The sequence below is a fragment of the Rhopilema esculentum genome, chromosome 12 (assembly GCF_057945365.1).
Source record: "Rhopilema esculentum isolate cy_ngs chromosome 12, ASM5794536v1, whole genome shotgun sequence".
NCBI classification, from domain to species: Eukaryota; Metazoa; Cnidaria; class Scyphozoa; order Rhizostomeae; family Rhizostomatidae; genus Rhopilema; species Rhopilema esculentum.
The window spans coordinates 414503-675000 of NC_142826.1; the positions used below are offsets into that span (position 1 = coordinate 414503).

The 260498-nt window shown below is 36.9% G+C and overlaps 13 protein-coding genes and 1 pseudogene across 16 annotated transcripts in view; 2 read left to right on the forward strand and 12 right to left on the reverse strand.

Annotated features, from left to right (window-relative positions):
* The first annotated feature begins 3266 nt into the window (after window positions 1-3266).
* On the forward strand, window positions 3267-16053 carry LOC135681442 (Golgi-pH regulating cation channel). Its single transcript, XM_065195922.2, has 23 exons — window positions 3267-3426; window positions 5181-5244; window positions 6289-6386; window positions 6940-7041; window positions 7407-7448; window positions 7679-7771; window positions 8043-8130; window positions 8796-8857; window positions 9521-9613; window positions 10026-10053; window positions 11073-11135; window positions 11286-11385; window positions 12212-12305; window positions 12591-12668; window positions 12936-13044; window positions 13191-13246; window positions 13498-13601; window positions 14230-14297; window positions 14535-14596; window positions 14733-14782; window positions 15002-15029; window positions 15283-15338; window positions 15499-16053. Exons 1-22 carry the CDS (start codon window positions 3328-3330, stop codon window positions 15322-15324), a joined length of 1623 nt encoding a protein of 540 aa, XP_065051994.1. The 5' UTR covers window positions 3267-3327; the 3' UTR covers window positions 15325-15338; window positions 15499-16053.
* Window positions 16054-17098: 1045 nt separating this feature from the next.
* LOC135681444 (LETM1 domain-containing protein 1) lies at window positions 17099-25355 on the reverse strand. Its single transcript, XM_065195926.2, has 7 exons — window positions 24738-25355; window positions 21988-22070; window positions 21581-21755; window positions 18915-19016; window positions 18366-18524; window positions 17790-17886; window positions 17099-17213 (listed from the first exon to the last, which is right to left on the reverse strand). The coding sequence occupies exons 1-7, from the start codon at window positions 25230-25232 to the stop codon at window positions 17134-17136; spliced, it is 1191 nt and encodes a 396-aa protein (XP_065051998.2). The 5' UTR covers window positions 25233-25355; the 3' UTR covers window positions 17099-17133.
* A 3201-nt stretch (window positions 25356-28556) lies between these two features.
* LOC135681443 (protein phosphatase 1 regulatory subunit 21-like) lies at window positions 28557-44969 on the reverse strand. 2 transcript variants are annotated; one of them, XM_065195924.2, is made up of 29 exons: window positions 44767-44969; window positions 43438-43506; window positions 41846-41923; window positions 41437-41505; window positions 40968-41228; window positions 40408-40466; window positions 40155-40201; window positions 39517-39564; window positions 39331-39383; window positions 38031-38120; window positions 37643-37702; window positions 37197-37298; window positions 36833-36921; window positions 36140-36276; window positions 35775-35861; window positions 35418-35479; window positions 35224-35289; window positions 34840-34926; window positions 34571-34636; window positions 34257-34349; window positions 33377-33415; window positions 33020-33082; window positions 32833-32904; window positions 31673-31786; window positions 31110-31145; window positions 30829-30909; window positions 30369-30410; window positions 30129-30227; window positions 28557-29188 (listed from the first exon to the last, which is right to left on the reverse strand). In XM_065195924.2, exons 1-29 carry the CDS (start codon window positions 44818-44820, stop codon window positions 29012-29014), a joined length of 2400 nt encoding a protein of 799 aa, XP_065051996.2. In that variant the 5' UTR covers window positions 44821-44969; the 3' UTR covers window positions 28557-29011. The 2 variants fall into 2 exon arrangements, with proteins under 2 accessions (XP_065051996.2, XP_065051995.2); XM_065195923.2 differs by having other exon boundaries at window positions 30829-30912.
* A 913-nt stretch (window positions 44970-45882) lies between these two features.
* Window positions 45883-54662, reverse strand: LOC135681446 (transmembrane protein 163a). The gene is made up of 8 exons (XM_065195928.2): window positions 54237-54662; window positions 51111-51230; window positions 50157-50200; window positions 49792-49886; window positions 48676-48772; window positions 48159-48270; window positions 47646-47784; window positions 45883-47211 (listed from the first exon to the last, which is right to left on the reverse strand). The coding sequence occupies exons 1-8, from the start codon at window positions 54358-54360 to the stop codon at window positions 47136-47138; spliced, it is 807 nt and encodes a 268-aa protein (XP_065052000.2). The 5' UTR covers window positions 54361-54662; the 3' UTR covers window positions 45883-47135.
* Window positions 54663-54905: 243 nt separating this feature from the next.
* LOC135681441 (uncharacterized) lies at window positions 54906-132261 on the reverse strand. The gene is made up of 67 exons (XM_089111673.1): window positions 130588-132261; window positions 130006-130067; window positions 129429-129524; window positions 129101-129178; window positions 128591-128683; window positions 128375-128487; window positions 127737-127814; window positions 127154-127263; window positions 126725-126896; window positions 126211-126274; window positions 125900-126073; window positions 125236-125529; window positions 124731-125012; window positions 124280-124579; window positions 123400-123726; window positions 122754-123089; window positions 122314-122571; window positions 121769-122074; window positions 121181-121504; window positions 120564-120875; window positions 119073-119402; window positions 118357-118671; window positions 117755-118081; window positions 117046-117375; window positions 116412-116732; window positions 115687-115819; window positions 115198-115388; window positions 114384-114710; window positions 113692-113988; window positions 113217-113522; window positions 112590-112916; window positions 111967-112248; window positions 111652-111747; window positions 111243-111467; window positions 110695-111018; window positions 109995-110324; window positions 109289-109612; window positions 108630-109124; window positions 104523-108081; window positions 94933-103896; window positions 83982-94681; window positions 82989-83261; window positions 82476-82682; window positions 73531-73719; window positions 71916-72185; window positions 68434-71586; window positions 67532-67954; window positions 66866-67228; window positions 66206-66640; window positions 65345-65986; window positions 64664-64999; window positions 64261-64557; window positions 63743-64066; window positions 63003-63341; window positions 62217-62386; window positions 61721-61856; window positions 61188-61502; window positions 60438-60767; window positions 59851-60174; window positions 59276-59599; window positions 58791-59120; window positions 58446-58508; window positions 57857-58126; window positions 57179-57427; window positions 56539-56670; window positions 56218-56316; window positions 54906-55926 (listed from the first exon to the last, which is right to left on the reverse strand). The coding sequence occupies exons 1-66, from the start codon at window positions 131660-131662 to the stop codon at window positions 56221-56223; spliced, it is 43347 nt and encodes a 14448-aa protein (XP_088967799.1). The 5' UTR covers window positions 131663-132261; the 3' UTR covers window positions 54906-55926; window positions 56218-56220.
* A 1494-nt stretch (window positions 132262-133755) lies between these two features.
* Window positions 133756-153357, reverse strand: LOC135681172 (mitogen-activated protein kinase kinase kinase 2-like). The gene is made up of 22 exons (XM_065195496.2): window positions 152901-153357; window positions 150455-150523; window positions 149522-149562; window positions 149077-149176; window positions 147688-147906; window positions 146493-146518; window positions 146064-146241; window positions 145086-145133; window positions 144663-144698; window positions 144284-144366; window positions 143987-144069; window positions 143683-143769; window positions 143308-143463; window positions 142738-142799; window positions 142342-142428; window positions 141707-141832; window positions 141280-141409; window positions 140930-141000; window positions 140629-140732; window positions 139949-140107; window positions 135191-135247; window positions 133756-134769 (listed from the first exon to the last, which is right to left on the reverse strand). The coding sequence occupies exons 2-22, from the start codon at window positions 150518-150520 to the stop codon at window positions 134751-134753; spliced, it is 1938 nt and encodes a 645-aa protein (XP_065051568.2). The 5' UTR covers window positions 150521-150523; window positions 152901-153357; the 3' UTR covers window positions 133756-134750.
* Window positions 153358-154162: 805 nt separating this feature from the next.
* On the reverse strand, window positions 154163-174597 carry LOC135681171 (endosome/lysosome-associated apoptosis and autophagy regulator 1). Its single transcript, XM_065195494.2, has 13 exons — window positions 174384-174597; window positions 168654-168928; window positions 167860-168131; window positions 163945-164034; window positions 163289-163589; window positions 161262-161545; window positions 160615-160937; window positions 159166-159400; window positions 158570-158866; window positions 158006-158252; window positions 157346-157545; window positions 156495-156716; window positions 154163-156042 (listed from the first exon to the last, which is right to left on the reverse strand). Exons 1-12 carry the CDS (start codon window positions 174557-174559, stop codon window positions 156501-156503), a joined length of 2916 nt encoding a protein of 971 aa, XP_065051566.1. The 5' UTR covers window positions 174560-174597; the 3' UTR covers window positions 154163-156042; window positions 156495-156500.
* Window positions 174598-178423: 3826 nt separating this feature from the next.
* Window positions 178424-198396, reverse strand: LOC135681168 (DNA topoisomerase 2-alpha). Of its 2 annotated transcripts, none has more exons than XM_065195492.2 (22): window positions 198163-198396; window positions 194052-194304; window positions 193875-193938; window positions 193345-193588; window positions 190810-191022; window positions 189697-189864; window positions 189159-189398; window positions 188407-188703; window positions 187975-188211; window positions 187425-187640; window positions 186996-187203; window positions 186724-186845; window positions 185814-186194; window positions 184143-184342; window positions 183897-184032; window positions 183298-183493; window positions 182418-182653; window positions 181952-182035; window positions 181448-181760; window positions 181212-181279; window positions 180402-180956; window positions 178424-179418 (listed from the first exon to the last, which is right to left on the reverse strand). In XM_065195492.2, the coding sequence occupies exons 2-22, from the start codon at window positions 194284-194286 to the stop codon at window positions 179128-179130; spliced, it is 4704 nt and encodes a 1567-aa protein (XP_065051564.2). In that variant the 5' UTR covers window positions 194287-194304; window positions 198163-198396; the 3' UTR covers window positions 178424-179127. The 2 variants fall into 2 exon arrangements, with proteins under 2 accessions (XP_065051564.2, XP_065051563.2); XM_065195491.2 differs by lacking the exon at window positions 198163-198396 and adding an exon at window positions 197208-197421.
* Window positions 198397-201080: 2684 nt separating this feature from the next.
* On the reverse strand, window positions 201081-226236 carry LOC135681174 (C-1-tetrahydrofolate synthase, cytoplasmic). Its single transcript, XM_089111674.1, has 37 exons — window positions 226097-226236; window positions 223065-223149; window positions 222497-222556; window positions 222306-222359; window positions 221901-222037; window positions 221615-221768; window positions 221128-221211; window positions 220530-220583; window positions 220116-220173; window positions 219900-219992; window positions 219592-219639; window positions 217697-217712; window positions 217147-217165; window positions 212957-213006; window positions 212560-212638; window positions 212338-212432; window positions 211534-211670; window positions 210614-210660; window positions 209581-209638; window positions 209342-209391; window positions 209168-209242; window positions 208781-208883; window positions 208230-208306; window positions 207748-207827; window positions 207312-207372; window positions 207121-207189; window positions 206791-206902; window positions 206618-206686; window positions 206273-206343; window positions 206045-206086; window positions 204513-204613; window positions 204114-204208; window positions 203378-203460; window positions 202985-203092; window positions 202566-202647; window positions 202044-202114; window positions 201081-201666 (listed from the first exon to the last, which is right to left on the reverse strand). Exons 1-37 carry the CDS (start codon window positions 226129-226131, stop codon window positions 201577-201579), a joined length of 2802 nt encoding a protein of 933 aa, XP_088967800.1. The 5' UTR covers window positions 226132-226236; the 3' UTR covers window positions 201081-201576.
* Window positions 217818-221003, forward strand: LOC135681173 (uncharacterized). The gene is made up of 2 exons (XM_065195497.2): window positions 217818-217980; window positions 218268-221003. Coding segments are annotated over exons 1-2 (732 nt in total). The 5' UTR covers window positions 217818-217978; the 3' UTR covers window positions 218998-221003.
* Window positions 226237-229314: 3078 nt separating the features above from the next.
* On the reverse strand, window positions 229315-244208 carry LOC135681170 (protein CIP2A homolog L). Its single transcript, XM_065195493.2, has 23 exons — window positions 244006-244208; window positions 243607-243772; window positions 242852-242964; window positions 242443-242537; window positions 242206-242302; window positions 241951-242070; window positions 240697-241143; window positions 239976-240256; window positions 239336-239411; window positions 238873-239015; window positions 238254-238473; window positions 237784-237849; window positions 236141-236251; window positions 235790-235852; window positions 235489-235530; window positions 235235-235326; window positions 234992-235105; window positions 232988-233070; window positions 232658-232797; window positions 232119-232210; window positions 231816-231898; window positions 231435-231574; window positions 229315-231099 (listed from the first exon to the last, which is right to left on the reverse strand). The coding sequence occupies exons 1-23, from the start codon at window positions 244111-244113 to the stop codon at window positions 230929-230931; spliced, it is 3063 nt and encodes a 1020-aa protein (XP_065051565.2). The 5' UTR covers window positions 244114-244208; the 3' UTR covers window positions 229315-230928.
* Window positions 244209-245279: 1071 nt separating this feature from the next.
* Window positions 245280-257685, reverse strand: LOC135681682 (uncharacterized). Its single transcript, XM_089111824.1, has 12 exons — window positions 257073-257685; window positions 255384-255572; window positions 254857-255066; window positions 254294-254549; window positions 253839-254066; window positions 252896-253181; window positions 252238-252371; window positions 251564-251724; window positions 250198-250758; window positions 248919-248996; window positions 248593-248729; window positions 245280-246683 (listed from the first exon to the last, which is right to left on the reverse strand). The coding sequence occupies exons 1-12, from the start codon at window positions 257607-257609 to the stop codon at window positions 246680-246682; spliced, it is 2781 nt and encodes a 926-aa protein (XP_088967950.1). The 5' UTR covers window positions 257610-257685; the 3' UTR covers window positions 245280-246679.
* Window positions 246337-246672, reverse strand: LOC135681683 (dynein light chain roadblock-type 2 pseudogene; annotated as a pseudogene).
* A 106-nt stretch (window positions 257686-257791) lies between the features above and the next one.
* The window catches only part of LOC135681165 (uncharacterized), a 21589-nt gene continuing 18882 nt past the window's right edge, over window positions 257792-260498 (reverse strand). For both annotated transcript variants that reach the window (XM_089111829.1, XM_089111831.1), the window contains exons 11-13: window positions 260332-260448; window positions 259871-259984; window positions 257792-259090 (exon numbers count right to left, since the gene is read on the reverse strand). In XM_089111829.1, the coding sequence (XP_088967955.1) occupies window positions 259002-259090; window positions 259871-259984; window positions 260332-260448 (320 nt within the window). In that variant the 3' untranslated portion in view covers window positions 257792-259001. The remainder of the gene's footprint in view (window positions 259091-259870; window positions 259985-260331; window positions 260449-260498) is intronic.

Below are 260498 nucleotides of genomic sequence, written 5' to 3' on the forward strand. Positions count from 1 at the left end.
CTACAAACGCTGATATGACCATGCAAGTTTGTTTTGTTTTGTAATCTTATTTTAAATCAAATATATATAATTTTAAGCTACACAACCGTAACTTGTCTAATTCGATTATTTACAAAATATCCAAATTAAATTAACAATTTTTATTAATTTTTAAATACAAATTACAATAAAATCATTAAGTTTTGCATACGTTGCATGTACAGGTTGCCCCGTCCCAGTTTTTAATTAATCTTTTGAATTGGATCAGATTTTCTGCAGATTTTATTTCCTGTGGTTAGCCATTCCAAATTTGTGGTCCGAGGGACCTGAGGGTGTTTGTACCGAAAGTTGTTTGGTTGGGCCTGAAGTTCTGCAAGCCGGTGTGGACGATGTGAGGATCGATCAGTGGTTCTTTGTTCGAAAATATTTTGCATGAATTCAGGGTTTAATCTTTTTACAGTTTTGAAAATTTCAATACAGAGGTTCCTTTGCCGATTAACATGCATTGTGCATTTTTGTGATTTGCAAAGCAGATCTCTATAAGATGAATCATGGTCATCGTAAAGGAATCGTAGGGCTCATTCCTGTATTTTTTCGATCTTCTCCGTAGATCTAGCCGTGGAGAAGAACCACACTTAAGGGCAGTAGTTAAAGTTAGAGAAAACAAAGCTTTAGACCAATACCTTTTTCTCATTAAAGCCAATAAAAGATTTTGAGCACATCGAAATGAAGTCTTTTGAGCACATTTAGCTGGGTTGCTGCCTTTTTACAAAGTTCGGATATGTGAATGTCAAAATTAAGTTTGTGATCTATAGTTACGCCAAGCAACACTGAAGCTTCAGAATTTATTGTTTCCCTTGAAATGCTATGTCCAATGGTACTTTTTTCATCCTTTCTGACGAGAAGAGCATGAAATTTTTCTGGGTTACCAATCATTTCATTCTGATTGAGCCAGGCAGGGCGATGCTTGCTTCTTTTTCCAAGACGTTAATTAATTGAGGCAGGTCTTTTGAAAAATGTGTTAAAGTGTTGTTATCTGCGTAATTCACAAGAGAAGCCTTTTTAATGAAATAAAACAGGTCATTAATGTAGAAAATGAAAAGAATAGGGCTAAGGACTGATCCTTGCGGTCCCCCTGATAAAACAGATTGAAAATCACTGTAAGTATCATTAATTCGAACTGCTTGTAAGCGCCTTTTTAAATATGAGTAAATGAGGACTAGAGAACCTTCATCAAAACCATAAGCATGAACTTTTGCAATAAGAAGGTCATGCGGAATACAGTCGAAGGCCTTTGATAAATCCATCAGTACTGCTCCGACAATATAATCATTGTCCAATTTGAGTTTCCAGTCTTCAAGTATTTTAATTTAGATATGCTGTGTACTGTAAGCCTTCCTGTAGGCAGCAACGAAAGCGGACAGGGCTTTATCGAGGTGAGGACTAATTTGATATTTTACTATTTTTTCGTATATCTTGGAAAAAGTGTGTTGAGCACACTAACTGGACGGAAATTTTTTTCTACTGTTCGAACAGGTTCGCCTTTGTCAAGAGGTGTGACTGCAGCCCGCTTTCCACGGTCTGGAAATCTACTATTTTTCATGCAAGAAACACTGCAATGAAAAAACTTCTTCTTCAAAGGGCTTTATGATCTACCTGCTCTCAGTTGGATGATTCAAATGATTCAGTTGGATGGCTGATCGTTAAAACTGCTGGTGAAAGGCTGAAAGAAATTTAAAGCTTCTGTGACTTTGTTAATGACTTTTTCTCCTTGTTTCTTTGTCTAAATTACCTATTCTGTATGCCTTTACCTATAAGATTCTTTGTCGAAAAATGATTTAAGGTTAGCATTATAGGCAATTTCGAGCGAAGGTCTTAAATCTGGAATCGTCCATCGAATTGTAGAATTGATTTTCCTTCCCTCTCCAAAATAATGTCATCGCTTGTCTGACGCATGATACCATGATAATTTCAAGCAGATGTATCGCAATGAAATTATAAGATAGCCCTTTGTAATTTTGACAAAAGAGTTTGGACCTGGCCCCACTCCCTAGCATGTGTTCCGGCCCCCAACTTGAAATTTGGGAGTCTGGACGCAGAATAAAAATACATGAATGAAATAAGTATTTTCTATTCTGTGGCCAGAAGCAGAGGCTACCCTGTTCCCTGCTCCGCGGCGCCTGCTCTTACCCATCCAACCTCGCCCCCTTCCCCAACAGTGGCGACTCTACAGGGGGGCCAAGGGAGACCACGCCCCCCCAGAAATTTTCTTTGCCCCTTGTTTTGCCCCCCCCCAGTTTTTTCAAAAGTTTCTATTAAAAAATCAATGTTTTCTGCCGAAGCTGTTCAATCGTTTTTTCACTTTGTTAGGGTTGCTCTCTGTATTTTCCTCAATGCTATCTTTATTGCATTTATTTAACAAACTAGGGGCCCTGATAAGCGTTTTGGTTTGTAACCGAGGTGGACATTTTGGCTCCTTTCTAATAAGTTACAAAGTAAAAACCAACTGTTACCAAGAGTTCTGTAGTTACCAAGAAAAACTCATTCTTGGCAATCATTTAAATTCTATATTTGCTATATATTATCACGAATATCCACCTTCTTGGGGAAACAGCTGCTCTTTACACCACTAATAAAACTATTTAGCAAAATGATAACAGCCTTGATAGAGCTGTACCAAGGACATACTTATCTATGGGGAGCTAAGAACTGGTGCCTTGTAGCTAGCTAATTTTGAGCCACCACGCGACTGCTTTACATCAGCCACGTAGCTGCAGGGGGGGGGGGGGGGGCACGGGGGACTCTGCTCCCCCAAATGAAAATTTTGAAAACAGCTTCCCCCTCTGAAAATTTGGCACATTTATAATTCCATGACCTTGATTTTGTCCTTATATATCTGTTTGTTAAATATCTGTTTTCTTGTTTTAAAGCCTGCCCCCCTCAGGAATGGTTCTTGCTCGAGTTTGCCCCCCCCCTAGCCGACACCTACAGCTACGTGGTTGCTTTACATTCTACTAGTTCCCAAAGTAATAGCTAGTGTTGGCTCCTATGACTGAAAGTTTGGCCCCCGGTTAGCCCCCCCCCCAGATTTTTAAGGCTAGAATCGCCACTGTTCCCCAAACTCTCCAGGCAGTGTTGTTTAGTGTGATTTGGTGAAGGTAGCCAACATCGTGTTCTGTAACAAAATCTCCCCAACATTTAAGAGGCAGTGTTGCCAAAAAATTGATTTTTGCCTCATTATTTCATCATTTTGTGGAGGACACGAATGTGACAACGTGGCGCATGCGCTTTTAGAAATAAAGGACAGTGTCATTCAAGATGGCGACTCTTGGAAGCTAACAAAACAAAATGGAATATTTGACAGTGTATTTCGTTCTCTTCTCTTTGCTGTTGGACTTAATTACCAGTCTTCCAGAACCTGGGAAAGCAAAACTAGAGCTTTCTAATGTAAGTAAAAATTTCTGCTGTTCTAAGATTCTTGCCTAGTTACAGATAGATTTGTAGTCTAGGGCCATCTGACTAGGCCCAGTTCTGTTTTCTCAACGGGGATCAACATTAGGCAAAATAAGCAGTCCAACGGTCATTAAGATGTGCTTTAGATGCATCAGCCAGGGGTTTTATTGGGAGGTACTACAGTTTTACGTGAAACGGAACATGAATTCTGCTTATTGTAAACAACCTTTCATGTAAACTCATTTTTATACTATTACTAGCTAGATTTATTTTATTTTCATATAAAGTTTCATTTTAGTAAGACTGTTTTACGTTGAATTGTAGGTTTAGCAGTACCAAGAAATAATTTGATCTGACTTTCATATCGCAAAGAAATAATTTCCCTAATTTTCATAATTTCTTAACTCCCCCAAAGAAAATATCCACCTCAGTTTTGCAGATCCAAAACTACAACTAAAACATGCCATTCTGCTATCAGGCAGCAGGCACCTTAGGACTCAATTGGTAACATTTTCAATAGGCAAGCAGGAGTGATTGGGCAACCTCAACAGTCATGTGTTCATGTTTCTGATTGGCCTTTCGATCTACAACTGGGTACATATATTTCTTAGCTTGGTGTTTTGATCTATGTTCTGACATTTTTCACTCTGAATAGTGTCAAACAAAAAGCTTAAGAATAGGCCTTCTCGTTTCATGCGGGCAATTGCCTTCGCCCTCGCCATTGTCCTTGCATTTAATAAATTAAAGGGTAGGCAGTCCTGGTTAGATAATACCCTAATTTCCCCTCAGGCCTTGAAGGTTTTCGTTCAACAGATAGTGATGGATGGACGATCACCCTCCCAAGCTGATCCACATTTTTTACCGAAAAGGCCTGTTAAGAAAGACTCAAAATCTTTGCTTTTTTCAAAGCCAAATTGATAATAAGTGATAGGTAGGAGCACAGCTAAATGATGCGAGGCCATCCAGTTTAAATGAACCCAATATATATATATAAATATAATTGCAGTCACGCAGTTGTTACATAAAGATTTCTTGTAGGTTCTGCTTCTGCTGCTCTGCATATTGTTTCTAAAATTCTTCTCCATTCTTTGGGGTCTTTTGCTGTGGATCTTATCTGTTGAAATCTCCTTTGTTCTGGATAGTTGGTATTGGAAATAATTTTCCATTGAGCTCACTCTGGTGATATCTTTGTTTAATGTTGTCAAGATAGCTTCTTGAGGTCTTGCAAAGATATGAAATATAAATCCAGTATGAAAACTAAAATATAAAAGTAAAATATGAATAAGCCAAAATTTTGCCTTGGCATGTGGGGCTTACTCAGAGTAGATACATCTGATGATGAAGCCCTATAGGCCATGGCAAAATATAAACAGAGCTTTATCTTCGTGTTTCTTTTGTCCTATCTATCATTTGTTTTCAGTGCCTGTATAGCTGGGATAACTTGCACAGAGGGGACAAGCAAAATTTTTCAAAGTTCTATGAAGCTAGCATAGTGCTTTGTTAGGCATTTCATGCCACATATGTCACAGAAATTGAATATGCATAATTTGTGTTTGGCATTGCCTATAGGGCAGCCTGTCTTTTACCTCAATAAGTGTAACTCTTAAATCGATGAAACTCCTAGTTTTTTATAGAGTATTTACATATAAATTGATCAGCTAACAAATTGCGCAGCTTTCTGGCACTACTTATCACCCCGCCAACCTCCCATGTATGTGATTTTGATCTTTTTATTATTTCTTTTACAGGATCAATCATATGGCATGTTCAAAAAAGTTTCATTTAAAAACAGTCAAGTGGTTATGATAGGAGGTACATTTTTTATTATCTTTTCAGTTTTAGTTATGTTTCTGTAAAGCTCAATTTGCTTCTCAATAGAGCAAAATGCACCAGAAACATGGTAAGAGTATGTTCAGATTGTGTCAATCTAGGATATCCTGTGTGAATGTGAATCACCCACATTTCAGTAAACATGGTTTAAAAGCTTTTCTTTTGGAGTTAATGCATTCAATAGGCATGAGAAAGATTTGTTGAACCACATCCAAAGGGGTTAGGGCATCTTCGGTGCTGACAAAATCATTTCAGGATTACAGTTATGTCTGTTGTTTCCTCCGGCAGAAGCAGATGGGTTGGGTTGATCATAGCAAGATTTAAACAATTAAGCAGTTTTTGCACAATTAAATTTGCACAGTTAAAATTAACCAAATTCCTATCTTTCTGATCTCTTTGTTTATGATCTCTCTGTGTTTGGACTTTGAATGCATTCCTTTGCACTTTCCTTAAAGTAAAAATTTTTGTATAAAATTAATCAGAATTTTCAACGAAAATCTATTGCCCGTTTCTGAAGGTTGAAGGGGTGGGTGCTTATTAGAGGGGGCGCTTATTTGAGGGGGGCGCTTGTTTGAGGCATTACGGTATGGCTCTTTATGAAGCCCATAATTTATTTGAAAATAGATTTTCGTTGAAATTTATTTGATTTTTGTGACAAACTGGATCAACCTTTCATTGTTACATATCAAATCAGTCTAATGTGAACAGAAGCCCTATCATATATGAAAGACAAGACACAACAATCAGCTGTCTAGTGTATTGTGAAAGTTGAAAAAAAAGTTTCGAAAAAGTTTTATCAAATCAATATTTTCCATATCTAGAGATATGCATTGTTACTGTGAAACTGAGAATCTGCTAAGACCGTCATATTTTCATCAACGCTTTTACTCATGAACCCTGAGAATCAGAATGGAAATGAAGACAGAATCCTTTTGATTTAGATTAGAACTGAAAATCTTATTGCTTAATCATGATAATATTTAAATTTTTTAATCGCTGTAACTGAGTAACAAATTATTTTTTCAGTCAAATGCGATTCAACAGACAAGGAGTCTCCAGAAATTGAAGTTAACTGGAGGCTAAAGTACAGCCCTTGTGCAGAAAAATTCATCAACATCCTAGAAGTAAGACACAGACCAGTAACATATTTTAGTGTCAATTTGTCAACAAAGGGATTGCTAGTTTGTAGCATACTTGAAGCTTTCAGATTTGGAAGATTCTTGAAGCTTGATGATGGAGTTGTTAATTAAGTGAAAATCGGTTGCTCAGTGTATATTGGTACAGTTTATTCTTTGATTGGTACAGAAAGAGCCTGGTTACCGCTATTCATTGAATTGGCCATTCTTTCATTAAGGCCCCTCTTTTGTAAAGGCCCCCTCTTGAAAAGGCATTAGCCTACTTTGGTATTAAAAAGCAGTTGATGTGCTTCACCTTAACATGCTGTTTTTTGTTTTTAATAGTTCCCTGTGGATGTTTGATCTAGATACCCGCACTAGAGAAAAAAACTCGATTTTAGTTTATTTAAACCCGGACATGTTATCAAACCATCCTCATTCAACAAGAAGCTGTTATAATTTCCTGGAACTCTACACCTAGCACTTTTAACTCAATAAACTGCTGAAGACAAAGATCTCTTGAAAAATCAGGAAAGATATACTTCTTCGGTTTTCATTTTAGGCTCCCATTGCATATGTCACGGAATCGGAAGGAGAAATAATTGGCATGACAGGAAAAATAAGATGCAATAAGTTTGTAAAAGCTGAAATTTCAAAAATTGCTGTAAGTTCTTAAAGATTTTCTTGTACAGTACCAACTTTTGCTTAAATTGTCCTATTTACAAGTTTATGGAAAAGGGATAAAACATTTGTTCAGTCAGTCTTATTTATTGGTTTTTACTTTTTCTATTAATAATAATTTCACTTTTCTATTTAAATCATAATGAGCCTTTAATGATCATTAAAAGACGGTGCTTGTGATACATAATTTGACTGTATGTTCAATCGACCATCAAATACCAAAGGAAATTTATTTGTTCATCTGCATAGTTTTTGTTAATATTTCTACTATTTTGTTCTTTATATGATGTTAATGGTTCTCAAAGATTTCTATTCTATGCTTGAACTGTTTGTTTGTCACATCACCAGAAATGGAATGGAAAAATAATTTCAAGAGACAAAGCAGTGAAGGTTTGTAGAATCTCTTGCAGTGTAATTAATGTTTCTTTTAGTTTCTGCATTATCGAGAATATATTTTTAGCAGCCATAGTGACTTAATTTTTGCATGTCGTCTGGTACAGCAGTGTGAATTCACCTTTAGCTGAAAAAATGTTTTTTTGCCAGTTAAAGGTCTCACCGTTTCTGCAATTTCATTCGGATTTATTTAAAGATTACAAAAGTCCAATTTTTTCATCTTCCAGCAAAAAGTTAAAACTCACTCACCAAATAGTACTCATAATGCTACGGACAAATTGGTAAAGAAACCAAATCAAAGGAAAACACGATCTGTAGTGGTGAGAATGCCAACACTTTAGTGGATTTTTCTTGTATCTTAGTTATTTTCAATGATAAAGGAAGAATATTATTTGTTTGAAGATTCTTCCAAACTTTCAACACAACTTAAGTAGCTGCTTTGAGGTCTGATATGCTTATTTGGATATTCTTTCAACCTTTTTAAAATTGTGTTTCTATATTTCATACTGTCCTTCAGCGAGGTTGTAAAATTATTAAGTAAATTATCTCTCAGTAAAACTTCCTTAATTAAGTTGTTGCTTTATATTTTAGAATTCTGAGGTGAAGACCCCCATGTCAGGAGCTTATATGCTTGTTATTAATGCACGAGCCAAGCCAGAGACAAACTTTAAGCTTGTCAGTAAGTTGATTTAACGTGTTTTTTTCAAACATTGCTTTGGGGCACAAGTATTGACGATGTTGCATGTCTGTCCAAATTAAACCGAAAGCGGAAAAATGTTCACCTTTCAAAATCTTTCTAACAAACCTTCTTACTCATAAATTTTCAAAACCTTTGCAGTACCACTTTACGATCTTTTTTACGGCAAAAGCGTCGATAACATCACTAAGTCAATCTTTTTAGCTACATCGCCTTCAATCCCCCAGCACGGCCAAGTCATTCTTTAAGCCATCATTCCTCGGCGTTTTGACGGACCCAATTTGGTAGCCGGAGTTCAAGATCGTCGAAAAGACGTTTTCAACGAAAACAACACATAATTAGTGTCAATTACTTTAATATTTAATTTCAGGTCTTTTTGGGCCCTTACGGGGGAAAACCCTACATGGAATGAGGCATTGTCGTTAAAACATGAAAATATCATCTCAATTTTGAGCACGGGCCCCAGCTGAACCCCCCCCCGTCGGTGCTATTGCCTTGAAAGATAGCTTTTTTTCTTTGCAATTAGTAAAAATTGTCTGTTGGATCAAGAGGCAATGGTGACGTTTGACCTCCCTGTATGTGCTAGTTGTTTGTCACCCTTCTTTTTGCGCGTATGCCAGTTCTTCCATGTTTACGTGACTTTCTAGTTGCTGTCGAAATTAAAGGAAAACGCGGCTATTTGTCTGCAACAGAATGGCCTCTCCTTCCGGTGAGCACATTAAATTTTGTTATGCTATGTGAAACGGAGATACAAAACTGTAGAATAGCAAATTGTTGTTATATATTCTTGAATTAAAATACAAAATATACCGTTATCTACCTACTTAAATTGCCCTGTCGCTTAATTGCCTTAGTTTTAACTTAGATTTTTATTAACATCGTATTTTTCAATATAAAATGATTTTGCTGCGTAGATTTATGTGTCAAACTAGCCTCCCTATGACACGTTTTCGTTACGACTTTCGAAACAATTAGCTTCCTGTTTCATTTTTTCTTCAATTATGTGTCCCATTTTAACACAGTGGTTTTGGATTTTGCCAATCAGAGAGCTGCATGTTAATCGCCTATTTTAGCATAGCTATTGCAAACCTTTTGGACTGTGTAGGCGACACAGTCTTCGGTTTTGAAATAGCTAGGATTTGCCGTTATACAGTTTAGTAAGGAGGGAGATACAAGGTTACATAATATACTAAAAAGATTTCACAGTAAACTTAATGCTTATTGATTAACTGTTTACAGGACATCCCGGGGGATCTTGTCCCCATCCTCTCGCACATCCTCTCACATAAGATCCTCTCACATAAGATCCTCTCACATAAGCCTCTCTCAAAGCACTGTTTTAACGTCTCTTCGTATTGATTTTGGTGTTTAGTTCTTTGGTGTAATGTCATTGGTTTACGCGGTATATGCTGCTGGCTGGTTCGTTGCATCCTGTTTGAACTGGAGGGATCTCTTGCGAATCCAGGTATGCCGGATTCCCTTACTTTTCAGATGCTTTGGAATGAAAATATGATATTAAGCTCAAGGTTGTCACTCTTCAATTTCATTTTTAAGTTGAATTTCAGTTTCATTCAAGCAGCGCCCAGTATTTAGAGGACACTGCTTGGCCAAAAAGGAACCAATCGTGTGTTTTTTCCTTATAGGTTAATGTAACTACATTGAGGCTAAAAACTAATCTCCTTTTCCGCTTTTTTTGTGAAGGAGCTACGTGATAAAAAAAGACTTTTTTATGAAAACAAAGTCATTGTGTTTTCATCACATCGTACAGATTTGCAGCATTAACCCAAACCTATATAACATTAGAATTGCTATGTAGTTTTCGGTTTTTCAATCTTGTTTATTCTGTAATGTGTTTATTAACAAATTTTGTTTCATAGTTTTGGATTGGCGCAGTTGTTGCTCTAGGTAAGTGCATTCCAAAATTACAGTGCAAACCTATTCCAAATACTCATGTTAGCTGTATGCTGCTTTTTTCCGCAGCGCGTTGCTCTTTCTGCAATATACACCGCCGCGAACTTTTTATAGCAAACCGAGATTCAAATAGCTAAAGCAAATTAAATGAAAGTTTAAGATGACCGTTTGGGTGGGAAATCATGGGAAATTTATCAAGGTAGAGTAGTGAAAATGAAAAATGCAAATATATCTTCTTATTTTTAAACCATATGTATTTTTCGTCCTGCAAAAGGCCTAATTTTGGATAACATTTCGTAACATGTTGCAACAGAATACAATCGATAAAATATGTCAGTAGCCTTTAACTCCATCTCTTCCAGGCAATTGAGATGTTGTTTAGGGAACAAATATTACAGCAACATGTTCAAAACAGCATTTCATCTCCTCGTTGAATGAAAATACCGAAATTTCTGCGATAAACAGTCGTAAAAAGTGACCCACCAGTGTCCAATAAACCTTCATTAAAAATGGCTGTAAAAGTGTCATTTTTCGCTAGATTCAAGGATAATAATGGTCTTCTGGGATTTCATGCATCTAAATGTGATCTTGCCAAAGTTTATTAAATATATCATGTGGCGTTTAAAAGTAACCTGCTGCAAAAGTTTTTGATTGAGTTTAACAAGTTTTACAAGGGCTTCAAAGCTTCAAGACTGTCCAAATAGAAACCTACTTTTTTGATATTTTACAAAGATATTTTTCTCAAATTGAAATAAAAATTGTTGCCAATTGTTTGAAGTTTTGTTTGATTGAGTTTTAATCATGGAATAACGCTTAATGGCATCATAGTTTTGAGTTTTTTGAGTTTTGAACAGCATGTTATTCTCAACGCTGACGCCATTATTAATTCGTCGAAGTGGTGCAATACTTTTGCTCACCTAGTGTACAGTTTTGTATTTATTTCTTGGTTTTTGCTACCCAATGATAAGGGCTTGATTTTTGCTTCCCCAATACAGCTTCTTTCCTGCTTTTAGGGATGCTAGAGAAAGCGCTCTTTTTTTCGGAGTATCAAAATGTCAACCATACTGGTGAAGAGTGTACGTATTGCTATAAACTTTTCCTTCACTTTGATCATTCTAATTGCTTTCTGCTGTTCTAGGACCTTTCTTTTTGTCTTTAATTAATGAAGTGTATCTACGGTAATTTTTGCCACAACATTGACGTAACACAATAGTATTGCTTTTTAGCCAATGGCCTTGTGGTGTTTGCAGAACTGATTTCTTGTGTTAAAAGAACTTTGGCAAGGATACTGGTCATCATTGTCAGCATGGGATTCGGAATTGTTAAGTATGTCATCGTGTTTTGCTTTCCCCTGTAAAACTGACTTTGTAATTTGTAGAACCCTAGCTTTTTCAATGCCAATGTTAAGTGGCCTCTCCTGCCAAAATTAGCGTTGTCCCCTATATAAGTTAATCTTATCTTGTCTTTGTTTTTTCTTCTTTAATATTTTGTTTAGTTTTCCGTTGCAAATGCGACAATTTCAATAATTGAATTACACAACGAGGAAATGAGTTTTTGGTTGGTGAAACTGTAGCGTCATAGTGTATTTCACATGAACTCACATCTATGTTTGAAGCCAAGAAATCGTACGTCAGGATTTGCAGGATGGGCAATCCAGTGATAGCAGTTGCGGCTCTCTTACAATAAAGCATACGTTTAAGCTTTGAGAATGCAAGTATGAAGCTGTCAGTTGTTTTCCAATACAGGATAAGGGGGCAAAACTTCCTTTCTGCTCAAGCCAAGATACCCGAGGGAAATGCTGCAAAGCTTAGGCCAAAGTCAGTTTTACAGCGTAGGATAAACAGGTCACAGTTGCACTCGAAATGATCAAATCAAACGAACAGATTCAGAATTGTAGAATTCATTTGAATTATTTTCAACTTAACAATTTGTTTTCCTTGGTTGAGGCGCACTGGAATTTTCGAGCAAGCCAATTCTCGGGGAACGAGTGTCGAACAACCTGACGATGCAGTTTCACCAAGTCAGTTTTGTTCTCAGAAAAAGGAAGCTTTATATCTTAATGAATTATTGGGATTTTGTTATGAACTTTGAAATTTTTAACCCGAATCATCTGAGATTTTTTTGTTTAAGATCTTTTTGCTTCTTTTTGAAGGCCTCGGCTTGGTTCTGCACTTCCAAAAATTCTTGCCTGCGGATTGCTTTTCTTCATTTTGGCCACAGTCGAAGGCTGCTTCAGGGCCCTCAGTGTAAGTGACTCTCAACTTTTACTTCTCCATTTCTCCTTCTCCACTTTTACTTCTCCACTTCTGCTTCTCCACTTCTACTTCCAAATTATACCTCGGTTTTGTTTTCATTTAAGTTCAGGTTTCCTTCATATTTTTAAAAATCATTTATGTCCAGCTTCAACATCATATTCGAAGCCATATATAGTACCTACATTACTGTAGTTATTTGTTACCTCCAGCCACTGATTGCATTTACTTCATGAAGATTGCATTTACTTCATGAAGATTGCATTTATTTCATTTCAGCCAAAAGCGGCACCCTCAAGGCAACAGATGATAGCCGCCATACCATTGGTTGTTCTCGATTCTGTGCTTTGTTGGTGGATATCCTTTCTGTTCCGAAATCTTTACACCTTGAAACCTAGCATAAATTGTAGCTCAAAGACAGCGATATTTTACATTGATGAGCCTAGTTTTAAAGTATTTTTTTAAATGTTTGATTCTAGAACCTTTTTCCTTGATGTTTTTAATTATTTCATTATTTCAAATTAATTGATTTGAATCACCATAACCCATATTTTAAAACTGATTTAGGTTGTCTTGAGTTGCTTTATCAATTACACGCGTTTTAATTTCCTTGACGTATTCAACGTTTTCACTGCACTGGTTCAAACAACAAGGACCCTACGCATCAGAAAGAATGTTGTTAAGCTATCACTTTATCGACACTTCACAAACACTTTAATATTTGCAGTTGTAGGTATGTTCATCGTAGTTTTATTATTATAACTTTGATGTTCTGGTTTTTTACGATGCTCGCAATAATCTTAGACAATATCTGCCTTTTGAAAAAACCTTCCAGCAGTTCATTTTATGTCATTTTTCGTCTCTATTCCTTTTCTCTAGCTTCTGTTATTTATATGGCTTGGTCCATCAAAACGCATACATATGGCGATTGTACGGTAAGATCTTTATTGGTGTCTCACACTGAAAACATACTTTTTAACAATTCTTTCACAATGCATTATTGAAGTTATGGATTATATATTAGTTAAGGAAGAATCACACATCTCTTGTTGTTGGTATGTCGATTACTTTTTTTGTTAGCTACAGAAAAGCTTTGCTTGCCATAACCCTTTGTACGTTTTAATTGTCAAATTGTACGTTATAAACAATTTCCCAATGTCAAGAGATGTGGATTTTCTCATCGCAGGACTGGACTGAGGTTTGGCTGGACGATGCCTTCTGGCCTTTTCTCTTTTCTCTCGTTCTCCTGGTGATAATGATTCTTTGGAGACCCACTAACAACAATCAAAGGTATTTGCCAATCCGATTAAGAGACGCTTAAAGTGGCACTAAATCATTAAGTATAATTTTATTCCTTATCCAACTCTGGTTCTCTTTTCGGCACAGTCGTTTATCGATTCATTTCTGCCTATTTACATTACTGCTTCTGTGATATTTGCATCACATTTCTGTAGACGCCGTGATTTCTTTGTCAATTAGAATGCTTCCATCCAGCTTTGCGAGAAATTGCAAAGATACACAGAACAGAGTTTATCTGACAATTAAGTTTACACGCGAATGATCCAACAAGTTTATACATTTAAACGTACATACACACAACTTCAGAACACATGCTAGAATCCATAAAAAACCAAATAATCTATTTCATATATTCTTGACCAGCGACCACGACGGATCTGCTGGGAAGATGAAACATTCAAACAGACTATGAAGCAGTTACCTGACAAAACGGGGTTGCAAAACGCAAATTACTGTTTTTCCGCAACCACCAAGGCATATTTTTAATCATTTTTACTTAGTTCGTTACATTCTTATCAAGGCTTTTTTCTATTTGATCTTTGCTAGTTGTTTGGCGTTGTTCCTTGCCTATAATATATTTTGACCATATTTTTACATTATCTTTTGCCTTCTTTTCCAGATACGCATTCACGCCACTTGTCGACGCAAGTGATGATGAGGATGAAACCAATCTCTCCGAAGCTTACGGTGAGCTGTAATCCACTTCGATATAGATTTGAAAATTACCGAAATGGAACATGATTCGTTTGCGTTATTTTTCATGATTTTTTTATACTTTTGATATAGTTTAAACTTTAGAGTTAGAGGTTTAGAGTTAGAGGACACTCCGCAGGGCATGCGGCTGTCAAATGCCGAACTGCTTCAGTAAAAATACGTTGATAGGGTACGTCTAAAGCCTGAAAACTATGCGTTGATTATTCCTAGATGGGATGAAACTACGTGGCATGAAGAAAGAATCAAATGGAAACCTAAAGAACAGAGCTGCGGTAAGCAAGCCTTCCTTTTTATACAATCGAGTATTTCGTTTTGTACAATAAAGTACAATGAAGTAGGTTCAATAAGTTTCGCAGCTTTCGTGTCGGATCTGATTGATTTTTAACAAACTGATACTTTTTCTCGTAGGACGATGATTTGAAGTGGGTAGAAGAGAACATCCCCTCGATTCCAACTACGTATGTATAGCTGTGTTCATCATTCTATTCGACTTTGGGTAATGATGTTAGTCCGAAACTTGATTGTTTTTCAAGCCTTATATCCTTTTCACGTAAATGCCAAAACTTTAATTTAATTTCTATGTATTAACCTAATTACCTGTGCTAATATTTCATTTACCTTTGATTGGTATTTCCATAGCCAGATTTTGCTAAACATTATTTCCTTTTTCATCATAGTGTTCTTCCAAGTTTGGATTCAGACGAGGTAAGATTCGTAGGCCTTTTTTTCGTAGGCTTTTTTTTCGTAGGCCTTTTCTTGTTATTCCTTTGCCAAATCTACTTCAAATCTATTTAACTGCTTGTAAAAACGCTGCCTTAAATAATAGCAATTTTAACAAAAGTGTTTGTTTGTATTAGACGACCAAATAAACGAAAGTTTTTATTTAGTTAATATGGTCAAAGAAATTTGCCTCAGAATGTTAGGGCTAGTATATTTATTTTCCTGTCCTTATTTTTAGGAAATTATGACCACAAAGCTGGAAATGTCAAAAATGGAATAAGCCAAATGCAGCTTGTAAGCATGCATCTTTTCTGTCATTAGAAGCCTTAAACAGACCTGCAAATAGGGGCATGGTTTCAGGGATATCGTTTGAGCTTCTCGTTTACTGTTAAATTTTTCGTTTATATTGTTGAGTGCAACTGCTCATGAAAAATAAACGATTGTTTTCTTCTAGAGTGTATCTTCCTATCCTGTACACATGCTGCAAGCGACTTGAGGAATTTCATCGTTATTTGACTCGTAACTGAGCGAGTAACGTCTAAAATAATGTCATTGATACCTGTTTAAATAGTTATATATTGTCTGAATCTTTTAATTTGAATCCTAAACTGCTAAAACAGTATTAATTTGAAGTAATCATGGTCAAACTCTTCTTTATTTAACTATTGTCTTTAATCTTACACATGTAGTATCATCGGGATACTTATGTTCTGGTTCACTTCATATCATTGGCTAAATTTTTTGTGAAGACCGAAGTTTTCTTTCTTATTTCATCTTATTGTTTATCCAAAATCAAGGAATTTTTCTATGGCTAGCATACTAGATGGTTATTCACGAATTATGATACTGAAGATAATAGATTCAGCAGAGCTTTCACTTTGTCTGTCTTTTATGTTGAAGAAATACGCTTTAGCATGGCTTGAATACATTAAATGAGTTGCTTAGCGCTGCATTAAATGACATAGCACTGCATGTAAGATGCGTTATTTGAAATAATGAAATGAATCATATTTTCAATTTCTCTGCTTTGATTGACCTTCATAACAGTAGCCATGCAAATGGTCGCGCGTAAACTCTCTTCTCACGCAAATGGTTTGGAATTGGCCGTAATTCACAAAGCTGAAATTTTTTAAAAATTGTTCACTGAACAAATTTCGAAATTGAATGGAAAAACGTCGGACAATGTAAAAAATTCATGATTTAAACGATAGATCAATGAAAACATTTAATTTTATATCGTAAATTCTGAAGCTAAATTTTTACCTGAAATTATGGAAAAACTCAAAAGCGTATTTAAAATCCCTTTTAAGTTTATTTGGTGCCAATATGTGTTGAAAAAATAGCAAAAAGTGGTAAAAGATTTCATGTAAAAAGCCAAGGCTATAGGCTTTGAAAAAGTTCAATTTTATATCGCAAATTCTAAAGCTAAATTTTTTCTTCGAATAGTTGGGAAACCTAAAAGCGTATTTAAAATTCCTTTTACGGCTGTTTTATGCCAATTTGTGTTAAAAAAAAGCAAAAAGTGGTAAACAAATTTCAGGCAGAAAAAACCAGGGAGCTAAATTTTTACTTGAAATCATGAAAAAAGCCAAACAACGTATTTAAAACTATTTTTTAAAGTTGCTTTATGCCAATTTGTTTGGAAAAAATGGCAAAATGTGATGATTAAGTTTCACGCAAAAGGCCAAGGCAATAGGCTCTTTCTTCAATTCATGGATGAATGTTGACATTTCAGTTTAAACTGGGATCAGTTTCTGTTGAATATTTTTGACAACTTTGTCCAATTTGTCCGCTTTATTGAAATGCAGAACCAGCGTTTTTAGTTCTGGTACAAATGTATCAAAGATTTTAGGTCTTAATCAAAAAACGCAACCACACACGTTCTTTTTCGGCAGGATTTACAGGATTTGGCAACAACAATAGTTACAACTAGGTGTTGTATGTGAACAGGCGTGATTGTCTTTAAATTAGTTTCTAAATGCGCTGCAATATGGTTTTGCATTCTTTGACACTGCAATTTACATATAAAGGTTCACTAAAAAACACATAATACCTCAGACATTGGAAATATATATTCCTATATATTCTATTAATTGTCTATCACCTTTGTTTTTGAAAAATTCATTGTTTTGATTGCAGCACAGTGGGCGACGAACGACTTGTCTTCAACTGAAAAAATGAGCATTGATAAGTGAAAAACATTGCATAGTTATCATCGTTTTCGACGTGTAAATCGTCATTGGAAAAAGATATGAGAGTTAGGCTGAGACACTTAATAGTCTGGTATATGATTCAAAATAGGTATTGTGTCAAGGGAAAAGAGACCCACACAGGATTAACATATGGGTTCACTGAAAAAATATTTTTATTTAAAGCAACATGGTCAGCGAACATCTTGTGCATAATATAAACTTCAATCGGAGAAAAAATCTACATTATTTCAAGAAAACCCCAGTTTAATTGGTCTAAAACTTTAGTCACATTGAATTAAAGCCCAATATTATAAGACTTGCAAAGGTTTGCCTTTAATTTAAGGAACTTGCAATAGAAACATGGACCCGTCCTAACATGCATAAAACCGCTTTTGTTGTGCCTTTCATTCGCTATTCTGGAAAAGACCGATTATAAGTATTTCTAATAGAGCTCTCTTTAAATCGTCAGTTAAATGAATTTCGAATCGCAAATTTCTCTATTGACAGTTAATTCACACATTATTTGCATAATTTAGATACAAAATGGTTATACCTGAAACTGATGCAGTTAAACGTAGCCAGTCTTCAAGCCATTCCTTCATCAATGGGATAGCAAAGGAGTATTTGTCAAGTCCTCGTGCATGGCAGGCCTGCAGTAATAACAAAATGCATGGGAAAGAGTTTCATATCCAGCCCTTAAAAATTAGGTCGGCATTTGGCAGTATAACTGCCGATTTGCTTTCTCCCCAAGACGGCAGAAGACTTGTTTGTCAAAGAGATGAAACATCAGAATGAGCTATCTTCAAACTACCCCTTTCCTCCCAATAAAAATTGTCGAAAAAATCGGTCGTCTGTGGTACAAGTCAAAATGACAGCCACCCTGGAAAAGTCATTGCATCACAAGCATCGGTGTTGGGTCACCATATTAATGTTGTTGGTCTAATACCAAACTTTGTTTTCGTTGTTACCATACGCGCTAACAGCCTATATTACATTTGGGTCGCCATTCTCCTGCCAATCTAAATTCGAGTTTTTCAAGGGCTGCATATCATGATGGAGACAAAATAGTCTTCTCATCTAAAGAGGCATCTTAGAGAAATGATCAATTACAAAAACAGATCTGACTAACCTGTCTTAAACAGAGGTCTGACAAAATGCCTATTCCATCCCTCCTAATTGCTGCATCATCCTCTATTATTTGTTTTATCCTATACGACAGGAACTCTCTCAGTACTTTAGAGGGGATGTACCATTTCACAGGAAGAAGCCAAGTCTTGCACAATTTTATCTAAAATGGAAATAGCATTTGCAAATAAATACATGAAACAAATTCTATAACCCAGGGTTTACAATCCAAATTCATGTTCAGATAGTGCAGTGAATATGACGCATATGACGCATATGTAAAAGAGTCTATTTTCACTGTGATAACAACTGACCATTCCAAAACTCTCCATGTCACTCTGGTGATCCCGTGTGTCCAGAAAAGTGTACTTAAAGCGTTATGATCTACCTATTACCATTTTATGAATGTCACATACCAAGACAATAGGTAAAATCATTACACCCAGAAACAAGAATCAATTTATGTTGGTTAAAACAAATTTGAACAAAAAACAATATTGCTATGATACCTTATCACAGAAACAAAACATTCAAAAACTGAAAGCAACAATACCAAGTGAAACCTTGGCATCTTTTTTATCGACATAACATCATCTTTGAAAACATCCTTCAATTTTATGATACTTTCATTTTCTATGTGGCATCCATCAATTACCTGAAAAAACATTCAGATATGATCAGACACTGCTTTGAAAATCATAAGGAAGGAAGTTACTTGAAAATTTCTTACTTGCCACATGATTACTTTAGATTAAAACAGACAAATATAGCTCACTGTTTTAGCAATTAGATGCCATTTAAGGGCAACTCAGAGCTAAAACTCAAAATCATCCCTGCAATCATTCCTAGAAATCCTTTAATTTCAAATTGGTAAACACAACGTTTGATAATGAAAAAAAGATAAATTGACATCTGCATTCAGGTATACTTGAATGGTAAATAAAGCAGCCGGAAGCGGATTGGCCCACCGGGACACCGGGAAATTTCCCGGTGCGCCCTCTGCCCCAAGTTATTTTTTTCAAAAACATAAAAACTTTCAAAAGGCAACTAATCTTCACAGAGAACTAAAATTGATTACAATCATCAATTGCCCAAAGTACGTTTGCATAAAAAGTCTAGCTTCACCTTTAAATTGAGCAATATCAAGATTGATTGCAAAGTTTCCTAATCTGCAAATTCTGCAAGATTTTCTGAAAACCTTGTAAAGAACATATTTTTCTTTGAAAATGACTTTGAAAAAAGAAAATATTTTAAACATACTAGAAGCTTTTTTGCCTAAAACTCCTCAGAGTATAAAACGTCTTGTAATTTTGGTTAGCTTGCAATTTTTTCAAGCAAGTGCACAATATTTGAATTAATTCGATTTCTGTTGAGGGGGTAGTAGAGATTTTCACTAGCTAACTAGCAGACTGTTTGCCAATTGACTGATGACTAATAATTTTGTGAAACCAATGCTTCTGACTAACCATATTAGTTTTTTGACTTATGGCTGATGCAAATTAATCCTAGTGCGTGATATCCAATAATTGAGGGCTCGCGCTTTGAAAAAAATGAGCTGAGCACTACCATGTGTTCTTTCTAATCAGAATAGCTGTAACTGGATAAAACTATCGATGTGTTGGCTATTGGGTATGGGAACGTTTACATATTATGTAATCAAAGTTGGGGAGGGGGGATTTACATAAATTTTATGGAAATTACGGTTATTTTGGCTATTTGTTAAAGTTTGTTGAAATGTTGTTTAGGGAGAAGGGGATTTTTCAAATATTGCCGTAATATGTGCTTTTTTCTGTGTTGTCTCTCTTGAATATGTAGTCCTTTTTTCTTTGGGCCATCAACTATCCCTTGAAAACTGTTCTAGGAATGATAGAGGACAATACTTCCAGTCCGTGGCAAGCTATTATATTATGCAATTCAACTAACAACTCACAGGCATCCTACTTTTTGTACGCTAAAACCAAGAGTTTTGTACCAAAAGAAATTATCATTAACTTGAAGCCAAAAATCTTGACCATTTTTTAAAAAAAATTATACAGAATTTGCTGATGATTGATACCCTCATGTAAGAACCTTCTAAAAAGCTTAATGGAAAGTTAAACCTGCTGTTTTGAAAAAAACTGGTTTCAAATTTAGAACTAGCTATAAAATTTTCCAATCTTTCTTCAAATTTTTGTCCCGGAAAGGAACTGTGCCTTTTCTTAAGAAATTCTTTATCCTTTTACCATTTCTACGGACAGTTTCTCATAGAGAAGGAGCCTATCAATCTGCAAAATCATCAATTTGCACAAAAAGTATGGCAGATCCATTTGTCCAAGATATGTTATCAGATATCTTTCAGACAAGTCTACGGTTTTGAGCACATTTTCAACACCTGATCATAATTCCGCACGCTGATGAACTGGAATCTTTTGTAAATGATATGTAACTGTAGCGTGGAGGCAGGAGCAACATAGTCATTAGGCTAGCAGGTGCTGAGGTACCCCTTTACATTTCCCAATGATATGCTGCAAAACTTTCAAAATACTTTATGTTACTGTTTGATGAGAACGAAGTCATATAATTTCGTCAAATTTCTAAATATTTCGAGATCGAGTTTAATCGAAAATAATCTCGTCTCCTAGGCCAGAGAAGCTGCTTTCTTTATAAAGTCTTGGAAGGGAGTGTCTCGCTAACTGAAAACGGGCTTTGAGTTCAGTCCAACTTTCAAAATCTATCATTTGACGCATAAAATTGAGGACAATACGTCATTTTATGCCTACAAATTTGACCAGCCGTGTAGACGTTTCAAATACAGTCAATTTGACAATGCGTCTTTATGCCAATGCCAATTGTTCCGACATTGTAAATAGGGTGTTTTTGTTGCAAAGGATTTTAAGGATGAAATATGGCAAAATTTTTCTGGGCCCATTTTACAAGCCCCAAAAATAAGCAACTTTAACACCTATTGGCGCCCTGCTTGCTTTTCCCGGTGCGTCAAAGGGTAGCCAGTCCGCCACTGAAGCAGCCCTATTCATATTTCCTTCTTTCTGCCCAATCAACCAACCGTATGGTTGAAGACTTGTCAGTTTGTGCAAAAAGAGCCTTTACACATGGGCTTTGTGGTTCTATGTGATCAAAAAAAAGGAGCCAATCAATCTACCCCTGGATACAAGTTTTGACACTCTTTTATTCACCAGATAAACTTTTATTCAACTAATTTAACAAATGTTTTACGGATACCTTGATACATAATGAAAACAGCTGTTGATTTTGCAGTTCTCTGCTTGACCAGCCAAGCTCTTGTACTAGTGGAAGATAATATTGACTCCTTTTAGAATGATCTTCAAATGCAAACTTCTTTCTTTGCTCAATGTCCCAGAACTGATGTGACAACAACCTTTTTGGGAAAAGGTACCTGGAAAATTGGGGCAAAGAACAAAAATTCAATTATGTTTACTTGTCAAAACCTCCTGTAAAAAGCTGTGGACCTTGTCAGATAGCCAAAAACAGTTACAAAGAAAATGTTGAACAAAGAAAATACTTAATATGCAAATTCAGTTATAACTTTGGATGCCATAAAAGGAAAAATACATGAGTAAATGTTACAATTAAGAGGTTTGATTACCAGAACATAAGTTTCAACTCACCCAATCACAGGTGCAAAGTAACCAATAAAAGGAATAAAGAACAGCAAGGCAACAGGCAGTGACTTGATTATATCCTTTTGTGTCTGAAAGATAACAGGAAATTTTCATGGGGGGGAATTCAATTAAAGAACTTTCTCAAATATCTTGCCTCATTGATGCAAAAGAAACACTTCAAAGAGACAATAAAAGAGTGAAAAAATTAACAGATATATCGTAACAGTAAATAACTGAAAGAAACAATCTCTTGTCTTAAAAGGAAACCAGACTGGAAAATTTGTTGTGCACATTATTTTTCTTGACTGCATTGATTTGTGGGCATTTTTGCAAACTGGCCTGATAAAAATTTCTCTCACATACTTACAACCATACAAATACAGTAACAATAACTACCCATGCATATTGTGCATACAAGGAAAAGTTTTCTGCTCATCCAAGCATTAAAACATTTCAGAATTATCATGTTGGATTCTTTTTTATGCCTAATATTTTGCTAATTAATGTTAAAGACAGGTATCCTGTCGCTGTGTATGAAGAATGCCGGTAATCTTTTAATGCTTTGTAGCTAGTTTCACAGCATGGGTAGTTTTACTTCGTATATTTTAATTGCTTTCCGGAATGGAAACCATTATCAAGTTTTCAATATTAACTTAAGCGATGGTCTTGGAACCTTTCACCTACAGTTTCTGAGGACAGAAACTAATCTTTGTTTACTTGCCTTTTGGATTTGAAATTGCTTTGATTGAAAATTTTGGTGTTATTATGTTGCTAAGTATTAGTTTAGGTGACAGGATTTGTAAGATCTTTTCAGTTGTGATGTCTTATCGCGGTCCTTGCTTTTAGGCACTATGCGAAGAAAAACAATGGCAAAATTGACAATAGCAATACACTTTTACCAAGCAAAACTTTTATTGCCACTATATCCATTTCTTAAATCACATTATGCCAAAAAGGATTGATTCTATTTGCTAAAAGCCGTGCCAACTTCCCTACTGGCCATGATACAATGCTTCTTTGAATCATTGACTTGGTAATGATGTTGAGTCAACATCATTTCTTGCCCACAAGCAAAATCGGTACCCTAATTACAGGAAAACGAGCATGTCTTGCATGGAAAAGGGTCTATATGTATGTACACATATATATATATAGGTATAAAATAGAAACCCGCATAGAAGAACCTAGGTTTTTTTCTGGCAGCCTGGAAAGGTTCTTAATTAACAGGCTGCTATTCTAAATTCCAGCCTGTAAGGTTCTTATATATGCACAGGACTTGCGCATGTTAACAATGTTTCCTACTACAAGATTTCTCACTGATACAGTTTAATGATCTATATTTTTATATTAAATTTCAACCAATCAAATGCACTTGTTTTGTTTGGTTGCAACATACCATAACATTGGCAACATAGTTTACTTTAAACTGGTTTAGTTAAGCTGGTGAAAGTCTAAATGTTGCTTATTCTTATGTTAAACATAAGAACCTTAACAAGTTTCAGCCTTTTGAGGGTTCTTATAAAGGGGGTTTAAAAGATAAAATTTCAGCCTCAATGTTTTGTAAAAACAGGTTCCTTTATGGGGGTTTCTGATTAGACAACCTCAACAGTTGTGTTCACATTTCTGATGGCCTATTTCGATCCACAACTGGATATATATATTCCCTAGCATAGAGTTTTTTATCGATGACTGTACTGTTTTTTAATCATCTTAAACTGTTATCAAACGATTTTTAAGATTGAGAGCTGTAAATACTGAAGTCAGTGATGCTGCATGGTAATTTTTCAACTATGCATGATAATTTCTACAAGCATTTGAAATTTTTTTGAACTCAGGTATCTTTAAATGATTACAAAAAGATTATATAATTACCTCCTGGAAATTTTTTTAAATAATTAAATCTAACATCTTTAAAGAAGAACAAAAACAGTTTCTCCTTCAATTTTCTTGGTTTCTATTCGGTTTGTAACACAAAAGGTCTCCTTGAAAGCAGCACCCTATAGTTCTTGACCACAGGAATGAGAAACGATTGATAAAAAAACGGTCAATATCACACCTCATTGCAAGTGCAAAGTATTCAAGACGTGTGAAACACTGCATGCGGCCTATTTTCATATTACAAAGACTGCTGACACTCTTCAGAGCATAAAACATCAGAACATAGATCTAAAATGCAAGCACATGAATACCCAAAGATTGCGGGATAGAATAAACAGCATGTTCCTTCTAGCATTAGAAACAAAACTCTCCCACAAAGAGAAGCCTCCTTGGTCTTTAAAAATGTACCTGAAAGCTACTTTTGCAGTTAATATGGACCTGAGAAAACAGAATAGCTACAAATATTTCATTGCAAATGGTCACAGTTTATTCAACATTAAGCAAAATTTGTATATGACACAAATTAGGGGAGTCCAGCACCCTCCCCTTCCTAGCTTCCAGTATGCAGAGTATTGCAGATGCAGGGATGAGGTCAGTGCTGCAGTTTCACATGCAGATGCTGAAATTGCACATTAAACTTGCAAAATCAAAGTATTATAAACCCTCTGTTGCAAGATAGCCAGGGAAAATAAGGTTGGGATATGGGAAAATAAGATTTTCACACAGAAAACGTGCCTGTGCAATACCTTCAAGAAATCTCTCACAAATAGCCTGGGTCGTAATAGGCTACTTTTCTCAGAAAATAATTACAATCTATAAAAAGAAGAAAAACTTGCATTGTCAATCTTAGTAAATGTTAATATCAAATGAAAATTCACCTGTCTCAGATGTCTCAGCTCCTCTCGTGTTAAAATTGTCAAGTCATAATCATGCCTTTTCAGCTTTCTTTTTGTCGCCCAGGCTTTTCTTGCATCGACCCATAGGAGCTGCTTGCATCCCTCCCAGAAAGTATTCAGCATCTCTTTAAATTTTTGCAAAGCTCCATTCTTTTTTTCGCTAGATTCAAGTTCATTTCTCTTAACATCACTTTCAGATTCACCTTTATGATGAGTCTTTTTTTCATCATTACTGCAAGGCCGCAATAGTTGTAAAGAGGTCAGTGGGATAACATTTTTGAAATTGTTCTTGGCATAGTGTGAGTTGACTTTGTTGTATACCGTAAACCTTGATTGGTGAGCAAATACCGAATTTTTCACGATTAGAGTAGACTCTGACCGAGCAAGCAGGTGTAAAATATCTTTTTCCCTCCTGTTGCAGGCAGACAGCAACGCTTTCCATGTTCGATGGTTTGAAAAGGTTCTAAATGTTGACATTTCTTAACTGCACCAAAAAACCTCCTAGGCATACCTAAACGCTGTAACGGCGAGCAGCAGTACTGCTCCATCAGCCTCGTTTCCACAAAAAGATGAAAAAAAAATTTGTTAGAATGTGCCAAAAAGTAAATTAATAATGAATGTACCAAAAATGAGAAAAGACTTGAAAACACGACGTTTTCGAGCATATAGCATTAGCAGTTTTCAAGAGCTTTTAGTTCAGCCACGTAGCTGCAGGGGGGCACGGGGGCTGTGCCCCCCCCAAATGAAAATTTTGATAACAGCTTGCCCCCTCTGGCCACAGTTTTTCCAAATGATATTTTGAAAATTTGGCATATTTTCATAATTCCATGACCTTGATTTTGTCCAAATATATCTGTTTTCTTGTTTTAAAGCCTGCCCCCCTAAGGTATGGTTCTTGCTCGAGTTTGCCCCCCCCCCAGCCGACACCTACAGCTACGTGGTTGTTTTAGTTCAATACAACTAGGTTAGCAACAGAAAAGAATGATTTTGAATGACTCGCAAAACTTATTTACTGGAGGAAATTGTTAACTACACTAGGGTCGCAAAGGTATGGAAACGGTAGGTCAAAATGGCGGCTCACATTGACTACGAGGCAACCACCTTCAAATTCAGAATTATGAGGTGAAGGGGCTTGGAAACGATACGTTATGGCGGGAAAATGCACTCGCCATTCCTTCGACTTTTGGTTTACAGAAAATTTAATGATTGTCTTGCTTTTTTGAGGTGATGAATTCAGCAAAACTTTGAAGCATTGCTTCAAAACAATTCTGTAAAATATTCTCTGAGTATTCATGAAAGATGACCACGAAGTGTCACCTTATTGGAGAAAGGTGAATGAAAAAAGTTCAAATTTGAAGCAAACTGCTTAAAGCTTCTTTCCCATGAAAAATTAGGTATAACTGAAAAAGTTATATTAGCAGTGCGCTTTTAGACCCTGTTTACACGAGAGAAAATGGAACGGTTCCAAATGGAAATTTCTAGCTTCAATTTATGTGTGTTCTTGTCGAAAAAAAGGGGCCCAATGGCTATGTACGAAGAAGATGTCTGGTACGTATTATGAGCTCAGTAAAGAGCGGTAGCAAGACGGATTGGGCTTTTCTATAAAGATGTTTATAAAGAAACAATAAAAGAATAAAGGGTCTCGGTGAGAACTTAATCTCGTTGACATTGTCATTGAGGGTGGAGTACGATTTTTCGGGCTAATTCGTTATAATTTACCGCGAAAGCTCTATTAAGTTCGGAGGAGGGGTTTATATATTTCTTTCAGTCCTAAAAGGGGGCTTATTTCAAAATGGGGGGCTTATCAATTATTAATAATAAAACATATTATAAAAATGCCACAATGCTCCGGGATTTCTTCGAAAGAATCAACATCAATATCCTTTTGACTTCTAAAAGGCGCACAAGGAAATTCTTATATGGGCCGTATTTAATGCACATGAGCTTAGCATGATCACACCCGTCAGGAGAACCACTCAACGCGCATGTTTTCATTGTTTGATATCAGGTGCTAAAGAGGAGGTCTTAATAGAGAGGGAGGGCTTATTTCAAATTTTGGCATGGTAATGGGGCTTAATAGAGAGAAGGCTGAATCAGGGCCGTCGCTAAACACTTTCACTAAGGGGGTGGCAGTCACCAATTTGCCGTCAAAATAGATTGGGCGTGGCCTTAAAAGATATCAATTTTTGAGAGTGGTATTTTAACGCAGTTTGTTTTATTGATCAAAGATTACGTTCTCGTCAGTCAATCATCGCTTGGATTTTCGCGTTGTATTTTTACTTGCCTGCGTACTGAGAGTACCTTCTTTGAATTTACCCTAAAAGTCAATTTTTCAGCAATGCGAAACCCCTATTTATACAAATAGTTCAGCAGGTATTAATATAACCTTAGTTTGTATGAGCAGATCTCACAGGCAGGGCCGCTGAGAGGTTTCCGAGACCTTGGGACAAGAGAGAAAGACGAGCCCCTCTGCTACTGGAGCGAGCAGAATTTTTTTTGCGACCACGCCCTTTAGACTATCTTATAATGCATTTCAGAATATTTCTTGCAGTCATTTCTTGCAGTCATTTCTTGCAATCGTTTAGCATGTTTGACTATTTTAAAGCATATTTTTGCTACGTTTAATCAATTCCATTTTTAAAATGGAATTCATTACTTTATGAGGCCCCCTTGACCTCAATGTCCTGAGGCACTTTCCCCCTTGGCTTTATAAAGAAGGGGGGCCTAATAGAGCTGATTCATGATGACCTTTGCAGATTTATTATGACTCATGATGATTTTCGATCACTCTCAATGGATCACTAACACTGCTTCATGGCGAATAATTTATGCTGGCTCGCAACCATTTGCATTCATTCACAATAATTCATGATTATGCAGATATATCGCAAACTTGAAGAGTTTATTGCTTCATTCAAAGTTTCATAATTAGAAAAATGGCTTGTGATAACTGTAGTAAGATTCTGAAGGTAAAAATTTGAACTGCGTCACATATTCTGGAAGTTTCTTTATGACATGTCCATCTAGGCCCTGTTCCATTGACAAAACAATCAATCTTTCATGGGGATTGTTAGCCTTATCAAACAGCTTTGTCAACAATTGAAAATTTTATCGAATAGAAGACCTTAATTCCCACAATAGCTTAATTGCTGAATTATGTGCTACAGCTTCCTTTGAAACTGTGTCAACTTCTCTTTTGGCACGGCCACAATAAAAATTTGCAAAATTGGCTTGCTGATGACGTCGAGTTAACATCATTTCGTAGCCGCAAGCAATAGAAAGGGGGACACTAATTAGAGAATGGGAATTCTTTGCGTAGCATTCTGTTATGGAAACCGAGTCACTTCGTTGGTTACTTACTCACATGGTCCCCCACCACTCCCATATGTACTCATTCTTCGTACATAATGAACCTTACGATTATCTGATATACTGATTTTGGCGCCAAAAAGTGCGCATGTTACTACTCCTTTGTAACAATGCTGGGGCCCTGGAGCGGAGCCGTTTGGAACCGTCCCAAGGTTCTCGTGTAAACGCAAGCATGAAATATTTGGAACCATTCCATTTGGAACCGTTCCGAATTACACCGTTCCATTTTCCCTCGTGTAAACAAGGTCTAATTTTAAAATTTAAATACTGACACAAGGTGAGTTACTCTACATTTGATATTTATTGACTTGTTTATCTTAAATTCTGATTGCTCATTATCTGATTGTTTACCAACAAGGCAGCAGTGACGTGAAATCTGTTTTCACGAAAATCTTTTTAGAGAGATAGCTGATTTACAAAACAATTTCATCATTGGTCAAGAATTCCTCATCGGAGAAAAATAAAATCAGAATATAAGCCCGGCAACATCACATTCTGATTTACAACCAACTTAATACAAAAAATGTTTTGGAAGGTTCTATAATTCGTTCAATAAAAATTAAATTTAAATTAAGACATCCTATAAATCAAGTACTGCAACAACATGGAAAGGTGGAAAGGAAAGAAAAGTATTAGCATCTTTAGTTTTGTCGGCTAATGATCACATGATATATCATATGATATTTTCCCACATGATATATTCTCACAAGAAATATTCTAGCAAACCTTTTCAGTGTTAATCGTTAGATTTGCTTTCTACTCTACTGAATGAAGTTCTTAAATGCTTTGTACAGTTCAAGTTACGACGTTTCTCTGTCAAATACAATTCACATCTTTAGTACCGTGATTGGAATTCCATAGTTATGCTGCATTTCATGGTATCATGTTTATGCTTGTTTCTTTCTCCCAAAGCCAAGCTTGTTTGACCCTTTGCTTGGAGTTGCAGTCTTCAACAAATCGATTTGATCTTTTTGTGAAGTCAGCTTGTCATTCATTCCGCAAAGGTGATCACTTAGCATCTTTATTTGGTCCTCGTAACTTCTTTTCGTCGTCTCTAAATCATCCTAAATAAAAAAACCAAGAATCTTAATCTATGTTGTAGGTAAGCATGACTTTAAGCTAAACCATTAAAGTTAAGTCACGCTTTCCTTGTTATAACATAGGTAAAACATAACAAGCAATTGATATATGAAAATTGCTTCAATTCCTATAGTACACTCCCCTCATAAAAGTATCGCACCACCTCGAAGGAGGTGAGATGACGTAAGAATAATCGAAAGCTATTGTTGTATGAATTGATTGTGTTTTTAAGTGGCGAATAGGAGTGGGTCGGAAGTTGAAAAACCAACAATCAAGACTTTAATCTTTTTAGAGCACTTTTAAAAAAATAACAGTAAGAAACGTCTTTTAACAGTTTTAAAATTTAAATATTTTGACGGGAGCGGCAATCTTTTAAAACCGCTTTTAGCCTTCTTGAATTGGTTGCATATAATTGGGCAATGTATCATTGTGAAATTTCATGCCAAACCTGAAAAATTCTTGTAATTAACGATTCTTTGGTTTTTCAAGAACCATTTAAATCATGGTTTGTAATGTATTTAATAAGACACAACCTGTTACAAAAATACGAAATTCCGGACTTGATGGATGCCACAGAAAAACTTGAATTCATCTTGTTCGGAAATAAATGGTTTCCTTTTACTCAGGTAACTTTCTATTTTATATTTGTATAAGACACTCCTTATAATTTGTTTGGAAAGATTTTTAGCTGAAAAACCTTGCTCAGCCACGAGTTTTATGTCCTTTAGTCTCGCAAGCGTAAACGCCGTGAAGTGAAACATTTTCAAGAATTTCCCGCCAAAAAATGCTACAAAGTACGCCTATTTCATCCAATTCATGCATTCCATTGTTTGGTATGGTTGAAAAGTTGATAAAGAGTGCCGCCATTTGAACAGGGTGGTGCAATACTTTTGTGAGGGAAATATACATGAAAAGAATACTTACTTCCAACGTTCCAAGTCTGCTTTTTGCCTGTGCAAGCTCGTTCGCTATCCTCTTTTTACTTTTATCAGCAAGGACCAGTTGTTTATAAAGAGCTCGACACTGGGAAAAGGACAAATTCACAATACAAATGAGCTCTATATATATATAATGATACACAATACTAACGAGAATTCAACAAAAAAAGAAAACTGGTTCATACGACTTGCAAGTAGGCAAACAAGTAAAGCATAGACTTCTCACCTCTGCATAATGAGTGACTCCTTTACTGTCCGCAAGTTGAAGCTAATCAAAATCGAACAAGAAAACAGCCATCAACAACGAATTGTCACACAGAGGAACTGACACACTAGCGAGTTATAAATTGTTACCTCACAACTGCCTTGATAGGTAGAAAGCTTGGTGCAAAAAGCCGCATTGACAATTTCTACCCGATGTAGCAGGTCAAAGACACCCTTAAGAAACTCTTCAGTTACTAGTAGGTAAAATAGTTACAAATAGATAGCATATATCCAGAGAACATTACTTTACTGAAGCATATCCCTGTGTTTGAAAAACATTTCGCGTTGTGCCTACACCTCTTGTCAACAATGTTCTCCCTTTACTTTTTGTACCCTTCACAAACACCAGCAACGTTAAAAACGCTCAGTAACAAAATAAGTTTAAATGCACTCAGTTACTATGATAAATATCTGTAGCTGACCTGTTTTGTTAGGTCATTAATTCTAGCTGTAAGATGATTCTTGACAAGCTCTTCGTGATCTCTATCTGAATCCCCAGTATCCTGCTGAATTGGTAGAGAAACGGAAATTGTTTTAAAAATAAAAAAAACTTTTAAGATATATACAAAATATGTAGACAACCGTGAAATACTTAAAGAAGCAATTAAAGAGGCATCAGGCATATTGCGCCAACAATATGTCTTGAAAAAGCAGAAGTTTTTCTATGCTACGGCTTAATAGTAATTCGAAAAATATTACTAACCCTTTCCTTATTCCAAACTTCTAGGGTCCCAATAGGCTGAAATGAAAATGGAGAAATCCAATATACATAAACTTTCCTTTACAAAAATATTCCTAACAGTTTCGTTATGTGGCAAAAAGAAAACGTGAAAACAGATTTGCTCCGCACAGGTATAATAAATCAGGCAAGTAGTAACTACTATGATTCAATTTGAATAAACCTTTTTTGATATTCTTCAATAATTTCTCTGTTAAAAGATAACACGAGAAAGATTTGTGCCATCACCACAGCTTTTCGGGATAATTAAGCGAAAGTTGCGACTTTCTCTGAGCAACTAAAATTTAATTTGCTTGGATAAACATCATTGCTGCAGCCGACATGCCAAAACCACAATCCCCGAATCTAAACATACAATTAAGTTAAAAATTGTGTGAGCAGATTATGTAAACATTTTCCACTTTTTGATACCATTTTATTTCATGTTCAGAAAGTGACTACAAATCTTAATAAGAGTGAGTCTTTGGTCTATTCGGCAAAGAATTAAAGTTTATTTGAATACGAGATTCATGACGATCAACACTTACATGTGAAAACGAGACAGGTTCAGCTGAGGTTGAGCCTGATGAGGCCTCTCTCATCAAGGGAGGTGGCGAGACTATGCCCACAGACTTATCTCTTTGCAAAACATCGTCAATTGTCTGCGATAACCAAAGAACAAAAAATGAGTTACTATTTGAATATAAGACGTTTTGTCTAATCTCAATAACTGCATATTAGTCTGGATGCACCAGGGAAAGTTGACCAACAAGGACCAACTGAGTCCAACAGACAGTGACTCCAACATACCGTCTGAATATATTCAACGATAGTCCGGAAACAGAAGACCGTAAAATCAGCACAGATATCAGTGATAAGAATTTACTTCAGTGGAGAAAATCACGAAATCCGAGTTCGAATGGCTGGCTATTTTTAGACTGAAATTTCTTACATCATTTAGAATGTTATATTATGCTGTTTGCCGACATTCTGGCGTTGTTAGTTTGTATTGGTGACCGAAAGCTTAAATTTATCACAGGACTAGCTAGTTTGTCGATGTATTGGGACACATTTGTTTAGGCTTAGTAAGAAATAGGATATCGGTAATAAAACTTAATAAAGCTTAATAAAACGAAACCATTGCCGGTAACCTTGCCATCATAGACATCTCAAGACTGTAATTAAATAAAATTCGACTAACTTTTGGAAAAATAGAGTTTGAACATATTTATTGTGAAGGTGCTACTTGCTTAATAAAAACAGAATCATTCAGGCGAATTAATGAATAATTTCCTTAAAAACGCTTTTTGGTTTAATCCCTACAGTGGTCTTTCCCTGCAAGACCGCGAGGCATACTTTCTTCTCTCTGGACGGCCGTCTATTGACTAAATTTAGTTTTATGGGTCTAAGTTGAACTTGTGTGCTTGTAAACACAATTATCTTGTGATGAAAACCAGCGCACCTGGTTTGTGAAGAATGTTTTCTTGGCAATGGTAGGTAATGGAAAAGCGCCTCTCTAACATCGAATACTAAAACATCCAGTTCAAGTCATAACCTCCATTATAAAGCAACTCATTACGAAGTTGAAACATTTTTCCTATTTCACTAATCTATTAATATTTTGCACATGTGTATAAGTGTTGTATCAACTGTTGTAGATATGTACTTATCATGCATCTCTGAAAGGTGTAATGAAATTGAGATGTACCTCAGGCGACTGTCTGCTATTTATCGCTTCAGTTTTCAGCTTTCCGAGCTCATCACTGAGAGATGCCACTTTCTAAAAGCAGAAAAAATAATTCCTATGAAAAATTTTAATCTAACAAAACTGAACAGTTCGTGACCTGCAGTTCAAAAAATATCTAAACAAGGAAAGCAAGAAAACAGATGCTCACTTTTACTTCCTTCTCAAATTTGGCCTGGAGCAACTGAGCCTCGAGTAGCCAGTGCTGCTTTTCCTAAAGACGGAAAACAACCATTAAATTCGCAAACATTTTGCATCTCAACAGAAAGTCAAAATTTAATCGAACATGCTTTAATGGAATCCGGATAATAGTAAGAAACACAGCTGTCGTATATCATTTGCGATTGAGAGAAAATTGCATCGAAATAAAAGTCAAAATGCGCAACAGGTTATCGACAACAAAATTCTAGAAATTAGATCCCGTGGAAAATACAATGAGTACTTCAAAAAAGAGTACAAGGTTTAACTACAAATTATGAGTTACAAAATGAGCATCAAATAAAATAACCTGTTCAAGTTTTGCAATGGTTTCCTTTGAATGAGTTACCTAATAAGGAACAAAACACCAATGAGGAAATTTTATCAATGCATTGCAGATTGACATCTGATATTCTGAGCTCTTCTAGTTCTGGCACAATCGTTTATCGATCAGTATTTTTGCTTTCCAGCATAATAATATTGCTTATTAAACATTTGTTATCAAGCAATACTATTACTTATAAGTAAGTAATATTGCTTATTAAACTGTGCTTACTGATGAGTAACATCATTTTCTCAACCAGTCGTTATCAATCAATACTATTACTTATAAGCAAGTAATATTGCTTATTAAACTGTGCTTACTGATAAGTAACATCATTTTCTCAACCAGTCGTTATCAAGCAATACTATTACTTATAAGCAAGTAATATTGCTTATTAAACAGTGCTTACTGATAAGTACCATCATTTTCTCAACCAGTCGTTATCAAGCAATACTATTACTTATAAGCAAGTAATATTGCTTATTAAACAGTGCTTACTGATAAGTACCATCATTTTCTCAACCAGTCGTTATCAAGCAATACTATTACTTATAAGCAAGTAATATTGCTTATTAAACAGTGCTTACTGATAAGTAACATCATTTTCTCAACCAGTAATGTCGCCAATCAAACATTCGTTATCAAGCAATACTATTACTTATAAGCAAGTAATATTGTTTATTAAACAGTGCCTACTGATAAGTAACATCATTTTCTCAACCAGTAATGTCGCCAATCAAACATTCGTTATCAAGCAATACTTTTGATTATAAGCAAGTAATATCACTTATAAACCTGTACTATTGCATATGAGGCAATACTTGTACTTATCAACAGACATACAGATGAAGAAACTCGTCCTAACCTCCTCCGCAAGCGTGTCTCTACTTTCAGTGGACGTCATTAAAGTTCTATTATTTTTTACTGCAATTTCGTATGGAACGGTTATCGGGACGTCCTACAAAAAAAATAATGGGAACATGGCTTTAGATTGAAGTATTCATATCAAATTAGCAGTATCTGGCAGACTTGTGAAAGGTGAAAGGATCAGAAGAATTTGCATTTTAGTTTGAACTCGGTCAGGGAAGAGATGAAAAGACTCTTATGACGTTTTCAACATGACAAGTTCGGGATTAGCAAACACACTTAATTTAAGTATCACTTTTGAAATACAGATACCTTTCTGAGACTCTGCAAGTAACCTGTTGCTTTTGAATGGAACAACTTGATTGCAGACGAAATTCCCTAAAGAAAGACACACCATGAGAGCATCTAATCGTAACATTCAACTTGGAAAAATACATCAAAAAGCAGTTTTATTCATCTTGAGTAAAAGCCGAAACTTACATATCACATCATATATCACATCATATCCCTTATACTCACCGATTTAGAGAATTAAACAAGAAAGACATCAAGACATTCAGTAATAGGCTTGCTCATCTTACCTCTTCCCCATCACCAACGACTCCTTTTCTTTTAAATCCATTATTAGCTGTTATGAATTCAATGTTGTCGTCGAAGAACTTAACAAACTGAAAGAAAAGTACGGTGAAAAATGCAGGCAATGCGCGAGTATAGCTTCGTTCACACCAATATTCTTGTGGTTTGTCTGGGCCATTGTCCAGTGGCAAAAACACTTCTTCCAGGGTTAGTGTTGAAATTCAGTGTTTTAAAGATATGAACATTCTTATAATAGAGACACGACAAGCTTTCGACAGATTTTGTCTTTAGGAAACATTAGTAGGATACCAGCGTGTCACTTTTTTGTTCCACACAAAGAATGCCATTTTGTTCTGATTAAAGCAAAAAACACAAACTGAAGGACATACCTTGCTTGCTGCGCCGGCTATTCCAGCCAATGACGACATTATACACTGGTCAGTGCTTCTAAGTCGCTTCAAATAAAAACACAAATCGTGATGGTGCGATAAAAAAGAATCATATAAAAAATGAAGAGTTTAGTTAAAGCAAATAGAAAACATTAAAAATGACGGAAATGTGAGCAATTGGGCAAGCTACATACCTCTGTTATCATGGGCAATTGCTCTTCAGCAAGCATTTTCAACTGGTAGCATCTACATAACTCTAAAACAAAGAAAGATCACTTCGTTTGATCATGTACTACATTTTTAGGATTTCTGTACTGCATTTCACCCTTATCTTTTGAAGAAACCCAAGCCAGCATTCTCTTTTTACTTATATCAGGTCTTCATACTCTAACAAATTTTTCATATCTTCAAAAATAAACAGGGTGCGAACTATGTTTTATAGTTGAAGTATAAATATTTGAAATTTTGGAACAAACTAGCGATTGTCGAGGGATATGAATAATAAAAGGGCTGTAAAAACCACAAAACCCTCCTCTTGCACGAAGATTTACCTTGCGAAACCTCGAAGAGCTTCTTCATTTGTTTCACCATTAATTTAAAGCAGGGCCCACTTTCCGAGACATTTATCTTGTTTGAGCCTAAAAAGGAATAGTTTGCTAACAAATTGGTGTGATTAATAACGCACAACACATAACAAACCTCAATAAGATAATATAGATAAAAACATTAAAAGGATTAAACGAAACACAGAAATGAACGAAAAGATAACAAAACAGTAAAAACAAACGAAAAATAGATAATATAAAAAAATAACTAAATAAATATATAAAAAAATAACTAAATAAATAAATAAATAAATAAATAAATAAATAAATAAATAATTAAATAAAGAAAAAATAAAAAAGCATTGGCTTACCGAAAGACGCCAAAACGCACAATGTCATTCGCAGACGAGACATAGTCACTGTTAACTGGTTGGTGAATTTCATAAACTCTTTGTTCTCTTTCTCAATATCTTCGCTGCACGATGACCATGAGCATTCCTCTTTATTGCTGAAACGCAGAGGCCACGTTTACATGATATTACGTTACTATTGGCCCGGACAGCAGTTACAAAGGGAGCCTTCTATCAAAACCTATTGGCCCGGACAGCAGTTACAAAGGGAGTCTTCTATCAAAACCTATTGGCCCGGACAGCAGTTACAAAGGGAGTCTTCTGCCTTCTATCAAAACCTATTTGGTAAGCAGGAAAATATTTTATCCTTTTCCTCAACGACCTTAAAGTTGTCTTGCATCGTTGCAGGGGGTACCCGCATTCATAACCAGGGAACATTTCTGGCAGCAAGGTCCGATCTTCAATACAATGTTCACATGATAGCAAACATTACAATTGACAAAGCGGAACATAAAAAAGGAAAAGCTTGGCTTTCTCCCATCGCCTGTGCATAAGCAATATTATATTACAGCACGTTTATGATCCAAGAATTTCAAGAATCCAGCAAGTCACGTCTTTGTGATGAATCAAAGTAGCAGCGGCACTCAGTATTTCTATAGTGTATCGGCACTCATTTTAAGGAAGATTTAAATAACAAAAAATTTGAGGACTGACCTTAAAACATGATACGACAGCAGCTTGTCGAGATAACTTGTGAATTCCGTAAATTTTATAGCGAATTGAGACAATCCGGTGCACGTTTTCTGTTTAGAAAAAAAGATAACATAACGAGAGTAAAAAGCCAATCAAGCTTTTTCAAAGTTGTAGGTCTGAGCAAAGGAATATAATAAACTTCAAACATTAACTATTAAATTGCGATGACAGTTGCAATGACAGAAAGAATTTGGAGACACAGTAGATACCAAAGTGATAGAAAGCACATTACAAAATCGACAAGTGACATTGTCAAATTTGACATTGAAATACAAAAATATAGTTAAAAGAAAGAAATGAAAATCGGAAATAACTTTAAACTTACAAGTGAAATAAAAGACTGTTCTTTAATGTTTTCATTAAAATCTTTCATGGCTTGCTGGGTCTGTCTGTTAACGTATGCATTTTCACGAAGATATGCACTAAACTGAATTAGATAAAAAAACAGTGACAAGGAAGAAACTTGTGAAAAATTTTCAAATGCACTGTTTGCAGTTTCAGTTTGGCGATGAATAAAAAAGATTAATGAAAGGGGTTAATTTAATGCAATAGCCTACTACGAGCGATCAAGATACCAAACTCGAGAAAGGAAAGGTAGCAAAAAGCGCAAATTGATGACAGCAATCTAAACAACGGGCAAATCTATAAAATTAGAAAATAACCATTAAAAAATTGGAAAAATTGGAAAAAAAGGGTTTGAATGGACCTGATAGAAATCATTTACAAAGCTCTTACAACATGAAAAGGTTGAAGATATCATCAAAAACTAACTTTTGAGTTGATGACACTAAGTTGTTCCTGCCTCAAGTCAGCTGTGAATATGACAACTCTCTGTAGGAGCAAATTGAATAATCAAAAAAACATCAAGTGACGACAATGTTAGGAACATTCGGCAAACAAAGACCATCTTTCACTTAGGCGCTCTGAAATGTGTCTATCTTTAGAAAATCCAGATCCGTGTACGCAAAAGGTTTCTTTCGCTTATCACAATGTGCAAGGCGCGAACTTTTACCATTGATCAAAAGAAGGACCCAATCAAACTTGCCATTTTTCCTTACATAGAATACGTTGTACCGGAAGATTGCTTTTGCGACACTATCGAAAATGTAGATTTAAAATAAGCTTAATTCTATTGAAATAAAAAGACACAGCCACTTGCCTGTTCAAGATAGGTATGATAATCGGAAAGGCTGGACATGAACTGTATGAAAAGCGATGTGAATTGGTCCACAAGAAACCTGGTTTGGAGCTAAAACAAAAAAATAAGAAACTAAACAAAAAAGGATTTGGTACATTCAACGTCGTCAAAACTCTTGTACATGGCAGGGGACAACGATCTTTCAGGACAACGGCTATTCAGAAATGTCATTTCTTCTTACAGTGGGGAAATTCGGCTATCGAAAAGTTCGGTCCACAAAAGTGCCCAGTATATCTTAAACTACCCTGGATTGATAACACTTCCTTGCGATTTGAGAGTCACATTAAACAAGCCATCACAAAATGTTTCTTTGCTGTCAATCCTCGTATTGTTTACAGTACAATGAGAGCTCTTCCATCCAGTGAAAAGGATTGCGTTCCTACCACCCAAAATAATTCAGTTGTTCATGAATATTCGTGCAAGTATGATTCTGGCTACGTAGGACGCACAACCCAAAGATTGAGGGATAGGATAAAACAACATGTTTCTTCCAAGATTCCATAAATATACTAGCTTGCGTGCAGTACAATGTAATAGAATAAAACTATGAATTTTTTAAGTAAAATTTTACAAGGAAAATTTAACGAATTTCTTAACGACGTTGTTTGCATAGCCCGTAGATATGTTCCTTCAAACATACGAAACAAAATTGCCCCTCAAAAAGAACAGTCTTCTCGATCTTGTAGGTCTAGAAACACCTTAAAAACAAGTGATTCTGCCATCGGACAACATCTTTCAGATAAGCTAGATTGTGCCAAAGTCTATAATGACGACATGTTTCAGGTAATTGGCAGAACCAGATCGTCTTTTTATCTAGCAGTTTTGGAATACATTTTCATACAAACGAAAAGCCGCTATTGCGTAGACAGATTGAGTTTGTTTTTTCTCTTGGACTCCAGTGGTAATTTTCCTATAGGCACGTGTTACTGTGCCAGTCATTTGCTCGAGTTTGTTCTGATTGGCCTATTTCGATCTACAACTGGGAATATATTTTCCATCTTGCTCTTTCAGAACCATATTCTGACGCTTAGTAATCTGAGGAGTGTCAGATGAAAAAGCTTTTAGCCAATATGTTGTAAAATGTTTGCTTTTTTCAAAGCCATTTTCAGATTTGGTAAAGCAAAAACAAAAAAAAACGGTAAAGCAAGATCTTTGCTTGTATATATTTGCTTTGCAAGATCTTTACTTAGCAAAATATGCGAAGAATATCTAAAACAATTCATTCAATAATTCATTACAGATTTTGCAAAGTTTGACCAACCTGATGGCCTTTATCGCAAACTGGCACATTCAGTAGATTCAAGTTCTCTTTTTCTGTAAAGCATGAAAAATACATTTTCAATTACTGAGTAAGCTACAGGCTTGTTCATGAATAAAGACTTGAAAAACGCTTTTAAAGCTATTATCAATTATATATGCACTTCAATTCCTTGTAAAAAGCAGATACCTGTGTCATGAAATGGAATCTTTCCCTTCAGGAGATGATTCGCTTTTTCTGCAGATTTAAAAGGATTATTAACATTTTTGAAGGCAATTAATCTTATCATATGCAGTAGAAAGATTAAACAAAAAACTGAGCATCCAAAAACATAAAAACAGTTGGCTTTTCATTGATCAAAATTTAAGCAATTTCACCAAGAACCGCACCGCAAAGCAGTGCTTAGGTTTTGGCGGACTGTATGCCATCCCACAGAGTTTCAGTATAAGTGTGAAGTATTTCACACTTCACAAAAATACTTAGGCCCTGATTTCAATATCTAAATGTGACAGAAATGTGAATCAATAAAATCCATTGGCATTGAATACATTGACCTTACAGATAATGATAGGAATATTCTGAAATTGAGCATCGACAAAAGAAAGTGTGAAATTTCAAAATCTACACATTCGAAAGATAAAGAAAGTAAACAACTTTAGACCATGCGCAGGTCATCACTGACCAGTCATAAGAAAAAAGTAAACTCTACACGATAGAAATTATCATTGACATTGCTATTGATTTACCCAGAAGCGACATTTTCAGAGCTAAATTCCATAAGGTACATTAAATTTTGCAAATGAAATTGGTGATAACAAATAACATACCAAGCTTTGTCCTTAAATCGTTCTGGTTTCCCTTCATTTGTTTTTGGCTAAAGAAAAATAATCGTGCTTACAAAACAGCTTAGAAAACAGCAAGAAAACTGTTTTTCTAATGAACAAGGAAAGCAAGCTTTGCATAGGTTTAAAAAAGTGAAAAAAATTCCTAGTTCTTTATATAATATGTAAACAGAGTATTATTTTATTTGCATAAGCACAAAAAATCATTGTATATCCTATAGAACTGAGAGAAACTTACTATTTATCTATCATGATATTTGCGATCTTGAGCTCCTCCTCCTGTTTTCGGATTCTACCCTGAAACAGAACACATCCGAATTGTATAATCACTAAATTATAACTGAGCAGTATCATGAATTTGGTCATATAAACAAATGACAGCTGTTATCTTTCAAATTCTTGACCTTTGAAAACTGTTGAAAAGTTGCTTGAGGGCTAATAATTGTTGTTCTTCTACAAAATTGGCAAGTAACTGCTTAAAGGTAATGTGTCCAGCTAAAGCAAGCAACTTTGCAGGGGTTTTTAGAAACATGTGATTTTTCATGTCATCGCCGCAGCCATTACAGTCATTTTGTTAATCTACACTGCTGTGAGGCTAGCTTTTATGTGACCAATCTTGCATTGCCACTATACAGACCAATCGCAGGCCGTTATTTTGATCTATGAACTGACAAGTTTGGTATACGCAGTCCTTTTACATGGACACCTTACTTTACAGACTGCTATAGATCATGCACCAGAGAGTCAAAGAGACCATACAGGAGACCACAAAGAGGCCATTTAAAAAAGGCAACTCACTTCAAGCAAAGCTCTGTCTTCCTGAAGCCTTTCTATCACTCTATTGTATCTTGCATTTGTTTCTTCAATGGATTTGTTATGACCAGCTGCAGTCCGTTCATAGGATTCTATTCTGCCCTCAAGTTCTTTTACAATACGCTGATGTTGCTCATTGGCATCATGTAGCTGCTCGTGAAGGCCTTCGTTCTCTTTTATCTTCATCTCCAGCTCCTGCGCATGAACACTTCGCCCCACTTCATTTTGCCTGTAATCTTGTGCAGGCTTGAAAGAAGAAGAGAATTTTGAAATCTCTACAAACTAATCTCATTTCTGAGACCAGATAATCCTTTGAATAGATTTTAGTATAGTTATCTGGTGAATTCATTACTATCCTCAATACAGATGTCAGAATGAACAATTAACCTGTTCTAAGCTACTGATATCTCTATCTTTTACTAGAATGTCTGCTACCAAAAGTCAAATACAATACCTTTGGTTTGCCACTTCCTCTTTCCCAGGCATCCAAATCTCCTTGTAATATCTCCACTCTTTTTGACAGCTGTAACCAATTGAAAGAAAATAAGTTCATTATAAACCTTTGTTCTAGAAAATCAGTTATTGTTATATAGGATTGTCCTTGACAGTTATTCTATTTTCCTGCTCTGTTTATATATAATAAACAGCAAGAATTTACAGCACAGCTATTACAGAATGTCTTTCTTTTTGCAAATCATTTATTCTATTCTGCTTTTTAACTTTGCAAGTTGCCTATATGAACACAGGAATAAATTATCAGTTTCAAATACAACCAAAAAATTATGATTCATGTTCTTGCTTTACAGAATGACTTGGCAACCATAACCTTTTTTTCTTTTAAATATTGAAGTGATTTACAATACCTGGTCATTTCTAAATTGCAAACTATCAATCTCCTGCTCATATTTTCTTACAACTTGATCTTTTTGCTTCACCAGCTCCTAGAGGTGCAACAATGAAGTTAAAGTCATACAAAAAAATAACAAACCTAAATTCTACAGCATTATTTACTAGCTTGATTCTACATGAAAATGAATTGTACAGTTAGACCTTGCTAAAAAGCTATTTGCTGGATAAATTTAAGCTACAGCTAGAAATGTATCGCGTTTACTATAACAGGAAACAACAGGAAACAACAAGAAACGAATACAAACGAGAAGAAACGATAAGGAAACAACATGAAACGATTTGTGACTTTGCAGAAACGACTATATCTCCAAAACGAGACAAGCTTATCCATCCACGTGGGCATTGTTATCTTCGTTGCAGTGGCCTAAGTGTTAGATCATGTCGTTCTCCACCGCAATAGCTGTTGTCTTAGATGAGGTTACGGAAACCCAGTGATAATGCTTACTTATGTTTCTACAACGCTAATTTGAGCAAAAGCAACAGAAACTAAAGAAACAAACTCCAATATACTAGAGAAACAAGCTGTATATGTTGACAATCTACTTCTTGAAAAATGTTTTGTTTGGGAGCCTAACCCTAAAGCCTCTATAAAGTTTCGGTAAGTTCCTAAAGCAGTTGAATTCAGGGGAAAAAAGGCTTGATTATTAGCCGAGAATTAAAATTGCTTTATTTTGACCTTCCCAGTAGTTGTTCCATGTTAATCCCAATGCCAGTGAGATTTCATATCAGGCTTTCATAGGTAAATTCCTCTTACAAAATTACCATATCAACACCTACTTTCATTAAAATTGTGCCGCAGTTTAAATTTTTCCAAGGCGTTTCTTCTTGTTTCCTAGTTGTTTCTTACTTGTTTCCTAGTTGTTTCTACTTGTTTCTTCTTGTTTCTAGTCATTTCTACTCATTTCCCGTTATAGTAACCATGAGAATGTATTCCCTTTTATAACGAGAGTTAATAGAGAGGGGGGCTTAAAAGAAAGGGGGCTTAATAGAGCTTTTATGGTATATCTCTATTTTAAATCATCAAATAATATTTTTCCTTCTTAGGTTATCATATCAAATGGCTTTTGTCAATTATATTCAACAACAAGCAAATGTTATGCATATAGCAGGTTAAATAACATTTCCATGCATATGCATGTCTACCATACAATTTTGTCAGATAGTGGGGAGCAAAAATAAAGTAATACATCAGAGATTTCTACAGAAAAATTTTAAACTTCAACAATGAAAGATGGTGATACTGAAGCAAATGTACTCCTGCAATATGAAGTCTTGAGGCAAAGCATACACAATTCCAGTGTTTGGAAAAAACCCGGCAAATTTATTAAGTAACTATTGCCTTATCATTGGAAAGCAATGAAAAATTTCAATTGTGAAAAGAAATTTAGATCAAAAGTCTAACTTTTTGTGAAATAATGTTTCTGTATCAAGACAGGTATTTTTTGCTGTTCAAGGGAATGGCATAATAAAAATTGATTTATGAAAATACAATTGCATAAAACAAGAAACAAAAAACTAAATCATCAAGAAAATTGCAAAGCTATACCTGCAAAGATTTGCTATTTGTCTGTTCATCAATAACCCCTTTCTTTAAAACACTGACTTGAGCCCGCAGCTGCAAACCAAAACAGCAAAAAGTTTAAAACTGATTATTCTGATTAAAGGCAGTAATCTACTTATATGAGATAGATTGTCTTGGTAGAACTTAAGAGCTGCTGCCATTTCAATTTCAGCCCAACATGGAACTAAAATTTAATCCTTAAGCACCATTTAAATCAAAAAGCTTCATTTATTGTGCACTTTGTTTTCATTACTACTTCTGTGTCAATCAGTTATCCTCAATATGAAAAGCACCTCCACTTTTTAAAGTAAAAATGGTTTGTATTATTCCCTCAAAGGGATGTGTGAGTGAGTGAAAGGATTAGGGCCAGACTGGCAATAGGTTGGATTCCTGCCCTGATGGTGGCAGTTACTAAGATTTTCTCTCAGTTTATGTTCATAAATAGTTACTTGCGTATAAGACACATCCATGTATAAGACACACACCCACTTTTCACAGTTCTTGTAAAACATGTATAATTCAGTGAAAGAATAAACTCGACAATACTATAGACACTAACTCTGTGGAGGGAAATTTGTTTAAATCACAATGTTTTATATGCGTTTAAATCATCAAGGAGAAAGTTAAATATCATAATATACTCAAAATCATCATTAACGTTTACAGGTTCAAATATCTACAAAATTCTTGTTGGTCATCCATTCCATTCACAAAATGTACGATGATTACAGGATTGTGCTCCTGAATAAATAGAATGCAGGGTACAACCCATATACTTGGGAGTAAAAAAGAGATATTTCTCTATCACGGCTGGAGAATTTTGCAGTTTTTACCAAATTTCCGGTAAAAATATGATTATTTGAATTAAGAGAACAGGTGCTCCAAATATCATAAAATTTTGTCCATAAAATGACACTTTGCTTTCAATAGGAAATGATGGGACAGTCAATGTTACCATGTATAAGAAGCACCCTCAAACAAAGCCAATAATAATTCGAAAAAGGTGTGTCTTATACACGGCGAAGTACGGTACATGCCTCTAAGCAGTGTCATATAATTGCTGGAAATGCTTGACAAACAAATGCTTCAAAACACACAATACCAAATCAGCAGCAACACAACTGATGTGCAACATTCCAAAGTTTAAAGGGGTAATCATCTACAATAGTATGTTGCTAAAGGTAGAAGAAAAGGCTGCAGCTATGATGAGTCCGGAAATATTCGAAAAAATAAGGCTTGAAAATTGATATTTCAGGTCAAGGCATGTTTGGGACGGACAAAGTTTTGGGTACAAAACAACTGAAATAACCTAACCTTTTGGTACTCTTGTGCAAGCTTCTGGTATTTGATATGCAACTCGTTATCCATTTCACGTGAGTTTAACTTGACATTCTAATGTCCAAATTACTTTTATGCTTGTTGTCATACTCCCTTAGTTCTAGCCGTGCAGAGGTCATAAATAGCAGAGGTTCCAATCCAGCATCTTTGCGGAAGTACTTTATGTTTTTAACACGTAAAGGGGCAGGTCTTATGCGAAGGAGACTGTTTCGGAGGGGCTAGCCCTTGAAATCTTCCCAAAAAGGACAAAGATAATGCCGGGATTCGCATTCAATCTTTTGCCCTAATTTTCAAAGACCAAGAGTTTTCACAACTTTTTCACTTTCAGCAATAAGTTGCGACGACTTGTTTTGACTCAAAATATTCTTGATTCTGAGTTAGCGTTTTACACAAATTAACTAAAAATGGATCATAGAATTTGAATCTTCGTTGAAATTTGTCTGTGCCGAAAACTTCATGTTATTTGAAAAGTCAGATAATTACCCAGTTTTCAAAATTCTTTACATTTCACTGTAATTTGCTATTGCAGTAATATGTTTTCACTGCAGCAGCAAATTCAGATCCAGTCTTTAGAATAATCCAACATTAAAAAATTAGTAACTCGCATCCAAGCAGTCCGAGCGACCTGAAGTTTTGAGGTCTCAGAAATATTTGTAAAATTTAGTCTTAGCAGTACGGTCTGCCATACCGTACCCCCGATTTCGTAAGGCTCCCAAAGGGTAGAAATTCTCCAACAAAACGTTACTCTAAATCCAAGTTGAAAAGCCACTTATTGAATTCTCAATGTTAATTTTTGCTTAAAAAGCTGTTTCCCAAGATATCTTCAACAAAATAATTCCGCTAAGATGCTATTGTGAAATTGTGCTACACAATACTCGGAACGGCCATAAGCAGGTCAATATCATCAACTTTATGCTGCTCGTTTCTGAACATCATTACAAATGCAAGGATCTTTTTTGTTGTTATCACAAATGTGATAATCCTACGGACATTCGTTTCTAGCCTTGACAACTCAGATCAACATTGGGAAATGGGGAGCTGCAGGAGGAGCAAAAATAAACACGCCCATTGTCCATTGTGAATATTCTAAATATGGCAAAATAATGAATTCAAGGACTTTTAGCATGGTTTATTGTTTTTACAATCTTAAATACAGCATTTAAATATTTACTGATTAAATATAACTGACTTAAATGATTAAATTTTACAACCCCAATAAACGACAGTAAAAAACATTCAAAGTCACTCCAACGAAAAGGGGCTTAACTGGTCAAACTATAATTGCATTGTAATATAAATACATCAGGTACAAAATAAACTTTTACTTACAAACAAAAATATTGGGAGTGCTATGGTCGAATGGTAAAACCTTTTCAAATTGAAAACATGAAACTATGATGGCTCACATGTTTATAGTTTGTAAATACGACCAGGCATTGACAATTCTAAAATGCAGCTTCAAAAACATAAGCGACATTCAATTTTGATTGATGAAAAAAAGTTCAAATAAACAGCCAAGAACAAAATTCTACAAACACAAAAGCAGCATAATGCGACTTGAACAAAACTCCCCTCCAGCACAATAAAGAGCGTTTAAATAGAAGATCAAATCTTTGACGATTTTATTGAGAATGAAGATGCAGTAATTGAACACTTTAACAAAAAATAAGCAAAATTTAAGCACCCAGGTCGAGGGCTGTTGTCTGACTCTAGACCGCCTAACCCTCTGAAAAAATGCTTAGATCATAACCACGAGAGTGCAGCAGAAAAAGAAATCATCCCGCAGAAGAGAAAACAAAAAGTTGCCTTAACAAGGTTAAAAGTTAGAAAGTCGAGCAAGTTGTATAGTGAAATATCTAGCTACACGCGACGAGAGTTTTCGAGTGCAAATGTATAGTAAAAAGCCGAGGACCCAGTGGAAGATTAGTTGTTAGACTAACCTGGTTTTCCCCTTGAAATTAAGTTTGATCTATCTATGTCAATCTAGTCGTTTGCTAAATCTAAATCTAAGCTTAAAAGCCAAGAATTTGTATGGATGACAGAACGTCCTTCTTACTAAAGTCCTTCAAGGTAAGGAGGGGTTTGTCTTTTTCAGCTGAAGATCAAAATCAACTGAAAATATGAAATAAATATGCGCACTTACAGGTGTTGTGCGCGATATTGAACTTCAATCAAAACTCGTCCTATTCATGAATTGGTTGAGACTTCATTGGCTACACCAAGAAATGAATTGTGAACGGTTAACTTTTATTTTACGATATTTGCAGACGTAAATAGCCTCCCATTATAGAGACAGTTGGAAATCTTGGAAAGCTATTTTTAAACTTCAAGAACACTATTTTGCTTTACTCCGAGTGCATGCTTTCGTCGAGCGGCGACTTTTCTTTTTTCTTCTTCGCCTGGTATTGTAAAACAATGTTTCTGCAAAAAAGTATAAATCAAGTGAAGATCTTCAACGAAACTTTAAATACTGGACAAAATAGTAACTAAGTCGGAAACATCTGACAAGCACTATCAGGGTTTTACTTTGGAAAAAACTATCTTTATGCAAGAAAATTTCTTAAATTAAATTAAAGCGGGAAATTGTTTTGACATTTTGAAAAAAACAAATTGCTTTCACAAGTTGATCTGACTAAAAAAGTGAGAAAAAGAGAGAATTCGATTAGCAACAAGTTTTTTGAAGGAATTTCGAGCTTTCGGGAGCAAAGCCCTGTTGAACAATCAACTTAATTTTATCACTAGAGGACGATGTTCCTCTGCTTCCTTTGCAGCGGTCACTAAACCAAAGGCGTGTTTTCTATTCCTTGATCTTCTCTACGAAACGTTGTAATTTATACAGGGGGGAAAGTGCTTACCTGAGACCGTACCCAAATAAAAATATGGATATGAGTATTGCAACAATTGATCCGATGAACCAAGTGGAAGTATATTTGTAGATGAGGAGACTGAGCAGGAGCATTGCTGCCATCAGGTCAACGCAAAACGTGTTCACAGCTGAAAATAACAAATGTGATGTCAGCATGACGTCAGCATGACAAAATGTATACATATAGCTAAGATGCCGGGAGAAGATAATTCATAAATAGGTGAAGAAACAAACATTTTTATATGAAAATGCAAAAGGAAGGCCTGAGATATCCAATCCCCTGATTTCTTGAAGACAGTGAAAAATAGCTCTCAAAATCGATTTGCAGCTTGTCCTGCTTTTCAGTCTTTACATATAATTGATAGATATGTGCAAAATACTTGCAGTCCTTGAAATGTTTTCCTACACTTAAAAGTCCCTCTGGCACATAAACCAGTTTACATGTGTAATGAGTTTTGTGATAGTCTTCAAAGAAAATTGACATCACGTTGTTATGACTTACCATCTGAAAATAAAACCTTGCTTTTAAGCTTCTGGGAAATGGAGTATTTTGCCCAGGCCAATGCAGTGTACACTACCATCGCGATTGCAGCAATTATGCACAAAATGTAGGGCTAGAATAAAACGAACCAATCACTGAAACACTTGCGACACACAACGTAAGATTAACACTTGATAAAAAGAAAACCTGAAATATTGCATCAAGGGAATCGCATAAATTCAATTCACAGTCATTTCTTTATAATGGGCATTTATAATGGGCATCACAGACATTTATACTTGTTTTCTTAAGACGTAACGTACATGTAGATTCTCGGAGTTGGTTCAGTCTAGAGCAGGACAGGAAGAAAAAAGTACAAACTAATGGCTTGTAAATGTAGAAAACCTGCTTGAAGTATAATGGTTAAGATGAAAAAAGAAACGCCAATGCTGGTTTTATAGGTCGGGCAAAAACTAAAACCAGAAATAAGTCTTCACAACGAGATGAAAATAAAAACACATTTAAAGTTATTACTTACATGGTAGGGTTTGTTTGATCTGGCAAGATCAAATATAGCTTTCGCAAAAACACCAAAGCTTGACAAAATGAAGAGGATGGAAATGCTGAAGACGGCCCTGTAGAATAAGGCAAAGAATAAAGTTGAAAAGGTGTATCTGAAGTCAGGGATACCTTGAATGCATAAAAAAATCCTGCAACAGTCGCTCAAGAGCCAATGAAGTGTAACTTTGCATGCAGCCTGCCTGCAGCCTCTGTGATTCGATTAAATGACATCCTTGGTACCAGTGAAAAAATTTTGTTCTCCGACAAATAGATTTTGCAGCCGGCACATTTGCCCGTGAGATCCACAATCGATTTATGGCGAGTGGAAGTTAAGACTAACGCGGAAAAAGAATTTAAATCTATTGACAAGGGGAATGTTTTGGGCCTTAGAATTCCGAACCTTCCCTGCTTCTATGATTAAATTTTCACTTACATTCAAGTTGTGAGCGTGACAGAACTAAAGCAAAACTTGGAAAACTCTCATGATTTCATTAAGAAAACAGTGATTGTGTGCTTTGAAAATTGGATTTTTTTAAGACGCTAAACCACCACGTGATTCTGATAACAGAAGAACTGGAAGCAAGCTCGAAAAGTGTAAATGGTAGGGATTGACAGAGTGAATCCACAAAAATGCAGTTGGGGAATCGAAAATATCTAAAATAGAGGGTTACTAGAACAGCTTAAGACGAGAATACGGAAGAGGTTAAAGGAGCAATCACTGTTCTTAATTACGAGAAAATGATTGTAAAGATTAAGAACAGACCATTGAACTGGCGGACCACGTTAGCAATGCAGCTCGCACGCAGCATCTTCATAGGACATGGTTTGAGTTATAACCAAGATAAGCTTTGGCAAACCACAACTACTACCTAATGGAGACATTTTTTATTTATGCCGACATAATCGAAATTGATTAGTCAATTCTTGATGGCAAATGAAAAGGCAGCAAGGGATTAGTTTGGTCAAAAGATACATCAATCATGAATAACAATCCATGTTCTCTTTATAAAATGACAATGGAGGAGACTTTGCAGGGAAAGGCAAAGGGGTTCTTGAGGAATCTTGTAACTAATAATGCAGCAATGGCGTTCACCTTTGTTCTCTTGCGTAAGAATAGTGTTCACCTTGGTAGCCACAGAATCTCCACACCACAACCAATGTAGTTGCTATGTCAACAAATGAATCCATCTACGGGTAAGACAACATAACCATTACTGCAAATAAATTCTAAAAGACTAAAAACAGCAACAAAGAACAAACTCAAAATAATTTCCAACTGTCTATTGAAAAATAGTTGTCAATCACTTTGATTTACTACAAATACTAAACAACTTTCACACTACTAATAGCACTATTCATATTCCAAGAAGTGTTCAAAGAAAATAGCCCAAAATTTTTGCAAACGTTTCAGTCATTTCACATTTAGAGCTGGAATGTGAATAAAAAAAAGCAACTTACAGCCATCCCAAATGTTCCTGGGCTTTGGTAAATAATGGACAGCACTGCAAAAAAGATAAATCAAAATATACATGCATATAGATACACCCCTTTCTTTTTAAAAAAGGGGAAATCTTTCAGAGGTACAAGCACCTCCAGATTTAAAACTAAACAAGTTTCTCTACCAAAAACAACTAATATAATTGTAGATGTTTTAGTCAGATCCCTATTTTCACCACTAAGATTGGTATTTTCACAAGTTTCAAGATCCAAAAATGTCTAATGGTTGGTTAAAACTATTTGATACCTGGATGAGGGCAACCACAAACTTTCATTTAAGAGGCATTTTTAAATATTCTATAAGTGCAAGAAAGCTACAAAATAAATGTGCATGTCTTATTTGGATGTCTCTCTAAGGAAGAATGTATTTTCAGGTACCACTGTATAATCAGGAAACTCAGTGGCGTACCCAGAGTTGCAGCAGTGAGGGGGTCTGGGGCCCAGCCCCCAGAATTTTTTTGGACACGCCCTTCAAACTCTCGCAAATGCGGGGAAACGCCCTTTTTGCAAAATTTTCCCCCATTATTTAATTCATACAGTATACTACTCCCCCAAATGAGTTTTACATCATTTTTGGACAAATCTCGAGGACTATATTTTAGAAAAGTGGGGGATCTGGGCCCCCCTCCCATTCCCCCCCTTAGGTATGCCACTGCGGAAACTAGTAGAACATGATGGCTAATGTCAGAGAAGGTCTATTATCGAATTTCTATGGGAAATTACCATCACACCCCCTCAGATTCTGAAATTACCATTGGACACTTGGGAATCTTCCCTGGTACCTGATATAATAGGTCCCTTTTATGGCACTGAAAGAGCATACTTATTTAAACCTGATTTAAAATCAAGTTTCTGTACCAATTTCAAATAGGCCACCAGTATATAAAGTAAAATATGTAATGTAAAGATACCTACCAAGTGATGCAAATCCAAGGAATAACTCAAATCCAATTGATAAACCACAAACAACCAAAGCTGCTTTTCTCCACTTTTTGTAGACATTTAAGGGCAGTCCACTACAACCATCATCAAACTCTGTGAGGTGAAAATTTATCTTTACAATAACTGAAGGTATAAGTAAGGACCAGTACAATAAAAGCAAGGCAAAACATGTGCATTATTAAGTTAAGTGCAAAAACTGGCACAATGCACAATTAAATACTTAATGCACTTGTTTCTCTTGTAGGTCTTGAAGTAAATGCATATGGGGACCATAAATTTGTAACACTGTACAAACAAGTAAAGCTTCTGACCCTTCCCCTAAACATACTTTGTTTATGGCCTACTCATCAATGCTTTTGCAAAATAAATCTTCTATATTAATTCAAATGTAGTGCTAGCTTTGATCATACTCTTAACATTTCTCAGTGAGCTTGGATACAACTTTGAAAAGGGGTGTCACACCAGAAAAAAGCTAATGTTCCCAAAATAAACTGAGTCCAGTTTATGTCATGACTCATGACATGTGACACATTACGCATGTCTCAATGCTCAAAACCATAGGAATGAAAGAGGAGAATACAAGAAAAAACCTATTCCTAGGACTGATAGAAAATGTCCTTATTGTCAAACTTTAAATAAAGCCCCCCCTTGAAGAAGCCCCTACCCTAGAACTACAAACTGTTAATAAGCCTTCCTCGAAAAAGCCCCCACTGCTACCGTAAATTTTCAAATTGGACCCCTCAACTTAATGATTTTTGCCATCTGAGGTTGCCTATGGCGTTTTATTGAATTACCACAACAAATTCATACTTTTGGTAGTAATTAATTAAATTCTTATAAAGAAATTCCTACTAAAATAAATGATGTCTTTGAATAATGTCTACTATAATCGTATAAGCCCCCCCCCTTGAATAAGCCCCCATCCAAAAATATCAGGATTTACAGGGCTAATTCAAGGATTTACAGTATAACTGCTCTGGAGGTTGAAATCTATTTTTTCTCAGTTTCTCAGTCCCCTTATAAGGCCTATTAAATGAAATTTGACAAGTTTAGATAAAGGCACTCTTTTTTAAGCAAAATTTACTAATTTCAATGACCTTATGTTGAGGTGATTTGTTTCTTGCGGAACCGTCTTAAAATTTAGGTTGAATATCCCATTTACACGTTTCAGACTGTGACAAAGCGCCGTTATCTGTGACGTCACAAAGTTTGCAAACACGAAAGCAGTTGATGTTTAGTACACAGAGGTTGTTAATTGAACTACCGTTAAAATTGCCGAAGGGGGCAATTTTAAGTCAGGGTACATATCCAATCTTTTTTAGCGCATCAAACTGTCCTTTTTGCAAAGTTTCATACAGTTGTACCAAAGTTCGACTGAAATACAATAATGCCGTCTATTAAGATCTTGGGTGGTGTACCCCAGTCTTAAAATAGAACAAGGGGGCAATTTTCAGATGGAGTCTTTATCCTATCATTCCCTGCATATCAGATTGCCGTCTATTGAAATGTTTCCTGCTATTGTACCTTCTTTTGGCAGAGATATCAAAATAATGTCGTTTGTGGAGTCATGCGATAAAATACCCAAGTCTAAAAATAGCCCAACTGGGCAATTTTCTGTCGGGGTCTATATACTATCTTTTTCAGCGTATCACTGTCCTATTTTGCACTGTAGTACTAAAGTACGATTGAGATGCAATCAAACCGTCTTTATAGGTCTGGAGCAAAAAACCCCAGTCTGAAAATAGAAATGGGAGCAATTTTCAGTTATGTTCTATATCTTTTGTACTGCATCAAACTGCCCCATGTTGTAAAGTTTTGTTCTACTATACATACTTTCAGGAGAGATGTTGTAATAATAATACCGTTAGGGGTTTGGGGCAAAGAGCCCCTGTCTAAAAATAGCTAAAGGGGGCAATTTCCAGTCGGGTTCCATTCATATCTTTTTCAGCGTATCAAACTACCCCTTTTTCCAAATTTTCATGCTGGTATCACAATTTGCACAGTTGTTTGACTAACAGCCCTGACCAAGTGGTATGGTGTGTTTACTGTGAACCAACTGCAAACCTTGTGACATCACTGATTCTTATGCTTTGCCACTCACATTCATTGTTTTTAAAACCCCAAAAACAAACTTTCATTTTCATTTTATATTGCCACAACATGTAGAAGTTTCAGTTTCTTACAAAAAAACTGTATGTGAAACTTCATTTCATAGGCACTTTAAATACTGCTAGGAATTCTATGTAATCTAAGATTTATTCAAATTCCCAGAATTTCATCCCTTGATCTTTTTGATAAGTTGAGTCAAGATATTGAGTCAAGAAGATATGGATTATCTTATATCATTCGCTAATTTTATACAGCTTTTTTTATAAGAACAATTTTATAAGAACACTTTTTTTATAAGAACAATTTTTTATAAGAACACAAGCCTCAAAATTGGTCAAAAGTTAGGAACAAACTGAGCTGAGGCTGAGCTTCTGCAAAATTTCAATTTGAACAACGTTTTTTCTCAAAATCGAGGATTTTTAGCGATGTGTGAGTGCTCTTTTGGTAAATATTTAAATTTGTCAGCAAATTAAGGTTGTCTCACTCATTTTGTTGAACTGAACACCACCCTAGAGCCAAAAAGCTAGCACTCGCACTGCTTACACCTTATTAGATTATGAACAAATTAAGAACAATCCAGCCTCAGATTTTCAAAAAAAATTAAGAACAGTCAGCCTGAACTTAAATTTACAATTTCTTAAATTTACAAAGGTTCTTATAAAAAGAGTTTGCATAGCTACATAACATAAACTGTAAAGCTTATAATCATTTTTTACATTTGCTTGTATTTTTAAAGCTGTTTGCTGTATTCTGAGATTTATTGTTAATTTGTAATCATGGAAACTATGTTAACTTTTAACGACCTACAAGCCTTTTGTAAACAAAAACATTTTGTTTATCTCAAAAAGAGCTTCAGTAATAATATCCATAATAAACATCAACCAACAGACACAATTTAAATTACAATTTTCACCAAAAAAGCACAACATGATGAACTGTAGCTGTTGGCTGCTTTGTTTTCCAGTATTACGAAAGACCAGAAAACCTCACCTTGATTCTCGTCGTAAGTTGAAACACAAAGAGATTCATTGTCGCTTTCTTGAAGATCTTCGCTCACTTGTTTAAGCAAAAACGAGAGCTGGGGCTGTGACGGTAGCAGTTGTCGCTTAGACATCTAGCTTTCAGGTACATTCAGCCTTTCGACCTTCAACAAGCTATTAGCTTTGAACCCGCTGTTTACGACTTCTATCCTAGATCTGAGCCAGAATGGGCCTAGTTTCAATGGGCTCCTCCTTCCAGCTTTTAAATCGACGCATTGCACCTTCCTCTAATAGTTTGTAATACACTGAACTAAACAGACAGGTCTGTTGCTCACAGTAAGGATGTTTATGCAGCTGGTGTTCTTTCTTTCATTTCTGCAATTCACCAGTCGGCTAACAAACAGGACACCAGTTTCCTACGACACTAGGGGGCGCTGCGGCTGCGCATTACTTTTGGCCCACAGCACAATAGGTCCCAAAATTCCCTGCTAGATATCTCGAGATACCAGGTCCGTCGGAAGGGGGGGGGGGGGGAGGGGGCTGGGGGTCTGGAATGCCAGACTGTAGTGAAACCGTCGTAGAGTTTAAGTGATCTAAGACTTTTGTGCCTTGGGTGTTGACGTTCTAAGACAAACTTTTGCTAGAACGTAGAGAAAGAGGAAATAAAGAAAACAGAATATTTTCTAATAACATCGACCTACATATATAGCATTTAATTCAATTTCTAATACAATTTTATAATCCCTGATCTATGTTTTACATCAAATATCAAAATGAACGCATTAATAACATTTCTAAAAGAGTATTTAATTATGTTAAAGAACCCCAGACCCGAATTCCCAAAAAGAAGAAAATGGTGATCACTGTTATAGAGCACCTTTTAATGACATATTCCTGTTAAGCTGATGGCCACACCCTTAGATTTTGTATGATGAAAGGCATGTATAGAAAAACTAATCAATTTTCAAGAAGAATGTTCACCGTAGACTCAAAAAAGCTCACAGCTTAATGAAAGAAGAGGGATTGCTTTATTAAATACTTAAAAATGTTTTGAATTCTAAACGGATGAATTTGATACCGTGAGTAAATCGCTTACATTTCGCATCTGAAAAGCAACAGCCAATGGCTGCCTCATTTGGGTGCCTGGTACATTATTAAGTGCGAATCTCCTTATGGCGTTGATCTCTTTCTGATTTAGTGATGGTTAACTATAGGGCTATAGAGGCCAGTACTGAGAAGTTATTCTTAAAACATGAGTTCACGATTTTAAATAAAAATCACTTTCTTTGAAAACCATCTTAAAGGCTCTTACCATGTTAAATATTCCAAAATCATTGACCGTTGACTTCAGCAAGGCTTCGATATTACAAGAAACAACAAACTATATGTACAAGCGACCTGACTTTAAACAAATTAAAAAATGTTTACACATTTGATATTATTTACAGTTTCTTTAAATTTTAATAAAGAACTAATTCTCAAAAGTTACGTGACAAAAATGCAAAAACAGCGAAAATGGGAAGCGACAATCCGTTACAAGAAATCAATGAAATACAACCTTTGGAAAAGACAAAAAACTAACAGCGATGAGAAATGACGAGTGGAAGCATTCCAACGAATTTCGTTATCAGCGAAATTACGGCAAGAAAATTACAAAAAACGGAGGAGACAGGTTCAGCTCATCTCTTAATCTGAATCACCTATAAAGATAAGAAAATTGAAATTTTCTCACTAAACAAACAACAAAAGCATAAATACAAATAGAAACAAATTTCCACTCGCATAAAACATGCGATTATATGTATTATTAAGAGAAACATCAAGAAGTCTGTTACAAGGAGAGACGAAGAGAAATAAACTGTTAGTCAAGTACCAATTCAATGTTGATTTCGATCCAAAACCATGTACTTCCCACAATAATTGTTGCATCAATAAAAGCTCACATATGACTGATATAATCCTTCAAATATAGTATTAATTCTGTTGCATACCATTCATTGGCTTTGCAATGGACTGGGCATATCTGGAGGACTGGGCTCCATCACTGGCACTGACAAATCAAGAATCCAAGAAGTGCAGCTATCAATCGCCTAGAATAAAGGATGACACGTGACTCCACAATCTAGAATGAACGAACTGGCTTACTGCTGGCAGGGGTGACGGTGGAGTGTGAATCAAGGCAAAAACCAAGAGCAGATAGATAAACATGGTTTTCGACATAGAAAGACAAGGTTTTCGTCTAAATCAAATTTCAAATCCGTTGATCAAAACGTCACTGCAACAAAGTTTCGCTCAAATGACACCGTCCCTACCTGTCGATATCTGAGAGAGAATTCCTTTGTCCAGGTTGAGTGGACAGTGCTTAATCGTAGCATGATCTTTTCACTTTCTTCAATGATTTTTTCGACACGACTCTGATTCCCTCTGAGTTCATCTAATACACCCTGCAAATATCATCAAATTATCAAATGTAACAGTGGCTTTGTACCAAGAGTATCTACTACTAATAATATGATTTTAATCAAGGTAACTCTCTCTTGAGAGGCTTACACAATCCTGCTCGTGGATTCACACAATCCTGCTCGTGGATTCACACAATCCTGCTCATGGATTCACGCAATCCGGCTGATGGATTTACACAATCCTGCTCGAATTACATACTCCTGTTGATGGCCTATCCTTTGACTGATATGAGAACCAGTCACATCCAGTAACACATCATTATTATTGCCATAAAAAATTTACATATAATTTTTACAACTATCAATGTCATGATAAAACGACATTTTTCACCTGAAAAATAGGAACAACGCTTTGAGCAAAAAGCTGAAAGCAAGCAGGATTTTTCGTATTAAATCGTGCTCAAAATTAAGAGTTTGGTACCTAAGCTTTCAGTAACATTGTACCAATGTGGCTACTTGCGATTGCTAATTTGCATATTGAAAAGCTAACCTGAAGCTCGTTGATCTGCTGTCCTTCCTCTAAATCCGAAACAAACGGCTGCAGTTTAATCAACTTCACTTCAATATCAGTAAGCCATTGTTCAATATTCCTCTGCTTTTCATCGAGTGAATTGTGAGTGAGGACCGCCTCATGCAATTTCCACACAGGAGCAGCAGCATTATCAAGACTTTCTTCTCTGCTTCTCCAGCTTGGTGAAATAGATTCTGCACTACGAGCCCGTAAGGGAGGTTGGCATACCTAGCAAAACCGGTTCGTAGATTAGGGGTCAAGAACTTAAAAAATATCCACTGGAAGTTTTTGTATCGGAGTATGAGAAAAGAACTCTTCATGAGAGAGAAGCGTATTGCCACAGCAATATCTGCAATGGTCAACAAATGACACAACGGCAACTCCCCCAAAACTTTAGTGGGGCTCTCTCTGTATCAGCATAAAAAGTGTATAGCCGAATGGCTTTTGCCTATCGTGGCTCAGATCTCCAATCAGTTCTATCACTTAAACTCTTTTTTCTACTTGATACAATCATCTCCCTCTGTAAGTGATACCCATTTATAAACTGTACATTGGATACTCATAGACAAAAAAAAGTTAAAATGTTTGAAACTTTCAGAAAAATATAGACAGAAAAATTTAATATAAACAATGATAATTAAGAGTTTTTATCAATACCATAGTTGAATCTACGGGATCGCCACGACGACCGTTTTGAGACGGCTCAGCTTTCTTTAATTTTTGCCTTATATTTGAAAGTGCTGCGCTCAGCAGGCCGAAATCACTGTGCCAATCGGCTGAGAGGCGAAACCCAACCTCGGTTTGATGTTGCAATGACTCGAGACTTCTTTGCAAATTATTCCATCGTTGCTCAAAACTGCTTTTCACTTGCAACAGTTCGTAAAAGTCTTTCTCAACTGGACAGGCATTTGAAGTATGTTGCAGATGCTGAAAAAAGACATTTCTTAAAGATCACGAGAAAATCAAAAATAAATTTTGCTGAATCACTGCTGTGTATCTTGGCAAAGAATGTTAACATTTAGCAGCATATGGGAAAGAAAAGACTAGCGAACGCAAATCATCACCCAACACTTTGATGAAACGTTTTGTATTTTCATGAATTTTCTACCTTCACATGTAACTCGGCTGTTCGTCAGATCACTTTGTTAGGGGATGGGATTAGTTTGGATCTAGCATACAAACAATCCGATGTCTATATTGCTATAAAGACATGAAATTCTGTCAAAGTGGTAAATAAAAGAATTACCTGACATAACCTTAAAACTGAGAAGACGTCTGCCTGTCTAGACCTAACTTCCGCAGACAAAACCTGGAAAGAAAAGCAAAAATAATTAGGAAAGCTTATTCCACTGAAATTGCAAGGAAGAGGATCATCTGAACCAACTTGATTCAAATGGACTAGTAATCTGATCACGTTAGCAGTAAACCTTTCCAGCGGTCAGCTTACCGTAACAAACAGCTGCAGTGGTTTCGATTTTTTGACACAAAAAGTAAATCTATCCAAATGGCAAGTACAAAGCTGGACAAAGGGTGACCGAGTAAGAATACAAAATAGCTATTTACGAAAGAATTAAAAAAAAATCCTGCTTACCTTTAAATCCAGAATACGCTGTCTTTCATTTCCTGCTTCATCTGGGTGCAATAAAAATTCGTGAACTCGTTTCTCGATTCCTTCGAGCCAAGAATTTAGCCTAGTAAGCATTGCCTCGAATAGTTGCAAACCAAAGACAGTTTCCTCTACTTTCTTATAACTCTTGCCCAGGTCTCTGCATAAGGACTGCCAGCGGCGACTGATGTCATGCAGACGGGTTTTGACGTTCTCTGAATATGGTGCGTTGGGCGCAGAACTAACGATTGTGACAACAAAACTTCCGAGTCTTTTCTTCGCAAGCTCGTATTTTTCTAAATCTTTCATGAAAATCTACAGAAGGGCAACAGTAAGCAAAGGTTGAATATACAAAGACTGTATTTTTCTTCTGGCTCTTAATACTAAACTTTAAACAAAAGTGAAAAGATGAGCCAACTGGCATTTATCGAGCATTTATAGCGCGAAAACCAAGCATGTAGTAATCTTACCTTTTGAATCAAATCCTTTTGACCTTGTGCATTTCCAGCAACATTCTGTTTCATAAGCAAAGCCTCATTCGTTGATAGCCACTGGTCGAGCAACTTCCAAACTTCCTCCGCTTTTTCAATATTTTCTAGCAGTTCAATCATATGACGCAACCTTAGTTTCGTTTGGTGACATACGTCATCCCACAGCTTCGAGAGGATTTTCAATTGCCTTTTAATGACGACCTTATCGTTTGACGTCACCGATTTCAGATGAAGCAAAGCCTTGCCACACTCTTTGACAACAGCGAGCTCTGACCGCATTGATTCAATATTGACGCCAGTAATCTGGAAAAACAAAACCAACACAACTCAATCATTTAATATCTTATAAAAGTTACCAGTGAAAGACTGCCTATCTAAAGAAAAAAGCAGCATTTACGACAGCGGAATGTACCACGAGAGAATTCACGACAGTAGAATTCACGAGAGTAGAGTTCACGTCAGTAGAAAGTATAATAGGATAATTTATGACAGTAGTAGAATTTACGACATTGGAAATCACGACAGAAGAATTTACTTCACAAGATAAACCGTACCTTGCACTTTTCAAGGTACTTTTCCAAGTCCTGCTTCGTAAATTCACCAACAGAAATTCTTACAACTTTTTCGACATCACGCAACCAAGACATCAATGTTTCCATTCTCTCAGTGTATTGTTCCCACGCCTCGAGTGTGATCTTCAAAATGTCCACTCCTCGTACACCTTCGTCCTGTAAAGTTTCCCATGTATCATCAAGACATTTCGTCAGCTCTGTGACACCTTCCTTGATTCCTCCACGTGTCCTTGTCAAAAGACCTCTTCCAACTCTAGTCACCGTCAAATATGCAGGCCTGTATCTTTCGATTTTTCTTCGGCACGTCTAAGAAATACGAAATTAGCCCATAATCACAAAAGCATCTATAACAAAGATATGGGATAAACAATTTGGGATAAAAATAGTCATAGCATAAACGATTTGAGTTGAAGTCATCAGCGATTTGAGATGGAGTCATCAGCGATTTGAGATGGAGTCATCAGCGATTTGAGATGAATACAGGAAGAATTTGAGATTACTTAAATAAGAATAATCATAAAGTTGATAACAATTGAAGTAAAGGCACCTTACGAAGCTGTTTTACTTACGATCAAGTGATCGAACTGCTCCTTTATTCCCTCAATACTAGAACTAAAAATGCTTGGGACAGACTGTGTCAACCTTCTCTTCAAGTCTTCACTCACATCCAGCAATTCGTTCGCCAGTCTTTTAAACTGCTCATATTTTGACGAAAGGTTGTCGGCGCTTCGCCTGATTTTATTCAAAACAGCAGAAAGTTTTTGCCAACGTTGGTTCATTCGGGTCAATGCAAGTTCCAGCTCTATATTGCAATTATTATTCAAGAACAGATTCATATCCAATTTCTCAGCAGCTTTTCTTTGACTTTGCAGCCATTCTCCTAATCTTCCCATTCTTGCCTAGAACATCAAGACAAAAAGGTTGGTTTGTAAACGGGTTAAAATACAATGCCTGTCCATTGCTGCACACAGCAATACTGCATTGCTCTCAATGATGGAATGAATTCAACTTTGCAGAATTTGTGAATTTTGCGAAAAAAGTTTATCTCAAATCGACATATTTGTCGTCTGATGGATTATCATGACGCATTGCCTAAGACTGGTGGAGGGCATTGGATACACCCCCGCCCCTCCCCAAGAGTTCAGGGTTTGAAACACGACGAACTTGATAGAAGAGCAACTGACGAGATATTCCATTTATTTATGTTAAACTTGCTTTCCAATATCTTTACGCAGGAAAATAGCAATAAAAAAAGGAAAGAAAAACAGCGCGTCAAATGAATGTAGCATGGAAACTTTAAAAAAAGTTTGTAGCAATACCTCCAGATCTGCCACGTCAATATTTTCGCAACCACTATCTTCTACTGAAGAAAGCAGATCCATAAAGTCGGCCATGGCTTCCAAAAGAGCGGAAGTGTCACTGTGAAAGGTTTTTAAATCACTCTGCAGCTCCTTTAACATCCTTGCATGTGCCACTAGCTCTGTCAGCCTATTCTCCACGTCAAACGTAACCCTCTGCACCTTCATTAGCGTGTCTGTTGAAGGTGCTTCGTTTGTTTCCCGCACAGGACATTGTCTGCTATACAGAATTCCTTCTAACAAGCAGAGTTGTTCTTCAGCCTCTTTTATTACATCCTATAATACCAATGGAAAAATTCAACGGAAAGTATTGCACAGCACAAATCAATCAATTTGTTCATTCAAAAAAAACCTAACTAAAAGGCTTTATCGCAGGCAAAGAATGTGAAAATTGTAGATGCTTGTATGTTTATATGCAAAAAATAAAACAGATATTTGGCCATATGGTAGAATATCCCTCGATACGGCCCACCTTTAACTGGCGTTTGACGTACCTCTGTTTTCCTAATTTGTTCACTAAGCGGATAAATTTTCCAGTCGTGTTCGTTACGCCTTATTCGGTCAAACCAATTTGAAGAGTGAGCGAGTACTCTGCCGATGTCATTCCAGTGTTCCAGATCTTTTTGCAATCTGTTCAAAAAAATTTTGATGTTGAAAATAAAATTGAATCACGCATGAAATAAAGCAGCACCTGTACATTGGCGCTAATCAAAAGTTGAGAGGTGTTTCAATACTCTATTTCCAAAGAAAACTGAGATGCCAAAATGAGTTTATCCCAAAAAATGAAAAAAAGTGGAGACACTGGACTTATTATGGAAAAGGTTCGTTTGCAAAAAATTAGTTTTCATTTCCTTGGTAGTTACTGCATACATCTGAGAACATAATTTGAGTTTTTGGCACAGATCTTTGAATCGATAAATGGGTTGAGACCCATTACGGTAGGACATTATTCCTTATCACCCATTCATAGCACACAAAATCAAGTCACACCTTTCCCTAACAGTGTTGATCGTAGACATCAGGGTTTCTAGCCTCCTATCCAGATTCATATTGCTTCTCAAGCGATTTCCTTGACTGGGAAGCCTCCTTCGTAGTCTTGCTGACAAGTCGTTGATTGTCTTCATGCTTTTTCGATAGATCTCTACATCCTCCGATAATTTCTGAAATGGAAATATTGCTTGCGTTACTAGAGAAAACCTGAAGTTTAATACAGCATAGGTGAAAGGAATTGAATTAGTATTAATGTATGCAGCCAAAGCTAGACGCGCCATGTAGCCTTAATTATTAGGGTTTTTACATTAATAAGAATAAAAATATTATCAAAGCTGTCTTGAATTCCGTTTTTAAAATGCTTTCATTCCACGCACATCTGCAAGAACATTACTTCCAATCAAGACATATCTTGATTGGTTGTTTCCTCTAACCAATAAGAAAGGGTTTGCAAGGATGGATGCATTAAAAATGCTGTCATTAAAAAACATTACATCAAGTTAATTACTTAAACCTCGAAAATTTTCATTACAATGGCACTTCCCCTGAACGTTACTGCATAAAAATAACGCAATCATGAACTGTACATTATAGATGTGCTTTAATTTCATGTAACGAATGAATGAAATAATTATTTAAAAGAAATAAGTAGATCTTCATAAGAAAAAATCTTTAAAGCCTTTAGTTCATCATCAAAGCTTTAAAAATTTGCACTGACGGTGCATTGTCACTGTATGCATTTTACTGTAAGAACAAATCAAGAAATTTCAGACTTGTGCAACTCACGTTTAGTTTTTCAAGCTGCCTCTGCTGAGCATCAATTGAGGAAAGAGGAGGCGCATTCATGATCAGAGCATAATCGGATTCTTTCGCTTTCACCCACGCCTCCAAATCGCGTTGTACCTGCTCGTGATGAACCAGCTGACAGAAGCACTCCGATAAATCTGCACCTTTTGCCGTCAGGGAGCTTCTCAAACTGTTCGCTCGATTTTCACATTGCTTCAAATTTTCCTTCAGGTTCTTCAAAAACACACATTTCAAGTACGTTGAATCATCGCAACTGTCAAAAAGTCGTTGTTGTCGCTGCAATTTCTGCTTTACATCCAACAAATCATTCTGCAAAATCTAAAAGAAATTCGGCGCTGAATGAAGTGAACAGAAACAAAACCAAAAGACAAGATCATTATCTGTCTAGCTGTGAGCGAATTGAGACGAACCTATCCCAGCTCATTTCCATAAATAAACTACAATTCAATAAAAACCTTTAGGTGCTCGCGTCCGGCTGATAAAATCACAGTTACATGTCATTACAAAGGTAAAAAAGGAAGTCAAAATCAAAATGCTGAATAGACTGACTGTTCGTTTGTAAACCCATGACGTCACTAAAAATAATTTGTCTTCTATTCGTGCGCAGATGCCATTCTTCTATAATCAATTGCACTGATTGGATAGAGACGGCGGCAACATGACGTCGTGGAAATAGAAATGTAGATTTGAAAGGGTTTAGATGAGACAAACGGACTAACCTGGATTTCGTTGAGGCGTGCGTTCACATTGGCCGAGTTCCATTCCGTTAGCTCTGCTTGTTGTAAAAAGGTTTCCACTGTCTCTAGCGATGTCGATATGCTATCTTTCTCTAATTCATGGACGCGAACTAAATCTTGCACCTTGAACCAGGCTTCTTCATCGTTTTCAGTTTGTCTGAAAATCTTTCCGTACCTGTCCACGAGGTATTTTGTTTCTTGCGAAAGATCATGACTTGAAATCAAGGAGTTTGTGCATAATGAACAAGACACGTCTTCTATCATACGAATCATGGGCTGGGCGTCCACCATAGAGGTGCTAACAAGCTGTAAATTAAAATTACGTCATGTTGCAAATTATATAACATTGTTTACACTCTTATGATGTATCGACAAAAGATTAACAGTTCAACAGCACAGTGATTCGCAAGAATTATCAAAAATTATATCAGTACAAATTAGCAAGAAATAAGGTCGATAATAGAATAATAATAAGAAAACTGGCCCGATTGGGAATCTACCTGCATCGACGCATGTGTGCGATTCAAACCATCAGCAGAATCACAACTCGAGACATTTTCTAAAAACTTCTCAGCGCGTTTCAAAACATCTTTAATATTTCTAGAAAGCTCTTCGTATTTTGCCGTTTCAATAAAAAGTCCCTTCGTATCATTTTGGTGATCCTTCAGCTCGTGATCAAGCTTATCCAACCTGGTCTTGATTACGTCAATCCTTCTTGCATTTCGATGGGAAAATCCAAGAACCTCTGGCAACTCTAGGCGTTTTGCATTCAGCTTGTCCAAAGACATTTGCAGTTTCTACAAGCGAAAAATATTGGATAGAAAAATCCTCAAAAAAATAAAGCAAATGAAATTTTTTTACTTTCATCGGACTTCAATGGAAGACAAAATAAACAATTAATACCTGGCAAAATTCTTCTTCTTTTTTCACTTCTTTGCTGTCTTTCAATGTCTCTTTGGCACACCGGTTTTCAAACTCAGTTTCACAGTCCTCTAATTTGTCTTCCAAATATGCACATGTTCGCTCCAATGCACTTGATTCCATCTCGTGTGACAGCTTTTTCAAAAGATCTATTCTTGATTTCAATTCAGCTTCTAGAAGTTCCCACTGACCTTCAAGCTCCATGATATTATTGTTAATACACGTATTGGAAGACTTCACCTGGCTTTGAATGTTCTTGCCCAAGGTAAAAAGTTGTCTTTTAAGTCTCTCTTTCTCCTTCAGTTCATCCATACGGCCCTGAAAGCATATTAGATTCTATTTTATAATTTGCAGCAAAATTTGACTTAACCTGATTCAACCTGTTTCTCCAGTTCATATTTTTGCAGTTCAAGCCATTTGGTATTCAAAAGCCCCAGGACATATCAAAGGAGCTACCGAAAAAGCAGGTGGCGGCGAATGTGAAAGTTCTTGGGGACAGTGAGTCATGGAGTAAGCTCCTATCTAATGAAAACGATTACCTTTGTATCAATAAAAAAGTTTAATTGTCTGCGAAATTTCGTGCTATTTGCATCTTAATATTTGGGAATTCGAAAGCTGCTATTAAACAAAATACGATTTACAAAAGGTGAAGAGGTTACTGACCACAGAGACTGCAAGCTCTTGGCCGAGCATATCCAACGACTTGAAGGTCCGGTTGTCTTCTTGTGCTAAAATTCTGCAGGAGCAAATGCTTTGACTGAGATTTTGGTAGAGGTTTTCGAACTCACGCCACATTCTACACAAATTTTCCAAGCGAAGGCGTTCACTGCGAATTGTGTCCCGGAGTGCAAGCCACGTGCGGTTAACGAACTCAAGACGGTCGGCTATCGCTGCATTCCCTGTAGCCTCCATCAAAGCAACTGCCTCTTTCTCAATTCGATCCCTGGCCCTCTGCTTCTCGTAGGCTCTCTTCTCCAGCTCACCAAATCTTATCAATTTTATAACAACACTTTCTTGATCGTATTCCTCGCTTTCACTGAGTCTTTTCAATGGTACGCTGCTCAATTTGTCAGCCCATTCCACGATATGAGCACTCCGGGTCAAAAATGACTGCCAGAGTAAAACAATGTTCGTCATAGATTTCAACTTCTCTTGCATTGCATCGTAAAGTCTCTCCGCAGATTCCATTAAAAACTTGTATTTCGCCTCGGTCTCGTCTGAAAACGAGACACCCATTAATGACGTCAGTTGTTCGTACATAAACTGTATGGGCATCTGTTTGCTTTTGAGCGCATAGGCCAGTTTCTGCAAGAAAAATTGCAAAAGTAAAGAACTATCTATTTTTGTATGACACGCGTGCATGCAAGAAACGCGTCCATTTTAACCTATTGTGAAGAGACTTAAAGTTGAGTTTTTCAAATGCTATGAACACGGATGTGACGTTTGGAGGAATGAATCATCAAATGTTTGAAAAGACAGTTACCAAGAATCAGCAAATAAGGATAATATTACGATCTAACTTACTTGAAACTCTTCAAGTTGAACCTTAGCCTCGTGTAACTCGTCTGGAATCATCGATATTTGGATTCTACTTTGCACAATGTTTTCATGCTGGGAAAGAAAGGCAGCAAACATTTCCAGTTCTTTTTCAAAAAAATCTCTAGCATAACTTCGGTCAAAGGGTAGCAAGAGCCGACTGCTGGTGAATGGGACACTCAGAACAACTGGCGTAGCACAAGTCGAAGAGACACTTATTTCATCGGGAACTTCAGGCTCTTCAGCTTCGTCTAGAATTAGAAAATCGGGATTCTGCCTAGTCAGTTCTGATGTGACGTCATCGATGGCAGGAGTGAGTCTGCTGAGGACACCAAGTAACGAAGCAAACGCATGAGCATAAGACTGTTCGTTCTTCAACTTGTGTAAAAGCTCTTCCAGGAATTTCACCTGGTCTCTTATTGACTGAAAAATACAAAGACAGCTGTTTTAATTTCGTCTAGCGCGTTGATAGCAAGGAGCTTTTTTCATGATAAGGAAAAAATTATGTCAGATAATAAGAAAAGAAATAGAAATAGGAATAAAAGAAAAACTCTTGTCATTATATTCTTTATGCATGCGAATGTTATATAAGCAAAAACGTTTTAAAGGTACAACCACGAGTACGCGGACAACCACGTGGACACTTACTGCTACGACCAGCTTCAAGGCAGCAAAGTCAACATCACGTGTGCAATTCAGTACATTTGGAAGCAGCTTAAATCTTTCAACTGCACCCTGTAGCCTAGTCAACCATCGCTCCAAACACTTCTGCCTGGAAGAACCTCGTTTAATTTCAGTTAAAGGGCTACTTCCATGCAACAGATTGTAAAAAGCCTTTCTTAACGCTGATTGCTTTTGTTCTAGTCGCCTTAACAAATGGTTCCATAGTGCTTCCAAATGATTTTGCTGATCTCTCAAACTCTCGCTGCAGTCACCGCTGATCAGTCCCTTGAGTTGCAGTCGCAATTCATGCATGTTAGGCACATTGGCACATACTTCAAACGCGATGCTCTGCAAAAAAAATTATTCGTAAGTCAAAAGTTGAAACTGGATGCTAGATGCCTGATACAATCACCAAACGAAATCTGGCTCTCGAAAACACGGCAAAGATTTCTACTAAATAAATTAGGAAAGTACATAAATTTGTAACAACAAATAAAAGGAACATGTTCCTACAACTTTGAACTTTATTATTGTTTGACGGACCTTAATACAAAAAAGTACAGAAATCATTAAATGGTAGGCCTTAATTTGGTGCATTTCAAACTGTAGTCCGCCTAGTGTCATGTGATTTTTAGAATATAAAAAAGTTACCAGATATCTCTCTGCCTGACGCTCAAATTTCTCAAGATCCAAATGTTTCTCAACTGAACGCCTCAGGGCCTCTTCACATCTCACCATCCAATCAAAAATATCCGAGAAGGAAACTTGATACCGCAGGTGACTGTCCGGCATAAACTCGGACTCCAATTCCCCGGTTGCAAAGCTTGACTTGAAAATCTGGTCTCTTGAACCATCTTCCGTTACATCTTCATATTCCCGTCTAGGCATAGCTGAAAAGACGGGTGGTTCTGAGAGAGCTCTGCCTTTAACCCTCTTCCAGTTCTCATTAAGACCATCTAAATGCTTCCGTACAACTTCACGTATGCTATGATCATTTGAATGCATTATCTGGTTGCCAAGAAGATTCAGCGAATCTACTTCAGATTGCTGGCCGCCAAGGACGCCAAATAGCTCCTGGCAGAAGAAAAACATAATTTCTAATTTCTAATCATTGTAAAAATGCCTACATTGCCAAAACCAAATAGCTACTTATTCGCATCAAGTATTATCTTTCAATCATCTTTCCAAGTTATCTATTATTCAATTTTGGATACCTCAAGTAACGTCTTTTACTTCCACTTGAAGACATTAATTAAGCATGCAGCCACATTTTGTGATCGAATCAGCAATAAGCTGGGAAATCCCATTACTTTCAAGTCATTATCATATAAAACAGTAATTTGATTTGGGTGTTAAGTTTCCATCATTCGGGTTAACCTTTCTCCAGCGGAATTATGAGGCCGTTTTAATATCAGAAGAAAGTTTGCAGACCGATTACGCTTTAGCTACAGCCTGAATAAAATATTGACGCGGCTGCAATTTATCTTCACCAAAATATTTATCAACATACAATCAAAGATATTTCATCAGAAAAAGGTAAACAAAATACATACCCTCATGTGATTAGCAAGATCCTCTTCTTTTTCGTTTTCGCACTTGCTTTCGTTCATAACAAGTTTGTTGATGTTGCACATCGACTCCAAGCAGTTGCTTATTCGTTCGTAAAAGCCATCCATCCCAGCAGCCACCGCTTCATTAGTCTCGTTATCAATTAAATCATCTAGGCAGATTACTGCCGTTGTCCCTTCGTCAATATTTCCGCTGTCTCTCCTTTGATTCAATGCAAGCCGTTCGGCTCCAATGTCTTTCAACTGGCTACCAATTCTAAGAAGGACAGAATCGTTTTCTAGATCGGTACCAGATCCAGCGAAGTTTACACCATTTTCCTGTTCATCTTTGAGGGCTTCTTGCATATTTATTTCTCTCAAGCCCTCGTCTTTCATCACATCATTCTCCAGTCTGATCACACGCACTTCAAAGTCGCCTTCACCGGCCACCTCTATCGAACTCAAAGACACTGAATCGGGGCTGACATCTTCGCCTTGCCTTACCTCCTCGTTTTCTTTTCCTACTTTTTGTAGATCGCTTGCATCTTCGAATCCCCCAGCTTCAACATTTGTTGAAGACTCCTTGAAGTTATCATATCCCATGTTGAAAGGAGATTCCGACAAACGCTTAGTTGGAACCATTGCAAATTTATCTTGTGAGCCTTCAACAAAGTCTTCGGAAGAATCATTCTTTGCAACGCTCAATGCCTTCAGAGGAATAGCTAAAGGGTCTACCTGCTCAACAGGAGCCACAGAGACTGCTTTTATTGGTTCGTGTTCAATTTCGGCTCTTTGTGTCACGCGCAAAATTTCATGCTGCTTTTGCCAGTCTGCATCCATCGTTACATCTAAGGCTTCATCCAAAGAGTCACAGGATTCGTCAAAAACTGATTTCTCAAGCCAGTTCCAAACACGTGGGATCATCGGGCAAGGTTTTGAAGACAAAAGTGAAGGGGATGATGGTTCGTCCTGCAAGTTAGAACTCTGGTCCTCTACAGGTATGACACTCGGGGTTAAAGCCACATCATGTTCGGATTCCATCGACTGGCGACGGGGTGTTGGCGGGATTACTTCTATCATTGGAAGAGAAAGGTCAAGAGACTGCCTCCTTGGTGTCGGTGGTATTACATTTATATCTGGAGTCACCTCAGTCATTGACAAAGAGCGGCCGAAGGGCATCGGCTTGAAGATAAGCTCGTCATTAGTCGTTTTTGACGAGTTTCCAGATTCTTGACAGGACAGGGCTACAGAAACTGGGGTGGTTACAGCCATGTCCTTAGACGTAAACGACATGCGACGAGGAGTGGCTGGGATAATGTTGATATCCGGCAAATCAAATGAATCCTGTTTTATTGAGAGTTTGTCTGAGACATGTGAGCAAACAGAGCTTCTTCGCGGGGTTGGAGGGATGACATTGATGCATGGACCGGCAAAAACTGCCAGATTCTCGTTGTGTTCTAACTCGGCTTCAACCTGGTCTGCAACACTGTATTCTGTGTCACCACTGCTTTTCGAGGCAGATTCAAGCTTACGAAAGAGCTCTGCAAAGTCAAGCTCTCCTGAATCTGGTGAAAGCGTGTCATCAGCAGGCAGATGTGCATTTTTCCGCTTTTTTTGGCGGACGGGTCTCCTCACTAGAGATGTTGGATTTTGCATTTCAGCCTCGATGTTACTCGTTAATGGCAAATTGGACTCTTTTACGTGTTCTACTTTATCAACAGCTGATATCTGTGCAACTGTCTCCATCACAGACACTTCTTCAAAACGAACTGGCTCTGGAATAATGGCCTCTAGCATGATACATTCTGTTGTTGCTATTGGAATTTCGACTTCAAGAAACGAGTTGTTATCGTCATCCTCATTGCCTGTCATGACGGGGGTGTCACTGTTGTACATGGTTCGGTCACTTTGCTGGGAATCATTCTCTATTGATTGCTTGTCGTCTTCTGCGCTGGATTTCATTTGGTTTCTGCTCAGTCCTTTGCCAATTTCTGATGTGAGATTCATCTGACACGTTGAATCTCCACTTTCTTTTGATGGCAAATTCCTTATGTTCGACTGAGACAGGTCACCTGATTTCGCTGTTTGCCCATTTTGGCATTCAGACAATCCGATTTGTGGGAGATCGTCGGAAATCGCGAGCTGGCGACTGAAACTTTCAACCTGCCTCGCATTTTTGAAGGTGTTTCTGTTGGGCAAGGCCACAGACTCCGAGATGATGGGCCTGTCCATTGTAAAAATGGTCTTGACGGAAAAGGGCATTGTATCGGTGGCAGTCTGAAGACTGTCATCGTGATCAAACGAATAAACTCCACTTGAATCAGATATCATTGACCCTATTGAAGAGCATAGATCTTCTGCTTCTTCTCCCGACCTTTGCTTTCCCTTTATTTTTTCTCGACCGCTTTTTGAAGCGAATGCTAAATTCAAACTGCCTTGTATCTTTTTGCTTTCAAGATTCTTTAAAAAAGTTCTCTCTTGCTCTAGCAATACATCAAGAGCCTCGATCTTTTTGTTGAACTCGTCTACATAATTTTTGTCATCAATACAAGTGGCAAAAAATTGATCGACGACATCCATTGTTGTAGTTTCATTGTCAGACCCGCTGTCTTTGTCAAAACTACCTTCGATTCTATGGGCTATGTGTTTAGGATCAAACTCAGCATCCTTTAAAGCTTCGAAATTCAGTGATAGCTCAGATTCGTGCATCTTAGACTCGGTTAAAGGTTCTTCCACTAGTTTGTTGTTGAATTCATCATATCCTTTATACTTGACTCCTTCCATTTCATAGTCATCCACTGGATTGACCTCTTGTCCAACCTTGTCGGTAACATCATGCTGGATTCTCGGCACTCCAGATGCTTCGCCATCATTCAAAAATATGTTTTGCGATTTCACATCCGATTCCGAATATTTTCGTCCATCCGAAGTGATAGCATCATCCCACGGTATTATAGTTTCGTTCAAACTTGTTGATTCATTTTGTCCGGTGGAATCTAGGATACTGTTTTCAAGAAGGCTAATTTGTAATTTGTTCCACTTCTCGTTCAAACTCTGCGCAAAAGAACCAAACTTTTTGGCAATTTCAGGGGAGGATTCCAATAAAATATCAATCTCTTCAATCATTTGCTGTAATGTGTCAATGTTCTGCTCGATTAACTAAAAAATGAAATAAACAAAAAACCCAACTTAAACAGAATTGAACGTAATAGAACTAATAAGGCAAGAACGTATTATAGCATATTTATTTCAGATAAATGCACATTTAATGTATAGATAAGGTAGGCGTCTTTATCGAAAAAAACTAGCGAAGAGAAGGGACATAATAATTGTGATAATGATTGTGATGACGATGATGATGATCGAAATGTGATGATTATGTGATGATTATGTGATGAACAGTGATGAACGGAGAAAGCAGCGGATGATCAATCAAGAAAAACATGATTCAACATGATGAATGACGGCGCCATAATACAACGTCTCACCTTTTTCAAAACCGGGTTTCCGATCGCATCTTTCATCAAACTATTGCAAGTTTCAACTAAAGAGCTGCAGCCTCGTACCAGCACTGCGAACCTCCTTCCAGCACATATTCGATTTTCTACTTCATCTAAAAGTGTGGTAACTTCTTCATCGACCGTCCTCAAAAGCTGCTGCTGTTTTTCGATTTCTGGAGTTCGTCTGCAGTCGATATCAAAACTACCTTTCATAGATTCCAACTGAGTCTTTTGCTTCAGGATATTTTTCTTGAATGACTAAAAACAGGATTAAAATTCATTAATCAGAACATACACTTGGATTAACGAAGGCCCTTTAATAAATCTTTCAATACCAATGATGGTAGCAACGGGGTGGCTTTAATAAGGAAACCCATGTCAAGGGCTGGATGCCAGAAAGTATTACATCTGAATCAAAACCTCTTTTGTAGCTTTCCAGACGAGCCTCTCAAAGCTTAATTCGCAGAACGAAGGAAAAAAGGAAACGTTTCTGGGTTGTATCAAGAGTGGAGTTGCTGAAAATCTTAAGTACAAACTTCCATTGTTGATTGACTCTTTATCATTTAAAATCGTGTCTGTTGCATTGATTCAAAATAAAAGCTAGTTTCAATTTATCGATGTTTATCCATTCAAACAAACACAACCTAACGAAAACTTCTTGTCCTTACACAATAAATCTTTTTTATTAAATAAAATAAGGACAAAAACGAGCAAAAACATAAGAAAATTACACCATAATGAAAATAAAAATTATGAATCATTAAAAAGACAGCTAGATATCTTTTTAATAACACATGATAATGAGAAAACAGTTAGTCGATGAAGTAACATTTAGTTTTTTGCTACTTCAAACATTTGTTTTACTTCGTATGTTGCTTCACTGCAATAATTGTTTTTTAAAAACCTCTTTCCCAACAAGAAAACGACTGCTGACTTAAAAAAACGCATGCTGACTTGCTAATGAAAATACTAATATGAAAATGAGACAAATTCATAAACTCTTCTCGTAAATAAGCTGTCGAGAACCGATCCAAAGCTGATTGAAAATCAAATTGAGATAGTTAAAAAGATTCTGAGATCCAAAAATGAAAGAGAATCACTTTCAAAATTACGTTTCTTCTAATGCCTGTGTTTTCTTAACTAAATTGGGTGTCATTATTTTAGAATAGCATGGATACATTTGCAATAAAATCTGGAGATTATGATTTTTGCTAACAAATTCCGTCCAATCATAAAACGATCCATTGTTAAAGAAGCATGATCTAGAGTTAACAATAAGTTTTCCACGTTGATAAATCAGTTGAACAGAGAGTGCTTCCATTATATTATCCATAGGGAACTCCATCTGTCCGGTTTATTAAGAAGTTCAAACGGCAAATCTAACGGACATGTTTCCTATCCATCGACAACTTAGCATGGCTTCATTTTCCCACCGTATGAAAGTATTCACAACTAAATAATCTATTTTGACAATAACCTTTGACGTTTGAAGGGCGTGGCATACTAGGACGGCTACTCGACCTGCAGCACGCCCAGGTCAATGTAGAAAGAACAGCTATTTATGACCACAATTTGATGGCTAAAAAAGCAACATCTAACTTACAAGCATTGTCTCTATTGCTTCATCCGGGGTCGAGTCTTCACCATCAATCCAAAGAGACTCAAAACTGTCTTTCAGCTTTTCTGATTCATCTTTCAAACTCAACAATTCACTATAAACATTATTCATCTTGGGCAGAAGTGTATTCTCTGACTGACGTATTCCAGTCATTGGAACAACATCTTCGTCTCTCTGTGTAAAAAGTAAATAAAAATTACAACTATCTTGTCAGGAAAACAAGAAGGGAAAATAAATTTCTATTTCATCTTAACATTTGAGTTCCGAATTTCATAGCCAATTGTAGCTGGAAACTAAGAATAGAAGAGAAGAGGTGAGTTTTTCTGAGGATAAACTGTAAACACACCATAAGAAAAGGCAGCCATATGGGCGGAAAACCTCCTACTGAAACGGGCAGTTCGTTGTAAAGGACAGGTTCTCTTGAGCATTTCTCAGTTGAGGTTCAACAAACCGAAATTTCTCTTTGTTGTCAATCCTTGCACTTTCCGTTATCTATTCTATGCCCAAAAATATTTCCGCTATTTATAAGTTTACGTGTCAACATGATTCCGGCTAGTATGATGCACCACCCTAGTATGATGTCCCTTTCAGCATTAGAAACAAAACTCCCTCTTTAAGACAACAACTTAATCAGTCTTGAAAACCTAAGGCAACAACCTAAACTTGCGATTCTACATTCACTAGAAAAGTCAGATTACATCAGAAACTATAATGGCGACATGTTTTGGAAAATTGGTTCGGTCCACGTCAGGAGCGTAGCATGCGGGGGTGTGGGGGTGTCATTTTAAGTTTCTACTTTTTCAAAGCCATTTTTATATTTTGTACCACCGAAAAATGTTTGTAAAGTGACATCAATAGCAATTTGTAGATACCATGATGAAGATGGTGTTCATTGACAAACTTTGTTCTGAATATGATAAATATTAGTAAAACAGAAACTTCAATAACTACGACTGCTGGAAGAGGTCAGGTGCAAAGTTTTACATTTCAAATAAAAAATAAAATATTTGAAAAGATAGTTATATGTTTGAAAAAAACAGAGCAGTCACTTGCTAAGAAAACAGCTGGCATTTGAAGCGAGATGCAGGTTACCAAGAATTCAATGCAACATTACGGAAAAAGAATATTCAAAATCAGATTGTAATAGCGTTGGAATAGGGGAAATGTGACAAGACAGCGTGGTCCTAGCAACTTTGCGCTTGGTTTAGAAAATAACGTACTCCTACAAAATTCGTACAAAGCTGCATCAAAATAAAGAACTCTTCTTAAAGGTTTGCGAATAACAAGAGCACATTTTGTTCTAGACCAATCAACGGGTTTGTTTACCAAATGTCATTAGCCAGTCACCGGCCTCCATTTCGAGCTTGATTTTTGAATGTTTCAAACCAAAACACAGTTGCTGTGGAAAAAAAACCTACCCCTATACTTTTGCCCGGGAAAAAAATTTACGTTCTTTAACCTAAAAGATTTTTCAAACTTAGTTTCTAGAGTATTTGTTTCGTACAAATCTCGGAGCCCTAAGCAGAAACACAAACGGTGTCTAAAATATCTGCACTGAAACATCACCTATTTCCCACTAGAGACCTACCTCCAAAAATGGCCAGCCCCTAATTTACTTTATATGAAGCTTTCGTTAACTAAACAAGGAAACATTTTAAGATTTGAGTTACCTGATAGTTTGCGCAAGCAAATCACCCAGCTATCACTTGGAAATAGTGTATTTTCTTTAAAAAACTAGGCTTTATAATTGCCTATTCCCTCCTCTACACTACCGCACGGGATGCCTAGGCCCTTTCTGAACATTCCTCCTGAGCATCACAGACAATGAAACTCAAACCACTTTTGTGAAGCCATTAGACATCAGTCGATAGTTTGAAGCCAAAAAGGCCAAAATATTGGCAATACTTTCAATTCAATTTTCGAGAGATATCATCTTTTCAAAAGTAACAAAGACCCCCTTTTTCTTGGACAGTCTCAAAGCCTTGAAACCTTACTGATACCTGCTAAAAGGTTTTTAGAACAAGGCATGATAACTTTAGAAATATCTTTGCTAAATCACATTTAGTTGTTTGAGAACCAATATGATTAAACTGGCCTTGAATTAAAATTTATTCTCGTACCGATTTACTTCAGCAAGACTTGCCTCTGTAAATTATTTCTGTGGCTTTATGACCATAGTTCTAAATGATATTTCTGCTTTGTAAGAACGTTTCAGAACTGCTAGAATGTTACCAAATGCTATGCTTGTTTTCTAATCGGTCGGTGACATCTATACATGCATGTATTTATCCCAACTGAAAGAAAACAGTTTGAATTTCTTTTCTTTTCATAAACTATTTGTCTCAAGAAGGAGTAAACTTGTAAAAAATTACTATGTTTTATGGGCCAGGTACACTGTACCTACAAGTACCTGTACTTGCAATAAAATAAGCCTTTCTTTGCACAACCTTGTGAGATTTCTATGTAAACTCACAGATACTTATCTTTATGCTTGGGTGTCTAAGTCTGCTCATTTCCCTCTGTGTTATTAATGAACTGCTCATTTCCTTATGTTATGAAAGAATAGGTCAAACATCTTGGTCCAAATTTTTTGTACTTCAACGGAGACCATTGTGTGTATGTTACAAGAGAACTCAATCCATATAGAATTTTTCGAAAGCCTCCAAGTCCATCTTTTCGAAAGCCAATCTTTTCGAATTTTTCGAAATTTCCAAGTTCATTGCGGCAATGTTCAATCCAGTGCACGGAAAACCAATGCTGCAGTTTTGTCAAGATCACACTTCATCTCCTTGAATGCAAACACTCCCTTCACGAAATTATCAGGATAGTTCAACAATCGATTTCCTTTTCGGACAAAAACAAATTCAGGCTGATGATAACGACTCTTTAACTTAGTGATAATAATTTTTTGAGAAACCCTTACAAAATGAAACAAGTCATCAAACTGTTGCAAAACTTCTGCCCTTTTCATCTGTTATACATTTTTTCTTAAAATAAGAAACCTTTGCGCTACTTGCCTTACGCAAATCAACGGATGTCAAATGTCAGGTGACTGGGATTCATTTTCGTTTCCTTCGCTACCAGCTTGACAAAAACCCTCACAACATTTACTTACACATGGATAAAATAATTTTTTTAGACAAATAAATAGTTCAAAGGCCAAAGAAACTTATAGAAAAATTCAAGGATATTCAGAAAACAGTTTTGCAATCAAAAACCTATAAATTGTAAATTCTAAACTTTCCAGATACTTTCGTGAGGGGAGTGAGTTACCAAAATTTTCGCTATTGGCAGTAGCGTGCCTCAAATGCCTTGAAAAGACGTTCGGCTGAAAATAGCTTTGAAACGACCAAAGGCTGATAATGTATCACTTGCCACAAAATTCAAGGCCAATTTGATCATATTGGTTCTCAAACAACTAAATGTGATTTAGCAAAGATATTTCTAAAGTTATCATGCCTTGTTCTAAAAACCTTTTAGCAGGTATCAGTAAGGTTTCAAGGCTTTGAGACTGTCCAAGAAAAGTGGGTCTTTGTTACTTTTAAAAAGATGATATCTCTCAAAAATTGAATTGAAAGTATTGCCAATATTTTGGCCTTTTTGGCTTCAAACTATCGACTGATGTCTAATGGCTTCACAAAAGTGGTTTGAGTTTCATTGTCTGTGATGCTCAGGAGGAATGTTCAGAAAGGGCCTAGGCATCCCGTGCGGTAGTGTAGAGGAGGGAATAGGCAATTATAAAGCCTAGTTTTTTAAAGAAAATACATTATTCCCAAGTGATAGCTGGGTGATTTGCTTGCGCAAACTATCAGGTAACTCAAATCTTAAAATGTTTCCTTGTTTAATTATATCAGTAAGGTTTCAAGGCTTTGAGACTGTCCAAGAAAAGTGGGTCTTTGTTACTTTTAAAAAGATGATATCTCTCAAAAATTGAATTGAAAGTATTGCCAATATTTTGGCCTTTTTGGCTTCAAACTATCGACTGATGTCTAATGGCTCCACAAAAGTGGTTTGAGTTTCATTGTCTGTGATGCTCAGGAGGAATGTTCAGAAAGGGCCTAGGCATCCCGTGCGGTAGTGTAGAGGAGGGAATAGGCAATTATAAAGCCTGGTTTTTTAAAGAAAATACATTATTCCCAAGTGATAGCTGGGTGATTTGCTTGCGCAAACTATCAGGTAACTCAAATCTTAAAATGTTTCCTTGTTTAATTATATCAGTAAGGTTTCAAGGCTTTGAGACTGTCCAAGAAAAGTGGGTCTTTGTTACTTTTAAAAAGATGTTATCTCTCAAAAATTGAATTGAAAGTATTGCCAATATTTTGGCCTTTTTGGCTTCAAACTATCGACTGATGTCTAATGGCTTCACAAAAGTGGTTTGAGTTTCATTGTCTGTGATGCTCAGGAGGAATGTTCAGAAAGAGCCTAGGCATCCCGTGCGGTAGTGTAGAGGAGGGAATAGGCAATTATAAAGCCTAGTTTTTTAAAGAAAATACATTATTCCCAAGTGATAGCTGGGTGATTTGCTTGCGCAAACTATCAGGTAACTCAAATCTTAAAATGTTTCCTTGTTTAATTAGCGAAAGCTTCATATAAAGTAAATTAGGGGCTGGCCATTTTTGGAGGTAGGTCTCTGGTGGGAAATAGGTGATGTTTCAGTGCAGATATTTTAGACACCGTTTGTGTTTCTGCTTAGGGCTCCGAGATTTGTACGAAAAAATTACTCTAGAAACTAAGTTTGAAAAACCTTCTAGGTTAAAGAACGTAAATTTTTTTCCCGGGCAAAAGTATGGGGGTAGGTTTTTCTCCACAGCAACTGTGTTTTGGTTTGAAACATTCAAAAATCAAGCTCGAAATGGAGGCCGGTGATTGGCTAATGACATTTGGTAAACAAACCCGTTGATTGGTCTAGAACAAAATGTGCTCTTGTTTTTGCGAATACATTCTAATATAAAAGCTAAAAAATTCGAATAGAACTTAATACTTTTGCAAATCAAAAGAAAAGCTACGAAAACGGAAGAATAAAATATTCTTAAATATTTTAAAACAAACAAAATTTCCAAACAATAATTAATCGCGAAAATGACGAGAAAAATAAATAAGTCCACCGATGAAGTATTTTCGATTCCATCACATATCATCGAAAATGCTAAAAACGTGAATTTCTTATTTCACTTGCATAAATACAAGAAGACAAAAATCCAAGAGACAGTGGACTGCACAGGTTCGGGAGAGAACCACGGCAAAGATACAAATGCGCTTGAAATTCAAACCTGACAAATTTTAATTCAAATATAGTTGTAACAATTGCCATAAAAATAAGAACATAATTACCAATGAAATTTTCCCCAATTGAGATGCGTTTGATATATGCTAGCAAACCCAAGAGAAACTGCCACATACATGTGCAGGTGACGATCTATCACCTGTTTCAAGAAGGGCTCGTTTCTTTGACAACAACAGTTACTGTTCGAAGGCGAAACAAAATAGGCCTTCAACAATAGAGCACCACTTCCACAAATCCCAACAAACAAGGGGCGATAGTGACATGGGAGATTTCAAAGGTGTAGGGTGGCCAGTCTCACCCAAAGCCACTCCCTGACATGTTGAATAAAAGCTGCAACGTTAACAGCAATTTCTCTAACAAGGTTTGCTGTAGAGGTAATTACGGCTACGGCAGCTCATTTCAGATCGCTTTACGTCATCACACGGGATATCATGTTAAAAAACATTTTCTATCACTTCATTGATTTAATTACAATTTCTTTTTGGCGATTTTATTTTAAATCAGCTCTTATTTAAGGCATTGCTTAGCGCAAAACTCGTCAAAACAATTTATGCATAATGAATACAATTTGCAAAAAAGTTCGCAATTATATCAAAAGGAAAGCATGTGATCGCACGTGAAAGAGATTCGGATCGCAATAAATCCTGATTCGCTCTTGGCCAACCGATTACAGGTTCTTTCATTTAAATCAATATAAAAGACAACAAATATCGTAATTACTGTTACGGTAGAGTCAAATTAGTAAAGTTAATATTGAAAAATACTTAAAATTACGAGGAACAAAACGTTAAGGTAGAAAAAGTAATAATAACAATAGATTTATTTCGTTTAAGTTATTATAAGAATGTAAGAGGTCAATGAAATCGATACAATAAATACATACGATAAACGAAAAATCTTCCGGGTCTGTCTCTTTAAAAATGCTGGTGGGTGCTATCAGCTGATATTTCTTAGACTGAGCCGATGCGCAGACTTGGCAGAAAAGATTGCGAATGATACGACATAGGACATTTATAGGGTTTGATATAGTTTGACGGAAGCCACTGAGGAGTTACACCTGTCCGCAGTGGCCGTCGATTGGCCACTTCTGAATCCATATGAAGATGGCTACGCACGGAATAAGTGAATAATAAATGAGGGGAGGGGGACGAAACATTAAATCGAAACCATATGCATTACAAATATGAGCTAAGACTCGTCTTCATCGAAATGGAAATAATTGATTTAAAAAGTTGTAACAAACAGCAAATATTATCAAACAGCAAAAGAGAAGGAATCATAATTTAAAAAAAGTAATAAACATTCGTGATTTAACACAAAATAATAACAAAAATGTAACTGGCGTTGAAGCTTCAGTAAACTTAAATATTTGTTTTTTTTTCAAAACCATTTTTAATTTGTGTACAATCAAAATATTGTTTAAAAATGTAACTGTTATCACAAATAAAGGAACTTTAAGATTTCCACTAGGAAAGGAAATGTGAGTTGGCAATGAAAAATATTTTGAGCAATGAAAGAAGGCCAAACGAGTGAAACAAAAACTTTAAGGAATGATATTGCTGACCAAGAGAGGAAATCAATGTTTCGATAGGAAGAACTGCAAGAACGTGGATTCAAGAAAGCTCGCTGTTTTGATAAAGCAACAAACAAGGAACATTCTACTAATGACTCAAAGATAAACATCATTCATAAAATTTTTTTCGTTTTCGTAAATTAGGCTGCGAGCAACCGAAATTCTTAAAAAAGACACCGTACGCCTCTGCAAACAACTCCTGGGAATAGCAGCACGTTTTTAGACGGCTTTTGACGTCACTACTCCGTTTCAATTCACCCAACGGAAAACAAGGTAGACGAAAAGCGCTACGATCAGCTGATAACTGACAGGCAGAACATAGGCCGCTCTTATCACATCTGCTCGGATCAAATAATGATCAATGTTATCTCGAATAACTGATACAAATATCGTTACAAAGCAAATCGTTTCTAAAGCCAGATAAAGGAGTGCTTTCAACAGGTCATGGCGTCTGTTGTACCAAGGTTTGAGACAATGTTATTGCAAATTGTAATATAAAGTAATCTGCAAGTTGTCAGAAAGGTTAAGATGGACTTGAAATATTTCAGGCCGCAGGTAAATAGAAGAAATGATAAGGCGAGTGGATGGAAGTAGACAACTAGCCGCGAAAATCTTTTCGGAAGAGCAATCGACACAAAGAATTTCTGATTGTTTGCCCTGAGCTGAAAATCGATAGGAAATTTTATCAGTTATCTAGCGACATCACCTGCCTGACAGATGGTCTCCTTTCTAAGATTTAGGTGAATTTCATTTGGTTTTATATTTGCAACTTCGTCAAACATAGGCTGAAACATGTCGTCACTTATATTCCTCTTTAAAGTTATGTACAGGACATAACGATTTCGAAAAAAAATAATATAGAGAAGCCATAGCGGGTAATTTTTGCCAAATGTGTGATTGAATAATAACTAGAACAAAAAACTTCATGAATAAGGTATAAGATGTTCACACAGAATACCTTCAAAATAGTGAAACATTCGTAGGAATGATTCACTCTCTGCATTCAAGAAAAGATTTTTCGTCTTTCACCGTTTGCTTTAAACTATAAATTTTAGTTTTTCTCCTAAAGATTTAGCTGGCTCCATAACATTATTTTTTTAATTTTTTGTAATCTTTATTGTCTCTTAAAAGACATTTTCCAGAAAACCTTAACACTGAAGCTGTAGTTTATCAAAATTGGAAGTTTCATCTTTGCAAACCATTCGTAAACATTTTTCGCACAATGTTAAATTTATCATCAGTTTCTCTGAACATTACGATTGGTTCATAATGACTCTCGGAGATGAAACAACTTGAAATGACGGAAAGAGCCTGTGAGGCTTTGCCTGACCCTCATATAACGCTTTAATAGGCCATAAAGGGGCAAAAAAGCTCTTTTTGAATGATTCTAGTTGAAATACAAATAAAGTGGGAGAGAGAGGGGGGGGGGAGAGATAACATATTAACTGTTGGTTTCTTAAAAATTATTAGGCTCTTAGTGCGCCCAACGTTTTTATACACAGAAAGCGACAAAACCTAACAGTATACCAGATTTTGAATCATCTTCCCTTGGTAAATTCCTTGCTCATATAAGTGTCGTGGGTGAATACCTTTTAAAGTTCCTAGATAAATTTACAAGTTAATGTCCTTTTTTGAACTTGCATACACGGAAACACAAAAAGTTAACAAGAAATTCAATTAACGAGAGATTTGAAGTAACCCTAAAAGAAAAAGAGAAAAAGCATACTGGGGGTTGCAAGACATTTCCCAATGACAAATGGAAACTTGGGGCGCAAAAAAAATCCAGAGTCGCAGGTCTTAGTTCACGCTTGGATAACTTTTTGTACCTAATACTTACCACCCAGAAGTATCTGTGATTGGTCCAAATTACAAAAACAAATTTGATTGGCTGTTTACTGACTGAAACGTTCCTCTACAAAATCAGAAACGTATACGAACAGATGATGCATCTTAACGTTATAAAACTCAAGCTACATCACATGCATGCTCTCTACATAGGCGTGGTGACTGCATTTTTTCAAAAATATATGCTGCACATCGTCTAGGACGGCAAAGAATTTCAAAAAGGGTTACCTCCTCAGACGAGAAAAAGACGCCTGTAGTTTTCGAAGACGGCAATGCACGGCAATTTTGTTTTAACCTCTCTTTAAGTCTATTTTCAAGCGCACCATGCTGCAAAATCAGGACATCAATACTTGATCTCTGTGCCCACGTGATTACTTTTCCATTAGCTAATTGGTGAAGTTTATTAGTGGAGCTTTTGATGCCAGCTATCATCATCTGAAATATGATTGATGTCAGTGAATAAAAGTTAAAATGGAGTCTTATAACACTAAAGTTCAAAGGCCGGTGAATGAAAACATAACTGCAGGTTTCAGGTTTCAGGCAGCCCTGATTCCGGTAAAAGTAAAATCGAATCCACATTTAGCTGTGAATTTATTGACCGACATTTTGCGGTGACAACCGATAACGCAACAACAGCACAAGAAACGAAGTCCAAGGATGGTATCCTCTTGCTAAGAAAATAATTTTGTTAGCATTTGCCGCACACTATCAACATCTTGCAAAAACAATGGAAGCAATTACATTTATTTCGTCGGGACTTCTGTCTGTTAGTAATCTTCTCTCAACGTTACTCAATTCCTTCTCAGTTTCACGGATTTGATCTTGCACACGAACGACGTCCAGAACTGCCTTAGAAACCGTTGCTTTGCGATTGGCGATTTCCACCAACGATGAACTGAGATGTTGTTGTATGTTGCTCAAGGGACGGCTGCCACAAGCGACGTTTGCGGAATGCGAGTGCCTGTCAATGGATGTCAGAATTTTCTGGATCCTTAGAAGGCCTCGTTCTGCATCCTGCAAATCAAACAAAAACGTTCGCTAAATGCAAAACTGCCCATCATTCATAATCATATAAGACTGAGCCTGAGTATCCAATTTAGGCCAACATACAAAACACGCTCCAGCTTTTGTAACTGGAAATGACAAAAATAAATTTCTGTGAAAACGTCAAGTAGAGCAAAAAGAATTATCTTTCAGGGCAAAGCAAATGTTGGTATTTACCTCAAGAAGCGAAATTGACCCTTCACTGGGATAAATGCTTATAACAACCGCTGTTGTTATCAAATTAAAAATATCATTGATTTAATGAAGATATCACAAAAGTAATTACAATCCAGCGTAAATACAACTTAGAGGAAATTGTCAGCGGAAACGAGGCGGTGAGAAAAGCCGATTGGTTCGCAAAGCGAACCGCAAAAACGGTCCAGCTGTTGTAGGGTGTCCTGCTGGGCATTTCTTTCAGGCAGATCATTAAATTGGCTTTTAAGAGAATTCAAGCGTGGAGACAAGGATAGTGAACCAACAGGAGAGGCAAAAATATGGTCAACAAAAAGCCCTCAGCGCGCGCAAAACAGCATCTTTACAGCTGTGTATCCTACTACCAGGGATGATCGCAGTACCAAGCTGTACGAACCTCGTATAAGCTAAACAACGAAAAAACCGAAAGACAAATTTTTTGCGGATTAAAATATACAGAGGGTGCATAGAAAAGAATGGCAAGAGAATGCCACTTACGTGAAGCGTGATTAGCGCTTTCTGCAGTGATTCAATTGATTCATAATCATCACTCCTTGCTGATACGAGCAACTGATCAACTTGAATCAACTCAGCAGAAGCCTCTCTTATCAATCCGTAAATCTCTTCTTCTTCTTCAAATCCAGTTTCAAGCGAACTGAGCGAGGCTGACAAAGCATTCTGGTGCTCAATGACATCATCTAACAGCAGCAGTGAATCGAGGCCTGACTCAATGCTTTGGTCTGACCTCTTCCTGTGTGTACTGGCCTCAACGACTTGCTCTGGGATGGAACTTCGTGGTGTTTCGACATCGATTAATGACGATTCACTAGGAGATACACAACTATATTCTGACTCATTAATATCGTCTTTTTTCGAATCATCTGGGACTTCCTTTTCATTGCCTTCTTTATTATAGCCCTGCCCATTTTCAAACATCTTCGTTTCTTCATCTTCCGTCGAAAGTGGTCCTTCCACATATACCGTTCTGCTATCTGTCAATCCATTTGATTTTTCTTCATCATCGTCTTTTTTCGCATCATCTGGGACTTCCTTTTCATTGCTTTCCTTATCATAGCCCTGCCCATTTTCAAACATCTTCGTTTCTTCATCTTCCGTCGAAAGTGGTCCTTCCACATATACCGTTCTGCTATCTGTCAATCCATTTGATTTTTCTTCATCATCGTCTTTTTTCGAATCATCTGGGATTTCTTTTTCATTGCTTTCCTTATCATAGCCCTGCCCATTTTCAAACATCTTCGTTTCTTCATCTTCCGTCGAAAGTGGTCCTTCCACAAATACCGTTCTGCTATCTGTCAATCCATTTGATTTTTCTTCATCATCGTCTTTTTTCGCATCATCTGGGATTTCCTTTTCATTGCTTTCCTTATCATAGCCCTGCCCATTTTCAAACATCTTCGTTTCTTCATCTTCCGTCGAAAGTGGTCCTTCCACATATACAGTTCTGCTATCTGTCAATCCATTTGAATTTTCTTCATCATCGTCTTTTTTCGAATCATCTGGGATTTCCTTTTCATTGCCTTCTTTATCATAGCCCTGCCCATTTTCAAACATCTTCGTTTCTTCATCTTCCGTCGAAAGTGGTCCTTCCACATGTACAGTTCTGCTATCTGTCAATCCATTTGAATTTTCTTCATCATCGTCTTTTTTCGAATCATCTGGGATTTCCTTTTCATTGCCTTCTTTATCATAGCCCTGCCCATTTTCAAACATCTGCGTTTCTTCATCTTCCGTCGAAAGTGGTCCTTCCACAAATACCGTTCTGCTATCTGTCAATCCATTTGATTTTTCTTCATCATCGTCTTTTTTCGCATCATCTGGGACTTTCTTTTCATTGCCTTCTTTATCATAGCCCTGCCCATTTTCAAACATCTTCGTTTCTTCAGCTTCCGTTGAAAGTGGCCCTTCCACAAATACCGTTCTGCTATCTGTCAATCCATTTGATTTTTCTTCATCATCGTCTTTTTTCGCACCATCTGGGACTTCCTTTTCATTGCCTTCTTTATCATAGCCCTGCCCATTTTCAAACATCTTCGTTTCTTCATCTTCCGTCGAAAGTGGTCCTTCCACAAATACCGTTCTGCTATCTGTCAATCCATTTAATTTTTCTTCATCATCGTCATTCTTCGCATCATCTGGGACTTCCTTTTCATTGCTTTCCTTATCATAGCCCTGCCCATTTTCAAACATCTTCGTTTCTTCATCTTCCGTCGAAAGTGGTCCTTCCACAAATACCGTTCTGCTATCTGTCACTCCATTTGATTTTTCTTCATCATCGTCTTTTTTCGCACCATCTGGGACTTCCTTTTCATTGCCTTCTTTATCATAGCCCTGCCCATTTTCAAACATCTTCGTTTCTTCATCTTCCGTCGAAAGTGGTCCTTCCACATATACCGTTCTGCTATCTGTCAATCCATTTGATTTTTCTTCATCATCGTCTTTTTTCGAATCATCTGGGACTTCCTTTTCATTGCTTTCCTTATCATAGCCCTGCCCATTTTCAAACATCTTCGTTTCTTCATCTTCCGTCGAAAGTGGTCCTTCCACAAATACCGTTCTGCTATCTGTCACTCCATTTGATTTTTCTTCATCATCGTCTTTTTTCGCACCATCTGGGACTTCCTTTTCATTGCCTTCTTTATCATAGCCCTGCCCATTTTCAAACATCTTCGTTTCTTCATCTTCCGTCGAAAGTGGTCCTTCCACATATACCGTTCTGCTATCTGTCAATCCATTTGATTTTTCTTCATCATCGTCTTTTTTCGAATCATCTGGGACTTCCTTTTCATTGCTTTCCTTATCATAGCCCTGCCCATTTTCAAACATCTTCGTTTCTTCATCTTCCGTCGAAAGTGGTCCTTCCACAAATACCGTTCTGCTATCTGTCAATCCATTTGATTTTTCTTCATCATCGTCTTTTTTCGAATCATCTGGGATTTCCTTTTCATTGCTTTCCTTATCATAGCCCTGCCCATTTTCAAACATCTTCGTTTCTTCATCTTCCGTCGAAAGTGGTCCTTCCACAAATACCGTTCTGCTATCTGTCAATCCATTTGATTTTTCTTCATCATCGTCTTTTTTCGCATCATCTGGGACTTTCTTTTCATTGCCTTCTTTATCATAGCCCTGCCCATTTTCAAACATCTTCGTTTCTTCAGCTTCCGTTGAAAGTGGCCCTTCCACAAATACCGTTCTGCTATCTGTCAATCCATTTGATTTTTCTTCATCATCGTCTTTTTTCGCACCATCTGGGACTTCCTTTTCATTGCCTTCTTCATCATAGCCCTGCCCATTTTCAAACATCTTCGTTTCTTCATCTTCCGTCGAAAGTGGTCCTTCCACAAATACCGTTCTGCTATCTGTCAATCCATTTAATTTTTCTTCATCATCGTCATTCTTCGCATCATCTGGGACTTCCTTTTCATTGCTTTCCTTATCATAGCCCTGCCCATTTTCAAACATCTTCGTTTCTTCATCTTCCGTCGAAAGTGGTCCTTCCACAAATACCGTTCTGCTATCTGTCAATCCATTTAATTTTTCTTCATCATCGTCATTCTTCGCATCATCTGGGACTTCCTTTTCATTGCTTTCCTTATCATAGCCCTGCCCATTTTCAAACATCTTCGTTTCTTCATCTTCCGTCGAAAGTGGTCCTTCCACAAATACCGTTCTGCTTTCTGTCAATTCATTTGATTTTCCTTCATCATCGTCTTTTCTTTGTGCTTCATCGATATCTAGCCTTTCTCCCGCTTTAACTTGATTCAGCCCAGCTACAGGTGTTATTTCCATTCTTTGTGTTGACTGGTTTTCGTATGCGTTGGCAAAACTGGAATTGGGAAATTGGCTTTTCTCTGCCATAGCATTCTGTCTTAAATGAGAATCGTCCTCAGAATTTGAACGCTCAAGTGGCTCAACAGGCAGAAAATCAGAGAAACAGTCGTATAAGAAGATTGGTTCAACTTTCACTTCCTCCAGTTTAACAGGGAACACAATCTCGTCAACTGTAGCTGAATCTTCAGCCAACATTGAATGGGATAGCGATGCATGCTGCTTTTGACTAGCGCCACCATCCATTTCATCGTCACAATTCATAAAATGTTGCTCCCTTTCATCCACAACAAATTCATCTGCATTTGCCGCACTGGATTCTTTATCACTTGCTTTCATGCTATTCAACAAAACAGCAATTTCCCTATTTAGCTCATCAACTAAGGCTTCCACTGTCCTTAAGCCGTCGTCCATCATATCTTGACATCCTGCAGAAATATTGATACGACAATCTCTAATACGAGCCATTCCATCTAACAACTGTGTCCTGCTTCTCCTGAATTCACTCTGCTTGTCCGTCAGCTCTTTCAGCAATGTCCCTATTGTGCTTGTATCTGCCGCATGTTTTGCATTCTGCCATGCTGTCTCAAACTTCACTTTGGCATCATCAACACTTTCCTCTCTCTTCACCAGACTCAGCGAGCGACAAATAACGTCAACAAGTTCAATATGCTCCTGAGTCTCAAAATGCAACGCCTTTGCTCTGTCATGAAGCGCATTAAACGTATCAAGGTTCTTTTCTATAATTGACGATGCTTCACTTGGTAAATTCTTTAAAGAAATTAAAACACAAATGCAGCGCTTCTCCAGTGCAAGACATTGCTTACCAACGAGGATCAGGTCGTTCTGCCAATCTTGGAAACTGGACGTGGATGCTGCGCTGTCGAGCTTGTTCTTTATGGTATCAATTTCCTTGCGGATGCTGCTAACGTCGCTATCAAAGGTTTCTGCTCGTGAAAATGCCTCCTTCAAATTGGCAACTCTAAGCTCCAGTTCTGCCTTGAATTGAAAAATAGATTCTTGTAACTTGGAGAAATCATTTTCCATTTGAACCTTTTTGCTTACATTCTGCTTTGATTCAGCATGGGCGTTAACTTCGCTTGATATTCTAAGCAGTTTAGGCCATTCACTCGATATATTCGATTGCAAAATAGCTACTTCAGCAATCATTGCTTGTAAACTTTCTACAATATCAAAAATCTGAAAATTTCCGTCAGTAAGTTGACTTGCTCTATTTCTCAGATCTTTAAATGTGGCATTATATTCCTCGAGCCTCTCCTCCAAACTTTTCAATGCTTGTTGATAACCTTTGAGATCCTTAAAGACCATCTCTTCTAACGACTCATCTGCTTTGCATATTCTTTCTTCGATTCTGCTATGTTGAATTATAAGTCTCTTTTTGTCCCTTTCAAAAGTCTGCAAGGATGTGATCGTTTCTTTTGCAGCATACGACTCAGCCAATAGCGTTTTCAAATTCTCTTTTACACCCGCGATACGCTCGGACAGGATGCATTCTTCAACAACAGCCACTTTGGTAGAAAGTTCCACAAGAGAAGCATTTATTTCCTGTGTTTTCTTAACCAACTCATCAACCCATATTAGATCTTCATCCAGCCTCTGTGTGACTTGCCCTAATTTTGCTTCTTCCAGTTTGCATCTGCCTCTCAAGTGAAGTAGTTGCTCAGCTTCAATTTTCAGCGCAATGTTTTCCAGCATTTGTATGCACAACTGACTTTGTTTATATACTACCATAAGCTTACTTCTTGCAGTTTTCTCTTGATCTGTCACGGCTTCTACTTCTTCAAGCATTTGGAAACATTCCTTTATTTTTACATCTAGATTTTCAAACAGTATCGTTGCTTGCTGATCCTTTTCAAAACGAGTCTTACGGTTGGCCTCGGCTTCACTTAACCATTTGTCCACAGCTAGCATTTTCTCTTCGATCTTTTCAAGGTCACCTAGAATAAAATCCTTTTCCTCTTCGGTTACTCTTTTTGCAATTAGCCTACTTTTTTCCAAAATTTCCTCCTTGTCATCATTCACAGCTTTAGTTTCACGTCTGATTTCCAACAGAAACTCGTCCTTCACTATCTCGTCTAAATCCTCAAGTTCAAGACGCTTCTCCTCCAAGTTTTCCAACCTAAAAAGACAGCTCGATAAAACAGTTAAAACTTCGTCTCTTTCTGTAATTGACTCGTCCAACTTCGTTCTTTTCTCTACCAACTCACTTTTTACTCGGTCCCAATCTTCGCTTATTTTGTTCAACAAAATTGAAAGTTTTTCCTTCTCTAGTCTCGGAAGTCTTTCACACAGCGAATTTCCAAACGAAACTGCAATTTGCACATCGTCGTCCAAACTGCTTATTTGCGACACCAGATCATTTCTTTCGTTCACCAGGTCTTCCATGCACTTTGCCCCTTTGTTTTCATTTTTGACGGCCCTTTTTGCGATCGCAATCCATTTTAAATTCACCATTAAATGTTTTTCGATATCTTTCAGCTCTGTTTGCAGGACATCCAGAACTTGCTTCTTCACAATGGACTGTTTTTGTCGTGATTCCAACTTGTCGCTGATGCTATGCAACGTTGCTTTGGCAGATTCTTTTTCAAGCAATGGCAAATCGATGGCTACATCATCTAGGCGTGCTTTCAGCCCCATATACTTGTCCTGCATTTTCTGCACAACGGCAAGGTCATCGGCAACTGATACTGCAGCATCGGTCAGCCTTTCAAATGAACTCACCCTTATATCCCCTCCAGAGGCTACATTTTCGCTCAATAATCCACTTGCTTCACACCATTCTCTGAAAGCCTTCTCTGTTTTTGCCAACCTCGCTTTTTCTGTACCGACTACTTCCTCGCCTTCCACGATGCACATTTCAAGACTGAGCATGCTTCTATCAACCTCCGCTTTGACCTCTACTTGGTCTTCCAAAGAATTGAAGTCAACCTTCAGAAGCTCATATTCTTTGGTTGCGTTTTGGAGCGAATCTTTTAAATCATCCAAGTTTTGTTTTGAATTCCTCAAAGATTCATGTGGGATATTTCTTACATTGTCCAAGCGATCTTTTATACCTTCTTTCAAACAATCAGTCTTTGCAGCGAATGCAGAAATTCGCTCACCAAGATCTGTCAAGGTGTTTTCATGCTGAGCGATTGAAATTTCTGCGTCTGCAACTCTTTGCAGTAATCTTTGAATATCAAGTTCGATGTCCTCCCGTTCATTATCCGACAATCTTGCTCCATGTTTTTCTTGACTTTCTCTAATTTGATTCTTAACATTTTCCAATCTTTTCTTCAACTCTCTTGGTACTTCCAATTTAGCTTCAAGTTTCCTTTCGAGCTTTAACTCATCAATCAGATTCTCAATTTCCTGTAAATCAGCTTCTGTTTTTTCAACATCTGTACGCCAGTCACATTTCGAATTATGTTTGCTGCTTAGATTTTCCGCTTTCTTTCCAGCAGCTTCTTTCAAAGACATGATCTTAATCCCAACCAATTCTCGCTGCCCAGCAAATTGCTCCTGCGCATACCTTCTCAGCGATGGGCAGGAGCTCTTTATCTCGTCTATGTCACCAATCCGATTCACATCTTCTTCGTAAACTTCAAGCCTCGTTCTGATCCAGTGTTGCTGCTCTAGCTGTGTTTCGAGGCTGGCTTTACCATCTTCATCAATCACAACTTCAACTTCTTGCAATGCTTCAAGCACCTGTTCTATCTTTTTCTCTCCTTCAAAGATAATTTTCTGGCAATCCTTCAACAATTTTACTTCTTCATTTACTTTGGTCGCAGTTTCAACAAAATCATTATCCAAACATTTAAGCATTTCATCGAGATTATTGACTTCAATTTCCGGCAAAACTGATAATGACTCTTGATATTTCTGCTTGATGTGTTGCATCCTTTCTTCAATTCCTTCTATCATCGCAAGCTTCTCTTTCAAAAATGCCATTCTTTCTGCTGGATCATCAACTTCTTCTTTTGATACTTCAATCGAAATCAATTCAACTTCTTTTGACAATTTTTCAACATTACTTTCCATAGCTAAATAAATATTTTCCAGCGACTTGACTCTTTCTAAATCATTTTCGACCTTTCCCTTAAAGAACTCAAATTCTTCCAAGAATTCCCTTTTGAAGTCTAAAAGCTCAATCTTCCGTTTTTCCGATAAACTTGTCAAAAAGTTTTCTTCCTCCTCAAAAACCATATCGCAGGCCTCCTCAATACGCTGCAAAACAAACTCCTTTTCCTCCAGATTTCTCTTTATCTCTTCAATGCTGTCCACAGTTGCTTCTTCTTCGTCCGCTTTTCTCAACTCGTCCAACTCATGCGACAATTTCGACAGGTCCTCTTCATAATTTGCAATGAAGGTGGTCACATCGGACAGATTCGAAAATGATTCATTGGTAACTTCGCGCATCCCCGTCAGTCGTTGGCTCACTAGATCCGCTTCTTCAAGCAAATCGTTGCTGAATTCTACCATAAAAGGAACTCCTGACAGAGCTGATGCCATGTCCTTCAAGTTTGCGGTGACACTTATAAGCTCTGCTACTGCTAAACAACGACCTTTCAATTTTTCTAATTCCTCTTCGTCGTCTTCTTCTTTTTCTAGGTTTTCTTTTTCATGCTCCTGGAGGTTTTCATTTATATTCTTCAGACTTCCTTTCAACACATGACACACGTTTGCAAGATCTTGATTTTCCTCTGTAGCTATCACGTCGAGACACTGTTTAAGCTCCGCCAACCTTTCACCAACAGCATCTACCTTCCAATCCTCCTTACTCACTCTTGCTTCCAAATCACCAATTTCTGCTCTAACTTTGTCAATAGTTCGCTGTTTTTCTACAATCACCTGCAGTGTTCCAGTACTAAGGTCTTCAATACCGGGCCTGTCACTTTGTAATTTGCTTATTTTCTCATGTAAAACTTCCAAGTTACGAATACATTCTACTTTTCGCAAAGACGCTAAACAAGAATTGCGGAGTTCTACCCCCTTTAAGGATATTTTCAATTCAACAGCCTGTAACTGAGCAACGAGCTCTTGAATGTCTTCTGGTGGCAATTCATTTTGGAACTCTTTTTGTTTTAATGCTAGTTTCTCGCAGTCTTTAAGAAGATCTTCTGTTATTTTCAATGCCCTCTCAGCTTGATGGTGACATCCGGTAAGACCATCTATATGGTCATCTGTAGCAACTGGCACTTCAAGTTGTTCGATGCATCTTTCTAATTCCACGAAATTAAGCTTGTAATCACTCAATTTCTCTTTCATCTCCTTTCTACTTAAAACCCTTAGTTTTAGTTTTGCTAACGATGTCTCCAATTCTCCCTTCTTCTCGACAAGAATGTTTGTTAGTCTTTTCGCATCATGATCTAAAGAGGCAAAAGAAATCTCTTCCGCTAGTTCTATTCCCTTGGATAAACAATCGAGTGATGTTTCTGCTTCTTTTTGCCCTTTATACAAACTTTCAATGCCACGACCTAGATCCAAAGTTTTTTCACTTTCCAATTGATGAATCTTATCAATTGCAGACTTTACTTTACTAACTTCATCTTCTAATTCCTTCATCTTTTCTAACTCCAGCCCATATCTTTGCTTCATTTCTCCAACTTGTCTTTCCACTACATTTATTTCCTCAATGCTCTCCCTGCATGTCGTTAAGAGCTCCTCCGCGTCGACCTCGTTCTTTACTAAATCGACAAGAATGCCCTCCACACCAGATACCGAAGTCTTACAACCAGTCAATTTCCTATCACAGTCTTCAAACATAATTTGAACATTTTCGCAGTCAAAATGTTGCGGAGCCTCCGTAAGGATTCTTCTGACATCATTCAAGTCAATTTTGCTTGATTGTAAACGTTCAAGACTACATACCTTTTTGTTCAGTAAAGATTCCCTACATTTCAAATCGTCGATCTTTTCAGCCAATTCAATCAAAACAATACTTTTATGCTTTTCTAGATTCTCTCTTTCCTTTGCAAAATTAGCTTTGGATTCTAATTGGCTGCTTTTTTCCGTAAGTTCCTTTTCTAGCTGCTCCAATTCAGCGATCATTTTTGCGTTCAGTTCATAATTTTTCTGCAGTGATTCGACATCAGATCCAGCACATTCAACCATTACGTAACCAGCGACTTTGCGCGTCAAATTTTCTAAATACAAATGAAAATTCCTTAGAAGCGTTTGGCTCTCCTTCAGTTCATTAATCCTTTCATTCACTTCTTGCTTGCATTCTTTGCAACGATCTCTATAACTTTCAATCCGTTTCCTGCAATCATACAGCTCTTCTTTGGAAATCACATCCCCAACGATTTTCAGCCTTCCACCAATCTCTCCAAGCTTTTCCTCCAGAGTAACAATGTTTTCACCTTTTCCCTCAGCGTCAGATATACTATCAACAAACAATTTGTTCCCTTCTTCAGCCGAAAAGACAGGCTCTTCTTCCAAGGCCTTCTCAATTACATCAAGATCGTTGCTTATCTCAGCAAAAGCTTTTCCAAACCTCTTACATTCGTTTTTCATGGCATTAACTTCGTCAGCCCGCTCTGCCAGCCGCCGTTTCAAGTTTGCAGCCTTCTGTAATACATCTTTCTTCCCCTCAACCTTGACTGATATATCTTCTCCACTTCGATCAGCTAGAATAGTATCCAACCCCACTACAAGTTGCTTTATCTGTTTAGACAGTTGTTCCAAAGCATCAAATCGAATTGCGATAGGCAATTCCCCATGGCTAACTATTTGTCCCTCCAGATCATTGAGTTCATCATCTATATTTTCTGTTGCTACTTTACATTTCAGATATTCTTCATGCGCCTTACCTACTTCGCTCAAATTTTTCTGCCTGGAATCGATTTCATTTTCGACCTTACTGATTCTTTCCTCAATCCTTTTTGCTTCTTCAGGCGGCAGATTCTCTCTAGCTTTGCCAAGTTTCACCCGCTTCTCCTCCAGTTGGCTTTTAGCGACTTGTAAACGTGCAATACATATTTGCGCACCTTGTATCGCTTCTTCAGGAACTTTGCCCTCATCCGCCACCTTCAAGCTGTTTTTATCGCAGATTTCTCTCTCTATTTCGTCCAGGTCTCGCTCCACATTTGATACGTCACTTTGATAACGCCTCTGATTTTCCAATTCATTCAAAACTTCCGCCTGTGTCCTCTCAGATAATGACACAAGTTCCATCAGCATGTGACTGTTCTCTTTAGAAATCTGTGACCAGCCATCACCATCAAGCTCTTTTATCGTGGAGAGATCTTCTTTCGCGGTTCTTGCAATAATTTCCGCTTCTTTTAGTTGTGATTGCAGTGATTTGATCTTCTCTTCAAAGGTTGGGCATTCGCAGTGGGATGACGAAATAGCTGCAATAAAATTGAAATGAGGTTTAAAAAAAATGTTTAGGTTATGTACCATTCAATATGTTTGTCAAGAAAATAAAAAACAGAATGAAAAACAAAACCTAGAAATTATCTCAAAAAGACAAAACAAAAGCACTAAGGCAAAAAATCAGACTTATACCCTTTTTTAAGAAAAAATTGTGACACCCAATCGACCAAAATCTTATCATATCTTACGTTTACCCTTTAAAATTGGCATAAAGAAAAACACAAACCTCGAACTTCTGCAATTTTGTTTATGTTTGCCATAGTTGCATTGCCAATTCTTCTGCATGTTTCCCTTATGTCAGCTACCTGAGATTGCTTTTCTTTCATATCGTTTTCCAATGACAACATCTTCTCCTTAACAGATTTAAGTTTTTTCATGTCATCCGCAGTCAAATGTGTTTCCCCATCATCGCTATATGTCTCTAATCTCTTCTCCAGGTCCCCATAGCAACCGAGAAGCGAGGTCAGCTCTTCCATTTTTTGTCGTGCTTTTTCTTCGTCCTTGATGCAAGACGTCCAGAATGATCTCTCCAGCGCCTCATCTGATAACTCACTAACACGAGCAGCCACCTGTTGCAGGCTTTTAGAAATATCTTGGCGTTCTGAAACTAGATAACTTGAACGATCTAAATCCTGCTCTGTCGTTGCGACTTTATTTTCCAACTCTTCGATGCCTGAAGCAAAAGTCTTTGTCAGTAAATCCGCGAGAGGTGATTTCGATATCATCCCCTTTGCTTCCTGTAAATCCTTTTTCATTTCAATTAAGGTGAGTCTCTTCTGCTCAAAGTCTTCGAGTATGCTTGGGATTTCCTCAACTTCATATAAATTAGGTACATGCACAGCGAAACCGACCAAGCCACTTTGAATCGCTTCGATAGAATGCTTGGCCTTCATAGCAATTTCTTGCGCAACTTCGCATTTGTCCAGTTGAGCTAAAAGCAGTTCTCTTTCATTTACACACTTTTCTTTGATCTCTTTCAGGGATTTTATGGTGTTCAGAAGCTCGATGTTTAAAGGCAGCTCTTGGATCTGTATAATTGCACTTTCTAACTGATTGCATACTTCCAAATTTGTGTTGACAATATCGGTTTTACGCTTCCCATCGTTAACAAGATCGGCAATTGACATATCATTGGTAGGGTCAGTAGCTTCCTGCAATGTCTCGTCAAATTGCGAAAAGCTTGGTATTTCCTCTTTTTGAATATTTTGAAGATTGTTATAGACAGATTTTCCCTGCTCGATTAAATACAGTGCATTTTCTAGAGTGTGTAGACGGGTTGAAATATGCTCTAAATTTTGCTTCAAACTTTGTGCATCATTGTCGGTATCAGCGAATTCGTCAATTCTCGAATGAAGCTCGTAGACACTCTCTATCTCCTGCGCAATATTCTGTTTGTACGCTTGTAAATCACCAGTGTTGTCCCAATCGCAAAATTCAAAGCCCTGAAGTCCATTCTCAAGCCGAGCTAGTCTACTTTTTCCATCTTCAATAGCCGCAATTATTTCCATTTTGCGTTCTATAGCGCGTGCTTTGGTTGTATTTTCTCGCTTTGCTTCACTTAAGTCATTTGCTATTTCGTTGACCCTTGAGTTGATGACTTGACTTTCAATACTGCTAACTTCTTTCTCGACCATGGATTTAAGTTTTTCCTCCAATCCTTCAATCTTGTCAATGTTTTCTAACAATGCATTCAATCCACATTCCAGCTGCCTCTCAACCAAATCATTAGTCTCCGGCTGCTTAATACTTTGTAGATTGGCTCTGACGTCATACAACTGTCTCTCAATTTTCGCTTTCTTCTGATTTTCTGTTATCTCATTAGCCTCCTTATCCAAAGACCTCCACTTTCCCTCTAGACCCGTCTTCAGCGCTTCTATAGAAAATCTAACTTTGAGCACAGCGCTGTCAGGTACGTTGTCCTCGACTGATCTCAGCTCAGTCTGTAGATCTATAACATTATCAAGCAGTCTTTTAATACCCTCGCTGTTACTTTTCTTTTCAGACAATAGTTCATCCAACGAAGTACTCTCCTGTCCAGTTTCACAGATATCAGCAAATTTGTTATCAATTACTTTGAGTCTTTCCTCTATAGAATCAAAAACATCCTTGTATTGGTTGCATTTACTGATTTGCTCTTCAGCAGAACATTGGACGTTGTTTATTCTTTCCTCCAGCAAATCTAAATCTTTGAACGTATTTCCCAAAAACTCCCCATCGTACTCCTTTTTCTTCACACCGGCAGACAAATCCTTCAAACATTTAAAGGCTTCCTCGATTCTTTCTTTCGCCGCTAAAAGAGCTTCTGAAGCATTTTCAGACTTTGAATCGAATGATTCAATCATCGACCCGACAGCTTCAATTTCATCTGCGATTTCCACCATGGTATCTTTAATTGTCATTTTTTCATTAAAAATTGACAAACACCTTTCATTTTCAGAGTCCAGTTCCTTTATCCTTTCCCGTACAACGTTACATGAAGCATTAAGTTCCTCCCATTCTTTTGTATTTAGGTTCCCTTTAAGGACAAAGATGTTTTTATAAATTGCTTCCACGTCACCTTCTAAGTCCTTCAACAGGACTCGCGTTTCACAAGCCTTTTTAATGTCATCTGGTAAAACTTCTCTTCCCATTTCAGGAAGATTAACTCCTTCAGTATTTTCCAAAACTTGTTTTAAGCTATGATGGCAGTCCTCAGAAAAGTTTCTCGTTTCTTGATTTTGGGATAGCTGTGACAATATCAAATCTTCTTTACTTTTCAAAACTGTTATCACAGAGCTCAGTTTTTCGTCCAATTCTTTAGCTATAGATTTATCTATTAGCTTTCTGCAGTTTTCAAACTTTGCCTCAAGCTCAACACTAACTGATTTCTGGATGCAAATTTTCTCAGCAGCATCCTGAAGAGCAGCTTCTTTCTCTTCAAAGGATAATTCCAGCAGATCCTTTGCTTCGGCAAGACTGTACCGTTCATCTCCAAAATCTCTAATTTCCTTTACTACTTCTATGCAATTCGAAATCGCTCTTGATTTTTCTAACACGCCATCTATCTTCCCTTCACTTGATGCAATAGACTGTAATGTGTCACTTTTCTCTTCAGGGTTCAAAGACTGATCATTCTTGAGTTGCTCCCTAATTCTCTTCAAACTTTCTCGCAAACCATTTTCCTTTGATTTGAATTCTTCTGTTATGGATATAATCTTATCTTGATTCCCAGAAAATATGAATGACTCGACCTCTGCAAATATCTCTTGTACATAATCCTGCAATTCTTCAAGTTCTTTGAAAAGTTCAGCTCTAGATGCAAATTGTTCCTTTGCATATAAAACAATATCCGTCCTGACTTCGTTTATATCATTTTTCAAGCTGTCCTTCATCTTTAAAACCTCATTCTTTTCCCTTTCTGACAAATGATCCAATATATCGACAATATTGGAACTAAAACTTTCTTCTAACAGTTCATCGAATTTCGCCAATGAGTTTTCATCGTCAGTGATTCCATTCAAAATATCTTTCAACCGTTCCTGTGAATAAGTCACCGGCAGTTTCGATACAAAATCTGGCAGCTTTGATCTTAACGAATCAATTTGGTCCCTGAAACTTTCAAGGCAGCTCACATCAGCTTGACAAAGTTCTACCTTTGCCAGATAGCTGTCGACTTCTTCTTTAAAATCCTGCTCAATTTCTAACAATTCCTTATTCAAATCTGCATAAACTTCGACTGGAACTTTCTCTTGCATTTCTTCCAACTCATTTCTAAATACTTCGGCCTTACTTTTTCGATTTTTCTTCTCCTCAGTGACTCTTCTTAGCTCTTGAAAACGTTCATTCAAGTCAAGTTCTGTTAAAGGTAAATCGACTTTAACTTCAGTCAAACTGCAGACACTTTCTTTCAACTCCTTAAGTTTTTTGTCACCTTCTTTTATCTGATTATTGAGTTCTTTCATTTCTTCCATAACATCATGAACTCTAACTTTTTCTTTAGCAAGTCTTGTGATTACATCATTGCAACCATTGTTACAATCATCTGTCACTTTTTCTAAAACGTTCCCAATTTCCACACCTTTTTCTAAAAGTGTTTTTTCGAAAGATTGCAAAATTTCGGGTTTAATCTGCACCCTATTTTCTCTCAAATCTTTACACGCATTCACAATCCCTTTCTCCAAAATTCCCAGTTCTTCAATCAATTCAAAGGCTTTTTCGAGTGTTTCCCCTTCGCTTACTTCTTTCCTAGCATTGAATTCCAATTGACAGGCACTACCTAATGCTTCTTCAAGCCTCTTGGCAATTTGATCCCATTCCTCTTCAGAAAGTTGCTTACACATTTCTTGACATTGTGTAGTAACATCTTGTAGCTTCGATTTGATGTTTTCCATACCTGTTAACCTCTCTTTGCATTTCAAAAGACTCGTTTTTAAATTTTCAGCACTCAAGAGATCAACACTACATTCAGCAATTTTAACTGCTTCGATTTCATTCACGATAACATCTAGGCTTTCCAATCGTTTTTTAACCATTTCTTTCAACGAGATTGCTCTTTTGCTTTCTTCGTGCAGGTTTTTCTCTATCTCATTGCATTTACAATTAACAGCTAAACACCTTTCCCTCAAAACATGTATCTCCGGATTTGAATTTGAAAGTGCATCCAGCCTCTGAACGGAATCAGCTGACCTCTTTTTAATTTCTCCAATGATCTGCTTTTGCCGGTCAAATTCTTCCACTCTTGAGCTCAGGTTTTTATGGAAATTTGTTTCTGAACAAGATAAAACCACATTTTCCAGGGTCCCTTCATCTTCAAAGGCATTTTCTGTTACTTCCAGCACAACCAAGCGTGACTGTAAAATCTTTTTTTGCTTTTCTTTTGCCTTCAAAACCTGATTCCTGCATTTTTCAGATATATTTTTGAAGGGGTTTCTCAAAGAGCCAGGGCTTTCAGTAGACATATTTTCCATATTCAAATATTCGGGTATTTCATCCATGTTCTCGTATTCATGAAAGCGCTCCGACAATTCATTAAAATCTTTTCTTAGCAAAACAGTTCGGTTTTCAATTTCATCTTTTGAATCTGTTTCATTTTGTTCAATGGCGTGCTTGAGGTTTTCTAGATCTTGTTCAGGAATAACTGGAAACCGCCCTTCAACTTTGTTCACGGTGTCAATAGCTTGATTGACAAAATTTCTCAACCTAACTACTTCACTGGCACGTTCAGCAACATCTGCCCTCAGACTTTCAGCTTCCCGTTCAGCCATTGTTACTTCGTCACTTCCAATGGATCCTTCTAGACATTGAGCTAAAGAGTCTGTGGCTCGATTTACATTTTCCTGCATTTCTCGAAATTTCATTTCCTGTACACTCAAGAAATCGTGAATATCATTCAAATCCTCTACTTCTATCAAATCATTGAGTTTCCCATCAAACGAGCCAAGCTCCTCCCGCACATCTTCAATTTCATTGCGCAGATGCTCCCTCGCTGTCTCGATTTGCTCCACCTTTTCCGCTTTAGCCGCGAGTTTCTGCCGTGTCTTCAAGCAAGTGGCTGCCACAGCATCAACATTGTTCTTCAGAGCATCAATTTGCTCTGGCCTCAAATCACTTGACACATCCGCCAGGTCTTTATAAATCCGTGGAAGGCTTTCGGAGACATTGCTTATTTCCTGAATGGAATCGCTAATGAGTTTAATAACCGTCCCTATGTCACTTTCCATTAGAATACTGTCACTGCGCTGGTCTGCATATTCTACAAAAACATTCAGATCTTTTACTTTTTTCGCAAGATCTAAAAATAACTCGATAGACTTTCGGGTGGTTTCTGCCTCAGCTTTCAAACTTTCACTTGATTCTTTTAATGTTTTGAAGACAGTTGCAACAGTATCGTTCAAACCATCTTCCTTACACAATAACAAAACGTTTTCGCAACAACCCTTCAAAGTCTCCGCTTTTTCTACATAGTGTGACACCGTGTTAATGATATCTTGAATCTCCTTCGCTTTCTCAGCTGTCATGCCGTGTTCTTTGATATCACCTAGATCCCTTCTATATTTATCTATCATAATCTGCATATTGCGAAACTCCAACAGCTTGTTGTGCATTTCAATACCGGCTTCTAGTTGCTTTACAGATAGTTTTGCAAATCCAATTTTCTCGCTAAATATAGTTTCCTTTCGGCGCAACATGTCACTGACCTCCAGTGGAGCTTTTTCTAGTAAATTGCGCTCCGTTCCCCTTAAGACGCTCTCTGCCTTACCAATAATCTCGCGGGCTTCGTCAATTGATTGCTGGCTAAAACTGATATCGCCATCTGCACTGATGCAATGTTTTGCTATTTCTGTGATTTGCTGCAGCTTTTCACCAAACTCTTCCATCTCACTCTGGTATTTGTTGATTCTCGCAAGCAATTCGCTTGCGTCATCACGTTTAACAATAAGGCTTCCCATCGTCGCGTTGCAAGCCTGCTCGAGAGACCTGACAGATTCACCTAGTGCTGAAACCTGATCAACAGAAACTTTGCTTCCAAACTCATCTAACTCCATGTACAGACGGGGAATGTCTTCTAGAACCAACGAAATTGACTCGATAGAATCTGAGACATTGGAAATGCTATCTTCGAGACCAATATTGCTTGAAGGACCGTCATACATTGCCCTCAATTTCTCAACCTGCATCGCATGGCTTTCCACACGCTTCCTATAATCATCTAAAACGCACGCTTTTCCTTTGTCGTCATCTTTCAAATCAATGGTATCCGGCTCAGAATTATGGATAGGAACAGCCTCGAGGTCGCAGAAATCACTGTCGCTGTCATTAACATTCACATAGCTTTCAACAAATGCGATTGCATTGGGTTTGATTTCATCTTCTACTGAGACAAAAGAGGCCGCATCCCTTTGCTCCATGCATTTGGATTCTTCCTTTTCAGGTATTTTGCTAAGATCACCATGCAAACATGCGACAAATTTGGAAACTCTATTTTTGGCAGCAACCATCTGCGACTCAAGCCGCTCTCTTTCAGCTGCTTCTAAAAGACTGCCTAAACAACAAATATTATTTGTAACTTCTTCAAGATTTTCACTTAGTAGATTCAACTCTGTTTCATTGTGCTCTGCTGGATCCAACTTCTCAAGCTCTTCAATGGCATCAGCACAGCGACGGAGTTTCATTTCAGTGTTATGCTTGGTCTTCAACTTTCCAGCGATGAATTTCATTTGTGATTCGATTTCCTGCCTGCAAGCTTGGGAGCGTTCCTGGAACATAGCCATTCGCCCTCTGTTTTCTTCAACATTCGTAACAGGCAGCAAAGAAAACAGGCCTCCATTTTCCATCTCTTTTGCAAGACGACTATTACTATCGTCAAGTTTATTCAACATTTTTCCCAAATATTCTAACCTCGATTGTAACTTTATTTCGCCAACTGGCGACAAAGTTGAATCTTCGATCTCTTCAAGGTCACTTAACGCCTTGCCGAGCTCATTTTCAAACTTCACTTTGCGTTCATTAGCATTTCGCAACTCTCGCCTTTTATTCGAAATTCCTGAAGACACTAATTCTTTCATTTTGGAAACTTCCTGCAACATTCGGCTGACGTCATCCCGATTGTCGATGCAACCATCGGAAGAAATACTGTCACTAAGCTTGGGCAGTGACTCTGTTTGTTCAATGATGCTGGCGAAAGTTCTCTCGTGATCAGACAATGTTCTGTTCATCATATCAAGATCAATGCAACTTTTATCTTCTGAAAGTGTTTTCTGCAACTCAGTTAGTTGCTGACAAATGGTCGTCATTTTTGTCACTTTTGCAGCTGCTTCTTGTTCAATATCAGTGTACCTGTCGTGTGTGTCAATTGCAAGTGACTGAAGTACATGCAAACCTTCTTCCAGCTCCATTTTCAAGGCACTACATTTTTCTGATTCTACTTCGGGTAGTTCCGTCTTCAGAGACGATAAATTTTCACAGAGGGCTTTCACTTCCTTGTCAACCTCTCCAACAGTTGAATCTATCTTATCCAAGTCTTTTACCACATTACTCAGATTAAACTCAGTAATCTCTACATCCCTCAGGCGATCACACAATGCATGCATAAAAACGCACTTCTCTTCAGATACTTTGTTTACAGTGGAAAACCTCCTTTTCAGTTGCTCCACCGCATGCTCCTTTTCCTGCAATTCAAATCGTATCTGGTTATTAAGACTTTTAGCCTCTTCCTGGATTTGCGGTGTCTCACTCGCATCTCCCTCTACTCCAGCTGCAACAAATTCAGTAGCTCTGTCTAGCACTTTGTGAATTTTCTCTTGCCTTTTTTGGAATCCATCTACAAGATGACTTATTTCCTCCTCGCCTTCAATCAGTGACACAAAATCACCTACTTTGAAATTCCTTATACCAAGCTGAACATTTTTTAACATCTTTTTGAGCGACGTCAGTTGATCGTGAAGGTTACGCTTCTCCTCGTAGCCAGCTGCCAATTTTCTTTGCATTTCTTTTGTTTTGTCTTCAAATGCATCCCATAGATCTGTCATTTCCAGCAACTCGTCCTCAAAGCTTTCTCCATCCCCAGAATCTAGCTCCGTGATGGCTTCTCTTGCTCTATGAATAGGCGAAAACAGTTCTCTTTCCTCATTTTCGATCTCAAGGCAGCATTTGTTCACTTCACTCAGCTGCCTTTCCAAGCTCAACTGGCTGCTTGTGTCCAACTGACGTGCTTTCACTTCCACAAACTCCCTTGCTCTTTCTAGTGCACTTCTGATGCGGACACGGTTATTTGCTAATGTCTCCAAGTAATTCAGTCTTTCAGCAGCAATTTCTTTATACCTTTTCAGATTTATTGCAGCCATGGCTAGCTCATCTTTGTGCTTGTTGTCGACTGGCAAGTTCGAGCAAGCAATGAACTCGTCAGCTTCCTCAATCGCTTTTTCTATTCTCTCTAAAGACTCAATCACTTCCTTCACCTTTTCTAAATCCTTTTCAGATTGCAAATTCAAATGAACAGATTCCTCATCCCTACCAATCAATGACATTATCCGATTTTCGATTTCTTTAATCTTGTCTGCACAAAAACGATCATGGCTCACAACCTTCTCGAAAAACTCAGATAAGGCCAACTTCCTGTCATCAATTCTTTTTCGAATTTCGCTCATTCGATCACAAATTGACTCAATCCTCATGTTGTGTTTGTTGACAGGTTTGAGCTTTAAAGTGATTTCTGGAATAAAATTGCTCTGATTGAGTCACAATCACAGAACAACTGGATGTGCTACAAATGCATTACTTAATATGGGATTTATTTACTGAATGAAAAATCTTCACCATAACGATCCCCTGGCTGACTTACACAACAGCTTTTTGTACTCACCTCGGAGCTGAGAACTTTACCCCAAAACAGATGAGGCATACTTTACTTTTTCAACTCTTCATTCCAATTGGGCATGAAAAGGCCTATAAATACTCTACAAGCAAAATGTATTTAAGCCTTTTCAATAGTTGGATAAAAGACGCTCATTTAAATGCTGTTTTTTCACTCTCAAAGAGAGGCTAGATTCTCTTTCATGCTTAAATAGGAATCAAAATTTTCAAGATTTAGCGCCAGAAAGTCCGCAAAACACACAATTTAGTTAGAATATGATAGTTCCCTTATTCTATCTTGGTGGTGGTGAAAACGCTGAATCAGAACGACGGAGGATTTTACAGAGGCAAGCCACTTTTTGGGTTTGCTTGAAGGGTAACAGGGAGGTGGAAATTACTCAAAAAATAAAGAAATACGGTGAATTTAACACGTCAGCACCAGACACTGCATTATCTGCAAGATGACAAAAAATGAACATCACTTACTTGATTTCACGACGTTTTCACAGATCCTCTGAACTTTTTCTGCGGTCGCATCAAACTCGTTTTCAACCTTCTCAAGTTCACCGAGCTCCTTACCAACATCTTTCATGTTTTCTTCTCGTAAAATTGAGGCCACGTTATCCATCCATTTCTCGATATATACCATAGAGCTTTCATTCTCTGCAATTTTATCGTTTATGATCGAAATATCTTTCTGTAGGTTAGAAACTCGACTTCTGGCTGCGTTTACCTTCGCCTTTAAATGGCTGATCTTCTCACCTTGTAGTTCTTTTTCATAAGCGGGCATTTGTGTACTTGAATTTGCCAAGTCATTTGATAAACAAACAACTTTTGCATCAAGAGAATCAATATCTGAAATAAAACCGTTAATGTGCTGCGACAAGGCTGCATATGATTTTGTATTTTTCAACCCTCTTTCAAAGGCCTCGTTTGCATCCTTAAAACAATCAAATAATTCTTCACAGCCAACGTTGTTACGACAAACATTCTTCTTAGCATTTGCAAGGTCCAGGTTAAAGGACACTGCTAGATCTTCTTTCAATTCAACTTCCCTCTGAAGCTCATCCATCTCTTCCTGAATATTTATTTCCGTTCCTTCTAATTGTTCGTAAATCACATTAGCGAGTTCGCTTAAAGCCACTATCTTTTTTCTAACATCTTCTATCTTTGTTTTGTAATCTTCAGCTTTCACTTCAGCATCTTCAATTTTATAAGATTCATCGAGCCCCGGTACGTGGAGATTCTCAAGATCCCTTTTTATTACATTTGCCAAGTCGATATAGTCATGTGCTAGTTTCTCTGTGGTAGCAAAAAACAATGTTTTCTTCTGTAGTGCCTCAATTACCCTCGTCGTTTTTCCCGCTATATTTTCATCTGTTTTTCCTAGCTGACAAAATCTTTCTGACAAATCCTTGTCCATTTGCTCTAATTTTTTCACAGAAGCTTCGCTCTCCACTTTAATCTGTTCTATACCTTTTGACAGCTGTTCCATTGTTGCAAATTTACCGCCAGCGTTTGAAGTATCAGCAAAACTTTCGCACTCATCAAGGAAATTCTCTAGGTCAAACTTTCTCTGTTTGGCTTCTTCAACCAACTGTATTTTGTCACTTATCTTTCTCTTATTATCCTGGCAAAATGATAGTAATCTCTTTATTTCAACCTTATGTCCCGCTGCATGCTCAGATCCATTCTCCTCTGCAAAACTGCTTTTACTTATAACATCTAATTCAGTTTCCAGATTCTCAATTTCACTCAGGGCCTTTACAGCAGATTCCCTTGCATTCTCAAGGGTCGTCATTGGATCAGTTGCAACTTGCTGGAAAGACAGTAGGGCCTTTTCGATTGATTCCATTCTTCTTTTTTTCTCTAAGTACGTCTTAATCTTGCATACCTCCGATTCAATTTCCTCTGCTGCCTTTATTTTGGATGCAACCAAATTCATTTGGAAATCATCAAGCGAAGGGAACATTTTTAGTCGGTCATCTTGCATTTCAGTTGCTTCTTTCCTTAGTTCCTTAACATCGTCAAGAATTTCTTTTTCAACGCTACGTAGCAAGATACTCCGTTCCCTCAGATTATGAGAGGCTTCAAATGAAAGCAAATCATTTTCCAAAGCTGCAAATTTCATTCCTAGTGTGCTCGACTTTTCAACTATAGTTGAACCATTTTTGGCAGTTTTCGCTATCAATTCTGCATGCTTCTCTAATTGACTGATGGTTTCCAGGAGCCCCTCCAATTCAGCATCATCATTTTGCTCAAAGCAATTTCTAATTTCCTCCGCCTTTCTTCTAAGCTCTTTTAAATCGTTTCTAATTCCTTCTGTCTTATGTACTGCACTTTGCAATTGTAAGACATCTCCACACAAAGGCAAACTGTCACCCAACTCTTTAAGTCGCCCTTCAATTCTTAACGCATCAAAATCTTCAAATACGTCATCTCTAAGTCGCTTTGACGTCTTCATGTCGACCAGTTTTCTCTCGTCCTTTTCTAATTCTGCTGTAAGCTTACTTTCTATGTCTTCAAAGTGTCTAACATAGTCTGCAATAGCACCGTGTTCTCTACTGTCCTCAAGCTTCAACTTCAACCTTATAGTTTTCTCCAACAAACTTTGACGAGCCACAATTGATCCAGATATTGTTTTTATTTTATCCTCATTCTCGTTAGCATTTGCATCCTTTTCTAACTCAGTTTCATTCAAACTCGCCACTTTAAACAAAATTCCTTCAGCTTCTTGTTTAAGCAAGTTGATCTCAAAAATTGAATCGATCTTTCCTTTAACTTTTTGCTTTCTCACTTCGGCTTTCTTTATCAAACCTTCGACTTTGGATAACAAATTTCTCTTAACCTGGCCATATTTTTTTTCAGGCAACCCCAAAACCTTATCTTGTAGGGACATGTTTTTGTCAATCAAGATCGAAAGATCTTCTAAACTGCCGTCTAATTGATCAACCAGTCCTAATTCTCCATTTTCATCGTTTTCCTTGCCATCCATCGCCTCAAATTGATCTGACAATTCTTCAACAGTCCTCTCTAATTCTACAGCTTTCTCTAAATCGGATCGCTCCCTGTGTAGCCCTTCGACAAGAGCTTGCCATTCTTCTTGTAGTTCTTCTACACTGCAGTCGATTTTTATTCGATCCTCGTTGCCTTGTGGCAACTTAGCAGCTTTGGCAACCAACGCATCCAACTTCTCCATCTCTGCATCCGACTGCAGGCACATTGCCAAGTGATTCTGCATCAGCTCAGAAACCGTGCCTTGACAAGGCATACGAGCTACATCTACTCTTACCTTCTTTAGTCCATCGGCAATAACACCCAGTTCAGAAAGAATACTATCAATATCCTGCTGTTTGTCTCTTGCCACGCCATCTTGCTTCAACAAAGCAGACTGTTCTGCATCACCTGCAAGCAATGCCAAGTCCTGCTCTTTCTCAATGGCAACATCGACTAGATTTTCCCATCCTGATTTTAGCCTGCGCAGATGCCCATCAAATGATGCTTTCCTCTCTACCGGTAATCCTTCCAGAATCTTGTTACCGTTTTCGATCAATTTCTCGTACATCTTTTTGTGACCTTTAATGTCCCCACAAAGATCCCTATGTTCAAGTAAACAATTATTTAAAACAGATTTTCCCGCTTCTTCGTCTATGTCCTCGGAAATCATGCAGCCTAGCTTCTGCATCCATTCAATGAAGCCCTCCAAATTTTCATAAAAGAATTCCTGGTCTGATACAAAGTTGTCAAAGTTCGACTCTTTGGAAGAAGCCCGCTCACTTAGGTTGCTCCACTTCTTGAGCAAATGATCTAGCCTCTCTTTCATGCTTCCTTTATCTGCCGATGGAAAAACATCAAGCATGCTACTGCCGCATCTTAGAACAGTCTCGATTCGGTCTTTGCGCTGATCCATTTCCCGATACATGGCCTCATGCTTTCCGAATGCTTCCATCATAGCATCCTCGTCTGTTATTGAGGTTAAATCACTGCTAAATACAACTTCAGCCTTTTGGACCCACGCAAGGCAATCATCCACGTCCTCGTCAACCTTAAAGAAACACCGAGCAAAACACTGAATGCATCAAACAGTTACTTTTGACTCAAATATTATATCCCCCTGAAAATTCCCCATTCATTCCAAGAGCAATTATACCCAACGTGTTGTTTATTTTCGATACAAGTGATAGCACAGATTGTTCAGTAACATTATATTCGATTAAGTGTGCGATACAGGATTATTTAGTTCATAAAAAAAGGACTTAAACTCATATATTTAACCCAGCGTGATCAACGAATAGAAAAATGCTTGCGCAATCGCAGACTCCAGCAGGAAACGATTGATTCAAAATTGAAAAAACGAAAAAAAGTGCCACAAAATGGGGCTTTCAGATCAAAGTAATTACTTTTGTTATGCTTTCACAAATAGCTTATACCATATTATTGATTTAAGAGCGGATCCCCTCGCCCCATAGTTTCTCCCAAATCCAGCTGCTACAACAGAGAATTCCTGATGCTTCATGTAAGCAAGTCACAAGCGCATCTATATTGAAATTTTTACCAAAAGATAGAGCAAACTTTCAATTAACAGCTACTTACTCTTTTTCTTTCATTTTTTTTCTCTTGCAATTCGCTCAGAAGCTGTTCTGTCTGTCTTTCGAACTCTTCAAAAAACGTTTCAAGTTCATAAAGTTTCCCTTCCAGCAGAATCTGTTCGGTTTTCGGCAACTCCCTGCCAATTTCTTTGCACTTCTCACTTATTGACGCAAGCCAATGTTTCTTTTCTTCCACTGACTTCAGAATGTTAAGAGTGAAAGCGAGGCTGTCCTCCATTGACTCTTTTTGTACGTCCGGAAGTTCGTTGACCGTTGCTTTGAGCCATTTCATTAACTTTTTAACTTCCTCGTGACAAGAATTCTTCCTATCACCAACGCTTTGGAGATCTGCCTCCTTTTCGCTAATTGCGTTATTCAGAGTTGTCAATTCCTTTTCAACAATACCTTGCAGCTCCTTCACATTGTTGTCGACATTGAACTTGCCAGAAAATAGCTTCATCATGATGCCCTCTTTTAATTTCAACTCAGACTTCAATGCCTACGATTCAAGATTTCAAATTACGACAGTGTTTGAGAATAGTCTACATCTAAGGCACCTGCAAAGTCTCAATTCACACTTCAAGGCTGACAGAAAAAGAACAATATATTGCAAACATAATACATTACTTAAGCAGTCAAAAAGCCAATAAATATTCGCTCTACCGCAAGCCTCTTCTTCTGATCCTCCACTGTCTTGTCAGAGTCACAAAATTTACCATCTTCGCTCAAAATGCCACTAAGTTCTCTAAGCCACTCCAGGCAGCCGTTCAAATGCGCCTCGACGCCTGTTTGATCATCTACTGCCTTATCTTCAAGCTCAGTTTGTGCTTGAGATGATTTTAAAATCAGTCGTCCCCTAAGTTTCAAAGAATCGTTGAGCTTCTCTTTCAAAAATCTCACAGCAACTATTGGAAGCTTTGCAGAATCGATCTCATCGCGTATCAAATCGTGAGCGTGGCCAACAGAATCCAAGTCCTCTTTGATATCCTACAATCAATTGAATAGCGTTAAGGTATAGGAAATCTCAGCAGTAAGATATCTTGCAACAATAATCTAGGTTGGGGAGGATCAAGACACTGCTTTTTATGACGATAAAAAGAAAGACAGAAATCTAATTTTGAAAATCAAAAATAAACTACAACAGTGACAATCACTCCAATAAATTATAAGTCTGGCCCAAACTTTGAGGAGAGGGTCTTGGCTACCAGATCCATTCTTCAAAATAGCATATGGGCCTAGACTGGTATACAGGCAATCGACTTACACTGGGCCCACGTGGACAATTATACTCTGCCCTAGGGGCCTTTGGGAGACACAGGCTACATGACAGCTCAGTCTTACAGGAAATAAAGAAAAAAGGTATACTCACAGATAACTGTTTTTGGATGAGTTCGACGTTTTGCAAATCATCAGAATAATTCACATTTATTTTATTTAAACCGGATTCCAAATCGCCCAACCTTCCATTGCATTCTGATACTAAATCCAAGATGGTGTTTGCCTCTCCACATATCTTTTTCATCTCATGTTCCTTTGACGAGATTTCTTCTCCAAGTTTGTGCCAATTATTTTCCAAGGAAGAGACTTCTTCGCTTAATTTCTTCTTACTAGCATCGGTAAGGCTCTGGCTGATTAATTCCAACAGTTGCTTTGCACTTAAAAGTTTAGAGGAGCAAGACAGATGCTCATCCATTAAGGCCTAAAAATACAAACTAACAAAGTTAAACTACAGAAAGAAACCAGTCATAGGTCCTATTCTTGATCGATGTCTTCTTTCGACGAGAACCAGATCGCTAATGATTTCTGGCAGTTGTAGTTCAACTATCATTCTTATAGGTGTAAAAGCCTAACCTTGAACATAAGCTTAAGATTGCACTGTTTATACAGCTAGTTTGAGTGTCTAAATTTGCAAAAGTTTTGGATTATTCAGTCAAAAAAATTCCAAGGCTTTCGAAGGAAGTGAGACGATGTCACAAGTGTGGTTAATTCATTTCGAGAAAAAGCGTATTTCTAACAAACATGCCCGGCTATCTGGGCTCTTTTATATTTGTAAACTGAATTGCTCATACCTCGGCCAAGTCAGCAGCTTTTTTCAGTCCTTCAGGGCCCGATTCAATTGCTTGACCGTCAACAGATAAATCGTTCTCCAGTTTTTGAATCAATTCTGCAAGGAATTTCATATTTTTTTGAAGCTCGTCATTCAAGCTGATGACTGTGTTGAGTACTTTCTCGCGTCTTTTGACGGCATCGTCAAACATTCGCTTTGCCTCTAACACGTTTTCCACCATGACCACGATACTGGTGGCCTGAAAATGGTGTTCTTTTAACAGCAAAGCTTGATTCTCGATAACTTTAACTTGCCTCTCTTTCTGGCTTTGCTGTTTCTTTAGACCCTGTCAGAAAATTAAAAGGAGAATCTATTAAAAAAGGGGCGTAAAAAGACAGTATACTTTAGAATGCACAACGCGGCTGAATTTTCGATATCTTGAGACAAAGAGCATAAAATTTTACAGATAAATCGTGAAAAGGAATTGCCAGCAAATACAAGACAGATGGCAAACGTAGCAGTTAAATGAACTTAAGAATAAAAAAACTCGTTTGAGTTTGCCAAACATACCAATATTTTCTTCTTTTCGATGCTTGTCCCTTGCAAGTCGAACTTTGCATTCATACATAGCTGGCTTTTTGATTCAGTGAAAAACAAAATCAACTTTTCGCACTCTTTTTCAAAGTCTTTCCACTTGCCAAGATCCTCTTCTATCTTTGATTTTGCCCCAGCGGCTGTCTCGCAAAACGCTGCCCAATCATGCTCGATTTTTTCAAGCCTTCTCTCGAGTTCAGTCTATAGCAAAGAAAAAAATTATACATTTCATCAAAATTGACTCACAAAACTGGTAAATCTGAGAACGTTGCACAGAAAGACCTAAAAAAACTTTTACGCAAAATAACTTAAAATATGAGCCTACATGAAAAAGAAATATTATATACGAGATAAATTTGAAAAGCTATGGCTAAAATAATGGCACCTTCATATCCCCAGATGCTTTGTGCAGCAACTCATCTCCTTTATCGTAAACATCACCAATCATTCGATCGTTTTTCTCCATGTCGTCCAGAAGACCCTGTAGACAAAAAACAAAACCATTAAGAAATAAGTCAATAATGAAAAAATATTGACCAGACTCATTCATTTCTTAGGTTTCTTTTGCCAAAATGTGTTCTTTTGACAGTGCATTTACTTGGCCAATACACTTTATAAAGACAGCTAAATAACGAAGAAACCAATCTCAATTTATAAACCAAAACGTGAAAAAACAAATGATGAAAACTGATTCGATTACCTGCAGTCGTTCGTAGTTTTCCTCCAGTTCTTCAACACTTTTTGGACCCTTCTGACAATTTGAGAGCTCTTTTTCCGCCTCCTGCAAAAACTCATTCCATTCACAAACACTGTCCTCAAAACTATCCACTGCCGAAACAAACTTTCGCAATTGGTTACGCTGAATGACCAACTCCTCCCGCAGTTGCTGCGCAGTTCTTCGCTCTAGCTCCTCCTTCTCCTCACCTTCTCTGCTATCGTGCTCAAGCTTGTCAACCTCCTCTTCAACTTTTATAAGTGATTCCTAGCATACAAATGAGTCTGAGTGAATACTTCAACATAAACTTTAAAAGGTAGCAACAAAAAGGCAAAATTCTTGCAGAATAGCATCGCATCAAAGCAGTCTGCAACAGAATAAACCAAACAACAGAATAACCGAGCTCTTTGTAAATGTGGACAAACTTAACAAGTAAAGATGTGCGGTCGAGATGTGAGTACTACAGAAAATGTAAGGTGTTCCGATGATAAAAGGACGAAGCAACATAACAGGGAAGCCATGATCGTTGCACTGTTTTTCCAGAATACCAATTACAGGCTTCGACCAATACACTCACAACTACAAACAACATAAGTCAATGTGTCTACCTGAAGAAGATTCAATTTGTTTTGTGCATCATCTCGAGTGTCATTCATATTATAGGCCAGATCTGGAAGCGTTGCTCTGACATCAGTCAGCAAACTGCTAAGATGTGAGAAGGGCGACTGTAACGGCTCTGCAATCGAGTCGCCTTTTTCTTGAGTGGCCTGGAAACTAGCAAGCTCCTTTATTTCCTCTATCTCGGAATGCATCTCGGATATCATTCCTTCCACCAACTCAGGATCAATTTCGACAGACAAAGATCTTCCCGTTAGCAGTTTTGCAGCATTCTTGTCTACAGACTCAATTGACTTCAGCTTGGAATCCAATTGACCCTAAGTTATGAAGGAAGTATGCTCATTTGGGCTTTCAACAGCCTTTTACATAATGTTATTTCTAAGAAAACATGGGTCAAGTCAAAAATGGCCAGGCAAATAAATGTACACAAGGGGTCAGTAGTTAATACTGCAAATATGTTAAACGACAAGCAGTAGCAGTGCCTAAAGTTTGACCGCCTTAGCATACATACATTGACAAATTGCTGGCTATATAGCATCTGCCTCCGCATATACATTCACCAACAGAATGTTCTTTTTAAAACAACTCGTATTTTTTCTTTATTTTCATATATATACCTTTATAGTATCATCCATGATTTCTCCACATTCAAATTTTCTCTTAACATTTTTTGCCCACTCGTCAAAATTATCTTTCTCCTTTTCTATGGCTTCCAGCTTTTCCGCAACATGTCCTAAAACCTGAGCTTTTTCTTCGACACTGGTGATCACTTCCTGCACCTTCTTTTGGATATTTGCGAATTCTTTAGCTTCGGCGACAATATCAAAACCTACCACATTCTCAAAATCATTAACTAAAGATTCTTCGTTGAAATCTTCATCCTGGTTGAACGCTTTGATGGCTTGGATATCCAAGGATGCAATCTTGACATAAGCAAAACAACACAAAGATTAAGCGAAAAACTGTAATGTAAACAGTAAACTAAATAATAAACGAATGTCATCATTAAAAAATAGTTTTCAACTTCTTTATTTAACGGAAGACTACGATCAATGCAAAACAATGAGAAAAAAATATATTTTTCCCACCAACCTCCAATTCACTTAATTCTCCTCTTGCATCTTTTGAAGTTTTGATTGGCCTCCTGCTGGCAACAAATTGAGTTGTCTTTAAGACCCCAATCATTTTCTTTCGTTGCTCGGTCATTCGTCTCCATCTATTGATCAGCTTTTCAAATTGTTCACGCTTCTTCGACGCTAACGATTGCAAATTGCTAAAGCGTTCATTTACGTCTTCAAGCAAACTTGCATCTTCTCCTGCCAGTTCTCTTGCTTTACTCAATAAATTATTGATGTCGGTTTTACGCGAGTTTATTCTCTCGACCATATCCTAAAGGAAGATGACATTTACCAAGCATGTTTCGCATGGAAACAATCTTATCGATTACGCCTAGAGCCTAGAAGCAGGCCTGAACACAAAGAGCCATCTTTTTCAGATGACAAAGGAATTCCTTAGTAGATCCTGACAAAATCTGTAATAACAGTAAAACATTTCAAGATAAAAACTTGATGAAAAACAAATAGAGCCTAGAAAGTCATTCATAAATACTCTCTATACCTAAAAATGATAAAACTTAAAATAAACACGTACAAACAAAACCTCGTGATATAAAATAATATGAAAAATAATTGCATAAAAAACAAAGCAAAGACGACTTTGAACAAAAATCGGTTACACTAGTTGATATAAACTTCACGCACTACATCACTACCAAGTGTACTCACAGTTAACTTCCTTTCCATATCAACAGCATTTTCTAACCCGCCTCCTCCAATGTCCTCCTGATTCAAGTCCATTTCTTTCTTCTCCATCCATTTCAACATCCTAAGCTTCGATTTTGAAAACTCCCACCAATTTTTCGCTATCATCTCCGCTTTCTTCTTCCGATTTTCCACACCAACTACCATCTCTGACCATTTCCTATTTAGGCCACCCAATTGCTCTTCGAAAGATGTTTCTGGCATTTCGGAACTTTGCGACAGTACCAGTCTGCCATCTTTAAACGTTACATCAAGCTCTTGACACTCTTCGTGCCAGCTCTCGATCATCTCCTTCATAGACAATCTCAAAGTTTTTCACACAAGCAACATTTTGCGAACAAAATATCTCTAACATTGTTTATAAATGATGACTGTAAAATGCGCTTATCAATCGAAGTTCATAAACAATGACTGTAACATGCGATAAACTAACTAATAATTGAATAATCATTGATTTTCAAGTGTTCTTATTGACCTTAAAGAAATTGGTGTCCTCTGGTGTCTGGTGTCTAAAGTAAGATGCCTTTGCTTAAAAAACGATAAATCAATCAAATCGATTTCAGTCTCTTCATAATTATGAGATACAATAAACTGGCTTGCACAGAACGAAGCCTGCCGGTCAAGGATCTGAAAAAGCAATTTTTCCACCCTTTTCAACCTTATATTCGTACAAAACAGTATCTAACAAAGATAAGGTAGTGCTGTCTAAATAATCTTAACAAACATGCAAAATAATCTACTGGAGGCCAATCGGAAATGAAAACAATTTAATATTTACCCTGGCCTTGGCAGACTGAGCCCTGATCTTTTCCACAATGCATTCCGGGATATCTTCGGACGATAGCGATATTTTCCTCTCGATCTTGTTGATATATTCAGCAAGCTGTTCTGAAGAGTCCTGGTAATGAGTTGACAAAACCAGCAGCTGATACCGACCAGCCGCCCATCGTGACATCTCATCCCATGTTCCTGAAGCATGAAAGAAAGTGAAAACAATTTGATTGGAGAAATTCAATCAAAATAAAATAATTTCAGCCCAAACTCCAGAAGGTACATGAAAATTCGGCAGTCTAAATTCGCATCCTATTCAAAGGCTAGGTTGGGATAAAAACTGGTCGTTTCGCCATCTTTTTCGACATTTTTTCCAAATAATTGATTTTGGATTCCAAAACCTGCAGGAATTAAATTTGATCGTCAAAGAGAAATAAAAATTAAGCCTTGGATATCAAACAAAGCGGCTTTTCAATTCTAATTAAAGCCTTCTTACCAGTCATGCTTTTTAATCGGTCCGCTAGGTCACTGCTTCCATCACTTTCTGACGATGATGCAAATGAGCTCCAGCCTTCGCTCACTAGATTTTCAAACTCTTTCCGCCTCGTTGCTAGGTCATGCTGCAAACCCTAGTGATCAGTGAAAAGGTGGTTGAGAATCGAAAAGCAGAAAAGCCCTGAAGATGAGGTTCTTGATATGTGGAAATGGAAGACTAATAGTGAAAATGCACGAGGTATCTACCTTATACTGAAATATCAAATAATGAAAAAGCGCAGGGTCCCTATCAAATAATGAAAAAGCGCAGGGTCCCTATCAAATAATGAAAAGCGCGAGAACCTTACCTAATGAAGAAAAAACGCAAAATCACTACCTTGAAATGAAAAAGCACGGGATCCCTAAGTAATCACGGAAATTTTTTGACACTTAATTAAAAAGGTGGCCCTGCAATAGGCGTGTTCGTTTGTTAAGTTGTAGGAACATCTTGTAGGACACAAGGGAAAGGTTATGAAAAACGCGTTAAACTGACAGTGAGGAATGCAGACACTGTTGAATATTAATAGATTAGCATGTAAAACCCTTGAATTCTCTCTCATTCATGAAAACAGCTGCTTCTACAGCGATGAAACGCAGTGACAACCAAAACTTTCTTCGACAACCAACAACATGAAAAAACCAAATATAAAATTTATAAGCATATTAGTTTAAAGAATCGCAAAGAACCTCCAACTGCTGTTTTTGTCTTTCGATTAACTGCTTGTCCTTCGGCTTTTCCGAATTCATAAGATCCTTTCGTGACTGAACCCAATCAGACATTTTTTCAAGCCTTTTGATGTACTCTTTCCACTTTTCTACATCGTTTCCAATCACAACCTTTCTGTTTCGAATGGTGGAGGCAATGGCCTCGAATTGAGCCTGAATTCCTTCACATTTTTCCTTTTCAACAGCAATATTTATCAAATTTCCATTGTCCTCAAGCTCAACAACTTTATCGGATATCGATTGCAGAATTGTCTCTTTGCCTGGCAAGTCATCTAAAATTGTCTAATAACAGAGAAAATACATACATCAGAGTCTGTCTTGCAATAATGCACAGTGCAAAAACAATACCTTGCACCTGTTTAATAGATGCGTACAACATAAACCAAATACTGCTGAAATCATCTGGGCCACTTGATTTACCCTATAGCGAGCTCATTACATCATGGGCCGTTGAAACTGAAGAAAAAAATCGCTAATAAGGGGCACGCTACCCCCACGAAGGGGTGATGGCGGCACTTCCTAACATAATCATAACAGCAGAGGACGACATAATCAAAGATTAATTCACTTTCTACATGAAAGTGAAATGAGTTACCTGAAATTTCACCAAAAATATTTGTAATTTTTCTCCATCTCTAAGCTTGGTTTTTTGTTCATTATCAAGAATGACACAAACGCCGTCAACCCATAACTCTACGGAATCTAGCTCAGAGCAACAGGCTTCCCAATGAGTATAGAGTTTTGTCACGTGATTTACTCGTTCGCTCAAAATGTTGTTTGCTTTGGTCCAGCTCTCATCAAGATGTTGTAGTTCTGACCTGATGTCAATTCTGACAGCAAATTTGTATTTGTTTGGCAAAAGAGAGCCCTTCCAGATGAGATCTTCAAGACTCGGTCGCTTGTTCTTCACAGTATTTAGCTTTGCCTGTTCACAAGATAAAAACAACATCAAAACCTCTAGCAAAACGATCATCTTGAATGCAAGTGGGATTCACTACTTTACACTGACTCATCGTTCAGTTAACCGTGTCAAGGAATGTTACTCAACAGGGTCAAATATCCTGCAAGAGACATCTTTGTCGCTGGATTTGGTACATTAAAAACGTACTTCACACGTGGCAAAACACGAGGATGTATCAATCGGTCAAGTAAAAATAACAAAAAATAACAAAACACAGACAAAACATAAATAGACAAAGATAAGAGAAATACGGATAGACCATAGAAATCACAATAGCATGAAACATCTTTAGAAACAAAAAATAATGAACATTTAAAATCTAAACCATTTTCGCAAATTTCACCTTTTCCTCGTCAAGAACCTTTTTAGCATCTTCCAATTTTTGAAACTGCTTCAACTCAACGTCTGTCAAGCTTTTTGTACTTTCCAGCCATTTCGTCATTTCTTCGATCTTTTCACGATACGAAAACCAAGGATTCAAGTGTTTTTTCGCATACTCGGCGTTGCATTTTGCCTGCTCGTAAAGCTTGTCCCATCGATCGTTTAAATGACAAGCGTTGTTTCGCAAATCCATCGCTCGCTGGTCACGTATATCCAGCACAAAACCAGACGATAGAGTGTTCAGAAACTCAAGAGTTTTGTGGTTTGTTACAATCTTTTCAATTAATTCCTGCAAAAGATAAAAGTTGGTCTTAAAAATAGAGCTTTCAGCAAGCAAACGAACATGTACTGAAATGTGTATCTGAGTGCAATTTTCAAACTGCTTTCATTCAAACATTTCACATTTTGATTTAAAAACAAGCTGAGCTGTTATCACTGCAAGAAGACAAAATCCACCTTTCCAATGAATTGGTAGCAAAGTAAAAAGAAGTACGTAGAAATCGACAGGAAAATTATTGGATCTTGGCTAAAGCGTCAGAGAGTAGATACAGCGCTCTGAAATACCTGGAATCTGGCTGGCGTTTCCAAATCTATAGCACCAGTTGAAAGACTTGTCAAGTTTTTTTCAGTTGCTTTCAGCCAATCCTCAAATTGCTTTTTATTCTCAAAGTAGGATTTCCATTTTTGCTTTTCGCTTTTTAATGTGTCCATTCTCTGTTCAATTTCAATCTTGATAGTTTTCTTGTGTCGTTCAAGCTGCATCCGTTCATCCATAACCTTCTCGCTCCCGGATGATGACATGTGCTCCATGATTTTCTCTGCAGCCTCAGTCACGCTGGCCTCTTTTTCAAGATCAGCATCTAATTCCTCGTCCAAAAGCTGAGGAAAAGAAAGAAGAAAACAATAAGCACACAAATCCTGTCTAAATGGATAAAACGAATTTCTGCCTTGATTCGTTATTTGGGCTTGCAAATGATAACTGATTTATTGTTAGTTTGTGGCGAATAAAGACCAAATAAGGATACTTATAATCTGTTTAAAAGAATATCAATTCAAAGCTGCACCTGTTCAAACCACTAAAAGAAAGCAAATGATAAAATTAATTAGCTATAATATAAGAAACATTTCTGCCATAAATGACATTATCCAACGGATAGCAAATAACATGACACCAGAAGTCCATAAACTTCTACTTATTTTAAGTTGTAGGAAATAAAACCTGCTGTAAATGAAGACATTGACTAAAAGGCGAAAAGGGTTTCGACTTCATTAAGCGCAACCTGGTATTCGGAAATCTTCTCATCGAGTTTGTCTTCGTTCCATAGATGAACGCTGTCGTTATTCTTATGCAATAAAGCCTCTTTTTCATTAAGCAGCACAAGCAACTTCTCGAGCTCTTCAACATAGGTATTCCAATGCTGCAAACTGTCTTCTAAATCCTTCCTTCGATGCGCACTGAGTTCAAACACGTGTGCCCATAGACGGCCTAGCGTTTCAACTTGGTCGGTGACAATGTCCGGAGCTAGCTGATTCTCTCTCGTCAATTGCTTTCCTTTTGCCAAGGTTTCTTCAACTTTTTCTCTATGATTTTCGATCTTCTCTTCTATTTCCTAAAACATTATTATTTGATTAAACTTCCATTTACATTCAAGCTTAACAACGTCAGGTGCATAAACAAAAAGGAAAATATGTATATGTATACCTTTCAAAACTTAAATGCCTAAGGCTAAGGAAGGGAAACACGTTTAAACGAATATGTCACTAGCCCTGGCCATAAATGAATGCAAATAGGGGCTCGCTATGTAAATTCAATGTGCCATGACCAATCGCCAAAACGATGGCTTGAGGGTATACGTCTAGACATCAACATAAACAGAATAAAAGACATATTTTAATGGTTGAAGCTAACTAGCTTGATCATGCTGGTCAAAGAAATACGAAGGAGTTAAAAACGAAAAACAACGGGCGTATCCAAAAGACGATTGTAGCAACACCAACAAAGACAAAGTTGCTTTCCAGGTCAAAAGAATCAAAGGACAGACTAGGAATCATAAATACTTCATAACGCCGAATTAATACCACAGAAAATGATCAAAAGGGAACCAGAACAAAAAAGAATTATATCCACCAATCAAGACGACAATTCAGTATGCATTATTTAAAATAAATGGCATTTTAGTGTCATGCTAGTGCTAGCTGTATTGGTTTGGTAAAGAAAACAAAACCAATCCAACTTTAAACGCACCAAAGACAATAGAAAGATGCTCCAATTTCTAACAGGAATATAGACCTGCCCAGGCTGTTGTCACAGTTATTAAGCCTAGGCAGGTAGGCAGTTAATAGAAAGGAATGCAAAAGTACCAAGAAAACACTTTCGGGGCATCGGTGTGCTTGCTTTTCTTCAACGCAAGACATGACTAATAATATTTTACGGATAGTCGTCGAGATCAGTGGATTGCCACTGGTAGAATAATGAAAATGTAGCAACGAGATAACCAATTTTCCTTTTCTTAGTGGTATTTGAACAAAGAATGTTCTTTTTAGTCTCAGTTTCCAATGTTTAGAAGTTCACCAAAAAAATTTGCTTCCCGGATTATGAAGCAGAACACCAAAATACTGATTCATAAAGAAATTCTAACTCTCATATTTTCGTACATTGAATTCAACATAGACGTTACGTATTCAAACCAAAAACCCACAACCGATAAAAATAAAAGTCCATTCTACAGAAACTAGAAGATTGGGAACACCAAATGACAAATGCAACTTACCTTATGTATGTTCAACTCCTCGTTAACTTGATCCACATTATCTGCCGTAAACTCCGTTTCTAGTGTCAGTATCAACTCCTGAACCCACGTGAGCACTTCTAACAATGTTGGTTGGTACTCAAAACACTTGTGCATGAATGGCAGTGCCGTTTCTACTTCTGATATCGTTACTTTTATCATATCGAATCGACTCTTCAAGCTTTTAAAATCTTCCTTTAAGTCCGGTATTGTCCAACTAGCTGACAACGAGGCTACAGTAGAGGACAGTTTCTTGGCATTTTCCATGCATATGTCCAGTTCTGACGTCAGTTCCTAGTATAAGACCATGCAATTGAATTATTCAAATAAAACTTGAATACAAAACATAAACAAACAATGAAATTATCAAACGACAACGAGATTTTATTTCGACGTCTGCTAAAAACCCTTTACCGAAATATTCTAAAACGCGATCACGTTTTAAAGCAAATGCATGTCTCAATTAATAATGAGTCGTCTGGACCCTATTCAGTTGCGATACATTGATATAAAGAATTCCCAATTGCGACGACAATCTGGTCGGAGTTTTTGGCAAAATCTTCTCATTCAGGATATTAACATTAAAGATGGAATGTTACCTGGAAACAATCTTCGGCTTCTTTAAACAAATCATAATTGTCCGCGTTTTTCGCCGACTCGATCAAGTCTTCCATTGTATCAATCCACTCTGATAAAGATTCCAGTCCTTCATAGTATTCATTCTGTACATTCAGCTCAGGCTCGATTTGTTCTTCCAGTTCCGCGAATTCGCTTTGTCTGCAGGCCCAAACTGCCTTAAGCTGTTCCAGCTTTTCTTGAAAACTTCCGTCGGGATATTTGAGTGACTCTAATGCGTCTGACAGTGTCTTCAGGGACTCTAAGTCTTCATTGCAGCTTTGGTATTGACTTGCATCCTCAAGATTCTGTTAAATGTAAAAAAAGGCTAAATGCGTTAAAAAGTTTACAATCTTGCATACCTAAAAAATTCTCCTATCATAGAATTCATTCTCAAATTCCTGAAAGAAATTTCATTTAACTCGGCTAATGAAAAAAAATTGATGTAGCCCATTTTAAAACGCAGAAAATGAAGACTACAAGACTGCAACGTGTCCCTGGACCTGTCAATTTCTTTACATGGTCATTGTTAATACAGTGGTATCTGATATTACGGCAGGCACTGAACAAACCTTCAATCGCTCCATCAACTTGTGGGGACTGCTTGTTTTGCTATACAGCGCCTCCGCAACGCTGCGCAACACCTTTTGAGCGTAATTGAGATTCTCGTCTAAGTCATCAATTAGTGACTGGCACCTTTTGTACAGAGCCTGGGTACAAGACCCTCTCGCATTGTCGAATTGACTATATAAGTTGTCAAAACGAACTGAAAGCTTTTCAAGAAGACTTTGTGATTTGATCAATGGAAACAAGGCTTCCTTGGTGGTCAGAAAGTCTTTGAACGTGACGTCGATTTCTTCAAAATATTCCACCAAATCCTGAAAAGAAATTAATCATAAGTTGAGAATTCAATTTGATTACCAAAAATGGAATCAACCTTAATGAAAAGCGATGAGAATTTTGTGAGGACAACAACATAAGTCATATTGAGAAACATTCAAAAAGGGCAATTTTTGCAAAATGGTAATCTGGTAAAAACGTAATCTGGTAAAAACGTAATCTGGTGAAAAAGTAATCTGGTAAAAAAGTAATCTGGTAAAAACGTAATCTGGCTCACTTCATTCGGCTCCATAAACATGTCATCGGCATGACTGGAACATATTTCAAATCTTTCCCACAAACGATACAATTCAGTATACAATTCAAACTTGGATTCATAAAATCCTCTGATGTAGTTCACAGACTTTTCCAGCTTGTCAAACTCTTCTTTCTTTTCAGTAAGATCGTATGCTACATCAAGCTTCTCCAATGAATGCAGAGTCATTGAGGACTTTTTAATCCTTTCAAAGTGTAAATATGGGTCCGTCAACAGAACCTGAAATGACATTCAGAATTGAAACATTGGCAAAATTCTTCATCATATTGCAGTTAAATTGGCATAATAGGAACTAAAAGTCGTTCACAAAACGTTCTTTCAGTTGTTAGTGTCATCAGCATGAAACAAGACAAAAATATTTTAAAAAAGGCGTGGAAACATTTTTCACTTAAATCAATTACCTTGCTTTCGTCCATTAGAACTGAAAAATTCTTCAAATTATCAAGGCCATCGTCCATTTTTAAGAACATACTCTCGGTTTGCTCAGCCCAACGAACTTCGTCCACAAGATTCAGGCTGTTGCTACTGAGGTAAACCCTCGCTTGGCTCAGCTGAGGAATGGTGGCTTGCAAAGCAGAAACAAACTCCTCCACGCTGCGAGACAACTCTTGCAATCTGCCGTTCAACGTGAATAGCTGACTGCCCTGCACAATGAACCCACTTTCCGAACGTTCTCCAAGGACTTTCATTAACAGCCGAATGCCGTGATGTTTGTCCAACAGCTTAGAAATGAGACCCTGAAGAAAAAGTTGCCAAAATAACATTACGGGAATTCTTTTAGTAAAGAGTAGACAAAATCAGAAATTGACAGCAGTTTCGCAAACAATGAATCGGATCCATGCGAATAAAACACTTGAAAGCAAAATGCAAATCGATGGCATATATTTATCGATCATGTTGAAATTTCAATGAATATTTCTATAGCTTGAACAATAACTAACATGGCAAGCAGCATCAAGTGTTAAAAAGCGATAATTCAAACGTTTATATGATTCATTAACTGATAACCATCCACGTGGATAGATCAAACACAACACAATCGCGTACCTCCGTTGCCTTTATATCCTCCTGGAAAAGTTCCTCTGAAAGATGAATATCCCTTTTTTTGTCGACAAGGCTACTACACTGGGCAATCACCTTCCCTGTTCCTTCAAGCAAACTTTCTGCATATTCTCCAAGAATATAACTATACTCTTCATCCCCACTGCAAGGTTTGAAATACAAATGCACAAATTGAAATCTTTCTCCAATTTGCGACAGACTTTCCCCTAATCTTTCAAGCAGGCTTTCACGAAGAGCTCCTGACATTGAAGCAAGATTGTTTTCCAGAGCCGTCAATGCTGTTTTTTGTACTTCAACATCTCTCAACAAGTCCTTGAAATACATTTCCATATATCACAATTTCATACAATATATTGACTATCAACAAATAAGCCAATGTGCCTTAGCATTGTACATTGCATGTTATCATAGAATTTTCCCACATTTTCCAATATAAAAACTCTAACAATCAAATATTAAACAGAGATGTACTGAATCTAGATCCCAAAGAACTATGTCATCTAATGTTGTATGGAAGCCCATTCTTTTCAATGATAGATAATAAAATGATAAAATAGAAGCAACCATCCAATATATTGAGAACTCCAAACGTTTTAAATAAAAGAGGGTGTTTGTGGAGTGGCTTGGCGGCTGATCGACCATTTTATCAAACAGCCTCAGTTCTGCTCAGCGATCAGGCTATTTGTTTGTTTTCTTTCATTGTATCTGAAAATTTCTTTAGAGCTTAAATCCCTAGTAAATTGTAAGTGTCACTCATTGTGGGAACTCGCTGACTACGTGTTCTTTCCTGCAATGAGTGGCACAGTAGTTGCATTATTGTTTTGTATAGTTATGTTTTATTTAATAAAAAAATATAAAAACAAACCTGTATTTTCCATTTTGGTTCAGTAGTTATCAGCTCCTCCGCTTTCCACAACCATTTTTCAATTTCGCTAGTCCCCGCCATAAAGCCTCGTAATCGCTCCATCAAACATTGGACTCTTTTTTCCAATTCACCGAAAGTTTCAATGCAATTGGAAAACCTCGTTCTAGAATTCTCCAAAAAAGATTCTATTTCAAGCCTAACACTGTCCTCTGCAACGGCTTTATACTGGGATGCATAGTCAACCAGCCTCTTATGCTTTGCAGCGAAACGTTCAGAGAATTTCTTCTGAATAAACCACTTCTATAGCAAAAAGTAGAAAAACCCTTTTTAAGAAAGATTTCTTAAGGAAAAAAACTGAAGTAAGTCGGGATGTTGCTTCAACATAGCAAGATTGCAAAGGGGAAGCGTTTGAAAAACCTGTATTATAGAGCTGTATTAAAAAATGGCAAACCTTGATCTTTGCAAGGATGATTTTATGCTCCTCTCCATCGTTTAGCTTCTCTTGAGCATTTTTAAGCTTCTTTTCAGCCCTGTCAAGTATACCGCTAACTCTCTTCATGTACACGTCATACTTCAACTTCGCGATATGCCTGATCAATTCCCTTTTGACTGAAGCAAATCTGTCTTTTACTAGTGCCATGTCTTCTTCCCCCAGAAAAGCATTGGACACATCAGGCTGGGCAATGATGCTAATCATGGTAGCTTCTTGGGATCCTATGTCAGCGAAAAATGCCTACAAAAGAAACATCAATTAACCACCCATGCTAAAACAATACTTTGCTTTCACTATAATTGGCAATAAACACAATACTTTAATTAGAAACATTTCTTACAGGCATGGTCGAAGTTGAAAACATAACTTGGAAAATGTTTACTTTAGAAACATGACAAATTTTTCCAGAGAAAAATGCAAAAAATGAATTTTCAAATATAAAAGTGACTGAAGACAAAATTACTTTTATTTTCAGTATTTCCTGTGTATTTCTGCCTTCTTTACTGTGATGCTTTAAAAACATCTCAGCCTCATCAAGCCACAGTCTAAATGTTACTGCTTCATGATTGAACGCTATTTGCCCAATGAAACTGTTAACTTTCCTCGCAATCAAATGAAGCTTCCTTTTCGCGAAATCCCACTTTCTCACAAGGGCAATGATTTTGTTTTCATCAAGCTGGAAATCCTGCAAATGGCTCTTCATCCATGAAACCTGAGAAGCCTGTCTGTTCATCGCGTCTTGTAATATTTTGTTGTTCTGTTCAAAACGAAAGGTGATTAAAAGGTAATCTGGAAAACTGAATGTAATTTTCAGTGTAAATGAGCTTTATAAGGTTTAAGTGATTTGAAACTCTTTCTGAGAACGAAAAGTCCCAAAAATATGATATTAAGAGATTGCACACCGAGCGAAAGAATGCAGCCAAATCCAGAGCATACAAATTTTACTTTCAGTCTGTTTTAAGCAAATAAGCTGACAAAACAATGGACTTGTTTCAAACCAGTAATACCAATCAATTTGATACTATCAAAACAAAAACAAGAAGGGCAATGATTAAATTCGATGAATATTTGAGATAGATTGAAGAATTGCGTAAATTAAAGAAATTAATGAGAAGCAGGGATATTACCGTCGCCATCATCTTTAGTTGCTGCTCACTGACTTCAGGTAGAACTTTGACGTGGTCCCTGGATAATGACGTCATATAGTTGCTACATAACTGCAGGTATTGCAAGGCATCCACGAGGTATGATTTAATGCTGTCGTAGTTCCAAACGACACTTGTACGGCCTAGCCTTTGTATCTAAAAAAACACAATTGCTATGGAAATCTACGGCTAAAACTTGCAAATTTTCGAAACTTGAAAATTTGAAAAAGTGCTTTAAAGAATAAGAAAACATCACTGCGAAACAGACTCATGAAAATGAGCAAAAAACATACTAAAGCATCCCAATAACTGTTTTCGTTGGATTCGACTGAAGAATCACTTGATGAGCCGAGCGACCTAAAGAAAAAGAAAAGTATTGAAACAGCCATAATGTTCAGCAAAATGACTTGCAGCAACAATCAATTGAATAGACTCTAATCATTAGCCGACCCGACAGTCATTCAAAATGTGCCCCGAATTTATATTTTGTGTTTTTGGACACTTATATGCAATCAAAAAAGAAGGGGTACCACCTAACGAGGACAAAAATCTACCACACCTCTTTTTAGAGAATGAGATTCAGAATGGGGAAAAATGTTGCATCAGGGCACTCCTTTGGAAGGATCTAACATGAATGCCCTGGTTTAATGCAATCGTATTGTATGATTCTTTGGTATCGTAAAACATTGGCACTTAGAAAGACACTTCTATATTACAACTGCGAGATCCACGCTTAATGTGGTCGTTAGGCAGCTGTTCGTAATACCATGGAATGATTTCTGTGGATTATTTCGTGGAAATACTAACTCGTTCTTCTGCTCAAGCTGTACTGACAATCGCCTTCTCTTCAAATTATCCACAACTCTCTTGAATTTGACATTTTTGTCAGGCTCTCCCATCTGGGTCGTTGCCAGGCTTTGACACAATAGTGCGATATACGCCATGACTGATTTCTCGTCTGGATTTTCGTCTTCTAGATCTAAAAATTATTAAATAAGCATTAACAACTCTGAATAACGTAGAGCAAATAAACTTCAAAAACATTTAAAATCTTGTGAACAGAATTAATGTTTTACTTGAATTTAACAAAGCGAACAAAGAATTGTGCAGAAATTGTAATTACCAAAAAATGTCATTACCATCATAGATGAAGAAGTATAACTAACATAGATTTTCTGTTAATATAATTTGGAAAAATTTGTGTTCTATGCTCTCTTAAGACATGATCTAAATAACCTTTTGCTTCAATAATCTTTGGAACACCAAGAGCCTCTTCTGCAACCTTTAGAGCGCTGGATAAACCATCTTCCTCTGACATTGCAGATACAAAGTCAATTACATCTGGCCTACAAAAACGGCAAAACAACGTCAACACCAGCGTAGCAGCAAATGTAAATAAATATATTTTGCAAAGTAACACACAAACAAGAAAGGAAATAGCTATAGCTAATGCTTAAAAGCAATTAAGGCATGAAAAATAGTTTACAATACGGAGCCTCTGCTTAATTATTTACTAGCTGTTAACAACCTTCTTTAGCATTTCTATCTTCACTTCTAGAGACCGTTCCACAAAAAGATTTCTTAAGTGATGACATCACAAAAATCCATTTTTGTAATTTTTGAATTTGGATCCAACAACAATCATGAAAATACCTCTAAATGAGCAAAATTAGTTAAAAGTGTTACGAATTCGCTAAATCAAACACATAAAGGTATTCAGTCTTTGAAGTTTTTGTCATTAATTAATGATTCTTGTAGTGAAGAAAATCCACAGATACAAAATGAAAACAAAAATCCCACAATCAGAAAAAAAACATACCTGAAAGCATGAATGAGAAGTTTGATGGCTTGACCGTTTCTTAGACTGGCTCCAAAATCTGTCATAACTTTTTCTCCACTGCAAAAATATGGCTTCAGTATAAATGTAAGTATAAGACGTTTTTTAATTCTCTATTTAGATTTCATGAGCGTTCAGATAATACAAAATTACCAGCATAAAAGAGACAGAGCCAGATAATTCCATTATAGCTATGGATTTGACATTGATGGTACAGTATACATTGGAGTAAGACATTGGAGCTTTAAACTTTTTTAGCTGAGAACTGGGGATGATAGGTTATCCTTTAAAATCCTCTCATAATACCACCATCTATCTTGATGTGTCAATTGGAATGTCAAATCAATACTGCTAACTGTCATTTCTTTTTAAACAACTGCTTATGTTTATATAAATAAACAAACATTTCATTATATACCTGAATACCAATGTCAAATCAAGAACTATCAGGGAATGAATTGACTCTGTCTCTTTCTAAAATGATCACCGTCTCTACTCTAATCATCCATAATTGACAAACTTCCCACTTTGGATTTCAGGATTTTTTAGATTTTAGACAATTAAATATCTAATTTGAAGAATGTGTGATGACTTACTGATAGAGTTGTTGCAAGACTTACCCAGTAACTCTACTAATTTTATCTTGACAATTTGCAAGAAACATCTTTTTCAAGGACTTTTCCTTTGATTTGATTAGCCCCTCTTGTAAAAGCAAGGTGCAGGACAACTTAACCTTTGGAAAAAAAGGAAAAATAGCACTGTAAGTTGCCTGAGCTATTATAATCTTTTGCATTCAGTGATCAAAAGGTACATAACAGAAATCATAACTCTCTTACCTGATAATTGAGAACTATTCCCCAGATGAGAGCTAATATCATTGAAGAGTTTCCTTCATAAACTCCTTCCTTGTGAACATTTATCACCTTGATCTACAAATGACATAAAAGCAAGATGATAGTCTGACAAAAACTCAGTTTTATTTGATATTCATCACATATATACTATACCAAAGTTAACGTTAAGCATAATCAAATGTCATACAAAAAGTAAATGCTGTATTACAAAGATGTCTCTCCTATGAGATTGTTAGTTCTGATGTATTACATCAAGGTATGTGCTTCTAACTTGTTCACATAGAGGTCTGTCTAAATTTCCTACTCAGATGGGTTCTAGAATACACAAACAAGAAAGGGGATGTGCCAGACTTCGTTTCATGGGAAAAGTTTAGTTTCTCAATTTGACTGCTAAGATGACTGAAAGCAATCAAATAAATCCAACCAAGTAAGACATCCTTCCTATTTCCTTACATGGCATCATGCAAAACTCTAAGTAGAAATCAGCTATACCTTTTTGCTTTTGAGATGATTTAGTACAGCATCAATATTGCTGAGGTGATGGACTTTCCTTTTTCCTTTCTCGATAGGCTTAAAAACAATACAAGCCAGATAATTTCATGTGGTGATTAAAATGTAGTTGGTACATAAAAAAATTATTGTTAAGTCAAAAAGAAATTTGTCAGATGACTAATTATTAACAAATCAACAGCCTTACTACTTGATTAGCATGAACTCAAAGAAGAGAAATCAAGCAATGTTATGCCACACTTTCACCCACCGCATGAAACCAAACACACAAATCTTATATTGAATCAGAGAATTGATGTAAAATACAAACCAGTTTTTCCCCTGATAAAATGTCAATCAATCGAATTATTTTGATTCCATCTTTCATATCATCATATAAATCAACAATTTTCTGAGGGGGTTCCAGCTGAAAATACAGAATACAAAATAAAAATCATTCAATATCAGTAAAAATTCTAATTAAAGAAATCTTTTTTTCAACAGGCACATAACAAAAAATTGGCTCTTTTGTGCAGGAGGAATTCCATCTTTGAAAACTGCTTGTTGGTCTTGTTTTTTGGTGCCAATTTAGTCACAAATCAATTTCTATTACAACTAGCAAAAACCTCTCTAAATTAAATATGAAAAGCCCTGCAGATAACAAAAAAATAAAGGCACCAATGTATTTATCAACTTAACTATTTCTATAAAAAGGGATAAATAACAATTAAAAATATCAGAATATAAGTAAGAATTTGATGATCCACATCCTTACATTCACATGCTCTCCCGGAAGCAGAACGAGCACTAACATCAAACACAATCATGAGATAACTCTGATCATGAGAGCTGACTTATAAAATTATCCAAATTTAAAATCAAACAAGAAAATCTAGCAAAGTTCCAACCTGTTCCAAATAGGCATTTATCCATTTTGTAAACACTTTCTTCTGAGTCCTCTTTTGGTTTTCTGAAAGATGATCGACCTTTAGTTTAATGGAAACACTCCATAGCACAGCAAATGAATCAACTAAATAGGTATGTATGTATGCAAAATACATTTAAACACTATTAGATACAAAAGTGAGGTGAATCAAAGAGCTCTAGATCTAAAATTGACTTAAAACTGAATAAAATTATTGATTATTTGAAATTCAACAAGATTTAATGCAAGGAATAAATAAACGCAAAAGCAAAACATTAAAAACTCTACAAAAAATAAATATTTTTACTGAACTATAAACATTTAAGTTGTACAGGAAACCATTTCAATATGCCCTCTTTTGTATTCTGTTGGTAGCTGAAATTATATTATCAAAATATTACAAAATATGCACTATTGGCAACACTAAAGAAAGCTCTTAATGAATGGTTTTTTTAACCAGACACCAGACATATGTAACCACAGAGTATACTGGTAAAACTAACAATCTCAAAAAATGCTAAAATAATAGGACTAACTTTAAGCATTTTTATTAAGATGAGCTAACCTGACAGAGTTGATAACTTAACCCCAAATCCATCTTCCTTCTTTGACCTTGAACCTGAGCTAGAATGAAGCTTCTTCTGACTTCCTTTTAATACCTTTGAAGACAATGACATGTTGCTTGCTGACCGCTCCAGTTTTAACTTTGTCTCTGAGGCTACTCTGTGCTTTAAAGAGCTACTAACTGTAGGTGCAGTCAAACGTGACATGACAGGAAGCCTATCAACTGAAGCAGTTCGACTTTTCTTGGTAGTTTGTGTGGGCTGGATTGCACAGTCAGGGGACAATGATTTTGAGCCAAACCCTCCCTTGCTTGGAGATGCACTATTCAAGTTATTCATTGAAAGTAAAAGCCTTTCACTTTTTGCCTTTCTTCTTCCATAGGTAACCTCGCTACTTCTATTTCTTTGCATTTCTGTGTGTGTGCCACTCAGCTTTGATCGACTTACAGCATTTCTGCCATAAATGCTAGAACTAAATACTGAGGATCTTGATCCAAAACTAGCATTGGTACTCTGGCTGCAGATACTTTCTCTGGAAGATGATGGGGTTGTAAATCCAGACTCTGTCTTTTCAGGAGATGATGCCTGTTGCAACCCTGACTGAAAAGCTTCTTCAAGTGATTTCCACTGCTCATCTAAGTTCAAACTTAATCTGTTTTGATGCATTGCCTTCTTTCGTGATTTTGGTCTACTTAATCTTTCTACAGAGGTGGCTTGCACACGTGCCAGATTGCTGGATGACTTTGCAGTAGGAGACAAATATTTAGCACTTGTATTTTCTTCAAATTCAGCAATATTTTTTAGGCTATCTGCTTCATTCAAATTAGGTCTAGACAGGCTTTCAGAAGAAAAATTGACAAACTGCTCTTCAGTTGAAACTGGATAACCCATTTCAAGGTCTTCCCTGCTTGCTCTCTCTCTTTCAACAAGTCTTGTACGACGTGCAGCATTCCTTCGACGTTTCGGCTGGCTAAGTCTATCTACAGTTGCAGCAATGTCCTTAGCAAGTGGAGAAGTCTTTTTTGAAGACAAAGGTCTTTGGAAATCTCTAGACTCTTTACCTGACTGATCGGCCATTTTACAAATAAACTTGTATAATCCACTAAATCAATGTGTTAATCTGATATCATCTGCAATAATTTCAACTAATTCAAAATTTGCTTCATAAAAATAAGGAGGTTTATTGGCCAAAATCTTGGTCGTTGCGTGCTAACTGATCTTTTGGAAAAACAAACATTTGTTTTCCTTGAGCACTCCACTAGAAGCATGCTCAAATTTCGTATTCCGTCATAAAATTCATTCTCCAAGTATCCTGTTTAGCTGTGCGATGGCTTTTTAGCCAAATCCCAACTCGTTTTCCTACTTCAGGCTGCAAATGATCAATGGGTTCCACCAATAGCAACCGCCAACCACACAAACTTAGCGTGATTATCTCTCTTGGCCTATTAGCGTTCTTAGAGACAACTCAGAAGTGCGTCACTAGGACCATGGCGATACAGTCAATTGGAAAAGTATCTTCTTCGCTTGCACTTTTATGAATTTGAAAAGCGACTCCTAAAATACAACAGAAAGCTGCAAGATCTTGACCCGTTTCAATGTTTGACGCTGTTTATAATCCGACTGTACATAGTTGCCGCCATCCCTAACAATCCGATCCCCGCGGTAGCTGTGCTTAGTAGCCAAGCCTGGGAACTAGTCACAGACAATTGCGATTGTTAAAAATACAAAAGGTTTCCTTTGTTTCCTAAACTCAACATAATTGAACTCAACATAATTGGAATCTCTGTTGCATAGAATTGGGAATCCTTCTCAGATTTCGCATTATTGGCTTCTGAAACAACAACATTCCATCTGCGGAATATTCCGGTGTCAATATGCACCGGCATCCATGCGGAATGCAAAGCTCGCTCATTGAGCCATAAGGACTGGAAACGGCACCGCGGAAAGAGGGGCTGGGGGTATTTTGCAAAAAGTGCGAAAAATTTACCAATGAATCACCAGTCAAACCGCTCTCTATTCGATGTCAGCACTTTTCTAGACCCCCCATAATTCTCAACGCTTCGCGGTGCCTGTGGAAGGGCTGCCACCCCCCTAATCAGGCAAAATTGATTAGGTATTTCCCGCTCCATTCGGTCACTTCTATCTGAAACAAATTTCGGGCAGGATCCCTACCAAGCTCCCCTAAACTAAACGATTGACATCCCCGACGCCCAAGGTGGAGCCAAGAATTTTTTCGCCAACGATGGTATGATTCGATTTCATGAGAAAATTTCAAAATTATTACGGAAAGAGACCGAAAATTTCCATGCATGCAACGAAAAACAATGTCTATAAAGTGAAAAAAAGACAAGATAAAATCGCAAATACCCTTTGGGTTTCATAGGCGTAGCAGGGTTGTGGATGGGTGCGGGCGCAAACAAAATAGTTGATAATAGAATGGTGTGATAAGATAAGCTGAGAACGCGCTGAATTACTCCCCCATAAAATGAAAGCCACGTATATACATATCTCGTCAATTTCGCACCCCTTTCATAAAATCCTTGTTCTATTGGGCTTCACTTATCAATGATCTCTTTTTCTTATTATTCCTCCTCTCCTGTTTAAAATTTCTGATCTTTATCCATCGCGCCTTGAAAATATCGAAAGCTTTTCTTCGATCTTATTTATTCATTTATTTTCTTCTATGCAAAACACAATTCAGCACTAAGTTTTTCCTAATCCTTTTTCAATTTCCTTTCCAACAAACAAGACGGCGAAAATCATAATTTCAAAGCTCAAATCCGAATTAATTCGATTTTGAATGATTTGTGACTCACTCGAGCCAGAAAAGAATTGCTCTGAAAATTCCACAAGAGGCCCAAGAGAGAAACGTGCGATGTTCCAACAAAATCACTTTGCAAAAGATGAGTCCGCCATGTAGTGACCTTGATGGAAGGTTAATCAACAAAGAATTATTATTGTAACCTATGCCAAAGTTCCACAGCTCGATTGTTTGATAACTCTTTCTCTTCATGAATAGACCTGTTTAGGCCAACTCTTGAGAATTCAAACCTTTTATAATGCGAACAAATTTTCTTTCGATTGAAAGTTCGGATTTTAAGGAAGTTGACTGTATTTCCATATAAAGAAAACAGAAGGCCAAGAATATGAGACATTTGAAAATTCAAGACTGGGTTTTCACAATGATCCATATTAACAAATATCAATTCCTAATATTCATAAAAATAAGGTTTTTACATATTTACATATTAAATATTTCTACACTAAGAACAAAAATTAACAACTTATCAACAATCAAAAATACTTAAAATTCAAGCGACGTCTGTCAAGCACAGAAAAATACAAAATAAAGCATGAATGCGTATCGTGTTACCAAGACAGAGAAATATTTCCAAGTTTAATGGCAACCTAATCATTCTCAATCTAAAAAACATGTGTCTAATCTAAAAATCAATCTAAGCCTAAAATCAATCGAAATTTCAATTTTCTATTACCATACATTGTCCGTTGACTTTCTTGCGGTAAATATAAGGATGCAACAACTTAATAATTCGATGGTAAGTTTAATTCTTTCATCCAAAAGTACAAGATTGCAGGCAATGCTATTTTGAAATTTCTACCAAATTACTTCAATTATAAATATCACATGATTAAATTGTGAATTCAGAATGATCCTCTATATTACTAAACTTTTCAAGGTTTTTGAAAAAATATCTTGCGCATACTGCTGAGTATGGCGCTGGTCGGGACAAGCACACTAAACAAAACAGAGGCTGGCGATAACCATGGCGAAACAAATATCGGTGTAACAAAATATTGATGCGGAATGGTCTTCAGGGAAAGGGCCCCAAGAAAGGCAAATGATATACAAATGCGGGATGGAAGACGATAAAAGGAGGCCAAAAAAGGCGAGGGTTGTAAAAAAGGGGGAAATGTAGCTAAATCATGGAGGACAGGTAGTACCGGAAGGTAAAAATGAAATTAGGTAAAGGAAGATCAAAACAATAACAAGCATATTACGATAGTATATTCTAATGACGCACCAAAAAACAAGAAAATGGTCATAGTCTTAAGAACGAAGGTTCTGGCTACCTTCTTCAACAAGAATTCATCATAATATACACAAATATGCAAAATAATTTTAAAAAAGTTTATCAAACTTAATTTACGCACTTGACATCAAACTGAAACAACAAAAGTGGTTTATGAATTTAGTGCGCGAAATCAAAGGGGTGGAAAGCCAGGGAAATGACAAGTTCAGTAGAGCTCAGTCTTAACGTATCTGAAACAATAGTGATGATATTTATAATCCATTAAAACATGGCTCAAAAAGAGAATCAAGTACTTAAAAATCAACAGACGACCTTAAATTGTTTTTGGGCAGTAAACACCGCTCTAATCCATTGGATTCAAACTGCCTAGCAAATTGCCTAGCATTTAAACTTCCGATAATTCACCAATGAACATTACACAAAGAGAAGCACCACCGAATCACCTGTGCAACATTAGAATACCTACCATAAAACCATTAAAAGAGGTAGTTAAATGACAGTGCTTCATTACCATTACCCAGTCAATTGATTGAAGTACTGCTATAAACCTAACCTCGAAGTAAATTTATAATACAGTAGCTCTGTAGCAGAAGGCCTAGCCTTTGTGTCCCTAGAAGAAAAAGAACAACAGTCACAACAGACACAAAATCAAATGCTTTTCAAAATATCAAAAAATGAATGTTGCAATGCAAAAGGCAGTCTGCTCAGAGGGGGTTGGGGTGTCTGGAGAACGGAAGCTGAGGCCCTCTCGCGTAGCATCAGTAGGAAATTGGACGTGTTTTCTCTATATCAAGGTTATCCAAAGAGGTTTTCAAAACTTCAAGCACTTCAGGAATTAAACTAACAATATTTGTTTTAATAAAGAAGGATAATCAACCCAGAATTGAAAAACTTTTTTAACGATTAACGAGTGTAGCTTCATGGTTATATAGAATTTCCACAGCGAATACATCCAATCGGCTAGGTGCTTACATTCGTTTCCCTTCGTGACATCTCAATAAAGTTTTCGAGCAGAGATTGCAGCCAATTATTTTTTCTTAGGCACATAATCCGTAAATCACTCAAAACACAATGTCAAAAAATAAAAGCTTTCGCAACAGTACAACAAAAAGTACCACATGGATATATTATTGCGTCATTGATTAATGACGTCATTACACAACATGACGCAAAAGCCCTCCTCAAAATAGCTTCTCTAAACATGTGCTTGCTTCACTTAACATGATAGGCAGGGCATTCCTCTCAACCATCGACCGCATTGCCTAACCTTTGTTTTCTCGGCTGATTATGGAACAATATGGTGTAACGAATTATTTAAGCCCTTACAACATTTTCAAAAATTCATCAAAGTCACGTTACCGATGACGTCAAAAAGGTTATGTTTCCTAGACTCAAAACCATTGTAACTTCTTAAGTATACCTCTGACTTCAAAATAAATGCTATATTCGGGCTCGCCTGAAGGAAAGCTTTCCAATGATATATACAAATTAGTATTTTAACGATGTTAGCAATTTTTTAATGATGACGTCATCACTTTCAAATTGGCATTATCGCAATTTGACATCATGCATGATTTTGCTTGACACTTTCTTATAACTGAGAAAAAGCTGCTCCTTCGCCATCCACAGTTTTTCATTATTATTCTTTTAATTTTATTAATTAAACCTAAAATAATTGTTTCCGAAGACCGGACCTGAAGCCGTCTGTACGAAACCGAGCTTTGCACAAAGGCCAAGGGCTTATATTATTAGCATTGCCAAGAGACAGGAGGAAACAGTTATTATATGGTTTATTACTTAAAAGCTTCTGTTTAATACCCCTGACAGGGCTAGATAACTTGCCAATCACTCATAAGGTGCCTGTCTATCCACTATAATAATAATAATAATAACACTTATATTGCGCCATATATCCACTGGGCTCATAGGCGCATTACAATTGAAAATATTAAGTCTAAAATGTATGTTAAAAAGGGGTAAAAGTTTACAATGTTTTTATTAAAATCTAAGTTAAAACAATTTATTCAATAAAATAGTTTCTATGCAAGGAATATACCTTGATTCAGTATGCAAGATATGACCAGTATGCAAGGAATATACCTTGATTCTTTCTTAGATATGATCTTTACATATTCCATGTTTTTGTTCATGCGGATGAAATGGGGAAGGCAAAGATGAACCAAATTATGTGAACGAATGCTGACTTGTATAGTCAGATCAAGGTGCTGATGGGTTGCTTTCATCAACTCATGGGTTCGCCAACGTCTTTTCCAAAAAACACACACAGTCAATGCCCATAAGCAATGGCAGATTGATGCAAAAACTGTTCATTCTTGAAAATCGTCAAAAAACTGAAAAGTGTCTTGAAATCGCAAAGCTGGAGGATTTGTCTGCTTTGTTGAGCATGGTAGCAGCTGTGCAGAAAAGCAACACTAAGCCATTTTTGCAAGCAGTGCGAAATATGATTCTGCTTACATTTGCATTGAATCACATCAACTATGCCCGCTACTGGACATACCAACATCTGCTTCCCATTGCACTTCAATCATTACAGGGTGAGGGTGAACAAACTACAGCATTCCAAGATTGGAACAAATAAGAATTTAGAGGAAATTTATTGCGATTCAAAAAGCTAAAGGGACTGCAGGTCCATACTGGTCTGGCTTCAGCAAACGTTAATGCGGTTAACACTTGGATTGCTACGTCCCACATTCATAGCAAGTTTAGAGAGGCTCTGAAAAAATACTTTTTCGTAAAGTCATCATCAATTCACAAGTACAGCATTCCAGGTGGGACAAAGCTCCTTCAGAAGCATAATGGTAGCCTTCTCTTCGAAACTCTTCGAAACTATGGCACCAATCGGTTTTCTGTTACACCTGCGAAATCGACTTTAACTGGTGAAGAATTAGATCAATAAAATTCTACTGACCTCCTTGCAGCGTCGATCATAGGAGAAGAAAATATGCATCGCTTCACAAATGATCGCCTGATTAATGACAGCGTTTAATTCTTCACGCCGATCAAAAAAACAAAGCTGAAGACAGATCTGGAAAAGATTAAGGGGACATCTACCGTGGCCAAGGAACACAAAAACAGGCCTTTAACTACTCATTTTGAAGGCAGGAAGTCTGCAAGAGGCATTCACTCATCCCATGACAACCGTTCCTCTTTCAATTGTTATCGCTACAGCTGGTTTAACTTTATGTCAGTCAGACAAAGTAACTTTGCAACGACTCTTGCTCGAAGAATGGCAATGGATAAAAGACATGCCTCCGAAGTCTGCTGTTTGGATAGTAGACGGAGTGGCAGCAGTTCGCTCCATCAAGCCGATGCCAACGTACCGAGCGCGGATGCACAGCCTAATCCAATTTTTTTGCTCCTGAAGCTGGGTATGAGTTGGTGAACCAGGGCCAAGAGGTCATTTAGAAGTGTACTACCAAAACATGTTGCAAGGATATAAATGCCACGAGCTCCTGTATCGAAATTAGAAGCAAATTGATGTTATAAGACTGATTTCTGAAGAAAAACACATTGGGCTTTTGCTTTTCTCCATGTAAAACGCAAATGGTTCCCATTTCGGAAGAGAAGTTTGCCTTAATCTACAGGCTTTACATGCTTTATCTGGGTGTAATTCTAAATCCTATTTCCGCAACGTAGGAAAGGTAAGGTTGCTGAAGACAGTCATCAAGAGCCCGCGATACCTTGAACTGCTTGACAGCCTTGGAGAAGAAAAAGTGGTTAGTGATAGCGATATAGAGGATTTTCAGAAGTTTGTTAAAATGGTAATGTATTCTGGCAAAGTCAAGAGAAGCTATGTGGAAACAAGACTTAAAATGTATAACAAAAAGAAAGTAACAGTTAACTCCCTTTTGATTCACATTCCTAGAAGATAGCCTACTGCTGGTTGCGTTGCGTAGAACCATCCGTCAAGACTTTCTTTCGAAAGTTGTGGCTGGAAGGGTCTTCTGAAGAGTCTTCCTTGAAATCTTTTTGCTTCACGTGCCCCCTTCTTTGAAGTCAAGACGGAAAAACAAGAGCCGACTTTCAGAAAGCGTTGGGGCAGAATTCGAAAGTGGCAGTGAAAATCTCCCTGCTCCAAAGAAATGCAAGAGATGTACAGAGGTACCGAAATAGGCCCGTAGTGTCGACGAAATCAGTGCTAGTAACGAATACAAGGAAACAACAGACCAGGTAGACTCTGTCCTAAGTAGCACTGAACTTTCCGATGAACTAGAGAATGAACGGGAAGTTTATGACTTCAGTTCATCGGAGGATTCTGGCGGTAAATGGATTTGAGGGAAATATATACCGTAAATCCTCGAATTAGCCCCCTGGGGGCTTATTCATTTCTTATATTTTTGGATGGGGGCTTATTCGAGGGGGGGGGGGGCTAATACGAGGGGGTTATACAATTATTGTAGACATTAAATTCAATAAAACGCCGTAGGCAACCTCAGATGGCAAACATCATCAAATTGAGGAATCCCATTTGAGAATTTATAGTAGCAGTGGGGGCTTATTCGAGGGGGCTCATTCGAGGGGGGCTTATTCGAGGGGGCTTATTGACAATTTATGGTTCTAGGGTGGGGTATTTTCGAGGGGGAGGGGGGCACTTTGGGGATCTAAACGTTAAATTGAGTGATGCAGAATAATTACCTGAAAAAACATTGCCACAAAACGATCCAGAAATGCAGTTGGTTAGATTAGAGCTTTTGTCTTAAAATGTACTGTTCGACGGCCATTTTGAAAGTGATGACGTAATCATTGAAAATTGCTGACATCGTTAAAATACTGATGTGTGTATATCATTGGCAAGCTTTTTTTCAGGCGAGCCCGAATATAGCATTTATATTGAAGTCAGACGTATACTTAAGAAGTTACAATGGTTTTGAGTCTAGGAAACATAACCTTTTTGACGTCATCGGTAACGTGACTTTGATGAATTTTTGAAAATGTTGTAAGGGCTTAAATAATTCGTTATACCGTATTGTTCCATAATCAGCCGAGAAAACAAAGGTTAGGCAATGCGGTCGATGGTTCAGAGGAATGCCCTGCCTATGAGTTGGACACTTGAAACAATTTGAAGATTGGTAATCGATCTCGTTATCGTTTATGCGTGGATATTTCACTAAACTTGCTTTAAGCTAAAATCTAAACGCATATTCTGCCCTATGCAAGTTCCTTTGTTTCTTTCACTTGATGACTAACCAGCATTTAAAACTAGCGCGTCAACTAGCACGTGACACTACAAGATCACGTGACAATACAAACTCAAAACCAGTATAAACTTCATAGTCTTAAGAACACAAACCTTTGAAGACAAGCTCGTATGAATTCGTTTGCAACTGGAGAACAATTGACATGAGGATCTGTCGGCTGGGTTGCGATTTTAAAGAGCGCTGCCATTGGCTCAAGCTCGGCCCATGGCGGTTTTGTTGTCAGCATTTCTACAACAGTGCAACCTACACTCCTGCAACAAAATTGAAGACGTTGGGCAAAATATCAACAATTGTCTGCAAAAACTCCTTTTTGAAACCTTTCACAAAACCAGAATGTTTTAAAAACAACCCATACTACTCATGTTCAAATTTACCTGGAACAAATATAAATGGTTTCTGGAATCGGAAAATTAACAATATTGCTTATGAATAGCTGACTTCATTTCATAAAAAGATAAATCTGATCAAATAGGACTTGCTATTAGTGCTGACTTGCTGATGCTAAGGAGTGCAATCCTCGTAAAATTTTTTCTTAAACGTTAAGCTTTTACTTTTACTTTTAGATTTCAATGGAAAAAACGCTTTCAAATATTTGTACTGTAGTTGTAAATAAATTACTGCAATTTTACGATACTTTTCATCTTTTTTACCTAAACGATTGTTATTAGGTAGGGTTACAGGTCCTTCAATAATAACAGATGGTATTACATCTGACCAAGCTCTTAAATTAACAGTTATTATCATTATTATTATTATTTCTCTGATGACTTACCACACATCGGCCTTGCGACCATAGCCTTCTCCATTTATGACTTCTGGGCTCATCCAATATGGTGTTCCATGAATCGACTTAAACCCAGTCAGGGTACGAATCGTCTACGAAAACAAAGAAATTTCGACTTAATACAGTTGTATGGTGAAATATTAGATGAGGGAACATAAGGCAACTCGCTGATGCCTCAGTTAAATCAATGTTGAATCAGCAGATGAATACAAATGAACATTTCCTATTAATGAAAATGGACGGTCTGGCAATTACTGCTACCTGTACCAATTGGTCATTCAATAATTACCTGAAGTCTCCGCGATGCTCCGAAGTCACTCAATTTGATATTGTCCGTGGCGTCTATCAGGATGTTCGCACCTGCAGCACAGTAACAGTAACTAAATCAGCTTAAACACTTTATAGTATCTTTCAATCCAAATAGGCTTAATACATAGAACAGGGCTTAAAGCAACAATAAACGAAATTCAAATCTTATTCCATCTACGATAGATCTGCTGATAGATGCTGAAATTAGTAAAGGAACGACGAGTATACCATATCCTATAAAGGTTGTGTATCATCATCTTGAAAACCCACAAAGCAGAACCCCACTGGAATCTTATAAACTACAGATCAACGGCATTGCAATTTATTTACCTTTGATGTCTCGATGAATAATCATGTTGTGATGCAAATAGGCGACGCCCTCTAATATCTGTCTTGTGTACTTTCTTGCTTGGCTCTCCTTCATTGGCCCTTCGCTGTGGAGTCTATCGTGTATCGAGCCCTGAAAATGTCAACAACTTGAAGGTAAAACGGGATAGGTATTACAATTAAGAAAGGCCTGGCTAGAGAATAAGAAACTAAAAGTAGACACATAAATACAACGCAATCAGAAATCGTATGTAATTTGACGGATGTTCTTAAAGCGGTTTTAGTTGTGATCACGTGGAACTCCATTTGTGGTTTGCGCTTCTAGTAAAGCCAACAACTACAAACGCATCGGATACTGCATTTTTTGCACACAAAAATCAAAACTTCACGCAAAAGAAGCAAATACTCCTAATCTGAAAACTGAACATACCCCTGCCATATACTCCATAAAAATTGAAATCGATTTTGAATCATGATTAGTTCCAAAATATGTTACAACTCTCTCGTGATTCAGATTCTTTAACAACTGAATTTCAGCTTCTAGGGCGCGAACCTCCTGCAAATTAACAAAAAAGCAGACATTAATTGAAGAAAACAACCTATCATGTTGACTTGTATTTTCACACGGCAAAAGATGAACAACAAATACCGCGTAAAGCTCAAATTGTGGAGAGTGGACATAGTCATGAAGAGAGTTTTTACATTTGACTGGAGGAGAAATGGATCTTTTGCGGGAGCGTTTATGCAAGTAAATTTGAGTATAGATAAGAACTATTGCGAAAATAACTTGCAGCTAAAATTAAGATACATCATATTAATGCTAGTTAACCTCAAATGCTGTTATGAAAACCAATTCTACTTAAGAAACATCTGGAACAATAAACATCGGCCTTGAGAAATGCTTTAAAGTTGATGATTAGTTTTGGCGTTGAAAATGAAATGTTTATAGAATGAAATGTTAAAAGAATGAACTTCAGTTGCCTGATGATCGCCAAGTGTTTGAAACTACAAGTAACAGCAAAAACGTAGCAAATTTGAAGGAAACAATTTTAATAAAAGTGAAACCTTTTGCGTTGCAGGGTTTGTCAAGGCTGTTTCTACCATTTTCATTGCAAGCTCTTTACCAGAATCATTGTCCACGCACAAATACACCTGATTCAAAACAATATCAAAATCACATCCACGATCAATTCATCAACATCAAAATTTTGAATAAGTATCCGATTAACTAAGCTAGTATTCATTCAAAACAGAATCAAAACTGAGTTCGTTTTCACCTTAGGACATAATTGGTAAAATTTTCAATAGGTAAGCACCACTGATTGGACAACCTCAACCTCAATCCACAACTTGACATATATATATATTTCCTAGCGTAGAGTTTTCAAACTGTATTCTGATGTTTTTACTCTTAAGAATGTCAGATGAAAAGCTTTAGCATTTCATTATAAAGTGACTCACTTGTCCATATGCTCCGGCTCCAACTAATCTGAGTTTCTTGAAATTTCTTGGACAGCCTTGCTCTTCACAAAATAAAGGCAACGATCATAACAAAAATATGCATTAACAACTAAACATTTATGAATTTCTTGAAATATTTAACAAGATAGTGAATTTTGAAATATCAAAGAAATGCAAAGGATCGCATAGATAAACTAAACTTTGCTTAACTTTGAAAAAGCCTTATCTTTGATTGGATTCAAAACCCTGCCCTAAAAACTTTTAATATCGTACTTTAAACCTTAAAAAATGTTTAAATATTGTAAATAAAATTTGACATATTAAGGGAGATTGAAAGTAAAATATTGTAAAGGGTGTCAAAACTTACGTCGGTAGGGAAGGGAAAGCTAGAAGAGGTTAGGTAGTGTATTGCATTATTTTTAGATTTATTTTAGCTATTTATTAAATTTAGGTTTATGTTAATTTTTCCATTATTATAGATGCGAAGCCCCTTGTAAACCAGCATCGCTGAATGGGCTACCATGCTTAAATAATTTGAAAATTAAATTAAATTAAATGACCAAAAAGTACCTTTGTTGCTTGTTGAAATTGTTCGGAATTGCTCACTCATGCGGTCCACATCTTTGACTGGGTCATAATCCGAGACGAGGCCACTACTACTGCTGCTGTTTCCCGCGCTATGCCGCGAATCATAACGCATCAAGAACTGTGGCATTGACAGGTAATCTGAAATAAGTTCAACATTATTCTAAGTATCACATCAGGAAAACAACAGAAAATTCTCGAAATTGACAAGACCTTGGCACAAACATCGAGAGCCTGTTTACACATCGACTGAATTCAATAAATCGGACCAATTTCAGCTGGTTGAAGAGCAAGCTCGTGCTACGTTGATCAACTGCGGAGTGCAAGCAAAGTGAAAACTTCAGCACTGTAAATACGTACCATCATTAATATCGACGTGATTCAATGACATTTCTGATGTGTGTCTTCTTCTGGGATACGTCCCTGATTTAATGCTGATGAAACTCTCTAAAAAGAAAGCAAGTTAGTTGCTTCTCACAAACCAAAGAACTAATTTTTTAAGGCACTAGTATTTAAGGCAATTGGTACATTCAAAGTCACACGAGGCACCAAAAAAAGGATGTTAAAACCCTGCTCAATAAGTTTAGACATATGTCAGCTTTCCCCTGGCAGGAAAGCCAAATCGTTACATGTACCTCCCTGCATGTGAAAAACAATGCCTTACCATAGTCATCGATGGAGCTGTCGAGCAGAAGAGCGCTCGAAGGTCGTCGTTTCCCTTTATAAAGGGCGTAAGCATCTGGAGTTCTGCAAAATGAAAACCGTCCATAGTTAGAAATACAATCATGAAAACAGAATCAGCGAAAAAAGAAAAGAAGTCGATGAGGGGATTAAAGAAAAATACCGTTGTATCATTGGCAAAAACACAAAATTAGATCAAAGAGGGCCACAAGCTGTACAGAAATTGCTTAGTGAACAAAAAGCGACAGGCGATTGCACGACAATGGATGATTAAACATACCCGGAGATCCACCTAGGGCTGTCTGATAATGCTGGTGTTGATCCGAATATGCTATCTCTGCTTCGACGCGAAGCAATGCGCACCTGAAGACAGGAAAATGACGAGATCAAGCAACAAGCACTTTGCTTTCATGCTATTTTACGCATTGATAATATCAATTACATGGCTTCTTTTGTGTTGTGTTTGTAATAACTAATTGTTAGAAAGCACATTAACACAATAAAGAATCAATACCAAACTACAATTAACATAGATCTCAATTTACATCAGTACGTGAAGCCACAGTGCCTGGGCCAGGACTGATACTCTTCGACGACAAGGTAAATGTATATTTTCTAAAACTTAAAGGGGATTTTTAAACACAGGACAAATACCGTACCTCACTGTGTTCCAATGGGTCGAAGAAATCGAAAGTCTAAAAATTAACAATTAAAAAAGTTAGATCAGAAATTTCTTCTTCCTTCACGGCAAAAACAATCGTACGAGAAATTTCATTAAAAAGCTCCAATAGAGAGAGAAAGCCCATGTTTGTACCTCAATTAAAGGAGAGAGGGATTGAAACTAAGTTTCCTATTTCAGTCTGCAAAAATTTTGTGAATTTCCAGCTGATGGACAACAAATGAACAGCTAATGGACAGTGCAGGCATCAATACCATTTTCGTTAAGTACAAAAACAGAAAATGGATTTGAAAAAAAGCAACAACCTTGAAATATATTTAAGCTGAAATATGTTTCAAAATTATTGCTTTTCCAAAGCCATTATCAAGCATCATTAATTTAAAAATTTGCAAAGCGAACTCACGAATGGGTTTTGATGGTCATGATCTTCAGGTATAAATTCACCCTCGCCCTGTCAAACAATAAATCTGTCAATTGATATGGGTAAATTGTCTTAGAAATACCTACAAGATCTTTCTACTGTTTCTGGCCGCTATTGTTGAAAAAGAAGATGAAGGAATGAATAATGAGGGCAGTTTTATTGAAATTTAGCAATGACCATTCTCTATGCCTTATTTATAGGAAAACTGACTAAATACCTAAACTGCTCGAACACGGAAACAATGAGCACATTCTGATGAAAGCTCTTTTTATACAACATTCCAGAGAGTATCAAATGTCGAAAGTCCAGGTAACCAGGAGCTGATGTCCTGGTGCGGTTAAAAAAGTGAAAGGAAGTTCATTACCATTCTCTCTATTCTAAACTAGATCAAGTGGCTTCAGTTTACAACAGATTAGTTCCGCTTTCCAAGCAGCCATAATACACACTTTTTTATAAGAGCAATTTTATGAGAACACAAGCCACAAAGCCGTGACGTAGCTACTGTACAATGTTGTCCTGAACAATATTGTGAAACCCGCTTAAAAAGTCTCATCTCGTAAGCGAGGCGTTTTTAACCATCCAGGTGAATTTTCAAACTTGTCGGTAAATAAGTGGTGGCTCACTCACTTTGTTAGCAAATGAGGACTGAGCACACCGCCCAGAGCACACTAGCTAGCGATTGTCGGAAAAATCTGAACTTCAATTTACTGGTTCGTATAAAAGAGTGCATTTTGGCATACGAACAGCTTATTCTGAATAAAATTTCTTATGGTTGGTTTGAAAAGTTGGTTTAGTCTTAATCACGAAAGATATCAGTAGCAAATCTTGGTAAAAAAGAGAAACATGCGCAAGGACAAGAGTTACTCGCATAAAATGTCACAAAAAACTTCTGAATTGTAATGTCAAACCAGGTACTAACGCTGCCTGGCTTAAAAACTGTTGCAGCAAATTTTTTCTTACCTTAATTGTGTGGAAAGATTGAGTGTGAGATGAGAAATTTGGCTCCGGGTGATAGCCCGGTGGTGGTGAAGGGGATCCCCTTCCATTTGACGAAATGAACATCGAATAGGACCGTAATCCGGAAAGGTCTGGAGAGTCTGGTGAGCCAAAGGGGATTTCTTCCGGATTTGACTTCGATCTGAAAACAACCAGAAAGATTCAAGGAAATTGAGAAAATATCAGAAAGAATCAAAAAGAAATTTTCAGGCATACATTTCGAATCACTGTAACATGAGAGAATTCTGATAGCTCTGCTTGGAATTTTCCAGAAATATCAAAGATCATAATGGTTATCAGAGGCAAAGAAATAACGAAAAATTAAACTGAAAAAAACAAACTTTTTAAACAAAATAAATAAAATAAACCAGGAATGTTTTTGGTAAAGCTTACCTGACTGGAACTGGCCTACTTTTCCCCTGAAATGCAAGAAAGTATTTCATTATTTTCAAGCTATGAGTAACAGGTTATATAAATATTACTTTCCTTGTCCTCTAACGACAGCAGCGATAGTGAATAGCCACTTATCAACGAGAATGCGCACTATATCTCGGATCCTGATAAAGGAACATGCGGTTCTGTTGCAGACAATGACAGAGCAAGACAGTTCTACCTTCAAGAATGGTCAATAATATTTTCCATTACTGTCCAGTTTCCGCTTTCTAAATTTTCTTCTTTCAACATAAAATTAATACATTAGACAACTTCAGACAACACGCCTCTCTCACAAACTTCTGGCATTTCCCAAAATATATTTTCAATCCATTCTCCTGAGTAGCTCTAAATGTGTTCAACAAGAACACTCAAAGAGACCATCTGTTACAAGGCGGCGGTTATGAGAGTTACCTATTTGATTCTTGAATATCTTCTATTCATTTGTTTTCACTTGTATAAATAACTTCTAATTGGTCAAATAGTATCAATGATGTACTGAGTATATCTTTTTTATTCATTAGCGAAGAGCTTTCGAGCACTGAAAGGCATATAAAGCTAGACCCTCTGAGATACTTTCTTTGCTCGTAGATTTGTAAAACGTACCCATGTTTGCGTTTTGCAGCAACAAAAACACCAATTTTGCTACCCCACAGTCTGGATATGTCATTTAGTCATTTGATTTATGGTGAAAATTAGCAATTAAGGGGGAAGAAAATTCACTAAAAAATCCACATTCAATGCAATACATCACTTATTACTAACCCTTCAGTTCAGATCTAATAAACCCTAAAAATTTAAGACGTCAAATTAGACAAAAGTATGGAACCAGTAATTTCCTGTGTATAATAGTATAGTCTCGCTTTTTGTGCAGTTTTGAAAACAGAAATATTTAAATGGCTTTCCATTCGACAGTAACTGAAGTCGCCTTGCTTTAGTGGCATGTTTACAATACGTATGAAGATACAGGCTGGTAAAATGAAATTTTCAGTGTCGTAAAAAGAAAACAGATGCGTGTTGCACTGTCCAAAAACCTGCACTGTTGCACTGTCAAGGATAATTTCCTTTGAGGAGACAGAATATGGATAAATTCAAGCTTGATTCAATCTAGAGTCAAAGCAATGTTTCAGAGTCCTGCGTCGCAACCAATACTCACATTAAAGGGGTATTTATCAGGGTCGGTGTACGTGCGTCTATGAAATGTATGAAACGGGTGGTCAAAGGGCGATCCGTTAGCAGGATAGCCATCGTCGGCGTTGCGTGCTTCCTCGTAATCGTCTGTGAGGAACAGTCTCAGGCTTGTGATTAATGGACTCTGGTCCAGAAGAGCAATAGCCCCATCGAGGTCTTCCTGGTGCTCGATCGGGATTGAAATCTACAAAAGAATCAAATCATATTTTGCATAACTTGAGAAGAAGCTTGACGGATGCTATTCCGAGCTTGATAAGCACATTTTTAGAGTGCCGATAGCAGAATATCGTTATGAAGTAGACTGCAGGAGTTGAGCAAATATTAAACAAAATGGGTAGTTCTGAATCATTTCCAGCATTAGGGACCAAGATGCATATAACAGTTCGGGGGGGGGTGCTGGAGGGGGCGAAACATGCAAAAACCAAAACCAATATCATTTTTGCATGCATTTAGGTACAGTTCTGGAAATAATTGGTGAGGGGGGAGGGTGAGCTCACGTGAGTAAATCATATTGCAAGAGATTGAGGTGAACTATTCGCATCCCGAGTATATTCACTACGCTAGGTTATGTTTAGTATTATTTCCGTTGCCATGTGTAGCTATTGTTCATATATTTAGGGCTTGCTTTTCCACATTTATGGATTCTCATGCGATGCAATATGCAAAAGACAGGCGGTTCAATGGAACCATATTTTCCTACCTCATATATAGTTTTTTACACATTCTTTAAAAGAATACGAGCGTAAAAAATGGCAAAAAAGTTAAGAATAAATTAAGAACAGGCTGAGGCCGAGCTACTATCGATGTAATTATGAACAATGTTGTGAAACCCCATTAAAAAGTCTCATCGCCAAGGCGAGGAGATTTTAGCCATCCAGAGGTGCCTTTTCGGTGAATTTTCAAACTTTTTGGCAAATAAAAAATGGCACACTCACATTGTTTTTAAATGAGGCCTCAACATCCCCCTAGATCATACTAAATACCAACTGCACTGCTTACAGCCTGGTTCTTATAAAAGAAAAGTGTATATCCTTAAGAAGGCCAGTCTGCCGTGGTTAGATACGGTTCTAAAAACATCAGTACTCGGTAGAACCTTGCCTTGACTTTATACCATGGTTTAGGTTGTTAGCACGAGGCCGCGCACGAAGAGCCATGACCGTCATAGGCAGTTTCCAACGAACAAGGGCCTGAGTAACTGGAAAAAGACGCTAATGTTCTGAGCGCAGAACCTCGCTGCTACGGAAACTTGAGTAAACCGATGTCAAAACACATCCAGAAACACATTCAACAATGCAATTACTTTATTGGGTTTATCTTGAAACTGCCATATATTGAAAATAGAGAGTCTCCTTACCGCATTGTTGACGTAATTCACGGTGAGCTTCTTGCCAAAGGCGGCCTTGATTTTTGCCTGAAGTCGATCCAACATGACAGGACGTGGCAAAGGGATGATCCTTTATGAGAAAAAATTGGTTCACTGCTCTGCTTAACAGGCACTCAATGGCAATAAATGACTGAATTTTAGAAGCCCTTTGGTTTAGAGAGAGCGGATTATAGCTTCATCGAGCTGAAGAAGATGGTACAGCTATCATAATACCTCCGAATTTAAAACGTTCGTATTATGATGCGGACCCAAGTTCGTAGTATGATGCGGAAACAATTTCATAAATATAACCAAACAAAGAGAAATAATTTCTAATCTAAACTGAGAACTTTAAGCTCAAACTAACCCATTTTATAGGTTTTCAAAATTAGCAAAACTGAAAACCTCGAAACTACCCATTCTAATTCATTATTACCTTCTTTCTCCTTGGTACTCCAATTTGACTCTGACGTCATTCTGAGAGAGAAAATTGCAAAATCACAATAAAACCACCGAAGTTATATAAAAAATACAAGTGAACTGGCTTACAGAATATGACATGCAGAAATATTGAAAACAGTCGTTATTGTCCTATTTGGAACTTGAATAAAAACTGAATGAAAACAGCCTATAGCAAACTTAGAAGGTTTGACACGAACGAGAACTCACGGAACACGCTACGGTCGACTGAGAAAAATAGCGCCAAAGCAGACGGCCCTATTGTTTGTTTCTGCAGTATTTAACATCAAAGGAATGAGAAAATTTATTTTTTGTTTAGTCTGGAGTCTTGACTGACAAAGTTCACTGCGAGATGCGGGACATATTCTTTTGGCAGACATAACGACAGGGCATCAATTATTGATGCCTCTAATTTCTTTCCCACAATGTTTACTAATTCTGCAATAACACAGCCGAAATAGAAATTGGTTTTTGCTATTTCAGCTTAATCTGAATACCATAGAGGAAACTTGTCTGCTTTCTCAATTCTAATCATAAAAATCCTCGATTTAAGCATGCCTTTACCACCTGCTTTGCTAATTTTAAGACTTTGAAACCTCTTAAATTTTTGTAGAGACTATCTGACATTGTTAGCTTAAGCATGAATATCACTCGACGAAACCAAATGAAATACCAACAGATTGATGCTTTAGTTTATAGTTTATATTCCTCTAGTTTTATACTCAACAGCTTAGTGCAAAAACTTGTTTTCTCAACAGCATTTCAAATTAAGTTACAAACTTGAAAGTCATACTTTCAAACCATACATAGTACACACTCAAAATACCCAGCACTGCTCCAATGTGCTTGTTGTTCCTTTAATGCTGTGAATGCTGGTATTAAACTGCTGCATGTTACATAAGAAACCTACCTTTTGTTGTAAGGTAATAAATGCATCACTTCCTGTAGAGCCATTTCTCTGCTTTCTTTCCATCATACCCTGGCACAAACAAATTTAAATTATGTCATTATTAAGGGCTCTGAAAGTTCAAATGCTTGAAAATATAATTCATTTTATTCATTGGTTTTCTGACTTTGTTGATGGGAAAGATCAGATGTACTGGGCCAACATCTGGGTCATAAAATGATCAATGCCCTATAGGCAGGGCTGTACACCCTTTTGGCTTATAGAACAGGACAGCCCTAAGCTGCTACTTGGAGTTTCATGCATAATGTGATCATAAGGCAACAGTTGTCTCTGTGAACAGTTGCCTAATGATCGCAAAAGTGTTAAATTTGGAGTAGCAATAAAGAAAAATACTGTTCCATACACCAAAAGCATAAAAGTAAAAATAAATCTTTATGAGTTTTCAGCTAACAATTTTCAAAATACTCAAAAAACAATTTCTTCTACCCTTCAGTTGTATTATTAATAAAAATAACAAAAATTTAAAAAATTCAAGTGATAACTAATTTTATTATACTTGTGGACATTTTTAACATAAATTCTTGCATAAAAATCAATTTAACTGACATTTCTGATAGACTTGTTAACATATTTAAATGTAAAGACTGTAGATTTACAAGATCCTATTTAAGTTGAAGGTGCACAAGCATAATAAGGATATTCAATCAGACATGGTGCTCCTGAAACAACCAAACAGAGCTTCATATATCTAGATTCAAGGCTTCAAAATACGGTAATTTTGATAATTTTTGCTAATTTTTATAATTTGATAATTTGGCTCCATTGGTAATTTTTCTTTAGGCTCGCGGCACTGATTGGTCAACTATATGGGTCTTGTGCTTGCGTTATTATGATTGGCCTATTTCGATCCACAACTGGGATATATTTTCCAACATTGATCTCTGTATGATGCTGACATTGTCTATATTGCTGTTTTACCAAACAAAGGGGCAGTCCAAGTTATTACATCTATTTTTGAATATGCAACATAGTATTTCTGAGATAAACACCAATTTTAAGGATAGTATTGCAGGATTAATGGATTTGGAAAAATGGAAAATTCTCAGAACCTGCTTGTTAACTCAAAAGGAATAGGCTTATGTGCCTTGTGTTTTTATAAAAGTTCAAATTTGCGATTTTCTTGTTATCACAATCATATAATAAATATGCATTGTGGCAAATATTCATAAGACTTAGAAAATTGTTGTTACCCACAACCAGTATAATGTTATTTAAGGCTTATAGAGAGAAATTTTTTAATAATCTTTATTGTCAAGTTTATGTGGCAGATGTTTCATTATTAAAGATCCATGATGCATTTAAGAAGACAAGATATGGTATATTTTGATAAATTAAAAGATTATGAAAATATACCGAAAGTATATACAATTAATCGAAATAAATATAACTGAAAAGAGCTGTCTTGAATAAGCATTTGACAAGAAAGTTCAAACCAGTCAGCAATAAAAGCATGCAGTTAATTTGGAAATTAAGTCACATTCAGGGCCTATAAGGGGGTTGACATTATTTCATATTTCATAGTGAAATTTTGCCATTATGACATATTTCAAAAGTAACATTTATAAGACTCTGTTATATTCCATGTAAGCCAATGCTATGATAATCTATTTGATAATTTTCTAATAGCTTTTAATTGACTGGCATCCTCAAGAAATATTTGAATAAATATTATGCTACTTTTGCTCTTTTGATATTTCATACTAGGAATCAATATTATTTCATATTTCAGAGCTAAAGAACTTAAATAACTATATTTTTCTCCAAAAATCTCAATTATTTCACATTTCAAATACCCCTTACAGGCCCTCAAGATGAAATTGTTAATTTTCAACTGCCAATGTACCCATAGCTACTAAACAAGACAATATACATATGTCATCATGTATCAACCAAGTAAAATACTTCCATTTGCAATTTACCATACTGAAAATTGCAGATCATCACAAATGCTGGCAATGCCAAAGAGGTAATGCAAATCACATTTAAAAGAAAAAGATGCTCCAATGTCAACCAAAAAAGTCAGCCGAACTTTATAATGCTTTCTAGAATTTTTCCATGATTGTAATCATTATTAAAAGGATTGCATTATGACAAATTGAAAAATCTATTTCTGGACTTTTCTGTACATGAAAAATGTTTTTGAATACTCAAACATAATGCCTTTGAATTAAAAATAAACAGCACAAAAAGTCTAAATATAGTATAATTAACTGCGAAGTCCAAATACAGTATCATGGAAAACTAGATGAGGAAATGAAATTTCACAGAGAGAAATCTTGGTATACTGAATTACGAGAACGAAGATGGGAATTTAAAAAGAGTAAAACTGAACTGATAGTGATCAGTTCAAATCCTAGCCTCATAAATATTCAAGACGAACATGACTCACGAGTTTAGTCTAATTTTTCAATTCCGCACTCCAGGAAATATGAGCGATTGGTCCTCTCCTTCTGTACCATGAGTGGTGTGCTGTGTATATTTCAAGGGCCTTTGGACACCCGTCAATAAGTAACTGGCCGTCAAAAATATGGAAAATCCTTTCGAAAATATTAAACTTTCCGCTGCAAGAACACGATGAGGTGTAATGCTGCCCTGTCTGCAACTGTTTATATGATCTGGACGGCCTAAACAAATACGGAACAGGGCCTTCTGCTTCAAACTAAACCATTAAAACCAGACTGATGCTCGTGTTGACAAATACTTGCGTATTTCCGTTAACGTGCAATAGTTATCTACTTCATTTTCGACTTGCAGTTCTCCAAAACACATGGTTTTACTATCAGTTCGATATTCAGCATTTTTACAATCGACAAAACTTCGCACTTAATTTACCCTAAAGAACGCATGCGCAACAATGAGCTTGACGCGAGCATTGCGGACGCTGCGGAGAGAAGGAAGGTTGTAACCAGCTCAGATCAGTGGCTCAGACCATTGAACACTATAGCGCCATAGCCTTTTCGAAGGGAAGACAGCGGCTGGGGAAACTCTTTGTCTATATAAAGTAGAGAGCAAGAACCTACTGTTTAAAACGTTTAATTTCATTTATTTTGAAATTTTACATGGTAACATTGGATTCTCGTCGCCATTTTGCTTTGTTCCTGAATTTTATCCTCGCATTGAGTTTAGTGGTTAGCTGATCTATGAAACTTTTAAACATGTTTCTTTTGAATGTATTTACTCTTTAGCATTTCGTTTCACTATGAAAATTTAATTATAATCCGCTGGAAGGCAAAATGCCGATTAATCGATAGTTACAAATATTCATAAGAAATCGTTCTACACTGCTCCGAAACCTCGAACTACAGACAATATTTCACAGTTTTTGTAATTTTATAAAAAAAATGTTTTGAGTAGGTTAAAGTCTTGATTGGTGGTTCCTACAGTGAACTTGTTCTTTTTTATTGTGTCGTGTTCATACCGAGTCATTCATTGTGCTATTTATATTGTCTTTCCATTTTGCATTTCTTTTGAAAAAAATAACTGATGACAAAAAATATGGTTTTCTATTGAAAACGTTTTATTCTATCGATTGGCACTTTATCCAATGACTGTTTCAGCCGGGCTCCTGTGCAGTTGCTTACATATGTTTACTACATGGTTTACAATGACTTTGCGTCATTAAAGGATTGCTGAGAAACTAAATACTCGGAGTGAAGCGACATGTTTGTATATAATTTCTAAATGATTAAACGATTACAAATCACGTACATGTAAAGGCTATCAAAATTTGAAGAATAAATCCTAATTACAAATCTAGATAAAGTCTACAAAAGGGCCCCTCTTATCTAAAACTTGACAACAGCAAAAAAATGTATATCGAATCAAATTATATCCCATTTCATTGATACAGACAAGACGGTGTTGCTACAGGTGACGAGACCTCGTGCAATGCCAGAAGAAATGTCTGAGAACCCTCTGCTAGCAACCAACAGAACACGTAAGTGATGACGCCACAAAATATATTTTTAGGATTTTTTAATTTTGATCCCATATCCTAAAAGATCATTATGAAATATGAGATATGGCCACATGAGCACAGGTCTTTCAAAATTAAAGCTCTGAAATTGGCTTCTGTTTATAAATGTATAAACAGAGCAAAAATTACAATTATCCAAATCTAACTGCTTCGCAGTTTTAGAAGTATTTTATGGTGCTCTTTTAGGAGATGTGGGCAAAATTCTAAAAATACATCTTTCACGACGTCACACTCAAGAACTCTATACTGTATCTATCCAAGCCCTAAGATAAGAATAAAACGACCTTGTCTTCTCACTGGTGTCCTAGAACCAATGCCCTGCACTAAGACTGTTCTATATGTTACCAAACACGTTCTATTCTGCTATTTATCAAGCCTGGATAGACTAGATACTGCTGGTCCATACAAAAAATACAACGCTTTATAACACAGATAAAACCAAAGAATCCGCAATCGATGAAAAAAGGATGAACTCTTCCAAAATATATAAACTTGACTGGAGAAAAATGCTCATTTTAATCAAAAGTTTCTGTCAAAAGTGATAATACCTAACAGTGAACATATCATACGACCCAAAAAACTGTATAGATATAAACATCAAGATATTGCCTCGATAGTAGGGGAGGAGGGAGGAGATTTTCGTTGAATCTGATTTTCGTTGAATCTGATTATTCGATGTTCTTCTAACGTCTTTAAATATATTTTTCACCATAAAGCGACTTTTTGTCCAGCTTAATGTGATCTTGTATGATTACCAATTCCCTACAGCCAGATTTCAGCTTTCACGTGGAAGCATTCCTAACAAGCCAACGAAAAAAATAAAATTATTGAGTTATGTTTCGATTATATAAACAGTTATAATGCCTATTAACATCTGCAAAAAACAATTGGGCACAAAGTCAACGAGGAGGGCCATTGTGGTTAACGAGACTAAGGGATACAACTCCTAAACGTTTTTGCGTTCACTTTGCGTTTTTGCGTTGTAAGACTTCGCACAAAGTTTTAAGAAAATTGGATACTCCACGGACAAAGGGTTGGCTAAACATTGATAAAACATTGAGCCAACGGATGATGTTAGAGTCGACTTTGCCGTCTTTGTACACAGCCCCAATGTCAATCCCAGACTATGTACTATGCAGTCAGTGACATCCAGCTGCCGTGAGATCTGGATTTTCGAGCAAACATGAATTACTCAGTAGAAACAAATTATCCTGGTAAAGGATTTCAATATGAGGATTTGCAACCTATGGGAATATGCTTTGATGAAACGCCATTGAGTACCGCTGCAATGGACGTAGCTGGAATAACGGAGAAAAATATAAATAAATACATGGTTAGCTAATTGCCTGCATATGGTTATCTAAATGTAGAACTATTTATCTCATATAACAGAATTAAAAAAGCTAATCATATGTCTCTGGAAGACTCTTATCCGACATCACGAAACCATCATATCTCTGTTGAAAGCAAATGTTGTTAGATTTGTTTTTTTCAGCAAATGACTAGAATGCTCCTTCGATGTACGACGCGTCTCTGGATTTTACAACCAAAACTCCTTAAAAAAAAAAAGAAAAACAAATAAATGAATTCCTTGGATCGAGAAGCTTAAAAAAGTGACTTGAATATTCTGGGAAAGGAAAACATGCTCTTGTATAAAAGAAATCCTAAACAACAAATCAAGACAGAGTTTAAATCAAAATTATTAGAAATGATATACTATATTCAACGTTTGGTTCGATACTGAAAATGTTAACTTATGCCTTATGCACAGCACAGTTCGGATTAATAGTCATATGATTCTGGTAGTCTTATGAAAATTAAAAAAGAAGGCATACAAAACGCAAGGCATAAAATTGACTGTCATCTTAAGTAGCAGTAACTTCTGTACCACCGAGTGTGACATTTCGCCGTTCAGAACAAAGAGCGAAACTAGTCAACCTTCACAACGACCAACCCTAAAGAATCTGCAGTAAAGCAAAACAAGAACGTATTTGTGCGTCCTCTTACCTCTCATCACTCGTCAATAAGTTCGGCAAGGTCATCCTCCCTGCCCTTAAGCTGGTTCATGTGAGTGCCCGGGGAGAACCGTTGATTTCGGTACAGCCGATTTTTCCTTAGCAACATTATAACTGTAATGAACAGTGCGAATGCAATGAAGACGAAAATGACAATGATAACAATCAGGCCGCTAGATGAAAATGCTTTACGTGCAGATGATGCTGCCGACACCTGGAAACAACGCAAAAATACATTTATTTTAATAAAGAATCATGTTTTGAAAATTTAGAGCATAGGCATATAACAAGACATCACCTTTCACCAGATGTTCCAACCATTAACAAAAAGACCAACAAATTGATGGTAGATTAATTCCCATGCATACGATTATACCCAGAAATGATACCAAAATTGTTGGTACATGGATGAGGGATTAGACTAAAGAAATGAGGTTGGCGTAAAATAACACAGATAATCGCTTATGATGAAAACGATGATAGGGAATAATTGATATGATTTTATGCCTGAAGACACATCAAAAATTGAAATTACGGGAACTACAAAATTCCTTGGAAAACATATGGATTAATTAATTGGCGATTCTTTGAAAAGACACTTAAATCCCAGCTAATATATACCACTCTGTCTGCTTTTTTAAGTTTAAGCTGGGAATATTTTTTGCTGAAATCACATTCCATCGCAAATTTCAAATAAATCATTTTTGCACAGTTAACTCTCCCTTCTTCTTCTTTATTTCTTCTAATGATGAACAGTCTTGTTTGAAACAGCCTTGGTATAGCCTTAAAACATGCTTTATTACACATGCCTAGCTGGAAAAGAAAATACAGAAACGTCCTCACCTTGCACGGAACAAAAAATTTGTCGTAGACTTTGGTACCCCCAGTTTCATTTCGACAGTTGTTGGTGAAACCGTAAGTCACGTTCTTAAAGCCATTGACACAGTCGGTGTGGGTCTCCGTCGCCTTTGATTTGTCGCAAATTGGACATGCGTATAAGGAACGCCACCGCAGATAAAACGTACATGGCTCCTTTTCAACAACTAAAATTGTAACGGGCTTAAATACACGGATGAAATTCGACACCAAATTCGCTACAATTCCTCATATCAGTAAATGTATTTTAGTTCGGTAAATTCATGTGCTTTAATCTTATATCAAAAGCATTTCCTAAATAATAGGCGCCATTTTCCCAAAACGTTTATCTGGTTGTTAGGCAGAATTAAGGACGATTCTATTCTTGAATGTAAAGATTGGCTATCCTAAAGCAAACAAAAAACGGCTGAAATTCAAATGCCCAAATGCTGGGCGCCTAATTCAGAGGGAGCTTACGGCCTAATTCAGATTAACTCGGTAATTACTCATGGCATTGGTAAAACTTGCAAGGCAACAGCAAGAACATGCTCTGAGTAAGTTCATTGTAGTTCAATTAAGGCATTGTGTGTTGAAAATGCAAAATGAAAATGACTACCTCACAAGAGCGAGTGAAACTAACACACAAACCTGAAAAGTTTCCCATGGAGGTAGGCCTGCCAACTCCAGCATTTGTATCACAAACTAAGTCAATTATTGTTTTGGCGTTCTTCATTTCATTTTTGTGTTTATTATAACAGCGAAAGCCATCAGTCAGTTCAACGGTGAGCCCCGAAGTGACGTCAGATTTAGGTTTGAAGCCAATGACCCGACCGATGCTGTAGGAGTAGGTTGAAGAAAACGACCAGCGCTTGCAGGCCATCGTTTGTAAAATAATCTGAAAAATATCAGAGTATATACAGCGATTTAGCTGGGCACGAACCAAGAAGTGTCAGTCAAATGTCAGCAAAGTATTAACCCTCATAAAACTTGTTGGTTACCTGAAACATAGCAAACAAATAAATTCTGGAATGGATAATCTGATTATCGAGTGAAAAAGGACGAGAGAGTATGCGAAACAAAAATTGAACATTGAATTTAATTTTTTACATAAGACTAAATCAATCTGAGAAATAATAGCTTTGAAAAGGACAGTAGCTTAAATGAAGAGCTGATTACAATGCTTGGAAGAACAGTACCAAGGACGAAAATTACCGTCTCCCTAACATATTTGCCACTTTCGTCGGCTTTCTGTCGCAAGTCTGTACACGAGGAGTTATCGTGGTCTCGGGTGCAGAGATTAACGTAGTAAAAATGTTGGTACCAAACGTGAGAGCCAGTTTTAGGTGTTTGCTTGACTTCGACCATAGGTCCACCAACATTAGCCATCGGCATCAGATCGTAAATAATGCCTGGAGCTGCACTAAATCGGCACTTGTTGATAATGCAGTCGGTACGTGCTTCGTTTGAAGTCGTGTTTGCTCCGCATTGTATGCACTTGTGGCTTTCTACCTTAGAAAATGAACAAAGAAAAAATGCGATGTTTTAGCACAGTATTTATAAGATCCCTTTTCAATTGGTACTTTTAACTTGGAAAATATTACGAGTTCAAATGTTAAGGACCAAAAATATGAACTGTCCTGGTATCTGCAGAAGGGAAAAGCTTGATAAGATCATTTGATTTTTCATCAGACAAAAGAGAGAAAAATTATCAGACAAAAACCTTTGATTTTTTGTCAGACAAAAAATGTAAAATAGAATCCTGTGCGAGAGAAAAACCATGCTCTGAGATCAGAGCTAACTGAGCTTACTGCGTCGGTAAATGTTCCTTTGGGGCAAGGGACGCACTTGACGCCGTCTGAGCTGAATGTTCCAACGGGACACTTTTCGCATGACGAGCCATCTTTTGTGACCTGACTGCCACTGGAACACATAGTGCACTTATTTACCTTACCACCTTCGACTCCTAAAATACTGATCGCATATATCCGGCCTTCGTAACTGAGAACATTGGTCTTTTCGTCATCATTCTGGTGGAACGTCCATCTGCAAAATAATTAATCGCACCCCGAGGTTTTGTCTGAAGTAAATAACATTTTTATACGACAACTGGTAATTCAAGTTGATTTCAGTGAGAAAATTTAGTGAAAAAAGTTATTCTTTAATGAAAAAAAAACAACTTAGTGCAAACAACAGATGGCATTCCACCTTTCGCATTAATAAAAAAACCTATTTTTAATATATCGAAAAAAATATCGACGAAAATCTATTTATCATTTGTCTTCAAACACGGTTTTATGTACTAATTCACTGAAACCAAGAAACATGGGTTTAACTTCGTTTTCTTGAAGATTGCCGAACTCGGAGCAAAAGCATTTCATTGGTTGATCGCAACCAGCAACAGGCAAACATGAAAATTTGCGTCTGTAAGATGCGCGATGTGGATAGACAGGGCTTTAAACAGCCTGGTGTGCACAACTGGTTCTCAGCTAAATCTCCACGCTTAAAGCGATCTGTAAGCAGCCATGGCAACATAAATGCCCCCAACATCCTCTGAATAGCTAGACAACATAGCACCAAACATAAATCGCTACCGAAATTATATTCCTATATGTATTCCTACACGCAAATGTGCACACTAGAAGACAACTTAAATCTTTTGATCACATAAACCGTACAAACATAACACCCTCGGGTGGAAATGTTCATTTAGCTGACGAGTGAATACTCTTTACGTTCTATTTTCATTTTAATGTTCATTTTACGTTGGTTTATTGATTATCAGTATGCAAATCATTTTATTTCCGTTGCAAGATCTTTGAGGATAAAATTTTTCAAATGATTATGAAAATGAAACAGAAAATAACGAGTTTAAGTGTATAAGTGAAAAGTGTGTTTATGACTAAAAAAGTACGGTATTGAAAATAAACGCTTGTGAATCAACAATCGAAAACTGTAGCATGTTTTAAACGGCAATAAATAATACCAATGGCTACCGTACTTTCCTTAATGGGAAGGGGGTGGTGATATTTGTTAAAGGAAACTTCTAGTTTAAGGCATGCAGCACCATATACCTAGACGCACCTACTGATCACGAAAAAAGGGAGTTGGTGTGTTGTCAGATACGCCCCTGACAAAACAGAAGTATTTGACAGGCCAAGACCAACACACGGCCCCTTGGCACCAACGTACTGCAAAGGCGTCGTAAGTTAAAAATAATCAATGGAAATGAGTTGAATGAAATGAAACGGAAAGCAAACCTCAATGTATAATTGCCTGGGGTTGAAATTGGAAAGAAATGATTCATGACCGTGCCATTGCGACGGTGATTTCTTCCGTATTGGATGCAGTCGACATCCCGAACAGTAATATAGCGATCGCGAATCAAGGAAAACCGAAGGAAACAATCGTCTACTCTCGCAAGGCTCTTTGCCGTTGGGTTTATACGACAGTCGATGGAGCAGTTAAAGCCGACATAGGCTCTGTAGTAGTTGATCTTTAGATCGGCTAATTCAATGTACGTCTCAAAATTGCCAGGAATTCGTTTGGTCGATATACTTTTGCCATGGTTTATCCAGCCACTCTTGAAAAAAATAAAAACTTTTATAAAAAATGTAACAGAAATCCACAGGACCATCAGAAGCGAATTAACATGGATGGTTTATTACAACCGCTGGCTAACACGGTGCAGTTCGATGCTACAATTTGCCTCTTTCTCTTTACCTTTCAAATACTTCATTGCATAAGAAATTATTTAAACGAAAACTTGAAAGGCCTATGCACGACTTGCTCCGTACTGATCAGTTGACGTCTCTAAATAACAATCACAAGGGTTCAACAGAAAACCATCAGCGAAGATAAAATCGAATTGGCACTGAAACACCGAATGATAAAGGGAGGACCTTACCTCTCGGCATTGTTCTCCTGAGCACCGAGTCTTAAAAAGCTCTGGAATCGGACCTTTAGGCCATTCTTTTATAAATATTCCCGGTATGGCTGCCATTCCATTCTTGCATCTACCACACTCGCCTTTGTCGTTAACAACGTTGCCAGTTGAACAGAAGTCGCAGTAGAATTTGTCAGACGAGCCATCTGTCTGGTGCAATGTCTTGAGAATGGAACCGGGCGGGCACGTACAGTTGGCAGGCGAGACAGGGACCGAATTGGCAACACATGGGCCGCTTTTCATACCTAGGGCCGAAATAAATATGTCTTTCATTCCTTTAATTACATATCAAGACAAATAAACACAAATAAGGCAATTTTCAAATCAATTTTTGGAAATTTAGAATTTCATTTCGATTTCAACAAACAAGAATGCTTTGTCATTGTGGGTAAGAAGGGCCTAAAATCCTTTAAATGGCGACATGAGCGTACTCAATGATTTACGTTTCATTTTTAAAGTGCCAATACCGTATCTGTATAACCATTGTAAAAGGAGGGGAACGCAGACCGCCTTTGTAGTGTTCCATTGAGGCGGACTCGGGTGACTCGTCCTAGTAACTTGACATTTAACACTGATCATGAAGGGCGAGTGTTTGAATTGACACCTGGCTGGCTGGGCAGCAAAAAAACTTGAACTACCCAAAAAGCCCCTACATTTTGGACGGGGAATTAATGGCCAGTTAGATTATGAATTGATGATCAACTACACATAAATGGTGGGTGATTATCGTATCAGTATTCATTCTAGGTCAAACGACCTAGGAAGTGTTTGCGATATCAACGCAACATACGGAAGCCCTATCTCTATCTTTGCTTAAAGTTTTGATCAAAGAAGCAGTCTTTGCAAGGCTACGTTGCCCCCCATTCCTTCTTCACCCTTCATTAAAGCAAGACAGTTTATTTCAACAAAATTACTCTTCATTCATTGGCAACTGCAGTCTCCAAAAAGGATTTCTTTCGGTTCCTAATTTAGGCCCTATTCGCACTGCATCTAGAAACCTGATAATGCTAATCCCTTATTGTTCTATCTTCAAAGGCGGCAAGGGTTTGTCAGGAAGTAGTTTAATTGGTAGAGTGCGAACAGCAAAATCTGAAATCTGACAAATTGTAAGGTCAAAGGTTCCGTCGTAGAGCTCTGGAGCATCACAATCTCGTGAAAATCTATGATAACCAGCGGGTGACTCGACGGACATGTTAGAATTATGTTAACACCAATAAAAAAGCCCAGGGTGCCATTTGAAATCATGTCACAATTTAAAAAGGTACAATTTCTGAATGGCAACCTGATAACGTGTTAGATAACAATACAACATCTCAGAAAACTGCCTAATGCGAACAAGAAGTCTGACAAACTTTGTCAATCTTGAAAAAATTTTCTTAATTGGCGTGAGAATATCGGGTTTGACAAACATTATCATATTTGCAGTGCGAATAGGGCCTTAGACAACGAAAACCTAGGTAGGTTTTTATAACGATAGCAAGGTTGCTATTACCTCAAAATTCACTCCTTCAACCCCGCCATCTCCCTTGAATTTTGTTCGACTCTTGGCTGAGCTCCGATATTAGGTAACATCGCTTACCCTACTGTCACAGTTACGGTTCTCAAAGAACTTTAAGAAAGCAGCATTTGGCTTCAAACAAACTTTACAGTTGCCTCTTGCTTTTTCTAAGCTTAGTGGATGCTTCAAATAATCGGTTTGAAGTAATTTTGGCATAACGGTTTGAATGTTTCGAAGGCCTCAACTCTGTTTTCCAGGTCTCAACAAATCTATTTTACATTGGCCGAATTCGAAATGGGGATACCCTTATCGTAAGGAGGATGCTTGATAGCAAATTTTTTCTATCAAGGACAAACAAATGATTGCAACCACCCGAAAGAAATTTGATATTGTCTTCTTTCAGCATTCTTACCGAACAACCAGATATTGTGTCCTTTTCCTACACTAACTACAAAATGAGGATTATTTTAAGATAAAAAAGTTACCCAACCTGGCCATGTTGGAGTCAAAACGGTTTGCTGTCTCACAACCTCACCATTTTTCGTAAAGCATTTGTCGATGGGATCCGGAACATAACGGTAATCCGATTCGGTGCATTTCTGCAAACTGAAACACTCCTTATCACCGATATGGGAAAATGTATTTTCTGGGCATTTCATGCATTTTGTTTGACCTTTCTTGTTCTGGTAAGATCCATAGGGACATTTAATGCACTCCGTACTGCCTTCTTTTTCAGAATAGGTCCCTTCGGGGCAAGGCGTACAAACCGAGTGCATCTTGGTCCCTCCGACCTGGAGCAAAAAAGACACAAATACACATCATCTCGTGTAAACATTGCTAATAAAAAATATAAAATCAAATATTTGAAAACCACTTTAGATTGGCGAAAATGAACTGTCCATTTGTTCCAAAAGAATTCGATGATGACCCATGTCCAATCATGAAAGACCAAATTGAAGTAAAATCAATTAAAAACAAAGGTGTTAGCTAAGCTTGCAACAGAAAATTAACAACTAGGATGACGCAGAAAAGAACAAAAGGGTATCCACCAACTGCATGCACAGAGGGTAGAATTTCGGATCCTGAAAACGGGTCACTAAAAATTGGATCAAAATAAATTACAAGACGCCAAGAAAGAAAACTCACAAAGGTGACATGGGCGATGTATGCAACATCAAGAAAGCCAGCGAACTTGTCACAGCTACTTATGTGCCGCCATCTGAATACATGAGTGCCCTAAAATGAACAAAAAGTGCTAAGAATCATGCAGGATACCGACGCTGGGTACAGATGCAAATAAAGGGTACATATGCAGGGTACAGAAGCAGGGTAGAGATGCAGGGTGCAGATGCAGGGTGCAGATGCAGGGTGCAGATGCAGGGTGCAGATGCAGGGTGCAGATGCAGGGTGCAGATGCAGGGTGCAGATGCAGGGTGCAGATGCAGGGTGCAGATGAAGGGTGCAGATGCAGGGTGCAGATGCAGGGTACATATGCAGGGTGCAGATGAAGGGTGCAGATGAAGGGTACATATGCAGGGTGCAGATGAAGGGTACAGAAGAAGGGTACATATGCAGGGTGCAGATGAAGGGTGCAGATGAAGGGTACATATGCAGGGTGCAGATGAAGGGTACAGAAGAAGGGTACATATGCAGGGTGCAGAGGAAGGGTGCAGATGAAGGGTACATATGCAGGGTGCAGATGAAGGGCACATATGCAGGGTGTAGATGCTGGGTACATATGCAGGGTACAGGTGCAAGGTACAAATACAGGGTACATATGCAGGGTACAGAAGAAGGGTACATATGCAGGGTGCAGATGAAGGGTACGTATGCAGAGTGTAGATGCTGGGTACAGATGCAGGGTGCAGATACAGGGTACAGGGATATAGCTATTAGATTTAAGACTTCTGTCTTTGTGCAAAATCCAGATATTGCATGGTCTGCGAGGATTGAAAAATACAATTAGTTACGTAATTTTGAGTTGTTCTTCGCAATGACCGAATCAACAGAAATCGTCAATAAGGAACCTCGTCAGACTTTGCCTCATTAAGACAGTATTTATTCACCTTGTCAAAAATTCTTAAGTTATTAACTGTGCATAGAAATCGCGGGGCAATAAGCTTGTAAAGCCGCCCACAATACACTTATGCGGGAGAAATGATCGGCTTTGGCGAAATTGCCGGAGCCACTGGAACGCACAAGACAAGGGACAGTGACCGCGTTTAAATGCTGGAGACATGGTAACAAGAGAAATGGTACTAGTACAAAATTGCGGTGATTATTTTGTCTACTGGTTGATCGAGATTTAAATTTCTAATGCAATGGATAAGTCAGAGAAGACTTCTTTGCCGAGTACTATTCAGATTCATACAAGAAATATATCTAAAAGAGATTTCTCAAAAATTGGAAACATATTTTACGTTGGCATAATAAAAAAAAAAAAGAAATCTCGCATGTTTTGAACATCGCCAATTTGCGACGAGGAATCGTTTTTGGTGTTGTGTAGTTCGGGCTCGGTTACAAACCAATTATATGACCAGTTATCCTAAATTAATGTGTAAGAAGGAAGAACCGCAGGATAGGCTGTCCGCCGGATTCTGTGAATCTTGCAATGAGTGTTGTTACGAAAGATATAAAGGAACAAAGCAATACGACGACGAGAATCCAATGTCACGAGATAACATTTTCAAAATAAATTGAATTTAAGGAATATACTAATATTTCGCCCTGGCATACAGGGCTTCATCATTTACTCTGATGAAGCCCTGTATGCCAGGGCGAAATATTAGTATATTCCTTAAATTCAATTTATTTTGAAAATGTTATCTCGTGACATTGGATTCTCGTCGTTGTATTGCTTCGTTCCTGTATATCTATCCTAACTTAAATTCGATCGATTAGCCATGACCTACAAGATTATGAACAGAACGTGTCAAGGGAGCCTTTGGGTTAAATTTACCCTGATATCCTTGCACTCAAACTACAAAACAAGAATCTGCAAGGACATCCAGGTTCCAAGATATAACCTTGAATATGTGAAAAAGGCTTCCACTATTCAGCTCTTACTGCGAGGAACAGCATCTTTATTTCAACCAGGGCACTGCCAACCCTCCTGCAGTTCAAAAGAACATTAAAATCAAGAGCTGGAGTTAATTCAAAACACGACTCCCTGGAAGAGCAGCAAATAGGCCCTAATAATTTATCGTATTTAGATGTTAAATTTAATTTAATTAGTTTTTTATATGCTGAAGGCATTTTAGTGTATAAATAATTGAATATGAATGAATAATTAACAGTTCCCAGAACTTTTTGACTAATTAAACCTTGATCAACAGCTCCCAGAACACCATCTTCTCGATCTTCAGCAATAAACATCGTCATCTTGGTGGATTACACAGGGATTGCTCTCTTTTTCCATTACAAGCTATAAACATCGTCGTTTTGATAGATTACATCAGGGTTGCTTTCTCTTCATTCACAAGAGGCTGCTGTGGCAACATGTTCCTTACCGTTCCACTGTCGTTTTTTACCTGACAGTGCGCTGCTTTACACTGCTGCACCATTTACAGCCGCCCATTCTCTCATTTCAATTTCATTTTTATTTCATTTCATGCAAATATTTTCAGCAATTAACTGCAAATTTGCATTGATATAAAGATGCTATACTAAGATAGAATCATCAAGATAGAGTTAGATTGTTGAAAGTTGCATCAAAGATAAATTAAAAGTGCAGACGGAAATTTGTAAATAACCCTAAAGAGCATTCGAGTGGGTGACGTATTTGTATCTAATAAAAATGAACATTAAAGTTACAAGTTAACAGCATAATAAATATGGTAAATGTCAATATGTTTACAATATAACTTCATTTGAGAAAGTTTAATTAAAATCAAATATAATGTTTATTTAAAAAAACAAAAACTGAAAGATGAAATATATATACTATATTGCCGGTCCGTTGGGTAATTAAAAGCTTTTCGGGTTATACCGAAACAATGTACTTTACAGTTAGCTTTTAGCCTTCCCTTTAGTTTTTAGCATCGATAGTTTCAGGTTCTTAGAAATTTAGCAAAAATTGAAATAAAGAGAGATTATTTGGGGGGGTCAATGCCCCTCAACAAACAAGTCGTACATGTTTGATTTGGGGAATTCGTTACTTGGCAACCTGAATTAACCCTTTATTGTGGTATTGCCTTTCCATGAATAAGCAATTTCTATCGGCCTTTAGGTGAATAGTTGGAATGATTTCATATAAACAACAGAGAGACTTTAACACAAATGCAAGTATAAAGGGTGTGACAATGGGCGTGGTCTTCGGAGTAGCTGCTAGAGATTCCCTACAACAAAGCTCCCCTTCACAACTCTTCTGGACGGCATCCCTAGTTATAAGTGAGTCATTCCCCGCTGTCGCTGCCATAGAATGACCAGCGGCATGTGTGGTGGAGTACCCATAATCACCCGACCCATAATTGAAAATAGTTTGAGATTCCTGCGATAACGTTTCGACAAAGTTCGATGTTTCTCTGAGAAGAGTTGGACAGACAGTACTTCCAAAAGTTCAGTTAAGTTACTAGGAGTCTGGCGTGACAACATATAAGATCTCGATTCCCATATTTCAAACACTTTCAGAATCTTATGAATGACTTGGGTCTTGTTATAAATCTTGTAATCTTAATGATGATAAATATCATTAGTGATCTTGCTTTTGATATTAATCAATTTCGATTGGTTTACATTAAGAAAGCTATGAATTAAGCTTCTATATTCCCCATTTCCACTTTAAATAACATTTGCACATAAACAAAGCATTTTATATACCATTTTGAAGTCTTTTACTGCGCAAGTCTTATCTAGTTAAAGGACAAAAAATAGCAAGATCAGTGTATGGACTTTTATTCCTTTTTGGGTTTGTGAGTAGCGCACTGATATTGGAAAGCACTCAAAAGCCCTTGTTGAAGGACCAAGAGGCAAATTGCAATGCTAACTGGAAAACATGAGCAGACAATAATAAGAGCAAATTAACAACAATCATTTATATCATAGTTGCAAAGCAAAACTTACCGCTGATACGTTGTGTCTGAAAACATCCCAAGAGAACTTGACGTCGACTTTGAGAACTAGTTTATCGTCAATGAAAAACATAAGGCCCTTTCTGCAATCACTGCCCTTCTTGGGGCAAGGTATGCCGTCCACTTTGTAACGGAAGCTTATATAGTTTTCTCCTTCTCCAGGATTAGAAAAAGCCATGTACGTTTGCATAATTTTGTTCTCAAGACATAAAGTTGGATCTGTAGCATTGATGGCGAGAGACGAAACCAGATGAGTGAAGTCATCTGCAGTAAACAAGGGAAACCGGTGAAAATTATGTGTTTACGAAAAAAATTGGACGTAGACACATATGATTGAAGATCAAGAGTGCAAGAAATACAAAAGGGTTGCTGATTAAAAGCTTATCGAGCTTCTACCAATATGACAGGCCTTAAGAATGCTACCTCTGATGCTTGAGGCAAAGGAACATAATCTAAAAATTAAAGCACACAAACTGCTACAACTTATCTTTCGCCTAGCTGTACCTCGAAATCAGTACAGAAGCCAACAGAGAAATCGCCATTCGTCCCATTATTTGGATTTGTTATGATTTTCAATAGATCATGGAATACTTAGGATGGATTCATTTTGGGGATAGTGAGTAATAGATTGCAGGGTGTGCACTGTGATTATTTTGACAATTCTATAGATTTTGGATTACTAGCAAAGTATCTCCTTAAAATAGCGTCAGAACTTAAATGACTTTTATATTTTCAACGCAACAAGGTGATTCTGTGAAATAGCCTGAAAAATGTGATAAGCCTTACGAGATGGCTGCCATCCGTTGCACATGCCCTTCTTCATAACGGTGGTGCAATATGGTGTAAATCTGTAGCCGCTACCAGGGACATTTAGGGAGCCATTCCACCGCTCCCAAGTGTCAATCACCATGCCACCCACGCTGTAATTTCCCGGCTTGCATTTCACGCATTGCCACGAGAAGGAAGGACTTGTCACAATCTCAATGCCTAGGCCCGACTTGCACAAACATGGCAGATTATCAATAATTGTTGGCGCAAAGGAACCATTCGCAGTGGGGTCACTGAAAAGGAAAAAGTAATAAAAAATCACCCAATAAGACAGGGGCGTTGGATTTGCAAAAGGATAGTTTGCATGAGAGATTCATAACATCAAGAATACTGTACGTTAATGACGACATGGTCCAGGAACTACGTTACATAATGTGCGAATGATCGTTTGTACTCGAAGATCGACCCAGAAATCATTCATGTTTTATGCAATATGGTTTTTGGGATCGAAACTATGGGATGTGAATCTGATAGAAAAAAATAATGGTCACAGACTCAAATATTAACATTAGACATGAGGAGTTGATTTATTCTATTGAAAGGTATAAAACAACAGTATTTTATGAAAACGTTTCCAGAGCTCAAGTCATTCCCTTTTCTTTTCTCGTATTATACCTTTGCGCTGTGAAGCACGGAGCCTGCAGTTCTTGGAACAGTTTATAGGTCTAGGTGATGGATTTCCCCTTTTCTCAACTTCGTTAGACGTTTGGGTCAATTGAGGTTCGCGGACCAGCGAGTTGTCACAGTGAAACTATCACAAAGACTGCGAGGTTAGGCTTACTCATGTCATACGAGTCAAATAATATACTTTCTCATTGGGAAGACTGGGGTGCTTCAATGTCTAGTTATTTCAAAAACAGATCACCTCTGTGGAAACAACAGAGCTCTCACTACTCACGCAGAAGATTGTCCCAGCGCACTACAATGACTGAGAATGGCCCTCAACCACCCAATATTAATATTGCCTCAATGGAAGCTTTAAGTACGGTTGAAAGGTAGTGAACAATTCTTGACCAATATTCGCTGCTAAAAATCATCATTTAGTTCCAAAATTTGAAGGATCAGGAGAAAGCCAGTTCATTTTTGAGACATTAAAAATCATTGCATTCATTTGAAAAGCTATATGAAAGAAGTCTGAGTAATTTCTCGGCGCTTGTTGGTAGTTGAATAAGAAGTCCAAACTTTGTAGTTCTTTGCTTTTAATTGGTGACCAATCAAAGAAAGGGCGGGTTTTCTGTTTAGTCGGTTTAGTTGACTCGTTTTGGCTCTATTTTGGGGGCTCCATCTCAAATGTCAAACGGGAAAATTCGAACCCAACCACCAAACGCCCAAACCTGACTCGAACCCCCTAAATATTAACTTATGGTCTTATCTTGAAAAAATATCTGCAGAATCCATGAAGTTTATGCCAAGAAAAAACCTTTTGCAAAACTTTGCTTGGGTTTGACACTGGCATTTTAGCGCCATTTTTTCTAAAACGTTGCTCACAATAATTTATCAGTAATATACAACATGGTTTCGTTGAGGAATATTTAGAATCATCAAGGTTTTTCGAAGCAACAGTTTTGTGTGTCGAAGATTAAAACTGAATAATCTTCACGCGCGATTGAATACTCCCGTGACTAGGTCTGGACGCGCGCCTGCCCGCTCGAGCCTTATCGCGCGTGTCCCACAAAAAGTCTTGATGAAAGATGATGATGATTGTTGATCATGATAATTGTAGAAGATGGTTGATGATTAAGTTTGATTATGATTGATGTCGATGATGCTGCCAATGGTGATTATGCCATATCCCCTGATATTCGAGACAATGTTTCAGAATGTTAGTGGAAATAACAAATTAAGTGGTTTAAGATTGTCTTGCAACCATGTTCAGGTAGAGAGGAGGTTCCAGGCAAAACTTACCATAACAATTGAATAGGTAAAAGCCCCTTTCTAAAACAAGCCCCCTGCTCGAATAAGTTCCCCTCTCAAATAGGCTCCCCTCTTAAGAATCAAGTGTTGAATAAGTCCCCTCTTGAATAAGTCCACTTCACTTTGATGTTGTCAAATTATGAAAACGAGGCTTATTGGCGACAACCGCTTTAAAGGGAATTGTCCTTTAACTAATTGTCGTTTAAATACACTAAGCAATTAATCTTAGGGCTTTCTACTCAAGATCATTTTCCATCCAGTATTTTGGGCAACAATTTTCTTGTTTTTTTAAACATATGTGTGTGTCAATTAAGCCCTAATGAGCCATCATTCATTGATATGATCCCTCTTCTGAATAATTCCCCAGTCAAATAAGCATCTCCTTTGGCATCAAGATTTCTATTTTTGAGTCTTTGTTATGTATTGATATTAGATTATTGTTTATTTATTGCTTGAAAGTTTGAGGATGTGTGTACCCAGTGCTCCTTCCAATTATTACACTATACCAAAATATAAAAAACATTCAATTAGAACCACATTAAAATCAAATTACAACAAAGTTGTCAAAAATTTGTCTGTGTGTAAACGATATGCTTTAAAGTAACATACATATTAAGGTATTGTTAATTTAAAACTTTCACGCAAATAAAAATCCTGGTTTTACCTCTCCTAAAGTGTAATCTAATTTTTCTTGAAACATCAAAATAAAGACAGATTTGAGAGGGGAACTACATTTTTTATTTTAGTGTTATTATGCAGTATAAGGTAAATTTGAAGGTAAAAACTCATTGAAATGTTACAAGTATCCTTTGTACATTTATTAATTTGCTTAACATAAATATTTTCTTCCTTTTTCCTGTAAACACATACAAAGTAATTTATCTTACTCTTGCTGGATTATTGAAAATATCAAACCAATAACGCAAAGGAGAAAATTATAAATTTAAAAACTTACTCCAGAAACAATGTGTATAACACTATGGCCAGTTCTTAAAACTGTTTGTAATGATAGAAGCCAAAATAAAATGAAAATTATTGTTTATCAGTCTGTCATAAATGGCACAATGCAGTAAAGGCAGCGCTGCCCGGTCAGGCCTCTCCAGGAAAAAAACCAAGCACAGGCTATAAAAAGCCCTTGCCAGTTTGGCTGCATGGGCTATTTAGCCCTTGTAGAACTGTTGGTAATTTCTTTATATTTGAGCATTTACAAAGGCAAAAATACATTACCTTGCCAAATATTTAAACATTATTCACTTTAAGAAGGCAATTTTTGTGTATTTTCCTTTTAAACTATGTATTACCATTCCTTAAAACAAAACAAACTTTTTTGGAATACAGCAAAGTTTTGTTAGGTTTTTCCAGTCAAATGTGGTCTTTTTGGGAATGCCTAGTTTATATGTTGTGACTTGAAAAGAAATTGTTTCGTATTTGACAGCACGATGTAATGTCTCTCACTTTATTTATTTGTATCATTAATCACCCTATCTGTTATTCCTTTCGCGCGAACATATTTCCTATTCTTTTGCAAGTTTTGGCAGATAATACAATTGTTTCTTAACATGTGATAAACATATAGACGTAAAAGATATCTTTCTCTCTATTTATTAACACCCTGATATCTAGCAGTAAGTAGTACAAACATTGGGAAGCTAAACTGATAAAATGAGAATGTTTAAAAAACGGTTTAAAAAATTGAATGGGTGGAAAGAAGCCTTCATGAATTAATATTGTAGGGGGTTAGCATAGGTTTGCAAGGGGTTTGCATGGGTCTCCTGGAAAGGCCTGTGCAGTCTTTTAGTGTATAGAACAGAAAGGTTGTAAAATGTTACTCCGAGTTTCACCTAGTTTGACACTGGGGATAGCAACACAGTACTGTCCTGTTCTATAAACAAAAAAGCAAAAATATTGTCCCTTTGTTCCTTTATGATGAAATGTTTGTCTAGTCTTTAATGAGGCAAAGGTGTCATGGCTCTATGTCCCCCTAATACCCTAGCCAATGTTCAATGTTGTAAACCCTCCATTTGCATGTTTTATAATAAGGCTTTTTTTGAGGGGAGCTTATATGATCAGGGGGGGGGCTTATAAAAATCACAATTGGAAGTTTCCAATTTGCCATACAAATGCCTCAATTTGAAGTTTAGGAAAGATTTTCAAGGTCACTTCATATAAAATTTTACTTAATAACCCTTTCTAAAAACAAAATTATAAAGTCATTGCAAAAAAGATGTTTTGGCTGAAAATATTGACATGTTTATTGTCTTTAATGATCTCCTTGTCAATGACTCAATTATTTTAATTTTTAGTTCATTGCTGCACATGTTATCAATCGAACATGCTATGAATACAATATAAATCCTTCAATGTATAACTGTAAATCCTCTATTTAGCCCCACTGGGGGCTTAGCAATTTAGGCACATTTCAGTTGGAGGTTGATTTGAGGGGGCTTTCAAAAATAAACTACAAGTTGCCATTGAAGCAGCTTGTTTTGTTGCTTTTGCATGATTTTAAAGTTCATTTGATTAGCAATCTTATTGACCATCTCATTCAATACTTCAAACCAAATCACAAATCAAAACACAAAAATATATTTTAGTCCAAAATATTGATATTTTTATGGTCTCTGGTGGTCTCTTCATTAATTTTTCTTTATTTTAGATTTCCATCCCATACTGGATTTGTTATCAATCATGGACTAAACAGTGTATCTCTTAGTTGTATCTTGGTTGAGCCACGTGAGGGCTTACCAGAATTTTAGGAGGGGGGGTCATATAAAAAGGGGTGCCAATTCAAGGACTTGCAGCATGAGCCTTTCAAGGGTGCACATTTTTCAGTTATATCATTTTGAAATAATCTCAAAAATTTACACTAAGCTTTTGTTAAAACACAACTTCCTGCTTTCTCGCATATAAACCTTTCCTCATTGTGGATAATGAGATTCCCAGATCTCTATTCTCTTTCAAAGTATTAGTCGAAAGACAATGATTAAAAAGGAAACAGGTCCACGGGTGGAAACAGGTCCACGGGTGGAAACAAGCGTGTTTGTTTACAATCGCTTTGTTATGTAAGTAAAAATCGCCAATCTCAGCTCTAACAATGCGATTAATTGACAAAGCCACCAGACTACCAACAATGGACATTTTAAAATTCATTAATGAAATGTAATTACTGGTGACAATATTCATTTGCCTGTCGCTTTTGAAATTTGCTCTCGAGGGAAAAGCTAGCTACCTTTCCAAAAGAAATCTACAATTCCTGGAAAATAAATTAATGCCCATGTTAACTTGATTGGTTTTACCAAAATCAGTCATTTATAATCGTATCATTTGTTAAAAAGAGGACATCGCCGATCTTTGCTTTTTGGTAGCTGTTTCCGACCACAATCGTGGAGCTGAAATAATTTGCGCGACCAGAAACATTCATGACGATGCTCGTATTATTCATCGAAGAAAAAGCAAAATTTTCAGCTTATTTAATATCATAACCTCGGCTATTTCAAAACTGTCAAACTAATGTCATTGAAAACCGGATCTAAACTTGACTTTGTCAAGGAAGATTCGTGGCAAAAATGAGAAATTTTATCGTCGAGGAAAGCGAAGTCCGTTTCGATACGATGTCACCTATTCTGACGAAGTTGATAACATGCTTTCAATTTATTACATCTTAAGAAGATCATGATTTTATAAATGGTCAAAGCGAACTCTACATCTTTTCTTTCCACCTGACGTGAAATGAGCAGCACGTCGAGAATAATAAAGTACGATTAAATGACTCACCATCGGTTTTTTATAAATGGAATAATTGATCGCGTCCTGTTTTCATTGCAAGGTAGAAGAAGACTGCCATAATCCGAGGACAAACATGCCCGTCCAGCTTCGACTTTGAAAAGTGAATAATCCCTCACAATGAAGAAGATGACAACAAACAAACAACCTAGGTGAACACCCGCCATCTTTCTCTCTTTTCTCCACTGTAGTAAGCCGTTTCCAGAGTGCGCCTTCGCAGAGCCCTGAACCACATCACGTCAAACCTCGTCAACCACATATTGTTAATCCCGGCGCGCATTGGCTTCTCTTCTGTAAATCATGAAACTAGAAACCCCATCTTTTCGAATAAGCCCCTCCTCCCTGAATAAGCCCTATAATAAAAAATTGCCCTGGATGTCATTTCAATACAAGGGCGATCTGGCCGCCGATCCTTGGTGTGTCCAAAATTTGGCGAAGATGCAAAGGTGTATAGATAGTTTGTCAAAAATGACATCTTACTTTGATTGATTAACAGGTGTTTGCCCTCTGTCATACAGCCTTTACTTTCTGTTGTAAGCCACACACAAAATTTCTAAAAGAAACTAATCTCGAGATTAAAAAACACTTCTTAAACGCCAGGTGCTAAAAAGGCTCATTTTAAAAACAGTCGAAAGTTCTTCTTTCTATCATATACCGTATGTCAGTGGAAGCAGAAACCGGTTCCCGATCTGCTAGTAGCAAGCTAGATCAAACAGCAAAGCAAGAACTTAAATTATTGCCTCGAAATCCAAGCAGAAACATATTTGCTGTGATTTAAACTAATGAACATGTTAATTAAAATTTTTTGACAGCAAGAAACAACACGCTCTCTAGTTGAAGATATCCAATTCCTAGGTTAATCATGGAGAACACAATTTTTGAGAATTGACGGGAAAAAAGGTAAAAAACTGGTTGAGGATTCAGACAAATTGTTTGAAGTTTTCATAATCCTTTTGGCAATTTTCATTAATGGTCATATTGACTGAACTTTAATATACAGAGAAACGTGAAACCCCTTGCTGACTTAAGAAGATATTGTTCTTCTTGACTTTTGTTTTTTAATAGCTCATGGACTAGAAAGATGTGAGGTAAGGAATGTGCGAGGTGTTCGGATAGGGGAAATAGAACGTGATTTAAGATAATTGAGGCATCATTATTGCTGTCATGTTTGTGAGAAAAGAAAAAAGGTTTTATCAGCTATGTATCTGAATCTCAACGTTTACTGCTATGAATGAAAAGAATCATTAACTGACCTGTTTTCGATATGAGTTTAGCGTGCCAAAGCTGGCACAGAAAATTTGAGTAGCAACAAGACGGGATTTTCACCAATATCATTTTAGAAGACCAATGTGTGGTGCTCAAGAGTCGAGATACAGCTTTTTTTGGGTGGGGGGGGGGGGAGGGCAGCCCTGATAAACAAATGAAAAACAGCTATATTTGACCAATTAACAGTATTTTACTTATAATACTAAAGCTTTTTTTCGGGGGGCCGACGCCCCCCCCCTGGCCCCCCAATATCTCAGTTTTTGGTGGTACTTACCAGAAACTACAACCAGAAATATTTTCCCGAAAACTAACGGCGATTGGAAACAAAGCAGCTCATCTCCCTAGGACAAATATTTGCGCATAAAAAATCGACCGTTTTGATTTGTATGCATTGCATTGTACAGGACGGCTTACCTAAAAAATGCATTTAGAATGACCATCTAAGAGAAATTTTCGCGCCTATGACTTTCTTTATTAAAGTCAAAGAATGCTGGGTCTTAATGCAATTTCTTAAGATACCAAACTTAATGTTTTTTCAGACAAGGAATTGTACAAGGATTAATCACTTAACCACAAGGTATAAGATGAGATCTCTGATTTGCCATCACCGAAGAGAGTTGAATCGAGAAAATCATCCTGAAAGCATCCTCCAACTAAAACCACGGGCGCTTTCAAATGAGAAATTGATTAAAAGTACAGAAATGTTGCTTTTGTTAAAGTTGCCATGACAACGATAATAAACCATCACTGCTTTATCCAGGTATTCAATGCGGTTTCCCGATGGTCTTTGAAATTCTGCGATGGCTCATGACATAAAAAACCAGGCCATCGGGAACCATCGGCCATCATCTCTGATCATTGCAAGTCAATTTAAAGGACACTGGGCCAGAAAACCTATGGGTTTGTCTCAATGTCCTTGGCAACATTTAATGGAAGTTGTAACCCTACAATAAACTTTATAATTGTTAGTTATTTTCGCATACTTTAAAAAACTGTTATTAAAATTTGTTGTTGAATGAAAAGAATTTGATTTGATTTGTCGATTTGCCTTTCCAAACACCTTTAGACCAACAACAGCATTGAACAGGAATGTTACGGCATAACGTCACAAAGGAGTGCCCATTTTCATTTAAGGGCTCTTGCGCAACCGGCATGCTTAGCGGCAGTTGTCTTTAGAAATTGACTGTGATTAGGCCAGTGCTTTGAATTTCAGTCGCAAAGCTAGCTTGGTTATTCACATTAAAAAACTAATCTAATATGGTGATTCGAACAGTAATTAACACATGGAACACATGATCAGTGTTAATTGTCAAAATTGTTTGAGGAATTAAAATTGCAAGTCTCCCCAAGCTTTTTATTCAGGTTTGAGTGAAAACTTCGACAATCGGGGATATTCAAAGACAATTGGCGAAGAATTACGATATGTGAAAGCTGTATATGAAAACCAGGATGAGAAGTCTGTTGTATCCTAAAACGAAAAGTTTCTGCGATGCAGCGATAGGGGAAGGTTTTACGTCTGGTGTTATAGCGACATACAGTTCATCCACAGCTTAGATTAGAGGACTCATGTAGAATAACAGTTTGAAACAATTACAATCAGTAGTTTTTAATTTTCCCACGACTATTATCCCCAGGAAGAGGGCAGTAAGAATCTCCCAACGAGTCTGATTCAGGAAGAGTGTTTCTGTCAACAAGTGCTGTTACTATTTCAAAATCATTTTACATAGATTTTTCAAAAATTTGTGACAGTGGCGTAGATTTTCATTGTTCTGTAAAAGTAACGTTTCTGGTGGTTTTAATAGACATTTGCAAATCGGGCAACAAAAAGGTCTTTGTTTTGCAGTCCTAAATGTTAATAGTCTGCATAGCTGTCTTCGTATTAAAGAAAAGAGTAGTCATGTGATTGTCTTAATAAACAAAAGAAAACCGGGCAAGATACAGGTACTGACAAAAATTGAAGGGTATCAGCAGCATTAGCATGAAGATATCCCTCTAACAGGGGTTCATTTTTGTAGAAATGACAACCTCATAGTTCCCTTATTGACTCGTTCAGCAAGCTGGAGGCTTTCCTGATGGTGATACAAACGATTTTGATTGCAAGCACACAGGGCGAATTAACGACAACGATATAACACCTCCAAAGCATCTACAATTTGTTCAGCTTTTCTCAGCTTTTTGTGGAGCCATGTACGATTACTTTGAAAAAACGCCTAACCTCATAGACCACGTTGCTACGATATGTTCCAACAATGAAATGGAATCTGGGGTATTGAAGTTTTTTTTGAGTGACCCTTACATGATGTTGTATATAAGAAAATCAAACGGTTTTTTGAAGAGGCATTCTTGCATTACATTGCCTATAGTTGTGGGAACATGTTGAGAACTTTTTGAGTGTATTTCCTATGAGACAGAAACAGCAACTGCCCCAGGTATGTAGAATGAAGGATGCTATGTACCTAAAACAAACTGAGACGACAAATTTTTTTTACCTTTGAATTAAGTCTAAAAAAGGTTTTAGACGTTACAATCTTGCCACACTATAAGCTCATTGTTCAATGCGTCTTCTCTATAAAAATTTGGTCGAAATGAAAAGCTTTGCAAAATCTTTGTTTTGCCATAAAGGCGTCATTGTAATTGACACTGACCAGCCAATGACAAAACAGAATGGGCATGCGTATATCAATCCAGGGAATGGAAACTGTTTCTCTATCGTAATCCACTTCTTGCGAATGGCAGTAGAAGACAACTGTAAAGATGTTGAATCATTCAAATGTAAAGAAAAATCATTCTAATTGCCTTTTGCAATGTCCCTAAAATTATATTTACAAAAACACACGTTTTTTCAACTTATCTGAGCTTAATATAAAATCAATAAAAGTATCAGGACTAACTCAAATTATTTAACATGGATAAAATATAACTGTAACAAACCAAGAAAGATATGATTTGAATATTTGTATTGGCTTCTTGATTACCAAAGTCCTGTCCACTAGATTCCTAATTGCAAATAAGGTCTGATTTATGATCTGATCACAGATAAACTTGCAGCTAGAAATGGGATAAACCACTATACCAGGGCTTTGGGGAATGGCAAGGTTTGCTGCTTGATAAAGTCTTGAACCGAGGTCAAATAACACATTGAAAATTAATGACATTACTACTGATGAACCGAAACAGCCGGACAGACTCCTATGGAATAAATAAAATTCTGCGTTATTAACGTTAAGCGGCCACAGGGTACTTAATTCTACAGCACGTGGCAATATTTGGACAGGAAAACCCTGTGTACATCGAATTACTTCATATCACCACGATGTCTGCTTGCTGTTTAAGCCTGGCGTATAATTAGGCATACCGATTCAGTCAACTACCGTGAAGTAACCGCGGAGTAGCAGGTTGCAAAACAACCAGTGACGTTTGTTGGCACCAAAGACCAGGATTCGAGCATCTTAAACATGAAACTACGAGCCTAAAAATCACTGCCATCATCATCATCATCATCGGATATCACGAGGCTTTGGCTCTTGTCTTCTTCACCCTCGCTTTCATCCGAGTCCCCAAACCTGTAACTGACTTTATTGGCTTTTCTTGTAGCACGGGAACGAGACGGCTTCGAAGGCCCCGGATCAGAATCATCAAACGAAAACCTGTCTTCGTCGTCATCACTGTCCTCAAAAACCTTCTTTTTCTTTGCAGCAACTTTAGTTGGTTTCGCCTTTTCTCTTTTCTTTGTGTCTTTTTTGGGATCTCCCTTCACTGGCTAAAAATTAATGAGAATCAAACTAAAATCGACGCACCTTCAACAAAACGTCTTACACACGCAACTTTCGCCTCATTATCGGCCGTTGTTTACGGAGGGAGGAAAGAGCGAGCAAGAAGTTATAAATATCACAGGAGCAGAGCCAAATGAAAGGCAGAAGAACGAACGATTGCTTTACTTAAATTTTCTCAGGTGGCACATCCTTTCCTCAGGTGGCACATCCTTTCCTCAGGTGGCACATCCTTTCCTCAGGTGGCACCTTCCTTCCTCAGGTGGCACCTTCCTTCCTCAGGTGGCACCTTCCTTCCTCAGGTGGCACCTTCCTTTCCCAGGTGGCACCTTCCTTCCTCAGGTGGCACCTTCCTTCCTCAGGTGGCACCTTCCTTCCTCAGGTGGCACCTTCCTTCCTCAGGTGGCACCTTCCTTCCTCAGGTGGCACCTTCCTTCCTCAGGTGGCACCTTCCTTCCTCAGGTGGCACCTTCCTTCCTCAGGTGGCACCTTCCTTCCTCAGGTGGCACCTTCCTTCCTCAGGTGGTACCTCCCTCCCTCAGGTGGCACCTTCCTCCCTCAGGTGGCACCTTCCTTCCTCAGGTGGCACCACAGGGTAGGTATGGGTTAGTATGAATAGAGAGGCAACAGGGCAGAATAAATGGGAAGAAGATAAATGAAAAAATCTGGGATGGGGCAATATAGAGGTAGTTAGCATTGAAGAGGGAAGGTACAATGCAATGTAACAAAATCCACCGGGAAAAGTACTGCTCCCTTTTTATTGATGAACAAACTATCCAGCCAATATCAAAACGGACAAGATGCTAATATTGAACAGAAAGAGTTAACAAAGAGTTCGAAAAAAACAGACAACGATCTTTTTTTCTACCAATTTCTGTTCCTGCTTGTAATATAATTCCCGTATAACGAGAAACAGTTACGCAGTGAAAACAGTGTAACTATAACAGTTGACCTACAAACAAAATCAGTTTACCTTCTCTTCAGATGCGACTGGCTGTGCAGAATCTTCATCGCTATCTGTCAGCAATGCAGCTCTCCTCTTGTCCATTGCTTTTGCTGCTGTTGCAAATAAAGTCATTTGCTTTTCATCTTTCTTCGCCGCCCCCCTCTTCTTTGTTGCAGCCCCCTTTGACGCAGCTTTCACTGCCCTGGGACCGACTGGCTTTTTAGCAGCTATGGTTTTTTTCTTCGCTGCCGGCGGAGATGAAACATCTTCAATTACAGCAATTTCAGAGTCTTTGTCACTGTCCAATGACTTGTCCAATGACTTTTCCAATGACTTGTCCGAAGCCATAGCTGATTCGTGGCTAGCATCTTTGCTCTTCTTGGGTGTCAGTCGTTGAATTAATTCTTTTGTTCTTTCCACTTCGCTGTTTTCACCATCTGATTCTATGGTCTCGAAGACCAGAGACGACTTGGGCTTTTCAAGCGCTGGTAGTTTCCTCTTTTTCGACGGAAGAAACGCATCTTCCCTTTCGTCATCGGAGATGTGGAAATCTTCTTCATCCGAAGATGGAATCGTAAGCTTCTATTAAAAAGGGCATGACAAACATTGATTGGTGAACACTGCTAAGTAATATAAGTCTTTGTTACGTTGAAATTTTTATTATTTTTTTAATTACGTTGAATGTTACAACAAAACAACACCAAATCGTTCAGGTTTTACCCTCAGGTTCTTCGAAATCTTTGTGGCAATCCAGGAAAATAAAAGCGAATGATTAATCGAAAGTTTCTAAAAGCAGAATATGTCATAATTGTAAAAAAATGTAATTGATTGTATCACCTTTGGTCTCTTCTTTATTTTTGCTCCATCGAAACTGAGTGTTGATTGCTTTTTGGTCCCGTTCAAAACTGCAAAACAAGAGAGAATGCGGAAATCTGCTTTTACTAATGCGGAAAGCCTTACAAATAATTAACGAAGAGCAATGTTTAACAAAAGCTAATCTAGACGTGATCTTTGACTAAGAGTTTCACAAACCACTGATTATAGATATAAGGGTCAACAAACATAACAAGCACCTTTCTTTTGAGCCAATCTTTCTGCAAGTGACAAGATTCCTGATGTGATATTACTACTCGTTTCGCTGTCCTTTTCGCTGTCCTTTTCGCTGTCCTTTTTGCTGCTCTTTTCACTGCCCTTTTCACTAACTGCGTCATTCGACTCTTTACTTTCTTTCTTCACGACATTGTTTTCCTTAGCAGCGGTCTTTGCCGTCGTCTTTTGCTTCTCTTTCTTCTTCGTCACTTTCAACTTTTGCTGTCGCCCTCCTCTCGATGCCATGGCACTCTTCCTTGAGGCCTCGTCTTCTTCACGCTCCGTCGCCTCAACTCTCTAAAATAAAACTCTTACGTCATTGCCAAGAATTATCAATGTAGAAAGGAACTGGTTTGGTACAATTTAAGCAGCTCACATGTAGGTCACTGCTCAGGACATAGCACTTCGTGGAAAGATTTGACAAAACATCGCATAACTACAAAATTAGAATGCCTTAAAGTGCCTGATGAATTTCCTCGGCAACGCACCTCTAATTCCTCAAGGAAAACGTCCAGGTCGTTCAACCAGAGATCTTCTGGTGTCTTCTGGAGCAGCATTTCAAGTTCTGCTTTCTGTAATTGAGAACATTTTCAGCGTTACATCATGGATGCACAAAAACGAAAATATTTCTGTTACAAAAATATTTCAGAGAGCATAAAAATGAACTGAAAAGGCCGATTGTATTGTATTATTCTGCAATCACTTTTAAGGAACAAATAAAGAAAAGTACAGTTTTGCAAACAATATGTTATGAGATAATGGAATACAAATAATATTTTAAGTTAGTAAAGGTTGGCAAAGGGGGTCTGGACTGAATGGAAATTAATAACTGTCATTCATTTTTTTCTCTGACACCCGTATAAAGTTGTTTTAGGGTATTGGGACTGCCGCAGAGACATCCAATGACGAAAAGCATTACAGAAGTCAGCGATAATAGAGTTTCAATGCGCCAACCTTCTTATCACGTTCAGATAAAAGCTCGTCTTTCCTCTCTTTAGACAAACTCCAAAGGTTCATATTCAAGATGTAGTTGAAGTCTGGACCAGCGTCACTACTGACAACACTACCATCCTCGCTCTCATTGTCCAGCACTACCTCCTTCTCAATTGATTTCTTCCATGCTTTGACCGGATCCGATATGTACCCCTTCTCGACTAGAGTCGTAACAACATCTCTCTTGCTGCGATTTTCTAAAAAAATTCAAAATTCCACATATTTATTCATACATAGATAGGATAATATATATCCTGATAAGTGAGTTTTTCACGAAAAAGGCTTGTAGGGTTAAAATATGTGGTTCTATGTTCTTGGACTCTATGCTATATATATACAGATATATTCAGAACAAATGACGCCTGTCCATTATCTAATTAGCTTGTCACGCGAAATTAGCATGAATAAAACTTAACATCAAATAGAATACCTTTTTTAATAGAATACCTTAGACCGAACATCCAGTGTGAAACGGGTTCTAGTAGTCAGTGAGTAATAGCATTTGTAGGTGTCCGTAATTGTTTCATTTAGCTGTTGCCTGTTCTACATTTTTTTAGTTTAATGGCCACAGGCTAATCAGTTGTACCGTTCTTGTAGTGTTGTACACTTTGTGAAGTAATTAGGAAAGTATAGTAGGATGTAGACGTAAAACATGTATTGTAAAAATTTTATATGATAAAAAAACAAGGAAGAGGATCACATTGAGAGGGTGCATATTACGTTGGGGGGGGGGGGGGCATTCAGTTGAAGAGGCAGGTGTTCTGCCAATGATTCGAGGATTCACTTGTGTTTAATACATAAAACAACAGCAAAACAAAGCAAATTTTGAAGACTTCATTACCAATAAAAATTTTGCCGTCGATCTTTTCCAGAATAAACCGTGCTTGGTTTTCCATTTTTAACGCCTCTGCTTCAAGCATTCCTCTCAAATAGGATTTCCTCTCTCGGTAATTTTGCCTTCTCACCTCAAAGAACTCCTTCAGAATTTCCTCTGCAGTGTTGTACCTACGCAAAACTCCTTTTGCATCAAACAGCACCTTCAAATGAAAATCAGGCTACTATCAAATCGTGCAAGTGCTTAAACAGGTCAAGTGAAAATCTTACAGCTTCTCAAAATGTACCAGCAAGTACGTCGGAACATTAGCTTAAGGTTACCTACCCGTAAATGTCTGGCCTAATGGTGATACAGAAAAATCAATATTCCTTGGCGGGTGGAAGCCTGGCTTGAAATCTTGTCTATTAGTGCCATCAGGGGCCAAGCGATGATGTATCAAACCGATTAAAATCAATCTGCATATATTAAGCTCTAATGTGATAAATTATGTCGCGGAGTTGATTCTCAACTTGAAAAATCATCATATAAACATTGGCAACAAATATATTAACCAAACGTTGTTATTTCAATGCGCGGATGACGTCAAAACAAGACTCAAGACAAACCATTGAAGTGCAAGGAAGTGAGCCCTCGAGCCTGAACTTTTTCACGATTCCTTCTTGCTCAGCCTTTGCCAGTTCGTTTTCCCCCATTGTAGCAAAAAAGTCGATAGTCTTATCTGTGCAACAGTCGCGGTAATCACTGAAAAGAAAAATTAACACTGCCGGGTTACACAGACTATCAGTACAGGAAATCAAATGACTAGGAAAAGTTGTTTTCGTTGGGCAAAAGAGCAAGGACAATTTCCTTACCTTATGCACGGTTTCACTTTCTCCGTTCCATGCAAAAAAGACTCTAAAACACTTTCCTTGTAGTTTGATGTCCATGTTTTGACTGGCAATTCTGTGATTTCAACAGTTGTATCATCGACTATGTTATAGCATCCAGTGCAGCTGTATTTGTTTGGTTCAACTTCCTCAATGGTGCCTTTAAAATTCTTGTACCAGGGAATCTATTGGGCAACAGGAAATAAACAGAAAATTACAAAGACCCAATTCGGTCACTCGTGACAAATCTAGAAGGCATTCAGACCTCATACAATAATTTTGCGGATGAAAGATTACATCTAACATCTACTTAATGCAACAAAGGAGTTTGCTACGTTACGTCAATTTTCACTTCGTAGATAGACAGGGCAGGCAAAAGCGTGCTAACACTGCAAAGGAGATTGAAATGCAAAGCGTGCTAAGGCGTCATTGGATGATGCTGTAACCAAAGAAAGACTTGTTTGTCAATTTTAAAATCCAAGCTGTTAAGTTAAATAAGACCCAAGAAAAAACAGATCTTTGGCATTCATGATCCTGATGGGCTAAGATATCTTACTCACCCAAGAGTTGGTCTAAGTTATGTGAAAGAACATAAATTTAGGCATAATCTCAATGATACAACCGACCCGATGTGCCTGTTTAATGATAGTTTAGAAGACATTGCCCATTTCTTGCTGCTCTGCCATAAACACTCAACACACAGAGCCCCGTTCCTTGACGAAGTATCATACATATCCATGTTTTACGATTTAAATATTTACAGTTTAAACGATAATGATTTGGTTTCACTACTTCTGTGCGTTAATACCCAGTTTAGTGACATTTGAAATAAGCATATGCTGTCAGAAACTAAAAAATAAATTACTGCTACAAATCGATTTGTATGATCATCATTTCATTTTCATTTTCAAGACCTGGTAAGGAAGCTGCACATTTCAACTTCCTCTTTTTCTTTCCATTTTCCCCCTTTTTGTGTTTCTTTGTTGTTCTTTTCCTGTTTGGCTACAAGGGAGATGTGCATGTACACATTCTTTGTGATATCGTCCTGTTTTGTTTAATGTCTAAATGTGTCAATACCTTAATGATGTTGGAAATATTTTTCTTTTTCTTCTTGTTATTTTAAATTGTAAATGTCCGCACCTGTGATGAATCAGGGAAAATTTTCACGCATAGTTGCCCAATTGGCATATCTTGAGAGCGTCCTTCAATAGTTTCGAATGCCTCCCAATTGGTTCAAGAATTTTCTGCATTAAATTACCCTTAATTTCTTGAAGAGCATTTGCTCGATTAACGCACCAACTAAATTGTTATCCCAATCAATCATTAAAGTTGCAGCAGATGTGACGTTCGCCATCTTTGAAGGGTCGTTTCATATGATTGGCTAAGCTAGTAATATCAAGAAACTTTTGGTTCGCATTGCGAATTCGGATGAAAAACTAAATTCCGAATGCATCATATTCGGAGTGTAAATTGGCCTTAATCGACATGGAGATAACGACAACCCAAAAACAATAAACGTCGGATAACTTTCATTGGAGGATCTGCATAAAATATTTTTTTTCTTTACAGGCAGAGTAAAGATGCAAGTCATAGCAAATGAAGCATAGAAAAGCAAAAAAGAAAACAAAAAAGCAAGGAGAAATAAAGACGGCCTACCATTGGCTTCAAAGCTTCGCCAGCAATCATTCTTTTAATGTTTTCAGCAAGGTCTCTAGGGTTGTAATTTGGTACCTTAGTTGACCAACCTGTCCCGATCCCTTCTGCACCATTCACCAAAACCATTGGCAGAATTGGACAGTACCACTCTGGTTCTATCTTCAAGCCATCATCAAAATTGTAGTTAAGAATTGGGTCATCCAAAACAGGGAAGAGCAAGCGGGTCAACGGGCTCAGCATTGTGAAAATGTAACGCGGACTAGCAGAATCTTTACCTCCATTGATTCGTGTCCCAAACTGGCCGATAGGCTGAAGCAAATTTATGTTGTTGGAACCAACATAATTTTGAGCCAAATTCACGATTGTGCCCATCAAGCTTATCTGCAAGGCAAAATATCAAACAAATTTGGCAATAGTGACCCACACTGTAATGTTTCAGTTTGACGCAGGGAATGGGGATGGGAAGGGACCAGCCACTGAAGACTGCATGGTTCGTTATTTACACTAAATGTACTGAATATAATTTATTCTGCAAAACAACAAGGAGCCAGTGTAAAATAATAAAACGAATAGACTGGGACTTAATTTTAAAAGATTTGTTTTAGAAGTAATCATCGTACAATCAAATCAACATTTTAGAAACTTTCAACGCAACGACGCATGCAAAATACACAGCATAATGCAATCACGAACCGAAGGCTAACAAAGGTTACATGAAATTTGTGAATTGTCTATAGGCCAGATTTGGATTTGGTCTCATTTTGATTTTGAAAAATGGGCTCATTTCATGACAAATACATACGAAATATTAATTTTAATCGAAACATGTACCGAATTCATACAAAAAAAATGGCAAAAAAGGGCAACAGAAATGGAAAAATTCAATTGAAAAAACTAGGAATTAACATACTTCACCGTGATGATATGCTGAGATCTCTGCAACAGAACCGGCAAGTTGTGCAACTTTTACTTCTCGTTTATCGTTCCTCTTCAAGCAAGTGAAAAGAACCTTCCTTTGACCAGGTTTGAGCCCTACGAAGAGAAGCTAAAGTTATCACTTGGAAATCCCTTGGAAAAACAAAGCTTGCCATTAATGAAGCAAATGTTTTCATATCAAAAGAATCAGCAACTGACGAACACAAAAACAAAAAATCACATTTATCAAAATGATTGAAATGGTACCGTCGACGAGAGATGGGATCGATCTTTCATTGTCTGCATTCGAGAACAGTATCAGCTCTTTATTGACGAAATCTGTATAAGTCACTTTCCTTGTTTCTGTTCCATACAAGTAGATTTCTGGCATTCCAAGCTCCCTTCGTCTTTTCCTTTCCTCCATTCCAGATGTTAACCAGTCTTTTCTGTTTGATACCATCTTCTTGCTGAATGCCTTGTTAAAGTTAAAGCATGAAGTTTGTTAAAGAAAACAGCATGAATAAATTCATCTTAATTACCTTAATACATTATATATATTGGGCAGCACCCTTGTGGAAAGAATTTTCCTCCTGTCAGCATTTGCCTTATGATTATATATATAGATATAGATAAATAGATACAGCTTAGAGTATAAACTGAAAGTGATGATATAACGGGAAACAAGGCAGGACTTACAAGCTCGATTGCTTGGTCACTTGATGGCCCATCGTAATCAAAATGTATTCGATGCCTAAGCATGTCACTGAAATATTCCTTGGCTTCTTTACTTGTGCTTGTACCCAAACCTTTGTAGTACTTCACTTTCCATGATTTCGAGTTCGGAGTTCTGTCTTTCCATTCTCTAAATTCTGGCAAGCTGAAGAATGAAAACGTCTGACCTCCCTTCGAAACCTGGAATCATAGAGCATAAAAACGTAGCAAAATTCTTTAAATTTTCCTTTATGATCTGTTTTTCATTGTTCTACAAAGATATCAATAAAGTGGCAATCTACATAATACATGGATTTTAAATTGCAAAAATTTATCAACATGGAAGTGAAGGAAGGGATGTTGGAAATCGGCATAAAAACAATCGTTTACAAAAAACTTCTGGTCCTAGGCAATTTCTGTTCGAAATGCTATTTAACCTATCAAGACTTGCCAGCGCCTTCGTTACTCTTAATTGCTAGTGAATAAATGTTTTATTGTCGTAATTCATCAGCAACAACAAGGTTAGAGCTAATACCTTGACGATTGGAGTGATGAACTGCTCTAGAAAGTTTGTTTGTAGAAGACTAGGCCAATTATGATGAATGAAATTGATGAGGAGTCCTTTGATGTGTGACCCATCTTGATCTTGATCTGTCATTATCATTAACTTTCCATAACGCAGGGATTTCAAATCTGCTTCACTTGTATACTTCTTCTTGTACTGGAGTCCTAAGATTTTCACCACATTGTTGATCTCAGCATTTTCCATTATCTATGAAATTGTAATATTGTAGTAATTTAAGTCACAAAGACGTTTTGGAGTTCATTTTGTGCAAGAAAGATAGTTCGATTGCAACATGGTATCTCAGGCAACATTTATCAGTTAAGATCAACGAGGAAATTGACAGATCCGAAAACAAATTAAAATACACTTTTACAGTCATATGAAAGGCAGACGATTAATTACCTGTTTACTAGTTGCTTCCCGTACATTCAGCAGCTTACCACGCAAAGGGAACACACCATACTTGTCTCTGCCAACAACCCCAAGACCACTGATTGCCAATGTTTTGGCTGAATCTCCTTCGGTTAGAATGAGTGTGCAGTTTTGCGATTTGGTGGTACCAGCATCGTTAGCGTCATCAAGCTTTGCAATTCCCTTTAGCTTGGTCTTCTTGATACCTGAACACTGGCTGTTCAATTTCTCTTGCGTCTTGAATTTCACCCAAGACATAATGCTGTCCATAACACCACAACCTTGCACCTAGATACAAACAAGAACAAACGAGAAGTCTTGTGAGATACAGACAATAGAGTAATCGAAAATCATTTAGCGCAAAAATTTTAGCCATTAGTTCATAGAAAATGACAAGAGCATATGTCATACCCAGCACAACAAAACAAATGTATTTGGTCATAACAAAAAGTTTGTAAAGGGCTAAACAAATACCCCAATTCTAGTAAAACTTCCAAATTCAATGCCAGTCTCGACATAAGCAAGATTTGTCGTACAAAATGTTGTCTTGACTATAATAGATAGTTTGTAAACAAGATCCATTGCAAGGAGCCACTGTCACTTTCAGCATTGTGCCCATCCCAGTTTTATGGGATTCTAACAATGCAGTCAACAAATTTTTAATATACTGACTGAACCTTGTTTTCTTGCAGTTACAATAAGTAACATATAATATACAATAATTATATGTATTATGTAAGTACCATTTTGATAAACTTCTCAGAGAGTTCACAAGTCGATCCAAAAGATTTTTGATTCAGGGTCATGTTCTCTTTTGTTTGAGAGTCAAAAGCAGGATTTTCAATCAAGCAGTTTACAAAAACCCAAAGATGGTTCTTAATTTGGAATGGCTTTATATTGAGCTCTTTGCTTGCTTTCCTTTTCACAGCCACAATCATCTTTGAAACAACCTGATCCACTACGTAGTTTATGTGCGTTCCACCCTAAAAGAGTTAAGAAAGCTGCAACTAAGTTTACTGACAACACTCTGGTATTGCATTTGCTAAGAATATATAAGCATTTTGTAAAAGAAACAACAGTATGTTCCAAAAATACTAATGTTTATATGTACCAAAACTTTATAATGCTACAAATGATAAAAGTGGATGGAAATCATGTAAATACACGAGCTTTTCACATTGAAATTTGACAGCACTGGCTGGCTTTCTTATTTATATAAAATCAGAGGGCAAAAAATTGTCTAATGGTGTATTTTGAGGAAAGTTCAGTGATGTCTCTTACCTTTGTAGTAGCAATACTGTTGACAAAACTGGCTTGCTGAAATCCACAATCACTGACAGTAACACAAACTTCCCATCTTGGATTGCAAATTTCATGAACAACCTTCTGATCTTCGTCTTTTTTGGCACCTCTCAAATAAAGGTCAACATATTCCTTGAAGCCTCTGACCTGGAATTAATAGAAATAAACTCTTGCGAAAAACTCTAGATAATTATTAGAAGGTTGCAGGGCTTTTACGTTCAGAGATCAACGCGCGCTGCCAAAAATTCGCGTGACAAGAGTGGGGGTGCGCGAATCAAATTTAATTGTTAACACAGTGCAACAAAGTTTTTTCTATTGAATCATTAAACATGACAAAACTTTTAATTAATTGACTGAATGCTACACATTGTATAGTTGTGTTCATGTTCAGTTCTGATCAGCAAAGTTAAAGAGAAAACACACAAAAATAGCTTTAGCAAATAAAAAAAGAAGGCCCCATTTAACCAACAAATGGCAAAGGGGCAATTAATAATGTGTTAGTCCGTTGGAAATCAGACCCTGTTCTTATTACTCTATTTTCGTAGGGAAACGGAGCTGAATAGATCGTTTCTGATTTTGGGTAATGGAGACATTTGAAAATGACGTTCAAAGTTATCATCAGAAAACAGAGTCGTTTGAAAGCGAATCATTTTAATGGGAACAGCGACAACGAAGTCATTGGAGAACGGTGTCATTTAAAAACGAATTGTTTTAATGAGAAAATCGAAAATTGAGTCAATTAAAAACGAATTCGTTCATCTTCAGTTTCAAGATGAGCTCGAACAAAGGAAATGAAAACGGACAAAATAGACCGCCGCAATATTGACATTTGCTCGTTTTCTTATTGCTTAATCTGATCTTGCTTCAATGGTCAAAACACACTTAATTGTCATTTTAAGCTTCTCCAAGTTAACAAACAAAATTCTATATCTTTTTAACATGAGTTCTATTTAACTATAAGATTGGCAATTTCCACGGGGGCTATTTCCACAAAGGCTATTTAGCCCATGCAACTGGACTGTAGAGGGTTTTTCTGTCATTTTTGATCATCTCTTTACAAGATAGACCTAAATCATAACGGATATCTGTTACCTTGAGTTTTTCTCCATTCAGAAGAACAGTTACTCCTTTTAAGGCACCTGCGATGTCATATGCTCTCCTCTTCAGAAGTGCAACCATGTCATCTGTCAATGTTTCCATATGGAATCTTGCAAGATCTGGCTCAAAGGTAACACAGGTAAAATCGGTTCCCCTGAAATCATTAATGGAGGCATCAGCAGTCTTTGTCATGTTATTCTTCCAAACCTGCAAAATTAGATTGCATCAATTTACTTGAGGTCTTTACGAATTCATATTTTTTAAATGAGTTTCTTTTGCATGGTAGTCATAAAGTGCTATATTGGGATATTTCAAAAGGCTGTAGCTGTTTACGTTTCAAAAGTAAAGTGTTTGTAGCATGCATATAAAGTAACGGAGGGAATCGGAATAAAGTAACGGAAGGATGCATGTTAACAGATGTGGAAAATTTTAGAATTATTACTTTAATATGACAACTATGACAAATATTAAATGATCTGATACTGTGTTAATCCAACTTTATCTGAAAAACTTTGATGAAACAAGGGGTAACATTAGATATAAAGGTTAACAAAGGTCAGTATGCCTTGCACATATTAACATGCAGCTTTATTGTAGGTAATAGTTGAAATCCCTCAACAATCTGTGCAAGCCTTAGTTAACAGTAAAGTTTTTCAGGGCTGTCAAGAATAGCAATTCAAAGATTGCCTAAAAATACTTAAGAACACTTAGAATCATTTTAGTATTAATATTTGCAAGAAATGTACCAAAGCCTTCAAAACAACATCTTGATCAGTTTATTATAATACCACATGAGACAAGTATCACACTTCTGGATTTCCCAATTTATTTGCCAGTTCTGAGACATGAAAATTAATTAATCTTGTTTTTCCTGTCAAAATATTTTGAATATTAATACATTTTTAAATAACTGCCTTTGGAAAATCATGCACATAAACTTTAGAAAGCCAGGGCCACATGGTACAGAGCACTGAAATAATTGTAGCATTCCACAATTTTTAGGAAATGACTACCCTTATATTGTATGACAACAATTTTTATAAATTAAGGAGTGAAAAATTCTAAAACTAAACAGCTACAAATATTCTAAAATAAGTAAGTAACGGAAGGAAAAAAGCACAGAAAAGTAACACAATGAAGGCTTTGAGATACCCTAAACAGTTGAAAAACATTTCTATTGAAACTAGCTTGTGTCAGCAATCTTATTTGGACAGAAAGAGATAGTTCAGATATATGGTATTGGTGAGTTGGATGTTAAGTACCCAGAAGAGAACATTTTGATACAGTAACATATAAAGTAACAGAAGGAATTTTGTTACTGCAAGGCATCATATGGTTAACAACCAAGCCACCAAAACAACTACTCTAAAATATTTTAAAATACATGCTCCAAAGAAATTCTAGCTCAAATTCACCTCAAAATTTAAACTTGGATACAATCAAAAAATACACCACACTTCAAATATCAATTATTCCTAATCTTCACTGCCCTTTAGTTCAAAACATAGTTGAAATAATTCTTGGCTTGATTTTTTTATATTGTTTAGATATCATAGAATCATGTAAATGTCATCTATACTCTTGGTTTATAGTTTAAATTTTTCAAAATCTGTCCCTCATTTTTGAAATATGCCCATATATCTTTTGGTACCATTCTGGCTCAATTCAAGAACAAATAAATCTATGGATGCACTACAATGATAGCAAGTGATATAAACATTAACAACAAAATTAAAGCTTCCAGATTTAGCCCACTCAAAAACTCAACACAATTTTTTACACTGAAGCTCCAAATGGCAACCTTAAATTTGACAATTGGAAGTGCATCTGGGATATTTCTGTTGAAATCATCACAATTGAATGCAATATTATTTGTGAGCATCACTAAAATTTATGAAAACTGGCTCATATGTTTGCATCATTAAGATATAAACCTCATTAAGGCTTTCCTTTTCCAAAACATGACCCTTTCTGATTTCACCAATTTCTTGAAGGCTTCGCATGAAATCCTCGACAACGCAGCGTGAAGATGTGAATTGAATAATAGTGACAACAACAATAGTGACATTTGTTGGCTATACATGTTTTTGCAAAGGCGGTCAATAGCCTACATCAATAATTTGGCAAGGGTGATGGCAAGGGTGATCGCCCGCGTGAAACAAAAGGCCTGTAAGTGTATTTATAAATTTAAGGAATAACAATCTTAAAGCAAATGTTGACTAAAACTGGTTTTAAATGCATCATGAGTTTTAGGAAAAGATGCTTTAGAAGCAAGAAAATGAAGAAACTAGATAAAATATGATTTAGCTTTACTTTCTGTTGTCGAGAGCCCAAACAAGTGTCCAATGTCATACTTGAAACCCTGAGCACCTCACTTTCATGATTGAAATACTTTTTTAAAGAGTTGATCCATGCCATGTCTATTTGTTCATTTCCAGTCCACCAGCAGGTAATAAATCACTTAGGAATGGAACTTGAGGCATAGTACAATGTTTCATTATTGAAGTCAAAACAACAAAGGAACCTTACTTGCTTAAACTTCTTTCCAGACTCTGAGCATGCTGTCTCCACCACAAACTTCTTGCTGAAAATGTTGCAAAGTTTTGCTCCAAAGCCATTGCGACCTCCTGTGACTTTCTTTTGAGTGTCATCATAATTTGAAGAGGTCAAAAGCTGTCCAAAAATGAGAGTTGGCACATAAACATTCTGCTCTTTGTGAATTTCAATTGGAATGCCCCTTCCATTATTCCATATACTGATTACATTTTTGGCTCTAAAATTGAAAAAAAAAACAGTTTTAATAGGGCAATAAATCTGAAAATTACAAGAATTATGAGAAAAAACTATTCACAAATCTTAATCATTTAACAGAACTTTCTTTAATGTTATCTGAACAAAAAAATCTCCATATTTTAATATTTGTTGACTAGCAATCTCCATCTTTCAGTAATTCATACATTGTTCGATTGTGTGCCTAGAAAGTTAAAGGTGCTCAGTTTGCCAAACATCTGCCTTTTCGTTCCCCAAAAGACCTGAAACAAAGATGACAAACAACTTACACATCAATGGAAATCTTGATCATGTTCATTGAAGAGTCTCTTTGCTTGTTGTCTGCAGCATTAACTGAAAAAAGAACACAAATGATTATTAAAACTAACAGGCAATAGTGGTCAAAGATGACAAAATTGCCAAAAGGTTCTCAGGGAGAGAGAAAGAGAGAAACTAACTTGACCTACCCAACACTTCATCAAAAATCTTGTAAAGCCCAGGGCTGTATGTTATATCTTTCATAACAATCGCCCTTTTATCTTCATCCCATATCCACATGCTTTTATTGGCAGCTTCAGTCGATCCAATGTATGAGTCAGGACGCAGAAGTATATGCTCTCTTTGGGTTTTCTTCTGGTATATCCTCTCCACAGACATCCTCTTGCCTTTCTTAGACTTGTTTGGGCTGCCATTGACTGGCATTTTGTTTGAGTCATGTGCCTTTGAATATCAAAGTTAAAGTTATATTTAACATATTGTTTATATGTGCAAAGATTAACAAAACAGGCCATTGATGTGCTGAGGTACAAGCATAAAAATTCTTGGAAAGGATCAAAGATATTAGTTTTTTTCTGACAAGAAAGGGAACAAGTTCAAAGACAAAATGAAAATACTGTGCAAAAAAAAGATTTGACCATTTGTACAGACTCAAGTAAGGATAAGTTCCACACTTGAGCATGCTAGCCAAATGCTAATGTTTCAGATGTTCACTCACTCTCACTATGAGACAAATACAGTGGCAGTACATATATACACTTATGTTAAAAAAGTATTGGGGCAAACTACAACATTTCAAAGACATATCATCCAACAAATTTGGAAAACTTTTTAAAAATCTTTTTCATTATTCCACAATGGTAGCTATTTACATGAAATTTGTTGTAAGACATTGTTGATGTTTCAGTGCCTTTTATGTATGCCAAACAATTCAAAAAACATCAACCATTAAACATATATTGGCCTTGAGATGGAAGCAAGGGAGTTCTGAAAAATCAAGAACTTTGTTACAAGAAGCAGCTTTTGTGGTGTGTAAGAAGTTTTTCCTTACAATAGGAGCAACAATTTTTTCATGGGTTGGCAGACCGAAGAAATTGATGACACTGAGAGATGAAAGGTCCTTTCTGGGGGAACTGAAAAGTAATAGGTCTGAATTCTAACCAGACATTATATTGTCGTATAAGAAAAATTAAATTTAGGAACATAAGCAAAAACGTGGCTGTAAAAATAATAAGAAATACAAATTTTCCAGCTTTACAAGAAAAAAATGCTTTCTCAAAGCAAAAATTAATTGTCATCCAATGAAAACTATGGCTTTAACTTTAGTGTTATGCAGTTTTAAAAGTAGCTTCAATAATTTCATGAAATTGTAACGTTTTCATTGATTCAGTGAACTTCATATGAGACTTAATAGTTTGATTTTGGAATATTCTTTGTAAACTATTTTGTTATGCAAATGTGAATCTAAAAAATTGAATTTGTTTGGACATCTTCAAAAAATTGCTAAGGCCATGCGAGTTTGCTTTGCTGTTTTTAGGCCATACAACTCTTTAGCAGAATTTGCTCAAAACAATTACATATTATTTATAATATTATTTATAGGAAAATTGTAAGAATCCAATGCTTTTATAGTTATGATTCAAAAATTGTTTTGTTCAACATTTAACCTCATTTTAGGGATACATAGGCCTACCTTATTTGAAAATTCATATCTGAACAAAGTTTGTTGTGAACCCTAATAGTGTGACCATATAGTTTTTTAATTGAATTGTATTGTATTGGTTTCTACCTAGCGTCTGAAGTTAGTTTATAGGACACTGAGAAGCTTATGCTTATTGAGCAGTGTACTGGTCCTTCCTCTCGATGTGACCACACCTCTTGATTCCTACACCTGGAATTTTTAAGAGCTGGCGACTCTCCTCACTCTGGGTGAAAGTTGGTCATGACAGGGACTCGAAACAAGGACCCTTGCATCTGCAGTAAGCACCTCTAACAACTGATCCAACCTCGCAATTTGCCCCAATACATTTTGAACGTAAGTGTATATATGCACTCTCCTCACAAAAATATTGCACCAACCTGAAGGAGGTGAAATGGCATGAGGATGATCAAAAGCTATTGTTGTGCGAATTGATTGTGTTTTTAAGTGGGGAATGGGAGTGGGTCGGAAGTGAAACAACCACCAATCAAAACTTCAATCTTTTTAGAGCACTTTTTTAAAAAAATAATGAGCTGAAACGTCTTTTAACAGTTTGAAATTTTAATATTTTGATGGAAGGCACAAACTTTTGAAACCGCTTTCAGCCTCCTTGGAATTGTTGGATATATATAAATATATATATAAAGTTGGGCAATATATCATTGTGGAATTTTGTGTCAAACCTGAAGAATTCTTGGCTTCCTTTTACTCACATAAATCTTTATTTTGTATTTGTTAAAGACACACTTTAATTGTCTGGAAGGATTTTTAGCAAAAAATCTTGCCATGAGTTTTATGTCCTCTAGTCTCCCTAGGTGTCAATGTCGTGAAGTGAAACAGACCAATTCTTTCCCCACAAAAATAATACATATACAGGGTTCGAGAGGAATGTAGTTTCTTTAAAGTGCTTTCAGGAGGGTCCTCTATATATATATATAAACTAAAATATTTATTTTTTTTAAAATATTATATATATATATATTTACAAAAAAATATTGATAAAAACAATTTATACATATAGTCCCTACTATACTATCTTCATTTTCTCTTTTTATTTGATAATTAATATCGAATTTTTATCTGTGGTTTATAAAACAATGGCAACATCAAAATTTGCAATTTGAATCACGTCAAACAAAGTAGAAAGCTTCTATGAATTGTTTCCACATGTCCAACTATGTTTTATTTTTAAAAATACAATATGCTTCTTCTAAAATCATTATTACACATCTTCTTGATTACATAAATCTTTTTTTGTAATTTTAAAAGTTGGTTTTTAGGGTAATTATTCTTAAAAGCAATCATGAACTTTATTTAGGAGTTTGCTTGGAAGCATTTGATAAACATGTATCTAAATTCACTTATATTGTACATATAATGAAAGGAACACGATCTTGCGGCAAGAAAAAAAAGCATGCATTGAACGGAGGGATATTTTGGCGGGCTTTTGTTTGGCGATAAAACGGCGCAGTTGGGCCTATGGTTTTTTACATTCCTCCCAGAAACGTCAACCTTAGATTGGCAGTTTTAAAGAAGACACAACTTAAAATTACGAGATGGCCATCGAAGAGACTGAGAGTTTTCGAAACATCTACTCAGTAGAGTAATGTGATTTTAAGGGAAAAAAGATAATGTAACTTCAAGTTACCTTTAGGACTTCAGCCATGCCAGTCGATTCGGAGGTCCTGAACTTCCTTTTATTAATTCCAGCCAAACAGTGGGCTTAAAAACTATCCTAATTATGCTTTTCCAGAAGCCTATAAAATGTGAACCCGCCAACAAGTTTATCAAGACGAAACAAGGTGAAGAAGCTGAGAATTCAACCGCCAAATTTTTTGCATTGACCAATCAAGGACATCTTTTGAAGATCTGACCAATCACAAATGACAAAGACTAAAAATGGCGGGATATTGAGGAACACAGGGAAACAACAGGAAGTCACAAGTAAATTTACATTTTCGTTCTTTGTTTAGATCATTTTAGTGGATTTTAGCTGGGATGGCAAGGCTTTTGTTTATATAGAGAGAAAGACAATAGTATTTTGATTTCCCTACTAGTTGACATGTAAAAAAAGGCCCTGATTTACCTACGAGAATATTCCAACTTTTGCTCTCATTTAAAATCCAAAAATTTTGAATACCTAAAAAACTCCGGAAGGCGGTAGAATTTATACCAAACGCAGGCAGAAAAGGAGGAGGCAGCAGAATATATCCAAAAATAACAAGATTCAAAATAACAAGAGCTGGTTAAAAACAAAATAGATAGGTATATTTCATTTCGTTTTGTACCGTCTATTTTATGGATAATACTAAAAATGACGCAAAGAAGAATTAAATATTGTAATAACTTAGCTAGCCCTTTCTTAATCTAACGACACGAGACCGAGAAGAGGGTTACACTATCGAATACTAGCAATAAGCATGGTCTAGAAATGATCAACAACAACAACATTACTCTGACGAAAAATGGTGGATAACAACGCTGACTTTTTCTGTGACTGAAATTCGCTCGCTGTGACAATTTTAGATCAGTGCGAAAAAGGTTAGTTTAAAAAACAAGTACAGTGTATGCTGGTGGCGAAGTATACCATTGTTATTCCTTACCTTGTCTTAGAAGAAGACTCTTGTTTATGATCTCAAAGCTTTATGATGACCGGGAGCTCACTTGCTAGTTAACAAGAATTAACTCTATCATTCATGTTTACTGCTCCCTTTCAAAGGCAGCCTTGCAAATATCGCAGCAACATTCTCAATTATTTTCAAAATCCAACAGACTTCCACTGTCCTAACTTCTGGATCTAAACAAAGCTCCTTCGCATAGCCATTTCATCACCCGCAAGAGATCGTCCTCCGATTTCCGCTCCTGTCTAGCCTGAGTGCAGACTCTACGGAGGAGAAAAAATCCAGAGGATGAGTAAAGTCCTCCGCTTTCCACTTTCGCCCTCGAATCTATGTGACCCTGGTATCCAGGGTCAGGGCCACCGAATGGGGGGCAAGTGGGAAAATTTCCCCAGGGTTTTGACGTCTAGGGGGCCTTATAAAGTTATGAATTCCATTTTAGGAATGGAAAAAAAGTAATAAAGTTTGCATAAAAGTAGTAAAACGTTTTAAACGATTGCAAGAAATGGCTACAAGAAATATTCTGAAATGCCTTTCAAGCTAATCGCAAAAATTTTGCCCCCACCCCGTCCACAGGGGGCCTCATTTTTCGGTTTTTTCCCAGGACCTCCGAAGCGGCTGTGAATTGTTTTTCAAATACCTTTTTTCTGAAGCCTGCCCCATTGCCCTTTGGTCGTTGCGTCTTCCCTGATTAGAACATCTAAGTTCAAACTCCATCGGCATCAAATTTTATTGCTTCCCTCATAGCCATGCTTACTTTCGCATAAGGTCCTTCTAATTTACTAAAAACTCATCCCTTGTGGGTGTGAACAGAAACAAAACGATAAAGCAGCTTTCTTGAACCCCACGATAATTTTTACAAAAATGGTGATGAACTTAAACAATCAATGTACAAATTAAATAGTGGATTCATTCGGTGTAATGCTGTTCATATGATTACTCCTAAATATGTGATTCCATTACTGTTTCTGTTTCTCGAGAAACCTGCCTTGTGTTCAACTGTTTTTGCAAAAAGACAATAACCCTTCCTTTTTCTCCTAAAAGCCTATATTTTCTTCTTTGAAAAAAGGGGGCGCGTCACAGACAGAGGCGTTGCCAAAATGGGGTACAGGGTGTTCGGTACCCCCTAACAATGTGTCCGTCGGCACATCGAGGATTTTCGCCGGGGAAAGATGGAATTATTGCACTCGCTCTGTAACCTTTTTGCAACAATTGTGACATATTAAAATTTCTGTGCAGTTGAACTTTCAAAGTATGGAGTATAAACTTTGAAATAGAAACGCATAAAAGTAGCATGTAAGTAGAATTTTTACCTTTTGACCACACCCTTAGAGAGTTAGACACGCCCATTTTGTCGACAAAAATAATCTCTTCGCTTCTCCAAACAATTTTATTGGCTCCGCCCCTGGTCACAGAGGACGTATCCCTCGCTTTTTTTTAAATTAAAGGCTTAAATTCGCCAAGAGTTTTATAAAGATGAAACTGTGGATGGCAACAAATATATAAAACCAAAATATACAAGCATAACAGCGTCAGCAAAATTTCGCTACAAAGCGGGTACGAGGGAATTCTCTTTTTCATTGCTGACCTCTGAGTATAAAATCGGGTACTAAAATGCCAATCATCCGGCTGGGGTTTCTAGCAAAATTTACCATTTTTGGCCGTTTCTCGTTTTGGAAAAAGTTTTAGGCAAGCATTTCGAAGTTTCAATTTTTAGGTCTTATTCAGGGACGCCGGAGAAAGGGCGCGCGGGGGGTCAACCTTTTGATAGGAAGGGCAAGTGGGTCCTTTTCAATAAAGTGCCCTTGAAACTGGTCAATTGTAATAACCAGAGAGATTCATATGAAATTCTGAACATCTCAAAACTTGTAAAATAATTCCTTATGCTGAAAGTTAGCCAGCGTTCAGTGGCTCGGGCCCTGCAATCGGATTCTTCTGAATAAAAGTTATTTTCAAACATATTTCTCACTGACGAAAACAAGATAAAATGCAGCAAATTAACGTACGACTTGTCAAGAGTGTAATCGGTCTACCTCTTGTATCATCAATTGTCTTATCTTTGATGGAATATCGATCTTGATATCAAAGATCATAAAAGGGTTGTTCTTCTTGCTAACTAATTATGGCGTGGTCAGCAAAGATTTCTAAAGAGTCCCATCAAAAATCAAATATTTATATCAAAATGTGCAGTTTCTTTAAAATTAGACATGGTCCACGATGTTATCTTGTCGGAATATCGTAGGCCTGCCCCTTAATAAATGAAATCCTGAATTTCCGCCACTCCCAGCGCTGAATATACCTATAGAAGATAGAAATAAAAAGGCAGTTGCGTAGAAATTTGTAGAAGCTTAGAATTATCTTTCAAATGCTCTTTTACTCAAGCCTGCCCCCTTGCCGCTTGGTTGTTCCGACGTCCCTGGTCTTATTCACTAAAATTTGTAAATCAGTGAAATTTTCTTTGTAATATTTCATGTTGTTTATGGGATTAAGAACCGATTTCTTTTTGTGCTCAGGGAAAGATCCGATACACTAAGAAGAGGGGGAAGTGAGATCAAGTTAGACCCCGGGATGCAAGAAGAGGGTAAGCACGGGGAGGGTTTCTGGCGTCTCTTGTTTATCCTGGGAACAATGCCCGTATTTGTTAAAAAATCGATAAGTCACAAGGCCGATGAACAAGAGTTTAGGGAGGTAGTGTGAGAGCGTGAGATCAACTTGTTGATGATAGAAATAGCTTTTGATTGGTTGTTATCAAGAAGACGCACATATAATTATGGGTGCTTTTTGTGCAAGCAAGTAATTTGGGCAAGCCATCGTCTAAAACATCTTCTAAATCATTACCGCGTGATGCTTGGATGTGGTTGGGTTGGCCCATACAGCTAAAACGCATGGAAATGGACTGTCGATAATAAAGAAAACTAACATGACGTAGAAATTCATGACGTAATCTATGTTGTACGAACGATATACTTTGTTATGCGTTCTACAGAATTAAGAAAGGCGGAGCAACAAGTAGTAAATTTGAAGTGGGTAATACACGCACAGATTGGTTATATTTAGATGTTCTAAGAATACTAAAAAGGATTTTATCTGAAAAGCAATTACGAGGGCGGATCAAGCAATACGCAGCATTACATGCATTAACAATAAAAACGTTGCTGATTATATGACAGTTAAAAAGAGGCAACAGGACCAAGCATGTATTTTCCGGTCCCGACTGATTAAAAATTCATTATCAATCATTTACAATCACGGTCATTCCTTAGAATTCAGACTTCTTACACAATCCTTTTACATTAACTCAAAACTGTTTACCCTAATCACATCCTAAATCATACACTAAAAACTACAAAACAAAATCAGAATGACATTAGTAAGGACAGGTGTCAACCAATAATGACACTACATGAGTCCGAACACCTCTTCAGTCTCCGGATCAATGTCGATGTCAAAAAAGCAAGGCCGTGTTGGCAACCCTGGCATTGTACTCATCTACGAGAAACCGAAGTTGTGTTACTCGATGTGAACTGAGGTGCGAAATGAATTGAACTGTGTTACTCGAATGGGGATGCAGTCGATCATTAGAAATGCCTTAAACTTTGAAAAAATGAGGATAGATACAAATCTGAAATAGAACAAGGTATGGCAGATGAAAAGCTCTTTGCGAACTACAAAATAAAAGCTGTATGTTGGACAATCTAAGGTCTGAGTAAATATCATAAACGGACAATTTTCAAGTTCATAGTTTAAATGGTTGTTAGAACTCCAGTCGAGGAAATCCTAAATTTCAATGATTTGACTCATAGTGGCATAAGGTGGCTATAGCAAAAAGTTGTTGTAATATGGAATATAGAGAACTGAAAACTTACTGTTCCAACCAGTGGATAAAGGAACCCTGCACCAACGCTTGCTCGGACATCCCTAATTGGCAGAACAAAACCTAAACGTTGGAAACAAAAACCAGTTTAGTAATCAAGGAAATGAGGAAATAACTGGAGTTAACCACAGTGCATTCGATAAGCGTTAATACAGTTTTTAGCTAGCTTTGCTTATGAATTATTTCTTAAAAACCTGCTTTATTGGAAGGCAGTCACTGAAACTGAACACTAGGATGCTTGAAGCCATAGTAAAATAGAAATGTGCTACAAAACGCTTAGAAAAATCCATGGCCACTATTTTTTAAATGTATTCTTGCGTAGCTTTCTTAATTCAATTTAGAACCTACATGTTTACGTTTATAGTGACTGCAGGGAAGCAGCGTATCCACCTGCCGTCTTTGGCATCGTTTCGTCATAAATTTGCAAGTTAGTAAATTGTTTGGAAAAGCATATCATGAAATGAGAAACAAATAATTTACTGTAACACAAGGATATCATCAAAGGAAGATTTACCTGTAGGAACGCCTTTCAATTCAGGATTGTGTGATAATGAAAGATGGGTCTTTGCCATGCAAATTGGCAGATCATTGAAGCCCTAAAACACAATAACACTGTTGATGACAACTGATTGGGTAAAAAATATCATTGGACAAGGGCTGTTTAACTAATGCCATCAAAAAACACAAGCTGGAAACACACTACTCCATCTCTCGAAAGTAATGACGTAACTCAAAATTATATGCAAATATTACTGACAACAGATGTAAATATGGAGAGAAGTAACCCAATGCGATCTATAATTTACACTACTTTATGCAATAGTAGGTACTAACGGCAATGGAATTACTGGTAACAAGAATTAAAAGACGCTAAACCCTTTTCAATTTCATCATAACAAATAAAATATTTTTAAATAAAAAAATGAGCATTACCTGTGTCTTGTATCTTTCGATTCGCTGTTTTGCTTCTTCCCCAAGATCTATTCCATCTGCACCATAAATTTTCTTTGCAATAATTTCAATCTTTTCTTCGATGGGGAGCTACGGTGCCAAGGTATGTTTCGTTCAATAAGGCAAATAACAGAATAAAAGATTGGGTGCACTGGCAAATGACAAACGTTTCCAAAGTATAGAATAGGATCCTTTAGAGGCCACAGGAGAGAAGGTCTTCTTTCTAGATTTAATGGTATGGATGAGATAAAATGTTATGGAGACAAAGAAAGGAAATGCCCACTGGATCATGTGTGGAGTAACCAATCCGCTTCCGTTACGACACAGGCTTTGGTATGATACAACAGCTATTTTAGGTGTAAAAAGTAGACTTACTTTGACGTCATAAAGAAATGAAAAATTACTCTTCTCTTTAGAAGCAGCTTCAACAGCTTTCGCCAAATTAACGGCACCAGCACCTAAGCAAAACAGTTAAATGGCCACCAGTTAAGAAACTTTTAGGACCGAGAGCGAAATATCAAGATAAATAGAATAACTTTGTTCCACTAGTAACGACACTACTTGATTGGATAATCTAAAACAAAAATGACACGAGAAGGACCGAGGAGCAAAGGGCAGGGTTCGAAACAAAGGTATTTGGAACAAATGTCACCTTTAACCAATCTCTCATAAGGACATTTACATATTATCTTATTTATAGGATGGTTTGAGGCCCATGTGCTCTTGAACCCCCATCTTATTTCAAAATAGAATTTTCTAAAACTATAAACTACTTAAATAGAAATGTCTCTAAGACATTTGCATGAAATTTTAGTTGCTCGGTTGATTGGCTGATAAATATGTTCTTTTTTGGTAACATGGCAGTGACATGATCATGTTCTTGTGACATGGTTATTTTCTGGCAAATCGAACCTTGGTTAAAAACTGGCTAAACAGGGAGCTACAATCAGAAAGTTATGTCATAGGAAGTGAAGGGCAGTTAGTTCCCCATGCCCCTGCTATCAAAGGTGCTGATGATGCTAATGATGATAATGGAGATAATAACTGAGACAAAAACCCAGACAAAAACCAAGACAAAAACCAAGACAAAAACTTGTTATTGTTCCTTCACCTCCATCAGCCCAGTGAGTGCAAGATACTGCGTCAAATGCTCCAGCCTCTTTGCTTAATTTTTGAATAAGCTCAATTTCAGCGTCTGTATCCGTCCTAAATAATTACAGAAAATTCAGCATATCATAAAACTATCTATCTTTGGTCACATAACTATCTTTGGAAATGGAGTGAGGGTTGCCATAGGCTTACGGTAGGGAGATATTATTATCATAGGCTTACGGGGAAGAAGTTTTTGATCCATCAGGTATAAAACTAGTAACATTTTAACGTGCGTTAAAATAATTTGAGCCTTCTCGTTCTCAAGATGGATTGATCAGCCTGCTGCAATTGTTTCTTTATAGAATGCTCTAAGAAATACTATAAAGAAATGTCTGAAATACTATGATGAAAAACATACTCAAATCGATTAACTGCTACTACAACGGGTACCCCAAACAGATGTGCATTTTCTATCTGCTTCTTCAGATTGCAAAAACCCGAACGGACAAGCTCGATATCCTGAAAGCAAAATAAAAAGAAGAGATGAATAACATGAATAACATTTCCATGAATAACATTTACTTTTAATCAGCGAATACAATGGCTATGTGCCCTGAGATACATGTAGCGTGAACTGAACTGAACTGATAATTGCTCTCTAGTCTCATACAACACGGCGAGGTCTCAAGATGGACGCTGCAATGTAGAAACAATGCTGGCCTGGAGAAGCTCGATCCAGTCTTTTTTTGAGATCAGTGGTCGGAGCTCATCGAAAACAGGAGAAGCTCGATCCAGTCTTTTTTTGAGATCAGTGGTCGGAGCTAATCGAAAACAGTAAATATGAATGTATCTTGAAAAAACTATTGCAAGGACGTTTTGCATGTCCGTATAATTGCTCCATAATCATCCTCTCATTTGACCCCTAATCTACCAACAGCAAAAAGCAGAAGAAAGGTAGGCTGCTGCCTTTGAAAGGTCAATTTTGTAATCCTTAGTCAGTAAGGGATGCTCCTGCTTGTAGTATGTGATAAAATAAAGTAAATGCAGATAGGCTTGAATAAATTCCCTCTAATTGCCTGGGGCATTAACGTATTTTACCATATTTTATCTGCATAGCCTTTTGTGCTGTCTCATTTCATTACCTTCGATTCTTCCAAACATTAACTTGTATCAAAATATCACGATTCGGCCATGGAGAAAAAGGTCTAGGCTGCAAATTAAAAAGTGTTTATAACTCATGTAATGCCCTCTGTGAATAATTTCGAAATTTTCTAACGGCCTTTTGCATCAAGAATAATAAGACTGGGTGCACTGGCAAATGACAAACGTTTCCAAAGTATATAATGGGATCCTTTAGAGGCCACAGGAGAGAAGGTCTTCTTTCTAGCTTTAATGGTATGGATGAGATAAAGTGAGATGAGACTGCACAAGGCATCAAGAGTAGGTGTTTACAGTTACTTCCTCTTTATGTAAGTACATTGCGACATTTTTTCGATCAGGATATTTTACTGGTTTTGATTAGAACTTCTTCTTATGAATTAGAACTTCTTAATTTTATGCAATTCATAAGTATGAAAAAATCTATTTGTGTTGTGTTCTGTAGAAAAGTATCGTTTTCATCATAGTTACTTGCCAACTGATGTAAGAAAATTATATGAAAGAGCATTAGCTTGTCCTTTAAATCTTCCTATCCTGCCTATTCTAACCAAGCCCCCACCCAGCCACGCCCTACTCCACCCTTATCTTAAAAGAGAATACCCAGTTGAGAAAGTCAAGCCACGCTACTGTCTGAAGCATTATCAAGACAAGCAAACTTGTATTTCTCTTCTCTGATATAAGTTACTATATGTCTAAACAGTTCCTAAGTTCCTAAACAGGAGTCTAGCAGGTTTACGCGAAAGTAGTTTGTGGGCCTCGCTGTCACGAAAGTCAATTAATGCAAAAAATCACCTCGCTGGTGTAAGATGACGCCAACGGCTGACCGGCAACAACCTAAAAATTAAGTGTTTAATTTTAAAACATCAAATTATCAAATAGAAATCAAACCACTGCGATTCCATCAAGGACTAATGTTATCAATTTACGCTGTCATACCTTATACGTTTATCATGACAACTAATTCAAATTGAATGAGGTATGTCTGCAAAAGAGGGATGAGGGATGTGAGATGTGACGAACCTTTGGTCCTCCTCCATGCATTTTCAATGCTCTAACGGTGGCCACGATTACTGCACAGTTAGGCAGCAAACCTGAAATGAATTGAAAACAATAGACACTATAGAATTGAAAGCTATAGATTAGACCACTAAACTGCAAAAAATAACAATCACTTCATCCGAATTTATTTTACACTGCTTCTATTCTACCTTTTCTAGACAAAGACCAAGCGTGCTGTCATTTCTTTTCATACACATGGATTCAGTTCCATTCTCTAATCAATCGCAAGGACCGCATTCTGCATACAAAATAATACTGTTAGATAAAGACAGTGTGTTTTTAAAATAACAAACAAAAATTGGATACCACTATAACGGCACTTGATATTGAAAAACTTTTCCATCCCAATATCTGCACCAAATCCACATTCAGTCACTGAAAAAAATTCAGCATGTTTAAGAACGGTCAGATGTAGTAAAACTTAAAACAAATTGGAATCTTTGTAACAAAAAAAATTAAGCAAACAGAGAACATCTCACCTACAAATCCATCTTCTCCTACTAACTTGAGGGCAATTTTGTCCGCGAGAATTGAAGAATTTCCGTGAGCAATATTTGCAAACGGACCAGCATGCACAAAAACTGGAGTACCCTAAAATGATAAGCATTTATGCTCTTTCAAAATGCAAGGATAAAGTTGATGACGAAAAATTGAGGGATAATCAATAACACCTGTTCTTCAAATAACATTGCTTCATCAGCTTCTTATTTTTGCTTGATCTTTCTTAATTCTGGCCTTCCTTTCAGATTCAATTATGTTCGTATCTATAAAACTATCAAACTAAAGTAAAATTACAACTAGATATTTACCTCCAGCGTCTGCATTAGATTCGGTCGAATTGCATCCTTCATGAGCACAGTCAATGCACCCCCAATACCCTTGCAGAAAATAAAAAGGGTTTGCTCAGAGATTACAAAATGAGTTAACAATACTTCTCTTACTGTAAATGAATTAAATGATCAAATTTAATAAACTCAAGGTTTCTCTCAGCTCTACTCACAAGATCATCTGCTGTGATGGGAGAGCCATCCTTGCTACTAGCGACAACAATATGACCCAGTCTACAAAAATCATATTGACAATCTTTCACGACCAATTAAATATGAACATAGGCATGATTAATATGTAATTGAAATCGATTAAAGTTATGACAAAACTCTCCCACTATATAATATCTTGGCTTTTTCACGTGCCATGTCATTTTTGACGAACTACATAAGTTTTATGCAATAGCTGCAGAGAAGACACATCCTTTTTGTCTGTGGTAACATTTTAGTATACAGAACCGTGCTTTTGTAAGTAGTTCAGCTAGTAATACGTCACTGCCAAATAACATAGTATAGTACATTTGACTAATGTTATGATCAATATGTAATGACTAATATAATGGCCAAAAATAAACTCAATTGTGTTATGCAAATATGTACGACTTTTACCTTTGTCTCATGTCTTTAAGATCGGTTGTCAGCGCAAGAATGGCCATTATTTCACTCGCAACAGTAATGTCGAATTGACACTGATAAAAGCAAAAAAAACATAAAAACAGGAAACAAATTTAAAGAGCATCTCAAAAAGCATAACTGCATGACTTTGTGTAATTGAGAAATGTGGAAAACTAAAAAATTATTATTTAGTCAAGTCCATATCTCTTTAGTCATTTGATGAAAAGCACCAAAGAATAAAGTTTCTCCGTATTTGATGCGCGGGGATTACAAACGAATGATCGATGGATATGACACAAACGAATTCTTTAACAAGTAAAAAGTATGAAAAAAGGAACCAAAAGCATGGTAATGCCATCGCCCAAAATTAAAATAATATTTCTAATTTGAATCACTTTTACCTATGTAACATCAACAAAAATCAATTTAAAAGAGTAATGTTAAAAATTCCATAGCGTAAATAAACAGAAAGCCACCTCTCTTGTTTTTCCTTTTTCGGTTGGAGATTGTCCTATGGTAATCTTCCTGAGAAACCGATCATTCGTATCAATCACTGAAAACGGTCAAACAGTTTAGTTTAAGTTGATATTGATGTTATTCATAGAATGTACAAACCAGTAATTACAGGCAGAAGTATCTACTCGTGGCCCCCATATTCTTGTTTGACCAAATACACTTGGGAAGAAACCTTGTAAGGTGAATTTGACAAAAAGCTTCTTTTCCTCTTTAGAGCTTAATGCAGAGAGGCATCTTTAGGCAGCATTTGGTATCACCGGCGGATTTCTAGGCATCTGAGGTTATCAAAAACAAATCTTTAGATCTTGTTAATATTGAAAACAATGTAGCCCCTAAACAAATCCTGAAAACCAAACATAAACGACAAATGTGGATGGTCACAAAAGGATTCTCCCCATAAGAGGTACCATGATTTAAAAATACACCCTTATGTTGACCACAGCAAAAAGACACTCGCCAAATGAAACCACGCAGAACAAAGCAAATTATATCAAATTTCCCCCAAACAAACCTCTTTGCCATGTGATCGTGCTTTGATCAAAATCAAGCCGTACGAACTTTGAAATTTCCTCTTTCGTCAATTCATTTGGATCCGTTTTATCTATTCCAAGTTTCTATGAAAAAAAAAACAAAATACCACGGTCAAGCATGAGAAAGCAACCTTGGCATTAAAAGAACCAAAATAGGTACAGTGTGGAAGGTTACCTTTTCAGAAAAGACTGAACATGTGTACAAGTTTAAAACAAAAACATCTTGATATGCGTGAGACGTTTTTCAAAACTAATGAATTATGAGAAAGAAAAGAGGATGTGAAGACTAAGTTCAAAGATCGCAATAAAATCGGAAAATTTGAAAATACGAGTCTCCTGGAAAGTAATGGCAACTTTGAATGACGAACCTTGAGTCTCTGATGCATGACGGGAGCAAAACTTCGCTTTCCGTTCTTTTCAGGGACCAGTCGATTCCACAACGCCTTTAATAAAAGTTAAATTAATGAATTGTATTCAATGTATATATCATTGAGAACAAATATGTAAGTTTTAGATTGTATTTTGAATGCATGTCGTAATACCTGGTCAGACTGAGTCGATTCGTGAAAGATCCTCGCATCGATAGCAGCAGCTGTAGAGAGCAGAGTAACAGTAAAATAAAATTCCAAATGAAAATCGCACAAAGATTATGAATCATAAAATCATTATTAGGGGGCTTCTTAGGTAACTTTTCCATGAAAAACATTTTCAAACTACATAGAAATCACGAGCCGGAATGATTAGAAAGAATGATCAAAAATCAAGAAGCAAAAAAACATACCCAGTAGGTTATTTGCTGCAGTAATGGCGTGGATATCTCCCGTTAAGTGCAGATTGAACTAGAAGCAATTTTAAGGAAACTTTTGAAAAAATAACATGATTATATCGGGCTGCCATATAGTGCTTGATGGCGTACAGGCTAACATTTGCCTGATGACCGCATTAAGCGTGAAACTCAAAGCTGCAATTCAGAACATTCCTGTTTTATATACAAGACGTAAAGCTTGAAAAATATGAACCTGCTATGCAAACCGCTTCCTAGATTTAGCATTTCAAAACAAAATTGAAAGTTTGGTGTCATATTGCTTCAAGTCTCTTTTGCACCCTTCATCAAGAGACCAATCAAGCTAGAAATTAACATTTCAATACTGCACTCGCAAATCAAACACTGTAGATACTGAAACTCCAGATGGGAAGCGAAGTTTGATTTGAAACTTGGTGATAAGGATAAATACGACAGTCATTTTAGAAAAAGACAGAGCCAGCTCATTTCATGATAGTTATTGATATGACACCGATTCGATTTGCGTTCCAATACGAAGACCAAGTAGCGACGTTAACTGTTGTGTTACGGGGAAGAAATCACGGTTCGAGCTATTGCTTCAACATTTCAGTTCAAGACACATCGGCACAAACGGTTTCATCTGAAGAAGAACATTTTGATAAGATCTCCTATTATCCTCAGCTAAAAAGAATGTGTGGAAAATTTTGTTTCTGACACTTTATTATCATTAATTGTGCATACCTAATTAACTATCAAATCTAGAAATAAGGAAAGTTCCTGTAAAAAACCATGAGCTAGAAAGTCACGAGAGAGTCAAAACAAGGAAATTTAATCAAAAGAACTCTGAAAGTTTAGAATGATTGGTGTGACCTCTAGTTATTAACTAACTTTCGGTGATCAACAAGTCAAATTCGTTTACACCTTTGTCAAAGATTGAACATTGTGATGCAGGATGCGTACATTGTGTTTAAAAGTTTTGCTACGCATAGATGGCATTGAATTTTTCGAGCAAGTAGAAATTTTTCAATACCTCTTCCATTGGAATAACTTGCGAATAGCCACCCCCAGCGGCTCCACCTTCAAAAAAACATCGAACTTACTTATTTAGAGAAAATGGGCATTGGTGTTGAAACATGTTCAACAAACTTAGCTTATCATAAAAGTGGAAAATGTCATTTCAAAATAGAAAAGGTGAAATTGAATAAAATAGTGGAAAAAAATAAAAAGTTTACGATATGTTTATGTGCACTATTATAGAGCCCAGATCAGATGATGAGTTGAGGTGCACGTAGAAAACACTACCGGACATGCAGAATCCGCTATGGGGAAGAGGAGTACAATGCCTGCCAATAATACTTGGAACACCAAGCAATTTGCTTTTTATTTCGCATCTTTCATTTTTTTTTCGAAAAAATCACTGCTTCCAACTCACTTCCCCCTAAAACTATGTTGATTACTATCATAAGACAACTATCATAAAAGAAACCATTAATATAATAAATTGCGTACGGTACGTGCGGTACGAATGTAAGTAAAATGTACCAGGAATAAATGACAGATTAATGAATAACATATATTCCCGGTAGATTTCAATTACATTCATAATTATGATAAAAGAAAGGTAATAGAAGATATTTCCAAATCTCCTGCGCCGTTCTATAGCAAACAAAAAATGTTTCCTTGGGGAGGTGGGAATGGCTGAATAAGACCTAGACAATTGACTTCAGTGTTCCAAGACGTATGGCAGGCATTGTGGCTCTTCCCTGGTTCATTCAGTAGTTATTTCAATTGTAAGCAGAAAGAAGAATAAGTTACAAATAAAGAAAATGACATAAACAATTGGCAAATGTCAGTGTCTTCCTAGCATTTTAAAGCCACATTAGAGAATGCACTAAATAGTTTGCTTCTATCATTTAGTTCCCGTTGAATAAGAATCAGAGGAGGGATCACCTTTGATTCCAAACGTTGGTCCTTGAGACGGCTGCCTTAGGCAAGCAAAGATGTTTTTCTTGAGGTTAGCACCAAAAGCCTGTGATAACCCAACAGTTGTTGTACTTTTACCTTCGCCAAGAGGTGTGGGAGTTATGCTGTAATATGCATTTTACATCGATATAATTTTAAAGTCACTAATGCAGTTAAGCAGAACCTTATCTAGCTTATTATCATGGGCAATTGGATCCAAGTCTCCTTTCCTTCTTAGATAATTCAACATTTAAACATTAGCTGTTTCTTTCAGTCACTGAAATAATAAGAACCCTTGAATTTACCTGAATAAACTCTAAAATTTGCTTTGTTTAAAACAAGACTATGCTCATTACTTCATTCAAATCAACAAATGCCTTAAAATGGACAATCATTTCCAACTTTGTGACCAACTTTGAACATCTCCTTTCACTTAAAAGAGATGAACAATCCAATCAAAATATTCATCATAAAATGTTTAAGTCCAAAACGGAATTTTTGAAGGAAGTGTTTTCGAAGGAAGGTTTATGAAGTTGTCGGATACATTTTCAGACGAACTCAATTAACATTGCAGCAAAAGAAGTCTGTATTCTTTAATAATCAGGAATGCAATGGCCAGTTTGTTTGGTTTGAAATTGAAAAGTTCAGTATCATTGGCACATGATTTATGCTCTTTTAGTGTATGTAAGAACTTTTTCAGGAGATTACTTGATGTACTCATGCCCCTATTGTTAATTCTATCAATACGATGCAAATAAGACAATGTCAAAAACAAGTTTTAATGTGGCATACCCTGCAACAACAACATATTTCCCATCAGGCCTTTCTTTCAGCCTTTCCAAAACGCTGAGTGACACCTTGGCTTTTGTTTTACCATAGAAATCAATCTAAGAATAAATGGTATCAAACATGAACATCACCAAACCCTAACAAGATACAAACAAATCAAGAGGAGAATCGAAGTAAAAAATCATTTAGAAACTGAAGCATTGCATAAATTGATAATTTACTTACTTCTTCTGGTAACAGTCGCAACTCTTCAGCAAGTTGACTGACATGTTTTGGCTTTTGAGATCTTGAAATCTTTATGTCACTGTTTCAGAGAATTGCTGGCAATTTGATTATTCAGTTTCCAACAAATAAAAAATTAATTTAGAAAGTGCAAGGTGGCTTTATTATGAACAAAAATGAGAAACAAAACAAAGGAATTTCTTTTACCATTGCAAACAAATTAATTTCAGCCTAAAATCGCTCTTTACCACTATCTATGTTCATAGCTGGGGTTTCAAAATAAAACGATTCTAGCTTATAAAAAACTTACCTTGCTACCAGAAAATATACTTTATAAGCAGATTTTCTTCACACCGACAAGTTTAGAAATAATTTAAAACAAAGTTTCATAAAATATTACCTAGGGACAGGCCTCTGTAGTTCCAAATGGAGGGTTTTCAAATCCCAGTCCTATGTAACAAAAAACAATTACACCTTTACTAAAAACAGGTATACTGATAAAAAGCTCAAGAAAATTTACAACTAATTTTAGAAAAAATTGTGAAAAATCACAACATTGTATCACAAGACAAGGAAAGCTCAAAGATAGATTTCAGGTAAAGGTTTTATTCAAGTTGTCAAGATTTAAAGTTTGCAATGATAAAATTGAGGTTTTATGAAGAGTGTTTGTTCTACTATGACCAAAAGCCAGGTGTCTACTTTTTATATGTAGACAACACATATACCATTTTCAAAAGAGAGGCTGAGTGTGATATTTCTCTAAAACACCTTAATATCCTACACCCAGCCCTCCAGTTTACGTTTGAAAAGGAAATAATGATTCCTTGCCATTTCTGGACGTTTTGGTCAAAAAGTCTAACACTAGATTTCTTACTGTATCTCCCCAGCCCACTTTTACTGGTCAGTACATAAGCTGGAATTCTTTTTGCCCAGAAACAACACAAAGTCAAACTCATCTAAACTTCAGTGCACATGGCACTTATGATCTGCTCTAAAACTAAATTCCACGCAGAGCTAGACAAACTTGAAACAATCTTTCTGGAAAATGGCTCTCTGGGAGATGTCATTTTGTTTTACCTTAGGTTTTTCAGCTGTCCAAAAGTTCAGTCCACAAAATATCTTGGATTGATAACACTTCCTTGCAATTTGAAAGTCAGATTAAACAGGCCATCAAAAAATGTTTCTTTGCTGTCAATCCTCCTATTGTATACAGTAGTAGGAGAGCCCCTTCATCCATTCAAAAGGATTGCGTTCCTACCACCCAAAAGAGTTTTCTTATCTACGTGCCAGTGTGATTCTCGCTATGTAGGACACACAACCCAAAGATTGGGGGACAGGATAAAACAACATGTTCCTTCCAACATAAAAAACCAAAACTGCCCGCAAAATAACAGCCTCCTCTATCATGTAGGTCTAAAAACAAAGTAAAAACCAGTGACTCTGCCATTGGACAACACCCTTTAGACAACCCAGATTGTGCAAAACTCTATGATGATGACATGTTTCAGATAATTCGCAGAGCCCTGTTGTCTTTTTATCTAGCAGTTTTGATATTGATCTACATACAAACAAAAAACTGTCATTGTGTAGAAAAAAGAGTTTATTTTCTCTATTGGACTCCAGTGGTATTTTCCTATAGGCAAACAGCACTGATTGGACAACTCTGCCGGTCATGTGCCTGCGTTTTAACTGATTGGCCTACCTCGATCCACAACTGGGTATATATTTTCCATTGTATTCTTTCAAACCCTCATTCTGACATTTTATACTCTGAGGAGTGTTAAACGAAAAATCTTTTTGTATTATGTTCAGAAATGTTTGCTTTTTTAAAAACCATTTTCAAGTTCTGTACTGCCAAAAAATTGTTCACATTTTAAAGGCTACCTTGAAGGCACTTATAAAAGATTTCCTATGACTAGTCATGAAGTTTCATGCTCCTTTGGCCAATTTTTCAAATAAGATAGATGACAATTTGGTATAAATTTATCAAATATGATAGATGAAAATCCCTACTTCGATCCACAAATTGGTGAAGAGTTGAAGAGTTTTCTATCTATGACTTTGAAGAGTATCAGACGAAAAGCTTTAGTATGACTCAAAATGCTTGCTTTTTTCCTTGTTATAGGCAATGTTTCTCACAAAATTACAACAAATAGTGAAATCTTCAAAAATTTCTGACAAATTTGGCATTTTAGGGGAGGATGTAGCTCCCTGCCCCCTACAGCCACTTCACCCCTGGTACCAGAAGCTAAAAATTCCAAAATCGAACAGCTGCAGTTAGAGATGATGTTTAGATCAGCCCCCTCCCCACACCAGTTATGATTTTCTTCTGCAGTTTTGATTTTCTGTCAAAATTCAGTTCAGTCAGTGTGCTAACATTCCATAATCTTTGTATCATTATAGGGAAAATCAGTGCACAGCAAGTGAGGCTAATTATGTTGATCTGTCATGAAATTGCCAGTTCTCTGTAATACACAGCACATTTTCTTAAAATTCTCCAAACCTGCAGACCCCCACAGACAGTGCTGATGGCACACCTAAAAACTAGATCTTTCTTGCAAAGTTTATAGTGCTGGTACATCTGTATTTCAGTTTGGCACACCCATACCTGTTGTGCTTGGCCAAGATTTTGCTAAAATTGACCATACTTGACAAGCTTGCTCTTCACCAGGGAAATAGAAGCATACCTCCAAAACAATGACTGCAAAAGCTGAACAATTTTGCCCCTTATCAACATCACTATTTAAATCATGCACATAAGAAAGATACTGACAAGATTTGCTTTAATGGGAGAGCTTTCTACTTCTTTTACTGTATTGCAACAGCTAAAAACTGGTTAAAAGGAGGACATTTCATATGAATAAACTAAGCTGCATTTGCAAAATTTTGTCGGCCATTCTGTTTTATTAAATTCTGTAGCAAGCTGCTGCATGCAAGAAATACATTACCATGCTGCATGCAAGAAATGGGGAAAAGATAATTTTTGGCGTTTATTTAAATCATTGAAAAATGCCCATTGAGGCTTCGTCATGCCATGTAATTGTGCACCCAGCCCACCTGATACAGATGTTCTTCTCACGTGCATCGTCATGATATGGTATTGATACCGATACCCACACAGGGCCTGCCTTAACAGACAACAGGCTTGGGGATTTGTTCTGCACATTAATAACAACTGTTTCTTGACCATAATTACACCCTTTATAAAACTTTGTTCGCAATCATGAAATGCACATCAGTCTAATAAATCAATGAAACTCGTAATGAATTACCTCTGCACTTTCCATTTTGCACAGCACACCTGATGGCATCTACACTGAAAAAGAAACATATCAGGTTGCCGTGCAGCAACAACAACATAGTTGTTCATTCTTTTTTACTCTGATGAAGCCCTGTATGCCGGGGCGAAATATTAGTATATTCTTTAAATTTAATTTATTTTGAAAATTTTATTTCGTGACATTGGATTCTCGTCGTCGTATTGCTTTGTTCCTGTATATCTTTCATAGTTGTTCATGACCACCCCTAACATCCATAACAACAAATGCAGCAAATGCAGGGTTGCTGAACTCCCTCTGTCAATGTCTTTGAGGGGGGACCACCTAGCAAATTGGGGCTACCGTACAGACGTTTTTGTGCCACAAAGGACTTAGAAGAATCCTTGTTTACATAACATATGTATGTTGGCACTAATAGCAAGCTGAGCTGTTGATTACAAATAAGCGCTGATCCCTCAATGAAATTAGAGGATAACTTTTCGTTACACGTCATCGTCGTAGCGTAGTCTGTCTTCTTTTGCATTGCAACGTGAAAGAATTTTTCACAGGTGAAATGAATGAGTGAAAATCTTCATCTTCTATTTCTTCATCTTCTATTTCTTCATCTTTTGTCTCTTCATCTTCTGTCTCTTCATTTTCTTCCATTTTTACTTTTGTTTTTTAATCTCCTGTCTCTTCATCATCTGTCTCTGCATTTTCTGTCTCTTCATCTTCTATTTCTTCATCTTCTTTCTTTCCGTCTTCTGCTTCTTCATTTTCTGTTTCTTCATCTTCTTTTTTCGTCTTCTGCTTCTTCATCTTCTGTCTCTTCATTTTCTTCCATTTTTACTTTTTTTTTAATCTTCTGTTTCTTCAGCTTCTGCATAGCTACCTTCAACTTTTACGTTAAGAACGATAACGTACTTAAAAATATATTCGATGCGTGTTCAATCCCAGTTCTTGACGAAACCCACAGAAGAACTTACGTTAATGAGGCTCGTCATAAATGGAGTACAAATCGGTTCAATTAAAATTTATTTTGACATGCGTACTAGCAAGATGCACGGCAAATAGCTAACAGCTTTATTAATATAATTTTTAGGGTATTTGTTGCTTAAAAACAGTTACCCATGTAATGTAGTGGATATGAAAGTAATATGAGAAATAGGCCTAATAGAATATTCACGGTCACGGCAATCATCACAGGACAGATTGAGTTTGCGGCATTCTTTTAAAATTCTACTTCTTTGCAACACACGCGGGGAATTTATATTCTTTTAAAATTTGACATATGGAAACAGACCTGTCAACCCTCCCGGTTCAGCCGGGAGACTCCCGGTTTTGACTGCTTTCTCCCGGTCTCCCGGTTTTTAAAATTTTTCTCCCGGCTTCAACGATGTCTAGCAGAGGGTCTGGGAGGTTCTTCACCAAATATCCGATTGAACTGCGCATCTTATGTTTCAAAGACAGGTCCATTGTGTATGTTTTCCTTTTTACATTGAATTCCACATGAAAACAGTTTTTTGTTAGTGCTTACTGATTAACAAAAAAGCACTAAATGTTATTATGAAGATACTTCTCTTGATCACTTTTGTCATAAACTGTTTGCCGAGCACAACATTTTATCAGGTATATTTATTCCCTTAACAATTTCTGTGATCTCCCTGTTTTTGACCGAATCTCCCTGTTTTTCTTTAGGAAAAATCTAAAATCTCCAGGTTTTGAAAATTTAAGGTTGACAGGTCATTGGAAATTTTTGAGCAAACAGTTGACCCAAATTCAGGGAATTAATACCAAGAGGGATATTCGGAGTTTAAATGCGGTGGGTGATACCTTTGCTCAGCCCTTCCTGGGCATGAAACGTCGTAAATTTGGCCATGAACATAAAAGGTTGTCCGTCTCTGCGCTACCCCATGGCTGTCATAGATTGTTTTTATTCTTGTGAATATAATGAATTTGAACTGGGCGGTACGAATGTTTACAAATATTTGCCAAGTAATGATGACTAAGCAAATGGAATTCAGCAACACAAAGGGAAGACTCCGCAACGCCATGACCATAATCACCGGCGTTTACCAGTGAGAGGACAAGCATGGCCGACGCTACTGCCAAGTTACTCGGTGTTTCATAACTGACTGGCACAAGATCAATTCCAGTAAACCAAAATGTAAGGTTGAGTTTTTAAAGTATTTATTTTCCGTTGTATCGATGCTTTTCTCATGGAATTTTTTTAAATATTGTTAGAATATTTGTTTTCAAGAGTATGGCCTAGGCCACTGACGAGTGGACACAAACAGTCAAATTTGCTATATCTCCTTCTGTTACTATTTGTTATAACCAGATGTCTTATTTTCTCTTGACCATATTTTTAACTGATAAAGTTGATAATTCCATATATCGTTATCTATATATTGCCTGAAAATTTTTAAATCGCGTGTTCTTTACTCTGCTCAGGCCCAAAGCAAAAGGTCGACGTCGCCACATCTCCAATGATGACTCGAAACCAAAGTTATGGACTGCTAGAATGTGCCCATACGCCCAGAGGGCTACGTTCGCCCTGCATTTTAAAGGAGTTGACTACGATTCAATTGAAGTAGACATGAAAAACAAGCCTGCAGAATTATTAGATATAAATCCAGATGGCCAAGTTCCTGCAATGATGGACCAAGGCAACCCTCTTTATGAATCCAATATTTGTGTTGAATATATAGATGAGACATGGGAGTCACCCTCTGGTTTGGATTTAATGCCACAGGACCCGGCAGGAAGAGCAAAACAAAGAATATGGTGTGATTTTATTGAAAAGAAAATAATAACACCGTTCTTTTGCATGCGAAAGGAGGAAGAACGGGAAAATGCAATGCAAAAGTTATTAAATGGATTTGCTAAGATAAGCCAAGAAATGTCTAAGTCAAAAGGACCATATTTTGCAGGTCCAGAACTAAGCATGGTTGATGTAGCATTTGCACCATTCATAAATAGGATGGTCATTGCAGAATGTTTTTTTAATTTCAAAATTCCAAAAACTGAGAAGTACACTGGATTTCATACATGGTGGGAAGCAATTCAAAACCATCCAAGTTATATAGCAACCAAAGTTGATAATGGATTTCTACTCGAGTATGCAAGAAATAAATTAAAATCTTGTACTACTTGTTCAAGATCATGTGCAAGCATGAAGTAGGTTCCATTTTAAGGGAATATCTCCATCATGTGGAGGATGATTTGTTTCTAATGAAGTAACCAATAATGATTTATTAGAAACTCTTGCTACTCCATGGCCCTCCACTTTCAAGTTCAAGGTTTGGCCTCTGCAACGATTTACATTAATTTGCAGAAGTATAAGAAGTACCAATAGTCGAAGTAAATAAAATTTTGCTCATATATGTAGAATAATCAAACTTTTTATCTATAAATAAGTATAAATAAGGACCCCTTACATGAATAACTGTACATGAAGCTAACTTCATTTGACTGAAATATGTAAGATGCATAATACTAACATAATGTATAAAAGTGTTTATGTACCTAGTAAAGTTGTATATGCTAAAATGTGAACTTGAATGAGTGGTAATAAGCTTTTGGCCATGTGCATATCGCTCATCAACGTTGAATTTTTTTTTAGCTATGTAAAACCTTGCATCTTACAATGTAAAACTAACCACAAGTTTGTTTAAACAGTAAGATGTTCTAATGAACTAAATGTTTGGCTTGAAGTTATCTCAGAATGAATGGCATCATTGTTCAGTTTGTGGAGAACCCAGCCTGTTCTTTGCACTTTCTATGGTGTTCTGTAGCAACATAGTGACAGTCATTGGACCAACACCTTTCAGGAAATGAAAAATGTCCACATAAATACACTCATAGAATAACAAAGTAACTAAGGTAGTGCTAAAACAATGTATATAAATATGTGCTTGCAAATGTAATGACAAGGTTCTATTTTTGAAAATGTTTCAAAAGCCTAAAAAGATATTAAGTAATGATTAAATTAAATCATTTATTAGGAGGTCTTTAGTGACAATACCTGAATACATGATGGACACAGTGAAAACAAATTTTATTGCAAATACCTAGAAATCTTACCTCCAGGCACTGGAGTTATCCATGCAGCCTTCTTATTTGCTTCCCAAAAATTAACATCACCCACCAAGCGCTTTCCACTTTTCTTTGTTTCATCTTAGGATAAAAAAGTCCTTCTGTTTTATGTTTGATTGTGCAAATAAACATGCACGAGATATTAAATTGACAAATAAACATATTTTGTTTTGTTGATTAGTGGACTTGCCAACATTAACTCACCTGGTATGACATTGATACCACAATCTATAACAACTGCTCCCTCTTTGATCCAGTCTCCCTACAAAGATTTGCAAATACTAGGTACAGTCAATTGTTTGGCCAATATAAAGGTCATATAGCAGCATGGCCCCTACACTTGAATATCAAACAAGCTTACTTGATTGTCTGTCAAAGGAAGATCTTTTCAGCTGCCTAGTTGTCAAATTAGTAAGCTCCTTTATCCAGAAAATTTTTAGTACCCTTCCCCCTTTGACATGAAGTAATTAAAGTAATTAGAAAACTATCATATTCTATGATAAGGTTTTCAACTTTTATTTCAATTATGTCTCTTCAGTACAACTAATACGCCTTCACTGCAAATTACCCTTTATCAATGTTAATAATATTTATTATATTTTGAGACATTCCCCTCACCTGGACAAGTTCTTGCTGGCCACAGGCAACTACCAAAATGTCAGCTTGTCGTGCCTGGGGAAAGTTTTCAATTGTGAATATCTTATCAACCTTGCTTGCTTACCAACCTGTAAATATCTTAACTAAACTTTGCTTGAGGCAAGTTTAACTTTTCTAATTCTGAATTATCAATTTTTAAGATCAAAGCTGATTTGCAACCATTTTGTATCAATCCTATCAAACAGTGTATAATAACCTACAGGTTTTGTATTAAGCATCTGCTACAACTTTTATTATTGGGTCATTATTTGAAACATTTCTTACTTCTGCAGGACTCAGTGTATTTGTTTCCTAGTGTGCTCTTTCTAACTAGTTTTCCTCGTTGCAGGTAAATTTATTAGTCTCTTAATATATAGTTTAACTTAATTCATTTCGATTGAAGCTGTAATATGGCATTTTCTTTGGTAAATTATCAAATATATATTTGTAAAGATTCTTGAGGTATTTTGATTGTCATAAACTCTTAGCAATATAAAAGAATTCATTCAAACATTGTTGTGGGAAATTGCCATATCACTAAAAGCTGCTTTTTACACACAATCCATTCTTAAATACTCACAATACTAGGAAGATCTTGTGTTTTTGAGTGACAAATTGTAACAGTTGCATGGTTCCATGTGAGAAGATTTGACATTGGAGAACCCTTCAATTAAATAATTGTAAATTAGAATCTTTAGTAAAAAGAGTAAATCTTAAAGTAGCTTACTAAATTATCCAAATACTTAGGCAGTATCCTATCAAGAGTTGAGAAAGGAGTCAGATTCTTTCAAGCCCTCTTCTGACAGGGACCCCAAAGTGTAAGGATACGAAGAATAAAGTTAACATGAAGAATGTTCTATCAGAACTTGAAGAATGTTCAAAACTTGCCTAAATACTTGCCTAAGAAATATGACCTCAAATCACTATATTGGGGGCCTGGCATGTAATTTCAGTTGATATCAAAAGTATTTTCATGTCATCATGATCAGACTCAGTTAAATTTACTCTGAGTGGACTTAGCAGACACACATTAGCAGGCTTGCTTAAAAAGAGTTGTAAATACAAACCACAATTTTGCTCCGTCCAATCACAACAGCATTTTTTCCTTTGACATTGACACCAGTTTTTTCAATCAGTTTCAAACATCCTCTTGGAGTGCATGGTATGAAGCAGTTATTAAGTTGTCCTCTAGCAAGCCTACCAGCATTGATGTCATGGAGACTAGAATAAGAATCATGTTTAAGAACAAAATGAAATGAATTTTGCATAGCTGGTTTTAATTTTGAAGTAGGCATGGTATAATGTGATGAAGAAGCAGATCAACTATAAAAATCAAATCTAATAAAAATTTACCCATCAACATCTTTTTCTGGCAAAACTGTATTCGTACACAAGTCTGCATCAATTTTTTCAACACAGTCAAGTGGCAGCTGAACAATAATACCATGTATTTTTGGGTCGTTATTCAAATTTGTTATAGCTTCAATCACCTGCAAAGAAATACTTTGTTATAGCTTCAATCAGAATAGCACATTATTGTTTAAAAATGACTTTATAAGGTAAGGAAGATAAAAATAATGAAAACTATTGTTTATCAGTCTGCCATAGAGCGCTTGATGATGTATAGACACAGCTTTACATATGTTCATGTATAGAAAATGATGGTTCTAGGTTGCTTTTTGCTATCCACCTGTTATAAGATAAAACATTAACGCAAAATGACTTTAGGATATGATTGAATTTTGTAATAAAGCTTACCTCTGCTTGGGTTACAGTTTTTGGTAACTTGACATGTCTTGCCTCCATTCCAATCTTAAAATTAATTTGCTGAATTAGAAGGGGGAAAAAGAACTCACAAAAGGGCCATTTTCTATCAAGCATATTCTTGCTTAAGAATGACTGTTAAAAATCTGTCAAAAAAGAAATAAAAATGATATTGTGAGACGAACCTCTCTTGCAGTTTTACATTTTGTATTGACATAAACATTGGAGTCTGCTCTATCTCCAACCTGAAATAGGAAAGACATTTACAAAGACAGTCTATTGCAAAATCATGTTCAATTATTCCTTTTTTGCTTATGACACATCCATCAATTGTAATTTTAATTTCAGTAACTAAAGGTAGAAATCCTAAAAATCCATTCTCTGACGTAATTCCTCTTGGGAATCTTCTTTTGGTTTACCAACCATGGTAAAATCATAAATGAATGTATGTGTGTATTTATGTACGTATAATTCATCGCAATAATTGTAATTACAAGTTATAAAAGTTAAAAAGATTAGAATACAATTATAAAAATTAAAAACAAAGATAAACACCTCTATTTCAATGGCAGGGATAGCATTAAAAGGTCAAGCTGACCTTATTTCTAAGAACTTCTCTAGAAGAAAGTTGTAATCATGGAAGGGAATAGCTTGGAAATATACTTTTAGGATTGGCCTAACAAAATAGGAAAAACACACACTTCCATTTGGAAAGCAAATGTCAACTTAACAGAGAGCAGAACAATTCATTACCTGTACAATTGCCAAACCAGGTTTGAAATTAGGATAGGATTCTCTGACTTGCTCAATATCAAGTTTCAAATAATCTTTAACTTCACTAAAATTCAAAGAATTTTTTGGATCATAAAATTTACGAAAATTGCTGACAATTGTGCCATGTTTAATACATGATATAAACATACAATTCAAAGAAATGCCCTTGTCAAATAAACATAATATAAAACATATAGATACTTTTCTACCATTATTAGTGCTAACAATGTCTGATTTGAGGTCCAAAGAAATTTTTCCTTGGGAAGAGGCTAATCAGGATGTTTCCATATCATCCCCTCTCTTTTCTCTCTCCCCTTGATTTCTTTTAATTTTGTTTATATTCATCTTTGTCCTATTTGTATGGCTCATTTTGTCTTTTCATAATTTTCATAATTTTGTCTTTTCGCTAAATTTTCATAAATGTAATTTTCTTCAAAACCTGCAAAATTCAAAATGATAAACATCAGTTTCATTTTGGGAAATAATGTCAATGATCTATAGAGCTAGGCTAAAAAGTGTTTTGATCTATCCCAGTGCAACACATTCGATTAAAAATGTTAATAGAAAATCATATTTTGTCTTTTATTTTCAGTAATTTCAAATATAATCTCAGCATTACAATTATTATAAAGGCTAGCAAATAATGCAAACTGCGTAAATAGGTTTCCCGGAGACGTGGGCTATAGCTCACACCCACCCAAACCCAGCGCAAAATAAATTTGCGAAGGCTTTTCAATGCCCATGCAGTTTTTTCAAATCAACGTTCTCATTTTATCAGTTTAGCTTCCAAATGTTTATACTACTTACTGCTAAATATCAGAGTGTTAGTAAATAAAGAGAAAGAGGTCTTACACATCTATGTGTTTATCAAATGGCGTTATAAATAGAATTCCTTTTTCGTTTCCTTTTATAGCACAAGTTTAACAAACTATTGTATTATTTGCTAAACAGTTCTTTTTGCAGATAAAGGGCCTTTTATAGCCCACATTGTTTTTTTCCTGAAGAGGCCTGGGTCAAACTGAGTTACAGTAAATGGGCATGGAAAATTTTTTAATGTCAAATTTGCTGAAATTGACATACATTTTTTAAAAGAATTAATAAATTGAAGTTCAGACTGACTGCTCCTAATTTTTCGAAAACCTTGAGGCTGGATTGTTCTTAATTTGTTCATAAATGACTAGAGTATTAGCAGTTTAAATTATTGTGCTCAAGGGGGGTGTTCAGGCCCCTTTGCCAAAGTTAGTGGGCCACACTTTATTTTCTAACAATCACCCTTAGAATGCAAAAAAGTTCTTACTCTTGAAAAAAACTTTTAATCTTAAATCAGCTTCAAAAGGCTTATATCAGTTGCACTTCTACATCATCATTACCTTTTATAGAAATGTAGCCCTCTGTACCATATAAGAAAGCTACATTAAACTCATTTAAAAGTTTAATACATATCTTATAATTTTCTAATTTAATTGCAACAAGAAATAATTTGATGTTGTTTTAAGCCACCAAACTGTAGGGTGTGGTAAAAAAATTCCAGAGGAGTACCCCTAAACCCCCTTCCTTTTTCTTGTCTCTCTTCCCTCAGCTACATCTTCATGCCTTTGGTAAAGGTCTGCCCACCTTTGCCCCATAATACTTTGGGCATCCCTGAACATCATCTAATCACTTATGATGTTCCTACTCCATCAAGGTCTTCAACATTTTGCCTTGTTCCCATTGATAGAAGGCTCATCACTGAAATCAGTTTCCTTGGTGAGTAATGCTTCTTTTGAACATTTTCATTTGAGAAATTGTTTTCTGTTTTTTGTTAACATAGTTTCTTGTTACATTTCATCTCATGCTGAAAGTCCAGGTTGGAAATAAAAACATTTAGCACAGTTGGTGGTTTGATTGATTGAAGGCCAATAAACACATAGCCAAAAGTCATGTTGGATGAGATCTTTCCTGCATTCCCCTGCATAACCATGTTTTTTTGTCATGACATTAATGAAAACAACACAAAAAGGGACAAAGCTGTCCATTTCCCCAGGCCTCAACAGAAATTTGATTTCATTGAAAAAAGTAAATTATGCCTGTCTTTATTTATATTGCCCAGAGATCATTGGATTCCATGATTCTCATATTTTTTGTTGGGTGGGGTTGGGGGTGGGGTTTTCGACAAGGTATGCAAACATTGCAAATGTATATCAACAAACCTTTTTTCAAAATAACATTTTACAGTACCTCATTGGTCAGCCTCAACTTGTTCCTAACTTTTTCTAATTATTGACTAACTTTGAGACTTGCATTCTTACAAAATCGTTCTCATAAAAAAGAATGGATAGAAATAGCTCCAAGAAGGGCTGTCGGGCCATATACCCTTAATGATTTGGTTACACAATGATACATAATAATAGTATACATCATAATCATAGAGGTACATATGCGTTAATGAACAAAGTAAAACTATTCCTTTAAATTTTATGGAAAAAAATAAAAAATATTAAAATAAAATAAAAAATAAAAAATTACATTATTTTATAATAATTATGTAACCTATCACAAGTTAAATTATTATGTAACTTGTAAGTATATTTTATAGATAGAATTACAATGAAATTGAACTCTGTGTTGGATTTTCTTCCCCAAAATCAAAACTGCCACGAGCTCGTACGACCAGAAAGCGATGACACACTGGTGCCAAGACGGGACCTTCTCGCACATGGAGAAGAAAGTAGGTTAAATCTCAAAAAAGCACCGTTGAACACTATTTTTCGCGCTTTTAAGATCCAATACGATGATTTTTGAAGAGAATGAAGTCTTTAGAACGCTTCACCGTGTTTTAAAAGAAGTCTGCTGGGAAATGAAAATTTCTAAGGAACAATTGTGGCGAGCCTCTGTCGTCACCAAGTAAAAACCTGGCCTCAGCGGTAGTGACAAGTTTCACGGTAAACTTTTCACAGCAGATAAATCTAAAGCAGTCAAAATTCAGTACACATTCAACAATAAAACAAATGAAATTAAAGAGAAACACGTACTTGGCGATTGCTTTTCCATCAATGATTCGCGCCATTTCTTCTTTTAAAATGCCCCCGCCACTCACGCTTGAACTTATGAGCAATGAATGGTAAAATTTGTTGTTGTTGGTGTTCCAAACTCGTTTTTTATAAGAAACTGGCTCTAAGAAACGAGTACTGGACCGTCAGAAAATATTAAGAAACTTCGGTACATGAAGCAAAAAATTAGGAAACTATTAAATCGTGATAAAACTGAGAACAACGAAATTTTGTAATAAAATCCACTAACATGGGGGGCGGGGTGCAGTACCCCCCAGGATTTTTTTGCCGGGCAAAAGAAGCTATTATTGTACTCACCCTGTAACCTTTTTAAACAATTGTAAAGTATTAACTTTTCTCTCCGTAGTTCTGTATTTATCTTTTGACCACACCCTTCAAAAGTGAGACACGCCCTTTTTGTCGACATAAAGCACTTCTTTACCCCTCCAAATTTTTTGGCTTCACTCCTGTTGAAATTTCCAGAACATAAAGAAACTGGAGTACGCAACATCGACCTTTGTTTCTTTTGAGTACAGGGCCACCGGACGCAGGTTTGAACAGGGAGGGGGGCCAAAACGAATTAAAAGGGCACGAATATTTTTTATCCGAAACATTAGTAAGTGCCAAAAATGGTACAGATTTCATGGTAATTTAGACATTTATATTGAAACACGCTGAGCATAGTAAGAACCATCTTCACTGAAAGTAGAAAGCTGGCTATGTACTCCATTTAGGGACCACGCACTCTTGATCATAATTAATACGCTATACTTATTTTCCTTATAATTTGCATTGTAAGTGGATTCGGCCCCGGGTAGGAAGCAGGCACACACCCTTCTTTCATACTTGTGACAATATACTCAACAAAAGTTCAGATCTATTGTAACATACCAACGAATCCAACCCAAAATATGAACTGAATAGAATTTTCAAATTCTTAGTCTCTATATAGTTCAAAACCAATTCCAGTCCCTCTCCCTTTCAAAGCGAAGTTTCAGTCTCTATAGATATTAAAAGCCCATTCGAATAATGATTTTAATTTTCTTACTTTTATATTTAAACAATTAAGTCCCCCTTGGCATTCGCGCCTTTCCATCACCACTTGAACACATAAATTTGTTCGCCTTCGTGGATTTTTTTTTTGAAAGCAACATAATTTTTTGAAGTCATCTTCACGCAATCGGCTGAAGGTGCGAGCACATCCTTCGCTACCATAGCAAAATTAATTTGCAACATTGTTTTGGTTTATCTCATCAGTCTTATGAACGAAACAAATTTTCAATTCTCCTTAGATTTGATCCCGGCGGGCTCAGTCAGTTGGTCAAACCAAAGATAATGGAAATCTTTGGTCAAACGTATTACATGTGAGTTCCGAAAAACTCTGAGAAAGGGTGGTCTGGAAGCTTGAATTCTAGGACATAGGATCTTGAAAATAGGGTTGCTTTTTTAATCAGTCAGAGGAAACACAAAAGGGATTTACAGATATGATGTTACAGATAATTTTTTAGGAAACTAATGGCAAATTGAAGTCTTTTTTTAAGTCTTTGCTAGCATGTACTCATTGCAGGGACACAACTTTTGCATTTCTTCATAAAAAGTAAGCAATGTAATGCAGTTTTAGTTTTGCACCATAAGGGATTGTTGTTAAAACCAAATTTAGTGAACTCTGCTTTTTGATATACCTAGATATAAGTTTAAGAAAAAGAATGGTTCGAACATGAATTGGTATCAAAATTCCTGCTGAAGCTTGAATATTCACAGTGAAAAGAGTTACACAATTTTGGCAAAGTCAAACAATAGGGACATTTTACGCAACACAGAATCAGAGATAGGGGTCCAGTTTCTACTTTCAGGAATACACACAATATACATTGGACCATTTGACGGTGCATGCCGAGGATTTGATGCGGACCTTTCAGTGATGCATTTGTTGCTGAAGATATACTAAAAACATTTTTTCGCGAAACTGGCAGTCTCCTTCACAATTAATATTGTTTATCACAGGAGCTTGCACTTTTTGCATCAAGACCAAGTAAAAGTTTAAGGAAATTTCAGTGAATGGTCCTCCAAGAACGCCCAGATTCAAGTTATTTTACTTAGCTTCTAAAGGCAGAATATATGGCAATGAAAAAATACACGCAATATATTTTTCAAAAAGGGGCACTTGTTTCTACTTTGTGCAAACAGGGGGGGCCTTGTTCCGGAGGCCCTGGAGTGTAGTTCAATAAGGGCCTGTTTACATGGATTTTTTTATTCTGGAGTAAAGACTTGAAATAACATCCCATTGCAAATTAGAACAAGTCCCACAATCACTACATATTCAAAAGGAACTGAAGGATTTCCTTCAAAATTAGCATCCTTCCCGAAACACGATCTCCAGGAAGACCGGTAAACCCAGACTGTTCTAGTCTCTTTTTTTGCTTTCTTTATCATACGATGCAGTGGCACGGTGCCAGAGGGGCAGGGGGCATGGCCGCCCCTGAATATGGGCGCAATTGAAGGTAAGGGGGCGCCAAAATTGCTTTACTGTAATATTTGACCCGGGTATTTTGCTAAAGGCCAGTTTACACGATCATATTCTTGTCACATTTGCATCACATATTTTATGTAATCACAGAATGTGATCGTGTAAACGACCTTACAAGTTGCTTGAAGTTGTACGAAGCAGCAAGAATTAATCCTTTTAAATTGCCTGTTAATTCGATGTCACAGATTTTTCATTTGACCAGTGATGAAATGGAAATGTCTGTGATGCAATTTTTTCAAAGGCACCGACAAGTCTTTGCTGCCTTGGGTAGATCGGGAACTCTTTCCCCAAAATTTTATCATCGACATACAAAATCGATCCAGGATAGATTGGGGGGCATACTAAAATTTCATACAGAACTGCTGTTTAGTTTTCCCCAGATTTCGAGTTTAATTCATTTGTATCTTTATTCAATAACTATTTCTGAATTGTGAAACAGTGTTGAAGCCAATCAAGATATTTTAGTCAAAAATATTGATCCCTTTGTCGATGTCTCGTCAATTTGAGGTTTCTTTCTATTCGTCGCAGAATGTGCTATCAATCATTGACCAAAATTATTTACCTTCCTATTGTATCTAAAATAAAACGCAAAAATTGGCTTGTTCGGTCATTTAAGAGTGTGGGCTTATTAACAATTTTTCTTCGACGGCGGGGGCTTATTCGCGGGGGGGGGGGGGGCAATTTATTAACTAACACTAGATACATCCAAGCCTCAAATTATCAAAAAATAAGAACATTGAGCCTAGTCAGAAAATATCTGGTCCTTATAAAAATGACCGTATTCAAGACGCTTTCTAAGCTGGAATGAAATTAAATTCTTTTCAGATTACTGGCTGCCGAAAATATAGAAAACCTAAACTACAATCCTGGCCAAAAGTTATTGGACTGGCTGGTAAATGGTAGTCTTCTTGAACAAATACGCTCCCCATCCCCCACAGTCGATGTTGATACGCTTATTTCTACTCATTTCGATTGCCGTTACTTTGATAACATTATTGGGGCAAAGTTTCCATTTTATTGGGTTTTTCTCAAGTCCACTAACCTTTTGGCCAGGATTGCAGGCTTCAGCCAACCAAAAAGGCTTCTTACGCACTGAACCTCCTTATCGAGCATGACGAAGTGCTTCAGTGGCATTCCTCGATACATTCTTGACGAGGACTTTGGTTGCAACAGAACTAAGTAGTAAATTTTCTTACTTTGTAAACAAAAGATCATTATTAAATTGATCGATTAGTCAGTTCCAACTTTTGCTTAGAATCACTCCGATCGACATACATATCTCGTAATAATGGAAATAGTAAAAGCAAACAAAAAATGCACCATCAAGTTACCATTGTCAATAATGATGTTTTATTCTAATGGCTAAAGAAGTGAGTGAATTATTGCACAAGTAAAGTGACACTGGCGATGCACACCGTTATGCAAGTGCTGCAGCCATTGCAACGGTGAAACAGCCTTGAAATTACATAAACAAATAAATCATTATCACATTGCGCTGTCAGAGAAAATGGACAAAGCTTGACTGATCCTGACTATTACCATTGATTCTGTGCGTTTCCTTGAGCTTTAGATCACTAGGTCCTCAAAATTCTCGACATTAGCGTATAGTTAACACTTCAGGCAAGGTACCTCTCATGGAGCAGAAAATATTTTAAATGAATTTCCCAGTAACGTAATGCCACAGTCATTTGGATAGTATATTACAACATGATAAAATTTTACCAAAATGTTAAAAAACAATGCAACTGGTGCGAGGAATCAAAGCTACATGCCACAACATTATCACATGCTGCATTTAGATATTGCTGCTGACCAGGAGCTTATAACCGATTTCACAAAGTACAATAACAAATCAAATACAGGAAATAGGCCGTGCGAAACCCCATATCATTCAGGGTAAAGCCAATTTGAAATCATAAGAGATATATGGGGGAGAGGGGGCAGGGGGTGTTTGTGGTGGATAGCATGGCTCTATACAGGGACTCCTTTCCAAAATGAATCCGACTTCGTGTGAACTGGGCCTTAACACGAGTCTGATTCCTGCAGCCGCACGATTCTCTTTTGCCAAGAAAAATCAGCTCGTTCAAAAAGAATAAAGTTGTGGTACATAATTTGAAACACTGAATACTGGGCTTCATTCTCAGGTGGTCTGGAACCCAAAAAGAGCTTATCTACTAAGGAGCGTTCTTTAAGATATCTGAAAAAATATATGCACAAGAAAAGCCGAGTAGATGAAAACACATAGAAGGGTATCTGCTTCACAAAAGTATGGAATACTAGCGGATGTTCACGGGCTGAAGTTCAACCCATTGCATGGCACTTTGCCACTACTCAGATTGTGAATCATGGCCGCTATTTGCGAATGTTTATCGAGCTGCTGCTTCAACTCTTTTATCACTTCATCTTTCTTTGATATGTCTTTCTCATACTTTTCATTTAAAACTCCAAGAGATGATACCTAGAAAACAATATATTTTGTGTTTAACATTTTTCTATTTGAACTATAATGAAAATAGATGTAAAATAAGTTGCAAACTCAAAGTTTAGCATTCGAAAAAACAAAAACAGCAAGAAAAAAATAATGTGAATTCAGTAGTCAGAAAATTTCGCGTTAACTAGCAGAAGAGTTTAAAGTTTTGTAATATCTCACAATCACATGAAAAGCACGATTAAGAGAAGACAATCGCTGTTATGTGAAAATTGTAAACAAAATGTTTTTGGCAAGTTTTTAAGAAAAAGCAAGGGTTTCCTTTTGTCTTCTTAAATGCCAACCCTCAGCAATGCAATCCATACCTTGTGATTCAAGTCCATTTTTGATTTTTCTGTCTGCTTCAGTTTTTTCTCCACGTCTTTCATTTTTCTCTCCACTTCTTTGTTATCATTATCTCTTTCTTTCACTTCCCGCTTCAATGCTGATATTGATTTTAGCGATTCTAAAAATGCGAAAACGTATTCGATAGATGAGACGCAGACAAGAAGTTCGTGTTATCAAGCTTTATCGTCCCAAAATCCACCCTATGACCAGAAAAGAATAGGAGGAAAATTTTCTGCTTTAACTTATGTAAATCAATACTTAGCAATCCAGGCCACGAATAATAAACAAAGTTTCAACAAAAATAAGAGGGAAGCACAAAACAAAGAAATTTGTGCTGCAAATCCAATTTTTTTCATTACCTTCATTTTTCTTTTCTAGCTCACATAACCTCTGCGATAAAATTTGTCGTTCTTTCTCGAGTTCTTTTACTTGTTGAACGAGTCTGAATGGAAGCATAAACAATGTCAAAATCTTAGTTATCGTAAGTAAACAAAAATTTGACCAAGAGCAGCATTTTATCGCGAAATGCCAGCCCTAAATAATAAATTCATTAACGCTCAAATAGCTCCTGACTACATTAAAATCAGATATCAAGGAATAGTTAATAAAGACAAATTAAACACTGTTATTTACCTTAATTGAAACAAATGAATTGAACATACCTTTTTATGTGTTCCTGGTTGTTGAGTTTCTGTTTTTCTAATTCTTTGACAATTCCAAGCAAATTGGTCTTTTCCGTCTCCAATTCTTCAACCTGCGAGGTTAGAGAAACACAAGACATAACAACTTAAAACTTAAAAAACAAAAGTTCCGGGCCTAATGGCTGCCAGTTGGTCAGTGAAGTGGGCTTGAAATCTTAAATGCTGCAAATCTATTTATCCGAACAAAAATTCAAGATGTGCATTTAAGTAAAACGCTACACCGTAATTTGAGTGCATTAACATTTATCTAATTAGGATCTAATGAACGTTAGAAGAAGTAAGATTGTTATAATGCTAGAAAACAAATTACTGTATTATTTTCATAATTTGCAGTTGTTCAAGTTGTTAAAACGTTAATCATTATGTTGTTATGTATTCCATATTTTGTAGGAGATCTACGAATGCATTCAAAAAGGTCCATCCAGGACACCTTACCAAAAAGATGGAGAATGGCCTAAAAAGATGGAGAATGGCCTATGGGGTTGATTGCCTCAATATACCTTCCCAGTTAAACCTCCATTTGCTTCTTCTAAAACCTTCAACTTAGCTGCGGCCTGTTTCATTTTCTTTTCCCCTTCTTGTAATTCCTGATTTTGGTATTTTATTCTCTCTTCAAATTGAATAGTTTTCTTTACTGCATCTATTGTTAAAGGAAAAAATTGCAATTCAGTCAACAAATATCAACCACGAATCCAAATGTAAATGAGTGGAAAAAGCGATTTCAAAAGTTTGACAAATAAATAAATTTTAATCCAAAAATTTTGAGAAAGGGTTTAGCAAAAACGCTCTGTTTAACTCTAAAATAAAAATAAGACTATGGGGATGGTTACCATCAAGTTTTGACTCTTTTTCGTGAAGTATCTTAATTGTGCTTTGCTTTTCCTCTTCGCATTTCCGTAACTGCAGCAAGGAACTAGAGGAATTGATTAAAATGACATTATAGATTAAAAGCAGACCAGAAAAGCAAAACATATGGAATTATTAAAATCTCAATTTAAATTTGCAACTTGTAAACAATTGCTTTCTTTCAGTTTGAAACAGTGTTTGTAAAAAAGACAAAGAAAGAAAACAAAAATATCATCCATCAATGAGGTTTGCATTCACCAAAAATATAAATGGCTTACAAAAGAGAGAAAAGCTTTAGCAAACTTAATACAGGGAAGTGGTGTGTAAAGCATTCAAAAAAGGATGCCTACAGGACGTAAAATACGCACAGCTTCAAATTGTTACTGTGAAAGTATAGAAGGATCAAGCGAATATGAATTAAAAGTAAATAGGAAAAATATATACAATTTAAATTCATATTAACGCATTTTGAGTTTATTGCTTTTGGTGAGAAGGGGCAAGGGGCAAGGGGCAAAGCATTGGGTCTGCCACTAAAACTGGAGATGGCTCTCGGCAGCCTTGAGAGGAACAGATAATAAAACAGCAAATTAACAAAGTCTTTTTAAGATAAAGAGTTGCATGAAGCAGCAATAAAAAATGTAAGATGTACTCTAGTGTCTCTAATAGAAGGGGGAGGTAATAGAAGGGGGGGTGTTCATTACGACCAATTTTCAATTGAAGGGCGGTGCTAATAGAAGGGGGTGCTAATAGAAGGGGGTGTTCATGTCGGACAGTTTTCAATAGAAGGGGGTTGCTAATAGGAGGGGGTGCTAATAGAAGGGGGTGTTCATATCGACCAGTTTTCAATAGAAGGACGGTGCTAATAGAAGGGGGTGCTAATAGAAGGGGGTGTTCATGTCGGCCAGTTTTCAATAGAAGGGGGTTGCTAATAGAAGGGGGGGTTCAGGTTGGCTGATTTTCATTGAAATGTCAACAAATTTCAATAGCAAAGGGGAGCTAATAGAAGGAGTGGATATTGGTTAATCTTTTAATTGTAAAGCAATGGAATTAGTAGGATGGTGACACTGGTTACTTGATAATAGATAGATGGTTAGAGATAAAGATAGACAAATATAGCCAGGGAAATTATGACAATTAAAAAATAACTACATAACATAATAAGGGGAATTATTGACAAGTGAAAATTACGTGTTCTGGTCATGACAGGTTTGTAAAATTTAATAGAAGGGGGCTGCTAATAAGCGAGGGGGAAGGGCGAATTCTTCTGAAATTAACACACGGGCGGCCGTCTATTAGCAACACTAGAGTAGCTGCAAAAAGCTGGGAGACGCAGCTGCAAAGAAGCGGTAGGGTGCAGCTACAAAAGGGCTGGAGGATGCAGCTACAAAAGGGCTGGAGAATGCAGCTGCAAGCGGGCTGGAGGGTGCAGCTTCAAAAGGGTTGGAGGATGAAACTGCAAAAAAATTAAAGGACGTTGCGGCAAAAGAGCTGGAGGGTGCAGCTACAAAAGGGCTGGAGGGTGCAGCTGCAAAAGTTTGGAGCATGAAACTGCAAAGGAATTTAAGGATGTTGCGGCAAAAAGCTGGAGGATGCAGCTGCAAAGGACGTGGAGGGTGCAGCTGCAAAGGACGTGGAGGGTGCAGCTGCAAAGGACGTGGAGGGTGCAGCTGCAAAGGACGTGGAGGGTGCAGCTGCAAAGGACGTGGAGGGTGCAGCTGCAAAGGATGTGGAGGGTGCAGCTGCAAAGGAGCTGGAGGATGCAGCTGCAAAGGACGTGGAGGGTGGAGCTGCAAAGGACGTGGAGGGTGCAGCTGCAAAGGACGTGGAGGGTACAGCTGCAAAGTTCACCATTTTGAAAATGGGTTAATTTCTCCATTCAGAAGGTGATCTTTAATTGATGAGTTCATGATGCAGTTACTTTCTTTATGGCCTGACTGGGGTGTGATAAGCATGGTTTTGGTATTGTTATATGGTGCAAGTTTCCTTACCTTTCTTGTTGAGACTTCAAGTTTTCGTACTGCCTTTTCAAAATGTCATTTGCTTCAGTCATGTTCTTTTGTTCTTCCTCTGCAGCTATCAAGCCATTTCGTACTGTATTCAGTCTAGCAATAAAGCAGATTGAATTTTTGCTTAAAGCAGATTGAAAATAAACTGGGATTCAAACAAGGTCTACTCAAAAATCAAAACTTTATCGTGTTAGGATTGTAAATAAAAATGGCTGCTAATGTTACCTGTCAAGGGCTTCTTTGTGAGAAAGCTTTAGTTGGTGGTGTTCGGTGGATATTTCCGTTAAAGCTTTGTTTTCATCATAAAGTGAATCGATCTGCATCGCAAATAAAGAAAGAGTTTCTTATCAAATAAACAGCCTTCAAACAAAACATCAAGCAAAATGCATCAACTGCCTAAATAGAAAACATAATTCTGGAAGTGATTAGAGAATCGATGATGGTTGGATGATGAGAGAGAACTTTTGAGAATTAAATACCTTTGTTTCCAAGGATTTCATTTCCACGGTAAAGACATCGATCTGCAAGAACAACAAAATTATAATCTAGGAGGTAAAAATAAATTTGCTGTCTCCTGTGTCTTTTGTGCCTTTCATAAAATTAAAGGTGCCGAATACGTAACGGAACATATATTTGCAGGTACCAAAGTGCCGTTCTGTGTAGATGGGCAAACCTTGTGCGGAGAAACGATGACATTTACAAATCAACTAGCCATTGCCTTTATTATTTCCAAAACAAAACAGAAACAAAATACGTTTAATAGAGAGGAGGGTAGTTTACCTGTTCAAATTGGCTTTCTGATGTCTTTTGACTCTCAAGCAACAGGGAGCGGAGTTTCAAGCACTATCGAATAAAACAAATTTGTGATTAAATGATGCGGAATTCATTTGCTACAATTTTAATAGTTTTTGCGCCATGTTTAAATAGTCTCTTATAGAATCGTTACTAATACATTTTATGTAGCAATCTCGTTTTGAGAAAAAACAGCGGCGTAAATTAAATGTTGATTCGCAGAAAGATGATAACAGGCAAATCAAAGACAGGTCATGCTACAAGTAGGTTAATTTGAGATCTTTTGAAAACAGTCTGATTGAATTTCCCGCTTAAACACAAAAGCAGTACACGTAATACCTCAGCTTCGGATTGCGCACTCCTGCACCGGTACTGTGCGATGTAACGATCCGCCTGCGCAAGGGCTGCTGTTTTGGCATCCAAAAGGTCTTGCAAATGGCTCTCTTTTCCCTATAAACAAAAATGCAAGCGTGCTTAAGTCGCTCCATGAAATATTCCCTTTTTGCAAGTTTCCTATCAGGGAGAGAACATCATGCTAATAGCTTATTGCAAAATATTACCCCTACTTGATTATAAGCACATTCATTTGAGTGAAAGAAAAACAGCAAAGTTTACACATCGCTAAAACCGTTCTGCATATCGTGTTCATTGCATATCTGCATATCGTGTTCACTAAAGCTTATGATAGTGTGAATCGTGATATGCTCTTCAAGATTTTGGAGAAACTGGGCTGCCCCGCTAAATTTATTCGTATAATCCTAAAATTGCATTCTGGTGCCAATGCCAGAGTTATTATTGAAGGAGAATTTTCTAATCCAATAGCATACAACAATGGAGTAAAACAGGGTGCAAGCTCGCACCGACTCTTTTGGAATTTACGCTGCAGCACTATTGCACCTTGCCTTTAAAAACGTCAATCTATTATATAACATCGAAATTCGTTTTAGATATGGCGGTGACCATTTCGACCTGCAACGCCTAAAATCAAAATCCATTTAGCAATTACATTCGTGAGGCTCAGTATGCTGATGATTTCGCAATCTTCTGTCACAATGCTATAGGACTACAACTTCTTTCAACTCCTTATGATATGCTGTCCAAACAAATGGATCTCCGAGTAAACATCGAAAAAACAAAAACGATAAGTGTAGGTGAGAAGGAAAATTTCTCCATTGATGGAAAAGTTTTGGAAAGAGTAGATCGCTTCAAATATTTCGGCAGCTGGGTAACCAAACATTGCAAGTTAGATGATGAAGTCATGGCTCGCATTCAAGCTGCCGCATGTGTAGCAAAAAGGCTGAAGGACAGAGTTTTTAACTAGAGGGATCTAGCAACTGAAACCAAGCTTGAGGTCTACAATCAATGTGTTATTCCTATCATCAGGTATGGCAGTGAATCTTGGACTCTGTATCGTCATCATATCAAGAAGCTTAGAACGCTACAACAGCGACATCTTAGATTTATTCTTAAGATCAAATGGAACTATTTTGTCACAAATGAAGTGTTACAACGTGCTAAAACTGACTTCGCCGGCCTAGTCACGTTGCTCGCATGCCAGACGAGAGACCAGTCAAAAGCGTTAGATGGTGAACTCTCTGAAGGTACCAGAAAAGATGGTTGTCCATTTCTAAGATTCAAAGATACAATGAAAGATATTTTGGAAAGAGGTGGAATTCTTGACATGTGGAGAGGCATTGCCACTGATAGGGTAGAGTGGCGGAAATTAATCAGTAATGCATGTGCAAAGTCGAAAATGATGGGAAGGAGGACAATAAAGGGAAAAGACAAAAATGACATCAAGAACATCAGAAGAACTGACATCAAGAACATCAGAAGAACTGACATTCGGTTTATTGAACTTTAGTTGAATTTCTTTCTTTCGTTCTCATATTTTGTGTTATGCCCACGTCGGGTCTTGGGCGTGTAGGAATATTTCTAAAACTGCAAGGAGTGGCAAAGTAGAAGTTCAACTTGCGACTTACTTGAATTATTGCTAATTTGTGTTCGTATATATCCATTATCTCGGAAACCTTTGCTGAGTCTTTAATCTAAAATAAAACAACATATTCTAAATTTGATATTAAGATTAAATTTCAACCTTATATCTAAGTCTGATGTGAAGTACTGGAAAATCTTAATCTCGTTGGTCTTGATGGTTGATGTTGGGAATTATTGGTACTTTTTTGAGTGGCAAAATGCATGAAACGTCTTTGGGCAACTCTTCTTCATCAGATTCAATTTTTTCAACCTAGGATGGCACCACTTCTATCCCCTCAAGTATATGAATTATATCTGACTTTGATAGAAGTAACACTGAAATGAAAGTTTGAAGTTGGGATGAATGACTTAGGCCAATCCTAGATTAAGTTTTAGCATATTAGGTGTGCTATTTTTTTATTTTCTGAATCATTTGCTACGAATAAAAAACAGGTACTGGACTGAAGTACCCTACCTCAAGACCAGACGACACTCGCTCAGCCAGGGCAGAAATAGAATCAACGTGTTCCTCTTGTTTACTTTTTCCACCATCTCGCCTCGAATTGCTTACTATTTCATTCACAGAAAAGGATGCCACATTTGGATGGTAAGGAGGTTCTATAGATTGCTGCTTTCTCAGTAAAGCAGTTATTTCTTCGCGTTGTTTGTTGTTAGATGCCAAGAGGGTACTCAGTCTAAAAAGGAAAAAAGGTTTACATTTGTATTCAGTGAGAGAGCTGTCTTGTAATGTCCATCGATCATAACCGTGGATGAAAGATTAAAGACAGCAAATACGATTTGATTATTTCTAAGAACTAAAGAGAAAAGTGAGATAAGGGTAAGAAGTCGTATGATTTGATCCTGGAAACCACAGCGATCTTTTGAACTACACATAAAATCATAAGTCGAGAAAAAAGAAGAATTGCATCGAACTTTAAAAAGTATTGTCTTTTGACATTGAGGATCATGTGGTTCAACGGGCAGTTAAATAATTGGTCTAGGCTTGAGTAGATTCTTGAACCCTGTTAAAGTTGATACCAACATGAACAGGAAATTTCATTATCAATTATCTGCAGTAAGATAAGAAAACGTACAAATCAGGAGAAGATTTTGACAAGCTCAGCAACGTTTGGACAATTTTCATGGTGCGTTTCACTAAATCGGTGGAGGTGCTTGCTAGGCAACATGCCAGGAATGGCGGCAAATTTGAAGACTGCAGGATTCGAGTGTAAGCTTCCTGAGAAGAGAAAAAACGCTAATCGATGATAAAAATCAAATCAATGCCACAATATGCTTGAAAAAGCAAAGGCTGATTCAATACATAAATACTTGAAATAGAAATGTATCAGACAAATATAGATAAAGAAGTACTTTATAAAAGTACTTTATAAACCAAATGTCAAAGGTAGAAGATTTTGCAGCATAGAAAAAATTACATTATGTGAGGTTGAGGAAGTCACAAAACTGCAGGCAATAGAACTGGCAAATTAGGCACATTAAGGCAAATTACAAGAGCAAGTATCTATTAGAACTAATCCTGTTAAGGATTATCTGTACCTGTCCTTGCTTTGTGTACTTTATGACCAGGGACATGAGCTCGATAAAGGCAATAACTGCAGACGAAACCTCTTCTCTGTATATGATGAAAAAAATGCATAACGATAAGTCAGATTGAAATTCAACATCACCGAGAAACTGCAAGTCAGTCGTAAAAAATATCATGGCGACGAAAATTAATATCACAGCGAAATGAGTCAAATAAAACAAGTGGTAGAGTCAATGCTGACCAAAAGGAGTGTAGAAAAAATATCTCAACGAAAGTCTTTTTTTAATAAAAGCCAGGCATGGACATCTTCATGGTTGCCAAAATAGAAATCAACAAAATACCAAAAGAATGAGAGTAGGATGACATCATAAGAAGATGACATCATAAGAAGAGAATGGTGCAAACAAATCACCATGGCTTTAACTTAACCAGCTATTTTGCTGTTTTGTAAATGTACACTTTTTATCATATTATAAATTGATTACAGACAGATGCAAGAAAAAAACACAAAAGTACCGTGTCTAAAAGTATTTAAGAGGATAATTTATTTGCTTTGTTTGGAAACCGTAAGCAACAATCTAAAAATCAAACGACTATGTTAATTACGAAAATTGTTAAAGTGAAAAGTATGTGAAAGAATTTTCTTAATACCTGTGTTCGCAGCTTATACTCCTCGGTGAGCTCAGCTCTGTTGCAAATCGATCAAAAATAATTTCAATAAATCGGCAAATCGATTCGCACGAGATTGACTCAGTAACAGCACCGGTAAGCCTCTCTTCGCAGCAAAATATCATCAGAATCTCAATACTTCTTCGGATGTTCTCGTATCTTTCTTGCACGCTCGGGTAGTTTTCTTCTTCTTCCAGTAAATAAAGATGTCGTGCAAGCATTCTAATTACTTTCGACGAAGATTGGATGGAGGGGCTATTGGCCTGGAATGGACGCAAACATTGTGTTGCCTTATATCTCTTCACAACAACGAGACAATTTCATATTATCCTCAATGCTTGGTTAAATGGAGAATGATTAGTTGGTTAAGTGACTGTAAAGGCTGGGTTTTATTGATCTATAAATGCCAAAAATTGTAAAGCAACACCGGGCTGCTAAACTACCTAAAAAACTTCTTTCATTGGCAGCAAAATCTGCAGCGTTGTCCCTAGCTGTCTGCTTGATGTTTATAACCACCAGCCCCCACCAGCCCCCCACCCCAGTATTGAGTTTCCAGAACTCTTGCAAATTGATCGTCTGTAAACTGAGACCTTAATAACATCTTGAAGAAAACTTCAAAAGACAGCTTTATAGTCACATTTAATTTAATGTCATGAATTGTTTACAACCAAGACTATAAATTTGAAGAAGAAGATATAATGACCTGGTACAGATGCTTGAGGAACCTTAGCGCCAATGATGCAAGGGGGTGTCTTTTTGCAAGAAGCCTTCCACACAGTTCTAAAACTACTGACATACAGCTGTTAGTACCGTCCTTATCATTACAATTTTCATTACCAGCCTTTCCTTGTCCGTTCACATCATGCCCAAAATACAACTTTTCTAAGAGGCCACGAATGCTCTTCATGCTTATGAGCAATTGTAGAATCTTCTCAACTAGTTCTTCATCAACAGCTTTGAGCTTCAGTGCTAATTCTTTCATGTGAATTTGAAGATCAGTATAGTTGGCTAAATACTTCTGCATTCTTGTGCTTTGCATCAAGTCGTTTAGCAGATCACAGGCATATTTCTGCATGTTGACACTCTCTCCTTTCAAGAGTACATTGAATGTCAATGCAAATGTTTGATCAATATTATTCTTGTTGAAAACCTTGTAAAGAATGATAGAATGACAACATGAGCACAACATGAGGGCAAAGTTAGGGAATTACAGAACAGCAACTTCTGACAGTTGCTCTTGCAACAAATCAGGGAGTCTGGCAGCCTTGTATTGCATCTGTTTCATTATTTAGGGTTATAAGTAAAAATAAGGTTTGCACCAAAAGTAAAAATAAAAAAGAGTGCCATTTTTAGAGGCTTTACCTTTTCTTCACATAATTTCTAGTGCACAATTCTAAACTACATTCCTAAACCTATATTGCAATTTTCAAAAGAAAACTTTAAAAATTGGATATAAAATATATAGAATATATATACCAAGACTGAATTAGATTTGATGCTAAAATGCTCATAAAATGTAAGGGTTAGTCTTGTATTCAATATCAAATGCTGGAAAATGCGCTGTTGGGAATGCGATGTTGGGAATGCAATGTTGGGAATGCAATGTTGGGAATGCAATGTTGGGAATGCGCTGTTGGGAATGCGCTATTGGGAATGTGCTGTTGGGAATGCGCTGTTGGGAATGTGCTGTTGGGGGTGCATAGTCCTGGGTAACAGGCATTGTGTGGTAGCGTGGCCAGTTCCTTTTCACTCTGCTTTTACCTCCCTAGTATGTTTCAACTAGGTACTCATTTTCAGCTAAGTGAACTGAGGGTCGTCTGGGAGCCGGGGTTCAAACCTGGAGCTCTGGCATGTATTACCATGTGATTATAATGATTAAATGTGCAACAATTCAATCTCAGCTTCTTAATATCATATTTGGTTTGTTGCAATAGAACAGAGTAAAATCATGATATACCTTTTCACCAAGAGGCTCATCAGTGCAGATTGACAAAATTGAGAGTGCATAGATTATGTTCATCCAATTTGAATGAGACAAGAATGAAGCAACACTTCTAAAGAAGCCTTTGACATTTCCCTAAAATGGAAAACACATTCTATAAAATAAACGTTTTTCCAGCCTCAAAATGAGATGAAATATCTCTAATATACAAGATGAGATAAAGAGAGACATCTGACAATGTACCTTTTAATACAAAGTCGACAAACTTACCAGCTTTTTTAAATGGTCTTGAACAAGGAAATTATTCCTACAGAGATTTGTCAAAGATCCCAAACAATGAGTTGTCAGTACCGATTCAGGTGCCATACTGTGGAAAAAACAGAAGATGTTAAACTTGACTAATAAGCTGAGATATTGATAAATTTGGCAAGCTAATCTTACAAAAAATCAAGAGACCTTACATGAGCATGTACATAACAACATAGGAACAAAGAATTAGAAACTTACACTTTTGAAACGAGATACTTTATTAAACCATTCAAATCTCCAAGTGAATGTTGGACTTTGATGCCATATGTGACTAGTTGAACAAGCTGAAGACACTAAGCAAAAAACATACAAAGTCATGGATTAATACAGGTGAGAGAGATGATCTCTGGCAGATAAATGGCACGAGCTTTGTTTATTCTCTTGATATAAAATTTAATAATCTCATATTTATTTCATTTATTCTTCTTTGGATGTCATGATCAGCTATTATATGATCAAAATGTAGAATTTTTACTTTTTTGCAGTGTTAAGATACTTTGCTGAAAATTCATGCTGCTATTTGCAGATATAGCTTGCAAGAGGAAATTGCTAGATTAATTTACTTCAAATGAAATGAATAGTTTCAAGAAATAATTGAAAGTCATACTTGCAAAATTATTGATAGATCACTTGATGTTTGGTGTTGTATGATAAAATTGAACAATGTGGAAGGCAGATTAAATGTCTCTTGAAGGCTCAGTCTTATTTTAGATGATGCAGCTAAAATGAAAATTAGTTGTAACTGAATTTCAATGAAGGCAAATTGACTAAGTTGACCTTTATTTGTGTTTTCTTGCAAGCAAATGTTACCAATCAACTAATCTATTTTTTGGAAAAAAATTTTTCCAGCGTTTTTTATTAAACTTTGAGCACATCAAATAATGTCCCTCAGCTAATAGCAGAATGAAATATGTTGACAGCAATGTAATCAGCATTTGAATCATTGATGAATTTCATAGTTTGCATCTGGAAAAGCTCTCCCAAAACAAGGTACTATTGGAAAATTTCCTTGAACAACTAATAACGTCTGAAGAAACAGTGTATCAAAACTTCCTAAAAAGCTTTAAGAAACTCGAGTACACAACGCCAACATTTGTTTCTTATAAAAAATTGAGTGTGTCTGTATTCACTTAAAATGAAACTACCTCATTCATTATCAATGAATAAGATTATTTTTATTTTCAATATACTTTTGTAAAGTCTTGGTAATGATACACTACTAAAATGTATGAAAAAAGAGTTTTAAATGAGAAGTATAATAATGAGGGCGAAAGAAGTCTTCTGGCAAGACTTTCGCGGCTTGTTACAAGCAATACCGTGCTAATTATTGCTATCTCTCATACACACAATAATTCAATTTACCTAATTCATTCAATAATGAAATTGATGCTGCAAAAATCGATTCCTTCAGGTTAACTTCATTCAAAAGAGTGACGAATATAGACAACGCATCTGCATGCAGTAAGTTTCTGGGGTTGAAGCGACTTGATATATTGCGTTCTCCGTGGCTAGCAATACCAACAATTACCTAAAAAGATGAGATTAAAAGTTGACATCGTGTGACACTCTAAAACAGACATATGTATAGTTAGCTGTTTTGAGTCACAAAGAAAGTCCACACCATATGAATATCAAAATAAGCCATTGGCGATAAATTTTACAACTAATACTAAGAATAAAAAAAACATTAAAGAAACATATAAAGCTACGGTAGGCTAGGCCCAATAAGATGTCTATAAGTAGGAAGGAAAGAAAACTCACATTGATTTCGCGCTCAAGGTCTTTCCTGGAATCTTCAGAAGGATAATTTCTGTACTGGTTGAACGAGTTCCTAAGTGATCGTAAGCAAGTATCAAAGTCTACCTCCATGATGAAGGATTTTTTTTTAAATTTAGTTTTTAACCGCCTTGAAAATATGTTTTGAAAATTGCGCGCATTCAACTGCGCTTTCTATCGCGCAATGCAATTCAACAGCACGAACCGACACCGATACAGAAGCTACTTCAGGTAAAGCGGACTGAAAAATAAGCAGTTGCGTAGAAGAGAGGGTGAGAGCGGGCAAAAACCCCCCAGTAAAGCTAAACCATTACTTTGTAGGAAAAATTTCTGATCTTGTCGGATATATAATATTGTTGTCATCAGAAAGGTATCTAAGGCGAGTATAAAAATTTATGTCGTTGCTCTGAAACAGATTGGCAATCTCCTTTTTAAGAGGAGAAGACCAGAAAAATCTTCAAGTAGTATAATTTATAAAACCAGACTTTGAAAAAATCATGAGAGTTTATCTCCTGATTTATTTTAGTACCTATGTCTTTATGTCTTGCTCGAATGTATGAAAAATAAAATGCTCATTAGATTGTTGTCGGAAAATTTAAATTTCTCGTCCCTCCTATGAATTTTACTATCTACGCCACTGCTCATTAGCTACTAATAATTTATTTGTTGTCATCTTTTTTAGTACATGGGTCTCAAGATTAATCAGATTTCAAGAATAAATCAGGGGTCTAGTGTTAGGGGGCTCGGGGGCTTAACCATACTTGTTAATACAAACATTGACAAACTTCTACTTTGTCTAGTGTTTTTCACAACATTTTGTGCAAGAGCCCCCCTTGAATTCAAAAATAAGCTGAGGCTGAGGCACTACAAAACGTAACTTTGATCAAAATTGTGAAACCAAAGGAGTGCCTCGTCGGTAAATTTTCAACACAACAAATAATTTTCCCTTGCCCCCTCGAAAGTGGGGGGAGGGGGGCAAGGGAAAACTTAACACTCATAACAAAAGATTTTGATAAAAGCTCTATTAATTTGCAAAACGGTGGGGTCATGGTTACTTCGTCGGAGACCTTGTTGCCTTTCTTGAATGATAGTGCCTTTCCCTTTGACAATCGTTGCCTTTTCGTGCACTTTCTTTTTAACAGGTTTTGGCGGCCCTTTGAACATTGAATCGCCTCCGGCGCCCCTGATTTCTGGTCGCTGGGGGAGGCGTGGGCACGTGCCTCAATCTTGAAGCAGAAATAGGTGTTAACAAACACAGTGGATAAGAGTTGTTGTTGTGAGCTCCATATTGTGCCTAAAAATCTCTACATCAAGGTAGTTATATTCTATAATGACGAAATGATCAAATATGATCATACATAAATCAAATATGTGCGAGCCGAAAATATCCATGCATCTGTTTAATTCATGCCATTATTTCCTAAATTCTGCTTGATTCAGATCGAAGGGCAAAGAAGAGCAGGGTTCAGAAGGACAAAGCAGCACAAGGTTTACAGACCTGTCAACCTTAAATTTTCAAAACCTGGAGATTTTAGATTTTTCCTAAAGAAAAACATAGAGATTTGGTCGAAAACATGGATTTCACAGTAATTCGTTAAGGGAATAAATATACCTGATAAAATGTTGTGCTCGGCAAACAGTTTATGACAAAAGTGATCATGAGACATGAAACGAAGAAAGAAAATGGTGGCTGGGCTCTTCGGTTTTCAGTTGGAAAATGTACCTCTAATAGCTTTAACAAAACTGAGTCACCTGACAATGAAATGAAAAAATTATCGCTCAAACTATTTGCTCACTATTACCATTTCTGAAACGACCTTTGCACCCCTTCTAATCTATATTTAAAAGATTACCCAGGATAAATCACGCTACTTATTTCAAAAATATTCATCTCACTTATATCTTCATTCTTGATTGCAGCTCGTTTCTGATGCAAAACAAAAAGATAAAACTGAAGCAAAGCGATTAAATAACGTCCGTATACTGGAGATAGCTAAAGGAAAAGCAAAAATTGAAGTCCAGGAAGACTGTGATCTTTAACTTGACAAATCTGGTCATCAGACAATTTTAATTAATTACTACAAGATAAGAAACGAGAATCTTATTCTCACGATGTACAACAATTTACCTCTATCAATAATCTACGTCTATATATATAAATATATTTATTTATATTTCTGTGTCCATTTACACATTTTCAAATGCAACATTGGTCTTTGGTCTAATATACAAGTGTGCATCATCGAATATTTTTGCTGTTTCCAGCATTCACACTTGTCTTTTGAACTAATCTGGCTCAACTTTAGGAGTCTTGAATCAATCTTGCTCATCTTTAGGAACCAGAGACTGTGCGACGACGAGCAGTTTGTTGTCTTGGGGTGCCAAGATAATCTCATTCTTCTTTGTTCTCATACGAATAGCGACTAATTCATTTGTCGGGTCAATGTCCCTAATTGTGGCACGGGCCATCAGTTCCAAGGGTCGGCTGACATTAGCATATGCCATGGTTGCTGTCCCATCGGCATTAGACATGATTGGCAGATCATCTTCGCTTAAAACGATTACTGTGGTCACCCCACTGTGCTTTGTGATGCGCTCCAGGGTATCCTCCACAGCGGTGGACCTTGGCGTTTTAGGCCTAAAAATTTCCATCCCAGCGTTACCTACAAAAAGTTAAATTGATTTTTAATAAGAATGGTGAATCACAAACATCTAGATATAAATCGTGTTTTCTGTTCAGATCAAATACTGGGCAGGTCATGAATTTTAATCGAATTAATACTTAATTAGTTTAAAGAAAACAATTGAGCATCCAGAATTTTTAAACATATTCTGAAAATATAAATCACCCACAAATGTACAGCTTTGCATAAAATTTGCAGGAAACCAAAACCAGATGAAACATTATTTGGCGCGACAGTGGATTATGAAAATAGAATAAATAATTGAATGGAACTCACAACTGTTAATGTGGGAGTCAAAAAGTCCGTGTTAGTTGGAAACAGGGTAATATGTCCGGAAAAGAGGGTTAAGAGCAGATTAATACGTCGTGAAAAGGGAGTCAATACACTAAGAGAAAATGGTTAAAAACAGGGAAATACGTCAAAGAACGAGGGTTAAAAATAGGAAAATACGTCCATAAAAGAGGGCGAGAAACTGGGCAATACGTCAAACGAAGGTTATTAACAGGAAAGTACGCCTAGGGAGGAGGAAGAAAACAGGAAAATACGTTGGCTTAACAGAACAACAAAGTGAAAACAGTGTTATTTATTCACCTTTTTTAGCTTAAATGTAGACACAATGGTGTTTTAAACAAAAAAGTTAAACAAATAAAACATCAGTAGCTCAAAAATGCAAATCTAGTCTTCTTAGAAGTCTTCAAACATTATATCCAAGGAGTATAGCTACTAAGGTTTGTAATAGATATCGAGTAAGCCAGCCTTGAAAAGATAGGGGAATCGAAGACAATTAAGAGAGAAACTATCAAGCAAACTGCTTTTATCGAAAAACGTAACACTTATTACCAGCAAATGTAAGGTTGTTATTCTTCCTGGATTGTAATGAAAGACACAATACTCACTCGGGTGCCCAGCAGCTGATAAAACGGCGGATTCTTAATCGAATTTGTTAAATGCTTAGAAAGCAGCGACTTTAGGCTGTTGCTGTTGCAGAAGCTGATGAATACAGTTCGAGGCACGTGTTATCCAAGATAGGACAAAAACATGAGTATGTGGGAGTTCAGTCTTTAAGCAGTGGAGGAGCACATACCAGCATACGACAAGCGCTCCTTATCTACTCCTCATCATTTGTACCCCTACTATCATATCAATTATTAATGGAAATCAAATTTCACTCAACACATTTCAATCTTTCCATTCAAAAAGGAACCATTTTCGCATTTTCATTATAGCATTGGAAATGAAATAAGTCTGCTGGTTTCAAATATTTCTAGAAAAAGCGGCTGCATTAAAAAATTGTTTTTCAAACTAGAGCTGCAAGTTTCAAAACATCTCGACGTTTCAGCTGGCTTACCTGCGATTCTATTATTCCAAAACTGTATAAGATTGAATGAGTGATTCAGGCTTCAAACGATATACCTTCAATGACGAATACCGAACCACCCGAGGCAGTTGGCATAGTAACATTTCCGTTTCATTCCCATGGCAACAAAAAACTAAAACAACCACTGGGGCTAGAATGGCTTCTTTCGCCTTTACAACTGACTTGTTTATCTTCCCAACATATTGCTAGTTGATAACAAAAACCATATGATGTGTTGATTTCATTAAATACATTCTGTGAAATTTTGGAAACTTATTCTTTTTCTATATGTGAAATAGAATAATAACATAATAAATGTATACGAAAAAATCTCTCGGTTTCTAAGCTTTGGTCTCTTTACAAGATAGGCTCGTGGCAGAATTATTACATTTGGGTTATTTCATTGGAGAAGGAACGCCAACTTGAAGTTGTTCAATTACTGTAACAACTATGGGAGATCAATCCGATAAAATGATATAAAGTGATATTGGGTTGAGTTAGAACAAAAATACTAGATACTAGATTCCATACCTCTTTTGAGATGAAGGGGAGACCCTCGGAAGTCTGCACGTCGGAGGAATGTGTTGCTGCTGTTGTTGCCTTGAGATTCTTTCATTGTGACGGGCTATTATTTGAAATTCTTTACTTGACGCTATATTATTAATATCCTAAAGGAAACAGCATCATTTAGCACCATGACGACACAGAAGGGGTTTTGCAACAGAAAATGCAGATTTAAAATGGATTATGAAAAACTAAAAATGGAAAACGAGCAGTAGGGTTTTAAGCGCTTATAAAATCAATCTTCGTCATTAAATCGGTAAATGGCTTCTTTAAGTTAAGTCTGGCATTACTACCTCCACAACGTTGCTCAACTTGCTTCTCAGCTGCTGAAGCCTCACCCGCAACTGGTCCGATCTGCTGAGCTCAGTTCGCTAAAAAAAAGACAATCGATAATTCATTGCCAAAGACGTCTAGTGTCTATGTCGAGAATGATCACCCCAAAGATAAACAAAATAGCAGTTCCATAGAAGAAATATTTATATCAGGTAAATTTAGACACATTTGTTTACGCCAAGTGTAGAGTGTTTTGACAAGATGAATTGTGGATTTGTAAATCTGCGTCTATTTTTAACAAAATATGTTGTCTTGTTTTAAACATTCTGCTAACTGTGGATAAAAAGGTGGAAAAAACCCAAAACATTGACGCATCGCCAAAAATATTGAAATATTGTAGCATCACCATAAGAACATTAGATCCACTCGAAATTAACGAACATGGTTTATGAGAGAGAAGACAACATATGTTGTCATACAAAAGTTAAGATAAAGAAAAAATATTTGAGTGGAAAAAGACAAGCAAATGATTAATGGAGCATAAAGCTACGCCAAAACGACTGGATACTGCCACTGAACCTGACACTATTCCGCGTAAATTTTGCGTCGTTTTGCCACCTTGTCCAGTCTTGTTCAGCGATGTTGAGCGTTTTTCAGTTGACTTTGAAGGAAACCAAAAATGTTCAGTGGACAGGATTAAACTTCTTTTGTTCATAGATATTGTAGAGAAATGTCCAGTCGTTTTGCCGCCACTAAACCTTTTTGATATCAAATGTCCAGTCATTGTCCAGTTCGCGCATGCGCAATTGATGTAATAGAATGGATTTGGCGCGATTTTATTTTCCATTTAATTCGACGATAAGCAGGAAAAAGCATTTCATCAGTAATGATGAGTCTTTTGAAAAGAGTAGTTTTAGTTCCAAAGAGGAAAGCGATGGCAGAGAGCACAAATACGGTGATTATGATGAACCTAGCATGCCTAACCATTTTTTAATAATAGTCATTCTTCAACAGGGCAAAAGTTCACTGGACATTGTTCAGTCGTTTTGCCGCCACTTAAACTTTCTGGATGTCCACACACTGATCAAAGTGGGCAATGACCGGTGCATGACCAGTGCAAATGTCCATTCATTTTGCCGGAGCTTAATACAGTTTATAAATTGTAATGAATAGCAACATGGTTATATAGAGAAAGTGGCCTTTGTGTATATTGTCTGAAAACTTCTCAATAGCTTGACTGGATCTCAAAAGGGATCTAAAACAAAAGAAAAAAGCAGTAAATGATAAATCTTTACTCACATTTGAAGCGATTCTCTCCTTTACCAATTTCTTCATTTCATTCACAGCATCTATATCACAGAAAGGATCCTCTTCAATCTGGAAATCTGCCTCTGATGAATCCGGACTTCCACAAGACACCGAATTTTCTTTTACGGTTGTTAAATGATTTTGGCGCTTTACGGGTTGCTCCTTGACCAAACCATCACGCTCAGCGGTAACGTTTTCGTCAACAGAAGAAAGATGCTCAGAAACTTTATTCCCAACCATCTCTTCACCGTCAAAAGCATGGGATCTGAGTTCTGAATGGTCTTTAATTCTCAGATTGGTGCTAAATTCGCTAGTCTCTAGTTTGGGACCTTCCCGTCTTTCATAACTACTGACACTATCACTGAGATTCGATCTATATATGGAGTCTACATTACTGAACCTGCGCTTGAAGATCCTCCATCGATGCTGAATCACCAATGCCGAATTGTCTACAATACTATGCCCCGTCCTTGCGCCAAAACTCTGCAAAAGCTGAATTTGCTCGTGGTCGCTATTCCCTAATGCTATGTCCAATGGTGTCACGAAGTCGGTCTATTACAAAAACAAGAAGAATTTTGATTTTGATAAAGTAACACGTCATGAGACTTTCAGATAAAAAAGGATTTCTTGCTTAGTGGTACAAGAAAGGACAGAGAAATATAAGCTGGAGAGTAACTGATTCTAAACTATTAATGGTAAAAAACTTCATAATTAGTTTATCAGGTTGCTAATAACAAGAAACTAGCGAATAAATGCAATAAATAACTGCAGCAAAAATAAATAACACCCATTCGTGTCGATAAAGAGCTGATAGGTTTATGGCCAGAACACGAAATGCAGGAAACTATCTTTATCCGAAGGGAATATATTCGTACAGTATCCAAAATGTCAACAGGAAGCTATTTGACATTAAACAAAGCTCCGTGCAGGGGCGTAACTTGGTCAATGCCCTCTGCCCTGCAAAACTGAGTGGTGCCTTGCAGACCTCGAAGCAAAGGTTTGTCTGAAGGTTACTAGGGAAAGCTTTACCGGTGTATATTTGTCTTGAAACAAACTTGAAACTTGATTGCCTATGAAATATCTATTTCTCTATGTAAGCGCAAATTAAATGTCAAATTTTATTTTCCTTCGTAATAAAGCTTGTATCTCATGGCATATGATTTTTTGTACATGATGTGGATAGCCTGAGTTGGAAATTGGGGGGGGGGGGGGTGTCTGGAACTCAGGCTAGATGTGGACGGCGCGACAAATGAGTGTTTACGTGAATAAGTTAATAATTAGATCAAACCAAATCGGAATCTTAACAGTTTTTTCTTTATTTATTAGAGCTGCTGGTCACAGCAATAAAAATTAATACCTCGTTAGTTGTAACCAAGGCATTTGGGCTGGCACCGCTCTCTAGGAGCGCTTTGGTGATTTGGAAGTAGCCTTCTGCAACCGAGTAATGCAAAGGGGTGGCACCGTTTGTGTTTTTGACAGTTGCTGGGCAGCCACACTGCAGCAGAAAATTCACACAATCTACGAAAGAGAGGCAGCAAAATCCACTCAAAGTTTTGAATGGAAACAATGCAAAAGCATCCACTCAGTAAAGAATATACTATAAAACAGTCGTCGTGTAAGATTAGGTAATTTTTAGAAAGATATTTTAGGGAATGGCCGGAAGACAAAAGCACCGATCAAAAAGAATACAATCAAACTAACACACTTAGAATCGTGGTATGAAATTGATTCACATGCACACAAAAATTATACTATTTATTTTGATGCAGCGTTCTGAAGATACTTAAGATACATAATAATCGTTAAGAAAGCAAGCCATTCACGGTGAACTGAAACCGAACATTGTGACATTATAGTGCCAACAAATCAATTCGTCTCTTTTCATTTTTTCCTGAAAAGGACAACTGCTCACACTTGGAAAACCAACGTAAAACTGCTGCAGAAATACGGCTATACTGATTGACAAATTTTAATTAATAACAGTAAAATAAACAAATTGCAGTACAATGCTTTGAAAAATTGAATAGTGACCTTCTTTTCCAGCACTTGCAGCCTCATGAAGGGGCGTGTCCTTTTCGTTGTTATGCACTGTCATATTCGCACCAGCAGCGAAAAGCAAGCGCAAACACTCAAGTGAACCTGTCAGCGAGGCACTATGGCTTGGACTAGAGGATAGAAAATGAAAATGCAAGGATAACAAGAAGAAAAATACTGGCTCAGTGGTGGAAATTGTAAGGATGTAGGGAGATCTCAAAATCGGATATTTAACCTATAGGAAATAAAAAGGGAATATAAACTAGAAAGGAAAGGCTCAATTTGTCCAACTTTCACAGCGTCACTGGCTCAATGCAAGACTCCGTTGCAACAGCAATGGCGGCGGAAATAGATTATATATGATAACAAGCTTATTACTCCCCACTATCCAGCTCATTTAGGATATTACAGACGAAGGAGTTAGTAAAAAAAATATAAAATGTAAGATTCACAAAAAATAGATTCGATATTAAAGATACAGTGCAGAATTTTGTGCAACAATCCTCAGCCAACAGCATTAAATTGTGCTGTAACTATTCATAAACCAAGCATTTTAGCATTCTATTTATCGAGCAAAATGGTGCAGAGCATTAAGATAACAATAACGTTAGACGAGAAATTTTCTTGCGTTTGGGTAAGCTAAGACTAAGCTCACCTTTCTCCTAGATCATTGACCAAATTCGGATCAGCTCCAGACTGCAGTAACATCCCAGCAACCCTTGCGTGTCCTGCAGAACAGGCATAAAACAAGGGGGTGCAATTTCGCTGATCGTGTGGATCCACTTCAACAGGTCGTGTTGAATATTGATTTATAAGGAAATCAGCAGCACTCTCTAGACCCTGGAGAGCAACTAAATGCAATGGTGTCATTAGCTCGGAAGATGTTCTTGCGTTGGGATCATCTCCATTTTCAAGAAGAATTTTCAAAATCTCCACATTACCTGCAATTGAGAAATAACAAAAATTTTACCAAACCACAGCAAATGAAGTTTCGTTACAAAATATTGCAGAGCAATTGGAATTTTTTAGATGTTTTGAGTTCATATAATTATTGAGTTCATTGAGTTCATATATAGTTTTTAGTTTATAACTGTTTGTAACGGTAAGTTCTTGAGCAGCAGTGCCGTCGGAACAAATCTCATATTGGGGGGGGGGGGGGCTGCCTATTGTTTTCCTTCTCATTCAGTACACCGTTATAAAGGAAACATACTACAGTTTGATAATTATTGGGGGGCTCCAGCCCCCCCCAGCCCCCCCGGTTCCGACGGGCCTGAACAGTACTGTATTTATCAATTGCATGGGTATCTTCTAGAAAGCTATTCGTCAGCTATTGTTTCTTGCTCCTTTTTGAACTTCCATAATTGCCAGATTCCAAATGAAATGGCTGGACTTAAAAATTTTGCATTTCCCTGTGTTGTTATTTGGATATGTGTTGTGTTATTCAAAGGGTGTTGGTATACATGGTAATGGGGGGGGGCAAGAAGCAAAAAGGGTAGTGACAGGCCTCGCAAAGCCCCCTGGCTGCTAATTAATTGCACTTAGGTACAGGTTCCAGAAAGTTCAATTGAAAATGAAACATCAAGCCCATCACGAATCACCTGATGATGCTGCCCAGTGAATTGGCTTCCTTCCTTCAGAATCACCTGCGTTCATACTGACCCCTCTGTGAAGGAGGGTTCTAACAATTTCACATCTTTCATCATTCAATTTGTCACTTTCATCAATTTGACATCCATAATGCAATGGAGTGGCACCATGACCATCCACTTCATCAAGTGGCACTTTGAATTCAAGCAACTTCTGAAAACATCCCAAGGTGGCATAAGCTGTTTTGAACAGAAGTTTTGACATTAAAATTAATGGCAAAGTAAACACATTTGTGAAAATTGTACATGAACAGCAAACAAATGAAATAATGTCTGTAACATCCATAACTTACGCACATAAACAACGCTCAAAGTACATATCAAAAGTTGAAATTCCCCAAAGGAGAAACAATGAAAAGCTCAAGCTTGTCCTGAAAAAATTCAATTTTCACTCCAAGTCAATTTACCGGTGGCCCAATGCATTAGAGAATGTCCTGTAAGATCCTTAGTAGCAACATCACAGCCATTTTGCAACAGAGCACTTAAAACTTTCACATTTCCAGCAATAACAGCATCATGTGCTGCAGTATGCCCTTCTTCATCAACAATGTGAATAATTTTCTTATTCTCTTTGCATAATAAGTCAACACAACCACAATGTGTGTTGTTTACAGTGTGATGTAAAGCTGTTTTTCCTTCATTGTCTTGATCCAAAGTCCAAATCTGTAAGGTAAAAGAACTGTTTTCAATTCTATTATATTTAGCATTAGCATTTCTTTGCTTAGCTTGAAAGATGAAAAGATCTGACACATAAAGTTCACTGATAACATGACTTCATAAATCAATATAAGAAGACAATGGTTTATAACTGGTGCATAAATACAGCAGGAAACCTAATGCTAAGTATACATTTCTCTTTGCCACTGCTATATCATTGGAGGGCTGTTTTGATCAATTAGTCACAAAGCAATGACTCTTAATCCACAGTGATTTTAAGTCTTGATTCAGAGGTGATTCAGAGGTGTGTTACCTTCTGAGCAAGCAACAGCTCTACATTCTTATCAAAGCCCATCAAGCAAGCATATATAAGTGGAGTCCTCCCCAACTTGTCTTTAACATTCAACAGAGTCTTATTGACTGTCTTCGTCAAAATATAAATGCTTTCTGGGTTTTCTTGACAGGCAGCTAGATGTATAGTAGTGAAGCCATCAGGGTCTTTTGTTGACAGTGAAGCTCCATGCTAAAAGATACAAAATATATTGAATACTACCAACCAGTTTTCACAAGTAAACAATCTAGACTGCATAATTGTCTCCAGCAATAGAAAGACTCTTGGTGACAGGTAATGAAATTGCTTATTCTTTACTTCACTTATAGGTAAGTGAGCAAAACCATACTTCAGATCCTTGTTTGGTAGTCTGTACAAAATAATGCTGATGATGACAATGATGGTGATGATAATGATGCAAGACTCACACCCATACCAGTAACACAGAAGAGTATAATTGTATGTTTAATGCAAAAAAAGCAAAATCTTTTTATAAAGAAACAACTTGCCTTTAGCAATAATTCTGTAAACTTCCCAAGTCCTTTCTCAATAGAATGTACAATGATTCTTCGCATATCAGGGCCAGCACCATTTGGATCTGATTTAGCAGCTAGCAGCAGCTCAAAGGTTTCAAAAGCTGAAACACTTAGTGCAAGATACAGTGGGGTTCTGTTGTGACCATCAGTACCATCTATAACCTAAAAGGAACAAATGTAAACCAGTAGCAAAAACTTTTTTGACAAAGACATCAAACACTAAAGGTTAAATCTGACACACTAATGGCTATCAAGATGGAATGTTAAAGAAACTAAACAACAAGACATGAGCATGGCAAAAAAGCCAAAAGCTAGCTGTGAAAATGAGAGCAATTTGATCAATATGCTTCTTTTATGCTTTAAAAATTTTGGTCAGAATCAATTCCTACAAAAGTTGATTTTACTGTTAAAGTGGAATGCAGAAATCAAGTAAAGAACAAAAGATGCAAAAGGATTTAAGCACAACTACTATATTACAATTGTACTTTTTGTAGAGTGTTAAATGATTTCACATGCCATTCATCCCACTTTACATAGTCTTTAACAAAATTCTAATGACATTATGTTATTCTAATGGCATTTAAATCCACAGTCTAACATTTTGTGTGGCTTTTTAAATTCTCAATAACACATCATATTCCCACTGCTTATTCCTTCTATGTGGCATTACTTATCATATGACTTTATACTCCAAGTGGCTTTTCATTTTGTACAGTGTTTCAAATTTCATATGGCATTTCAAATTTAATACGGTGTTTTACATTTCATATGACATGATGCATTGCCGCATGATGTGATGCATTTGGCGTTGGTGGGAAAATCAAGGCAAATGAGTCAGGTTTTGGCTTAGGTATTGACTTTGCATACAGAACAAATATCTAGGAGAATTAAGCCAAACAGCCCACAAATCATTCATCGAAGAATTGCAGTTGCAGGAGAAGACTGCAATGGAGCACTTACTGCTTTCATTGTTGCTGTACAAGGCATTTTTCTTTGGATACTGTGTTTCCTCTAAAGAACGCTGTCATGTTTATTACAAAATCCAGCTTTTTGGATGTGGTGTTTAATAGAGGATGGTGTTTATCAAAGTAGGGTGTTAAATATAAAATAAAAGTTTATCAAATGAAAAATGACAACAAGAAAAGTGCCATGAAAAAAGATCAAAACAGACTATAAACAATGTTTTCTTTTTCCCAAAAACACGTAATAAAGATTGTGTGAAAAATTTATCTAAAGTTCACAAAAGATGTGTTCACGTCATCAAAATGTCAAGAATTGTCAATATACCTGACTCTGCCAGAGTCCTCCCCTCCTTGACATAACAATTTTCATGGCTTTTGAATAGTAAGTGTAGCGTTCTGAATATCAGAGGATAGCGTTCTTTAGAGAAAATACAGTAAGTAAAAATTTTGATATGGTTGGTGATACAGAATTTCTCCATGTTGTTGCTCACTACCTAAGAAGATATCCAAAACAGTCTAGCCATCCTAGGGTCAACTCGAGAAATATCTGGGGCACTGTTTCCATATTTACGGGACCCAATGGTGCGATTATTGATTATGTGAGTATGAGGCCATGTTGCCCATATAGGGTATTATCTGAGGATAGGGTAACGGAAGGTCTAGAAAACAGGATAATCATGATTGTTTACTTAAATCTTACCTCTTTTCGGGCCGACTGGCAAATAAAATCGATAAATTTGTATCTAAGTTTCTCTGATCTAATGCCAATGGCGAGATGCAAAGGACTTAGACCAGTCCCATCCAGAAGCATCAAATCACCACCGGCCTTAAGCAAAATTTCAAGAAAGTCAGCACGCCCATAGAGGACACACCAATGCAGAGCCGTCCTGCCAACACTATCTTGAGCGTCTATATCTACTCCACTGGAAACCAGGAAACGTACACATTCTACAAAGTTGCTGTGTGCCTCTCCTTGTCGTGAAGCTGCACCATGAATACACTTCAAGATCAAAGTGTTACCCTCCTTGTCTTTTGATTCTATCAATGAACCAAACTCTTCCCTTGTTTGACAACTTTCTCGAGATAGGACATGTTTCAAGTCGTCTATGTTACCATATTTTGCTGCATTGAAGGCAGCCACAGCAAGCTCATAGACTCTAGATGTCTTCCGACTTGCTTGAATGCTTCTACTTCTTCTTTTAATCTTCTGTGGCTTTTCGATTGGAGGTTCAGCCATTTAAAAGTCAAAACTTTAAGCACTAAAAGCCTATGCACATAATGTAACGAGAGCAAATGAACAACAAGGCAACATCAACAACACCATGATCATAACGAGATCAAAATCAAAACAATGAAGGCTGCGAAGGCTGCGAAGCCGTTGTTGGGTGATGGGTTGCGAATTACTCTGACTATCATGATGCCACCCTTTTTTCAATTTATTTTAATAGCCTCTTAATATTTGATATCAAATACACCATATATTTGATGCCACTCTTTATTCCGATCTCCTTGTCCTGTGGAGAAAAAATCTCGACTAAAATTTAAAACTGGAAATCATTTCAATCACATTCAACAATATTTCTCTTCGGAAGCCCCTGCTTATTATAATTTTACAATTCGGACTTGCCCATGAACTCCTTATTTATTACAACCCTCTGTTTATTCTATATCTCAAGGAATCCTACAGCTTGACAGAATTTCACAAACGCTGTTGCAGCAAAAGCCTCTGTACGATGGCAATTCTTAATAAAAAGGCTTGAGATAAGAATACCAGGCTATCTGTAACACAGCCTAAGAATTTCAATATCGAGTTAGGTTCTGTTGTGTATATTTTTTCGCGCATCAATCTATCTACATAGGCTGAATTTCTTAAATGTGTCGTTATTGTGCGATAGTTTAGGATCAAGTACCCCCAGTCTAATAATAGCATTCTCGGACAGTTTTTAGACGGATCGTGTTCAATGTGTCAAATTACGTTTCGTTACTTGTAGCACTGCCGATGCCTTTTAATAGAGTAGGCCCCTGAACCCTAGACGAAAACTAACATTCAGGGACAGAATTCAATATGGGCCTGGTTCTTATATTATTCAGTGCAGAAAATTGGGCGATGTACGAAGCTTTATACTGGTGGCACAATAGCGGAGATTTTAAAAACTGGGGCTAAAACATGTGCGAGGCCCTTTAATTAAGCGTAGATCCCCTTCTGGCTCCTATAAGCGCGGGGCCTGGGACCATGGCCCCCCAGGACAACCCTAAAGCCGCCATTGTTCAAAAACTTGCACGATTGTGCATATTCTTTGACATTAGTGCCTCCGCTACTAGATTATATTCAACATTCCTGGAGTTCTGTTGTCAATGTTGCATGATATCAAACAATGATATTTAGATTAACTGATGACAAACTTTTTATTAAATCTGAACGATTTTATGATATCAATCAAGTGTCTATTGACTATAAAAAGCAAAAACATTAAGGCATTGTGTAGCAAGGTACTCATCTGACCGAATCAGAAATGATCAAGAATATCTCCTTAAGGTTACTGTTGTTACAACTAGCATAACACAAATAAATTTCTTTCTCTATTTAACTTAACAACTAAATAATTGAACATAGCTGAAATTAGAATATTCAGTCAAAAGTTTTGGCTAATTCTTTGATCAGTGTCTCTCCATCGTGCAAGTCCTTTTGACCCAGACTACTATCGACTGGAAGTAGTTCTGCAATGGGAAGTGATAATTAAAGCTTTGTTGCAGATGTGCAGATAAAATCAGATTAAATGGTGTGGGTTTAATAGTAACAAGCTTGATCATAAAAATGCCCTTTACAAGCCCCAATATTCTAAAGGAAAAGAAAAGCCGTCACAAGGAATTTCAAACATTACAAACATTAGCTTACTGTTAAATAGGGAGGAGTTTAGATACTTTCTCTAATGGTTTAAAAAGGAAGAAAATATTTTATGTTAGTTTTTTAACATGACTGTGTTGCTAAGTTTTCTATGACTTTCCTCATATTCTGGGGAAACCCTTGCAATCTTGTGTGATCAGGTAGGAAAAATGTTTAAGCAATTCGCGCTTTTATTCCAGATGATATTGGTCAGGCTGGACATCTCTATGTTGATGTACCGAATTTTCTGCATCAATGTTTGGAAAAAGGTTCTACACTTAGCAAGAATCTGGTTTGTCTTAACTCCGATACACATTTTTTGTCACATCTTTGCAAAGTCAATATATCGGCTGCCTTAAACGCTTTGACCCTTTATTTTACACTCTCTTTGTAATAAGTAAGTGAGCTAAATATATTTTTGTATTTCAAACAGGACAAAGATTCAAGTTTTTCCGATGCAACTTATGGGAGTTGGTGACTTGTTTCAGCCTTTAAGAATATTTCTAAGATAGCTTCAGCTATTTCTTGCTCAGTAAGAAATAGCCAATAGACTTCAATAAAAGCAAAGAAAAATGACTATAAGAATAAAGAAAACATTAAAACACAATGCTAACCCCTTTCACAAAAGATTCCAACGAATTTGTGATTGCATTGGCAAGAGTAAGTGTTGATTTCATCAACACAGGTACCTCCATTCTGGCATTGGTTACCTTCACAGTCATCGATGTCTGAAAAATACAACAAAGTAACAATCTGTCATTAAGTGTTAAAGCAATTCTTAACCAGTGTCGTAACAAAGACAGATGATGCGTATATTTTAGAGATAAAAAGCATACGCAATAAATAGGCTTGCATTGTCTAATTATACAAAGCTATTTCTTTTAATAAGGCATTGCTTTTAAATCTTGATCCCTTGATGGCTGCAATTAAATCTTTGGACACGTTTGATTGTACATTATGGATTAGAAAAGTTCTCATTTGTTGCTACTACTTAACAAAGTAAAAAGCATCTCTCTATTACACATCAGTGACACTTTATTCAGATTTACCCAAAATTTCAGAATCTAGCTCTTACTTTCTTCGCAATATATGCCATTGAATCCAGCTCTGCAGCTACATTCATATTTTCCGTTTACATTCATCGTGCAAACGCCTTCGTTCTTACATGGAGTACTTCTGCAATCGTTGACTTCTAAAGAAGCAAAGGAAGATTGCTACAGAAATGCTATAATCAAGCAAAGA

Excerpts from the sequence above, each read along its gene's own strand:
- LOC135681442 (XM_065195922.2), top strand. The coding sequence starts at position 3,328 with ATGGAATATTTGACAGTGTATTTCGTTCTCTTCTCTTTGCTGTTGGAC. Across the intron at positions 7,772-8,042 it reads GGAAAACACGATCTGTAGTG|AATTCTGAGGTGAAGACCCC; the intron begins GTGAGAATGCCA and ends TTTATATTTTAG. Across the intron at positions 13,247-13,497 it reads ATACATATGGCGATTGTACG|GACTGGACTGAGGTTTGGCT; the intron begins GTAAGATCTTTA and ends TTCTCATCGCAG.
- LOC135681444 (XM_065195926.2), bottom strand. The coding sequence starts at position 25,232 with ATGTCAACATTTAGAACCTTTTCAAACCATCGAACATGGAAAGCGTTG. Across the intron at positions 19,017-21,580 it reads TGTTTTCATTATGTATCAAG|GTAATTGATGGATGCCACAT; the intron begins GTATCCGTAAAA and ends ATGTTTTTTCAG. Across the intron at positions 17,214-17,789 it reads TTTAACTGCATCAGTTTCAG|TTGAAGACAAGTCGTTCGTC; the intron begins GTATAACCATTT and ends TCATTTTTTCAG.
- LOC135681443 (XM_065195923.2), bottom strand. The coding sequence starts at position 44,820 with ATGGATAACGAGTTGCATATCAAATACCAGAAGCTTGCACAAGAGTAC. Across the intron at positions 34,637-34,839 it reads TCGTTGGTGATGGGGAAGAG|GGAATTTCGTCTGCAATCAA; the intron begins GTAAGATGAGCA and ends GTCTTTCTTTAG. Across the intron at positions 30,228-30,368 it reads GAGTCACTCATTATGCAGAG|TGTCGAGCTCTTTATAAACA; the intron begins GTGAGAAGTCTA and ends TCCTTTTCCCAG.
- LOC135681446 (XM_065195928.2), bottom strand. The coding sequence starts at position 54,360 with ATGTCTAAGCGACAACTGCTACCGTCACAGCCCCAGCTCTCGTTTTTG. Across the intron at positions 48,773-49,791 it reads TCTTACGCAAGAGAACAAAG|GGCCGTCTTCAGCATTTCCA; the intron begins GTGAACGCCATT and ends CTTATTCTACAG. Across the intron at positions 47,212-47,645 it reads TTATTTGGGTACGGTCTCAG|AAACATTGTTTTACAATACC; the intron begins GTAAGCACTTTC and ends ACTTTTTTGCAG.
- LOC135681441 (XM_089111673.1), bottom strand. The coding sequence starts at position 131,662 with ATGGCCGATCAGTCAGGTAAAGAGTCTAGAGATTTCCAAAGACCTTTG. Across the intron at positions 129,179-129,428 it reads TTTTATCAGGGGAAAAACTG|CCTATCGAGAAAGGAAAAAG; the intron begins GTTTGTATTTTA and ends ATTGTTTTTAAG. Across the intron at positions 127,264-127,736 it reads CTTCTCATTCATGCTTTCAG|GCCAGATGTAATTGACTTTG; the intron begins GTATGTTTTTTT and ends CCGTTTTTGTAG.
- LOC135681172 (XM_065195496.2), bottom strand. The coding sequence starts at position 150,520 with ATGATGGAAAGAAAGCAGAGAAATGGCTCTACAGGAAGTGATGCATTT. Across the intron at positions 140,733-140,929 it reads GAGCATCGCGGAGACTTCAG|ACGATTCGTACCCTGACTGG; the intron begins GTAATTATTGAA and ends TTGTTTTCGTAG. Across the intron at positions 140,108-140,628 it reads GGTCGCAAGGCCGATGTGTG|GAGTGTAGGTTGCACTGTTG; the intron begins GTAAGTCATCAG and ends ATTTTGTTGCAG.
- LOC135681171 (XM_065195494.2), bottom strand. The coding sequence starts at position 174,559 with ATGGCGGGTGTTCACCTAGGTTGTTTGTTTGTTGTCATCTTCTTCATT. Across the intron at positions 164,035-167,859 it reads TCAGACACAACGTATCAGCG|GGCACTCATGTATTCAGATG; the intron begins GTAAGTTTTGCT and ends TGTTCATTTTAG. Across the intron at positions 160,938-161,261 it reads CAGGAGAACAATGCCGAGAG|AGTGGCTGGATAAACCATGG; the intron begins GTAAGGTCCTCC and ends ATTTTTTTCAAG.
- LOC135681168 (XM_065195491.2), bottom strand. Across the intron at positions 188,704-189,158 it reads CTGAGAAGTTTATCAAAATG|GTGCAAGGTTGTGGTGTTAT; the intron begins GTACTTACATAA and ends GTTTGTATCTAG. Across the intron at positions 187,641-187,974 it reads TCATCACTCCAATCGTCAAG|GTTTCGAAGGGAGGTCAGAC; the intron begins GTATTAGCTCTA and ends CTATGATTCCAG.
- LOC135681174 (XM_089111674.1), bottom strand. The coding sequence starts at position 226,131 with ATGGCGCGAATCATTGATGGAAAAGCAATCGCCAA. Across the intron at positions 209,639-210,613 it reads AAGTTATTCCAATGGAAGAG|TTCAATCTGCACTTAACGGG; the intron begins GTATTGAAAAAT and ends AATTGCTTCTAG. Across the intron at positions 207,373-207,747 it reads CTTAAAGACATGAGACAAAG|ACTGGGTCATATTGTTGTCG; the intron begins GTAAAAGTCGTA and ends TGATTTTTGTAG.
- LOC135681170 (XM_065195493.2), bottom strand. The coding sequence starts at position 244,113 with ATGGAGGTAGACTTTGATACTTGCTTACGATCACTTAGGAACTCGTTC. Across the intron at positions 242,538-242,851 it reads ATCTATCAATAATTTTGCAA|TGTCTTCAGCTTGTTCAACT; the intron begins GTATGACTTTCA and ends TTTTTTGCTTAG. Across the intron at positions 232,211-232,657 it reads ATGGAGGTTTAACTGGGAAG|GTTGAAGAATTGGAGACGGA; the intron begins GTATATTGAGGC and ends CTAACCTCGCAG.
- LOC135681682 (XM_089111824.1), bottom strand. The coding sequence starts at position 257,609 with ATGGCTGAACCTCCAATCGAAAAGCCACAGAAGATTAAAAGAAGAAGT. Across the intron at positions 253,182-253,838 it reads TCACTGGGCAGCATCATCAG|GTAATGTGGAGATTTTGAAA; the intron begins GTGATTCGTGAT and ends TCTCAATTGCAG. Across the intron at positions 252,372-252,895 it reads GTCAATGATCTAGGAGAAAG|TCCAAGCCATAGTGCCTCGC; the intron begins GTGAGCTTAGTC and ends TCTATCCTCTAG.